The following is a 243793-nucleotide window of genomic DNA, read 5'->3' as shown; positions in this document are numbered from 1 at the left end:
CTACTAAAAGTTCCAGGCACTATGGAACTAGCATCAAAGCATAGTACCTTCCCTCATGGAGCCCAATCTGGGCTTTCAAGCTGAAGACTGCCACTGTTTTAAAAGATAGAAGTGGCAATGCTTTTTGCTGCCTCAGACCTTAAAATGAAACCATTAAACACCCCCTTCCCCCCACCGTGGTCCTCATAACATCAAAAACAGAACTCTTTGGTGAGGGTTGGGTTATTCCCAGAAGGTAAAACAAAAGGCACGCCCCCTTTGTGGGCAGTACCATTTGTGGAAAGAACATTTCACCGCTCTTACCAGGGAACGTGTCTTCTAAAAATCTTCGGAAAAATCCACATCCTGAAAGCGTCTGATTACCCTGAATTTAAAATGGGATTTTGCTCAGTGGCAAAGACACAAATTCATCCCCACAAGGATGGCCTCTACAGTAAAAAGCACATGATGACTCTTAGGGTTTATCTAGAAGGTTGATAAATGGGGCCACAAGACAGGATTCACCAAATTCCATTACTGGAGATCTCCCTGCCTCTACCTGAAGAATTCCAACGTGCCTTGCCGAATACCTAGCCAGGGGAGGTTACAGTTTCAAGCACAATTTGTTCCCGGTTTTTATTCCCTGCTCACTGAGTTATGTGCTGTTAAACATTTCCAGAAGACTGTCAAAATGTAAGCATCCTGAGGTTTACATAGGCCACACCATTAAATAACATATAAGCACAAAATTTTAAACATTGTTTTCCAGCAATGGGAAATATTTTAGCTAAGTAAAAACTGAAGCTTGAAATGCAATAAGCACTTAAATGACTCCTCTCTGTGCCAGAATTCTTATTTTCCCCTGTGCAACCCCGGCTGCTTGGGATTAAGGCGACCCCAGGGAGCACAGCGAATGGTTGTGGGTTATGAGGTGTAGCATGAGCTTGGCGACAGCATGCCACCCAGCCTCAAGAAACCCAGCCACGACTGGAACCCAAGAATCAGTGTGTTCATTCTGTGGTCAGCTCCACATTTTTTCCCCTCCTAGAAAAAAAAAAAAAGCTGCTACAAAAGTCAGGCCTCTTCCCCACCCCCCAAGCAGTCACGAGGGTGGACCAAGGGCAGAGGGAGACACTCCAGCGCTGGCAGGGCAGGGGGGGAGGCTGGTCCCCATGGGTGGGAGTTACACAGCTTTCAGTTCCTCAGCATCGAGGAAAAGGAGCAGCTGCAAACGGCAGCCACAGCACTGCCGACGTATTGTGCTGTCACTTCAGGAAGAAGAAAAACCCAGAACAAATTTGACGTGGTTTTCACCACACGGTGATTGCAGTTCTATTCAAGGATGTCACAGTCACACCACCCACTGAGCACAACTCAGATGGAAATTAGGCCTCCTTCAAAGTGTCTTAAGTCTCTGCCTATCCCTGAACAGATTAAGCCGAGGATTTTAAAGAAACACAGCCCTGTGGCCCTATCTCCTTTGGCTTCCTGGTACCTCAGGTTTCTCACTTACTAAAGAGAATCGCCTTCAGCTACAGGTACATCTAAGGGAAGCCAAGACACTCTCCCAACAAATGCAGCGGCTCTTAAAGAAGCAAGCAGGGCAATGCACCATGTCTGAGATTTGGGTCAGTGTTTATACCATGAAAATTTGATCTTCTATAAAATTTCAAGCACGTGAAGAAAAGGAATGCAGTGATTTACACTCGGGGACTTTCCTCCACATTCAAAATACCAAAGCTTGAGTGCTTTGTTATTGTAACACCACCTAAATTTCTAAGACATATTTGGAGTCTTGTGACTGGTCTTTGAGATTAAAATATAAATACCACTTGTCACTTTGAGCAGGGATTAGGGGTGAGTTCAGGGAGACGGAGGGGTTTCTCTTTGGTGTTTGCCAAACCAAAACCATGAGGGAGCCATGTATGTATTTGTCCTATCTCTGGTGAAAATAACAAAGCTTTTGTTCACTGAAAAAAACAAAACAAAACAGACTCATGGATGGTGTCTGCATTTTCCAATTTTGAACAATAACTTTGAATGCCAACCTGCTGACCTACAGCAAGACAAGAGACTGAAAAATGGCTGTGCCATCTGGAGGTGAATTTCGCAGAAACAGAAAGTTCAAACTCACTGCTGATAAGTTACTCAGCAGCCTCCTCAGGAGCATGATTGCAGCCTAAGAAGAAGAGCCCTAAGTTCTGTTCAAGACTAACACCTTTCCACCGGTCATTACAGTGTTGGCCAAATATTACCGAAGGTCAGACACAGTGGTATATGGTTTTGGTATGAGGAAGAGTCAGAGAAAATTAGAAAATACCATTGCCGTTTCATACCAGTTTTCACGCCCAACTGCCAGTGAAGCTTTATATTAATTCTCACGATAAGAAACTGCCAAAAGCACCGAGAATGACTAGAACAAGTGTCAGTTTGCTAGGTTCCTCGCTCATCTGGGGTTAAATGTAGTTTCTCTTATTCACGCCGAACTGGCATACTGAAGACAAGGGTACACGTCACCTTGAAAGACGAGGACATATCCGTGCCAGTACGAACAAATCGCCCTCAAAATGAAACACAGAGAGTCCAATGATGACAATTATTGCGGTCGTTCGCCACATGACATAACAAGAGCAAACAATTCAGTAGCTTTAAAAATAGTTTATTTCCTTCTTCACAAACACATGAGCCTTCGGACCATTGTGCAAGGCACCACAAATGAAATAAAAACTTGTATTGCAATGTATTTTTCTTCCATGATTCAAGATAAAATGGATTTTAAAAGCAGATGGATGCCAATTACAGGGGATTGGGAGGCGGCGAGGGTAGGTACCAGTAACAGGCAGGCACGCGTTTTTCTACAGTGTTTATTGAAATAGGCAGCAATCAGCACATGTGCCTCATATGAGCAGTCACCCCGAATCAGGAGAGATGCTGCGTATCCTGGTTTCTCCGTCTACAGAGTACAGTGCCAACAGTACTCTCGCTAAAGCACAAAAGACTTCTCCCTAGTAGTCTTAGTACCAGTAACAGAATATGATTATTAAACATCTTCAATGTGGTTTTCATTACAAAAAAACATGTTTCACATAAAAGCTTCATAATATAATCCAGAGACAGAATTAGTGCATGCTTAAAATCTGAAGCCAGGCTGGCTATTTCTGATAATGTTTTCATTTCTTCCAGTATTTTTTACTTTCATAAATATGCACCCAGTCTCCTACCAGGTTAAACAGACACGGAACACTTTTGCTCTGAGCACCATGATCCCCTCTCAATCGCCTCTTCGGGACTATAATCCTAATCCTAAGGAGAATGGTTCTAATTTGTATTCAGACTTGCTTCTTCCTCCAAATCAGGTTAGTGTTGACCAAATCCCAGCAAATGTCAGACACAAAGGTTTGTGAGCAGAGGCCCAAAGAATAATTATGAAAAATTTCACAATGATCTAGGTTAAGAAACCACACAGAAAATAAATGATTTCACCTTATAAAAAGCCTCGACTTGAATTTAAACAGGAGATGGAAGTGAAAGGAATGAAGTGTTGCTTCAGTCCAAGATGGGGCATTCTTTATTGCGTAACAACAAAGCCACAGCAATAGCCCAGGGACGGTCCTCCTACGGGCCTCTACCAATGGCTTGTGAGGTAGATACTGACGGCTTGAAGAGAGGTAGGTAAAGCCCAAATTTGTTTTCAATCCCTGCAAACGTCGCAACTGCCAGTTTGTAGCCCCCAACGTGATCGGGATTGGGAGCAGGCAGTGTGATCCTGGATTTAGGAACTGGCTCTGATCCCATGGGCTTCCTAAAAGGAGAGAAAATAGAGCGAGAATCTGAGTTTTTGTTTTGTTTTGTTTTTTTAGCTTGGTAAAAAAAACGTTCAGAAACTGCTAACGTCTGGATCAGAGAGGAATTGTGGAATTCTAGTTAGCTGTATGTTCCCTTTTGAAATGAGTTTGATAACGTGACTTCAGGATTTTCCTACATCTTTTCTACTTCATCGTAGGGACTAAATAGACATACCTTTCTCAATGACAACAGAGTATTAGAAGCAGCTGAAATTTAGCAGGATACTTACACTCCTCCAAAATCAACGTAGAACCATCGCTGCAGCAATTCATAGGTCAGCAAAGTTACACCAAACTGGGGGGAGGAACGAAACACACGAGCTTTGAAAAAAATAAGAAATAACAGATGCAATTAGATTTTAAAAATTCACCTGACACCAAAGGTTTAGTTAAGAGCAAATTATTTCCATACCGCCAGCTCCTTTCCACAAAGCTTTTGGGCCTTCTTCCCGAAGGATCTTCCTAAAGCAGTCTATCACTCCGCTGTAAGTGGTCTGGCCGGCCCGGGCGGCCACCTGTAATCGTGTCTTGATAACATCAGCGGGGGTCACTAGAGATGCCGCAGGCATACCTGCAGGAAAGACAACACCTTCGCAGTCCGGTCACATTCTCACTATATAAAAAGAACTGTGCTTTGAACTGCCGGCCGTGGAAAGAAAGTTAAGAATCGGATGAAATCAAATGCCTCTTTGCTGTCCCCTCTGGGAAGCACAGCTGTGACTCTCGTCCGCAGTGATGGAGGCTCCAGCACACCTAGAGGAGCACACGCCTCGTCTCCAGATCACCAGCCTCTGTTTGTTGCGCTTATGTTCTTAAATAGTTTTAAGGAATTATTTATCAAGACGATGACTTCGAGTGGCTGAGAACAAACGGAGAAAGATTTTGTTTGTTTGTTTTTTCTTTTGCTTTCCCGTGGAAATCAGAGTTACTAGGTCTGATGTTTTCAGAGGTGAAGCTTGTTATCCGTTTCCTCTTCCTGCTTTTCTGACAGTCACCGGAGGTGCCTTCTCACACACACTCAACCACCCCCCCACCTTCCAAACCCTAACCTCTTCATTTACATCAGAAAAAGACTTTACTGACAGCTAAACAAACAGTGTGTGTGTGTGTGTGTGTGTGTGTGTGTGTGTGTGTGTGTAGTGACCTGAAGGGGAGGCCCCCACGGATAACACTTCAGGATTCCTCTTTCCTATGACTGACATCTCCAGAAAAAATATGACAGAAAGCTTAAAATTTATATTGGCTGATAATCAATGAAAAAGAAACAACAACAACAACAAAAAAAACCCTCCCAAAATTACCAATGGGAAATTTTTCTACAGTCATTTTATCCAAACTGGGGCAGCCCATGTTTAGATATTTTAAAAGCGAGACTGTACTCAGAAGACACTGTCTCTTATGGTTTTATTACTTTTCCATTATGAACCTATTCCAAACCAAACTGGTCAAATGCAGATGCATAAATCTCCTTTGCTTTTTTTACGGCTTAATAATTCTGTAAGAATTTCTGTCCAAACCAACGTGGTCTGGCTCCCAACTCCATCTCATCCTTCTAACAGACAGCTTTAAAGTTACAGTGTGTGCGTATGTGCCCGGGGGAAATCTGCAGAGTACACGTTTGTATTTATATCACTAAGCTGTATCTTTTCCTCTTCCATCTACACTAAGCTCCTCAAACATTCATCCTAACAGTTTTTATAAAATGCATCACGTTTTTGCATGTGAGAAAGCTCACTTTATATCCAGTGCTTCACTGGATAAGTCATACTGAATTTCCTATTAGCTTAGAGGAATTATTTCAACTTTGAGCCAGGAATTTATCCTCCAACATAATGGAAGGAAACATGAAAAATGCTTAGAAACCCACTGTGTTCACACCACCAATTTTGTTTCACTTCCTGGTTTAGAAAGAGTTTAGCAAGGCTGTCTGCTTTAGACACGCAATAAAATCCTCCCTACAAGCGTGGGCAGGCATGTCCGAGTGTGAATGTGAAAGACATACAAGCAATAAAATGGGTAAAAAGTTTCCTTCAGTTAGGGCAGTTTTCATAAATAGCTACTTGTTATGAAAAAAGAGAGAAGTATTGGGGAGGGCAGGGAGGAAAGACATTGATCAGTGGAATAAAAATGCCAAGAGAAACGTGTAAGATGTTTAGCAAGTTGTCTGGTAAAAAGTGATTGGTGTGTGTGTTGGGGGGGGGGGGTGGGGTACTGGAAACATGGCAGCCTGCACATGACTCTCATCCTCTCCGCCCCCAGCTCCCACCTCTCCTAGGAGGACAGCTGCCAGGGCCTCGGAGGGACTGTGGATATCCCTGTGGACAGGGGATTTCTGGTGTGGAGATTTGCTAAATTCACCTGGAGAATAGCATCAGGCTGCTCCAGAGCAAGGCCAGGAAGGCAGCATCTACTAGGAAGAGCTTGGCCACCGGAGATGTGTTGATTTGGGGGGTCAGGGATGGCAAAGACTCTGAGCCAATTTGCCTGGTCTCTCCCGGCTTGCAAAAGGGTAAAGACAACGCTGAGCAAGAGGTCAAGTCTTGGGACTTCCCTGGTGGTGCAGTGGTTAAGATTCCGTGCTCCCAATGCAGGGGTCCCGGGTTTGACTCCCGGTCAGGGAACTAGATCCCACATGCATGCCGCAACTAAGAGTTCGCATGCCACAAATAAGGAGCCCACGTACCACGACTAAGACCCAGTGCAACCAAATAAAAACAACAACAACAACAAAAAGAGGTCAAGTTTTCTCTCTTCCCAAAGATGGGAGAGCAAGAGAAGGCTAGGCAACAGGGAGGCAGCTTTTAGGTTCCTCAACAGGAAGGGGACCGCTGCCCAGCTGGTGCTTCAGTGATGAGACAAATGGTGAGACCTTGGGGCCACCTGCTACCTGTGTGACTGGAACAATTTGGGTGTTCTCCAGTCAATAAAAAAATTATAACTCTTTAAGGGGGTGCCCAGCAGCTAGAGAGTAGAAGGTCATTTACAACAAAAAGAAAGCATGATTGGCAAAACACAGCTTTGGTACAAGGATATATTGTATAACACAGGGAATACAGCCTATATTTTACAATAACTACAAATGGAATATAACCTTTAAAAATTGTGAATCACTATGCTGTACAACCGAAACTTATATAATATTGTACCTCAACTGTACCTCAAAAAAAAAAAAAAAAAAAAAAAGAAAACCCAGCAAAGACCAATAAACAGATATCATATGACAAAAAATACAACTTTGGGGTAAGTCAGCCTTAATTTTCACAAATATCCCATTAGTATTTGTAAAAAAAAATGTGCTTCTCTGTTTATGGGACACAGAGTTAATATCTATGCATTTCGGATCAAGGTTAAGTTTGCCAGAATCCCTTTGCACCCTTATCTATATTACCTACTTGATGTATCAGTTTCTAAGAAAAGTGTAATGATTTTCATTTAAGAAAGAGAAAATACCACATTCTCATACTTTTAACTTGAGGTTTTATAAGACGATATTATGTTGATAATACAGAGAGGCTTCTTAGTGAACTTTATCTTTTCTAAGTGTAAAATATGCCTCTGTGCTTCTGAATGCTATTTTTAAACTCCTGAATTCCATTTAGTTTGACATTAATATTGCTACACTTGCTTATTGTTGGTATTTGCCTGGTACATATTTTTCAATCCATTCTCTTTCCATCTTTCTATGTCACTGTTTTCTCGAATTTCAGGTGACTAGATTTTCTTTCACAACTTGGCTAAAAGTGTTTGTTTTTACTAGGGGCACTGAACGCATTCAGTTGTGGCTTGTAGACTGATTTCTGCCATCCTGTGTTAGTTACGGTCTTTATTTTCTCTGCTTCTAGGTGCTTCCCTTTTGATTTCCACCCTTTCCTGACTAATTCAATTTGTCTAAATATCATAAGCGTTTGTTACACAGGTGTGAGTTACAGTGTGTGCAACGAATGAGCACTGACATCTCTGCAAGCTGAGGAGGTGGTGCCCCCTCCCTTTGTCTCCCTTTCTATTACCTGCCTCCCAACGACGCTTCTTGTACAAAAACACGTAAGCCAAGGTTAGCAGTCATTCAGACCGACTCTCGGGTTTAACTTTTATCTGCTCTGTTTCATATATCCCACACTGTCCTCTTTCTTAAGTTCACTTTTCATTTTGCCTCCGAGAGGTCTGTGAGGGGTACCTGTGAGTCCTGGCTGGGAGGGACTACCCTGGTTTGGCCCCTGCTCCTGAAGGCGAGCGTGCCTGCTGGGAACGTAACTGCAGATCAAGACCTGCTCTCCTCGGCATTTTGGTGGAAGCCAGCACCGCAGACAAGAAGCCAATCTTCCATTACTGATTGGTTTTCTGTCCTCTTTTCCTTATTGCTTCTCCCTGGATAACTCCTATTAAACAGATGTTAGACCTCTCGGATTCATCCTACGTATCTCTTAAATTTTCTGTTATTTTTCATCTCTGTATTTGTGATCCATATTCTAGAGTTTTTTGTTTGTTTTTTCCCATGACTTTACTTTCCATGTGTCAAATTTGGTGTGTGTTTTTTTTTATGGATTTCTAATTTTGGCAATCTTTTTATTAACTTTCAAGAAAGCCTCCTTACTGAGTGTTTCTTTCAAATCTGAGGACCCTAATTATAGTTCTTAAAAGTTCTCCTCTGTTCCCTGAATTGCCTGTTTTCTCTGTAATTCTTCTGTTTACTTACCTTACTGCTCCTTGTTGTCTGAGGGGACCCCTGGCTGTCTACTGACATTCAAGTTCAAAGGACAGGCTGATTTGTGCTGTGGACAGCTTCCACCACACTCTGGGCCAGCCTCACCCACAGGCCTCTCTCCTGAATGGAGAGAGTTTGTGAAATGGGTGAGGCCCGTAACTGCATGCTGGGGCTAAGATAGGCTGGCAGGGCAGGGACCTTCCAAATCCTGCAATGCGGGGTGCTTCACTCTGGAGGTAGAAGGAATTATTTTCTACCCCTCTTTGGAAGAGCTGCTATTAGTTCATTTTTTTTTTCCCCCTGCATCTGTGGTAAAGGTCTGGAATTACCGTTAAGCCTTGCCCTGCTTTCTTTCAGTTCTTTACAACTGCCCTCTCCAGGCAAGTGTTCCCTTCCTTTAGAATACAGCTCTGGGCTTTTAGCCTCGATTCAAATGTTGCCTGAAGTTCCATATAAAAAGGAGAAGAGAGAGGAGCAAGCCGACCTTCCGGCAGTACATGCAGTTCCTTAACTCTTGTTAATGATTTACCCTAAAACCTCCCCCAACACTCAAGGCATTTTATCTATTGTTCACTCCGAGGTTAAAATTATCTGGTTTTGCTCTTACATTAATAAAAGTCGTTTCTCCTGCCGGTGTTTTGGGCTGTGGCATTTTTCACTTGTTTCAGGTTTTGGTTCCTATCTTCTGAAGGCTGGTGCTAATAAAGAGTTTTTTAACACGTATTTTCTAACATTTTAAGGTATTTGGGAGGAGAGATGGATCAACATGCTCAGTCCATTACCTTGATCCAACCTCTCCATTACTCTTTTTTTTTTAAGGATCTAAGAATTGCTTTTAAATTATCTTAAGCTTTATGTCCACATAATTTAAAAATTGTTACATTTTATATAATTATGTGCCAATGGTACTTTTCTCCTAACTTAATTCTTCTAATACATTTGTAAAAGCATCATGATCAGTCACACACATAACTCTTCCATATCTGTGTTTTGAACAGCTTTTAAAGATATTCCTGAATTACTACTTAGTCTAAAGCTAATTAATTCAAAGACAAGATCACAAGACCATCACTGCAGTCTGACTTGTTCCTCTACCTCTCCACTCTGACAAGATCATCTGGGATGAGCGGTCAGTCTATAACATTTGAGAAGTATTAGATAGCCTTCATTTGATATTATCCCTAAACCATATTGAAATGCCCTTCCCTAATCAAAAAAGTAACACTTAATTAGAGTGAGTCAGAATTTGGTCCCTTAATTTCAGGCCCCTTGCTTCAACCCTCACCTTCTGACACATGAGGCACTTTGGCTGATGAACATAAATTCAAATATCTGTTGGTCTTAACTCGATCCTGCGAATTAATGGAGACATTCCCAGTATCTAAAGATCTTCCTAGTTTATCACTAGATACGTAGACCTAAAAAAATTTAATATTCTCTACGTTTTAAGATACTAACAACCACCTGTTAAAAAGCTGTATATTACTAAAGCAATCTAACTTTAAATCAAATCAAATTTTTAGAGAAAGTAAGGTAACACTTACTGAATAACTGAAATTCCTGTCAAAACATAAAAGGTAAAATCATGTTCACTGAACCCAGATCCATCTTATATATAATAGTATTGTTCAACAAAAAATATACATATCCTGTGTGAGATAAATTGAAATATAAAATATAAAAATCATATTTTATATTAAAATGTGTATTTTATATAACATAAAAATAGCATTAAGACATTTCTTATAATAAATAAGTTAGTGGTCAATTACTATTCCTCATAGCTTATTTTGAGATCAGCTTTTCTCCTTTCTCTTAATGACAACAAAGATCACTCTGGCCCTGGGACCTACTTCCTGGGCTTCTGTGCATACCCACCCCATTACTGTGTCCTCTCCTGAGGAGATGCCTTTCTTCCCCTGGTATCCACAAGAGGAACATGGGGGTCTGATCTGGCTTACAGCCAACAGCCCACACACGTGTGGTGCATTTTGTGCTCACTGCCCTTCTTGATGGTGTTGCACTGGGCACACTTCTGACCACAGTCTTCTTGCCCTTTCCATACCGAATTCAGCTCCCGGGCCGAGCATGCCTGCAAGGCTCTACGCTCAGCAGATGGTGGCCCTGCTTCCTCCCAGGACATCAGTTAACTGCTTATCACTGGATATAGATTTTTGTGTTTATCTTACTAAAAAAAAAAAAAAAAAACATTATTAATCTTATTAACTCTGATACATTTTTAGGCATTTTAATTTGGATTTTCAGGTAAACAATCATTTTCAAATAATGATAGATTCATTTCTTCTTTTCTAATATTTATGCCTCTTACTTCCTTTTCATATTTACCACATTGACTGGAACCTCCAAATAAGGCTAAAAAACTGGATAACAGAAACATCCCTAACTTTAATGAGAATGGAGGTTATGACAGTTGCCATTGGCTTCTGATATCTGTTATGAAACTAAGAAAGTAGCTTACTTCTCATTACATAGTTTATATAGGTTTGTGGAAGATAAAGACCATCAAGCTTTGTGGCTTATCTGTCCTTTCAAGAAAAAACCAATGACAAAGTCTGTCTTACATTATCCTGCCTTACAGGGAAGGGGAAGATGGACAATAAAATGAAAGTAAACGTTCTATAGTCAGTGTGGCAGTTCGCTCCCAAATGGGCCTCAGTGATCTTCACCTCCTGGTGTTCACACCTCTGCCTCTCCATCGTCTTCGTGCACGTTACGGAGGGCTGATCGGTAGGGCTAATAGGACGGTGTGGAAATGAAGGAGTGCGACTTACAAGCCTTGGTCATAAAGACACTGCAGCTTCTATTTGCTTCCTCTTCTTCTACCCCTCCTCCCCCAACTTCTCCTGCCCTGTCCTTCCCTCTCCCTCCTCCCGCTCTCTCTGGTCTTGCTCTGGGGGAAGCCAGCTGCTGTGTCATGAGGACATGCAAGGACCTATGGAGAGGCCCTGTGGCAAGGAACTGACGGTCCTGCCAATGCCGTGCGTGCGACTGAGCCGTCTTGAAAGTGCGTCCTCCGACCCCAGTCAGGCCTTCTAGAGCCCTGGCTGACGTCTTGATTGCAACCTCATGACAGACTCGAGCCACAGGTCCCCAGATAAGCTGCTCCCAACCCACAGAAACTGGGATAATAAACATTTGTTGTTTGAAACTGCTAAGTTTGGGGTAACCTGTTATGTGGCAACAAATAACTAATACAGAAGGTATGTGGAAAACAACTCTGAAAGACAACAGGATGGCTAGAGGGCTAAAATAATAGCAGAATGGGGATGTAAAGCAGTTCAAACTTTCAAGAAGGACGTGGCAATGCCTTAAAAACAATCATAATTTTTTTTTTTTTTTTTTTTAACCAGCAAACTCACTTCAGAGAATTTATTTCTCCCAAGAAAACAATCCAGAATAGGGAGAAAAGCCTTATGCACAAAGATGTTTTTTTTAACAATACCATGTATTTAAATTTTTTTTGAAAAAAAAGTTTGTTATCTAAGATTGAAGATGATATAAGTATGCAGCAATTAAAAATTTTGTTTACAAAGTTTTAAATGACATAAGAAAATTAATATTATTATTGAACATTTAAAAATACTTATTATGTGCCAGGTGCTTTCCTGGATCTTTATATCCATTAATTCACTTAATCCTCATAATAATCTTATGAGACTAAGACTATTCTTATTTCCATATAGAGGTGGAGAAACAAGCCGAGAGGCATTAAGTAACTCATTCAGGTCATACAGTTCTCAGCAGGGAAACTGGAATTTGAACCCGGATAGTCTGACCCCACAGCACATGCCATGAACCATTTTGCTGTGATGGTGAACAATGCTTCCAAAACGAAGTGAAAACCACATACCTATAATGTGATCACAGTTCTGTTAAAAACCATCCAAGGGGGGGAGAAATTAGCAAAAATATTAAATGGTGATTATCTTAGAGTCATGGAATAATGGATACTGTTATCTTATTTACGTGTTCCGATACTTTCCAAATATTTTACAATGGTCAATATTTTCATAATCCTACAAAAAATAGAAGACAATAAACTTTAAAAGAGAAAAAAAATCCACTCATAATTTCTACAGTTCTGGCAGCACGGATCACCCAGGAAAACTTGTACCCAGAGACAAAAATTATGTCTGGGTAGCTATCTTCTCCAAGGGAAGAGTTAAAGGCAATATTTTTGTGGTTCAAAGAAAACAAAGCTTGGAGAATGTCCTAGACTTTGATCTGAGCTCTAATACTTATCTTCTGATTTCGCAATTGATTTTTGGAGTTATTTACAGACAGATTCTCTTGGATTCAACATAATGATGGCTAACATGTACTGAGTATTTACTCTCTGCCAGGCTACAGGCTAAGTCCTCCACATGGGTGCTCTCACTAGAGCCTCATAACCACTCTCTCCAGTCAGTACAATTACCATCTCCCTTTATGGCTGAGAAAACCAAGCCCGGGGAGCTTAAGTAACCTTGCCCGAGGTCACATACTACTAAGTGGTATGTTAGTTCTCCCCAGTAGGTCCTACCTTATTTCAAGTAAATAACTGGAAATAAATTGTATTACACCCTTTTGGTTCAAAAGCTATTATCGTTTATACATCTGTAAACGACATATAAAGGACACAGTGAGTGAGTCAACGGTCAAACTGGGATTAAAACAGGGAATTCTATGGTTGAGTCTTGAGATCATGCTTTTCTGATTTAGGTAGAGTGGTCTCACTGCTACTCATACAACGAGGCTCCCTGAGCAGCCAGCCAGGAAAGGACAGCCCTGCCTCATACACCAACATCACCACCTTTGAAGAAAAGGGATTAACCAAGAATTACAGAGGAGCTCCATGGGTTCCCGCCTCCAGGGCTCCCCAGGCTACAGGCAGGACACGGGGCTCACAAAACAGCAAACAACTTCTCAAAGCAGGGGGTAGTTCTCAAGAGACTCAAGCCACATGTCTGAAGAGAACAACACCTGTATCAAAATTGTTTGGACCCAGGCACCCCATGACTGCCTTAGGGTCTGTTAACTCATTAAGTGTTTGTCACCACCTGGAGAGCTAATCCAGACTGTTCTAGCCTTTAGGGTCTCTAAACAAGGAGAAGCATCAAAGAATGAACTCATTCCTGCTGGGGCTATAATCAAATTTCCTCTAAGGATTTACACTGGGAATGTAGAAGCCAACGTCTGCATCTATTTTCTTCTGTTGATACTTTCACTGTAGCACTATAGAAGACAGTCATTTCTCTCTGAGATTCAATACACACACACCCCCCGCCCCCCGTCCCAATCTTACAACCTTACACAGCTAGCAGGAAATCAGGTATCTAATAGACCCAAGCTGTTTCTAGTTCCATTACATTTCTTTTCTCTCAATGACAATAACTACTGCTTAAATTCTGGACAAGTTTTATGTACTATTTTGGTTAGACACCTTTAAGGCATAAGTATTAACATTTTTAAAAACTTCTGACTGAACAGTTCTTGTTCTTACACCACGAAGTGAAACTATGAAATGACATGGAACCTGAATTGGAATCCAACAATACTACAAATGCACCAATTGTTAACGAGCTTTTTTTGGGGTTGAGAAATTAAGCTTGTCTAATAGTCTAACCCGCCAGAAGTAAGATTCATTTCTTTCCCTTTCATTTTAGTAGCTCTTCAAAGCAATCTAAAGCCATCTCACATGTACCCTGTCGAGAACTATAAGCAAAAATTCCAGTGCAGTGGCACGGTGGGAACAGAGCTCTGAGGACACTCACCGGCTATGGCGCCAGCTAAGAGCAGGCTTCCTGGGCTAACCTGCCCATCTTCATTTGCAAGGGAAGCCTTCACATGAGCATAGCATGGGAAGTAGATGGCCGAGAAAGGAATGTCCCGCAGAAAGCATGCTTTGGCACCCTGTACGTTTGAAAAGGAAGAAAAACCACATGAAACACATATCCCATTGAGAAGATCAAGCTTCCTTGGAACTTCCCTCAGAACAAAATATTCCTGGAGAAGACCAAATTTGTACTTACAAGTTGAAAGGGGAACAGAAAAAAATATATATATAACCCAAATTCTGCAAGTAATAAATCAGAATCTTGTATTTTAAAATAAAACATTTTACTGTGTGGTATAAGTGCGAGGGGAGAGTTCTTGTTTATTCTAATGGTAAGATTTCGATGAAAACATTTTCGGAGCTCTGCCTGCCACATCCTTTTAAATCCCTAATTGACGGCAGGTCACTGGCATTTCAAGGAGGATCTGTTCTCATTAGATGGGCAGCAACAACCAAGATACCTCTGTGTTTACACACTAGAAAGTGGACAAATTATAAAGGTGGTAGGGGAAGGGGTTTGTTTTTCATATTGTTTGAGACTCTGATGAAAATGTTGGACTCTTTGCTAGAAAAAATTACACATATGTAAAAAATTAGACACCTTTTCAAGGGGTTCATGGATTCCCCCAATTTATTCATATACTTAGCCCGACTGCCGCAGGGTTTATGAAACATTGATAAATGCCTGTCCTAAAGCCTTAAAATGTTTATAATAATTCCTATATACTCAAGAGCTCTGTGTAGAAAAATTAGCAACTAAGGCAAAGTCTTCACCAAATAATTTCTGGTGCCAAAATAATGCCATGGGGAGGCCTTGAAAATTGATGCATGCCCAGAAATATGATATAAAATTCTAATGAAAACCACAAGACATATACTGTGTTTTAGGTAGGCTAAACCTACCTACCTTCAGAAGCCCCCCTTTTCAACACTTAATGATCTAATACCATTTCTTCACAGATTTCTAATGCCTAAAAATTTTCATCAAATTTAGAGATTCTTCAAGGAAAATAATGAATCCATCCAGATTCCACAGATCTAGCCAAGCCCAGTGACATTTATTGAGGTCTAGTGATGTTGGCTCTCGGGTATTTGCCTGATGCCAGCCTCTAATCTGTCAAAGTTCCTTAACACTACACATCTGTTACTGCAGCCTTTGCTTTTCTGACACCCGCATTACACTCCCGACTCACACTGAGCTTGTGGGTAATAAAGCCCTTAGTCTTTTTCACATGAACCACTATTAACCTAGGTCTACTGTAACTTAATTAGTTGTCCTAAACAAGTAACATAAGCAGGGCTTTGTGTTTAATCCTATTAAACTTCATCCTAGTTTGGCCCATCCTTCCAACCAGAACAAATGCTTGGAATCTGGATTCTGTCATGTCGGCTATTCTTCAATCAACTCACCCATGGATGTGTTAAGCTGCCTCTGGCCACTCTGAGTACAGATCCCCCATCACGTATGGCCAATCAGCCCACACTTCTGTTAACACCCAAACTGTTAAATGCATAACTGAAAAGAAGAACTACAAAATTCACCACACCCAAATTCCTCATTTTATACATGTGTAAATTGATGCCCAGGACAGTTAACCTATCAATCACACATTTATTAAGGGCCTTGCTGTTGGCTTGCTTAAGGGACCTCCTTGGAGGCAGTGCCAGAGACAGGTCCAAAACTCAGGACGCTCAAGTTTTTTCCACCTCTCCCAGTTTTTTCAAGGGGAAAAAGTACAGTATAACACCAGTATCCATGTAGCGTCCAATCCTTTCCTGATGATTAGTTTTTCAAAAAGTTATAATCCAGGGAGTTACTGTGTAAGGGCAATACTATCACTCATTTGTTTGTCTATTTTCACTTCCTTTTCCTTATTTTGCCTACAAACCTTCCCATAAGTTCTGCTCGCTATTTGCTCACATGCAGAGTCTGTCCAGGAGACGTTCAAATTAAATACCAAATGACCAACTCATATGAAGATCAGTTAAATCTTCATGTCTGGCTCCTTCAATATAGTAAAAAAAAAAAAAAAATTGCCATATTACTGACTTACTAAACAAATCACTTCGGAGTAATTTTTAGGATGATAAAATTCCTCCTCACACAAATCTTGCTTTTTACTAAATCTATTAGTTTTGACTATGGACCTCATCTCCCAAATTTCTGTATCTATAGAACTTCAGTCTATATGCTCTGCTCATTTTTTTTTTTTTCTTTTTTTGCTGGTAATATTTTCCCTTTAACATGTTTTTCCCCCCTGATTAGAAAATGCTAAGTGCCTATCACAGACAAAATAGGAAAGTATTAAAAATTTAAAGTGCCCTTAATTCTCACCAGCAAGAGGTAAACACTGCACCCACCATATATGTTTTGGAGCACCACCTTCAACAGTAATATTATCAGCTGTTCCATAGTCGGGGTCATGCTTCTGTGGTTCAGTTATGCTTTTCTTCTCCTTAAATTCATGCTATCCAGTTTTTTGGTTTTCTTTTTTGTGGGAGAGGGAGGGGGCGGTACAGTCTAACATCTCCTCAGCCATACTGCCTAAATTCCTTTTCCGTATGCCGTTTTAAAAACTCCACCATCATCATGGTCTTGGCTGTCCTGTGGATTAGGCCCGGTACTGTCACCCTTGTCGAAGCTTTGTAATGACTTCACTTTCCCATTTTCCTCTCCTGGTCGGCCTGATTCCTCTCAGGTAAAGCTACTCAATGCCCCATTCATCTGATCAATCCAGGCACACCTATCACTCTACGTCGTCTTTGATGACTGCTAAGCTAGGCACATCAACCTCTTAAATACCTCCTCTCCATTCATTTAAACCCAAACACCACCCTTTCCAAGTAAGTAGAAGATAGACAAGGAGTAGATTCCACACGGCTCCACGCTGTCTACACTTTCTCAATGCTGTATATCTGCCTACGTCAGTGTTGCCTATTTCAGAGTGTAAGCAACCAGGAGCCAGAAACTACTGTCTGATTTAATTTAGAAAACAACAAAATCTTGGGCTGTTAGGGCCTAAGACATGTTCCTGGTGACACTGATTTGGCTTTGCTAACTCCCACAGAAAACACCACAACTAAAGAGAGAAATGAGAGGCTTGGGATACCCTGATACGTGACCTGAAATTAGAAACATCCCTGTGACACAAGAAGAGTAAGGCCAAGTGAAGAAGCAGCTGGGTTCTCCCAAGAAGGAACTCTGCTTTCCTGAAATTGTGACAGTAAATCATGTATCAGTGTGAGAATAGAGCCTAATAAGAGGTGTGATATGCTTTAAGAGATGTTTGAAAACAGTTCCAGATGACTAAGAAGAAAAATGACTTGATCAAAACACAGATGAACAAACGAACAAAGAAAGACCACATCTAAGGAAAAGGCAGAGCTACACTGTGAAACACTAAAGGAAAAATGGTCGGAAATATGCTGTATTTTTCCTACCAGGGATCAGACAACGTGCTTAAATAATTTACGCATGCTGGAGCCAAGGTGAGACTCTGTAAGACGTTTCAGGTTTTTCATTATCTGAAAAACAGGAAGGAAAGGGAAAGTGAAGGAAGAAAGATACCTTGTGGAATGGCCACCATCTCTGCTCCACAGAGGCAGGACCATCTAGCCAGCAAGTGAAAACATTTAGAAACTCTCATTTCCACTGAGCAAGGTATGAAGCAGCCCTGGGACCTGAGAGAGGTACCCTCCCCTCTATGGCTGTGTGGCTGTGTAATGAAAGAGCACTGGGGGAAACTGAGCTCTGAACCTTCCTCTCCTGTCAAAACGGCCAAAGGTTGCCTTCTTCGGGGCAGGGAGGGGGACAGGGGTTTAGGAATACACAAGGAAATAATTATTAAAGCCCCATGTAAAGTATCGAGTCCAGGACAAGTGTGAGGGCCGGTGGGGATGAGGAGGTCTGTGGTCCCTGCCTCCTCTCCCAGAGCCTGCATCCTCCCACAGCCCAGCACCTGCTCAGGCATCTCCCGGCAGCACATCACTTCTCCTGAGTCATGAGGTGTCTCTCACCTCTCTCACACCCCAGGCATCAAAGCCCAGTTCCCAAGGAAAGCTAACTTTGCAAAGGGTTGAAGAAAAAGGCACAGGCTTATTAAATTTCCCTGGTCTCCCCCCCCCTCCCCCACCCCCCGACTTCCTCCAGGCCTAAGGCACAAAGGCAGGTGCCAGTTTGGCACAATGAAAAGGGAGACAGGATGTGAGAAAGGCATTTAAAGTTCCAACAGTGAGAATGTTCCCCAGATTCCTTGATAAATCCTTCACTTCTCAGTGAACACCCATCCTCCAGTCCTACATCAAAACGTAAACCTGTTTGACTTGAATTCTACTTGCCCCACGTACCATTTTTACTAAGTGATCAGCCATTATGAACAGGCAACTTTATAATAAAGGGAAACATTCCATGCTGCCCAAGAGCCTGCGTCAGCAACACAAAAAGAAGTACTTTGGCCATTAAAAAATTAATAAATGACAAAGTGTGTACCACCTAAAATAAATCTTTAAATGTTCCTCCCCTTAAGAAAAATCCCCACATTTCCCTGCTCTAGGCAGCCCTGCCCTTGGACGTTCCCTGGTTGGCCCTGAAGTTCCTTTGTACACACAGTAAAATCACTTGGGGGAAATTAATAAATGAAAAATGCAATCACCTGATCTCTTACTCTTCGTTAAAGCACTCTTTCTCCAAAAAGGGGAAATTATTATTATTATTATTTTTTTCCTTTTTAATAAAAGGCCCACTAATAACAGACAGGAACAATAAAAGGCATCTCAGGGGAGACCTATATGTGAATAAACTAGAATCAAAACTCAGATCTAGTTTAATTATCAACTCTGGCTCCGTTCCAATTCCATATCCCTCCAAAGTCTCTCCGTCACCATTCTAGTTAAGGTCTAGGAACTTCATTTAACTTCAGTGGTCCATGATGCACAGAGGCCAATTAGACAGCTTTAGAGACGCTGGCCACGGTATCGCCATGGCAAAGGAAATATCTGTTTTACTTCTCATGCTTTTTTGGATGTGGACACTATGGTGAAAGCCCAAAGGAGCTTTAATCAATTCTTAAGTTGCTGGAATCATCCACCCAAGTTTACTCCAGCAGCTCTGTCTCGCATGAAATTGTCAAAAGATAAAACACAACAGGATTTGTATCTTACACACATACGCTGCTATCTCCAGTGTCTTTTTCCTTCTTTTAAAGCTCTTCATCTTGGATGGTATCACACCTGCCCAATCAATCTGAGCAAAAAAAACCATCCTGAAGGATAGTGGTTGATAAAGAAGTCAGGGCCCAGGGCAGGTCTTTTCACATGCTAATTCCTGCTTACTCTAGCTGTACCTGCAAATACAGCTTGAAACAGACTATTTCTAATACAGGGGAAGGTAATTACACTCACAAAGGCACCTCTGTGTCAGGGCTGGGCACCAGGAGCCAGCAGGTCTGGGAGACAGAGGCTTAACAGAGACTCCTGCAGTGAATGCACATTGTCTAGCATGGGGGAAAATGCCAGACCGGGGGGGGGGGGGGGGGGGGGGGGGTGGGGGGGTGGTGGTGGGGGTACCCTGCAGCATTCAAGACAACAGTGGTGCACCTTGTCTGGGAAGGTTATTTAATGCTTCTGGCACCTGTAGTCAGAGCCACCCCTCTTTTCCTACCTTACAGGTTTAGAATTTATTTGGCATGTATAATTGTATATTTTGATCCTGGAGCTACAAACAATGGGCAGCATGTCATGTCTTGATCCCTTAGCATTCCTCTTGGCTTCTCCCAAGCGAGTTAACCCTTGTATACACAGCCTGGCAGCACCTCTCCTGCCCGGTCAAGGGACAGTTAGGGATTTGAACAGGGTGCATTTCAGTATCTTGCTGAGAAACATTACTGGTGCCAAGCTCCGTTATGTTGTGTCACTGGCGTTAAAGCCAAATCAACCAGTCAGCAATTGGAGACTCCATATAAGTGACACTGAAATTACTTCAATTTGAATATAAAATATCAATGCCTACTACTTTCTTTCTTCAGTCCAGGGACTTTTAGGTTATTGGTGTCTCCTTAATTTCATTGCAATTCTAACAAAAGCACCTTGGTAACTCAAGGTTTTTTGTTAGGAAATGCCACTCGTGTGCCAGGTCTAATTCTCTACTGTTCTACTATTACATGTTGCTTTGCCATCAGTGACGCTCATCATTTAGATGGACTGGAAATCCAATAAGTGGCTCAGAGTTTTATTACATGGAATTTTGGTCTCTGAGAAGCTCTGTCCCCTTCACAAAGCTAATCTGTAAAATACGTCCCATCTTTTCAATTTTTCTTTTCTTTCCCTTCTTGCTTTCTCCCCAACTTCTCCCTGCTACCTATTTGCAAGTTGCATGGTTTGTTTCTAGTCCCAAGGTTTAGAGCCTGAAATTTTTACTATAAATACTTAACTTACAGTCTGTTATCTTTACCTTCGTCTTATATAATACTTGCACATTAGACTACTTAAATTATAAGCAACCCCTCCATCTTATCATTGTTATGGACTTTAATTCTAGCTCAGATAACATTAAGCATTGTAATTACCATCATACATGCATACATATATATGTATGCATACACACACACACACACACACACACACACATTTAAATTCAGACAATGTTATTTAGACTAAATATTTACCACTTTTCTTTGCTCTTCATCCCCTGTTCCACCTCCAAACTACCATCTGGAATCACTTTCCTCCTACTTGAAGTACATTCTAGAATTTCCTTTGGTACGGTTCTACCAGTGATATGCTGAGTTTTGCTAGTCTAAAAATTGTCTTTATTTTACCCTTGTTCCTGGAAGACATTTTTACAGGGTATAGAATTCTATGTTGAAAGGTTTTTTCCTCTACACACTGAAGACACCATTCAAATGACTTCTGGCTTCCAATGTTCCTGTTTCTAAGCTAGCCATCGGTTCAACTGTTCCCCTTTAAAGACAATCTGCTTTTCTCTCTAGCCACTTAAGAGCTTCTCTTCAGCTTCAGTGTTCAGCAGTCTCATTCTGATTGTCTAGTCTGGATTAATTTTATTTATCCTGCTTGGGATTTGCTGTACTTCTTGAATCTACGGATTGATAGCTTTCAATAGTTCTGGAGAATTTTCAGCCATCATTTCCCCTTTCCTCCTGGTTTTCTTTTATACCCATTAGACCTCCTCACACTTTCCTGTGTCTCACTCTCTGTCTCTCTATTCTGAGTAATTCTCTTACTAATTCTCTCTTCAGCTGTGTTTACTCTGCTGTTAAAGCAAGAATTTTGAAATGCCGAATTTTAAATTTCAATCATCATAAATATGTTCACCTTTTTAATTTTTTAAAGCAAAAACATTCACTTTATAGCTATGATAATTTTTAAATTTTAAATCTTTGGAGGTTTCAAATGCTGTCAGTTGTTTTTGCCATCTCTTTTTAAAGTGCCTTGTTTCCTTGTGTGATTTGAGACTTTTGTTTATGAGCTGCCCATTTTCCTTGGAACATTATCTATGAAATTCTTTAACATCTGGGCTGAAGGCACTATCAATTCAAGATTATTTAAAATAAGTTCCCAGTCTGAGAGTTTTCATATCACTCAAGAAATATAAATTCAGTCTGCAAACCTATGTGAGACAAGCTTGGCGTTCCTGATTCTTAGGGGTGGGTTTTCCCCTCCCCCTTCTCTCTCCCTCCACTCAGAAACAAAGCAATTTTCGTTGCTGTCCAGATAGTATGAGGGAGCATTAAAAATAATTTTTTTTATTGAACTATATTTCATTTACAATATTGTATTAGTTTCAGGTGTACAGCAAAATGATTCAGTTTTTTATATATATATACACACACACATATGTGTCAAAATGTATCATCTTAAATATGGACCTGTATCTGAATTCCGCCACTCCACATCAACAGCAGGATACTGCAGGAGCAAGAATACAGACTTTGGAGTCAGAGACCTGGGCTCAGATCACCGCTCCGCCACTTAGCTACCTGATGTTGGGCGAAGTTCTTAAAATCTCTGTACCTCAAGTTCCTCTCCAAAAAAAGTGAGTAATATTTGTACTGACATAAGAATTAAATTTAAATTCAATGATTAATATAAAGTACCTAGTATAATACGTAGCACAAGGATCTTCAATAAAAAGTGATGATATAAAGACAATTACTACTATCAACGAAAAGCACACTGTCCTGTCGGGGAGGAAAACAGAATTAGCTGATATAGCCTTTAAACAACTGGCAGCTGGAGTGTGACTCCTATATGGTTTCATACCTGAATCACAGGAGAGTTCTACATTTATCAGGCTAAGGGCAAATCTTTTATTTGGCAGAAGACCTAATCCTATCAAGTAAGCTTAAACTAGTTGGCTAAATTGATCATACCCCACATGGGACTCTGGCTGCCACAAGACATATCTCCTTAATTTTACAGTAGATGCACATTTCTCAAATTAGCCATCTTTTAAATACAGAACTTGGTCACAATTAGAAACCAGAGAAATATAAGGACAGATTAGTAGAAATCTATCTATCACTTCTGGAAAATATATTCAGAGCCCTCTATGAACAGTGGACTAGTAGTAGCACCACTTTCAATACTTCTAAATATAAAGAACATCACATTATATTCCAAAGGTTGAGCTAAAATAAAAAAGAGCTGTTGAGGGCTTCCCTGGTGGCGCAGTGGTTAAGAATCCGCCTGCCAATGCAGGGGATAGGGGTTCGGGTTCCTGGTCCGGGAGGATCCCACATGCCGCGGAGCAACTGGGCCCGTGAGCCACAACTACTGAGTCTGCACTCTAGAGCCCGCAAGCCACAACTACTGAAGCCCGCAAGCCTAGAGCCCGTGCTCCGCAAGGACAAGCCACCGCAATGAGAAGCCCGCACACTGCGAACTCGCCGCAACTAGAGAAAGCCCGTGTGCAGCAATGAAGACCCAATGAAGCCAAAAATAAATAAATAAATAAAATAAATAAATTTATTAAAAAAAAAAAAAAAAAGAGCTGTTGAAGCCAGTCCTGCAGGCACTTAGCAGAAAACAAAACAACAACAACAAAACAAAACACTAACTGGATAAAAATGTTTGCCTCTAGAAGGTTACCCACAGCATGAGGCTAGGAGACTAATGTTTTATTATTACATACTTTTTTATATCTGAATTTTCTTGTTTTAAAAACTATACTACCTGTTAAAATTAATTTCTGAAAGAACTTTATGGCACTAGAATTATTCTCTCACCTCCCTTAATACCGATCACTTTGAAGGCAATGAGGCCATACTCGTCTCTGTAACTCAGCACACCTCATATTGTTAGTCCTCAACAAATATTTGATGAGTGAATGGGAGAATGATAAAACATTAACCATTTTTTAATATTTTAAAGAATATTTTCTAGCCCCCTTCAGCACACTCCATTCCTTCCAGCACTGTTCAATAAAAATAATATTTTTCAGGATGTCTCCTTTTATTTGCTGTTCCAAATGTAGGTATCATTACTATCCTCTTTTACCGATAATGCATTTGAAACACAGGGACAGAAAGGTTTTTTTAAGTCTTTTTTTTTTTTTTCCAGTTTGTTTTCTTTTAATGCAAACTTCTAAGCAGAATAGGGACAGTATTACATCATTTCCAATATTAGTCGCAAGTTCACACCATGTTAGATACAAGACCTGGCCCCTTGAGGTACTTGATACCCTCTCATTAATTTCTAAAATAACTGTCTTTTAATAAGACAAAATGCCCCAAATGTTCATTTTACAGCAGATATTTATGACAAAGTTATCAGGAAGGCACAAAGTTATTTTTCAAAGAACACAAATAGCTATCATTTGGGTAGCAGCTTGGCTCATTGTCAGGTTATGCGGCTCTCTGCAGGGCACGTGGGGTTTGCACTGCTATGCTGGTTAATGCAAGAGTTAAGGAAACAGAAGGGCCCTCTTGCCTCGCAATGGATACAATCATTTTAATTTCTATAATTTAAAGAGTTGATATCAGATCTAAGGTAACATGTGCTTATTCTAAAAAACAAAACAAAGCAAAATTGAGCCATTCTAACTAACATTTTTAAAAAGTATTGGGTACTAAAAGGAATGAGGAAAAAATGATCATATAACTACCCTGACCTAAGCTATCACACATTCATGCTGCTTGGTGTCCTCTCAGTTCTTTTAATCTCCATTTTCCTAGCACGCTCGCATTAACAATGACACCAAAACTGCCAACTGCTCCATATCCATGTGTAGCATAGAACCTTGTCTTTGAACTTCCCTGAATTATCTATCAGACACATGCTCTCTCTCATCTGGTTCAAGATATCTCTAGGCGATAACTCATGTTTCAAAGAGAGATTGCATTGAGTTTGAAACCCAGCCTCCCACTTCCTTACAAGGTATATGACCTTAGAAAAATTACCTAAACCCATCAAGCCTTCCTTTCCTCAACTGTTAACTTGGAGCTGAAAAAAAAAAAAAACTATCTGCATCATAGGCTGTAGTAGGGATTAAATGATGTAAAGTGTATACAGCTCTAAACATGGGGCCTAGCACAAAGTGAGCCCTCGTCAAACATTAGCTCTAACGAGCTTACGCGCACATGTGAACACACATACACGCTTTTAAGCCTGGACCCTGCCTCTGTCCCTCCTGAAAGTCCTACCACAATGTCTGATCTTGCTATATCTTCAGATGTTTCAAATCCTTCCATTTTCAGTGTCTCATTTTTCTGTCTACAGACAGGCATGGTTCTTCCAACAAATCAAAACAAACCACAAATCTCTCAACCTCTTCTCCCCTGTAACGTTATCCCTCGCCTCTACTTTTTCTTCCAGTTGCTGTATGCTTTCACTTTTGTTTCTTTCACAGTAAGATCTTTAGGTTGAATGGTCTGTATCTGCTAATAATTTCTCAACCAGGTTTCTACCTCTACCATTCTCCTTAAATTGACTTCTTAAGGATAACCAGTGGCCTCCATCTTTAAATTCAAAGGCCTTTTCTTGGACTTCAGTCCCCTTGGTCTGCAGCACTTGATACCAACTCAACTTCTTCCTCTTCCGCTTACATCTCATCTCTCTACCAGCTCCCACAGCACTGCTTCTTCTGGTTCTCCACCTGACAGCTGCTTCTGCTATTTTCTCCCCCATACTCACTTACTCTTGCCACCCTAATGAGGGTAGTTTCTGAGTTCCATCATTGGTGTCCCATCAGCTTGGGGATCTTACCCACTCCCATAGCTTCATGCACGTGGACGACCCTTGAAAGACCGTCTAAAGTTCCCATCCCTCTGACAAGGCTCTAGTCCTACATTCAACAGGGTAGAGTAAGAAGAACACCAGACAGGGAGTCAGGAGACAGTCTCAGGCCTAGCCGTGCCCCGCCTACCAATCACCTAGCTGATTCTCCTAAGATTTCTGGGCTTCGATTCCTCAATTATAAAGGTAACACCAGATAGAAGGTCTTTTAAGGTTTCTTGCAGCTTCTCAAATATTATGAAATTATAAAATTTACAGTATCACCGTCCATCCAGGTGCTCAGGCCAGAAATCTGGGCTGATTTAGTCTTTCTTTACTTTTCACCTTTTATCACTTTCCAAGACTTTGTGAGTCTAACTCTCACACATCCTTTAAATATATCCCCCCACTGCCTCTCCCCACCATGACGCCCTAGTTGAGGTCATGGTCATCACTCCTCCCTGCCATCCCCAGCCTGTATCTTCCTAACTGGCCTCCCAGCCTTCTGTCTTGCTTTCCCATGTGGCACTCTCCACACTGACGCTGAATTACCCCTCCTTAAACACAAAACCTATCATGCCATTTGTCTTTGCCTTCTACCTGGTGAACTATGACTCATCTTTTAACGCCATCTCCCCTTCCAAAGCCCCCTGGCTTTCTTGCCATGAGTCAGCTCCATCTCTCTTAGAACTCTGTGCGCAGCACTCTGACAGCCCTTCTCAACCACATGTGCTGTATTCCAAGGGTCTCTTTACTTGTCTGACCGCCCCCATGAGATGGTAAACTCTTTATAAAAACATGCGCTATAATTCATTTTCATTTTCCCAGTGCCCACGGCAGAGCTTGCCAGGAGAATAAATGGAGGCCTCGGAACCTGGGAAAGCGATCTTTCATCTAATTGGCTGTTTCCTTTACGTTTGACCTCCCCAGTATCCTGGTCTTCTGTGGTCATTACTTGTCAACTTATTCTCTCTCCATGCTTTCATATCATTGCTAGTAACTTGGAAACACTTGGCTTTTGCTTACCATTTATTTGCTCAACAAATATTTATCAAATGTCTACTTATGTGCCAGAAGCTGTTACAAGCAGCACTGAGCAAGCTAGGTCTTTGGTATCACAGTTCACTCTGGATGAGGGAGAGAGAGAGACAGACGGAACTATCAGATGGTGATGGGTGCTACGTAGAGACCTGGAAGAGGGGGATGTGACAGCGAGTGACCTGGTGTCCTTCTGAACAGGCATCTGCTGAGCTAAGATGTGAGGGGAAGAGCCTTCAGGCAACTGAAAATGAGGGGATGAGCCTGGAGTATCTGAAAAGGAAAGGTGGCCAGCATAGCTCGCAGAGTAGGCGGGCGGTGTAGAATGGAGGGTGGAGAGGACGGGGCCAGCAGGGATGGAGCTGGGGTTCTAGTCTAAGTGCAGGGATGGAGCTGGGGTTCTAGTCTAAGCGCAGTAGGTTCTAGTCTAACTGCTAGACAGTTTTGCACCAGAGACACAGTTTCTGTAGAGCACACTAGCTTCTTATTTCCTCTGGTTTCTACTCAAATATCATCTCCTCAGAGAGGCCTTCCCTGGCCACCCTGCTAGAAGGCAACATCCCAATTCCATCCAGCCTCGGCCCTTCTCCATCCCCTCATCCTGCCTCCTTCTTCTTCAAGGTCCTTAGCTCCACCTGATGTCATATATTTGGTTTCTTGACGGCTGACTTCTACCCACCAAAGTGAGCAGTGGCTTGGCTTTTCACAGTGACATTCTAAATGGCTAGACCAGTGCCAGGCACACAGTCAGACCTCAAGAGACGTGTGTCGAGTGAATGAACTAACCTGACTTACATTTTAACTAGATCACTCTGGCTGCTGTGGGGACTACGGTTTTGACGGAGTCAAGAGTCAAAATAGAGAAACCCATGAGGAGGCTTTCACAGAGGTCTGGGTGAAAGGGAAAGGTGGATGAATCAGAAGAGAACTGCCACTCAGGTGGTTGTAAAACCATGTAGTGTCCCTTAGTGTTAGAAAATTAGCATGGCACGATGTCCTCAAAGCCATGACTAAACAATTGTTTTCTTCATATGGGGCCATGAGCTCATAAAAGCAGGTATTTTTAAAAGCTCCTATCTTGAGAAATTATTCTTACGTACTTGTATGCTACCAAGATAAAAGTGGTAAACTGACGAAATCTGACAAAATCTACTAACACTAAAAAATGCACATGCCCCTTGACCTAACAAGTTCATTGCTAAGAATTCATTGTATATCCTCACAAAAGTATGTCACACTATATGCAGGGATGTCCACCCTATCATTGTCATGTCCCCAAACTAGAAACAACTTAAATACCCATCAATAGGAAACTGCTTTAAAAAAAAAAAAAAAAAAAGAAAAAGAAAAAGAAACTTAAAAGAAACTTATATACAGTTATTAAATAAAATGAGAAAAGAGAATTAAGATATATTGTGTGTTTAGGAGGATTCTGTTTTTGTTAAAACACACAGATACACCATTGATGTGTGTGTGTGTGTGTGTGTACAATTTTTGATAGAGAAAAGGGAGAGAGGGAGGAGAGAAATAAATACAGATTTAAATAGAAAGGTTTTCTTTTCTTAAAGATATATAAAAAAACATAAGCAGTGGTAATCCTTTAAAGAGAGAATAGGGGTGGTAAGGGGTAAAGAGAAAATTTTACTTTCTTAAAGACATTTCTGAATTATTTCATTTTTTGGAAACATAAACTTGTATTTTACTTTGAAAGACCAAACAATATCCCTTTGAGATAACCAGCAGAATAATCAAGAACATATGTCATCACTTGCTTTCTGATATTATGAACAGTAGCGCCAGTGATTCACTTGTATACACACGATGAATGAACACACATACACAACACGCATGTATGTGGATGAAAAATACAACTGGATGTGACGCCTGTGGATATGGAGGGCCAACTGTATTCATCGTACTACGCCATTTTATAGAAGGGACTTGAGCATCTGTCCCCCACGGGTACCAAGGGATGGCTTTCTCTGTCAAATGCAGTGGGACAGAGGCCTTTGATTAGAAAACAGTAGACAGAGCTCCTATTCCTTGGTGACTTTCCATGCTTTAGATGGAAATGTTTAATTTGTGATTATACAATCTGAAAACAATTTTCAACAAAGCTTGATGGATCGATCTTTGCCATTATTGCTTCACTGACCATTTTTTGTTCTCAAAAATAGCCATGAACTACTCCGTTGCTTCATAAGCATGCATCTTTTAGTCTATCTGAGCTGTGCTGCCATTTAATGTTAAATAAGTTCTATTCCATTCAGAAGGTGTAATCTTTCTCCTCATTAAAGCTCTGTTGGCTCCTAAGGAAAAGGTACCATTCAAAAGTAGATGTGTATCACTTTCTTAGATAAGAATTTATTTTACTTATACTCTAGGGGCTTATGTAATAAAACAAAAGTTACCTAGTGAAAGGGAAATACCACCTCACATATTCTTAAGAAAAGTAGTACTGTTTCAGATTTTAAAAAACTACATTATATTCAAACAGCTCTTTCAAAGGCAATTCATTATCCTGCCTTTACTTCAATCACCTACCTACTCTAGGCTATAACAATGTCTCTATAATGGGGGGTACATTGTTTACAGAGTTCGCTCTCTCTGCTCTAAACTATTTCTAACTTTAGGAATGTGAAATGTTTACCACGTCCACTGTTTTTTTTTTCAGTTGTAAATGTATTTCTAAAGCAAGTATTCTAATTACCTTTTACTGGGAAGTTGCAGAATAGTTGGGTATTTTGCAAGTCAATTTAGGAGAAAAACAGAAAGCCTGGTTAAGTCCAATTAAGTGAGGTTGAGCACCGCAGGTCTAAACACACAGACAGAGCCTACACTCAACCCCTCCTGGGTCCCGCATTGTCATGTTAACAACAGCAAACAAAAGGTCCAAGGGAAGGAAAATGAAGATTACCTGTCCCACCTTAAACTAGGATAGAAGTTCTCTTTTTCAAGACCCACCCAGAGGGACACATACCAGATTTAAAAGTATTAGTCACCACAGGTCATTTGCATTTTTCTACCCAACCAAGACTAGAAACAGAGAAAAGCTTTATCACTGAAGAGCGCTATCTGGGGGGGGGGGGGGGAAAAAAACGTAGTAAACTACATAGCAATGTTAAAGCTGTGATGTCCCTAAAAGGTGGGATCTAGAACCACTAAAGTGATTTCTGACCATGGAGGGGTGGGGCAAGGTAGGTGAGCCTGGAGAAAGGAAACTCACAAGAAACAAACCTGAGGTTAGAAGGCGGGATAAAACAAATGAGGATAAGCTACAAAACCTGAGGTTGGAAGGTGGGATAAAACAAATGAGGATAAGCTAGGGTGGTAATACAAGACCAATCAGACTGAGTGGAGAGGGGAACTCTGCTGAATCAAGTCCAGCCTCGCAGGTCTCAGGGAGTTTAGCTGATGATACCAAATGGCCAGCAGAACGGAGGAGACTGCCTGCCAGGTCACTCTCTCGCAATGAGTTTCCAGAAGCTCAAAGCTCAAATTGTTAGTGACTTCACTTGGTAATTACCAATACACCAAAAGCAGTGTTTTGAAAGGCAGCACCCAGGCCTGTGGAATGCCTCTGAACTAGATTAAACCACCAGGCTAGTAATTAAACTAACTTTATATGGGAGAGGTCTCTTGCTCAAACTTGAGCAATCCTGCTCATTTCAGGAAAGCCATTTTAGGACAAAAGTGGAAACAAGAAACTTCTGAGCCTCAATTTCAGCTCAGATACCACCGTTGGCAGCTCTATTCTCCTAACTACAAAATTAGGAGACCAACTACTTCCAAGGGGTGTTAAAGGGGATCAAGATTATGAAACACTGTGAAGATGAAAAGGACTAAAACTCAGTCTTGTTTCATTTGCAGGTAGTTTAACAGTCTCTGTTTGTGTGTCAGCAAACAAGTTTTTACCATTTTATCCATCTAGACATTTCGATAGCAGTCACTGCCATAGTACCTAAGTGCTTTTTACCAGACAATCCACTGAAAGACTGCTTGGCAGCCTGTCAAACTGACATGCTGCTACATCGTGTGATAGTCTGCAAGAGACTAAAAATTCAGAACAGAAGATGATTTTTCTTCAAATTGATGAATGCTATGCCTCATGACAATACTGTTTATTTCTTACAGCTGGATAACAATTTGGTAAATGAAACAGCTATCACGTTGTGTTCCACTGCACAATCACCTTGAGCATTTTAAGTGCTACTTAAAAAAATCAGTATGTCTATTCCTAAACACTACAAGATGCCTAAATATAAGGCAAGGTTCCCCCAAAAAACTAACCCCAGAAAAGAGGGTGTCACATAATATTTGATCCTCACAAAGTCTCAGATCTTGGGGTACTCTTCCAACCACTTGACCTTGAGAAGTACAGAGCTCTATTTGGGGAAGGCAGATTTACCTGAAACAACCTCAGTTATTACTAACACTGTATGTTTACCAAGGTCACCTAAAAAACTGAGTTAAAAAGAAAAGGGTAAAGAAGTATTCCTGGGGAATACTTTTACAAATGCTGTGCTGAATGTCAGAGCAAGGCATTTAAAGTTCACTCTAAAAAGCAATATGTTACATATGGGACCATTAAATATCCATTCAGGATAAATTGGGAATAGAAAAGAAAGAAAGCAACTGTCGTAATGTTATGTGTCTGTGGGACAAAATTTCTAGGGACAATACTGCACAGAGTCCAAAAGTGACTTCTTGCCAGCTTGGAACGAAAATGAAGACGATGGACTTTGCAAAACCATGTGAATGGCTGATTTAAAATGTGGAGTAAGTGGTGATCAAGACACTGATTCAAAATTCATATGAGAAACTTGAATAAAATATTTCTTGATATGTGTGTATAGAAAAAAGCAATATTAATTTTATGTAATGTGATTTTATATATCTATGTGTAAATAAATGAAAACCAACATTTTAAGTAGTTGTTTGACTTACCTTCGTATATCCCTAAAGGTTTACTTATTCATGTTGGCCATGAAACATTTTTTTTAATCTTCTCATTGAAAAATGGTGAACACCTTATGTCTGATGAAGCCTTACAACAGGGCATATATGAAGCTAATTCTAGTTCATTACAACTTCTTTGGTAAAAGAGTGTAAATAACACATTTCAAGAATTTTCTAAAATTTTGGTTTTGCGATCATTCTGAAAAACTATTTTCTAAATGATAAATGGTTAAGATGCAAAATAATTATGACAAGGCACACATAGGGATACGTTTGGAATGTACAGGATCAGAACATAAATTCCTGAGCTGGTATGGGCTTCGCACGCGTGGGTAAACTGAGCTCAGCCCGTCTCCCGAAAGATGGTGCCCTGTGATCCTGGCAGCTATCCTTCATAGACAACAGCACTGAGAATTCGGTTTTTGTATCAGTAACAGATCCAAACAAAACTCCACCCAGTGCTGTGGCAAAGAGCTGTGCACTGAACAGTGTCTGTGGGGGTCACGACATCATACTCATCCTCGGTTTATGTTTTCTAAGGACAGTTATTTGGCAGATGGCAGGAAAGGACACCTCCTTCTAACTGGCATGAAGGTACCCTATGAGCTCCAGCAGGAGATCTTCTCTAGGTATAGAAATGTGAGGAATCAATTTCATGCCTATGAGCAGTTACTAGTTTAGGAGATGAGCATATACTCAAATAAATGACTGAAAAGAGTTACCTTGTAGATCCCAAAGAAGCCCAGGTCCCTTAGGACAGACAGAGCACTGACTCGGGGACCAGTGGTGATCTCTCCAGCTACCTGCAAACGGATCTTGACAATTTCCAAAGGATTTGTGAAAATCACCTGGGAGGCTCCTGCCTAAAAGGGAGAAAAAGAAAAGATTTAGTATAAAGCGGGGTGGTTCAGAGTGATTCTCCTCAAAGGAGCTCAGAATGTTCTATTCTCAACAGACTGTAATTTCAATCCTTGTCCCATCAATTAAAACAGCGATTATGAGTTTGAATCAAAATATAGTTACTGCCTGGGAGGACTTGGGTCAGGCTCTATTTCCTTCATGTGGAGGGTGAAAGAGAGCAAAGACCAGAGACTTGGCCCAACACAGAGAGGCTTCTGTTGGCCTCACCCAAGTCCTCACACTAAAATGACAAACATTCCTTGAAGCACAATCAACTGCCGCCACAGGACTCAAAGCCAAGCACACAAAGGCAGCCATAAAATGAAAGTCAAGTGGTATCCAAATAAAGAGACACGAATCTGCCTGTCAGAACAGGAGGGGGGCAGAGAGGACACAGGCTCTCGCATGATGCACTTCATAATTCTGTCAATATTTCAACAATTGCCAGAGGACATGCAAACTTAGATGAAAGCTATTTTTTCTTCTCTTAAAAAATCAGATCGCTCATCAAACACCATTTTATGGACTTATGTATTATATTTACGTATTACCTGTGTATAGAATTGCTCTTTTCATACAAGATAAATGTCAAAGTAGTAAAAATATGCATTATATCAATTACAACCCAAACTTTGAACAATGTGTGTTCATTCCAGCAAATGGCTGGGTGCCTCACCTCTAAGATCATCAGTGGAAATCTCTAAAGTGCACACTATAAGGGGAATTTTAAGCTAGCTATTTTGAAGCTAAGCCTATATTTATTATAAGCAATTACATTCTTACTATACTTCAACTTGTTATTCCTTGTCTCAAATATATTTTTATATCATCCAAACTAAGGCTGACATAGAATGTAGTTCAGAATCTTCATTATACAGCGACGTCACCGAACCAGACCACAGACATGGAGCTGACATTTACAGCTTAGCAGATGCTATCATGGTAACATGCACAATTTGGGTCAACATCATACCAAACTACTTCTTGCCCGATCCTCTGATCCTATCAACCAACGTGCGTGCCTTCACAAAATGGCTTGTGCTAATCAAAACCAGCTGTAAGGATGGTCTTTAAAGTACTGTTTAATACCTGGAAATAAAAATTAGAAACATAAAGATGCACTGGCAAGGGATAGATTAAATGCATTTGAGTATGTTCCTGAAATGAGATATTATGCTGCCAATTAAAATAAGGTGGGAAATGTTCAATACACATTGTGAAGTAAAAACTCTCAGATGCGTAAATGCATGTACGCCTCTCCCCCTGCTATCCCTGACCATCATGTAGAAGAGAGACGCCAGGGTAGTGCTTTTGAGGTGGTAGGGTTACAGATTTCTTTTCTGCTGTGTTTTTTGTTTCTTCTGCATAGATCATGTGTTACTTCTATAAAGAAGTTATGTAGCAGTATTCATTTTTATCTAATATGAGAAGCAATGTTAACCAAAAAAAACAAAGAAAAATGTTCATCCTTTAACTCATTCAAATCGTTTTTCCATTTTTACCAACTTGATACCTTAGTCAAGACACATTTGTTCCTAAAAACAGACTAGGATTTTCCCTCTCTCCACACATTCAAACTATGGAGAAGGCAGTATTCCCCTGTGTTTAGACTGCCACAGACTCCCTCTCTGTACTTGCTTAAATCATGTTTCACCCATCACCTTCATCTCTCCTGAGTGACTCTACAGAAGTGGTAGGAAAAACCTGGGTTGTATTCATGAGAAGGTCCACAAAAGGCCCTTCTAAAGTGGGAGGGAGAGGCTGGTGTGTTCTTCTGGTCCACACGAAGCCATTCTGCTTCCACTGCTCCCAGGGCTCAGAAGAGCCTTGCTCTGCTCCCAGGCTGCTGTGACCCGCAGGCAGGTGGGAAGACCAACCCCTGCCAGTCTACAGCCCTTGAGTGTTTTGTGAGTTGGCACCTGCATCTTTCCAAGCGACACGGAGGGGGTTGCTGATGGGAGGCATAATGAAGAGATGAAAAGGACCTGGCCTAGTAACAGCACCGAGGGTACAGTAAGGATTATGTCTGTGCTTCTGGACCTGAGTTCTCATGTTGCGAAAATGAATACAATTTTAAAAATTGTTTCATGGGGCAGAAGTGCTGGGAAAGATTCGCTGAGTTGGAATTAACCTGAGGCTGACTTTTAAAAGCTCAAAAGTGGGTAAGACCGTGTCTACCACGGGTAGAATGGTGAGCAGTCAGCGTACATATACATGGATCTTCTTGAAGAACAGAAGGAACGCGACGCACACTCACCAAGTGCTGCCAACAGCGGCTAAGGGGCAGTTGAGTATCACGTGTGACAACTGATCCTCAGTCACTACTGGTCGTACCATCTCACTTGTTACGAGGATCAAAGAGATGGCGAATATACAGCAGCCAGCACGGTGCTCAAACAGTGACTCCAAACACACTGGTTTCCTCTCCTCTAGCTCCCAAACTGATGGCTCTCCTCCCTGGTGGCATGTTACCAGAGCTTTTCAAACATAGTGACTTCTAGATCTTACTCCTGATAAATTAAATAAGATTTCTACACTTGCCTCTTCCTATGTGACTAAAACGTGTGGTGAGAGTTGAGAATCATTTTACTTCACTACATCATCTCTAGGCTGCCTTTCAACTCTGAGAGGCTGCTTAAAAGGGCTTAAAGCTGTGATTTCTAATTCCAGTTTTCTACATTCTTTCGGAGAGTAACATTCATACGTTTTACATCCGATCTCATAACAAACCTTTTATACATCTCCAAGTGGTAACATTATTAAAGGGTATGATTGTTAGGTATAGAATTGCTATCTTATTCATTATCTGATATCATAACTAATACCCACAAAAGTTAATATTATATACAGTAAAATAGGAAATTATACTCAACTCCCTTGACTCCAAGCCAATTGATAGATACCAATCTTTTAGCATCGCACCGTGAAGTCTAATCACTAAGGATGATGCAAAAGTTCCCTTCAGAGAGCTGCAGGGAACAGAGGCAGTGGGGAGAAAGAGTGCAGTGATACTAAGAAAAAAATAATGTCATACTAGTTACCTCTGGTGGGCTCAGAAAGAAAGAACCTACAGACTCAAAGTGGCACATTGTAGAGGGGCTGAAGCTGAATCGGCTCTTTGGAGTCAAGCTGGAAGGAAATGAGAGACTCCAAGGCACCAAGAGAAGATGCTTATCATCAGATGCACGATGTCTGGGCACCATCACGACTGGATCGCTGAGCAGTGCACTACTGCTGCTCTTCAGCCTCCTGGTCTATTATCCATTCACAGTACCTTACCCACGTCCCTCCTCTGCAGAGATCAAAGAGAGCCGAATCTGCAGACAGTGGACAGGAACACCTATTGTGCACGTGATGTCTCTGTGTCCCTCATCACTTGAAGGCTCTGGCTGTGTGAAGACACTGCGTTTTGTATGTGGGCAATTTTGTCACAAATCATCTCCCTGTGACTTTCTGGAGTCTGTGACAAGTAGGCCAGGTGACGATTTTCCATACTGGAATTGGCTCCGTGTGGCATATTATGTTTACAGTGGGGAGACTGACTTGTCTTCAGGTTTCTCAGTATCGTCTTTGTGACTGAAATCTTAGTTGCTATCCAGTATATGTATCCATCTAAAGAGAAACACATATACCTATTGCAGGCTCACTTCTCCTACTTGATCGTTCATTCATATATTTATCCACCAAATATTTATAAGCAATCATGTTCAAAGTTTGTCCTAGCAACAATAAAGACACAAGATGAGTGAGAAAGCATTCCTGTTCTCAAGGAGTTTGAAATAGGAGTAGAGATAATAAATATTCCTTAAGCATCCATCATAGGCTATTAGGGTGTTGCTTTGCATGTATACATATCTTCAGGCTACTCAAAACATATGTTTTTCCAGATTTTACATATGAGGAAATTGAGGCACAGAAAGATTAAAGCAACTATTACGGGCTGCACTGTGTTCCACTGAAATTCATATATTGAAGTCTTAGCCCTCAGTACCTCAGAACGTGACTGTATTTGAAGATAGGATCTTTTAAGAGGTAATTAAGGTAAAATGAAATCCTATGAGTAAGCCCTAATCCAACGTGACTGCTGTCCTTACAACAAGAGGAAACCGAGATATACAGAGAAAGGACCATGTGAGGCAGAGTAAGAAGGCGGCCATCTTCAAGCCAAGAAAAGGAGTCTCAGAAGAAACCAACCCTGCTGACACCTTGGTCTTCGACTTCCAGCCTCCAGAAATGTGAGAAAATAAATTTATGTTAAGTCACCCAGTCTGTGGTATTCTGCTATGGCAGCTCTAGCAAACTAATACAGCAACTTACCCTTAGGGTTACACAACCAGCAAGCAGAGGAAAGACTGAGTCCAAGAAATAGACTCCTTATGAATACAAAAAATGGCACGTGAGAAAAGATAAATGAGATAAAAGCTAAAGTCCAGACACATTGCCATGGCAATTCAAAGGAGGGAGAGATTTCTGCTGACTTGGATAGTCTGGGGAGGTGGTAAAACACATAAGATAATGCATCAACTGGTGACTGAAGTGCAATTAGGATTTAGGTAATCCAGGCAAAGAATGACACAAAGCAACAGTGACAAGATCTTGCTACACTTAGAGGGTAAAGAGACCCAGCACATCTGTCCAAAGAGATTTTAATTAGAATGATAATTATGATGAGATCAACATTATCGTCCCGTAGCATTTACTGAGTACTTACTATGTACCAGGCATCGTGCTAAGAGCTTTGTAAGAATTTTCTCTTTCGGTCCTCATAATGTCATAAGGTAGATAATAATATTATTCCAGTTTTATAAGTGAGCAACCAAGGCTGAAAAGAGGTTACGTAACTTGCCTGAGGTCACACAGCTAGGAAGGTGGAGCCTGGATTCAAAGCTAGACCTGCTGGACGCCAGAGCCTGAGCATTTATTTCCACTGCTTATCATGGCACCATGGAAGAATCATTGCTTCAGATGGCCTGGAAGGGGTATGAAAGAGGATGGTGAAAAATAAGACTACTGGGGCCAAATCATGGAAGGCCTAGAATGCTACACTCGGGAATGGGGCTGCCTTCTGGGGAAGTGCCTTTGTGTGTGCCTGTGGTGGGAAGAGAGCTGGCAAATGACGCTTAGGAGCTGGAGAGTGCTGTGACTAGTATCTGTGTCTCAGAAAGATGACCGGGCAGCAGAGGGGAGAGTTTATTAGGAGGGAGAGCCCTGGGGCAGGGGTAAAAATTAGGGCTTTAGCAGACTAGGTGAGAGCGAAAAAAGGCCAGAATTAGAACAATTACATTGGTAATGAAGTAGGGGGTGGGCGGATGCAACAGAGATCAGCAGGGCTTGGATGCTGAATGTGGGGCAAAAGGAGTGGGTAGGGTTGAAGAAAGGAACAGAGTTTTTGCATATATGTAAAAGGGGAGAACAAAAGAACCTAAAGAGATGACATACCCAGAAGGCAATAGAAGGGTGAGTTGGGAATTAAGGACAGAGACACAGATGAGGGCGTCACCTCACATTGTGCTAACTGAAGGCAGGAGCTTATATGGGGTAGGAGGAAGATGAAACCAAGAGTGGAGACCTAAGAAGTGATGACAATCTTCTGCTATACACCACAGTGCACACTGATGCAGGCTCAGAAGTCAAGTAAGGGGCTTCCCAAAGGGAGAAGAAGGCCAACAGTGGCTGCTGACACAAGGAGGAGGGGGTGAAGTCCAGCACATGGGGTGATCTGTGATTGGGGATGGGTTGCTGAGGAATGAGAGAGCTCCTGTAAGCTACATTTCTCAAGGGAAGTGGAAAAGAGAGAATGACAGTCATTTATGGAAGCAAGCAAAGTAGAATGAAAATTTAGGGAATTAAGGAGAAAAGATCTAGGGAGAGTGAAAAGATAAACAGAACTGGGGATAACTGTGTTTCACTTAAGCAAAGCAGCACAAGTTCTGAGTGGAGGAGGAGGAAGAGTGGAAGATAGTTTTGTAAAGCTGGCAGATTTGCTTTAATGACACATACAGAGTTGTGGGATGATTTTGTTTCAGAGCAGAAACTGACTATTAGTCTTAGTCTTACTATACAGGCTTCAAAGGTAAAGAAAATAGAATCAAATGGATCAGGATTTGGCATTAGGAACCACAACTAAAGTTCTGAAGCATAAACCAAATCAGCAACAAAAGAGCCCTCAGAAGCAACAGTGAAATTATACTCTGACTCTCAAGTAGAAGTTATGGTGAAGTCAGTCTGATTTGCAACACAGACAAGAGGATGAAGCAGCTAATGACATCTAAGGATGAGCCCAATGCAATTGCTCATGCCTTCTATCCCTCAACTTGAAACAGGCTGTTAGATGCAGCACGCAGCCAGTGTTTAAACACTGCATAGGGCTGTTTATCTGTGCCCGCCCCAGGGTACCCAGAGCCATGGGCAGCTCCACAGTGGTTCTCTAGGTTCTCTATTAAGAGCTGACTGTATGCACAGGACTGTAGGTGAGCAATGATTTAGTTTGGCGCTATGTGGACTCTTACCCAGGCTATTATCAGGTACTGAACAAGAATATTTTATTGCCTACTTGTATTGAATACCTGCATCAGTGTGACAAAAAATTCTGTAGCATTTAAAAAAAAAAAAACAGAGCCCGACATTCAAAAACATTATATATCTTTAGAGGAGAAATATGAAACTGATACATCAAAAAAAAATTACTTACACATTAACTTTTTTCTTTTTTAACAAGTGGCATTAACAAGAAATAACCTAACATGAAATGTATAGAACTGAAATGAAGAAAAATATAGACTTTTAAAATACAAAGGGCATACAGATTGAATACTAGTGAAACAAGTATTGTTCTTAAACTGGGAGACTCAATGTTATAAAGGTGTCATTTGGCCTGTAAATTAATTTTAAATGCAAATGTAAAAAATGTCAATTTCCTATAAATGAATGTAATAGTCCTAGGTTGTAAAGGTGTCAATTTTTTCATAAACTAATTTAAAATTCAGAGCAGTCTTCCTAAATAAAATCCCAACCAGGTTTCATGAAGATGTTTGAAGATAGGAATATTCTGAACAAAAAGTCACGTGGAGAATCCTGTGCCACATTAACACACATTTATAGTGTCGGTAACTTTTAAAAATTTAGCCAAGACTAAGTAAGCGAAAAGATCCAGATATGCAAATGCTTCAGAGACACTGAAGTCCATCAAGAAATGTGTAAGAGAGGTTTTCTCCCAGGTACAGTATCATTGATTTTCATCAGATGCATCAAGTTTTTCTCTGTAGATTAGTCAATAAATCATGAGGAAGCCCGGCCAATAGGAGGTAAAATCCCCCAATCATGCCAAATCTGAATCCTTGAGGAATATTTCAGACTCAGAAATGCGTAACTAGTGACCTATTTTCAATTGTATTCAAACGGGCTTAGAAAATAATTACACTAGTGTGGGTTTTACCTAAATATAGCACAGTGGTTCAGCATAGGAGCAACTGAAGCAGAGAAACCTGGATTTTAATTCAGGCTTCATAATTTCCTTGTATGTGACCTTGGACAAATTCTTCAAACTTACTAAGACTTAGATTCTTTATTTATACCAAAGAGATGAAAGCATTTCACAGACTCATTGTGAGGACTAAATAGAGTAGCATGTACCACAGCTAGCACAGTGCCTGACACAGAGCAGCTGCTTGAGAAATGGGGGGCACTGCTGCGAGTCAGCGTGGCCCATGGTTGACAGCCTAGGCTCTGACAAACTTCTTAACCTACACACTCCAAACTTATTTCACCTGTAAAACGGGCACAGGGACATTAATGCTCTTCATGCTTTCAACGTGCCAACTCCAGGGGCAGGTATATAGGAGGGAACAAAACTGACAAAGCTCCCCACCCTCAGGGAGCCCATATTCTAGCTGTTATGTATAGGATTATGTGAGGAGTAAACGGAAACAAGTGTATAAAGCACTGATTCCAGTGCCTAGCACACCACAGTGCTCAACCAGTGGTACTGATTACCATTAATAAATACATGACGAAACTCTGTTTAGGTGAATTCAGTTTAGCAAACTCCTTCAAAGCCAGGACAATTGAGTTTTCAAATTTTTCTTTCCCTAGAAACTTGCAAATTAAACTTTCTTTCTGAGGAAAGCACAGTCACACTGAAGACTGGTAGGAAGCAGCTGTATCAGGTAAAAAAGGGAAAAAAAGGAAGAAAAGAACTCACGTGGGACTTCTCTGGTGGCGCAGTAGTTAAGAATCCGCCTGCCAATGCAGGCGATAAGGGTTCGAGCCCGGGAAGATCCCACATGCTGCGGAGCAACTAAGCCCATGCACCACAACTACTGAACCTGTGCTCTAGAGCCCACAAGCCACAACTGCTGAGCCCACGCGCCACAACTACTGAAGGCTGCGCACCTAGAGCCCGCGCTCCACAACAAAGACAATCCACTGCAATGAGAAGCCCGCGCGCCGCAACAAAGAGTAGCCTCTGCTCGCTGCAACTAGAGAAAGCCCGTGCGCAGCAACAAAGACCCAACACAGCCAAAAATAAATAAATAAGTAAATTAAAAAAAAAAAAAAAAAAACTCCTGTGAGTGATGGGTGATGTCACAGAGCTCTACATAACCAGATGGTTTTTATTTAATTTAAATTCATTCAATTTTATTTAATTAAATTCAAGATGACATTCAATAAATTGTGGGTATTTTAAATTCTGAAATTTTGTTACTGAGAAATGGTTAATAATCATGTCCCGGTAAAAATGACAATGGCCAGATAGATAACCCGCATAATTTACAACACCATGTTTGTGGACTGATCTCTGTTCCATTTAGGTGTGGGCTGCCCTCAACACTGGCAAGCCACTTTGGAAATGTGCACTGCTGGTCACGAAAGGGACCGAGAGAGACTAGATAGGGTATAGAAGATTCCCCACTGCTGAAAATGACGCACCGTGCACTCCTTCTAACCAGGTAATACGACTGCTAGAAGGAAAAGGTAACACAATCACCCTTAATGTTCCAGATCAAGTCCTAATATTTGGACTTTAAAACTATCCCAAGTAGATGTTAGACACCTCGTCTTGCCACCAGTACAAATGAAAGTGCACATCTCCATATGACAGTTCTAGCTGCGTGAGTCCTGTCTAAAAGTCCACGACCTTCATAAATTCACCTTTGCATCCAGGAGGGCTGAGAGCAACCAGAAAGGGAAGCAGGGCTGTGGAAGCTACAACTATGTCAGCATGAAGCCCGAGCACCAAGCTTCTCAGGTGAATGGCACTCTACCAACACAAAGCATCACTCTTTCCAAATGCTCGAAGTTTTCACATGATACGGTCCTCAGGGCTTGAAGTAAAATACAGGTTTTTTTCTTCTAATACCCCCTCTGTCTGAAATGGGCTAGACAGATAGTCTGCAAAGAACCTGAAATGTGGCTTCTATCATAGCTTTTGCTCAGTGCCCAGGTGCTTCTGTAAGCTTGATTTTTTCTTCTCTATCTCCCACTTTTGTCACCCAAATTCCTTTTGCCATATTATGTAATGATTAACTTCATCGTTAACACTTCTGATTCTGCATAGTTAACTTTCCTGAGGGAAGTGATACTTACTTCTTTCTTAAAAGTAGAATTTCAAGAAATCAAATATTTAAAAAGGCAACATAATCCAGAATCTCAATGTACTGCCCAATTTCTCTAAGTATTCCAAGAACAGTGATCTTCCCAAAAATGATCTTAACATACTTTAGGCCCAATGATTGTGAACAAGTAAGTTTTACAGTTACATGGGATTAGGGAATTCCCTGGCGGTCCAGTGGTTAGGAGTCTGCGCTTTCACTGCTGGGGCCAGGTTCAATCCCTGGCTGGGGAACTAAGATCCACAAGCCACGTAGCATGGCCCCCCACCAAAAAAAAAAGAAAAGTTACATGGAAATTAAAAATGACTTGCCAAGGTCGTCTGCTCACTATTACAATCACAGGACATATCAGCAGCCTAAATACATTATCTAAAAGATCAGTTCAGGAGCCCCAGTTCATATTTCCCTATAATCCATTTTTTCTCACCTGTTATGAACTAAACAAGCCTTTCTCTAATGCTTCTTTACTAACCAAGATACTATCCTCGAACATTCTTTCTCGGGACTTGGTGGTGGCGGGGGGGGGGGGGGGGGTTGAGTCAAAAGAACTCACAAGATGAAAAAGCCCTTATGACTCCTGCTCCTGCCCTCACCATTCTAGGCAACAGTCTTGAGAATATGCAGAGAATATTAACAGTCTTGCATGTAACACCAGCAACAAAAAATCGATTCTGTCATCAATCTGCTGTCCACAGAAAACGTAGCAGTGTATTTTTTTTTTAAAATAGTGTTATTCCTGCTATATTTTAAGCTAAAAGCATTAACTATAACTGTAATTTAATCACCTCCCTTTAATTTGAATTCACATGGTAGATACTTATAGCTACTTAAAAAATTAAGTGGCAAAATGTATACGAAGAATATGTATCTTGATATTCTAATTATGCTCAATTGAATGTACTTAGATTTAAAGTGCTTTTCACAAGTGACATGTGCTAAGAATATCTAATTGCACAGTGACATTCTAAAATGTGTGCTTAAAGGTGTCAAAAATAGATTAATATGAAGATATGGAATTTAAGTTTTTTTAAACTAAAACCCAAGTACATTATTTTGATTATTTTGATACAAATAAAATTGTAACTACAAAAAAAGGTCTACACTAGTAAATGTCTAATGACTTACATTACATATAAAATGAATACTCAAGTGATAATGGAATGTGATATTTGAATAAATTGGAAAACAAAGATTTCTTAAGAAATCTAAGCTTCAACATATTTTCCATTTACTCTCTACTCCAATGTTAAATGGAGACATGAAAATAATTTGTACGCAGTGCAGGTATTATCACGGTATATAAAGATCACATGTACAAAACAGATATTCCGCAAATAACAGTGGGTGAATTAAATTAGAACACAGCGCCCAATAGCACTCAGCTGCTGTTCACAAATACTGAAGACAGGAAGGCGCTCAGCAACCTCACAGAGAAGCCGGCAAATGTGAGGGGCATGAGGCCAAGACGCCACTCACTCTATCAAGCTCTGAAGGGAAAGTGTCAGACCCAGTGCCCTCACGAGGGGTCATCACCCTGCTTCAGTCAAGAACTTGAGTCCTTATTGCAGTTGAGAAAAGAACCTTTATCTTAACCCCTAGTGTTATGGGCTGAATTGTGTCCCTCCAAAATTGATATGCTGAAGACCTAACGCTGTACTTCTGATGTGACTATATTTGGAGACAGGGCCTTTAAAGACGTAATTAAGGTAAAATGAGGTCATATGGGTGTGCCCTAATTCAACATGACTGGAGTCCTTAGAAGAAGAAGAGATCAGGATAAAGATAACACACAGATTGAGGGGTGACCATGTGAGGACACAGTGAGAAAATGGCCACCTGCAAGCAAAGGAGGGAGGCTTCAGAAGAAAATCAAACCTGCAGACACCTTGATCTTGGACTTCCTGCTTCTATAAGTGTGAGAAAAAAAATTTCTGTTGTTTAAGCCATGCAGCCCGGGGCATTTTGCTATGGCAGCCCTAGAAAACTAATACACCTAGTTAAACTGACTAAATGCACGCCTCCAAACACAAAGCAGTATGGGATTTTCTCCTTTGATTTGATGTGTAAATTAAGCTCTTAAGTAAAAAAAATCTGTGATTTGACTGTTAAGAACTTTGAAAATAGATTCTCACCACTTAACTGTTTTTGAGACAGATACCAAATTGAAATTTCCTATTCTTAATTTCTTAACTACATGGTAAGACAGAAAAAAAGGGTACTCTGTTTACGTGTTTTACGAATACTAAGTTTCAAATTTTCAACTTCATCGGGTTTTAACAGGCCTAGAGAAGCCTGGCCAAGAAACCAAAGTGGAATCTGTTCGGCTGACATTAAAAAGTAGTTAAGTTACAGAGCTGTCAAATACGTTCACATTTGGGCTCTGCCTGTTATACATGTCTATTTTGACTACTACTACCAGAATGTCTTAATGATTTACAGACCTTCAATGTCTAAAGTATCTTAACTGTATGAAAGCTGTGACCCAATCTTTGTTCATATCTTCATATCATAACAAATCCCTCCCCTATTTATTAGAAAACCAGAAGGATGGTTCAGCGCTTGAACTGTGTTGAGCCAAATAGCTCTGAGACCTTCACAAAGAAGGGGAAGGGAGGAAAACAGAAGAGAGACATCTGGCTGGCTCAGTGTCTATCACGAGATGGAATTGCTTCTAGTAAGATGACATTTCTGAGCCACCAAAGGCAGCCGTTAGCCAGGTAGGCCAGTGCTATGAACCCTTACTGCCATCAGATACCTTTTATTTTTGCTCCAAGTTCAAGTAAAAGTATGGAGAAAGAACTTTTCATAGAAGCAGGCAGGCCATAGAATTCCTATCACAGCCCAGTGCCTTAGTCCTATCCCCCAGAAGACTTACTGGGCAAACTGTGATGGAGCAAAATTATTTTCATAATCCTCCAACATCCAGAGTTTAATTAAGGTTCACTCTCGGAGTTGCATCTTCTATGGGTTTAGAAAAATGTTTAACAACATATTACCATCATTATAATATCATACAGAGTATTTTCACTGCCCTAAAAATCCTCTGTGCTCTGCCTATTCATCCCTCCCTCCCCCCCAACTCCTGGCAACCACTGATCCTTCTGCTGTCTCCATAGCTTTGCCTTTTCCAGAATGTCCTATAGTTCGAACCATACAGTTTGTAGCAGCTGTAAAGGTTTTTGCTGAAAACATAAGTTTTCAACTCCTTTGGGTAAATACCAAGGAATGCAATGATTGGATCTTAACTATGAGAGTATGTTTAGTTTTGTAAGAAACTTCCAAACTGCCTTCCAAAGTGGCTGCAGCATTTTGCATTCCTACCAGCAACAAATGAGAGTTCCTGTTGCTCCACATCCTCACCAGCCTTTGATACCGTCAGTGCTCTGGATCTCACCCATTCTAAAAGGTGTATAGTGGTATCTCACTGTTGTTAGTCTTTTTTTTAAAGCCACTCTTTTGTATGATTCCTTCATGATTCTGACATAATTTCACATGTTAACCATTCGATAAAATCTTTTCTACTAAGAACATAAGCAATAATGAGTAAGTTATACCAAGTGCCTCAAGTTGTTTATCTTCATCCTGTTCTTAAGGTTCTGCATATATTTGTGTGTTAGTTTATTTACCATTCTTAGAAATGAAGCCAAATAAAATAAATAGAAGCTTTTTGGCTCCTTTCCTGAGTGACCAATGAAAACATTACTTGCGAAACATCCTGGGTATGTACATATGTAGGCATGTTACAGCTATTCCCTAAGGTCCATCAATTCCTGTGCCCTGCTCCAATCCCTGGAGGCACTGTGTCTTCATTGCCCATCTGTAACGAAGGTAACAGCAAGAGAGTGTATCAAATGACTACCCTATGTTTACTGCCCTCATCACCAACACCTTCTAGTCAAGCATTTATTCATTCCGCAACTATTTTTAAGCCTCTCCCATGTGTCAGGCACAAGGCTAGATACAGAGCATAACAGTGAGACAGGGGTCCTGTCCTGCACATTTATAGATGTCTCAGTTCTGTCAACATTTACCCAAGGTCCCCAGGATACAATTAGCTGTCAGCACAGTTATAAAAGAAAAGCTCAAGTGGCAAAGCAGGACATTTGACAAAGACAACAGGTCATACATAATACCTGATATAGTCTCTAAGCCTTGCAGTCAGTAGAGCTGGAAGTCAGGGATAAAGCGTTAAGTACAGATTAAGAAAACTTATGCTATGAGAATTGAAGAATTATGGGCAGTTCCTTTTGCTTTGTTTTCTACCCTAGCTTTAATATGGTTATTTTTTTTCTTAATAATCACAATTATAACATATGTTGAAAGACAGAAAATGTTTATGATATGATCTTGACTAAAATATGTACATTTGGGGACTTCCCTGATGGCGCAGTGGTTAAGACTCCACGGTCCCAATGCAGGGGACCCGGGTTTGATCCCTGGCCAGGGAACCAGATCCCACATGCATGCTGCAACGAAGAGTTTGCATGCCGCAACTAAGGAGCCGGCAAGCCGCAACTAAGAAGCCCACAAACCGCAACTAAGGAACTCATGTGCCACAACTAAGGAGCCGGCGAGGCACAACTTAGGAGCCCACGAGCCACAGCTAAGACCCGGTGCAACCAAATAAATAAATAAATATTAAATAAATAAATAAAATAAAATATGTATGTTTGGTACTATTTTCATTTGTAAAAATACAGAAATGAATGAAAAGTATTTTAAATAATGTAAAGCTTATGAAACAAGGATAATTTAATTCACTAGAATCTTGTTAGAAGTCATCTACTAAACTATAAATTACCATTGGGGGGGAAAAAAAAACCTTACAATATGGTCTTACATTTTGGGGGATATGCAAAAAAATCTCCCAGAGATACTCCAAATAATAATAACAAAATTTGAAAACAATGTAATTAACCATTAGATTTTCATTAAACTACAAATAAATTATAATAATGTTAAACATTAAAAAAATAATAACCTTATGTCCATAGCATCATTATAACACATAATAAATCATGGCTACTTGACACGTTACACAGCAGCAACCTCACAGAAATTCAACTTAATGACTGAGCCTCATATAATTCTATATTTATTAAGTAGGATATGTGCACAGAGACTTGCACAGAGAAATTAAAATTCTGCCCTAAGAAAACTACACCATGAGGCCACATCTCCACAGAAAACCCTGGGAAGAGAAAGATCACAAAAGTACGACTTAAATCCACTTGAGGCACTCTGACTCACCCGCTCTGATTGCCAGAGCATATGTGTTCATTACAGGAGGAAATTTTCTTCCTGGTTTGATATGACTGGGCTTGAAATCTCAAGTGATTTCAAGCTCAGACATAAGGAATAAGGCTTTGGGTACATTTTATAACAAAAGTACCTAAACTACTATTCACAGGATACTTACAGAATTCAAGCTAAAACCAAAATGGTACAAGAAGGGTTTGAACACATTTATAAATAGTTGAAACAAATGGATTTGTTAAGCAAAGTTATTAACATCTGGGTGGGTCATGACTACTGCTCTAAACCGGGCACACAAAGATGAGGATTGCCAATCAAATTTCCTCTCAAAAATTAAATGAAAAACAAAACAAAATTGAGCAATTAGCTAGGGCTGAGGATGAAAAGAAGCTGAAGATCATACTGTAGGGTGAGAGCCCAGTTGGCCAGCAAAAACATGACGGGAATTCTTGAGGAAGTGAACACCATGAGGACGAGAAGAGATGGATCAGCGAAGTAAAAAGATGCACAGAACACTGACGACACCAAATGCTGGCAAGGATGTGGGGCAACAGAACTCTCGTTCCTTGCTGGTAGGGATGCAAAACGGTACAGCCACTTCGGAAGACAGCTTGGAGGTTTCTTATAAAACTAAACATACTCTTACTGTAAGATCCAACAATTGCACTCCTTGGTATTTACCCAAAGGAGTTGAAAACTTACGTTTTCAACAAAAACCTGGCACAAGGATGTTTACGGCAGTTTTATTTACAAGTGCCAAAACTTGGAAGAAACCAAGATGTCCTTCAGTAGGTGAACAAATAAACTGTGGTATGCTCAAAGGAATATTACTGAGTGCTGAAAAGAAATGAGCTATGAAGAGACATGGAGGAACCTTAAATGCACATTACTAAGTGAAAGGAGTCAATCTGGAAGGACTACAAAACTGTATGGTTCCAACCATAAGACATTCTGGAAAAAGTAAAACTATGGAGACAGTACAAAGATCAACGGTTGCTAGGGGTGGGGCAGGGAGGCAGAACACAGGATTTTCAGGGCAGTGAGAACACTCTGCATGATATTATCATGATGGATATATATCATACATTTGTCCAAGCCCGTAGAATGCATGACACCATGAATGGACCCTAAGGTAAACTATGGACTTTGAATGACTAACGTGCCAATGTAGATTCATCAACTGTAACAAATGTACCACTCTGGTGGGGATGCTGGTAATGGGGAGTCTATGCATGTTGGGGGGTGGGCAGGGAGTATACGGGAAATCTCTGTATCTTTCTCTCAAAATTGTGAATCTAAACCTGCTCTTAAAGTCAAGTCTTAAAAAAATATGCAGAGATGCAAAGTCCCTGTGAGAGAGACCAAGAAGGCCCAGAGAAAATAGAGAAAGTTGCCAGTGCACAGAGCTGCCTCAATTCTCAAGCGCCTTCGATTTCATTTCATGTACACCCTTCAGGAAGACTTTCATTTAGCTATTGCTTTTTTTTAGTGAGTTTCTGCTCCCTTCAACCAAGAGCAATGTGGGACAGGAATGGGTTCTAGAATCAGCAACAGGTCCTTGGAGAAGACATGTGATTAACTATGAAATCTTCATAAAGTGGAGGGCAACGAGGATGTTCCCATCCTACAACACTGCTTACTGAACCCTCCAGTGGTAGTTTAAAGATTCTTGGCTACTCTTCTCATTGAGAAGTAGAGTCTAATTTCTCTCCTCTTGAATCTGGGCTGGGCTAAGTGGCTTGTTTGACCAGTAGAATGCAGAAGAAGTGCTGTTGAAAGCTAGGTCATAAGAAGTTTTGCAGTTTCTGCCCAGGAATCTTAGAATGCCTGCTTTTGGGAAGCTTTCTCTTAGAATCAAGCTGCCGAGGTTTGAAAAGTTCAAGGTACATAACAGAGGAACGTAGTAGGTGCTCTGGACCACAGCCCCAGCTGCTCCCAGGCAACAGTGAGCATCACCGCCAGCCCAAGTGTGAGCCATCCTGGACATCTATTCCAGTGGAGCCTTCAGATGATTCCAGCCCCAGCTGCTGTCTGCCTATCACCACATGGAGATCACAAAGGAGAACTGCCCAGGTGAACCCAGTCAGCCCACAGAACCAGGAGAGATAATAATAAATTGCTGTTTGAAGCCACTAAGTTGGACGATGACTTGTTATACAACAATAGATAACTAGAACACCTCTCCTCCTCAGTGATAGAGAAACACTGAAATCATTCCCATCAGGAAGAAGAGGAGGAGTGGGGACAGTAAGGCAGGTAGGGAGCGTGTGTATTGGCAGTGGGGAGGGTCACAATTTTAAATTTACTCAGTACTCGTCATGAGTTTAAATGGTAGGATTGAAGAAATGACTTCAGCGAAGAAACTCCAAGTTACATAAAACTTGGTTAAATAAATATACCATTCCAACTATATTTATATAAAATCGTATAAATCCACACATCTATAAGACATACTCACTGTATGCCAGCCACATTACAGCATTTGAAAATAATATTCCCAGTTCCTATCCTTTTCCTCCAAGCAAGGCACTAGTAAGAAAAAAATGCAAAGGCATCAGTATGGGAATCATTGGGTCTATGTTCCTGTAGCACTGGGTCAGAATGAAGCATCCAAAAGCAAACATTCATCTTGCTTAGGGATACACTCAGATGTCACAAAAAGTATAAAAAATAGGCATGGGAATGAAAAACACCAATTTCAGGATAGTTTTATCTCTTGGGAGATGAGGGAGAAAAAACTATTGGGACAGGTAAATACAAGAGGGCCTCTGGCTGCATTTGTCAAGTTTGACATCTTAAGCTAAGTGGCAGGCACATGGGTGTTTGTGTCTTTTTCTTTTTCAAAAATCATAAAAATTAACTGCAATTGAACGTAATGCAAAAAAAAAAAAAGATGAGTTATAAAGACGTTCCTTAAAAATGGTATCTGATACATGGCTGTACAAACAAGCAAAAAATACCATGTATATGAGAATCACCAGAATAATGGGAACATAGGCCACAATATTAGGGTCACACTTACTTGCAGGTGAGAGCAATTAAGATTGCTCTTCATGCCATGTTTTTCCATGGTGATATTCTCACCAATCCCTTTCAGAACCAGTGATGTGAGCATGTCAATTATTTTTCCCACTTAAAATGAATATAAGCTCCCATAAGCATTAGATATATTTACACATATACCCACACCCAAATGCACATGTATGTATCTCGATGGAAAAATTACCAATGGCATTTTTCACAGAACTAGAACAAAAAATCTTAAAATTTGTATGGTGACACAAAGGACTCCGAATAGCCACAGCAATCTTGAGAAAGAAAAACGGAGCTGGAGGAATCAGGCTACCAGGCTTCAGATTAAACTACAAAGCTACAGTCATCAAAACAGTATGGTACTAGCACAAAAACAGAAATATAGATCAATGGAACAGGACAGAAAACTCAGAAATACACTCACACACCTATGATCAATTAATCTATGACAAAGGCGGCAAGACTGTGCAATGGAGAAAAGACAGTCTCTTCAATAAATGGTGCTGGGAAAACTGGACAGCTACATGTAAAAACATGAAATTAGAACATTCTTTAACACCATACACAAAAAATAAACTCAATATGGATTAAAGACCTAAATTTAAGACCAGATACTATAAAACTCTTAGAGGAAAACACAGGCAGAACACTGGCATAAATTACAGCAGTATCTTTTTCGATACGCCTCCTAGAGTAATGGAAATAAAAACAAAAATAAACAAATGGGACCTAATTAAACTCAAAAGCTTTTGCACAGCAAAGGAAACCATAAACAAAACGAAAAGACAATCCACAGAATGGGTGAAAATATTTGCAAACAATGCAACTGACAAGGGATTAATCTCCAAAATTTACAAACAGCTCATGCGGCTCAATATCAAAAAAACAAACAACTCAATCAAAAAATGGGCAGAAGATCTAAATAGACATTTCTCCAGAGAAGACATACAGATGGCCAAGAGGCACATAAAAAGATGCTCAACACTGCTAATTAGTAGAGAAATGCAAATCAAAACTACAATGAAATATCACCTCACACTAGTCAGAATGGCCATCATCACAAAACCTACAGACAATAAATGCCGGAGAGAGTGTGGAGAAGAGGGAACCTTCCTACACTGTTGGTGGGAATGTAAATTGGTACAGCCACTATGGAGAACAGTATGGAGGTTCCTTAAAAAACTAAAAATAGAGCTACCATATGATCTAGCAATCCCACTCCTGGGCATATATCCGGAGAAAAACATGGTTCGAAAAGATACATGCACCACAATGTTCACTGCAGCGCTGTTTACAACAGCCAAGACATGGAAGCAACCTAAATGTCCATCAACAGACGAATGGATAAAGAAGATGTGCTACATATATACAATGGAATATTAGTCATTAAAAAGAATGAAATAATGCCATTTGCAGCAACAGGGATGGACATAGAGATAATCACACTAAGTGAAGTAAGTCAGACAGAGAAAGAGAAATATCATAGGATATTACTTACGTGTGGAATCTAAAAAAAAAAAAAAAAAGATACAAACGAACTTATTCACAAAACAGAAACAGACTCACAGACTTAGAGAAGGAACTTATGGTTACCGGGGGGGAGGAACAGATTGGGAATTGGGGATTGACATGTACACACTACTATATTTAAAATAGGTAACCAACAAGGACCTACTGTATAGCACAGGAAACTGTGCTTGATACTCTATAATAACCTAAAGGGGAAAAGAATCTGAAAAAGAATAGATACATGTATATGTATAACTGAATCACTTTGCTGTATACCCGAAACTAACACAACATTGTTGATCAACTATACTCCAACATAAAATAAACATAAAAAAGAAAGAAAAATACAGTGGATCCATTATCAAAGGACTATTGTTCAGGAAGCATGTTCCCTTGTGTTTCCAAAAATTATTACAGAATACTATTAATTTTTATTGGTACACAAATAACTTTTACTAAATACAAGCTTTATAAGACAGAGGTTTATCCCTTTTTGACATATTTTTCCACCCAGTGAATATCATTTCTTTTCTTTTCATTTCAATGTAGATTTTCATGCCAAATAAATTAATCATATTTATATCTTCCCTGAAACCAGTCATGGCACCATTTGTATTTCCTTATCTGACAACCTTAAGATCAAAGGATCAAAAACTAAAGATCCCAGTGCCCCCAGGAGTTCAACCCTCTATTCCACTAGAGGCAAAGAAGACTTACTTTGTAGAATTTAAGGACTGCAACCTACAGACCACATGGTATTGCATATGTTATTTTTTCTTAAAGTAGCAGCAACACTGCAATCACAACAACGTACTCAGAGGTAACATGTCAGGTTTAAAGTCACTGGGAACCTAACTGGAGATGGGTAGTGGTGACAGGCCCTCTGTCCTCTGCCCCATTTACTGGGAGCCTCCACCGTTGCTGACAGTGACCACCCTAAGTCACATCTCCCTCCAGGGCTGAGCTCCTGACCCAGGAAAGGAAAGAAAGGATGGAAAAAACAGAAGGTATATATATCTTGTGCAGGGACACCTGAGGCTCCAGGTCTTTGTCAAAGACCTGAACTCCTACAACTTGTCAAAACTGTTGTCAAACAAGTTGCCGAAACTCCTACAACTCCTGGTCTAATTCAGAAAGTAGAAAACCAACTTATGCAGAAAACACAAACCACAAGACACCTTTCAGAATTAGAGTTTATAAACCCCAGTCTTGGCACCTAGTGTAGCCTTGGGCTGTGCTGAATATATCACTACCGTTAAGTGTCAATCTACAAAAATGCTCAGAAATCTGGTCAAATTTTTTTAGTGCTCTGAACTAGTGCAAAAAGTGAGTTTAATGCTAGATTCATCCTTTTACATATACCAATGAAACAGAAGAGTATTTTTTAATCTCTTCAGTCACAGATTTCATTATATCAAAATTTAATGAATGAGATCAATTTTATTCTTTTTCCTCCAACATTTTCCTTCAAATTTACTATCATTCTTGTCGTTTTTCTAAAAAAAAAAAAAAATATATATATATATATATATAATAAAACAGGCCTTAGTTTAGCTAGGAGACGATTTAGCTAGGACCTCCGTGCATCTTTTCCCTGTTTTTGTAGAAAACAGATTATAAAATAAACAAAAAAGCCATCTTCAAAGAAATCAGCAGTTGAGGTTATAAGTGCAAAAGCCAGCCATATTCCTAATCCTCGGTGATAATAAAGTAAGGTGAGCTCCCCGGGGACTTAAAAGGTAATGCCTGGCAATGCTTGGGTGAATTAAGGGGAACTGCCCATGCAACACTACCTTTTAACCCCTCTGTAGTCCTAACTGGGCAGTGAGGCAGAGGCACTCACAAGGACTCTCTAAGGAGGTGTGTGACTGGCTCTGAATGGCAGGGACAACTCCGCCAGAGACTGCAGAGAAAGATGCTGCTATTGCTTTAAAAACACATGCCGAAATGGAACCAGCCATCCCACTACTCAGAGATCTAAAGGACCTGGGGTTGTTTGCCACCAACAGGATTGCTTACCTGAAAAATAAACTCTTACTTCTCAAAGCAATGACTCGGGGGGAGGGAGGAGGAGGGGGGAGTCAAAACAGAAGACTTGAAACACTGAGGACCACTGTCTCCCCACCTTTGGGATGAAGGACGGCAAACCTCATGTCACAGATATTTTAAGTAGCTGTAAAGCCCCAGTGGCTCCAATTTTAAGCCTGTGTTTAGATCAGGTTTGAAAAGGGCTGCACCACTTTGCAAGAACTAGGCACCGCGTCTGATGCCAATCGGTGCTTTGTGTTTGAAATGGGCGACCACGTACGAGAAAACAAGACCACCTACAGCAGACGATACGTGCCACGACCAATCTCCTTGGCACCCAGGCCTGTGTGCGGGCAAAATGCTTTCATTAAAAAGAAAATAAACCTCAAGATTATTGCCAAAATCTTGAGTAGTATCACATAGTTTTCCATTTTAAATTCTTACAGAGATATGTAATCATGTCTTTTCAGCAAGTTTAAAACCTGACTTCTAAAAAAAACAAACAAACCCACCTGACCTACTGAAATGCCCTGCTCTCTCGGGACCCTTGTAATAGCCTCAAGGATGGACTAGGTATAGCCCATGGTTATGCCTATTGAAAATTAGAAAAATCTAGTTATTCAACTGGAAACTACAGTTGTTTTAAAGGACGAGTACTTACTGGCAAGAGCCATTTCTGCAGCTCTTAATATTCTTTTTGATTATTATTGTGTGCCCTTTTTATTTAGGACATTAAAGGCTCCCTTTTTCCATCCTGAATGCTCCTAAAGTTACAGGACAAGAGGATCTTACCTGGCCGTCTCTGACAGGTCAGTGATCAAACAGAAAGAGTCAGGCTGTAGCCAAATTCCGTCCATCTCTTAAGAATTACCAGGAGCTAGGACTCTGTAGCTCCTGCTACATTCAGGGAACCCCATTCAATATTAGGACAATAAGCCCTCTCCAGACAAAGGTTTAATATTCTCGGGTGTTTTCCCAACTTCTAAACTCAATGACTTTTCAAGAAAAGATCATTTTATGAACACCATTTCCTGCACAGAACAAGCGAATTAAAAAAAAAAAAAAAAAAAGTGACCTTATCTTTTGTACAAGAAACACAGGTGTAGATGGAAAATATACCAATATTTATTGCCCTAGTGATCAAAGACCGTTTATTTAACCAACCTTATCTTTAAATAGCACCAGTCTTTGTATAAGAGTTTTACTTACTTAAGGTATTTACATTCACATGAACAAACCTGTACATGAAATAAAACAAGACATGATGTTTTGCTGAGCTCAAGAACAAGATGCAGGTTGTTCATGCATATAAAGAAACACTCGTTCCAAGCATTTTTGACAATGCGGAGCGCACTCAGCCAGTCACCTCCCACATCCTTCCCCTGGAAGCACTGGGAAACTTGAAGAGTTGCTGGCATTTGTGAAGTAAAGCAAAGCAGAGAGCTATGGCTGCTGACTTCAAACTACAAATTTCAGTGCCTGACCCAGCAGAGGGTGCCATGAGGAAAGAATGTACGAAAAATACACTCTAGAAAAGGTTAGCAAAGATCTGTTCAAAGGCCAAACACTTCTGCCACAAATGACTTCTCCTGCAGAACCAACTGCAAGCAATGGCATGACTTAACAGGCAGTAAGACCAGAGACGTTTACCCTTCCACCTCAGGAGTGGTCCGCCTGTCTAGGAAAAGCCGAGGTCCCCTAGTAGACTCTGCCCTTGAACGGGACCTGTGGTGAACAGAAGCCTTAGTCCACACTTGTGTAGCACGGTCGTGATATGTACGTGAAACAAGTCTTTTCAATGTAGAGATCCGCAAAAGGTACTTACACAGCCTCCAGCAAGAATTTCTGCTGCGAGTGGGACTAAGCCATCTCTGCGTGTAAATTTATCCCTCACAAAATCATTCACCTTGAAGAAAAATATTTATAGAAGATGATGAAAAATATAGAGAAAGCCATTAAACACATATAAATATACAACTGTAAATAAATGTTATTTTTCTCTGTCACTGTATTGGAGTAATCATAAACTGAATAAATGAAGTATCTTAAGAGTTTGCTCTTAATAGCATATACATAGTTTTTGAAAGGTAAAATATATAAATACGTATTCCTGATGTTTCACGGAGAAAACAATTAAGAGAGGTGGCTTACAAGCTTAATTCAAATATGTCCTGCAATTACAATAGCATAAAAAGAGAGACATATTAACAATAGAGGCAAAATTAAAACATACATTTTATAACTTAAAAACTGTTTTATAGGATTTGATTAAAAAATCACGTTCAAGTCTTCCAACAAGATTTAATCTAAAACAGCATCATCGAGACAAATTTGGCTGAGCAGATCTTTTAGCTTAGTAGAAATTCAGTATTTAAAAAATTTCTCAAGGATTCTCAGAGAACATCAAGAGCATTAATTAATTAATTAAGTATAACATTCTCAAAATGGTATGTACTACAAGCAATTTTAAGGATCAGTCAGAAGATTAGCTGTCCCAAGGTCACAAAATAAGATGGTAAAAGAAGAATTTCAGCACCAATGCTACACAGCCCAATCCAAAAGTAAAGTTTAACTTTCTGGGGCTTTATGACTTTGGTGATGAAAATGCAATTATTTATCCATTGCACAAATACATACTGAATACTTACCACCTGTCAGACAGGAGTCAGGCACTGGAAAACCAATCTGATGGAGGATCAACTTAAACTAGAACTCAGACCCCTCAACATGTCACTTTGGCAAATGTGTACAGAATACACCCCGAACATGAATTCTGTAAATAGCATGTGTACTTGAACAATATGCTTTGGAGTCAGAAAAATCTGGTTTTGAATTCTAGTCTTCCTACTAATGACCTGTGCAAACACAGGGAAATACTTAATCCCCGTGGGCCTCACTTTCCTGACTCGTAAACTGTGGGTCACACCTTGCTTGAGATTAAAACAGTAACAGATAATACACGGAAAGCACCTAAGATGGTAGGTACTGAAGGAAATTTAGCTGCTGTTGCTGCCACTACTATAATGATGCTGACAATGATGATGGTGGTGGCAACCACCAAAAACCTTGTTCAAGTATATTATCACATTCTCAGATGTTCGCTGTTAAATGGGGAATAATAAAAAGCTATGTGTGGTGAGCGCCTCTATGTTCAAATCCATTAGCGCCTCTGAGGAAACACAGACCTGCTGTTTCACATAAGAATCTCTGCTAGGGCTTCCCTGGTGGCGCAGTGGTTGAGAATCTGCCTGCCAATGCAGGGGACACGGGTTCGAGCCCTGGTCTGGGAAGATCCCACGTGCCGCAGAGCAGCTGGGCCCGTGAGCCACGACTACTGAGCCTGCGTGTCTGGAGCCTGTGCTCCGCAACAAGAGAGGCCGCGATAGTGAGAGGCCCGCGCACGGCGATGAAGAGTGGCCCCCGCTTGCCACAACTGGAGAAAGCCCTCGCACAGAAACGAAGACCCAGCACAGCCATAAATAAATAAATAAACAAACACTTTAAAAACGAGGAAAAAAAAAAAAAGAATCTCTGCTAGATTCCTGAGTATGTGCAAACTCCCTTCATCTGAAGCATCAAATCAAAAGACTCACTGTAAGTTTTATGGCCTTCTCTGGGGCGACTCCCAATAACTGTGGCAACAGACCTAAAAAACAACAAAAGTAGAAGCATATTAAAATAAATTAACATTAACTACACACATCAACAGCTCTAAAGAGGGGGCTCACAATGTAAAAACTGGGGCAATCTTCGCTGCCATTTTCTGCTCTTACCTTGAATGAGAATACTTGAAATGGAATGTTTAGGTACTAATGTCTAAGAGCCACATCAGGCCTGAGTAAATTCCCCCCCACATTCTGGATCGTTTGCACACTGGGTAAATCAACAGTATTAGTGATACAGGAAATCTCATTATTCCACAGATTTGCTTTTTTCCCTCCCGCCTCTTAAATCAGTGGACTTTAGTGAAAATATTCTTTTTCTCTAACACCTTTCTCAGCTCCTCACCCCCCCACTGCCCACGGTTCAGCCATTCATACATTTAGCAACTATGACTCTGTGACAAGCTCAAGACAAACGAGGCTCCTCCCTCTGACTGGTCTCAGATGGAAGGAGGGGAGAGGCCTTGTTGAAAAAGTTGGGGAAACGTGCATTGCATTTCGGGAACGGGAACAGACGGGGCAAAGACAGCACAGTGGGAACAAGCCTGGTGTGCTCAAAATTGAGGGAGAATGTCAGTACATCGCCTCGCAGGAGGCAGGCACAGGGAGAGGCACAGGTGGGGCCTGATGCCACGCTGCAGACCAGGACCCCGAAGCCCGATATACTCCAAGTTAGGTAAGAAGCGTTTCCATTAGGAGGAGAGTGATGTGTTACTTCATATTTTCAAAAGACCACTCTGGATGTGGTGCAGAAAACAGGGCATAGTGATGGGGTGTGTTTGTGTGTGTGTGTGTGGTGTGTGCATGGTGTCTGCGTGTGGGGTGTGTGTGTGGTGTGTGCGTGTGGGGTGTGGGGGGGTGTGTGTGTGGTGTGTGCGTGTGGGGTGTGGGGTGTGTCTGTGTGTGGGGTGTGTGTGTGTGCGTGTGGGGTGTGTGGGGTGTGTGTGTGTGTGTGTGTGTGTGTGTAACTGGCTCCGACTGCTAGAGCTCAGTTTTTAGCACTAACACCTGGTACACATGAAGATGGCAGAGCTCAGTTTTGGACACGATAGGTGGAGTGGAAATTAAGAATCAGGGCACAAGGAGGAGGTGTGGTCTTTGACAGGAAAGGGCCACTTCTAGGAAAGGCAGTTATGACAGTAGTGGACCTACATATTTGAACTAAAAAAAAAAAAAGTTACCTTTTTCATCTGTTCTTTCTAAGAAAATCGAATCAAAGACAGATGCCTTTCCTTGGAAACACTCAGTAAGCTAACCCCAAGGATCAGAATATATTGTTGCCGTGTCGTGCTGCTGTCCTTGGGAGGGTCTTCATGGTGTTATCCGTCACCAGTAAGTACACTTTCCTAATTCTCTATATTATAAGGTCCACCCTCAGCCTCTTCGGAGAGACCAGCCCTGCCCACATCATCTTCTTAAAGAAACAGCCTACAGCCAAAAGTCACTAGCTCGAGGGATGTGTGCATCCAGCTTGCAGATGTGTTTTGCTGAGTAGCACAGGTTTTAAACATAATTTGAGATTATATAGATAGATAGATAGATGGCTGAATGGATGACTAGATTGATCAACTGATTGATTAATGGGTCTGACAGCTCTGGGCCTCCTTCTGACATCACAGCAATCTATCTCCAGCTGGGCGAGGCTCTGCCCTTTAGACAGGACCCAAGCATCAATTCAGCAAGGTCCCCGCCACGCCCTAATGCCAGCATGGCAATAAGGACAAGTGCCAATTATCGTTCATCATTTCTTGCTCTGTTGCTATCCTCATAATAGAGAAATATCTCTCTGGGCTTATGGCTTTACAAAAAGGGAGAAACTAAATAGACCAAGACAGCTTCACGTTTTAGGCAGAATTGGAGAAAGCTCATTTCATTGTAAAACTAAATGAGAAGGATGCTGATGCTAATCAGAATTTCCTCTAAAAACAGCCAACATATTGTTTATTATGTGTCAGGCACCCTTTTAAGCACTTTACTAACTCATTTAATCCTTAAAACCACCCTGTAGAGTGGAAACTGAGGCTTATAGAGATTAAGTCATTTGTTCTCAGTTACCCAGATGATAAGTAGGGAGACTGGGGTTCAAATATAAGCCATCCTCCTCAAGAGTCTCTGCCTTTAGACAACACCCAACTCTGTCCTCTGCCTGACAGGCAGATGTGTGCTTGCCTTTCACATCCAGCCTCATTTGTTCACTGATATAACGAAGCTGCCTGGATCCTATAAACAGTTGGGTTTGCAACGTCTTCTCTCGGCAGCCATATTTTGAGCCTGTTTCATCCCCAAGGGCAAGACACCTAAAAGATGTACAGCCAATGAGTTCAGCAACCTGGGCCCTGTGACCTGGCACCAAGAGTAGAGCTACTCAGTCAGGATCCTTCTCCCAGGAGCGTGACAGAGTTCTCAAAGGCGATGAGCCAGTCAGCACAAAGGCACAAACTGAGAAGGTGCCAGATGGGGTGGGGAAAGTGGCCAGTTGAAGACACGTGTGTGATAACGCCACAAGGAAGTAGCAACTATGATACGAAAAGGAAGAAGACTGGCAGGAGAAAATGCGTAGCGAATAGAATGGAGACACCCGAGAGAGAGAAAACACACAGCCCGTGAAAGGTGCACAGGCGGGAGGGACGGCCTTGACCATCTTCCGGTCCCACTGAGGCCAGATTCCAGTGAAACTCCTGCCCTGGGATCCCTATGAGATCTCGGATTTCCTTCTCTCTCATATGAACTCTTACCAAAAGTTCCCCTATGCTTCTGCTAGCTTGAGTACGGGCTATACTCTTTTTAATCTAAATGAACCGAAACAGCACAGAAAATGTGAATATGGAACCATCTGGGCAAAGCAAACGCCTCTTATTCAAAGTAAGAATTCTCTCCTCCTAAACTGTGCACACTTATTAATCCTTTACTTATACCATGAGATAACATCTATGAGGAGAAAGGCTTTATTATTACTTTAGGAAAGTACAACATTAATTTCTACCAGTAAAATTCAGGGATAACCTGGTTAAACTACATCTTAACATTTACAATTTCCATTCTACTCTCTGCATTCAGGTCAAGTACCAAAATGTTTAGTTAAATATTTACTTGCTAGATGTATTATTCTCATCATTAAATTGTAGACCAAGCCATGGATGGGCTGATAGCACTGTGATTTAAATGATGATCTCTTGTCTCTTTAACCACCCTGTGATGGTCTTTTTAAATGATTACTAAAAAACAGCCCACAGAGCCAAATGACTACAGCGTTAGATACAACCACTTCAGCCAGCCTTTTAAGCTATCGAGATTTGTATTTCTCACTATAAATTTAGTAATGCACTGTGAACAGCAGAGAGCAAAACAAAACAATAGAGAAAACCCTGCTTTGAAGACTATATATAGGGCAGCAAATATTTATTTGTTCAGCAAACATTTACCAAATGCTTTCTGTGCCTGGTACTGGAAGAAAATGGGATAAACATAGTAAGATCTGTGGCATCCCCTGGAGCCAGTGTCAGTTTAGAAGAAAAGGGAGCCCTAGGTGTCTCTGTGTGCCAGAAAGGAGACACACCACCTAAAAACAGAGTGCTGAGTATCACAGCCCTGGGGCACCAAAGTACTATGGGAACACAGTGGAGAGAACCAGTTATTCTGCCTGCAGGAGGGAGAAAAGCATCAAAGAAGAGGAGATACTTAACTTGATTCTTTAAGGATAAGCAGAGGTTCACTGGAGAAGAGAGACACGAGTAGAACAGAGGGCAAGGTGATCCAGGCAGAGAGGACAGAGCGTAAAAAGGCACCAAAATCTCTCAAGACCATGGCACAGCCAGGGTGAGGGCGAGATCACTGGAGGCTGTGGTGAGATCACAGACATTGTAATAAACAATGGTAGTAGCGATAAGGACAACAGCCAGTACATGCCAGGCACTTCTCTATGTGCTTTATGTGAATCAACACATTTAATCTACACCACAAGTAGTCAATAACAATAACTCAGCACATGTTATTTTTATCCCATCAACAGATGAGGAACTGAGGCAGACTTCTCGGAGCCTGCCCAAGGTGGATCAGTTGTTAGGTGGGGCAGTGGGGTTCAACCCTAGGTGGTTTGGCTCTAAGGGGGTGCTCCTATCTGGTATACTGCGCTGCTTCTCCCCAGGCCACACTAAGGGGGTTGGAAAAAATTCTGTAGACACATGGGGTGGCTTTTAAAGAGTCAAGTTCAAAAAGTAAAATGTTCTGGAGGCAGGTGAAGGACAGATGGTAAGGGCAGAGAACCAAGGTACGAAGAGTAATTAGGAGGTTAAAGTAATTTAATCTAAGGCCCTGAGTTCCACTGTATTAAATGAGTAACTTCAACCCAGTAAGAACAAAACCAAAGTACAAATCCATTCCTAAGACCTGGGCCAGATGCTGGCACTCAGTGAGGTACTGGCTAAGTACCATTCTTGTGGTGACAACCCTGGCAAACTAGGGAACAAAGGGTAGCTGTGGATGACAATCTGAGAGCCAGTAGAGATGTGGGCCTTGACACCATTAGTCGTGGGCAAATGCCCGTTGGGAGGGGAGGGGCCCTGACCTGCAGGACAAGGAAAGTCAGAGAGGTGGGAATTTCAATAAACCTCCCGGTTCCTTGACCTCAGAGGGAGGAAGGGTAGTGTGGCTCAGTAATGCCTAAAACAGCCAGTCTGGTGAAGGCACTTCAACGCCATCACACTGGAGTTTAAAGCACATGTATGTTTGACATCTGGGTAACTCAGCAGAAAAATTAGGCTTCTAATACAAGATGTTTCTGTTGGATTCTGGAAATTCATTTTAACCATTAGAAACAGAGAATGGATGTGTGTGCTGTTTCTAACTTGTCAAAACAGCAGTCTGTTTTCCAACTGCCTCAAATGAAATTTATTAGTGTGGTTAGTTTTCTAATCTTCTCATTTTAGTTCAGCTCCATCAGCACATATGGCAATGCTTCCTTGGCAAACTTCACCAGAAGGCTGCTAATGCGAGAAAAGATTTACAGGGTACAATATTAATACAGTATTTTGTCTTGAGATTTCATGGGGTTGAGATATAAATCACACTATCCCCTCTGATTCCCATCCTTCATGCAACCCAATGAGAAAGAACTGAGCTGGAGGTGTGGGAACTAAGCCCATACCACGAACCTCCACTGTAGGCTTCACACAGAACCCCCAAAAGGAAGTTCCCGAGAGCAGTGTGCTGGTCAGAGGGCCACTAAGCTGTAGTCTTGCTCAAAAAAGTTTTTAGAAATATAATTCTAGAATCTCAGAGTTAGAAGGGACTACGAAAGAAACTCATTAATAATGCTGGCCTAATTAAAGCTATTTGTTTCCAATGGCTCGGCAGCAAAATGAATGGCTTGGAGCACAGGCCATGCAGGTAGACAGACCTGGGCGGGAATCCTAGGTCTGCACCTCTTTTGTGCTGAGTGATCTTGGGGACATTATTCTTTGAACTCTAAGTTCCTCATTAGTAAACCAAGGATGCTAATTACAACTCATTGGTTTATTATGATAATGATATGAGTAAATGTATACAAACAGCCAAACACTGTTCACAACCTATATTATGTATTCAAAAAAGGTGATGAAAGTTTCTTTCTACCTATTTGCTCAAGGCATATTCTTGATTATCCTCTTGCTTACAAGAGGCAATTCATCCTGAATAACGCTCACAGCCCGGAATTAGCGACTATGGGAGTACAGGAATTAGGGAAGTAGGTTAGGCGTACAATGCTGCTCCCCATGGCATCGTGCCCATCCTTAGGAGAGCTGTCGCCAAGCAGCGAGGGCACACGCGGTCTGACAGTGTCTAGCAGCACCACTTACTTTAGGCAAAGATAAGGAAGCAGTACAGACGTAACACCACATCTTCAACTACGTTTTTAAGCTAAAATAAAATGTTTCAGTTAAGAACTAAAACAGTTCTCAACCTCGGATGATAAGCAACTTTTTACCATGTCATTTCTCCTGAGGAGTAGAAGAGCCGGGCGATTAAGAGCATGGAGTCTGGAGCCAGGCTGCTGGGTTTGAATTCTGACTGTTATTTAGTAGCTGTGTAATTGTGGTTAAGTTACCCAACCTCTCTGTACCTTAGTTTCCACATCTGTAAAATGGGGATAAACACAGTACCATGTGCATGGGGTAGTTTCGAAGATGAAACAATATACACAAAACCCTCAGAAGGGTGTCAAGCACATAGTAAGTACTACAGAGGTGTTTTTTTTGTTGTTCTTCACCTCCATCAGCATCACTATCCTCTCCCTCTTCCATGGAGACTGGGCTCTAGAGAGGCCAAGCAGCTTCTCCCGAGTCCCTCACTATGTGGTGACCGTGCTGTGGCGCTGAGTTGAATTCGGGTCCATGATGCCTCCCAAAGCAGGGCTCTTCGGCCCCGGGATGCTCAGCTTCTCCCTGTGCACTCTAGTGGATTTATGGCTCCTACAAAGGCACTGTTTTCCAGCCCAGAATGTTCTGAAACTTTTCTCTGGGTGCCGGCTCACGCTGGGCTAGCAGGCTGCAGGGCTGGGCCCTCTCACACAGTAAGAGGAGGGCGGCTATGTGGTGGGCACCCGCATCTGCCGCCACGTCTCCCTCTCCAGGGAATACGAGGCTCTCACAGGAGAAGGCGCTGACCTGCAGAGCTGAGCTGCAGACTATAACCTGGCGGGCAAGTGGGAGTCAGGGCTCAACTGGGGAACGAGGCTCAGAGAAAGCAGCGGGTCAGGAGCCGGGCTGAGGGTCCACGAACAACTGTAACCGCCGTGCGGCAGCTGTCCCAACAGACCACACTGGACAAGACACGGAGGAGCACAGATGATGTCGGGCCACAGCAAGGGAGAGACCCGTCATTAAAGCAGCATTTCTGTCTCAGGTCAGACAGAAGACAAGCTCAAGAGTGGCCAGCCCGGCCCTGAGAAAGGTAGCTTAAAGCACGTAAGACAGCGTCAAGGCATCCAGGGCAGAGACAGGCAGTAGAGCTTGGTAGGGGATATTAATGCATAAAATACTCCTGTTGCTGTAGCTGAAACCACATCTAGCACTCTTCTATGTTATCTAGTTTCAACCCAGAGGCGACCCCTCCGATGTTAAATTCTTAGCCTCCTGACCTCGCCACGGAGGCCCCTACACTTGTCCCCATCTTCCCAGAGAGCCCTCCTTGCTTTCAACATCAGATTAACCTTTATTCTGGAGCTATCAGCACTCTGTGTGCCCTGCCTCACAGCTTTTCTTCCTGCTCCTATTTCCATGGCCTTCTCTCTTCACTTGTTCAAGCTTTCTTCTTCCCCTCCCACCCCGACCCCTCCCCTATGTCTCTCTGCTTTTGACTCATACAGCCCCCAGGCATGAGGCATGCCCCTCCTCTCCCAACTACACTATCCCCTTTCATGGCCCTCGTTACTATCCAGTTTTCCACCAGCTCTCAGGATATCACTCCAAGCTGAGTGTACAGTGGAGCTGGGGGCATGGCAGATATTAAGATTTAAATGCTTGTTTATCTGGGTTAAATATTTTTGCTCAACATGTCAAGAACCGTCTATTATTTTAGCTATGGCTCAGGATGCCTTTGGGAGACTGATTGTTAAAGCATGATGGAATGATACTGTCATGGTCTAGAAAAACCTTGGTTCCTGCGACTCCTCCTCTATTTGGAGGATTTCTAGAAGTGAAGATCATTGGGAAGAAGAATCATACCCTCTCCTCCTTCAGTTTTTCACTCTAGTATACGGCAACTTTCAGGGTCCTGGTTATCTTCTCTTCTATCTAAATTTCCTCGCTGCTGAGATTTAATCTATTTCCCTTGTCTCAGTCTCAGCATTGGCAGTAGCTGGTAATAAATTATCATTCTTGAGGCCTAGAACTAATTCGTTCACTAATTAATCTTCTCTTCTCCAGGTTATGGCTAGCTCCATCTTTCCCAATTTTCTAAGCTCATCATTGTTCTCGTCCGGCCCTCTCAAGCCTCTGACGATACTCCCACCCACTTCAGTTCCAAGTTTGTGTCACCTTAGTCTCCCCTTTTAATGCTTTGTGCTCACGGTAGATTTCTGGAGATTTGATTACCCAACTCAGGAACTGTCCAAGTCTTTTGTTCATTTTCACTTGATTTCCTATAACCAAATATCTGCTTTTCGATCTACTCACAACTTTACACCCTAAATGAAAATGTGCAGAAATTGGCCAAGAAAATAAGACTCAAACCAAACCATTCTGCACTCATTAGAAGCTCTGGTGGACATGAATGGACATCATGACTCAGTGCAGTGTACGGATTCACTGTGGTTTGTGCCAAGATGCACGGCTTCTTAAGTTATGCAAAACAGACTTGTACAACCTCCAATTGCTTTATTTTGGTGATAGAATTTTTAAACTTATTTTTATCTACAAGAATTAAGCAAGAAGGAATCTCACTGTGGATCCACATAATTTGGATACTGCCTTCTATAAAACCATTAACCACCCAAGAGACCTAGCTTAAACTAGCTATCTGACAAAACTTCCTGAGATATCACCACAATATCCTCTAGATGTCACCTTGAGAACATTCCAGGATGGAAGACGACTGCTTTTGCACCACGCAGACAACCCGAAACAGACACATTTAAAACTCTGCAAGCCTGGTCAATGGGCTGATTAAAAAAAATAAATAAATTTTTTTTTTTTTTTTTTTTTTTCCGCCAACTGTCTCAAAGACTAAGTAGTACTCCAAATTAAGTTTAATTCACAAAGTGATCTAATTTCCCTTTCTGGCAGGTTTTCTTCTTTTCCCACGAACAGAAATAAAAACTAAAACCTTCCTTTAGGAAGTATTTCTCCTGAATCCATCTTTCTCCCCATGGTCCTCCCCTCCCCATAACATTTTCCAATTTCTAAGGGTACTCATCTCATTACCTGAAGCATCTGAGAGAGGAGAGTGTAGCAAAAATTTAGAGGTAGAAATTAGTTACTCCTGGAACGTTAAGAGCATTTAATTATGGATGATTACCCAATCAATTGTTTCTCTTTGATATGCCAAGTCTACAGCTAGCCAATAACTGACTCGTTTGGTCATGTAGTTCATTCAAACCACATGAGCTGTCAGGTAATTCATTAAGGATTTTAAACACCTGAGTGCATTAAGTCAATCTGGAGACTGGGGAGGAAATAGAGGAAGACTTTTACAAGTGACTTCAGGGAGATCTGGATTTTCTTGGGTGTTATTTCCTGTGATACAGACAGACTTAGCCTAAAGGGTCTGAATTTCAAAGATTACAGAAAAACCTAGGAAAATCAATAATTTTCTTGTAAAGAAAGTAGTCCGCATTATAGAGAAGGGTTGCAGAGTCAGTCTCATAGGATTTCTAAGGGGATCATTTCTAACAACCAAAGTTACCCCGGAAGATAAGAGGCTCTGAGAGACAAAGAAGCAGGGAGCTGCACAGAAACATGGAGAGAAGACCTCACCAACTCACAACACAAAAATTCCCAGGACTCAGCATCAACTGAAGACAGTGCTAACAATCCCCATAGCTGTGTTATCAGTCGCCTTTTGACGACGGGGCCGTGATGCAAGCGTGGTCCCTGCTTATGATGGGATAACTTCCAGGACCGCCCACGGATGCTGGCAACTGCCAGAGAAAGGACAGAGGAAAACAACTCGCGCCGAATGAGTTCTTCAAAAAGAGCCTTTGGGCTTCCCTGGTGGCGCAGTGGTTGAGAATCCGCCTGCCAATGCAGGGGACACGGGTTCGAGCCCTGGTCTGGGAAGATCCCACATGCCGCGGAGCAACTGGGCCCGTGAGCCACAATTACTGAGCCTGCGCGTCTGGAGCCTGTGCTCCGCAACAAGAGAGGCCGCGATAGTGAGAGGCCCGCGCACCGCGATGAAGAGGGGCCCCCACTCGCCGCAACTGGAGAAAGCCCTCACACAGAAACGAAGACCCAACACAGCCAAAAATAAAAATAATAAATAAATAATAAATAAAAAAGTTTTTTTTTAAAAAAAAGAGCCTTCGCTCTCGGACCTCCACAGGGAACTATTTCTAAATACAAAACCGCTTCCTTTAGAGTTCCGTATTCTTGTTGTAAGAAGGAAAAAAAGAGAGGGAGACCGATGTTACATTAACCTTGTAATAAGGATGCATGCTGCAAGCACCTTCTTTCAGGGCCAACTGCCAACTTTTCCTCCAAACATAGCTTTAAAATAGGGGAGAGAACTTACTTATGCAACATTCCCAAGTTATACTCTTCGGGAAATATTAGCAATTATATATGTCTTGATGCAGAAAAATTACACGTTAAGCAAAATTCCATAATAGGAAAAAATAGGCTCAATATTTTGAAACATGTTTATAAATTAGAGATGTACTCTGTCACCTTCTCAAGTATTGCTAGGTAGAGTGTGAACAGCAGCAATTCTAAATTCTCAAAATTAAAATTTAACTGTTTTCCCCCGGAATATTAAACTTTTAAACAAAATTACATTTAGTAAGAAATTTACAGTCAAAGAATCACATGTTGGGTGTTTTACATCTTGACTTTCTACACGAAGGTTAGAATACTGATTCTCAGAAACAGTTGGGGTCTTTTTTGTTTCTATTCTAATTTTTTGCTGGTAATTTAGTTTCCCATTTTCATCTGATCCCTCTCTTGTCCAATGATAAGCATTTACAAATATACAGTTACACACAATTATTAATCAATGATTATGTGCAAGGCACTAAAGGGAATTAGTCCCCAACCAATCAAGAATAGGAATAATTCATTTATGAAGCAAGACTATATACCATTTTTTCAGAAACCTAAACTGCCAATCACCTCTTTGCTCTCAAGATGCAAATTACGAAACAGAAACTAAACAAAGCTTTAGAGTACATCTTTTGTTCTAAAATTGTCTACCAGAAGAGATAAGAAGTCAGGGAGAAATGAACACAGGTGACTCCGAGCACTAATCACCTTATATTCACACTCTACTTATCATGCTCTGACAAGAGAACCCCTTAGGGATCAGGCACCCAAAACAGGTTAGATAAATGGCTCTTTCTAAACCAGGAGAAGGATGAGGAGCTGCCTCTTTGGTGTTCAAAGGGAGCCTCCATGTCTGTCTAACAGGCCAGCTTACTCCCCTTCCCTGAGGAGTTAAAACCAGTTCCGCCAGTCTCACCGATATAACTGAAACAGCATGAGGTTTATGGGATGGCCCAGAGTAGCTCAGTACTCAGGTACGCTTTAAGCTGTTTTGTCCATGGGGTCAAAAGGATAGGTTGAGGAAGGAATTCCAGATGCAACCAAGAATCAAGACCCGCCAGGTGCGGTCAAAGAGGAAAGAGAAGGGACTCAAAATTCAAACAAACCAGGTCAACACAAGCACATTAAAGGCATTCAGCAGGACAAAAATTATTTCTCACAATTCTAAAGGCACCCTTGACGTTTAATCCAACACCAAGGGAAGCCCATAAAAGTAGTTTGTGAAGCAATGCCAAGGCTGAGACATTTGTCCGGTCTGAGGCTCAAAGCTCTCCCCACAGAAGACAACCCACATGAACAGGTAGTAGTAGCCTTTGCCTGAATCACTGCAAAGCAGCAACTGTGACATTAACCTTGTACTACTCGGGAGACATTTCGGGAGACATTTCATTTGCGAGGTTTGTTGTCACCAGGAGGGAAAAGTATTTCAAATGAAAGGCAGTGACCCTGTAAGGGTCATCATCAATCACCTGGGGTCAAAGACCTTCCCAATTGTGAGAAGAGGCAGGGGGTGAGGGAAAGAGGGCAGAGGAAAGATCAAAAGGCCTTTGATGGAGGTTATCTCCCTACACAAAAGAACCTGCGAAATGGAGCTTCTCTGGAGTTTGAAACCTCCTCATTGCTAAGGTGAGAGATTTCAAGAGGGGTCTTTGTTGTTGTTTTATTTTTAACTTGGGTGCTTAAGAGGAAGACTAGAGTCAGCAGATGGCAGAAGAGGCCTACAGGCACAGGCTTACACGGCTGCCAGCTTCAAGGTCTGTCTCTGCAGAGTACTAAATACTATCTCCTGGTAGGGGAAGGGAGGGAAGACCCCGTCTGCTTTGCAGTCGCCAAATGGCAAAGTGGCTCAGCTGGAACTGCCTCACGATACTGGATTTTAGCTGATGCAAATACAGTTACTTCTCTTTGTAGAAGGCAATCACAGAGGGAGTGGCTGGGAAGTTAAGTCATGTCCTTTAGCCCAGTGCCAGTGGTCAAGCAGTCAGGGTCTGTGGGATCCTTTCCATTTGTGATGACATACTTCTTGCTACTGTGCTTGTTGATTAATGAGCCTTAGATGATTACAGAAGCAGCTGGATAGAGAAGGTATGTGAATCAACTCCATTGGGTACAGAGTCAGAGGAAGGGAAAGGGGCAACCTTAACTCAGAAAGAGACAGTCAAGGAACGAGCGCTGCCCTGAACCCCTGGGTACTCGCTTGATAGGCATTTCTGTGGAATATTCAAGGAGAATCATTAGTCCCAAGTAGGCTCTGTCCTGTCCCCCAGCTGCCTTTCCCTGTTAGGTGGTGAGTCGAGTTAGTTCAAGAACACAAACAATACAAGCCTTTTAAAAACTCACTAGACATGTTTATGAAAATAATTATTTTTAAGAAATAAAACATATGGCAGAGCAATATAAATGGCTTTCAGATTATGGGCTGTTTTGATTAGCCATGCCCTAGATGCCTCCAGCCTACGCCCATTAGCATGGATAATTGAGAATCTGCTGTATTTCCATTTTAACACAGTCTCTCTAATACATTTCAGGCATTCAGATGGAAAAACCAAACCTCTGACTACTATTTCCTCTTTCATGAATGTAGCACATGGCACTAACCTCTATACAGTCCAAAGAAGCCTTCATAGCGTAGCACTTTCTTAAAACAGTCCAAGCTGTTTTTATACATAAGTTCTCCCACGAAAGAGCCAGTGGATCGCTGGTTCTGCATTCGAGTTTTTACCAGATCGATAGGGTACACAGCTGTGGCTCCAACAGCTAAAATCAAAGAATAACAATATTTCAGAAGAAATTAAGGTCAGAGGAAAGGGGGAGGTGGTTAACATCAAAGAGAAGATGGATGGAAGAAAAAAACAAATTTTGTATATACAAGTTTTAAAACTCTCTACACCCTTAATAAATAACTGTGGATTTTCATTCAAGTGTCTCCTGATAAGAGGATATCACAGACAGTTCAAATTTTAAAAAGCACATCACTACAGCCTAACCTCATTATTAACCTGTCTCTAGAAAGCCTATCTGCAGATAAATAAGAGAAAAAAGTCACTTCTAAGTCCCTGATCAGATGTAGGTATGAGGAAAAAGTTCCCTTTGTTATTATCCTATCACACAGATACAGACTGGTAACTAGCTCAGGGAAAGACCAGAGGAGGCTTTGTCCTTCAATATTTCAAGGTGGAAAATCAGAGGAAAAAGAGGAATAACAAAAATGAAAAATTTGCACTCATCCATGACTCACCTCCAGCAACAGAACCCAGACCAAACCTGTAGGCCGACTCTGCAATTTGTAGGAGAATTGGTCGAGATGTATCGACTGAGGCCTTCTTCTTTGCACGCACAGGAATTGCAGAGTGAGAAAACAGGAGACAGAAAGGAAGACAGAACAAAAATGAGCACATGCTATTTTTTAAAAGTTACAACTAGGTTCTAAACTCATGATACAACTAAAATGTCAAAGAGGAAGGTATGATTAGATTTTGTAAGCTCTTATTAATAAAAAGTAATTATTGCTATTAATTTTTAAAATCAAGTTTGAATATAATGAAAGCCGTTATGTGCCCCCCAAATTGTTATGAATATGAACCCATTTTCAAATGTTCAATTCTCATTAGTGATCAAAGAGATACAAATTTAAAAACATTAACGAGACATCATTCTTCAACAATCAAATTGTCAAATTGATAGCTTTTGGGGTTTTTTGTTTGTTTGTTTAATGGCAATATCCAACCTGGCAAGAGATGATTAAAAAAAAACAGAGCTTCTCAAATCTGCCATTTAATCAAGCATAAACTGAAGGGAAACTTGGCAATACGCACCCAAACCCTTAAAATGTACATGAACTTCGGCCCTGCAATTCTACTTACAAAAAGTTAGGCTAGAAAATAATCATATATAAACAAGGATCAAGCTACAAGAATATTAAAAAGCAGTACTGTTTTAAGAGCAAAAACTCTAAGGATACCTAAATGTCCAATAATGGAGGACTGGTTAAAAATAATGCTATAGCTTTAAAACAAAATTGTATGTCATTAAAAAGCAATATTGTAAAAGATATTTGATGCTCAGAAAAAGTGTTCATAAGGTATTATAAAGCAAAAACAGGCTAAAAAGAATATGGTGAGTACACAGGTATTCATGGTATGATTTTCTTTACCTTTTAAAATGTTTGAAATGTTTCATGATAATCTTTTAAAACCAATGTTAAAGACTATGTGTGAATATGCGATTTTTAAAAAAATTATTTGGGTATGTATATGCATATAATAATAACACTAACATTTTGGCTATCTCATCCCCCAGAGATATCCAAATGTTTACAGTGGCTACAACTAGGTGGTTGTACTACAGGTGATTTGATACTTTCTCCCCTTTTTTGTCCATCTTTTCTAAATTCATACTTCAGGCCAGTCAGTTGTTGTATTATGGTTGTTCTTTTGACCTATTATTCTTACAGTGTTTTTGATGCCAGAACATTTCAGAGTATTTCAATTCTCTGTCTACATAAATAAAATAGTAATTTTATGTCACACAGAGCTGTCACATGAGGGTGGCATATAGCTGGTGCTTAATAAATACCTGTTGAATGAATAAATACATTCAGTAACATTTGTTTTTCAAAAGTCACGATAATTAAGATCAGTGAACAATGAAAATGATGACCAATACCAGCTATCAACCCACTGAATTTTAGTTGCTGTCAATGTAGCACAATTCTAATACAATGAGATAATTTGGAATCTCCTTCAAAGTTATTTAACTGAAAACAGCTTTACACAGAAATATGCATCTTTAAGAAAGTAAAACATCTCTTCTGCAGATTCCACGGGGTGCATCCAACGCTATCTCCGTATAGATGGATGATTTCCATCTATATCTGTTAACTATAGTAACTTCATTTTGACAGATGCATCCGTTAGAAAGGCACTGTTTTATTTACACGGATATAAATATGCAGTACTTAGAAAGGTGCTGGCATCAAAACAATGAGTGAAAATACTTTGAAAATAATAGGTTGGTGGGGAGAGGAACCTACCACTATCACTAACTCATCCAAAGACAAAATAAATGAAATCCCAGACTTTCATTTAACTTTTCTAAAGCTAGAAATGTGGCGTGCTCACAAAACGACACAAGGCAGACGACGACTCCTGCACTCCTCTGTGGAGGAGAAATGCTAGCACCTAGCCTATCAGGTAGATGACCTCCATTGCTTGAGTCTGTCGATGTTGTCAGGCCCACTGGGGTTCACATAGTAAAGAATATTCCAGGCAAGGCCCCAGTGAATTGCTCTAAAGCAGCAGCCAATCATTTCCTGCTGTAAATCTCATCAATCTCGTCTAACCCTTTCATGGCCAGGATCCACAAGCACCCATCATCTGAAACTCTCAAAAGCTGCAGAGTGCGTAGAGGAAAACTTGTGGGATACCACTGCCAGCTCGAGAACAGGAGGAATCTTTTTAAAAAAAAAAAAAAATTCTCTGCTTTTTCTTAATCCCCAAATTTCTACAGGAGCTAGTAGCACAGAGACGAAGAGATAATCGTCTGGTAAGCAGTGTTTAAAAATCAAAGCAGAGGAGAGCGGAGCTGCTTCCACCTCTGCACGTGATTATATATAGTTCAATCTCCTGCACTCGGGGAAATCGGCTTCCTCTTTTAACGGCAGCCAGCTGGTTTTCCAGAGGTGCCTAGTTAGGGTTTACTGAGCTCACACCCACCGTTCTGAGTTACACGCTGCACACAAAACCTGCCACTGCCATCGGGTGGGAAAGAGCTGAAAGGAGGGCGTCCTGGCCCAAGGCCTGCCCGTCCTAAAAATGCAGCCCGCATCAACCCATTGTGGTCAAACTGGCGTCTCTGTACAGACCCGGAGCTCCCAGCCAAAAACTGTTAAGTCTCACAGGATTCGGAGATGGCTTTGCCTTAAAGGAGGTATTTTTCTAAAACGACGCTAGTCTGTGAGTGGATTTATTTTACAAACACCATGTAAGCACAACACATGCTCTGGAGGCTTTTATTCTCTAACCCTGACCTATAGAAAGCCGAGTAAGAGTTAAATGTAAGAGGTACCAGGTCTTCGGTTTCTGACTTCCACAAATTCAAGAGGTTGGTTTCTGTTAACCATAAAATAAAATGTAGCATTCCTCAAATTGTTTCCACATAACTTATGAGTCCTTTCACAAAGAAAATAGGTCTAAAAGCCTTCAAACTATGACTCCAGACTAAACAAAATTATCTCATTTTGATATTCAGAAAACCGGCAGGCATGGCAGTTGGGCGATGCCCTGATGAAGTGCCTCTCTGTGGGGCAGAGCCCAGCTTTCATTTCGCAACACGACGCTGGGACGGTGACACCAAAACGGGACTCCGGCCCCACCTCTCCCAGCACAAGATTGAGGGAAGAAGGAAAGATCTTCTGCCTCTTTTGGGAGGGTTAGGCTTCTAAGGCGGTTAAGAAATCACCCCATCTTTCACAGGAAAAGCAAATGCCAATTATCTGTTTCTCAGAACATCTCTAAGCAATTTCTCTTTCCAGCCTTTTGAAATGGTCTGGATTTTTGGTGCAAAGCAAAGAAATGGTAGGTCAGAGACCAGTGTCGGAAAGGCAATTGCACGTGAAAAGGGGTTGGGTGACCCTATCAAAGAAACACCAGGAAGCAAGTGTGCTCCCTTTTACCCACCTGCCTCTGGGCCTCGGCCAAGTTGAAGGGCAGAGTTCCCTCTTCCAGAGGAGCGATCCGTTCAATGTCGGCTAAGGTCATACGTCTAGAGGGAAAAGCAAGCACAAGCAACAACAAAATACAAATTTATTAAAATTTACATTATGGAATTTTAAAACGTTTCTTTTCTTGTTTCCCGTATTTCAGAGTCATCTTTAATATGGCTTCTTCTTCTCCAGGTTTGCTGCCGTCCTCCTACCCCACCTCCTAACCTCCCTTTATTAAGCTAATTAAAAAAAAAAAAAGAGCAACTTACCCCCGTGGCTCATATAAATCTGCTAACTGAAACAAGATGTCAACTTCCATGGGTGTAACCTGACCAAATTTCTGAGCTGCCAGAACAAACTCCTCTGTATGGAAAAAGAGTTAAAAGGGGAAGATTCAAGAAGGAATAGCCACTAAATGCAGCATTAACTCAAGGCACAGGAATGAGCGAACATCACCAAACTTTATTATTAACAGTCATAGAATTCAAGTCAATCCAAATAGGGTAAGAATTTTTGCAGTTCTTTCATTTATCTGGAAAGAGTGTGCAGAATAGTTTCTCTAATACTGACTCTAAAAGCTTGGTGTCATCCAAAGGCTTTGAATAAATGACACAGGAAGCCATTCAAATTGCAGGTCAGGGAAAACCAGGAAGGAGATATGAAACTCAATATGCATAGGTCCCAGGACATAATATTAATGAAGCTGTGGAATTCCGAAGGGAATTCTCTGTTTAAAAAAAAAAATCCCATTAAAATGCTGGTATCTTGATCAGAGATTGTCAATCAACACACACCGTCAGCAGTGTAAGTTTATGGAATTCCTTGTGTACTTCTGAAGGTCACTTTAGAGGATGCCAATTTAGCTCAGGTTTTAGTAAGATTTGAAAACATTTAAGAAACTTTACATGATTCCCTCATTCAAAGACTGTCTTGGGTTTATTTAAAATGTGCTGAAGATTGTTTTGTCTGATCTAAGGGTGGAGAACACACATGTACCATATGGTTAATATGTGTCAGTGGGACAGAAAAATTTAAAACGTAAACTCCTAGTTGCCTTCTTTACCCTAATAATAACTCACCAAGATAGTTGCAGGCAAGAGTTCAGATTCTCACTCACCCTTAGTCACCTCTACATCTTTCCTGTTGCCAGCCAGAGTGCTGTAGATCTTTCTAATGAGTTCCATGTTGTTAAGCAGTGAATTAAATCCATTAAAATAGGAGAAACTAACTTGATGGGACGTGGTACCTCCAGCAGCCTCAAATAAGTTGAAAATAAGAGGAGGGAGAAGAAAAATAAACAAAGCATTTATAGAATGAAGACGATTCAGAAGTATGTACATCAAATGCTAGTTTTGGAAGTAATCAAGAAGGCATGTATAGAAAGAAATGTTTATAAGCATTTTTCTTTCACATTAAAAAAAAGCTATAAATGATTTTTAGAAGTAACTGCAACTAATCATGACCAGAACTTGTACTCTCCACAAAGTCCTAGAAAACTAAATACATGTGTAGGATTATAACAACAGGACCAGTAGTAATTTACAGAGTTCAAATTTCAATTGGAAATGTTTCATAAGTTTGTTTATTTCATCTAATGAGCAATTCTTAAAAGCTGAGACATGCAAAACTCTATTATACACATGCATACATGTGTATACTTATACATGCAAAACCCTATTATACCAACACAAACATACTATGAAAAGTGGTCAGTCTAACATTAATATCATCATTCGTCATGTTACTTATAAGTAGTAATAAATCAGCATTTAAGTACAGACTTTATATTGGTAGGATTTCTAGCAAACAAGCATATTATGGTAAAATTATGAGATGTCATACGCTTTGATGGGGGTTAAGACTGGTCAGAATTCTGATAATCAGAATTTGTAAGAAACCATATTTCTTCATGCGGACACGGAAAACAGACAGCATGTCCATTATGAATGGAACTTCAGTTTGAGGTTTCAAATATTTTACCTTCCCTAACAAGGCAAAATATTTTTATTAGGAAAGCACTTCTTTATAAGGTAACGACCACATAAATCTTCACTTACTACTCGTTTGAAATAGCTGGTGTGAGAGTTGGGATAGTGAAGGGGGGCCAAGAAAAGGAGCGAGATTAACACAGTGCTGGAGTGGAAAAGGCCTTGTCAGATCACCGCATCTCCAAAGAGAGGGACCAGAAAAAAAAAAGAGGAAAGATGAAAAGCTCCCCTGAGTTCTTCCTTATGGTAAGCATTGTGGGAAACTCAGGTGATGGTGAAAACACCGAAAAAGTCCTCTCCCTGGGATTAACAAAGGAAGAGTTACCATTGCATAAGGGTCCCAAATCTGGGGGATCATCACAATTACCTAGGAAGCCTCAGAAATTAGATTATAGGACCTTACCACCTGTGGATGGTGAATGGGTAGGCCTGGAAGAGACCTCAGAATCTGCACTTTTAATAACTATCCCTGATGATTCTTAAGCTCCGTGACCAAGGCTTGGGAACCACCACCACGGAATGTTCCAGGACACCCTCAGGGTCCATGAGGGAGGAGAGTGGCTGGACATCCACTAGGAGGGAAGCTCCACAACACAGGACAGCAAGGCTCCGCCCACTGCATGTGCCAGTGTCGCCTCCACACACATGCTGAATGAATGAGTGAATCCAAGCGTTAGCGTTCCTGTTCTGCTGACTCCTCAAATACATCTATGCGCACTACTTGTTTAGAAAAACCACTTTGCCTTGGAGAACAGGTAAAAGCAAAGATCAGCATTTGACATACCTCAAAATATAAAGCAAATTAATGTGCGATTATATGTCTGTTTTTCCTTTTTAAAAAAGCCAGGTAATACAGTTCTTTAAGATAGTCCATATCATCCAGGTAACAAGTTAACCTACCCACTAAAACTGGCAAAGCACTCTCTGTAAGTTTGGTAGTGGATGCAATACCACTAAGAAAATAAAAAAATGTTAGTGTTTAAACAGAAGAAACTCTACACAATCTGTAAGACTTGTTTTTACAATCCCTTATTTACTGAGCTTACACCAGGTAGAATAAGCTATTTCATTATGGCAAGTTACAACCTAGGAGGAGGGATAAATTGGGAGATTGGAATTGACATATACATGCTACTATATATAAAATAGATAAGTAATAAGGACCTACTGTATAACACAGGGAACTCTACTCAGTACTTTGTGATGACCTATATGGGCAAAGAATCTAAAAAAGAGTGTTTATATGTATAACTGATTCACTTTGCTGTACACCTGAAACTAACACAACATTGTAAATTAACTATACTCTAATAGAAATTAAAAAACAACTTACAGCTACTAGACATTCTTCTACAAAAGGTGTCAAGACATGAGGGCGGATGGTGACCATGATGTCTCGGAAGTCAATGGCTGTGACTTTTCCGGTCCTGGCATTGTCCCTTTGAACAAAGGCTTGCTTCGCATGCTCCAATTGTATTTCCTGCAAACAAAGAAGGTGAAATACTTCATTTATGTTTCCCATTTACTACAAATGACTGCTCAATTTCAAATCGGGGTGAAGAAATATATACATTAAATCTTGATTTACTAAGCCCCACACTTGTTCAATAGCACTCCCAAGTTACCTCCTTCCAAAGACAGAACTTTGTTCAGACTGGTGAACATGTCTTGAGAAAGTACACTCCTTAAATTTCTTACCCAAAGAGACCAAATCACTTCCATGTTCTGCTCTAGTCCAAAGACACAAGGAAAATAAAAACTAGAATGAAGCTTGGTAGGCTCAAAGATCTGGACAAACCCTGCTTAGGGGATGCAGATGATCAAAGGAAAAACACCTACAGGGACATGAACCTCTCTCCAAGGAACAGAGAAAAATTTTTAACGGTAACTTGGTTCACAGACATGTGATGTAACAGCAGATTGAAAAGGGTGGTTCTGCTCAGGAATATGCTGTTCCTCTACACTATTGGTATTTGGGGTAGGTTAAGCCTTTGTTATGGGGGCTGTCCTATGCATCCCTACCCTCTTCCCACTGGATGCTGGTGGCCCCTTTTCCCCAAGGCCACGGCAATCAAAAATGTCTCCAGAGAGGACCATATGTCCCGATTGAGGACCAACACTCTAGAATTAGGAACTGGATGGTACGTGCATCAGACGTGGCAAAACCGTGGCAGTGCCACTGGATATACGTTTTAATTCATATGATCTAAGGACAGGAAGCCCAACCTTAGATTTCTATTGCTATTCTCAGGGGATAAGTGTATCAAAAAATAAAACACGGTCTCCCGTCAAAAGCCATCACGTGCTGTGTAGGAGAAGCATGCCTTCTGCAGAGAGTATTATATTCTCTTCCTCAAGACACTCTGTCCATTTCCCAAATGGGCCCTTAGAGTAAGATCTAATCTCTGTGAAATTAAAAGGCATCCCGGATGTGGCTTTCAAGGACTTCAAATTATTTAAATTTAAAAAAGTTCTATTAGATGATACTGAGGAATTAACTTTTTTTTTTTTTTAACTTTGGTGAGATAATGACTTACAGTTTTATGAAAACTAACTGTCCTCATGAAGTAGTGCAAACTAAAGCGTGGGAGAAATGACATGAATCTGAAAATGCCTTGAAGTATCCTATCTCCCTTCTCCTCCCGCAGAAAGGTGGGGAGATAAAGGAAGACTGATAAAATATTGATAATAATTGAAGCTGTATAGTGGGAACACGGTGGGTCATCATATCTTTATCCTTACTTTTATGGAGCTTGAAAGTGTCTACAATAACACATTTTTAAAGACAAAACAATAATAAGCATCAGAGTTCTTATCCGATTCAAAAGCCTCTTCTCGGTTATAGCACCTGCCAGCGTTGATCCAGCCCAGCCCTGCTGGAACTCTCATCCGGGACCCTAATCTTTCTAGTGCTTCTTCTACTCGCTCCTTAAATAGGAGGCACCTGTCAGCCCTCTGTCCTCAGGTCTTCTCACTCAACGCTCCCAGGCAAAGACCTCCCCTCCCTAGGTCTTCTTCTAAGATTTCTCATAAGGCTTGACTCCCAGATCCAAGTCTCTCACTCCTATCTGCTGCGCCAAAATTTCTAACTGCTTAGCGAATATACTCATGGGGGTATCTTGTAAAGGCCATAAAATTACACGTCGCTAAATCCACTACTATATGTCTCCCACCGAGCCCTCAAACCTGGTCCTTCTCCCGTGTTCAAAGCTTAATTATTAGCATGTTGTTTTCCCGGTCACTTACCCTAGAAACCTGTCATTGTCAATTCTTCCAGCTTCCTTTCCTGCAGAGTAAACCAGTTACTACATTAAGCCACTTGGACCTTTGAAAGTTCACTCAAATGCATCTTTTCCTTTTTACGCCTGACCACTGGTTCAAGGCCTCCTCAGACCACAGCTGAATGGTCACCATGGGCCCAACTGTCAGTCTGGCACTCCTCTCTGACCTCTGCATCCACCTTGCACACATCGACAGCTGCCTTTCAGCATCTCAAACCTGACTTCAATCACCCTCAGCTGAAACCTTTCGTCGTAAAGATCTATCTCCAAAGCAAGGCTCTCCAGACCCTACAAGGAGTTACTCTCAGCCTGGTCTCTGGCACCCCATGCCCAGCCTGGCCAGACCTTCCACACATCCGGGCCTTTGTCCACACTCTTCCCTCCACCTGGCAGAGATTATAGCCTCCTGCTCTAGCTCCTGAAATCCTACCACTTGGTGGCTCAAATGCCACCACTTAGGTAAATATAACCAGGCCTCCTAACTGAAAATAACTGATCATGTGGCCTCCTGCTTGAACCTCAATTATAAGACTTGTCTGACTCCATCCTACATTATAATCAGTTATTTACATTCCTGTCTTTCCCCCGCCTTGCCAGGAAAAAGAGACTGTGTCCTCTTCATCCTACTTATGGTGCAGGCAGAATGCTTTAGATATAGCAGGTACTCAATAAACCATGGACATAATCCTCAGTGACAGGTACTGTATAGAACCAACTGAGTGAACAAATGACAATGTATTGAACGAAAAGGGGTCCTCTGTACAAGTGTCTCCAATTTAAAAGGAAGGATGAAACCAACTGTTAAACACCCTGTAGCGAAAAATGACCACAGTATGTATTCAATTGAAAGTAAATGAACACAGTCTTCTTTGAATGGCTAGACCCACGGCTAAAGCTATCGTAAGTCAAGATTACTCTCAACGATACCAGAAAGTGCGTTCAGTTATTTACCACTCCCCTAGTTTATAACTGAAATAGTCTCGGGGCTCCTCAGATCATTATATCAAAAGCAGCATCGGTTTCCCTGGTCACTCCAACTCCTCAGAGAGCAGGAAGCCGGAACACTAAGACCAATCCACCCAGAATGTCTAACTGGGAAACAGACACCCAAGTGGGGGTTGATGCTCCCACTGCAGGACAGGGGGTGCATCTGTAATGAGGATAAACGGCCTCACTACGCATTTCTGTGCACGCTTAAACATTCAGTAGCGGGAATCCCGCAATCACGGTACAAGAAAGCACTTTTAACCCTAACAAAGAACAACTTGAGAACACATTTCCAACAGTTCTTAAAGATTGGGGACACTAAATTCCATGAAAAACAAAGTAGATCCAGGTAGTTCTCTAATAGTAGAGTAAAAACGTTCAGTTACGTGTTTCCCCAAACTTAAAAGTAGCTTACTGAAGATGGGGGTTGCCTTCTGAAGAACATCTGTTTATGTCATGACTATTTCTTCTTCTGGGTGAGGAAATGAAAACTATTACCTCAAATGATAAAACAGCCACGGTAACAGCATTTTGTAAGCATACATTACCTGCCAGTGTTCTCAAGTGCTCTGTAGTGATAAACTGATTTAATGCTCACAGCACCCCGTTGAGGTAGGAACTATTATTAACCCCACTGTAGCAGTTGAGGAAACGAACGTCTCACTGACAGGAAGCAGCAAAGCTGGAATTCAAACCCAGGCAGTCCCGCTGCACTGACCTTGTTCCTAATACCTCACTATACTGCACGGGAAGCCTGGATAATTCTGCTGTCAGGAATTTGATTAAAAATCTTATTTGACACTTAGGAGTCTTCATAGCTATGAAAAGATAAACAGTCAATTTGCTTTTAAAGTATTCCAATGCTCTAGATTTGTCTGTAGCCTATTTTCACGAGAAAACAATAAAATTCCCAAAACTTTTTCATTAAGGCAAAAAAGTCTTTGATGCGCTCTCAAACACCAGGACTGTCCTCCTAACAATAGCAGAGACTATGGAGGAGAGAAACCAAATCTAAAGGGCCTTCCCCCAGCCTTGCTCACAACCTCAAGAGACTGAGGAGGAGAAAGACCAATAAGGAGGCCTGGGGGAGCTCACACACAGGTTCTCTATAAATACTTAATTCAAGAATGAATGACCTTTGAAACAAACAGCCAGGCTCACTACTCATGGTAGACTGACTTAACATCAGAGCTCTCCATTGACACCTCTACAGCTGTTTAAGGAAAACCTAACCCTATTCAGGGCTACCAAGATGGTGAAGCATCCTAGATCTGAGTCCAGAGGGGTAAAGCTGGGACGGCGAGCTTTTGGCATGCATGGTGTATAGAGCATGGGTAGTTACCGTTCATTTCCAAAACGAAAGGGACCAGAATTGATAAACTCGTCCTTCATGCGTGGGAGAGGAGAACAATGGGAGAAGCAATAGTTACATTCAAACATTTAAAGGTTTAAAGGACTATCAGGTTAAAAAAGAAGTTAGACTGGTTCTCTGTATTTCTTAAAGAAAAAATCAATGGAGAGAAGATAGAGGGATCAGGTTTTAGCACAAAACACAGAAGTATTTAACCTGACCATTCAGCAATGAAATGGGCTACCTTGCAAAGTAGGGGGTTCCCAGTCACTGGAAATACCTGTTCAACTACTGGTTGAGAAACATATGTCAAGGAATTTTATTTTATTTATTTATTTTTTCATATTTTATTTTATTTTATACAGGGGGTTGTGGAAGCAATCTGTTATAATGACAAATCTGAAGTTTGGGACCGGAATGGGCAGAGCTCAAGTATCAGTCATGGCGCGCCTAGCTGGGAGGGCTTAGGGAAGTGTGTTTATATCTCAGAGCCTCAGCAACACCTGACTGCACCGGGTGGTAAAAACTAGACGTCACGTGCGACCGGCACTTAATAAAGAGTAGCTTTGATTTTGGTCAAGCTGAATGGTTTAAAAACCTCTAAAATCCGTTCCAATGTAAGTTCTTGGAGTCTTTAAAAAAAATCACCTAGTAAGTAAGGAACAGCGGTTCTGCTAAGTCATTCTGAACCAACAACAGGAACAGAGAGACAAGACCAGTTAGGGTGGAGGATACCAGTGACAGCTGAGTGCCTGAACACTTCTCCAAGCCAGGGGCTCCGCCAAGAACTTCAAAGACAGGACTTCATTCAAGCCTCACAATAGTCCTGTGAAGTGGTAACACCCTCATCTCCCAGAGGCACCCGAAGCTTAGGGAGGTTAAGTAATTAGTCCAACGTCACACAGCTAGGAGGTGGGAGAGCTGAGATCTCTACCAAAGTACTGTCGGATTCCAAACCTGAGAATTCCAACCACTAACTTACGCTGCCTTGGGTAAAACCATAAGTAAGGGGATCATAAGTGATCTGGACAGATAACTGGAAAAGAGATTTTAAGAAAAGTTTGGGTGGTGATTTATATATAAAAATGGAACAAGAGTTTCTTAAAGAATTCTCACCTTGGATGATGGAGAGATAGGAGAATCTACCAGAAAAGAAAATACGTAAGGGGAAGGACATGAGGTAGTTAGTTGACCACGGGGAGAAACTTGGAGTGAGATGAGCTTTGCCTCCAGCTACAAACAAAAGAAAGCCAGAGGTACAGGTCGAAATGTAAATCTGAGAAATGCAGACAACAGGATTTTAGGGGGTAAAAAAAAACCCCAAAAGGCTAACATTTACTGTTGTTAAGCGCAGGCTATGCTCCAGGGACAGTGGCATTTTCCTGCTTCATCTTTCAATAACCTTATAAGGTGGGATTACCCACCACCTCCATTTTGTAGATGGAATAATTAGGTAAAGAGCAGCTGAGGGTCGCGTGACGCTAAGGATGAAACTGGATACGCAGCCGGGCGGTCTGGTTTCAGAGCCATATCCTTATCCTACATGGGCTGCCCGTTCCTTTTAGGGGAAGGCCTACCAAAAACCAGAAGGAAAAAAAAAAAAAAAAAGTTGTAAAAATGGATGAGATCATCTTACAATGCATAGAAAGAGCAGGCAGATGACAAAAATGGAAGCAATACCTAAATAAGTGAGTAGAGACAATAAAATCGACGGCCTGAGACCCTGTGGAAAACCCAGAGAGCTGGGATGAAGGCATGGCTCTCCCGAGAGAGCTCTTATCAGTAACAGGCCACAGGGCACTTCCTAAACGCCGCTGATGGAGCCAGGAAGGACTGTAAAGAGAAAGGGCCCTCCTTCACCTAAGGCCAGAAGTTCGCAGAGCAAGGAGCTGGACGGCCACCTCTAAGGAAGTCCTGCTCCAGCACGTGAAAGGAGGCCCAGTTTCTCTCTACATTTGCCAGTGAACTGTTTTCTGTTCCCTCTATTCCGGTACGTGATGATTAATGGACTAGGCTTCTACTGTAGCAGTTTCCAACTACTTTAACACACCCATTCAGAATGCTGCAGGAGGGGGAAAAAAAAAATCAAACTCTTCGGAATTGCTAGCTGTACAGAAATACACATATATAGGGGTTACACCACTTTTGGTTTAACATTCATGCTTCTAAGAGTTCCAGGCCTGTCATTTCCTTAATAATCTCCAATTTTCAAGAGGGTATATTTTGAATGCAAAAATTCTCTCCACCTCTATTCAGACGTGCAAGTTTGTGCTTCAACCTGAAAACAATTTATCAGGAACCAAAAAAAAAAAAAAGACCAACAGACCCTCAAAACAAGCAGCAGATCCAGATGATTTATATTAGACTTATATTATAAAGCCAAGAACACCAAAAAACACCCCTGACTGCTTTGCATTTTTGTGTTTTGTACAGTTTTGAAATTAAAAAATATATATCTAAAACTTTAATAACAACGGGTTATCAACAAAGATATAAAAGAATTCCATTTTAGGGGTGGTGGTAGAAGAATTCTGGGGAAAATGCAGGTAATTATTTATGAAAATGAGGAATAAAAATGTATAAAGAAGGTTTGCTTATAAAATATGGTATTATATTTAGCCCTATTTCAAATAAATTCTATATTACATCAAGTATCAGGACCTCTACTATTTAATATATAAGTATCATTTTCATAATCCTATGCTAATTTGGAGGAAAAAATTCTAGTTAAAATAAAGATCCACATATTTTTAAACTGAGTGAAAAACGGAACTTGGCAATGGAATAGGTAGAGAGATAAGTAGTTCCCATTCTCAACATTTTTCTGTGCTCCCCACATTCAGCCTATGCAGTCAGACTTCCAGAGTTCAGCGTGAAATTTCATCCCCAATTCACTGGGTGGGGTCTCTAATTAAAAGGGTCTTTAGTAACACTACACACACAGCAACACCTTGGCAACAACCAAGTACAGAGCTTTTCCATCTCAATTTCCTTGCTCTTCTGATTCAACATTAAACTTCACAGTGGGTAACAGCTTATATGGTGTGTTCATTTTTACCAGGATGCTACTGTAAAAGCCTGCACAACAGGCTACTCAACAAAACAGCAAGCTGATGAACACCATGGACACAACAGCACAATGAATTCTGATTTCCTTTGCCCAGAGAGCAGAAAGTGCAGTGCGAATGAAATGAATCCTGCGTCTAACTCTCCAAGTGACCAGGCTATTCCCCCATCTCTGGTCACTCAGCGCCAAACTAGCAGTGGTTTCCATTTGGACACAAAACACAATCTCATCTCTTGGAGAAGCTGAGGGCAAAACAACATTAGCTACCTTTACTCATTATTTCATTTTGGAACATCAAGTGGTGCTGTATTTATGAAGCAGTACCAAAGCTGTATCACAGACCCCATCTGGTCCAACTTAAAATCAACATAAAAATCACGCCCATGTTAAGAATGCAAATATAATCATGGTCTCTGGATACTAAAGATCCAGGGTCTAGATATTTTAACTAATACAGATGGCAAGTTGGGGGACCCGGGTGGGGGGGCACAAATGGCTTGGGTTACTCAATCCTAAGTAAGGACTTTGTTAGTGGTCCACTGACCTGTTTAAACAATTGTGGCTTCAGCAAGTTCTACTACAAAGGATTGTTTTTTGTTAACACCTGAAATGCTCTTTCAATTCCAAAGCTTGAGAATTTGATGTTGCCATGGTTGAAGGTTATGTTTTCTTTTGTTTGGTGGTGATGTTGGGCTGGCGGGGGGAACAATTTCTTTTTTTAACAACACAGCCCTTTGTGCTGAAAGTTTTGCCTTAAACCAGGATACCTTGACATACATAGTCGCAACCCTATGACTCAGAACAGCTGACTAGGAGCAGCAAATCTCTGGCCTCCAGAGGGACACATGGTAACCACCAGCACCTGGGGCTGCTGACTTCCAGAACTCTGCTCTCTAGGGCGCAGAACCTGAAAACCAAAATGTCCATTTCACACAAAAGACTTGGGTTGGTCTGTATGCCATGTTGACCCATAAGCCAAAATACTGGTTGGTTTGATTTAACAAAAAGAACCAAAACTGTTCGGTTGCCTTATTTGCATGAATATGCTTTGGCATCCAACAGGGCTCTCTTGGGGCTTACGTGATCTGATGACAAGGGTCCTAACAAATATGAATGGCTGGTCGGGACACCAGACACAGCTCTGAGTCCCAGGTTCTACTCCTAGCTCTACCAACTATGATTCACCTCTCTGGGTCTCACCATCCATCTCCTGACAAAAGGAGGACCTGAATAAAGTTATGGTAAAACACTCACACCCTTGTGATGAGGGCTTTCTGTTGGGTCAGGCAACTTCATTCTTAAACTCTATTTGATGAGAAGATATTAGAGAGGATTTTTAGCCCCACTCCCTCCCAAGCCAGCTATCCCATTTCTTGGCTAACTAAAGGAATCCCACCTTCAAAATCTGGCCTCGCCACCAGTTTACAGCACTGCTGATTTCTGCATGACTCTTCTTCCTACAGTAATAGGAGGAAGGCCTCTGGAAACAGAAGAAATTTCCTGGCTCCATGAAATGAAGAGAATTTTCTTGGAAAGGCTCAAGTCTGTGGGGCCATAGGTAGGGCTCCTATGGGATCCTAACCCCAAGGAACTGAGGTGATGAGGTGGAAACAGCCCAGCCACACACGTCAATGGTGATTACATGCAAAGCACTCCTCACAGGCCTTCACCAACATGTCCTCCATCCCATCCCCCTGTGCTCCCAGTCTCAGTAAATCACCACCATCCTCCCACTTACCCAAGCCTAAAATCCAGGAGTGAACCATGAGTTCTGCATATCCTTTACTGTCCCCATCCTAACAGATCACCAAGCCTGGTCAGGCCCATCTCTTGAACTTTTCTTGAACCCATTTTCTTCAGTTCATCACCATCACCATCCAACCCAGGCCACAGTCATTTCTCTCTTAGATTGGAAAATGGCCAGATGGTCTCCCTCTCCCAGTCAGATCCCTCTCCATTTGACTGTCCACACAACAGCCAGAGCAGTCCTTCTGAAACACCAATCTGATCATGTTTGCCTCTCCTAGCTCCTCATCAGCCTTAGGATGAGACCTGAACACCAGATTCTGTGCTTTTAAACAGTCAGGGTTTTGTCATCTAGACCAATGTTTCTCAACGTGTGGCCCTCGGATCATTTGGAACATCACAATTCAGGATGCTTGTTTGAAAGGCAATCTCTTAGGCCCTATCCAGACCTACTGAATCAGACCCTTGGTGGGGACAGAGGCCCAGGGCACCGCCTTTTAAAATAATCACTTCAGAAAGATTTTACACAAAATTTGAAAACACTGCTAGAGATTTAGGAAAATTAAAACCAACTTCTGTTCCACCTGTCTCATCTTGGACAAAAACTCCTCCAAGCTTCTATGTGCTCATCTTTCATATAGAAACAACAGCAACTGCTTAACACCTAAAGCAACTGTAAAGACCAACACAAGCCAAAGCACTTTCTAAGCTGGAAAATGCTACAGGAGAGGTAGTTAACAGCAACAGTTTTCTAGTTAACAAGCGTATCGCATTGGGTAGTAATCTGAGACTTTTCTATCCTGAGACCAGAGCCGTTAGAAACTCCTACGTGTAGATGATTTTTAAACTGTAATAATTATATGTGAAATATATACCCATGATTATAAACCATCATCAAGAAGTAACTGGAGGGGAATTCCCTGGAGGTCCAGTGGTTAGGACTCCACGCTTTCACTGCCAGGGTCTGGATTGGATCCCCGGTCAAGGAACTAAGATCCTGCAAGCCGGGAGGTGTGGCCAAAAAACAAACAAAAAAAAGTAACTGGAAACAACCGTAACACGTACCCCTACTACAGCTTTTTTATAATCATATCTGGCAATTAATGGCAGGGATCAGGAATGCTAAATGTCCAGCAATGCATGACTGTACATCCCCATTCAGAAACATGGCCCTTTCCAGGAACAGAAACTAACTTCATAGCCACAGCCCTGGAGACAATATAGTGGAGTATAGTGGTAATGGCATCATATTTTTTAATCCCTCACATGTCTGTGATCTTATGGAAGAAGTTAAGCTCTAGAACAGTGGGTCTGTACTCTTTTGGGGTACTCCTTTGGGACCCTATTGAAAGCCATGAGCATTTCCCCATAAAATTACCTGTAAATGCAAAATTTTACCCTAGAGTCTGTTTATTCTTTTGTATATAATAGGGAATAATTATAATTACCTCTCAGGGTATTGGGAGATGCTAGCATCAGAAACAGGATATTTAAAACTACTTTGTAAATTATAAAGGTCGTTGCTATTATTCTTTTTTTGAGAGTGACTCTCAGTACCAACTCTACAGAATAATTTGGCAGAAAAACTTAAGAGGCCTTTCTTTCACTCTGTGCTCACAACTGCCTACGACTACCATCCAATAAGAAAAAGGTAATGGATTTGAACAGACACATCTCCAAAGAAAACATACAAGTGGCAACAAGCACGTGAAAAGATGCTCAACATCATCAGTCATTAGAGAAATGCAAATCAAAATCACAAATGAGATACTGCTAAGAGACTCTAAAGTAAAAGGCCTCAGACTCTTCATCTGTAAAATGGGTCTGTTAACTAGACCTTACAGTAGTATCTGGCCCTTTAATTTTGTACTTTGGACGGCTGCTCTAACCACACTTTGAATGCTGGTTTCGGGTTTACACCTGCCATAAGGGTTTATGCTACAAACCCTTAAGGATTTTTGTTATAAAAGAGCATCCTCATAGGGTATACATTTTATATCTGTTTGCAGTTGTGCCTTTTGAGCTGTCAGGCGAATAAATATAGGAACACCCGCCCAGACTTGTACATTATAAGTATTTCAAAAGCTGTTACCTCTGCACCTCTGAGCCTTTTGCACAAGGCCTCTCGACAAATCCTACATCCTCAGCAAACATTTGTTACTCGCATGAGGCAAGCCACCCAATTCATCAATCACAAAAATACTTCAAAACAGGGTAGAGAGTTCTATGTTAATATCATTTATGAACAGGCGTTCCATCAGGTATAGAATAGGAAAATTTCTCAGAACCGCTTTCTAAATATACTGTTTTCAGTACATTAAAATCCATTTTTCAGCTAGTAAACATAAAATTAGAGCTTTGCCCTAAGAGCTGAGAGTAAAGATATGTTGGAAAGGCTTATAGACTATTTTAAAATACACGCACATACACTGCAACATATAAAACTACATTCACATTCACATGTACACACCATCACTCATGCAGTTAAGTGGAGATGATAGAACCCGACACAAAAAAGATAGCAGCAGTGGATGCAACAGTATTAAGGATGGGGGTAACAGGACTATGGCTCCACTCCCTTCTGAAATCCTTCCCTACCAAGACTCTAGAAGGGAGGATTTGCATCCCTGCTACTTGCTTCAACACTATCATTTAGATACAAAGTACAAACAAGGCAAATTTAGCTCAAAGTATATCAAACTGATTCACCACTTTATGAATTTTATAACCAAAGCACAGAAAACAACATTCCAGCTCAGCATTCAATCGATGCCCACGACCGGCACCAACCACCTCAGACAGTACCCAGACGAACATGTGAACATGTGGAGTCCTCACAGCCACATGGTGGCTTATAACAAACTCACACCAGCTTCCGTATAGTAAAGTATTTTTTAGGACTTCCCTGGTGGCGCAGTGGTTAAGAATCCGCCTGCCAATGCAGGGGACACGGGTTCAATCCCTGGTCCGGGAAGATCCCACGTGCCGCAGAGCAACTAAGCCGGTGCGCCACAACTGCTGAAGCCTGCGCTCTAGAGCCCACGAGCCACAACTACTGAACCTGTGTGCTGCAACTACTGAATCCCGCGTGCCTAGAGCCCGTGCTCCGCAGCAAGAGAAGCCACCGCAATGAGAAGCCCGCACGCTGCGACGAAAAGTAGCCCCCGCTCACCGCAACTAGAGAAAATCCTGTGCGCAGCCACAAAGACTGGCTTTTTATTTATTTAAATAAATAAATAAATAAAAATAAAATAAAATAAAATATTTTTTAAATGAAGGGGAAAAAAACTGACCTTGCAGAGAATTGCACTGCTCACCAGGCACAAACACGTGCACATACATAAGCACAGGTTAATACAAGAGTGTGAGGCTGATACCTTCTAGGCCCTTCAGTGGGACTGACCGGTGTTTTCGACAACAGGCTCCTTGAGGTCACAAGCACCGTGAAGTTGACCCTACGGCTGGCTGCTCCTCTTCATCCTCAGGTGACAGGCAAGTGGCATGCACGGTGGCAGTTCTTTCACGAACTTGGCGCCAGACAGGGAGCTGGTGCCTGTGTTTCTGAGCCCTGCCCCACAGCAGAAAGGCGGGCACATGCTTGATAAAGCAAGAGCCCCAAACATAGGAGATTATGTTTACTTACATCTTTAAGAAGGTCCCTGTATCCAGAAAAGAGCCCCAAAGAACAAAGTATTTGAAGTTGAGGTCTGAGGCTCTATCTTCATTCAGAAAAGACTTCAAAGGAAGCAAAGGAAGCATTTGAATGGGGGCAGTGGGACAGTGACCCAGTGGTAGACACCAAACTGGCATCTCATTAGCATTCATAGCAAGTCTACCATGATACATCCATTAATTCCTTTATATCTGGGCCTGGAGTGGGACACAACAGCAAAGCCCTAATTACCTACCAAGACCATTTTAATCTAGTAAAAGTTTAGCACTTGCATTCTGGCTACAAAGTCAAAATCGTCCCACGCAGGACACTGAGGGATGAGTGTATTCACCAGTATAGAACGGAGTCCAATACACGTGAATGCCCCACAAGCTGCAGCTGGAAACCTAATCAGTAATCCCTGAGTCATCTCATCTTTGCCTCTGGCTTGTCCATATCTTGAGGAAGGCCTAGAAGCAGCTGAGTGGATTACAGCTGACTCAATTCGGCATAATTGATATTTGCTTAAAGGGAAACCCGATCATCCTTACTACTGCTAACATCCCATTAAGACTAAAAGTTAATTAGGCTGTGTTCCATAAAGTCAATTGGAGGCATTTGTCTCAATAGCATTATTGTAATTATTCCTCATCAAAATGGATACCACCTCCTACTGCGCTCGATGTCTTGTATAAACAACAGCATAAACCTAACAACTCACATTCCATTCTTCACCTGAGTTATTTAAGCAGGTTTATGTTTATATAGAACTGCAAATGGGAATTCATAGACATTAACACATTTTAAAATAAATACAAAGGCATGTTTAAGACATCTTGTTTTTTAAGTTTTCAAAGACTGGGAAAATAAAAGCAAACTACAAAGCGTGACAAATTTTAGATATCATGATACCAGTGAAAGTCAAAAAGAGAAGCACCTATTAAAGTCAACCTATTACATACACTGTGCCTAAGAATGGAGACCACAAAATGCTGAGTGAAGAGCACACGGCACGGTGCACGTGTGCCCCTGTACCCTCCACCTCCGCCCCACAGCTGTGCTTCCAACCACTCCTCAGAAGACTCTGGCAAGGTCACAGGCACACGAAGGAAGCAGGGCCACCAAGATACCCACTGCTGATGTTACTAACAACAAAGAAGAGAAGGTGTTTAGGGTAGGCGGATTGGGGAGGGCGGGGCCAAAATAGGCAAAGGAGATTAAGAGCTATAAACCTACAGTAATAAAACAAAGAAGCCACGAGGATGTCATACACAACGTTAGGAATATGGTCAATACTGTAATAACTTTGTATGGGGACAGATGGTTACCAGACTTATCATGGTGAACATGTCAGAATGTATGCAAATGTCAAACCACTATAGAGTACACCTAAAACTAACATAATATTGTATATCAACTACATTTCAATTTTTAAAAAAAAGAAGAAAAAGATGGTTTCCTTGGCAAGTTTTCCTCAAGACCCACGACTTACACACAGCAAACTAATTCCCTTAAACAAGTCTTTAAAATATTATATTTAATAAAATAAAATTGTTAGAGAAACAAAACAAACGCATAAAAATCTGAAGGAAAGAGTGGTTTATCACATAGACCTATACATTATCTAGACATTGATCTCTAGTGACTAAACAATATCCGAATCAACAGTCTTAAAATTATGCTTCAGGAGGAAAACTAAACTGTGATCATATTTTGTTACTAGCCTTCTGTTAGTATCATCAGTGGCCTAGTGAAATTATCACAAAGCAGGGAGTGAAGAGAGGAAGTCAGGAGGGACTGGGCCAGGGGCGTCCCAGAAATGCAGATAACTTCCACAGAGCTGAACCCCGGATACGGACAGCTAAGCGCTCTGAACAGTGATTCTCAAACTTGGCAACACAACAGAAGTGCCTGAAAAGCTTTAAATACCCCAAGGCCCAAGCAGTCCCTCCCTGCCCTCCATCACACACACATACAAAATCTAATCTCTAGAGGTGGGGGACCCAAACAACAATAGTTTTTAAAAATCCCCAGGTGATTCCAATATGCAGTCAAGGTCTAGATCCAGTGTCTTGTCTATAAAAAGGCCTCAGGTGAAATGATTCTATGGTTAGATGCTGATGATGACACCTGGCCATTTCCCAAGGGAAAACAAAATATTGGTAAGTAGTGGTGGAACCAGTCATAAGCCAAGAGTTCAGGTTCTGATTTTGCCCCTCCTGATTTATGTGACCTTTCAGCAAATCACTTGATTTCCTGGGTCCTCAATGTGTATTCCACTTAAGTAGGAACGGGTTCTGCAGAGTCTGTAAGAGTTTATTTAATCCTATAGTTTCTACATACTAATAAAGAAATACTTCCAAATGGATGGTTTGGCCAGGGTTAGCAAATGTGCATCAGGATCCTAGTTTTACTTATTCACTCTTTTTTAACTTTTTATAAGGGCTAGACCCACCAGTAAAAACTGAGTGAATTCCGCATATGTCAGGTGTCTTTTTCTTTCTTTTCCAAAGTGTAGTTGCACAAATTCTGAATCCCAGTTAAATGGAATATGTTGATGAATTGTGGTCTGTTCAAAAACTTGCTTAACGTCCTCTGAAAAGAGAAAAGAAAGGTTGATTAAAACAAAGCAAATCGGGTTCTTCCTTATAAAACCTGTTATTAAATGGATATTGCTACTTTCTTTGTATAAAAAGTAACTCAACTTTAAAAACACAGATTATAAAATCATGGCAGAAATAGAACTGGGAGTCTCATGAAGTCAAAGTTAATAATGCCATCCAATAAAATAAAAGGAAAAAATCAAGAAGTCACACACACACAAAAAGCCCTAAAAGGCAGTTGCAAAACAAAGTAATAAGCTAAATCTCATATCATCATCTGTTTTGTTTCAACAAATATTATTTTCTAGGCACAGGGGATATAATTCAATCTTTAGTGGCAGGAAACACACATATACATACAGAAACACACAGAACACTATAAAAGTCTTAAATATAGTCCTCTTTAACAAGTTATTAAAATGTTTTTGAGGATTTAGAAATCAGTTAGATATAAATCTTGAAGCATATATTCAACAGCACTAGGACTCTATTTAAGCTTTAAAAAGTTCCACTGTTCATCAGGCCACACTTAAAGGTAACAGGAAGAAGAGCCAACAGCCCGATCCTTTAACTTTATCCTGCACACTCTGGCTTGACAGAAGTTCTCAAATGGTCCAAATAATCCCATTTTAAGATGGGCTACCAAATGTACTGTATTATTGATTCTTCCCCTCTTTTTAGCCTCTACCACAAAACTGTAAGAGGACTGACAGAGAACAGAAAACAACAATATGAAAAACCTTACTTTTCTAAAGCTTCACGTTTTTATTTACTAGTCTCCCCGCCTCCCAACATGAGTGTATGTTTGGAGGGTAAAGGGACACAAATTATATTAATGAATTTGTCCTGGGCTTCACATCTTTAAATATATCTACCAAACCTGCTCACTTTTATGAGCAAACTGTGCCTGCTACCTTGTTTTTTTCCCTTTGCAACTATTTAAAAAAAGAAGTAAATTCTTTAATTCTCTAAAGGGTGCCAAAAACCTTGGCACGTGTTTCCACTGTTTCCCCCAAATTTCCTACTTCCATCCACCCTTACACTCACAAGTTTTTATTGCATGCTTTTAAAGTTTCCAGAAATTTTAAAAGTCTTGCCATGAAGAAACAGTAGTGCTGCCATCAGTATAAGATTGGGTGTGTATCTGCACGGAGAAGGCAGTAAAAAATCAGAATTATGCCACACATAAATTTTATAAAAGATGGCAGAAAACCTCAGGCTGGCCCTGATAAGGACAATAAAATAAGAAGTTTTTAAGTGTAACCCTCAATTTCTTTGAATTTATTCTGTCTTCTCCACTTTTAGGAAAAAAGAGAAAAAAAAGAGAGAAAGGACATAAGAAAAATGAAGTGAATCAAGAATTGAGGATCTGAGTGGGGGGTGATGAATGAAATGAACTAAGTAGGAGGAGACTCTGCAAGTTTCTTTTTGGCTCTAAAACCTCTGAGAAGGAATTACCGAACTGAAAGTCAAATTACTTGGGTTCAAATTCTACTACTAACAGTAGCTAAAATTTCTTAGGCATTTACCATGTGCCAGGTATTATTCTAGTGGCTATATGTGATAGAATAGATATTAACCTAGATAATCTGTAGCTCCTTTCCCATTCTAAATTTCTATGCGTCTGTATGAAACAGGCCCAGGATAGATTCAAGCAAGGCCCACAATCTTCTAATCAATCTTCTAATCAAGACCAATAAATGATCTAATGAGAAACGATGTTCAAATGACAAAGATGTGACCAAAAGAAAAAAAAAAAACACCATTTTTTATTCTATAAAAAAATGTTTATATACTATAATAAAATTTTAGAGAAATATACAAGCAAAAATGACTTTGTGGCCATTTTTCTGCCAAGCTGGTGAAATAAAGATTCCTCTCTGCCAAGCATTCTGGTAAAATAACTTTTCAATGCAATAATCATGGGATAGCTGTCAAAAACGAGGTCCTTCCTTTTCTTGACCTCTCCTTCAACGTCCTATAGAAAGTAACAGAAGGTATTAACCCAATATTGGAGACATGGGTGGATGGAAGGTTAAGTAAAAGTCATAAAGAAATGATGACTCTGGAGAACAAAAAGTCCAACACTGGAAATCTTGATGAAGTTAGTGATAGAGCTGGAAAGACAGAAGTTCATGATGAAAGTTTGGTATGTTGTAATAGAAGACTTCAGAGGTGACAGGACATGAGATCTACGTGCTGTGTTGCGTTTGTATGTTGAAGTCATAGCCCCTAGGACCTCAAATATGACTATATTTTGGAGATAAGTTCTTCAAAGAGATAAGTTAAAATGAGGTCATTGGGGCGGGGTGGCCTAATGTCATATGATTGCCATGCTTATAAGAAAAGTAGATTAGGACACAGACATGCACAGAGGAAGACCATGTGAAGACACAAGGAGAAGTCTGTCATTTACAAGCCAAGGAGAGAGGCCTCAAAAGACACCAATCCCGCCAACACCTTGATCTTGGACTTCTCGCCTCCAGAACTGTAAGAAAATTCATTTCTGTCGTTTAAGCCACCCAGTCTGTGGCACTTTGTTATGGCAACCCCAGCAAACTATTACAATGAGCAACAGGAACTCCCACAGCAGTGATGAGGAAGTTACCCAAAAAGACCCTCCATATCTCCTGCTACCACCATAAGCAAGATGAGAGACATTTACAAAAGCAGGCATGTGATAAAAAGGGTGTGTCAGCTGGATATTCAAATCAATTAAATGTAGTAAAAATGTGTTTTAGGCTAAATATATGCAAATTACATGTATTAATACAAAGAAAAGTAACAGAAGGTATTAACCCAATATTGGCATATAAAGCTAAGGCATTTATTATCCATTTTAATATTTATATGGTATAAAACTATAAATATACATAATAAATTTAGGTTACTCAAAACTTAGTAAATGAATTTAAAATGTGACTGACTCTAACCAACAATCTTATTTTTCCTATAATTAACTATCATTCACTGCTTGCTAGAGCTCTGACTTGAATTCAAAACTGTGAACTTTGAACCTTAAGTCTAGAGCTTTCTCCACTATTCCATGAGAGCTTGTCTCTCTTATGCAAATGCCTGCCTGAAGTATTGAAATCTAGTCCCCCTGAAGTATAGAGCTATATGTGATCTCTAAAACATGTTTCAACTCTACAAACTGTCAGTCCTACAGACCTGCACTACTGATGTGTTTTTAAAAAGATATCTCTACATAGTATTGTATAGGTATGGAGATAGGTCTGCGTGAGTATACACGTTAATTATACATCTTTTCTTTCTACATAGATTATTAGCACCTTGAGAACAAAGGCCATATTTTTCACATCTGCTTCTCCCCTTGTGCCTGCACAATGGTGGGCATAGAGCAACTATTCACTAAGTTGTGGCTGAACTTAAATGAGGAAGAAAAGGTTTACAATAGTGCAACAGGTTCAGGACAGTGGTATTAACCCTTTGAGGCACTACAGTTTCCACCCTACTGAAAAGCCATTACAACAATCATTTCCTAAGATTTTAGTGAAGTGCAAAGAATTGTCAGTCTTCCTTATTAAAGTCTCCAGCCCCAGGCCTAGGCTGATTCAAGTGAACTAAAGAACCTGCATTTTAATTAGCATCCCGGGTTTTTCTAATTCAAGGGTCCAGAACCTCATTTTGAAAAACGTTGTCCCAAAGGGTTATAGAAGGGTTTTTTAACTCCCCATTGAAACAGACAAAAAAATATGAAAGGAAGGAGGTAGGAAAGATTCTCCAGAATAGCTAATGTAATGCAGTAAGTGTACACACAGGCCACTTGTAGACCCAAGGGGACATGCAAGTTGTACAATCCAGTGACTGACATTCACTTCATGGCCTATGTGACCAGTGCTCCCTGGAGTTGGACAGTTTACAAACTACACGACCCTGAGAATGGGGTCCATTTTCAGTTCTCAGCTGTTCTAACACACTGGCCACTGTAAGAATGCCAGTCCTTAGTTAGCCAGCACATCTGGGAGCACTGTATCAGGTCCTGCGGGAAGTAGAAGGGCAGGAGAAGACACGGTGCTGAACCCAAGTCTAATCCACAAGAAATAACTAAACAACACATCAAAACAGTATACTGGATTAAGTGCTAAACAGCAACAGTCCTCTTGGCAAGGAAACGGAAGTGTAAGGAAGGATGCATTTACAACAGTGGGAGAAAAAAAAGCTTTCTGGAGAAGGTAAAACTTGATCTGGGTCCTAAAGGCCGTGGAGGATTTATTCAGATGAATCTGTGAGGGAGTTTTTCAGTAAAGAGCAACAGCATGAAGAAGGGTTCATTTCTTTTGAAGTGAATTAAGGGTCCAATCAAAACATATTGGACCAAAGCCACTGAGACAGGACAGATCCTGGTCTAGGCACTTTCAGATGTTGGCATCGCCTGCCAGCAGCAAATATTATTTTCAAACCCTAAGGACTTGATGCTACATTTGTGGTGAAGAAAAGGTTGCTACGGGAAGAACAGTTGGTCATGGAATTCTGCAGAAAAAAAAAGACCTGGAGTTTTTTACCACTTGATACAACCTTTACAAAATTTATTTTTCACTCTCCTAACTTACCTAACAGAGGCTTGTGTACTCAAATATCATAAGATTACCAAGTCATTATAATTGGACAAATCAAATGATATGAGCATTATTATTATGGATAAAGAGGAAAACTATCAATATTTCTATAGTCATTTTCAAGGCTAATAAACTCTTTTAAGAAATTAAAATATTAAATTTTGTCACTCTGGAAAACCCACATTTTTTTCTCTGAAAATATTTTAGAGATTCATAAGTCTTTGAACACTTCATCTTGCTCCAAGAAGTCATTGTGGGGAACTGATTTCCTGAAATGCTTGGCCTCAACGTTTTCCTGTACGTTCATGAAAACAAACATCTCTAAGCCCAATAGTCACAATGGGTTCTGGAACTTCCCCCCTCACTTTGGAAGACACTGTAATATCATCTCAGGTTAATATTCTCTTCTCCTTTTAGGAGGCTCAAATAGCTTTCTCACTTAACATTTGATTGTTTTAAGATTGAGAGGTAAGAGTACTCCTTCCATCATATAGCTGGAAAATCAGAAACTAAAAACCAAGGTGATTTTCAAAACTGCTCTGTACTCTCGCTTTCATGGAAAATTCCATGAGCTTTACCATAAAAGACTCTAGGAGTCGATCGTAGGGTCATCCTATCACTAAACCTTTACCATTCCCTGAGCTTTCCAAACTTAACTTCCTAACTTGCAGTACTGGAGAGGAAAGAGAAAAATGTTTTACGCTTTTTGGTCCCTTGGTTCCGTGAAATAAATAAATTAAGAAATTAATAAATACGACTATAATTCATAACGCACCTGCTGATGGCTTTCAAATAAGCATCACTTGGCAGATTTATTACTAACTTAAAAAAATTAGAAGGTCTCTCCTAGTCTAAAGCACAAGGTCTTAAAATCTTACCCCCAGGTTGAGGTCATATAGGCAAAGAAGCAAAACTGAATTAGCAATGAAATATAAATGAAGCACTAGATATATATTTTGGATATTTAAAATCATAGTTTTCTTAGCTCAGCCACTCCTCCTGAAAGTAAAAACAAATTAGAGTGCTTATCTCAAAGTATAATCATTGTTATTTCAATATGTGCCAAACAAACTATGTTTGGAAGGTCTATAGTTCCCATAATATCACCAAATAATGGTGATAGTATTTAAAGCAAGACTTCACCAAATAAGCTCAAAAAACCTTTGGGTTTATTTTTGGGGACTTTGCTTTCTCCACAAATGTTTCTAGGCTGAAAGTCTGCTGCACTTTTTTTTTAAGATTATAAAAAGATAATTACAAAGTGGTAATCATTTCTTACCTAAATATAGCCTCAAAAAGTCAACTTATTTCCCCCAATAAGTTTCCCAGGCTACACAGTATGGTTGTAGTGGAAAGAGTTGTGATTTTTAAAAGCTGGGTCATAGATGACATGATTTTGTGTATTCAAGGTCCTAAGGAATCCACTTAAAAACCATTAGAACTAATAAGTCCAGCACTGTTGAAGGATACAAGATCAATATACAAAAATCAACTGTATCTCTACATACTGGAAATAAGCAACCCAAAAATGAAACTAAGAAAGCAATTCAATTTACAATAGCCTCAAAAAGAATAAAATACTTAGGAAAAAATTTAACAAAAGACATGCAAAACCTGTCCTCTAAAAACTATAAAACACTGTTGAAAGAAATTAAAGAAGATTTAAATAAATGCAAAGACATTCCATGTTCATAGATGGGAGGTCTTAATACTGTTAAGATGGTAATACTCCCCAAAGTGATACACAGATTCAGTGTAATCCCTATCAAAATTCCAGTTGGTGTCTTTTGCAGAAATTGACAAGCAGACGTTAAAATTCATATGGAAATTCTAGGGACCCAGAATAACCAAACCAATCTCGAGAAAGAAGAACAAAGTTGAATTTCAAATTTACCTCAAAGCTACAGTAATCAAGACTGTGTGGTACTGGCATAAAGATAGACATATAAGACAAATGGAATAGAACTGAGAGTAAAGAAATAAACCCTTACATTTAAGGTCAGTTAATTTTCAACAAGGGTGACAATTCAATAGGGAAAGATTAGTCTTTTCAAGAAATGGTGCTGGGACAACCATGCAAAAGAAGTAAGGTGGGAACCTACCTCACACCACATACAAAAACTAACTCAAAAATGGAGCAAAGATCTAAATATAAGAGCTAAAACTGAAGCTTTTAAAGGAAAACGTAGGCATAAATCTTTACGACTCTGGATTGGAAAATAGTTTCTTAGATATAGTATCAAAAACACAAGCAACCAAGGACAATAATATATAAACTGGACATCTTCAAAACTGAAAGCTTTTGTACTCCAAAGGATACCATCGACAAAGTGAAAAGACAGCCTACAGAATGGGAGAAAAGTTTTGCGAATCACATATCTGGTAAAGAACTCTAGAATATATAAAGAACTGTTGCAACTCAATAATAAAAAGACAATTCATCTAATTTTTAAAATGGGCAAAGGATTTGAACAGACATTTTTCCAAAGACAAAATGGCCAATAAGCACATGACAAGATGTTCTAATCATTAGCCTTTAAGGAAATGCAAATCAAACGAGATATCACAATAAGATACCAGTTTGCCCCCACAAGTAGCAAGTGTTGGTGAGGATGTGAAGAAATCCGAAACCCTCATACACTGCTTGTGGGAATGTAAAAATGGTGCAGTCACTTTGGAAGAGTTTGGTAGTTCTTCAAAAAGTTAAACATAGTTACCATGTGACCCAGCAATTCCACTCATAGGTATATATCCAAGAGAAGTGAAAACATATGTTCACATAAAAACTTGTACACAAATGTTCATAGCAGCAGTATTCACAATAGCCAAAAACTGGAAACAACCAGAATATCCATTAACTGAAGGATGGATAAACAATATGTGGTATATCTATAACAATGTGACGTCCTCAATAAAAGGAATACAGTACTATTACATGCTACAACATGGATGAACCTTGAAAACATTATACTAAGAAGCTAGTCATGAAAGACCATGATGTTGTATGATGTTGTATGTTGTATGATGTACCATGTTGTATGATGAATCATACAATCATGTTGTATGATTCCATGTATATGAAATGTCCAGAATAGGCAAATCCAGAGAGACAGAAAGTAGATTAGTGGTTGTTTAGGACTGGAGGGGCTGGGGAAAATGGGAGTGGGGAGTGAGGATTGCTAAGGTACGGGGTTTCTTGTTGGGGTGATGAAAATATTCTAAAACTGATGATGGTTGCACAAATATGTGAACAGATGAAAAAACATTGCATCATACACTTTAAATGGGTGCATTATATCTAAATAAAGCTGTGTTTTAAAAAAAACCTGGAACCCTCAAATCTGCTTCCTATTAATGAGTGGTATTAGGCAAATTACTTACTCTGACTCCATTCTCTCAATGTGTAAAATGGGAGTAAAATAACTCGAGGGTTGTAGCCAAGTGTGCCCAGTACAATGTCCTAAACATAGTAGGTGACCATTAAAATGGTAAAATTCCAAAATCTAAAGTCTTAATTATAATGAAGATTGTTATCTGGGCACCAAATATTTACAAAAGATACAAAAAAAAAAAAAAATCAGGCACAGTGTGATTGGAAATATCATAGTTTACACGTCTCAAAAAGCAATAATTTTCCTCAAATACTTAAAATCATCCTCTTTTAGCTCATATATTAAAATTTTGAATGAAAAGTGATAAAAAAACTAAGTAATTTTCCATTATGTTTCTGAAAGTATGAAATTAAGAAAGATTAAGAACCACCACTCTTTGCTTTGAAGATCTTTCAGATACTAGAAATATTTAATTGGCAAATTACTTGAACATGCCATTAAGTGGTTAGACTGAATTTGTTTTTACAAATTCTATGGCCTCTTATTCCTTAACCTCCACCACACTATAATCTGAAATCATCGAGGTCTTCACTTATGCAAATTTTTACTTTCTGTGTTTTTGTTTCCATATAGAATAACTAAATTAATGCACTTTAATTTCCAAAAGATTCACTCTTTGAAGCTGCAAATCAAGGAAAACAAGTTTCCCATTAAAATAAAAAAGGTTCATCAAGCTACATTATTTCAAACACTGAACCACAATCTCTCTCTCATGGATCCTAAAAATTTCATTAATACAATAAACACAAAAAGGATGTTTCAGTTAAACCCGAAAGTAATCCATCCCTCTCAGAGGCAAAGGGAGAGTTGCTGAACAGTGCCCTTTACTTCTCGGCAGCTTCACTGGGGTGCTTTTTCTAATGTGGGCTAAATCCTCAAAGAAAGTTGTGGTTTCGTTCGAAGGGAAATATTTCATCCTGCTGATATGGTTAACAACAGCTTATATGGCCATCGTCTTTTAAGCAGGGAGCACAAGACAAATTGTTGAATTCGGAAGTTAAATAGCATAATGGAGTAAGTGGATACAGACCTATCTCTACTGCCACATGCGCCAATATCAAGGTTTGCCATTTCAAACCCTTTTGACAAGTGCCTTTTTCTATTAATCACAGTTAAGGGTCTGAAGAGGAAAGAAGTATTCTGGCTACAATTCAGACTTGCTCAAGGAAGTTCTAGGGGGAAAATGGGTGCCATTAAAGCAGAGTAAGTACAGAATAAGTACTTCACACACTCAGCTCTTCTCATTAAATTGAGATCTCTATAAGCCCCTGTAAACTTTGTATTATTATTACTATCATTCTGAACATGCGGGTACAGTGGTGATAAGTATCTTTCAAAAAATGAGCACACATGCAGACAAAGCGCTTGCGTACACACACACAGTCAAGCTGAGCTGAATATTATTTCGAAGTCATATATGGTGATGGTACATGTAGAAATTAGGGCTAACTTAAACCTCTTCCAGTTCTGTACGTAGAGAGGGATGGGACTACCCTGATATGAGGTCACGTGGCATTCTAGAACAGAGTGTCACCCGTCTAGTAGTGCTGGAAGACAAAGTTGTGGTTCCTACGAAACTAGTCACCGTCCCCTCTCTGTGCCTGTTTCCACATCCATGAAATAAAGCCATAAATGACACCAGCCGTTGTTCAACTGCAGTGTGAAACGCGTTCCCTTGGAGAGCTTGTTCAAAACACATTCCCAAGCCCCACGCCCAAATACTCTGATTCAGCAGATTTGCGATGGACCCAGGGAGCCCGCAGTTGTCATGAACACCCCCCCCCACGCTATTACAACGAGAACTCGTGCTCTGCCTTATTGATAAGAATCCTTCCTATTCTAAAGCCTAATGGATCTATAAATCCTCAAGATTAATTCACTGTTTAAGTCATCATAGTGAATGCTGGTTAACAATGAAAAATGTTAAAGGCTACCAGCTATTTAGCATTTGATATTAATCTTCTATCACATGCACTATCTAAATCAAACAGCAAGAGAGGCCAACTGAGATGTTTTCAATCTATCTGCCAGAAAAAAGTTACTTTCAATTGGACAGAATAAATCATTAGCAGTCTTTCATAAAATCAAAAGTAGGTCAGTTAAAATGGTGTTTGGAGGTCTACAGCACACTGTGGTCACTCTCCAGATGTGTAAGCTTGCTTTAATCATCTGTTGTGTTAATTATTGTTAACTTTCCTTACCACTAGAGAGGAACACACCAAAAGACTCCAACTCTTTGGAATTTTTAAAGCAGTACAAAGAATCCTAATTCATTCCCTAAATGCAAGTATAATATCTCTATTGTTTAAAACACCAATTTCCTAAGCTAGTTTCCTTAGACGGATGTTATCAAAAATAATTTTCTTGCAAAAGCATTAACATACATTTAACTCTACTTAAATGCTCAAGAGCAAATGTACTACAAATGTACACCCACAGTGATCCCTTATTAGTATTAAACTGTTTTATTTCAATTAAAATGTCTAACTATCCACCCCCAACATATACCTAAACTGTAATTTTCTCTGAGAACTTCCAATACATTCTTGATTTTGTTTCCTTTATCAACCTATCAGAGCAAAAACAGCCTTGCAACTGTTGGAAGAAATCAGTTATTAGCAGCAAGATTACAGCAAATTTTCCAATTTAGAAAAACAATATTTTTATCTCCTCTTATACTGAAAGAACAATGGTATAATGTTACTATTTTTAAGTGAGCAGTACAGTTTAAAATAGTCAAATTCTCCCAGTGCTCCAAGTTTTAGGATTTACCGTTAGCTTTCTGTTCTCCACACCTTCTTTCCTATTCACAAGTTCTCTTCTCCCTTCATCTTACACACACACACACACACACACACACACACACACACACACACACACACACACACACACACACACACACACACACACACACACACACACACACACACACACACACACACACACACACACCAGGTGCAGACATCCCCTGATTCGGCCTCTCCATACCGACAGTCTTCTAAAGAACGCTTAACCTTCAGGCGGTGGTTAACTAAGGAGTGGCTTCACATGGTTATTGTGATTTTCTCTCCAACTGACATTCCTCCACCTTCTCAACAGGCCTTTTTTCCCCCCTCCCTATTTTTAAAATGGGGTGATGAAGTAGCAAAAAGTACAATATTTTAGCCATTTGAGCATAGATGATTCTCAAATTATCCCACCAACTGGAAGTGCTCTCTGATACCACTATCTTTCAAAATTGAAGCCATTATGGTCAATCGTGCAAATCCGTATTTAGCTTTTTGTAAGTAGTGGATTTTTGACCCAATGAACTGGAACAGCTTCTGCACAGTCTCTAGGATCTCATACAAGACACTCAGTCCCTGGGCACGCCACAATCCTCATCAATATTGAGGTTATTTCCTCTCAAAACTCACACTGCTCTTATTCAATATTCTCATTCGTTATTGGAATGTGTCTTAAGAAAATATACGTGGGTCCCCCAAAAATATGAAATAAAATCTACTATCGGGTAATAACGTCCTCTCGCCAAAGTAACTTGTTGTTTTTGTGAAACATCAAAATCAGAATGAATATTAACAAAGAACTTTGCTCAAATAATTGCTCCTTCTGACTCTCAGAACCATTTTCCCCTCAGTTATCATTTTGAATATTTCATTTTCCAAGTGTCTTTACAAAGGTAATAATAAATGACCTTCTTTGCAGTGAGCTTTAAAAAATTATGGCTAAAGTTTTGTCCTCTTCTAGTCCAATACCTGCATTCCTCTAGTTTTTTACATTTATTATTAAATTTGAGTGTCTACCTTCAAAACTTATCTGCGTACTTTTAGCTCTCATCATTTTCTGCAACTTGAATCAGAATGACTGAAGGGGGTTGTTTCCACATAGTTCCTCGTGTCATCTAGCCTGTTCGTTTTCCCAGAGCATTCCAATTCACTTTCATCACAGCAGGTGTTCCTGCACAAAATCCAACTGTGAACCCAGGAAGGGCCCCTCCAAACACCAACATACACGTCAAAGAATTAACTAGAGAAGGACATTAGAAATCGCTTCATTAGTTCTGTGGATTCTGTTTACGTCTCACACACAAAAGAAAGGTAGGTTCTGTTCAAATAGTTTGACAAAGTTAATTTACTTTTTCTGCAGGACTTCTCAGAGCCTTCGTAGACTAAAACTTTGGGGCCTTATGACTGTCTAATAGGAGAATCCTCTCTTACACAACGTTAACAGGAGACACCACTTTAAAGTATCCAAACTCACAATATCACTCAATAGTTAAGATTAAAGGACAAGAGGCCACAGCAGCTTATAATACAAAATCAATACTGTGCTCGTTTCTTTTGGATTCCAGGCCAACTGACAGAGCTGAAGCAGCAAGGCAGCCAAGTCTCCCAGTGTAGCTCAGGGCAAAGACTATTTTACAATTGAAGTTTTTAAACAGCAATGCTGGAAAAGTCTTAAATAAGATATATGTCTACTCATTCAGCTGTCCCTCTTTAAAAAGCAGTTCCTATCTTTTGGCAGGACTCCTTTCAGACTTGCTAAAGGCAAATGCTCATTTAGACAAAACACAACTAACAACTGTGGCCATTCATGGACTTCCTAACACTTATCTAGAACCAGAGAGTTGAGAATCCCTGTTGCTAAAGTTCAATGAAAAACTGCAGGCGGACACACACACACACACACACACCACCACCACCACGATAATGAAACTGGGTGCATACTAAGAATGGAAATTTTACAACTGCATATAAAACATTTCATGAAATTTTGTTTAAGAGTAATGAAAGAGATAAGTCAAAGGAAAAGAAAAACATGTGATGGCATTAAGCAAATAAAAATTTTACATTTCAACTTGAGGAAGTATTCCGGTATACAACATACTCTGAATTTTCAGAAGGTCAATTGTGACTTACACTAGACAAAGGTAAGATTCAGGTCCTCCACTACTATTGAGTTAGGCTATTACTGGCACCTACTGCAGATACAACTACTGAAGAAATATTCATAAACAGGAATAGTTAATGTTAAATTAGCATCATGAAAAAACCAATCACTGGTGAGCGCACTAAATATATCAGATTAACAGTTTCACTAAATACACACACACACACACACACACACATTCTTAAAATTCCTAACAATAATGCTTTGCTTTCCCAGCATCAACAAATAAGAAACTTGGGAAAATGAAAGTGTTGGAAAACCACCCTGTACCAACTTGCTCAGAGGGCAAGTAAGTACTTTCAAACCCTGACTTTCAGTTCTTCCACTCACAAAATGGGAGTGATCATCCACTTGCCTGTTTCACAGCGGTATGGGGAGCTTACACGAGGATCACAGACATGTCTGCCTCCGGCTTTGCCCCACTCCAACCAATGCAACAAAACCCACCTTTTCCAAGCATCATTCGGATCCTGTCCCTGTCCTCTCAACAACCCTGCAGGACTCCCAATTGCCTCTCCTATCAAATTAAAACTCCTGCTTAGAGGGCTGTGGTGGGTGCACCATCACATGGGGCCCTGGCTCCCAGCACCCACATTTCAATCAAGGGTCTCCTCTACTATCCTCAATCTGCACAAAGGCCAACACTCCTTCCCCTCCCACCACTCTGTAATTCCCCCTCCACTCAAAATTCTGCTCACATCAAAATATAAAGCCTCCTGGGTAAAGCCCACGACAAGTGCATTTCAACAAATTCCTTGGACGTCTCTGTAACCGAGGCAACTTTCTACATGTACTGAGAACTCTAATCCAGGTACATTCTTCCTTATAAATTACCTTCCAGTACGGTCATATAAACAAAATCTTAATTCATTAGTGTATTGTTCTTTACTTCTTCATGAAAAATTATTAAATCCCTCTAACATCTGATACAGACTGAAACCACAAAGGATGAATCGGCACCTATCTAGATTACAAAGGCAGGCCGTCCTCACAGAGCACAGCCATCACCAGAGGGAGGCAGTGTGGCACAGTGAGTAACGCTTGGCCGTCCTCTGGCTGCTACTTTGGCTCCACTACAGGCAACTTCAGGACCACAGACAAGTTACTTAACCTCCCCAAGGCCATTTCCTCATCAGAAAAATGAGAATTATAATAGTACAGACCGCCTAGGTTCTGAGGGTTAAATAATCAATTACATATAAAGCACTTAGCTCCAGGCGAGTTCATAGTAAGTGATCAATAAACTTCAAGATTAAAATGACAGTTATATCCCTTCTCTCAAGAGATTATGTAAAACCACATGTCATTGGAACAGAACAAACTCAGTAGCTACTACTGGGTCTCTCTTCTTTCCTTTGATCTCCTTTTTACCACAGTCAGTCAGGAGCCAAGTCATATAGGATTCATCCTCTGGAACGGCCCTGGTGGGGTCCAGTCCAGGCCTGCATTACCCCTGCCTAGACTGTCGAAGCACCTCTCAAGTGACCATCACCTCCAGACCCTGTAGCTCCATCTCCTCCTGCAATACACAGCCTGTATCACGTCACCTTGGTGCAAAGACTCCTCCAGGTCTGCTTGGATAGCTTCTAACCCTCCTCTCTACCTAGCCTGCTTTACCTTGTAGATAGAGAATATATAGTATGATGTCATGTTCTATTTGCTTACTGTCTCTCTCCCTAAAACATCTGATCAGGATTTTTTAGTCTTGCCACTGCTGTATCTCCAGTCCTACAACATAGTAAGCATTCAACAGACACCCCTATCTTTACTTATTCCTCTAACTCACTCATCCAGTTAAATGGCTTCAAACACTATCTATTTGCTGCTAACTACCAAATTTCTATCTCCCAAATTCCACACTCAGATATCTAAGTGCCTGTTTGACATCTTCACTTAAATACCCAAAGGCATAAACTAACACATCCAAAAGTGAGCTCCTGTTCTTTCTCCCACCATCCCCAAGCCTGCAGCCCTCCAAGTTATCAGTTGATAACTCCACCCTTCCAGTTGATCTGGCCAGAGTTTAGAATCTTTCTTGCCTCTTCTCTCTTTCACAGGCCACATCCAACCTATCAGAGAACCCTATTGATTCTCTCTTCAATATATCCCTAACTTCACTCCCACCCAAGCCACCATGATGCCTCATTTGAATTACTGCAATAGCTTCCTAACTGTTCTCTCTCTTCCTGCTCTTGCCCTTCTATAATTTATTCTCAACCAACAGCCAGAATGATGCTAAAATATAAACCAGATCATGACACTCTCCTGCTAAAAAAAAAAAAAACAAAAAAAAACCCTGCAATGGTTTCCCAGTTCACTTACCATCAAAGTCAAGTCCTAACCTTGGCCTACAGGGCCTTCCTTGATCAGATCCATTACTTCTCTGAGTTTCTCTCCTACCAGGACCCCCTGCCTCACTCAATTCACATGAGTCCTCCTTGCTGTTACTCAAATGTGCCAAGAACACTCCAGCCTTCCAACCTGGGCAAAGGCTATTCCTTTCACCTGGGACAGTCTCTTCCCCTCCTTCTTCCTTATTCTATATGATCAATTGCCTTACTTCTTTCAAATTTGTGTTCAAAAGTCACTTTCTCAATGAAGCTAACCAAACCATATTAGACACAAAGAAGAGAACCTTCTTTGTTTCATAGCTCATTACAAATACCCAAATATCACCACAACCTACCCATTCTACTAAGTGTCTTAATCCCCAGTCTTATCATCAACTTGTGTATGTTCCTGTTAATACTCTGGTGGAAGGGTCAGCAAACTATGTTCCACTGGCCACCAGCTGTCTTTGCAAATTAAGTTTTATTGGAACATAGCCACATGCATCCATAGGAACAGCAGAGTTCAGTAGTTGTGACAGAGATCCTATGGCCCACAAAGCCCAAAATATTTACTCTTTGGCACTTTACAGAAGAAGTTTGCTGTCCCTGATCTAGAGCCCGTGCTCCGCAACAAGAGAAGCCAACTCATTGAGAAGCCCGCGCACCTCAACGAAGAGTAGCCCCGCTTGCCGCAACTAGAGAAAGCCCATGCACAGCAACGAAGACCCAACACAGCCAAAAATTAAAAAATAAAGAAATAAATTTATTAAAAAAAAAAAAAAGCACTACCAATAAAAGAAAATGCTGGTAATTTGTACTACATTAAAATTAAGAACTTATGTTCCTCAGGACTCCATGAAGTGAGTAAAAGTGCAAGTCACAGAGTAAAAACATCAGGAAATATATAACCCACAAAGCCCCTGTATCTAGAAAACAGACACGTAACTAAAAAGGATACTCAAATGGCCAATAAACAGTTTTTTAAAAGTTGTACAACCCATAAGTAATGAGAAAAATGCAAATTAAAGCCACAGCGTGAGATATTGCTAAAATGAAAGTAACTGATAACAGCAAGTGCTTGCAAAGAAGTAAAATAACTAGAACTCTCATACACTGATGGTATGAATGTAAACTGGTACAACCACTTCGGAAAACTGTTTGGTAAGATCTACGGAAAGCTAAATATATACATTTTCTAAGACCCAGCAATTTTTTTTTTTTCTTAATTTATTTTATTCATTTTTGGCTGTGTTGGTTCTTTGTTGCTGTGCACATGGGCTTTCTCTAGTTGCAGCGAGCGGGGGCTACTCTTCCTTGCGGTGCGCAGGCTTCTCATTGTGGTGGCTTCTCTTGTTGCGGAGCATGGGCTCTAGGCATGTGGGCTTCAGTAGCTGAAGCACACTGGCTCAGCAGTTGTGGCTCACGGGCTCTAGAGCGCAGGCTCACTAGTTGTGGTACATGGGCTTAGTTGCTCCGCGTCATGTGGGATCTTCCCGGACCAGGGCTTGAACCCATGTCCCCTGCATTGGCAGGTGGATTCTTAACCACTTCATCACCAGGGAAGCTCTCTACGACCCAGCAATTCTACTCCTAGAAATGCCTACATATATGCACACCCCAAAATACATAAAAGAATGTTCAAAGCGTATTTGTAGCAATCAAAACTGGAAATGTGCAAATGTCTATCAACTGTAGAATGAGGAAACGTATTAGGGTAAAGTTATGCAATGGAATACTACACAGCAAAGAAAAAGAACAAAATAAAAATACACATAGCAAAAACATGGATGAATCTCACAAATAAAATTTGAGCAAAAGAAGTGAGAATGAAAGAATAAATCCTGTATCACTCCATTTTTTTTTAAAAGAGCTATTCTTTTTTTTTTTTTTTAATTAATTAATTTTTTTTTGGTTGTGTTGGGTCTTCGTCTCTGTGCGAGGGCTTTCTCTAGTTGCGGCAAGCGGGGGCCACGCTTCATCGCGGTGCGCAGGCCTCTCACTATCGTGGGCTCTCTTGTTGTGGAGCACAGGCTCCAGACGCGCAGGCTCAGTAGTTGTGGCTCACGGGCCTAGTTGCTCCGCGGCATGTGGGATCTTCCCAGACCAGGGCTCGAACCCGTGTCCCCTGCATTAGCAGGCAGATTCTCAACCACTGCACCACCAGGGAAGCCCACTCCATTTTTATTAAGTTTAAAAGCAAGCAAAATCAATTGGTGGTGATAAATATCCCTTGCTACCACTGGAACAGTAACTGGGAAAAGACCTACTGAGTGTTGGTACCATTCTCCTTCTGATCTGGATGGTGGTAAAACAAGTATGTACACTGTGCAAAGTCATCAAAATGTACACTTAGGATTCGTGCATCCTTCTGCATGTATGCTCTACTTCAATAAAGTACACTTGAAAAAATTAAGAGTAAAAAATCACTATCATATAAAATAGGCTAAAAATGCAAATGAGAAGATTTAGAACAAAATACTTTTTTCTCCAGTCACACAGAATTGCAAATTGTTAAGTAGAATTTTCTACTTATACTGATATCATGTTATACACCTGTTGGCATCATAAAATGCACTTACAAATATCGGGTATCAAAATAAGAAAACATGGTGAGAACAAGAATAGTGGAGATAAGTTTTCCCTCAAAGGAAACAGGAGAACATAATGAACTAGATATCAAAGGAACAAAATTGGCCTCATCAAGATCTTTTCATTGTAGCAAACACAGGGAGTGATCTGGACATGAAAATACGGTAAACATAAACAAGGCCTCAGAGAACACGGGGGCAAGGCTTCACTGAAATGCAACACTGAAACGCTCCATCTGATTTTTGTTTAGTGTGTATCAGAATCAGTGGGAGCATTAACACTGACGGCTTGTTGACAAATACTGGTGCTTACTGGGCTTAGACCTAGAAGCCCTGCTTCAAAGGAGCTCTTCTGTGGAAACCTAATATGTAAACAGATAAAGAGTGTAACTGCTCTCCTCTGGATGAAATGCAAAGCCGGGAGACATGGGGGATCTGAGGCCACTTGCCAGCCTTCCCTGCAACCCATGGGAAGGCCCCAGATGACCCACTGTTTAGTGCAAAAGCAGTGCTCACCCTGTGACCACAGCTGACCATGCCAACCTGGAAGGTTAAAAAAGGAGCCCTTCCTCTCTCGCCACTCCATGCCTACTCCTCCCAAAGATGCACACTCAGGAGGGCAACCTTCTGATATACAAAAGGGTCTCTCTTGAGTGAAGGATTTACAGGGAGCTGAGGAAGTAATCAGAGCAAAGAGTGCCACTGTGTGTCTCTCAAACAGCTTCATATGGACAGACAGCCAGGGCACAGATCTGGATTCCCTTATAATACTGTGGGCTATGAGACCAGGATTGACTAGGTAAGTCCACTTTTCTGCCCAACTCCATTTTTTAAAAAATTTCTTCAACCCCATCACAAGTTTCCTGAAAAACGTACCTATTTGTTAGCTTCTTCCAAAGGTACCTGCTGACAAAACACTCCTAAGGCTGCCACACCTCCCGTATGATTGTGTTCACTTGGCAAAAGCCTGTTGTACACAGCACTCACCTCCACTGAATGACTCTACCCGACCTCATGAAAAATGTTAAGTCAGCTACTATTTTGCAATTTGATGGTCATTTGAGTATCTTCTTTGTACTACGCATAGCTCTTTCAGTTTAATCCTAAATGGGGATTAATAGCTCAGAAAAGCCCAGGCTACATTTTATTACACCCACAGGGTGAGGACGCCATTGGCTCATCATAAACAGATACAGGACATACCCTGTTTGTGTTTTGTGAGACAGGCAGATTCTGGAACAAATTACCTGCAGAAGGCAGGGTAGCGGGAGATGGGCTATGCACTCTTCCACCACAGTCATGTGCAACTGAGGACAGAAACAGAACTGTAGCCCCCTGGAAGCCCCAATTTCTTACGCGCTCTCGTATGTCTTCAGAGATGGGACATTGTTCAACACAGCACAGAGAGTAAGCGAAATTCCCAGCTACCTGGCCAGTGGCTAAACTGCAAGTTAAAATAAAGGGCTTCTCAAGGATCAAAAAAAAAAGAAGAAGAAAAAGAAAATCCTCCTTTGTTCTCTCACATTATTTCTTTTAGTAATATTATTTTTATAAAGGCCTTTGTTTTCCACATGGCCCGTTTATGTGCAATAGTTCTGGAAGGTAGGTTATTGCCCTGATTTTGTAGATAAGGAAAATAAGGCTTAGAAATCGGAAGTGACTTGTCCATCAACAAACAGCTAGTGAGAAGCAGAAACAGTTGTCATGCCACGTTCTTTCTACAATTCACAGATGACTCCCATCTCCCACATTCTGCTGCTTTACCTGTTCTTTTCTCCTAATCACACTAACACACACACAGCCCTCCCAGCACTGGCAAAGCCTCTTGCTTCTTTCCTCCGCCAGGCCAGTGGTGTGCTGGTGGCAACATCAGCCCCGCCACTTCATGCCCATGGACGGAAGACTGATCGGAGTCAGGAAAACGCCGGAAGTCCGTTCCTCAGCCCCCCATCTCCAATCCAGCTCTCTTCCAGCCCTCCCTCCAGATTTGCTGCAGAAAGGAGGAAGACGAGAGAGCGAGCACACCCGTGCTGAACTCACGCAAACTTACAGGTTCCCCTTGTTGTTCACCCCGAGGAAACGTAATCATAACGTTCTCACCAAACTGACTTCCACTGGGTAAATCAACACCACCATGAGCTAGCTGCTCATTTATTATTTGGAGATTTTAATGGGAACATTTTTATTGGTGTTCCATTGAAAAGTTGTGGCTAGAGGAACTGGGTGATGGAAGAGGAAAAAAACTAAAATTATTCTAGGGATTTTTAAATATTAAATAATCCTCATGAAGTGTTAACGGAAAGCATCTGAGCTTCTAGAGCACATGAAACAAAACCAGGTAAACGTATGTGTTTTTGCCTCTGCCCTGGCTGATCTAGCCTTAAATAACTGTCATGTCAAATGAACGTGGAGGAATGGGTGGGGGAGGAGGAAGGCTGCCTTACCTATACTTTATGTAGTTTTTATCCTCATTTCTGATAAGGAAAATAAAGACCTGAAAGGATAATTAACTTGACTCAGAGACAAAAGTGGCAGAGCTGGGAGGAGCTAAGTCTCTCCAATTCCAGAACCATCCAGAACAGATGGTGCTCTATTACACCAACTGTATTTCCCCCTTCTGTACATTCCTCACGATGTACAGGTAAGACAAGACCAAGAAGTCTGAATAAATTAGAGACAAGGAACAAAGACATTTAAAATGGGTGCATTACCCACTTGCCCTGAATGCACAATCTGTGTGCCCCAAAAGGGCTCCAAAATTCTCCACGGCAATGCTTCCTACACCAGGTTCACACGCACAGACAACATATGCTGGACACTGCACAGTCCGAGGGAAATGTGGTGTCTTCTGCACAATGTATCTTCAGTAACCAGTTTATTTTTAAAAAAGAACGTACCACTGCCCCACCACGTCCTGGTTTTCCCTTTCTCCTAATGCTTAGGAGACTTCAGGGTTTTCTGCAGCTTGGCAGCTGAGCCCCATGAAGATGGTGCTGCTCCCCAAATAAAGGCGGGGGCAGCACAGCGGACACTGCCAGCCCAGCCAGAGGGGAACGTGTTAGTTAGAAGAATAGGGTTCTCCACGTACTGCTCCAAATTACCATCTCGCGCGCTGCCTCTGGACTCAAGCTACTCCATGAGGACAAGGTAAGGACACAAGGTACTGGGAACATGAATCCCTTCTGTTCTCAGGCACTTTATTAACGTCTTCATTCTAACCATGGAAAGCACTACTGACCGTGAAGGGAATGAAGTGCACGGTCAAATCCTGTCTGCCTCTCACCTTCTACGACCCTGTGACTCAGTCGTGCTCCATCCTCCCTCGCCTTACAACTAAAACAGAGCATCAAAACTACTAAGCCAGAAACTTAATTTTTCACGAAGGGAGACATTTTTTTCAAGAACTGGAGCCTCAAAACACTGAGGTATCTTTGTTAAAAGGGACAGGCTAACTTCTTAAAACCATTTCCACACACTTCATTCTTGGGAAAGAAACCCAAACCGCTCCCACAGGTCTGCACTTCCTTAGGTGTGCACACACTCACGCCCCTTACCAAAAGTAACTTCTCCTTTGCCAGCTTTGTCAAACAGCTGGAAGGCCACCACGAACAAAGCATCTGGGGCACACAGGACAGATTCAAATGCCACAAATTCTTGAAAGGATATTAATCTGCAACACAAAACAAGCACAAAGCATAAAGTCAGTAGCTTGTGGAAGATAAAAGCATACACAAATATACACTAAGGGAAAAAATAAAACGTCACTGTCAAAAAATAAAATTCAAACCTAAAAACATGTATAAACACTTAGCATTTCCTTTTACATAGAGTGGACTGAAATAACACACAGAATCTAAAAGACACAACAGATTTGAGGATATGGTGACCCATGAAATGCATTACAATTTCAAATGTAACTTTTATCCAACATATCACTTTTGTTTCAGGCATGTTGTTAGATTCTAAAAATAAAGCTTAGACACTTTAGATTAATATATGGTTGTTAACAAAAAAATAGACCAGCTCAGTCATTCATTAATACCTTTCTACACCATGTAAAAATGGTTCACAAAGATTCATTCATTACTGATATCCACTGACCACATGAGGATTGAACTGGAGGATGATACTGGGGCGGGGGATAGAATACAGATAAACTGGCCATGAAATGTGACCCCAAGGCACTTTTAGTCTGGTAAGACAGATAACACTAGTCTAGAATACTATACAGGAAAGACAAATCATAAGACAGGAACCAAGATGATGATAACAGAATTTTGGTAGGAAACCAAAGAAAGCTTTGTGGCAGAGATGGAATGTGAGCTGGGTCTCGAAAAATTAGTGAAATTCAGGTATGCAGTAATGGGCATAGAAAGGGGGTCACCTTAAGTAGGGGAAATGCCTGCAGAAAGGCAGGTGCAAGAAAGCTAGGGAGTGTGCAAGGAAAATGTGAGGAACTAATTTTATCCGGACAGAAAAGTACATAAGAGAACACTGTGAAATGAGGTCAGAGGTTCAGAGATGCAAGTTTCTGAGCAAGGTCATGATACGATCACATCTATCCATTAGGAGGAACAGAACAGGCCACAGATGCTTTGACTTCCAAGGAGTAAATAAATCCACAAAGGCTGTCTTAGAACTAAGTTCTTTCCCACTATTTTGTATTTTAAATGTACAAAATATTTCAATGATACATTGGGATAGTCCAAGTCTCGAGGATATAGAAGGAGAAAGAAAACAGACGTGCTTTCCCATGTTTCACAGAACACTTAATTACCTCTAAAATCTTATAGAGAGAACACATTTTTATACAAAGTAAGTGCTACAATGTTAACTTAGCTATTTCCCAGAATGTCACCTGATTATAATAATGCCACAAAGAAAGGAAAACTCTGGTGTGTTCATTACACTGTCTCTATGTCATTCACCATCCAAAAACACATCCTTCCGAATGCAGGGGAACATTCAGGAACAGCACATATTACAGAAGAACACTTGCCCAGAACATTTTCTCCTCGACTACAGAGTCTGTCTCACTGAGAATCCTGTGTGTGTGAGCAGGACCAGGGGCAGGTGGGGATGGCAAGGGAAACACATTTGAGTGGAAGGTTCCCGGCTGGCCTCAAAGAGCTGACAGCCTGCTGGGGGAAGGAGAGGTAGTCATGTGCATATAACCCCGCCAGAACGCGAGCTGAGTATCGAAAGTAAAAGAAGAAATAAAGCATCAAGGGGCAGAGAGGAGAAGTGATTTATTCTGCCTTAAGGAATAAATAAATAAATAATAAATTAAGGAATAAATTTAAGGAAATTAAGGAATGCTCCATGAAGCTGTGGCATTCAAAGAAAAAATTTTAAAGCTGAAAAGATCTTAGAGATCATCTCCTTCCACCTCCTCATTTTACTTTTGAGAAAACTATTAGAAGTTACAGCTTGTGCACAGTGAAACAATTGGCTTCTGGCATTTTGGCCTGAAAACCAAGTGTCCTGGTTCCCATTTGACTGAGACAGAATTCCAATCGGTATGGGAGGATGGAGAGAAGAGAGAAGGGTAGGGGGAGGACGATCTACACCGAGGAAAGAACTAAGTACAGAGGTGTGTGCTGTATTTAGAGAAGGACAAAGGTGTTACTGACCCTGCATCTAATGGTCCTGCCGAGTAAAAGAGTGGTTGAGTTATCATGCCAGCCACCTGTAAAGGCCTTTAAAGGACAGTTACAGAATCCTGACCTTTTTTTTTTTGCAGGCAGTGAGAAGTCACTGGAGGTTTTTAGGGTTAATAAATAGCAGGTTCATATCTTTATTTTAGAAAAGGAACTGCTGTGGAAGATGAATTTAACAGAGGAAAGACGAGATGTGGGGAGACAGCCTGACAGCTAGAGACAGCAGGGGTCTAAACCAGAGCTGAAGCACTAGGATTGGAGAAAGGGGAAAAGTGGAGAAATACAACTGAGGCAGGAATGACAAAACGTGGTAGCCATTGGAGGTCAGAGGCTGAGAGCCGCAAAAGAGTTACTCCAAGACTTCTAACTTAGATAACTGAGTGGGATGATGACACCACCACCAAAGATAAAGAATAAAAAAGGAAAAGGAGGGAATTGTGAGAGAGTAAGACCAATTCTAACTGTGTTAAATTGGAGATACCCGTGGAACAGTGAAGTATGGTATCCAGCAGGAAACCAAAAGGACTAGTGTGGACCTCAGGAGAAAGGTGAATATGGGTTGAACTATGTCCCCCAAAAATTCACGTTGAAGTCCTAACCTCAGAATGCAATCGTTGCAAATGTAATTGGTTAAGATGAGGTCCTACTGGAGTAGGGTGGGCACCCAATCCAAAATGACTAGAGTCCTTATAAAAAGGGGAAATCTGGACCCAGACATGCACACGGGGAGAGTGCCACATGAAGATGAAGGCAGAGATCAGGGTGATGCTTCTACAAACCCAGGAATGCCAAAGATTGCCAGCAAACCACCCGAATGAAGCTAGGGGAGAAGCATGGAACAGGCCCTCAGAAGGAAGCAACTTTGCTAACACCTTGGTCTCAGCCTCTGGAACTGTGAGACAATAAAATTCTTTTCTTTTTTTTTTTTTCTTTGAGCCACCTAGTTTGTGGTGCTTTGTTATGACAGCCCTAGCAAACTAATATTAATACATAGGCCAAGATTGGAAACACAGAACTAGGAGTTTTTAAATAAAGCCTACTTAAAGCTGTGAATGAAACTGCCCAGAAGCATTTCACTTAGGGATGCATGCTCACCCAGCTCCAGACCACTGAAGCAGCAGCACAGAGGAGAAATGTGTTTCTGACTGGCTGCTTTCTTCTCGCCACCACTCCTCACACCCCAGGACCTCCTCAGGGCAGCACCAACAACCATACAGTCACACATTGATCAGCTGAACTTGCTGGCAGTTTGTCGAGGCCAAAAAACAATCACATTCGATATATTATCTCTGCACAGACGGTGGGTGAGTTAAGACGAATCGCACAGTGTTATGTAGAAACAGGACATTTCTTAAATTTAATGATCTGAATTAAGAAAGGCTTAAATACCAGAAAAAGAGAATCTTATCTCTCTCAAAATGGTATGAGAAACCTGAAGGCCATCTATATGGGTGAACAAATCCTCCTCTGGCAATGTCAGTGTCGTTTCATAACCATAACTGGCCAATGAATGCTCTGGTATTTTAGGCATGTTACAGATACCAAAAAAGTACGTAATTTGGTAATCCTGTTAGATACAAGTATTATACATCTATGTAGGAGGTATATAGATAAACTATGAAATCATAATGTTTTACTGTTCATCAAGATCATTCTGGATTTTCAAGGTTATCTGACTAGAAGGCTATCAGAATAATTATATAGTACTATATTCATTTACAGCGTGATATCTAAAAACATTTATATATGTATATATATATTTTTTGTGTAAACAGTATTCCAGTCTTGCTTTACAGATTTAATGGGTATTAGCGTAAGTGACAACAAAGGATACAAGCTTAATCAAATTCAGACCTGGCTGGTGAGCTCACTTAGTTCCTTTTCCGCCCTCAACTTCCCAAACCTCTTTGACAATGTTAGATGTCCTCTAAAATAAATCACACAACTCTGATGAGCTCTGCAACTAGCATCTAAGAGGAACAGTCACGATATGACACTCATGCTCACCTGCAGCAACTAACAGTGCGATACGGGTCAGCTGACATGGAAGCAAACACAGAAGTCACATTTTCACAGGCCTACACCACTCAAGATTAGGGGACGTACTGGCACAAAAACAGAAATATAGATCAATGGAACAGGATAGAAAGCCCAGAGATAAACCCATGCACATATGGTCACTTTATTTTTGATAAAGGAGGCAAGAATATACAATGGAGAAAAGACAGCCTCTTCAATAAGTGGTGCTGGGAAAACTGGACAGGTACATGTAAAAGAATGAAATTAGAACACTCCCTAACACCATACACAAAAATAAACTCAAAATGTATTAAAGACCTAAATGTAAGGCCAGACACTATCAAACTCTTAGAGGAAAACATAGGCAGAACACTCTATGACATAAATCACAGCAAGATCCTTTTTGACCCACCTCCTAGAGAAATGGAAATAAAAACAAAAATAAACAAATGGGACCTAATGAAACTTAAAAGCTTTTGCACAGCAAAGGAAACCATAAACAAGACAAAAAGACAACCCTCAGAGTGGGAGAAAAATTTGCAAACGAAGCATCTGACAAAGGATTAAACTCCAAAATTTACAAGCAGCTCATGCAGCTCAATATCAAAAAAACAAACAACCCAATCCAAAAATGGGCAGAAGACCTAAATAGACATTTCTCCAAAGAAGACATACAGATTGCCAACAAACACATGAAAGGATGCTCAACATCACTAATCATTGGAGAAATGCAAAGAAAAACTACAATGAGGTATCCTCTCACACCAGTCAGAATGGCCATCATCAAAAAATCTACAAACAATAAATGCTGGAGACGGTGTGGAGAAAAGGGAACCCTCTTGCACTGTTGGTGGGAATGTAAATTGATACAGCCACTATGGAGAACAGTATGGAGGTTCCTTAAAAAACTAAAAATAGAATTACCATACGACCCAGCAATCCCACTACTGGGCATATACCCTGAGAAAACCATAATTCAAAAAGAGTCAGGTACCACAATGTTCATTGCAGCACTATTTACAATAGCCAGGACGTGGAAGCAACCTAAGTGTCCATCGACAGATGAATGGATAAAGAAGATGTGGCACATATATACAATGGAATATTACTCAGCCATAAAAAGAAATGAAACTGAGTTATCTGTAGTGAGGTGGATGGACCTAAAGTCTGTCATGCAGAGTGAAGTAAGTCAGAAACAGAAGAACAAATACCGTGTGCTAACGCATATGTATGGAATCTAAAAAAAAAAAAAAAAAATGACTCTGAAGAACCTAGGGGCAGGGCAGGAATAAAGACGCAGACACAGAGAATGGACTTGAGGACATGGGGAGGGGGAAGGGTAAGCTGGGACGAAGTGAGAGAGTGGCATGGACTAATATACACTACCAAATGTAAAACTGATAGCTAGTGGGAAGCAGCCGCATAGCACAGGGAGATCAGCTCGGTGCTTTGTGACCACCTAGAGGGGTGGGATAGGGAGGGTGGGAGGGAGACGCAAGAGGGAGGAGATATGGGGATATATGTATATGTATAGCTGATTCACTTTGTTATAAAACAGAAACTAACACACCATTGTAAAGCAATTATACTCCAATAAAGATGTTAAAAAAAAAAAAGTACATCTATGAGAAAGTGCACAAACCAGTGAAAAAAAAAAAAGATTAGGGGAGAGTAGGTTTCCAACTACTCTATTTCATGGTTCTGACACGAGCAGAGATTTTTTTAAGCAAGTCATTTTTGTTCTCCAAACCACCACAGCTACTGTTCTTCTGAAAGGCATTTATAACAGCAGCTACGTTACAAGTCCTTTAAAGTCTCGGTAAAACAGCTAAAGCACCACATACTGCAATCACATACTGAGCCAAGGAGGAAAGGATTAAAAGTGGAGTGCCTCTGGACATTATGCTTAGGATGATGTAAGATTACATGTCTACTATAGACAGAGGAAGATACTAGAAGGATACATACCAAAATGATGTCAGTGCTTCTTTACAGTAGCATAACTGTAGGCTTCCTTCCCCGCCCTTCTCAACTTTGCAAGAAAGAGCTCTCGCCCTGGAAAGACTTATAGTAGAGAATATAGATGGAAAATTATGATATTATAGAAAAAATGGTAGGTAATATAAGAGAACTGGAGATAAATTACTCCACAAATTCAGAGGAGGGAAAGATTATTGTTATATTAAGAAAAAGGAGGAGATGGAGAAAGTCTGTGAAATTAGGAACACATGACATCAGAGGGAAGATGTGACCATGTGGTCATGTAACATCAGTCTTGTAAAAGAGGGGAGATGATCACGTAGAGATGGCAGGTGGGGAAAGGAAAGGCCATAGACTCCAATTCAGCGCCTGCTCTATGTGCTGAGCGCAGGCCAGTGCCGGGAACACATAGATGAAAAGTGCAATTTCTGGGGCTTCCCTGATGGCACAGTGGTTGAGAATCTGCCTGCCGATGCAGGGGACACGGGTTTGAGCCCTGGTCTGGGAAGATCCCGCATGCCGCGGAGCAACTGGGCCCGTGAGCCACAACTACTGAGCCTGCGCGTCTGGAGCCTGTGCTCTACAACAAGGGAGGCCACGATAGTGAGAGGCCCGCGCACCGCGATGAAGAGTGGCCCCCGCTTGCCACAACTGGAGAAAGCCCTCGCACAGAAAACAAAAACGAAAACCCAACACAGCCAAAAATAAAAATAAATAAATAAATAATAATTAAAAAAAAAAAAAAAAAGGTACAATTTCTGCCCCAAACAACTGGAGGTCTGGGGGGTAGACGGTGAGCCAGGAACCAAGGAAGGAAGGCTAGAGATGAAGAGCCACAAGAAGTGCAAGTGTGCTGGAGGGAGGGCAAGCACAAAGGAAGGTATGGAGTTCATAATGGCACATAAAATCTGGAACTTTTAGTGACATGATGAACTTGTGCTTCAGACCCTTAAATCTGGCAGAGGAGAGTTAAATGAACTGGAGGGAGAAGAGCCTGGAGTTGGGGAGATTGTTGGTTGAATCCAGGGAAGAATCATGAAGATCTGAAGGAGAAAGAAAGGCTCCTTATGACAAGGGGATAGAAGTTTATGGCACTACACTCTCCAGAGGACAATCCAACAATACACCAAGAGTCTTGATAATGCCCACACTCCTTGACACCACAATCCCACTTCCAGGAATTTACCTTAAAACATAATCAATGAATGTGCGCAAACTTTTATCTACAGGAATGCTCAAGCAGCATTGTTGATAACAGTGAAAAAAGTGAAAACAACCTCAATATGCAACAATTCATGACTGATTAAATAAAGGACCATTCATACACTGAGAACTATCCAACCACTACAAACTGCAATAAACAAATGCATGTTATTAAGTACAAAATCAGTTACACAAATGTATGTAGAAAACAAGCCCATTCTGTTAAAAATGGACAAAAATGGTATCTTATACACACACAAAAAGAGTCTGAAGGATGAACACCAAAGTGTTAGTCATGGGTTTATCTCCAGGTAGTTAAAATATTAGAAATTTAAGGTTTTTTATTTTTGCTTGTCCATATTTTCTAATCTTTTCAATAACATACATATTGAATTATCTGTGTAGTAAGAAAGAGAATAAAAATTTCTATGAAACAGAACAGCAAGGACCTAAATTTGGGTAGTGGCAGAAGGACTGAATAAAATGGGTGGGGGTGGGGAGAGCTGAAAAAAGAAGCAAACAATTGAAAGAGTCACACTAACTCTGGCCATCCAAGGTGGATAAGCTCCAGTTCTCTTCCTCCCTGCTGTTGCTTACTCTCGCTCAGCAATGGCTTGTACCCTGTGTGGTCCCTCTCATCTCCCGCCTGGCTCCTATCTCCAGGCCAACTCTGTGGCTATGAAAGTTTAAGCAACTGCACGTAAAGAGCTGATCTGTTTAGACTTTAGGAAGTTTGGTAATAGACAATGCACCATATCAAAATCCAATTTCCACTTTTACTTAAGGTTCCTAGCCACAAGAGTGCTTCACAAAAATAACTTCTCCTTATTACCTTCTTCCGTGTGCTACAACAGAAGCCAAACAACTGTCCAGGATTAATGGCAGAGATAAAAGTAAAATCTAACGCCAAAAACTGGGTTCCAACCACCAGACCACCCAGGTTCAAGTATCTGTGAATGTCAAGAGAAAAAACCAAAAAAAAACAAAAACAGAACTGGGCTCTCCTGTGATGGCCGGTTTATCAAAAGAGTTTTGGCCTGCATGACTTTAACATCTTTAATAGCTTTGGGGGGTTTTCCAGTTCTTTTATCTCCCTCCCAAATGCCCTGGAAATATACATTGTTCAGGCCCCCAAACATATACGCACCCCGCACTTATCATATGCCAGGCAATGCCCTAGGCACTAAGGGTACTATGAAAATGAATAAGATTGACAGAATCCATGTCCTCAAGGAGTTCCATTCCAGTGGAGAAGGCAGGCAATGAGCTCAAACATACCTACATAAAGATGAGATGGTTCTAGATCAGATAACTGCTGTGTAGATGACAAAACTGAGAAATACATTAAGATAGTGCTTCTTAGCCCCAGCGAGCCTATTTAATGGGTATAAGGAGGGATCAGAGCAACCATCCGTTTTTTTTTGTTGTTTTTTTTTTTAACTCCCCACCCAGCCAAGCTAGAGAATGACGGGGATAGGTGGTGAGGAAATGCCTCTTGGGGGGTGGCATTAAGATCTGAATGATGAAAAGGAGGAAGCACGGGAAGATCTGGAGCAAGGGTATTCTGGTGGAAGAAACCTCAGTGTGAGGGCTGGACCTACGACCAGCCAACCTTGCCAAGTTCCATGGCACAGGGAGACACCTGAGTGGCTGGAGAGTAGAGGGGTGGGGGGCAGGGAGAGAGATGGGGATGAAGGAGGGCGCAGGGCATACAGGCTGTGTGGATTTCATTCCAAGCACACATGGGAAACAGCCATGTTGGAGGGTTTTATGCAGGGGGGTGATGTGAGCTCCTGGAAAGAACACTCAGGACACCCTGCAGCACGAGTCCAGTTAGAAGTGGCTGCAGTGGGCGGGACCGGGGTAATAGCAGGAGAGAGAAAAACAGAAGTGATCAAATCCAGGATATGCTCTCTAGACAGAGCTGGGGGGCTTGTCCTAGAAGTCAAAGCACACAGCTTTTAAAGCCCAGGAGCAAGTCAGGTGTGCCCTGGGGATGCCCGGTGGCCTGCAGCCGCCAGAGAAGCACAGACTCTGAGGCCCCGAAGTTACTGAGGTTACAAAAACCGCTACTTAGGCAGATGATGAAAGAGGTCATAAATAAAGATTTTATTTAATATTCCAGTTGATGGTCAGTGAGCAAACAAAGCCTCAACGGCCCTAATTATGTAAATTTAACGCAACTGTTCTTAACATACTCTAGAAAGAGACAATGAGTTATTACCTCATTTTACACTCTAAAAACCATCAGTTATAAGGTAGAAAGAGGCTCGAGCTGTAGTTTTCCCTTGCCTAACTGGCAGCATGATCTTGCTGGGCAAGTTGGAACAGACCCCCTTTCCTGATGTCTTACAGGCGCTCTCTCCAGTGCTTTTCATGCTACAATCCCATTTTCTTACATCTTCAGTCACAGGGAGGATCCGTGTCCACCCTGGCTCCGGCACCGGCTTGGCATTCCCGGGAGTGCATCTGTTCTGAGGCCAGCTGGGCTCCTCAGCCCTACCATGCATTCAGGTTCAAATCTCACTGCAGCGTTCACCAAGGGGCTATTTAAATTCATTGGCTCCAATGAAATCCGACAGATTGAATATTGTTCAAACAAGCAGGCTACTGCCTGGCTTTAAAAACCTATGAAAGATTTTATTAGCAATTTTACTGTATTGTTATCATGAATTTAGCTTATAAATACCACCTCTGCATATATCACTGCCTGCATATTGCCAAAAGAAGATAAATATATAGGCTCTCGTAATTACGAGCTTAACTCATTGAGTGATATGCCCATGCTTCCAGATCTACCTGTCTGGCCACTGCTTTGCAGTTCATTTCAAACAGTACTCGAGCTGCCCAAGGCAGACTGTGCCAACTGCTGGGGTTTATACAGGGTGTTCTTCTACCTCTAACACTTTCTTCCTTATCAGCGAGATCAAACATGTCGAGCAAGTATGATCCATCCCCGTTCTACTTCACTTTTGCCAATAGTTCATTCAATTACACATTGAAAAGTGTCTTTCACTTACACATGCTCTACACCCCATTGCTTCTTTCCTTCCCTGCTAAATAATACCGCCCAATAACTTCAGGAGAATCTGTCCCTGTGTCCAGCCACCTCCCCCAACCTCCCATCTTTTAACCTTGAGTTATAAAAAAGCTTTAATCATGAACAATCCCCACAAGAGTGAGGCTGCATCAAGGAAAAGAACCACCACAGGCTTTTTAAAACTAGAGACAAATCATATTCTCTATCTCCATAAGACTCTATCCTGTTATTTCTTAAATATATCATTATTAAAAAAAAAAAACTAAAAAAAGCTATCTTATCATATTACATTGTTCCTATTCTGAATAATTACCAATATTGAGTTCAGTAACATGTACCACAGATACTCTTTATTACACCATGGGGTAAACAGCATTTTGAGATCTATCCAAAGACTTGGGTTTTTGTTAATAGAAAAGTGTACTCTGTTGGTAGGAATGTAAATTGGTGCAGCCACTGTGGAAAACAGTAAGGAGGTTTCTCAAAAAACTAAAAATAGAACTACCATGTGGCCCAGCAATTCCACTCCTGGGTATATATCTGAAGAAAAAGAAAACACTAATTCAAAAAGTTACATGCACCCCAATGTTCATAGCAGCATTATTTACAATTGCCAAGATATGGAAGCAACCTAAGTGTCCATCAACAGATGAATGGATAGAGATACACACACACACACACACACACACACACAAATATACATACACAGTGAAATACTACTCAGCCATAAAAAAGAATGAAATTTTGCCATTTGCAGCAACATGGATGGACTTGGAGGGTATTATGTTAAGTGAAATAAATCAGACAAATAAAGACAAATACTGTATGATACCACTTATATGCGGAATATAAAAAATACAACAAACTAGTGAATATAACAAAAAAGAAGTAGACTCAACAGATATAGACAACAAACCAGTGGTTACCACTGAGGAGAAGGAAGGGGTGAGAGGCAATATAGGGGTAGGGGATTAAGAGGTACAAATTATCATGTAAAAATTAAGCTACACAGATATACTATACAACACAAGGAATATAGCCAATATTTTATAATAACTATAAAAATAAAATGCGTACAAAGTTACTAAAAACACTATGAGCAACTCATTTTAAATTGGGGATTGCCTTTAATGGGGGGAAAAGTTGAAAAGGAGAAAGACCAGTGGTGAAAAAAGGGAAAAGTAGTTATAAACCATACTGGAAAATCCACTTGCGTAAGCAAAGTAGATTTTTTTTTTTTTTTTAAATCTAGGTTTCCTAGATCTTCCCTTATTCTTTCAAGGCTGGATGAGAAGGCTTTCAACATTATTAAAATGGCAAATGCCAAAAAATAAAAATAAAAATAAATTTTTAAAAAAGGGACTTCCCTGGTAGTCCCGTGGTTAAGACTCCATGCTTCCAGTGCCAGGGGGCATGGGTTTGATCCCTGGTCGGGGAACTAACATCCCACATGCTGCACAGAGCAGCCAAAAACAAATAAATAAATAAAAATGAAAATAAATAAAATGGCAAATGAAGAAGGATAACGGGGAGATAAACTGCAGATAAGCCCGATAAATCAGTAACTGAAAAGCCAGCAGGCAAGTAAAGTTGCTACCTAGCATTTTTTAAGGACCACTGTACACTGGCCTATCACTGCATAAAGTAGCAGGTTAGCTGTTAGATTGCCACTGGAAACCAGTTACATACTTTAAATGCTTCCAGTAGAGTACATGCTGCTAAACCCTTTGCATATCTGACTTCAGTCTCCAGTTTGATTAGTTTAGAGCTGAAAAACACAAAAGCGCCCTGCACTCCAGAGACTATGTGAGTACCTACGGCACAGTAGACAGCTCAAGGAACAATCTTCGCATGCCCATACTATCTATGGGTGTTCTTTGCCCAAATAACATTTTAAAACACCAAAAATTGATAGAGTTAAATCATTTTGTAATCGGAACACAATGCCTTTCTCAATGCGTTTTTCTGAAACTCTGAAGCAAGGTGACGATGATTAAAATGATATTCGGAAACAAGTAAGGAGCATCTAAATGAGCACAGACACACAAAAAGTGACAAAAGCAAATGTGCTACTGTCTTGCATCTGCCAATGCAGTAACTGTCCAGCTAGGCACTCTTGACTAAAAAGTAGTAAACTAAATTTTAAAAAAATACATGAAATCAAGTTTTACTGATTGCCCTTTGAAAAAACATTATCAGTTACTCAAATATTTTAACATTTTCTTTCACTTATAAAACTTACATTATGGATACACACAAAAACCTTTTTTGATGTGATCAGAACATAAGCCCTTAGCAAAGCAAAAATTCAATGACTGAAATGGCCTTTATCATATTTTTTTAAATAAAATTATTCATGGTGTGGGCAAGACGAAATAGAAGTACATAGGCTTGAGCCAGAATATCACACGCACACAAAAAAAGCCAACATTAATATCTGCTGTGCCAGCTGAATTCAAATTAACCCGATTTTACATGTTAATTAAACCAGCTATTTTCTTTTTATTGTATTTTTGCTTCTTAAATAGTAGAGTCTACAAGTGGTTCCCAACAGACTTGTTCCAATAACAATGACGTATTCATTTACTTCTATTATGACCATACAATACAGTAACTGAGCAGTAATTTTTCACAGTCAATTACATGTGTGGTTCTTTATGCTTAAAGATGCTGAAATAATGTGTACTACAGAGCCATATGTCTGAATCTCTAGTCTGCCTGAGGCAGTTGCCTGGGTAACACATTTTCTCTTTGGTTTAGCATAACCCTTCGTTGAATATCATTAGGTGTCATTAAATAGCAAACATTAACATGAACTTCAATACACTACTTAGAGTCATTTTACACATGTAAACAAGTGCTCCATCATTTCTAAGAAGCTTAAAATAGATTATGATTTTCTGTATTTAAGATCATGAAAAAGAAATCTTAAAAGTGCCCACGTGTTGATTCCAAATTGAATTTGCAGAAATTTCTCTTATATTAACAAGAGAACTCAGACCAAGTTTCAGGGGCAACACTTCTCATCTATACGGTCATAATATTTCAGTGCAAGCAAAGAAGGATTAGGTTTTTAAATTTTACTTTAAATTTACTCAAAGTTGTAAAATAACTGCATCAATTCCATCTCAGACCATCAAATACTTTTACTCTCATTTCTAACAAGGAGAGAGAAAGCACTCAAGTTCGGTAACAAAATTAATTTAAAGAATAAGATCCTTAAAAATCAAGGCACATAGTAAGAAAGAAAAAGTATGGGATAAATCATGCACTATCTAAAATATTTTAAATTTAAAAACTTAATGAGGTGTTCTATAGTTTAGAAACGGTAATATGCAGTTTATACAGGATGTTCTAGAGCAACGCCTGCATTAAGAATGGCAGCTGTCCCCAATAATCTCCATCAGCCCTCCATCCCATGCCACCCCAAATAAGCATCCTTGTCTAAGAAAAACAATGTACTTGGCTCCACAAACATAGTCTTAACACTTGGAGCCTCCCCCTCCCCACCCACATTCCCAAGCAGATTATCGCTCCTAAACCATGGAATTATGACTTTCTGAGACACATCGTAACTCCATGTAAGCCTAATCTCTCAGCCTGTAAACAATAACAACTTGCCCTCTATCACCTGCATCCCAAAGGGCCTCTAAATTTGCAATGTTAATTTTAAAGGACACATGCAAAAAGAAAACGAATCATCAAATGGCACGGCCATCTCTAACATGCTTTCTCACCTTTCCCAGAAAAGGGAGAAAGGCGGGCTCCAAAACGCTGGAAGTGGGGCTGGGGGTACTGATCAAGTAAGGTTCAGAAGGCAGCCCCAAAGCTGTCCTCAGTCAACCTAAGAGTAAAGAGACAGCTCGGCCAAGAACAAATAAGTTCTTGGTTGTGAGCCTTGAGGTACCAGAAATAACTATGATGATGAACTGGGATCTTTTTTCTCCTTCCCACACCTGTTTCTTAATTCAAAATAAGGAAGAAATGGCCACACAAAATGGAATGACTTAGCCTCAGGTGCCATGCTTCCACCTCCCACTGCTCCACAAATGCTCACGTAACTGAATAAAACCTCAATCACCATGTTCAGTCCAGGGGCTGAGATATGGTTGGCAAGGAAAAAGTTATTTGATATTAAATGTATACCCCATTTTGGTTTCAACATTCTGCTCTGAAATGAGGTAAATCATGAGAAACAAATTGATGGCACAGATAAATCTTAAGGCAAAACATGTTCAAGATATACTGGGATCAGTATAGATTCAGTCACATCTCTGATGCCTCTGTAACAATTCATGTTCTAAATGATTATCTAAGACAGTCTAGGATTTCAAATAAAAATTAAAAATTAAAACTAAATTGTATAAACTGTCATTGCTGAGAAAAGTAGCCTAAAAACTTAAGAAACATTACTAATGAGAATTGAAACAAAAAAGTGATTTCTGCTTACAATATTCTGATTAAGTAGTATTTCTGGATTTTACCCAATACCTACAATAAACAGAATGCTATTTCCACCCCTATCCTTGATACAGATTAATTTAAATTTTACTACGTGAACATAATTCACTTAAGAACTGGCACAAGATCTGGTAGAGAAAAATGTAAGTTTTTCATATTTAATTATGTTTTGCTATACAAATAATCACTAACAAAACACAATAAATACACCTATTAACACAGGCCACCCATGAACGTAGATTCTCATTAAAATAACCAAAAGCATTTCTTATAGCTATGTAAGTCTGCTCTACTTAGGTTTATAGTTTATTTTACTGTCTGGAAGAACCTATATAAATTCCAAAAAAAAGGCAAGAAAATAAAAATTTTCTGTCCAATATGTTTCCCCATCCTATTCCATACTATCTCTGCATTCATTAGCAAGTCCTATTTCTAAAGGTCTCATAATAATATCAAGTTTTTTTTAAGCAGGCAATTACAACACAGAATAGCAACTGTAAGAAAAAATAATAATCAAAATTAGAAACTGTTGGGAGTACTTTTATATTTTTGCAAAAGCAAATTGAGCTACAAGACTTTTGAGACTCTTTTGCTTTTTCTAGGTACAATTACTGCTAATTGTGGAAAAGCAACATCAATTGTTTAATGTTTTTTCCTTAAGTTGGTAACTTTTACTTCCCGATTTAAATTAAAAAAAAAAAAAACTCTAGAAGAAAGCACTAATCAGGAAATCATAAAGCCACAAAAAGAGGTTTTCCATGTTCAGCGAATCCCAGGTACTTTCAAGGGAGGTTTTCCCTAGATGGAAATGCAAACCCTTAGTGAATTGCAAAAATTATATTCTAAGTTAATAACTGGAAGAACCGTGTGAACTAAAATCTATTAAAAGAGAAGAGACGTGGCCACATTTATTCGACTCTGCTGAAGAAAGCTGTAACTCACCAGCCCATAAGCAGGGAAGAGAGAGGCAGAGCCAAATGGTCCCCAGCTAGCCAACTCCTTGGCCTTCATAGGGTGCTGAAAGGGAGGGGAAGGAGTCTCAAAAGGATCAAGAACCTAATCATATGGGTGGTTTTCTCAATACAAAGAATCGCTCACAGTAATTTTACAAAAACAAGAATGACCCCAGACTCCTGTGGTACCAGCCTATTTGGAGAGGATAAAAGTGAAACAGGATAAGAAAAAAGATTAGCTAAAAGTTTCAGCACCTGTCACAGAGAGAGACTGCATAAAATGTCATAAAGTTCCTAGGAAAAAATGAAAACCAGGGGTTTTAATATGTTGAATTTCAATATGGAACCAGAAGACAGCCTAAGAATCCCATCCCCTCATCAGCTTGATAATAATACCTCCCACACTCATAGCACTTTATGTGTCCAATCCATTCAAATTCATTCAATAAATATAGACAGAGTGCTCCTGTGTGCCAGCCGCACCGTCTAGGATCTGCAGATTCAGCAGTGAGCCAAACAGACAAAAATCCCTGCCTGCCTTCTTGGAGCTTCAGCCAAGTGTGTGTGAGAAGGCAGAGGGGGAGACAATAAACCAATTAATAAAATCCTTATGTGACAAGATAACCACTATGAGATACACTGCCCTATAAGGAGAAAGGCATGTTGGGGGTACAATTTAAAACAGCATGTTCAGGGAAAGCCTTCCTAAGAAGGTGTCATCAGCACGAAGACCTACTTCTTGGGGGAAGAGGAAGTGCGCAGGCATTGAGGTGAGACTGAGCATGGTGTGTTCACAGTGCAGCAAGAAGGCCACTGGGGCTGGAACAGACTAACTGGGGAGAGGAATTGTAGGAGATGAAGTAGAAGGGTAAGGGAAGGAGAGAGTGAGCACCGTAAGGCCTTGCTGGCCACAGTAAGGACTTTGGCTTTTACTTGGAGTGACATGGGGAGCCATAAAGGACTGTGAGCCAGAGAGCAATGCGACCCAACTTAGGTCTTAACAGGATCACTCTGGCTGCTGTGCTGAATAGACTGCAGGGAAGCAAGAACAGACGTGGGGAGACTTGTTAAGAGGCCATTACAATAATCTCAGTGCGAGATGGTCATGCCTCTCAGCAAAGGTGGTAAGAAGCGGTCACATTCTGGATACAGAGTAACATAATGCTACAAATGGAATCAAAAGAACCAAATCATGTAAAATGAAGAGTCACTTTATTGGGAGTTCAATTATTCACCAGGAATGAATCTATAGAACTAGCCACCTGGGGGCCATGTGCCAATCACCAGCTGTGCTGAGCCTGAATTTGCACCGTTACAGGGTGAATTAGTGACACTTTTAATATTTTCCCTTTTTTTTCTTTTTGCTCATTTAATATAGTTTTCTTTTTGAAAATGTACATTTAGATGAACTTGCAGAGAAAATTCAAATGAAGCAGGGACTTCCCCGGTGGTCCAGTGGTAAAGAATCCACCTTCCAATGCAGAGGACGTGGGTTTGATCCCTGGTTGGGGAACTAAGATCCCACATGCCACGAGCCACAACTAACTGAGCTCACGTGCCTCAACTAGAGAGCCTGCAGGCCGCAACTACTGAGCCCGAGCGCTCTGAACCCTGCGCACGACAACTAGAGAGAAGCCTGTATGCCACAACGAAGAGCCCACGCCGCAACGAAAAGATCCCAAGTGCCGCAACTAAGACCTGACGCAGCCAAAAAATTAAAGAAAATAAATAAATAAATATTTTAAAAATAAATAAATAAAAATCAAATGAAGCAGAACTACAGTGGTATGTACATTTGCTATCCTGCTTCCCCTTTTAATTCATCTTTACCAGCAGCTGGTTCATTGCCAACTTCTCTGGTGTAGGTTGAACATGGACTCTATGTTAGAAATCAATCTGATGAGTCTTCTACTAAGCATCTCTTGGTGGACTCCTGGATGGGAACTGGTTACCACAAAGGCCAAGGAATGATTAGATGCTTGAAATTTTCAGGCCATCCCCTATTCTCTAGAAAGGGGAAAAGGTAGTATAGCCATTTTCACAATGTTGATTCTTCCTATCCAAGAACATGGTATATCTCTCCATCTGTTTGTGTTGTCTTTGATTTCTTTCATCAGCATCTTATAGTTTTCTAAGTACAGGTCTTTTGCCTCTTTAGGTAGGTTTATTCCTAGTTATTTTATTCTTTTGGTTGCAAGGGTAAATGGGACTGTTTCCTTGATCTCTCTTTGTGATCTTTCGCTGTTAGTGTACAGCTACATGTGAAAGAATGAAATTAGAATACTCCCTAACACCACACACAAAAGTAAACTCAAAATGGATTAAAGACCTAAATGTAAGGCCGCACACTATAATGCTCTTAGAGAAAAACATAGGCAGAACACTCTTTGAGATAAATTGCAGCAAGATCTTTTTTGACCCACCTGCTAGAGTAATGAAAATAAAAACAAAAATAAAAACAAAACAAAAACAAATGGGACCTAATGGAACTTCAAAGCAGGGCTTCCCTGGTGGCTCAGTGGTTAAGAATCTGCCTACCAATGCAGGGGACACAGGTTCGAGCCCTGGTACAGGAAGATCCCACATGCCGCAAAGCAACTAAGCCCGTGAGCCACAACTACTGAGCCTGCACTCTAGAACCCGTGAGCCACAACTACTGAGCCTGCATGCTACAACTACTGAAGCCCGCATGCCTAGACCCCGTGCGCTGCAACGAGAAGCCACCGCAGTGAGAAGCCTGCGCACCACAATGAAGAGAGTAGCCCCCGTTCACCGCAACTAGAGAAAGCCCACGCGCAGCAACAAAGACCCAATGCAGCCAAAAATAAATAAATTAAATAAATTTATTTTAAAAAAAAAGAAACTTAAAAGCTTTTGCATAGCAAAGGACCATAAACAAGAAGAAAAGACAACCCTCAGAATGGGAGAAAATACTGCAAATGAAGCAACTAACAAAGGATTAATCTTCCAAAATATACAAACAGCTCATGCAGCTCAATAACAAAAAAAAACCCAATCAGAAAATGGGTGGAAGACCTAAATAGACATATCTTCAAAGAAGACATACAGATGGCCAACAAACACATGAAAAGATGATTAACATCACTAAGTATTAGAGAAATGCAAATCAAAACTACAATGAGGTATTATCTCACACCAGTCAGAATGGGCATCATCAAAAAATCTACAAACAATAAATGCTGGAGAGGGTGTGGAGAAAAGGGAACCCTCTTACATTGTTGCTGGGAATGTAAATTGATGCAGCCACTGTGGAGAACAGTACGGCAGTTCCTTAAAAAACTAAAAATAGAACTACCATATGACCCAACAATCCCACTCCTGGGCATATACCCAGAGAAAACCATAATTTGAAAAGATACATGCACCCCAATTTTCATTGCAGCACTATTTACAATAGCCAGGACATGGAAGCAACCTAAATGTCCATCAACAGAGGAATGGATAAAGAAGATGTAGTACATATATACAATGGAATATTACTCAGCCATAAAAAGAAACGAAACTGGGTCATTTGTAGAGACATGGATGGACCTAGAGACTGTCATACAGAGTGAAGTCAGAAAGAGAAAAACAAATATCGTATATTAACGCATATATGTGAAATTTAGAAATATGGTATAGATGAACTTATTTGCAAAGCAGAAATAGAAACACAGACATAGAGGATAAATGTATGGATACCAAGGGGGGAAATGGGGGCGGTGGGATGGATTGGGAGATTGGGATTGACATATATACACTACTATGTATAAAATAGATAACTAATGAGAACAGACTGTATAGCACAGGGAACTCTACTCAATGCTTTGTGGTGACCTAAATGGGAAGGAAATCCAAGGAAAAGGGGATATATGTATATGTATGGCTGATTCACTTTGCTGTAGAGCAGAAACTAATGCAACACTGTAAAGCAACTATACTCCAATTTAAAAAGGGGGGAGGGGTTAGAAATGCAGTTAAATAACTGATCATGAGGCCTCCATAAAGATTTCAAAACTACAGGGTTCAGGCAGCTTCCAGGTTGGTGAGCAAATGACAGGGCTGGGAGGGTGGTGTGCCTGGGGAGGGCATGGAAGTTTTCAGATTCAGAATGAACTACACTATTGGCTTTCCTGGGTCTCCAGCTTGTACATGGTGGACAGTGAGAGGTCTCAGCCTCCATAATTGCATGAGGCAATTCCTCCAAATAAATCTCTCCCTCTCTCCCCACCCCCAACTCCCCTCCCTTTCCTCCTCATCCCTCTATACAGTTGACCCTTCAACAACATGGGTTGAGAGGAGCCTAAACCAAGACGGCAGAGTAGAAGGACGTGTTCTCACTCCCTCTTGCGAGAACACCAGAATCACAACTAACTGCTGAACAATAATCGAAAGGAAGACACTGGAACTCACCAAAAAAGATACCCCACATCCAAAGGCAAAGGAGAAGTCAAAATGAGATGATAGGAGGGGCACAATCACAATAAAATCAAATCCCATAATTGCTGGTGGGTGACTCACAAACTGGAGAACACTTATACCACAGAAGTCCACCCACTGGAGTGAAGGTTCTGAGCCCCACGTCAGGCTTCCAAACCTGGGGGTCTGGAAACGGGAGGAGGAATTCCTAGAGAATCAGACTTTGAAGGCTAGCGGGACTTGACTGCAGGACTCTGACAGGGCTGGGGGAAACAGAGACTCCACTCTTGGAAGGCACACACAAAGTAGTGTGCGCATCAGGAGCCAAGGGAAAGAGCAGTGACCCCAGGGGAGACTGAACCAGACCTACCTGCTAGTGTTGGAGGGTGTCCTGCAGAAGAGGTGGGTGGCTGTGGATCACTGTGAGGACAAGGACACTGGCAGCAGAAGTTCTGGGAAGTACTCCTTGGCGTGAGCCCTCCCAGAGTCTGCCATTAGCCCCACCAAAGAGCCTGCAGGCTCCAGTGTTGGGTCGCCTCAGGCCAAACAACCAACAGGGAGGGAACCCAGCCCCACCCATCAGCAGTCCAGTGGATTAAAGTTTTACTGAGCTCTGCCCACCAGAGCAACAGCCAGCTCTACCCACCACCAGTCCCTCCCATCAGGAAACTTCCCCAAGCTTCTTAGATAGCTTCATCCACCGAAGGGCAGACAGCAGAAGCAAGAGGAACTACAATCCTGCAGCCTGTGGAACAAAAACCACATTCACAGAAAAATAGACAAGATGAAAAGGCAGAGAGCTATGTACCAGATGAAGGGACAAGATAAAACCCCAGAAAAACACTAAATGAAGTGGAGACAGACAACCTTCCAGGAAAGAATTCAGAATAATGATAGTGAAGATGATCCAGGACCTTGGAAAAAGAATGGAGGCAAAGATCGAGAAGATGCAAGAAATGTTTAACAAAGACCTACAAGAATTAAAGAACAAACAAACAGAGATGAACAATACAATAACTGAAATGAAAACTACACTACAAGGAATCAATAGCAGAATAACTGAGGCAGAAGAATGGATAAGTGACCTGGAAGACAGAATGGTGGAATTCACTGCTGCTGAACAGACTAAATAAAAAACAATGAAAAGAAATGAAGACAGCCTAAGAGACCTCTGGGACAAGATTAAACGCAACAACATTCGCATTATAGGGGTCCTAGAAGGAGAGGAGAGAGAAAGGACCTGAGAAAATATTTGAAGAGATTATAGTCGAAAACTTCCCTAACACGGGAAAGGAAATAGCCACCCAAGTCCAGGAAGTGCAGAGAGCCCCATACAGGATAAATCCAAAGAGAAACACGCCGAGACACATAATAATCAAATTGGCAAAAATTAAAGACAAAAATTATTGAAAGCAGCAAGGGAAAAATGACAAATAACATACAAGGGAACTCCCATAAGGTTAACAGCTGATTTCTCAGCAGAAACTCTACAAGCCAGAAGGGAGTGGCATGATATACTTAAAGTGATGAAAGGGAAGAACCTACAACCAAGATTACTCTACCTGGCAAGGATCTCATTCAGATTCGATGGAGAAATCAAACGCTTTACAGACAAGCAAAAGCTAAGTGAATTCAGCACCACCAAACCAGCTCTACAACAAATGCTAAAGGAACTTCTCTAAGTGGGAAACACAAGAGAAGAAACGGATCTACAAAAACAAACCCAGGGATTCCCTGGTGGCGCAGTGGTTGAGAATCTGCCTGCCAATGCAGGGGACACGGGTTCGAGCCCTGGTCTGGGAAGATCCCACATGCCGCGGAGCAACTGGGCCCGTGAGCCACAATTACTGAGCCTGCGCATCTGGAGCCTGTGCTCCGCAACAAGAGAGGCCGCGATAGTGAGAGGCCCGCGCACCGCGATGAAGAGTGGCCCCCGCTCGCCGCAACTAGAGAAAGCCCTAGCACAGAAACAAAGACCCAACACAGTCATAAATAAATAAATAAGTAAATAAAAGAACGTGAATTTCTTTAAAAAAAAAAAAAAAACAAACCCAAAACAAATTTTAAAAATGGTCATAGGAACATACATATTGATAATTACCTTAAACATGAATGGATTAAATGCTCCAACCAAAAGACACAGGCTTGCTGAATGCATACAAAAACAATATCCAGGGGCTTCCCTGGTGGCGCAGTGGTTGAGAATCTGCCTGCCAATGCAGGGGACATGGGTTCGAGCCCTGGTCTGGGAAGATCCCACATGCCGCGGAGTAAGTGGGCCCATGAGCCACAATTACTGAGCCTGCGCGTCTGGAGCCTGTGCTCCACAACAAGTGAGGCCGTGATAGTGAGAGGCCCGCGCACCGCGATGAAGAGTGGACCCCGCTTGCCACAACTGGAGAAAGCCCTCGCACAGAAACGAAGACTCAACACAGCCATAAATAAATAAATTGAAAAAAAACAAAAAAAACAAGATACATATATATGCTGTCAACAAGAGGCCCACACTTCAGACCTAGGGACACATACAGACTGAAAGTGAGGGGATGGAAAAAGATATTCCATGCAAATGGAAATCAAAAGAAAGCTGGAGTAGCAATACTTATATCAGATAAAATAGACTATAAATAAAGAATGTTACAAGAGACAAGGAAGGACACTACATAATGATCAAGGATCAAACCAAGAAGAAGATATAACAATTGTAAATATTTATGCACCCAACATAGGAGCACCTCAATACATAAGGCAACTGCTAACAGCTATAAAAGAGGAAATCGACAGTAACACAATCATAGTGGGGGACTTTAACACCTCACTTACACCAATGGACAGGTCATCCAAAATGAAAATAAATAAGGAAACAGAGCTTTAAATGACACAATAGACCAGATGGATTTAATCGATATTTATAGGACATTCCATCCAAAAACAGCAGATTACACTTTCTTCTCAAGTGTGCAGGGAACATTCTCCAGGATAGATCACATCTTGGGTCACAAATCAAGCCTCAGTCAACTTAAGAAAATTGAAATCATATCAAGCATCTTTTCTGGCCACAACGCTATGAGATTAGAAATGAATTACAGGGGAAAAAAACGTAAAAAACACAAACACATGGAGGCTAAACAATACGTTACTAAATAACCAAGAGATCACTGAAGAAATCAAAGAGGAAAACAAAAAATATCTAGAGACAAATGACAATGAAAACACGACGATCCAAAACCTATGGGATGCAGCAAAAGCAGTTCTAAGAGGGACGTTTATAGCTATACAAGCCTACCTCAAGAAACAAGAAAAATCTCAAATAAACAATCTAACCTTACATCTAAAGGAATTAGAGAAAGAAGAACAAACAAAACTCAACGTTAGCAGAAGGAAAAAAATCATAAAGTTCAGAGCAGAAATAAATGAAATAGAAACAAACAAAACAATAGCAAAGATCAATAAAACTAAAAGCTGGTTCTTTGAGAAGAAAAACAAAATTGATAAACCATTAGCCAGACTCATCAAGAAAAAGAGGGAGAGGACTCAAATCAATAAAATTAGAAATGAAAAAGGAGAAGTTGCAACAGACACCACAGAAATACAAAGCATCCTAGAAGACTACTACAAGCAACACTATGCCAATAAAATGGACAACCTGGAAGAAATGGACAAATTCTTAGAAAGGTATAACCTTCCAAGACTGAACCAGGAAGAAATAGACCAACCACAAGTAATGAAATTGAAACTGTGATTAAAAATCTTCCAACAAACAAAAGTCCAGGACCAGATGGCTTCACAGGTGAATTCTATCAAACATTTAGAGAAGAGCTAACACCCATCCTTCTCAAACTCTTCCAAAAAATTGCAGAGGAAGGAACGTTCCCAAACTCATTCTATGAGGCCACCATCACCCTGATACCAAAACCAGACACAAATGTCACAAAAAAAGAAAAATAGGGATCAATATCACTAATGGACATAGATGCAAAAATTGTCAACAAAACTACTAGCAAACAGAATCCAGCAGCACATTAAAAGGATCATACACCATGATCAGGTGGGGTTTATCCCAGGAATGCAAGGATTCTTCATTATATGCAAATCAATCAATGTGATAAACCATAGTAACAAACTGAAGGAGAAAAACAATATGATCATCTCAATAGATGCATAAAAAGCTTTTGACAAAATTCAACACCCATTTATGATAAAAACCCTCCAGAAAGTAGGCATAGAGGGAACTTACCTCAACATAATAAAGGCCATATATGACAAACCCACAGCCAACATCATTCTCAATGGTGAAAAACTGAAGCCATTTCCACTAAGATCAGGAACAAGACATGGTTGCCCACTCTCACCACTATTATTCAACATAATTTTGGAAGTTCTAGCCATGGCAATCAGAGAAGAAGAAGAAATAAAAGGAATACAAATTGGAAAAGAAGAACTAAAACTGTCACTGTTTGCAAATGACATGATACTATACATAGAGAATCCTAAAGATGCCACCAGTAAACTACTAGAGCTAATCAATGAATTTGGTAAAGTTGCAGGATACAAAATTAATGCACAGAAATCTCTTGCATTCCTATATACTAATGATGAAAAATCTGAACGAGAAATTAAGGAAACACTCCCATTTTCCACTGCAACAAAAAGAATAAAATACCTAGGAATAAACCTACCTAAGGAGACAAAAGACCTGTATGCAGAAAACTATAAGACACTGATGAAAGAAATTAAAGATGATACCAACAGATGGAGAGATATACCATGTTCTTGGATTGGAAGAATCAATATTGTGAAAATGACTATACTACCCAAAGTAATCTACAGATTCAATGCAATCCCTATCAAATTACCAATGGCATTTTTTACAGAACTAGAACAAAAAACCTTAAAATTTGTATGGAGACACAAAAGACCCCGAATAGCCAAAGCAGTCTTGAGGGAAAAAAGCAGAGCTGGAGGAATCAGACTCCCTGACTTCAGACTATACTACAAAGCTACAATAATCAAGACAATATGGTACTGGTACAAAAACAGAAATATAGATCAATGGAACAAGATAGAAAGCCCTGAGATAAACCCATGCACCTATGGTCACCTAATCTATAACAAAGGAGGCAAGGATATACAATGGAGAAAAGACAGCCTCTTCAATATGTGGTGCCAGGAAAACTGGACAGCTACATGTAAAAGAATGAAATTAGGACACTACCTAACACCATACACAAAAATAAACTCAAAATGTATTATAGACCTAAATGTAAGACCGGACACCATAAAACTCTTAGAGGAAAACATAGGCAGAACACTCTTTGACATAAATCACAGCAAGATCTTTTTTGATCCACCTCCTAGAGTAATGGAAATGAAAACAAAAATAAACAAATAGGACCTAATGAAACTTCAAAGCTTTTGCACAGCAAAGGAAACCATAAACAAGACGAAAAGACAACCCTCAGAATGGGAGAAAATATTTGCAAACGAATCAACAGACAAAGGATTAATCTCCAAAATATATAAACAGCTCATGCAGCTCAATAACAAAAAAACAAACAACCCAATCCAAAAATGGGCAGAAGACCTAAATAGACATTTCTCCAAAGAAGACATACAGATGGCCAAGAAGCACATTAAAGCTGCTCAACATCACTAATTATTAAAGAAATGCAAATCAATAATACAATGAGGTATCACCTCACACCAGTTAGAATGGGCATCATCAGAAAATCTACAAACAACAAATGCTGGAGAGGGTGTGGAGAAAAGGGAACCAACCCTCTTGCACCGTTGGTGGGAATGTAAATTGATACAGCCACTTTGGAGAACAGTATGGAGGTTCCCTAAAAAACTAAAAATAGAACTACCATATGATCCAGCAATCCCACTATTGGGCATATATGCAGAGAAAACCATAATTCGAAAAGACACATGCACCCCAATGTTCATTGCAGCACTATTTACAATGGCCAGGTCATGGAAGCAACCTAAATGCCCATCGACAGACGAATGGATAAAGAAGATGTGGTACATATATACAATGGAATATTACTCAGCCATAAAAAGGAACGAAATTGGGTCATTTGTTGAGACACGGATGGATCTAGAGACTGTCATACAGAGTGAAGTAAGTCAGAAAGAGAAAAACAAACATCGTATATTAATGCATATACGTGCAACCTAGAAAAATGGTACAGGTGAACCGGTTTGCAGGGCAGAAATTGAGACACAGATGTAGAGAACAAACGTATGGACACCAAGAGGGGAAAGTGGCGGGGGGGTGGTGGTGGTGGTGTGGTGAATTGGGCGATTGGGATTGACATGTATACACTGATGTGTATAAAATTGATGACTAATAAGAACCTGCTGTATAAAAATAAAATAAAATTCAAATATTAAAAAAAAGAAACAATGTAAAACTCAATTTAAAATTTGAGTGGAATAGCAGAAAAAATTGGCTTTTTAAGAAATTTGATTTTTGTATTTGGTTTGTATTAGAAATCTATGACTATTCCCACTGCCACCCTTACGTAAAATAAATCACCCTTTAATAAAATAAATCTCAAAAAAAAAAAGAAAAAAGAAAAAAAAAGAACACTTAACATGAGATCTATCCTCTGGAAAAAAATTTTAAGTACACAATACATCATTGTTAACTATGAGCACAATGATGTACAGCGTATCTCTAGAACTTATTCATCTTCCAATACTGTATCTTCAAGACATTTAACTAATTTAAATCATTCTAAACCCACCACTTTTGGTGGGACTTCTGTCCATTTTTAACTAAGATCTACATTATGACTGTGTACAATGTGGCAGATTATCAGGGCCACTTGCTGAATTATTAAAAGTTTCCTTTGTTTCAGAAGGAAATAGTGCCAATTGAGTAAATTATTGATTCCTCCCTTTTTTATTTAGCCACTTGTAGACTATATGAAGAACCCATAAAACCAATAAAACTTTGATCAATTACTTGGAATTTAGCAAATTTAACAATACACTTGAATAAAAGCCAAGGCCTTTTTACATTTTATCTAATTTTGAAGCTACCTTCTTTTAGCATCCATTCATAAAACTCTCTTCATTCCTATTAATGAATATTTTTCATTTAGAAGGTTACGTTTGAAGGGGTGTAAACTTTTATAACTAACATGTGAAACCAATACAAAAAAGATTTCCTGTGAAGTAAATAGGAATTGTTTAGATCAAGATTACAACATTTAGACCAAATTTTTACAATGTAAAATGTTGATATTTATTTCTTGAATAGTATATAAAAATATCTCATTATGTTATAAAAAATAATTTTTCTTTTCAACCCAATAAACTTCTGCAAACCTGCTAGTATCAGGATTCAAAAATCCAATTGTTTACAAAAGAAGAATCAGTTTAGTTTTTTGAATAACACAGTGAAATGGTGGGGGGCCTTGATAGTGAAAAATTTCCCTACAAATTTCACAGATGCAAGGATTTTAGATAATCTAGATAAATTGAGATGTCCATTCACTTGACTAATAATTTTAGTCAATACATTACAATTTTCTACTGTTTTCTACTCTTACAATCTATGTAATGGTATAAGGTAACTGGGAAAAGTTCTCTTTCCATTTATTATAGTTTTTCAAATTTTTTTTCTCCGGAATTTTTGGTGTATATATGACAGCTGCTAAATGTGACAATCTGTTACTGCCTGAAAGTAACGAATTTGGAGAGACTTTTATTTGGAAAAAAAAAGAAAAAAAAAAAGGGTTGAACTGCTAGGATCCACTTATACATAGTTCCCCCAGCCCAATAGTAAATACTACAGTACTACATGATCCAAGATTGATTGAATCCAAGGGTGCAGAACTGCAGATATGGAAGAACCGCAGGTACAGAGGGCCAACCATAAGTTATACTCAAATTTTCGACTGTTAGGAGGGTCAGTGCCCATAACCCCTGTGTTGTTCAAAGGTCAGCTGTAGATACGCTTTATTAATTCTGTTTCTTTGGAGAACCCTGACTAAAACACACACACATGCACACATATACTATATACACTGTAGCATATACAGTAGTAAAGAACTCAAATACTACAGTATACATACAGTATAGAGAGAGTTTACATGGCTGGTTTTGGGTATGAATGGGGAGAGAAATATGAACATGAATGTACATGCATACCAATTTATTTGTATTTGGGGGAGAAACACCCTGCGGAGGAAAAATACAAAAACTAAAGGAAAAAAGAGTGAGCTATAAGGGGGAGGGTGGAGACAGGGGGAAGAAGACAGGCATCTCCAGCCAGACTTCTCTGAGTATACCTTGCCTCTATTATATAGTTTTGACTTAGGAAACATTTGTTTTATATACACAACAATTAAATTAGATCTAAAAGAAAAAAAAGCAGTCCCTAAAAATTGAAAACAAACTGAAATGAATGAACCTAACCATACATCAAGTTGGTGGCAAAACCTCACAGAGAAATGAATTATTTCAAATAACCTTAGAACACAGTATTTTCACTGTATATACTTAGTGGTATGAAGTCTAAGCACAAATAGAGTTGAAACGAAATCTTAAGCTTCCTTCAGTATCTAACTGTTAGCATCAATACTGGTGTTTTTATTTTGAATATATCCTACATATTGCAAATATGTAATCCTGTGATGTTGCTGGTAATCAAGATTTTCAGTGAAAGAAGAGAGAAATATTTTAAAAAATCAGAGAACTAAAAATATTTTGACTTTAATTTTGTCCATTTAACTTTGAAATACCAGTATAAACTGAACACTTTTTCCTCCTTCTATCCACTGAAAAGGCCTCAAAGCAGGTCTCTATATACAGCTGCCCATGAAAAAGAATACAGCTCCATGGATGTGTGGCCGAGTCCAGGTCTGGAGCAGGAAATACACAGAATAACATCCTGCTTTGCCACAAAGCAAGGAAATACTCCAGTATTGATGGAGCCTATCAAAAAGGACAAAGGAGAAAATATAAAAAGGTTCCCACTGGCCAAAGATGAGATACATACAATTGATTAAAACATGGCAAATACAACCCAACACAGGAGCACCGCAATATATATGGCAAATGTTAACAGACATAAAAGGAGAATTCAACAGTAACACAATAATAGTGGGGGACTTTAACACCTCACTTACATCAATGGACAGATCATCCAGACAAAAAATCTATTAGGAAACACAGGCCTTAAATGACACATTGGACCAGATGCACTTAACTGATATTTACAGAGCATTCCATCCAAAAGCAGCAGAATACATAGTCTCGTCAAGCGTACATGGAACATTCTCCAGGATGAATCACATGCTGGGCCACAAAGCAAGCCTCGGTAAATTTTAGAAAACTGAAATCATATCAAGCATCTTTTCTGAACACAATGCTATGAAGCTAGAAACAGGATAAAAAAAACTGTAGAGAAACACAAACACATGGAGGCTAAACAGTATGCTACTAAACAACCAATGGATCACTGAAGAAATGAAAGAGGAAGTCAGAACGTACCTAGAGACAACTGAAAATGAAAAGACGACAAACTGAAACCTATGGGATGTAGCAAAAGCAGGTCTGAGAGGGAAATTTATAGTCATATAAGCTTACCTCAGGAAATAAGAAAAATCTCAAATAAACAAACTAACTTAAGTCTAAAGCAACCAGAGAAAGAAGAACAAACAGAGCCCAAACTGAGTTTCTTTCTTAGGAAAGAAATCATAAAGATCAGAGCAAAAATAAATGAAATAGGGACTAAAAAAACAATAGCAAAGATCAATGAAACTAAAAGCTGGTTCTTTGAAAAGATAAACAAAATTGATAAACCTTTAGTCAGACTCATCAAGAAAAAAAGGGAGAGGGCCCACATGAATAAAATCAGAAATGAAAAAGAAGTTACAACCGAAACCACAGAAATGCAAAGGATCACAAGAGACTACTGCAAGCAACTATATACCAATAAAATGGACAACCTGGAAGAAATGGACAAATTCTTAGAAAGGTACAATCTCCCACGACTGAATCCAGGAAGAAATGGAAAATATGAACAGACCAATTACCAGTACTGAAACTGTATCAGTAATTCTGTAACTCCCCAAAAGCAAAAGTCCAGGACCAAATGGCTTCACAGGTGATTTCAACCAAAAATTTAGAGAAGAGTTAACACCTATCCTTCTGAAACTATTCCAAAAAACTGCAGAGGAAGGAACACTTCTGAACTCATTCTATGAGGCCACCATCACCCTGATACCAAAACCAGACAAAGATATCACACAAAAAAAGATTATAGGCTAATATCACTGATGAACATAGACACAAAAATCCTCAACAAAATCCTAGCAAACCAACTCCAACAATACATTAAAAGGATCATACACCTTGATCAAGTGGGATTTATCCCAGGATGCAAGGATTTTTCAATATCTACAAATCAATGTGATACACCACATTAACAAATTGAGCAATAAAAACCATATGATCATCTCAGTAGATGGAGAAAGAAGCTTTTGATAAAGTTCAACATCCATTTATGATAAAAAATCTTCATAAAGTGGACACAGAGGAAACATACTTCAACATAATAAAGGCCATAATGTGACAAACATCAGTCAACATCATTCTCAACTGTGAAAAGGTGAAAGCGTTTCCTCTAAGATCAGGAACAAGACAAGGATGTCCACTCTTGCCACTGTTATTCAACATAGTTTTGGAAGTCCTAGCCACAGCAATCAGAGAAGAAAAAGAAATAAAACGAATCCAAATTGGAAAAGAAGAAGTAAAACTGTCACTGTTTGCAGATGACTTGATACTATACCTAGAGAATCCTAAAGATGCCACCAGAAAACTACTAGAGCTCATCAATGAATTCGGTAAAGTTGGATACAAAATTAATACACAGAAATCTGTTGCATTTCTATACACTAACAATGAAAGATCAGAAAGAGAAATTAAAGAAACAATCCCACTTATCATCGCATCAAAAAGAATATAATCCCTAGGAATAAACCTGCCTAAGGAGGCAAAAGAACTATACTCTGAAAACTGTAAGAGGCTGATGAAAGCAATTGAGGACAACACAAACAGATGAAAAGATACATCGTGTTCTTGGATCGGAATAATCAGTATTGTTAAGATGACCACACTACCCTAGGCAATCTACAGATTCAATGCAATCTCTACCAAATTACCAATGGCATTTTTCACATAACTAGAGCAAAAAATTTTAAAACTTGTATGGAAACAAAAGACCCTGAATAGCCAAAACAATCTTGAGAAAGAAGAATGGAGCTGGAGGAATCAGGCTCCCTGACTTCAGACTATACTACAAAGCTACAGTGATCAAAACAGTATGGTACTGTCACAAAAACAGACATATAGATCAACAGAACAGGATAGAAAGCCTAGAAATAAACCCACACACTTATGATCAATTACTCTACAATGAAGGAGGCAAGAATATACAGTGGAGAAAAGACAGTCTCTTCAACAAGTGGTGCTGGCAAAACTGGACAGCTACATGTAAAAAAATGAAATTAGAACATTCTCTAACACCATATACAAAAATAAGCTCAAAATGGATTAAAGCCCTAAATGTAAAACAATGTACTATAAAACTCTTAGAGCAGGGGTCCCCAACAGTTGAGCTGCAAAGCAGGAGGTGAACGGCGGCGAGAGACTGAATCTTCATCTGCCCCTCCCCATCGCTCGCATTACCATCTGAACCATACCCTCACCCCCCACCCCCGTATGTGGAAAAACTGTCTACCACGAAACCAGTCCCTGGTGCCAAAAAGGTTGGGGACCACTGTCCTAGAGGAAAACATAGGCAGAACACTCTTTGACATAAATCACAGCAGTATCTTTTTGGACCCATCTCCTAGAGTAATGGGGAAAAAACCCCAAAAATAAACAAATGGGACCTAATTAAACTTAAAAGCTTTGGCACAGCAAAGGAAGCCATAAACAAAATGAAAAGACAACCTACAGTCTGGGAGAAAATATTTCCAAAAAATGCTACTGACAAGGGTTTAATTGCCAAAATATACAAACAGCTCATATAGTTTAATATCAAAACAACAACAACAACAACAAAAAGCCCAATTAAAAAATAGGCAGAAGACCTAAATAGACATTTCTCCAAAGAAAACATACAGATGGCCAACAGGCACATGAAAAGATGCTCAATATCACTAATAATTAGAAAAATGCAAATCAAAACTACAGTGAGGTACCACCTCATACCAGTCAGAATGGCCATCATTAAAAAGTGTACAAATAATAAAGGCTGGGGAGGGTATGGAGAAAAAGGAACCCTTCTACACTGTTTGTGTGAACGTAAATTAGTGCAGTCACTATGGAGAATAGTATGGAGGTTCCTTAAAAAACTAAAAATAGAGTTACCATATGATCCAGCAATCCCACTCCTGGGCATATATCTGGAGAAAACTCTAATTCAAAAAGATACATGCACCTCAATGTTCACTATTGTAAATAGCAGCACTATTTACAATAGCCAAGATGTGGAGGCAACCTAAATGTCCATCGACACATGAATAGATAAAGATGTGGTGTACATATACAATGGAATATTACTCAGCCATTAAAAAGAATAAAATAATGCCATTTACAGCAACATGGATGGACCCAGAGATTATCATATTAAGTGAAGTAAGTCAGAGAAAGACAAATACCTTATGAAATCACTTATTTGTGGAATGTAAAAAATGATACAAATGAACTTATTTACAAAATAGAAACAGACTCTCAGACATAGAAAACAAACTTAAGGTTACCAAAGGGGATAGTGGGAGGGCGGGGAAAGAGATAAATTAGGAGTTTGTGATTAACATATACACACTACTAAACATAAAACAGTTAAACAATAAGTTCCTACAGTACAGCACAGGGAACTATACTCAATATCTTGTAATAACCTATAATGGAAAAGAATCTAAAAAAAAAATATATATATATATATGTACATATATATGTATGTATACCTGAATCGCTTTGCTGTACACTTCAAACACAACATAGTAAATTAACTATACCTCAATTTTTAAAAAACACCAAATGCATAAAAGCCCTTTGAGTTCATAATACTCAGTATAAAAAAGGCCCCCATTCCCACAAAAAAAATAACACACAACTCATTGAACCTTCAGAAGTTATTACAACATCAACTCCTGATGCTGAAAATAGGCTCAGGTGAAGGAAGTAATTTGGTTGACTCCCATTTCTAACCCAGACCTCTCCCCTAAAATTAATCCTGATCTCAACATCTATCAGTCTGTCTCCAATTACATGTTTAATAGGCATCTGAATATTACCATGTCCTAAAGAACGCTTAGTTTTGCTTCCAAACCTATTCCTCCCTCAGAATCCCCTCAGTCACTTAGATTGCTCTTTCCTATATCTCATATCCAATCTATCAAGAAAATCCCAAATCCAATCACTTTTATCATCTCCACAACTAGCCCTCTAGTCCTACTATCTTTTTTCTTTCTTCCACTCTTGCCCACTTCATTCTATTCTTTGCAAATCAGCTAGGGAGATCCTTTCAAACTGTTATTCTGATCATGTCAGTCCAGTGCTCAAAACTCTTCTCGTGACTTCTACCTACACTTGAAATAAAATACTACAGTACCTTTATAATCTGGCTCCTGGATACCTTTCTGACTTCTTCCACTTTCCTGCTTGTTACCAGCCTCTAATCAAACTGGTTTCCTTGCTTCATCTCAAAGATATCAAGCACACTCTCACCTCAGGCTCTCTGCATCTGTCATTCCCTCTACCTGGAAAGCTCAACTCGTAGATTCTCACATGGCTCACTCTCACTGAGGTCTCTGCCTACATGTCACTTCCAAGAGGTCTTCCCGACCACCCTATCGACTGTAGTACCCCAGAGCCCATGGCCACTCACCATCTCCTTCCCTTGCGTAAACAGATACAGCCACCTGCCTCTCTATCACATATGTCTATTGGTTTACACTGTCTATTTGCTATATAAGAGTGCAACGTTTATCTGTTTTGTTTAGAACAGTGCCTGGCACATAGTTGGTGTCAATAAATATTTGTTGAATGAATTAATAAAATCTGAAATTGACATATATTTTTAAAGTATCAAGGTTCTCTCAGATATAGAACACAAGGCCACGCTATCATATATCTTTTATTACAGAGACTCTATAATAAATAATATAAATAAATAATATAATAAAGTTTCTCTAGAATTTCTATGAAAGTTAAACAGTTATCTTCTTTCACCTCTTACTTTTCCAGACTGAAGATCCCCAAATCTGTACATCAGATTGCTATGGCAGCTTTACCCTCCAAAACCTTCATTAAAGTCTGAGAATCTCACTCTGCTTATTAGGAAGTGACTCATTGACAATTATGCCACAATCAAAGGGAAAGTTAATAGGCACTATCTCCTCACATTTCACTTCAGGAATTCCTCACAGCTTAATGCAAGACTTTTAATTTAAGCAACTGCCACATCCTGTGCCAATGACACTGACATCTGTAGAGAAATATGTTTGCAAGTAGCCAGGAAACAGAGCTTACATTTGATTGCCTTTCCCTTAAAATCTTAAATTTGAATTTTAAACACCTATGGTACAGGTAAAGCAAAACCAGACAACCAAACAAGGCAAGGGGGAGGGAAGGAACAGTATTTGCTCTTCAAACATTTTCTGAGCATCCTGACATGCTGGGAAGAAGGGTTGGTATTTTCGGTTGGCCCAATAAAGGTGAGCCTTCTGAGAATATGGTGTGCAATGGTACCTTCAAGGTTCAGTCCGTGAGGAGTAAAAGGGGAAGAGTATACCAAAAAGTATTCCTGGCCTAAAAAATAAAAATGTGAGGAATGTGAGGACAGTTTTCCCTAAGTTTGTGGGTGTGGATGATAGCTGGGATAGCTCTCATGAAGGTTTTAGGTCCACCTTAAGTTGGTCAAATAATCAGTCTTAGGGACTAAGAATTTTGCAAAGGGCATCACAACTACTAAGCAAAGACATATGTAAAGTTCTCATTCAAAGCTCCATTTTTAACATTCTTCTCTAAACACACAAAGTTCCAGAGCAGATTGGGCACAAACCAAAGAGAACTGGGTCCAAATTCTAGTTCCAGCACTAGATATATGACTTCAAGAAAACTATTTAACCTTTATGATTCTGCACCTCTCTCTGTAAGGTTAGGGTTGGCAGAGGTAAAAGTACCTATTTTAAGGACTTGTTATGAGGATTAAATAAGAGAAAGGGTGGAAATTGTTAGCACCAGATCTGGAACCCTATATGTGCTCAGTAACTCTTTGCTTCTTTCATCCTTTAATCTAACCATCTAGGATAAAAACATCAGCAGAGCTCTAATCCCACAGAATATTTTTGCTTTAAAAATTCTTCAAGTAATAAGATTGCCCCTCCCCAAGCTTCCTTGCCTCTCTGCAAAGATCCCTATCTCCCAGCAGGCACAATCTGGAGTTCATCAGGACTAATCTCACTGTGCCCTTTATCCTGTACATGTCGACAGCAGCCCGCCAGCAGCCCCAGATTCCCAGCTCACCCTTTAACACCCACATCTAATCCCCACAGGGGTTCTGCACTTTCCCTATTCTGTCACCCACCATCTCCCAGAAACCACCCCCCCAAATGTGCCCCCTAGAATTCACAGCACATGGTGAGCAAAATCTCATCCTCAATCCCATCTCTAAAGGGAATTCGTTTCAGAGGAGTCCTCTAAATATCCCTTCACCTATTTGCTGTAACCAATTTGAGGCCCATGCTTCTGAAGCGGCAAGGGGCTTTCCTCTGCAGTCCTGGGTTGCATCAAGCTTATAAGCAGGGGAGGTGTACTTCTTCCGTCCCATTGCCTCTCCCAGACCATCCCCCAATCCTTCCTTCCTAACCCCCAGTTTAAATACTCCCACCATATAACTAGCACTCAGCACCCCGACTTGTTTCTATCACCTAATAACTCCAGATTCACATCTCCTCCCCACCATGTTTTAACTCCTGATTCACTGACATGCTCTCCAACCCAACTCCTACCTTAATTCTCAATATTTTCAATAATTTCAAACACCCAGGCCTCCCAATTACTTGAACTTGCCTCTTCCAGTGATCTTTTCTCCATCCATTCTCGGTCACTCAGTCCCACGGTCAGACTCTAGACTTCCGCCATCACCAGTAACTGCAATACCTCCTTATTCTCAATTTCATGCATCTCACTTTTTGGCCACGACCTTCTAGTCTTCCTGCTCACTCCCTTCTATACCCCAACTTCAACAATCTTCAATCTCACTGAAATCAACAGTTCATTGAGCCTACCACCTTCTCATTGCCTGCTATTCCAATGTCCTTTCTTTGCCCCTTATCCAGATTAAATCTATAGTCAATCATTGTAATTGCTCCCCTGCATGCCCTTACCTACTCTGGGTTAATCAATGGCCAAGCCCTCAACCTTAGTCATAGCCAACACTTCCTGCTCCATGACAGCAGATAAGCAGCTGGCCTCAGTAGCTAGAAAACAAACAGCCACACTAACTGGTCTCGCTTTGAATATCATGACCACAAGCCCTCAGGTGGGACCTCAAGTGGGTCCAACCCAGCAGCCATGCTGTGTTCCTTTATCCATTCACTTCTAAATGAATATTTAGTATATTCTCCTCTCTCCTCAAACTGCCAATACCTCACCGGCATCCTCCCTCTCATCTATCTCCCAGAGAAAAACCAAGGAGATCAGAAGAAAACTTCCCCCAAATCCCACCACCACATCGATACAACACCTCTGGCCCATATAGTACCTTATCTTCCATTTTTCTAGCTCAGTATTTTTCAAACTTTCAAGTCTCAGGACCCCTTTACGTGCTTATGAATTATTGAGGATCCCAAAGGGCTTTTATTTATGTGGTTTGTACCTATCGTATTTACTGTGTGAGAAATTAAAACTGATAAATTCTTAAAACATTAATTCATTAAAAAGTGAATAAGCCTATTACATGGTAATATAAATAACATATTTATATGAAAAATTACTATTTTCTAAAACAAAAAAATGTCGTGAGAAGAAAGCAGTATTATGTCTTTGCAAATCTCTTAAATATCGGACTTCATGGAAGACAGCTGCATTCAATCTGCTGTAATATGTTTTTCTGGTTGAAGGATATGAAGGATTTCAGCCTCATACAGATTCACAGTTAGAAAAGGAAGGAGCATTTTAATAGCCTTTTTAGATACTTGTGGATATTCTACGATACAACACCAAATCCCAACAAGGGATAGTTTCTTAAAGATTAGCTGCAATGTGGAATCTGAAACTGTATCAATGAACTTTTCCCACCTGGTTACATTAAAATCCATGAGTCTATCTTGCACTTTGAATAGACCTTTGACTCATACATGATTCTCTAACACCATGTACTGGTCAACTGGAAAAGATGTTTCCCTGAGTTATGCAGATCTTCCAAACGTTGGCACGTTGCATTACACTATATTAAAAAACCGCATTATTACTATCACCACTAATTACATCAGAAAAGGCTGTAAGTATCAGAAGGCTGTCACGTGAACATTTTAATTCTCTCAAAAAGTGTGTTCCATTTAAAAAATGTCTAGCTCAGCGAGCACCTGAGTTGCTTTTCCTCTGACAACCATCACAGGAGAGTAACCAGCAGTCTTCATGGATGCTTCCCATTTAGTCACTCAGAATTTGTAAGTGACATGTATTCAAGGGTGAGATTTAATAAAAAATCAGTAATTTTTACTGCTTCTTCAAGGACACTCTGAAACAGAATTGGCATCATCGTTACTACCATGATTGTGAACACGTGCGTGTGAAGCATACGATGACCGCTCATACTGCCAGGCTTGGGGTCGCTGCTGAATTGGCGCTAACCAGCAGTTCTATAAACCGTGGCTTTTACGACCATCAGTTCAAATACAACAGGACAAAAAAAGGCAGATGATGTCTTAGTATTTTTATGTAAACAGTTTGGACCTCACGGACTCCTTAGAAAGGTCTCCGAGACCCCCTGGGGTCTACTGACCACACTCTGAGAGCAGCTGTTGTAGATGAACTTTCCATGTTACCACAAGAGGCCACCTCCCTCTCGGAATGTATCAGAATTTCCTCCTTTTCTCTCCTACACTGTCAATTCTCCACTCTCTGCAGTCATTCCCATCAGCATGCATTACACTGCCCTCTACCCATTTTAAAAAGACCCTCCCTTTCACCTCCCTTCCACCTCCAGCTATGGCCCATTTCCCACCTTCCCTTGAAAGCAAAACTCTCCAAATGAAAGCCTGGCTTGGTAAGTAGGAGAAGGGGGAAGAGAAGGAGGGCTATCCCTACATATGAATGAGGAGTGAAATCAGCACCTACTCACTAATCAATGCTTTCAGGAATTAAGAAGAAAAAATAAACCCAGGCACCTGACACCCCTAAAGGTTTTCTAATATACCAGCGACATAATAGAAACCTTTTTAAGAATTCTTTTTAATTTACTCTGCACAGACAGCGTCTAGCCGCCACATTGCACGCACCCCCCTATGATTTCAGACATCAAATATTAACACAAAGTGAGTAATGCAAAAAGAAAGGGGGTTAATCAGACACTTTGAGAGAAAGAAAAAAATGACACTGATTCAACGAGAGCTGCTAATGAGGCTTTTTGTTTTGGTAGATTAATTTGGGAGTCTGATGACTAAGAAGAAAATTTAAGCTTCTCAGGTGACTGCTGTTGATTAGTACCAATTTTTTTTTTTTAATTAAAGAAATGCCTTTGCTTAATTCTACGGTTTATGAATTGCAGGCGTTTATCTGAAATCTGTGTCCACCCGAGTAGTGTAGAAAACTTTCCTCATTAGCAAACTGAAAGACCTCCTCTTATTGATTCTGGACTGTATTTGACAGATGATGAGCATTTCAGACTGTGAACTGCTGATGTAAATGCATTACCCTAATACTCTTTAACCACTGCCAATTGTAAACCTCATTAACTCCCAGCATGCGGCCAAGGCCTGGATTTCATCGCCAGAGCCTCGCAAAGTGAAAACAGGTATATAAAAATGCTTTTATCATCAACAACGTTATTATACCCTCCTTCACCTTGTGAAGTATTTAAAGGAGCTTTTTTTTTCCTTCTCAGAAAGATAAATAGCGAACATAGGAAAGGCAGAGAACACACTTTATACAGCCACACATTTTAAAACCTGAGATTTTTTTTTTTATCTTTTCTTCTTTGACACCCTTATTCCTCATGCCTCAAAATGGGAATTGTCCCAGGATTGATTCTCTGTACTCTGAAGAGAAAAGACTTATTTGTGGATGACGATTACATTATCATTTTGATTCAATGAGGAATAGGGGCTGACAAGGTGTTAAGTTGGATGTGTCAGCTTGTCACTAAGAAATCAGGATTTCGCTTTTGTGTACGATTGAAATTTTTCATAATTAAAATGTCCGAGAAAAAGAACAAAGAAATCAGGATTTCTGAAATTCCCTTTTTCAAAAGAAGAACCAACTTTTGTTCTTGCGTGGAGTGCAAAGAGGTTCCACCCTTGAGATGGAAAATAGCAATCCTAGCAAACAAATTAGACACCAGAGCTGCCCAGGGCCCACCCCACACAGACAGGGGTCGGACCTGTAACAGGCAGAGAGCATCCTGAGCCCAAGAGGCCAGGGAGCCAATACCTCCGGCTGATTCAGGCCATGCTTAGTCTTCCCAAGTGAGGCCAGGTACTAGTCAAATAGCTTTTGAGTCCCAGCCTCTCTAATGAGACTTCAGTTAATGAACAACAACTAGAAACATGTTGGCAAACCTCAAAGGGACACACACACACACTTTATTCTTCCCTTGCTCTTAGTAGATAGCTATGTGAACGATGTATTAAAATTGCAGTTAAAAAAGCTTCATTCCCATTTTAAACAAAAACATAATGACAACCAAACGTAAAAGATATCTCAAAAATTATACACACAAACCCAACAACAAGGGGAGAATACACACTGTCTCGCTAAGGTAAGAGGGTCTGAGTGGGAGGAGCTCTGAGAAACCCACTTCCTCCCCTTCTCTCCCTGCTCCGAGGCGCGGAAATCCCTCCTCACCCAGAGGTCCACCTACAAAAGGCTTCCAGGCCCGGGCACCCTCCAGGAACTTCACAAACTGATTAAACTCATCATTAAATCTATTAAAACAGTGGAATACAGGGAAATCTAAACACAACAGGCTATTTATTAGAAGGGAGAGTGAGAACTGGTGAAATCAAAGAATATTAACAGCAAGGATCATGTTTAACAGCGGCAGATCATGCCAATCCCCAGACTCACACGATCCTTCGATGGCTCTCCATTGCTCTTATGACAAAGACCCCCAATCCTTAATATGAAGGACAAGTTCCCACACAGTCTGGCCACGGCCTACCACCAACCCCCGCCCCCTGTGCCCTGCACTTTCCATGCTCCAGGCCTGCCAGCCTCTGCATTTCACAATGTGACTTTGCAGCCACTGTTCCCTCTGTCTACAATGTTGTCCTCTGTCCCCCACCTCTTGTCACCTTCCCAACTCCCATGGCTCAAATGTCACTCAGTGGAAGTCTTTCCTGACCTCCCAGTTGGCATGAAGCCCCCTTTGCTATCTCTCACACCATGTCTCTCCTACATAGCACCCATCACAACATCAGTTCACATTTATTTGTGGTTCTCTGATGAACACCTGTCTGTCCCACTAAATTAGAAGCACCAAGCAGGCAAGCACTCTTTTTCCCACTCAACATGGTATCCTGCACATACAAAACGGTGCCAGGCACAGAGATGAGGTTCTCAAATAGCTGCTGGATGACTGAGTGGACAGGCCTCCACAAGATGCTCCCAGCGTGGAAGGCTGACCAAGCCACAGCCTCATGAGTCATTAAATTAGTGTCAAGAGGGCTCCAGAAAAACAAGGTCTCTTTGCCAACAAGCCCGTAAGTTCATGCAGTGCACAGGTGTTTTAACTTCCATGCTAAAGCTCAGCCCAACCCTAAACAGAGCTGAAGCCTTCCAGAAAGGGCCATGCCCTCAAGGAGACAGTCTACAGCAGGGGTCTCTGCCTGGAAAATGCCTGGTTCTAGCCAAAAGCTACTATTGAAAAAAAATGCTCCCTTTCGGTATTAGGCTGGCTGGTCTCTGTTCCCCCAAAATTCTTTGCAACTACAGGCCTTCTCATTTCCCAAAGAAGATATCTATGTGAGGGTACTCAATTCCTAGGGCTGCTACAATCACTGACCACAAAGTGGGCGGCTCAGCACAGCAGGAATTCGTCCTGTCACAGTTCTGGGGACCAGACATCTGAAATCAAGGTGTCAGCAGAGCCACGCTCCGTCCAAAGGGAGATTCTTTAGGGAAGAATCATTCCTTGCCTCTTCCAGCTTCTGGTGGCCCCAGGTGTTCCCTGGCTCGTGACCCCATCACTCTAATCTCTGTCTCTGTGGTCACAATGCCTCCTGCCCCTGCCAGTGATGTGTCCTAATCTCTTCATCTCAAGATCCTCAATTTAACCACATCTGCAAAGACACTTTTTCCACAAGGTCACATTTCCAAATTCCAGGGATTATGATATCTTGGTATCTTCAGGTGGCCATAATTGAGCCTCCAACAATGAGTAACCTAGAATTTGAACCAGAGCTTCCATCTCCCAACACTCCTGGGCTTTCATAACATAAGGGGGGCAAAAACTTCTCAGTACATTTACCTAAGTTTAGTCAACAAACTGATGCAAAACAGAGGCCAGATATTGGACTAGACACTGGAGATAGTAAAATATGCAGGACCTGGACCTTGGACTCAAGAAACCACAGCTGGGGGACCAGTACTTAACTAAAAATGAGTATTTCAAGTCACCATGACATCTGGGCCAGCACAGCTGTCATTATTTTTAAATCCTAAGTTGTCAATTTACAGATAGCTTTTTAAATTTTAATAAAGTTATGCACTAAAATCCCTCTGGCCAGTCAAGCTAAGTGATCACACCCCAAGAGAGCCCGACCAGATTAATGGCACGCCCTCCAGCACTTCCTCATTGTTTGTTCAGCGTGTGCGTTGTGCTTTTGTGGGCCATTGTGTGGCTTCTGTCATGTAATTTTTCAAGGAACAGTAGTTGATTTGGGAGAATGATGTGTGACTTGCGGAAAGGGAAAGGAAGGGGAAATGAGGACATTCACCATTTTACACTGATAAAAAATGTATGATTATATCTATTTTTGAAGTAAATACTGTGGAGCTGTGTGTCAGGGTTAGGGAAAATAGCACAGGAACATCTGCATGGGTCTTAAACAGTGGTCCTATGCTACTAACTCGGTCAGCTTAAATACCGGAGACAAGTTCTTCAATTTCTCAGTCCTTTTGGCAAGAATTATCACAATACATATGGTGAGCTATAAAATATTTCTACCCTTAGACCCAGGAATCCCTCTCTTAGTTCTTTCTAAGGAAGTATGTAAACAGAAGGGAAAAATGTCATATACATGAAGATATTCACTCCAATACCATCTATTATAGAAAAGTAGAAACTGAAATAACTCTATAAGGCCATGATTTCATAAAGTATATTAATCTGTTAGAAAATGATGAAGTTATTTACACTGTTCATATGAACAGCATATGGAAAAATGAAAATTGATACAGTCGAAAAGATTATAAAAGAGAATTACAATTAAAATGAATTCAAATTATGAAAAACATTGATGCAGGTTAACAAATTATGGAAGATACTAAAAAATTCAAAACATTTGTGGCAAGCTGAGAAGGTTGTGCATGATGGTTTTCCCTTTTCCCTGAGCTATGCACTGTCAATACTTCAAAAAAAAAGAAAGAAAAGTTAGTCATAGGGCAAAGGATTGAGACCATTTAAGATTTTCTCTGTCACAGTAAAATGTTAAGATTTAAGATAACAAAAAATCAGAAAGAAAATGTCAAGTTAAAGAGGATTGTGAGATTATGAGAGAAGAGGCAGCTCAGAACAGTGGAAAGGCCTAGGACTAGAGCCAGACAAGCCTGGGCACCTTTTGGTAAGCAAATTGCTTGATCCCTCAGTTCTCATCTGGGAAATCAGGAAAAGAAAGCCAACGTTTCAGATTTATTATAAACTCTTGAAAAAACATACATGTTATGTTACTTTATATATGTTAAATGCATATTACATTGTTGATGTCTAATGAATTTAAGCCTCTATTTTTGAAGAGTATATGTGAAAAGAAATAGGAAAAGCATGTGTGTTAATGGGGGTGGGATGGAAAGGAAGCAAAGTACATTAAGAGATACTACAATTATACAAAATTAATGCATCTAGGAACCAAAATGTTCACTGAAAGAAAGAGGTACAAAATAGAAGAGAAGGAAAACTCCTGTAATGTTAAATTTAAATAGGAAATATCATTATGAACTTTTTAAAAGTATATTTCCCAGCTCTTTCCACTGAAAAGTTACCCTGGTAACAATGGGCCAGTGCCTAGCTCCTTGTTTCCAAGCACCAGTCCCAAACGAAAGGAACCAGGACTTCTTTGAGAAAAGAGTACTTTCCTGGTCAGAAGCAGGACAAATCCAAAGCGAGCCTGGAACATCTTATTTACCAAAAGCAAAGAGCACTCAAAGGCTGAGGGTACAAGCCAGCTTAAAGGGACTCCCAGTGACCTCACTGGGACAATGTGAACAACTCAGAGAACACAGTAATAGATTATAATGCACTGAATTTAAAATAAAGAATTCCATGAGTTTATAATGACATAAAAAATTAAGAGAGAAAGAAAAGGGAGTGGAGGGAAGAAAGCTTTTCTTTACCAAAGAATGGTAGACAATAAATAGAGGACAAATAAAGAGTTAGAAAAATCACTACTTTTCAAACATCAATGTAATAACTGACTCAGAAAAGGATCACCACGGATGCCAAAACGACTGGGTGAAAGGCTGCTTGGGAAACAGGATACCCATGGTGTCAGCAATGCTGGGACGAGGTACCTCCTGAGGAGATACAATAGGTAGTAGAATCTCTCCTAACCTGCACCCCAAAATCTATCATGAATCCAAGTCATGAGGAAACAATCAGACAAGTCCAGAATGCGGGACCTTCAACGAAATAACTGGGCCTGGGTTTTAAGTCAATTTCATGAAAGAACAATAAAAGGCAAGGCTCTGTTCTAGATTAAAAGATATACAACAACTAAATGTAATACAAGAACTTTGATTAGATCCTGGATTTAAAAAACAAAAGGCAATGAGCCATTTGAGGTGGGGAGTGAGGGGAGAGATCTGGTACATTTTTAAATAGACTGGATATTATATATTTCACATCATTGTTAATCCTCCTAAGTATGATAATGGTAAGAAGAATGTTCTTATTCTTAGAAGATAAACACTGAAGTATCCTGATGCCTGCAATTTATAGTTAAATGGTCCAGCCAAAAGAGGAAATGTGTGTGCATGTGTAGAAAGTGTACGTGCAAAAAAAAAAAAAATAAGGCACACCGGTGTTAAAAATGTTAAGTCAATCTAGATGAAAGGTATCTATTCGGCATTCACTGAATTCTTTCAATTTCCTGTAGCTTAAAGAATTTAACTAACAAATAAGAAAAAAATGATCTTAAACATTGAGTCTGATAATTCATATTGCATGTGAGCTTGGTCACACTTCTTCTGAATCTTGTAAGCACAGAGGATGTGTAAGCAACCAAATTTTCCTCAAAAAAAAAAAAAAATGTTTGCTAGAATAAATCTATGTTCTGTCTAGCTTTAGCCTGAATGGACTACTGTGAAATATACCTCTGCCTCACCCTGCACCTCCCCAGAGAGGTCCTGTGAGGGAAGGAAGACCTGCTCATATATGACATTTTCCTATCAAGCAAAGAATCCCACCTTGGGGAGGTAGAAAACAGAAGTAACCCAAGTAACTGCTACTGGAACAAACAGAGACAGTATAATCCAGCAATCTGCCAGCATATTACAAGACGTATAACTGCCAATTTCCTCCCCACTCCCTTCCCATCTGCAAGACTTTCACTTTAGAGGAGGTTACTTCCATGCATGATGGAACAACAGGTGCATAAGCAAGAAAAGGAAGGTGCTGGTAAAACTGAGAGCATTCGCACTGCAGCACTGGAGTTTACTTTGGTTGCATCTCAAACCCATGCATGTGGGAAAATCAGACACAGGACCGACAGAGAACGTTCAGAGCTAAAGAACACCACCCCAGAATGGCAGGTGGCTAATCTATCAAAGGGGGTGCTGGCACATGGCAAGGCCAGACGGCTGGATCTTCTACAGTTTATACAGAGAAGGCTACTTCTTATATATTATACTTGGTTATTAGGGGACACTGGCGGTCATATTACCAACATTTCAGAGTCCAAAATTCTGCACTTAATGGTAAAAGCCAACTGCATTCTTATACAACTTAGGAATGACTCATTTTTAAAAATGTAAACAGAAAAGACTGGTAAGGGAAAAAAAATCCAAAGGCATTTTGCAAAGTGTCCTATTTAATTTTAGATGGTCCAGTGTCTCTCTTCCAGCTTGGGCAGAATGCCCTTCTTGGGGATTTGGAATCATTATTCTGTCTGTTAGATTTAGAACATTTAATCATATGTGACATTTAAAAGTTACTTGAGCAGAGAGAAAGACTGTAGAAAAGTTATGTTCACAGAGCTATGTTTTACATTTACTCACAATTTTTACAGTGGCCTTCAAAAGTACCAATGTACTACATACACTTGAGTACATCTTCACACCATTCAACTACAAGAGTTGTGAAACTATAAAGAGTTGTTTAAACTATGTCAAGAAATATACATATAGAATCCCCAACTGTGATAAGAACACTGAAGGAAATGTTAAGGGTATTATTTCTAAAATAACGTATTAACTGTAATAGGGAGGGAAAATGCTCTTAAGAGATGGGAAGGTAAACACTGACTTCCTAATCATTAAAGCAACAGAAAGCTGTTTCAAACAGAAAACAATTAAACGAGATAATTAAGAATAAACATACCCATCTTTGGTCTGATCCACCACACCACTTAAAAGTTCCACAGTCTTTGGATTAGGCTGGCTTCCTCCAAAAATATTCAAATATCGAATGACGAAGTCATTGGGAGACATGAAAAATTCACCATTTTTTTCAATGTTTGCATACTGTTAAAAAAAAGAGAGAAAATATATTTTGTTCTCAAAAGTATATACCCAATATGTGAAAAAGCTGAGAATATTCAATGGATAAAACATCAGACATGACAATATACTCTTCGTAAGGACAGTTATTTCCCATCGCTCCAAATAAAAAGCAAAACCCCATTAAGTTTGCCGAGTTTTATTTTTATACCAGCAGTTCTCAACTGCAGGCAGCTTAGCCTGACTGTCCAGCTTACAAACACCAATGTCCCCAATAGCCAAGCACAATGCACAAGGACGAGCCTTCTCTGTACGTTACCTGACTTTCTGGGGTGCAGTTCTCTAGCTCTGAGCTGCCTCTGTTTTCATGTTTCCCCACAGGGGACATGTGGCAGTGTCTGGTGACAATTCTGATTGTCATAACTTGGGGGGAGAGGCAGAAGCAGAAACTGGCATCTACTTGGTACAGGCCAGGGATGCCGCTAAATATCCACGACGCACAGGACGACCCTCCACCCCAATAACAGAGACACCCAGCCAACTGTCGACAGCGCTGAGCTTGAGAAACCCAGGTTTACAGAAATCTGGAAGGACAAATTTTGTCTTGTTCTTTAGCAAGAACACGTAGCTTTAAAAAAAAAAAAAAAAGTAGAATTCTGAAATCATGAATGAAAACAATCCAATTCTTTTGCCCCCTTTCCTGTTTCAAAGGCAACAATGTTGAAAAAAAAAAAAAGGATGATAAACAGGATAAGCTGGAGAGCAACCTGTTCACAGCAGGGCTGCTGTGAGATTTTATGGAAGCAGGTAAGAAATGCTGCTGTGGTTAGTGTCCTCTCCATCTAGAGCAGAAATGGTCAACAAGAATAAGGTGGCAGGATTTCCCTGGCGGTCCAGTGGTTAAGACTCCACACTTCCACTGCAGGGGGCACAGGTTCAATCCCCGGTCAGGGAAGTTCCACGTGACGCGCAGTGTGGCCAAAAAAAAAGAGAATAGGGTGGCATGTGATGCTTTTTCACAGCGTTCCCCCAGGTCTTGCCTGCAAGACGATCCAGTTCACATAAGTGGAACCTGCTCATTTCTGTTCTGTGGAGGACCGGGGGCTGTGGGAAGTGCTGAGAAACAACATGGGCATCACACATATCCCTGTGGAGCAGGAGAGGGCCTCTTGATCCTTGGGATCAAACAGTGATTTGGGGGGTGGAGAGATGAGGACCATGAACTACAAGAGAGCTAGCTGGGTGACAGGAGCCACAGTGATGGGAGAGCACAGTGAACAGAGGTGCAATGATAGCACCTCTGTTCCCTCTGTAACTGCAGTTAATCCCAATTAAAACTGTTTTAAAAAGTCACTTGTCAGGGCTTCCTTGGTGGTGCAGTGGTTAAGAATCCACCTGCCAATGCAGGGGACACGGGATCGATCCCTGGTCCGGGAAGACCCCACATGCCGCGGAGCAACTAAGCCCGTGCACCACAACTACTGAGCCTGAGCTCTAGAGCCCGAGAGCCACAACTACTGAAGCCCGCACGCCTAGAGCCCATGCTCCACAAGAAGAGAAGCCACCGCAATGAGAAGCCCGCGCGCCACAACTAGAGAAAACCCATGCACAGCAACGAAGACCCAACGCAGCCAAATAAAAAAAATTTAATTAATTAAAAAAAAAGTCACTTGTCATTTCTACATTTCAGTTATTCCAATGTGGGATAAACTCTTGGTTAGATACTCAGTTACGGGCTTTAGAGTCTGTGGGGCCTGGGCTGCAGAGAGCTCTGCTTCTGCCTCTGCATCTAACCACCTGTAGGGCCTCAGGTAAGTAACTAAAGCTTTCTGGGCCTCTGGCTCCTCACCTGTAAAATGGGGATAACAACACTACCTGCTCTTAAGGTTGATACTAGAAATAAATGAACAATCATGTAACACACTTAGCACAATGCCCTATACACAACAGGTATTTTATATATGTTCTAGATTATTGGTTTTTGTTTAACATTTTTTAGCACAGTACAAAAGAAAAGCTCAAAGATGGCCCACTAATCTTACTATTCTTCAGTTAGCAATGAATTTGGCTTTTTGCAAACGTAGAAGGATTATACTTTGATTTTCCTAACTGAGGCAAAACAAGACTGAAATATAAAGGAAATGTCACTGTTAATTACAGCAATCCTATGATTTAGAATTATACCTATGTTTGCTTATAGTAGTGAATAATTCATTTATTTAAAAACACAGTTTAACTCTTCTCCCATCAGTAGACATTAAGATTATTACTGGATTATCTCCAGTTCGGGGTATTTTTTTTAAAAAGCCAAGGTAACCAGCTTTGTATGTAACATTTGTCCAAATTCCTGGCAACTTTCAAAGGCTAGACTCTGGGAAGAGAAATTGTTGAGTCAAAGGAGAGCATCGTTAAGGCTCTTGATACTTATTAACACACTGCTCTCCAGAAAGATTGTATCAATTACAGTCTCACCAACAGTGTGAGAACATAGCCTTTTCCCCCTCTGTCTATCATACTTGTTGTAAATATTATTCGCGTTTAATATTTTTATATAATTGAGTCTGTAGATTTTTATCTCCTTTGCAATCTCCTCCATTACTTCTAAGTTTAGAAACTAGTTCTTCCTCATCTCAAGACTAAATATTCACCCACGTTTTCTCTTAGCTTTTCTTGAATACGTTTATCTTTTACCTTTAAGTTTCAGTACATTATTGGTACTTTGTTTTTCTATGTGGTCTGAAGAAAGGATCCTCCACCTTGAGTCTTTTCTACTTACTCTCTTGGTTGTCCTAGGATCATACATCAAATCATTCTCTCTTCCCCCATTTAGGATGTAATGTTTACCACATACTAAATTATCATATGGTCACCAGGGAAAGGCTTGGCAAGCAAGTCCATCTTCAGTACCACTTCTGATCAGTCATCAATGGCTTCCTAAGGTCAAGATGTACTCTGACCAAACTCCATGGGAGAATGCCAGGATGGGATGACAGCTCCTGTCATCACTGAAGCAGGAAATGTTTCAGGTCTATCCTAGGCATTGACCTGTCTACTCTTGCAAGATTACATGCATCTTAATTGCTATAACTAGAGGGAAAGCTCTGCCAGGACAGGACTTTTTTCCTTTCTCACTGCTATATCCTTAAGTTCCAGACTGTTGCCTGGCAGATAGTGAAGCATGTTCAATAAATATCTGCCAAATGAATGTGAACTTACTTACAAAACAGAAATAGAGTCATGGATGTCGAAAACAAACTTATGATTACCAAGTGGGGAACGGGGGGAGGGATAAATTGGGAGACTGGGATTGACATGTACACACTATTATATATAAAACAGATGACTAATAAGGACCTGCTGTATAGCACAGGGAACTCTACTCAGTACTCTGTAATGACCCACATGGGAAAAGAATCTAAAAAAAGAGTGGATATATGTATATGTATAACTGATTCACTTTGCTGTACACCTGCAACTAACACAACATTGTAAATCAACTATACTCCAATAAAAATAAAACAAAACATTGCATTACTTTTCTCTTGCAAGTCTTCTTGGCCATAATCACTCTTTGATTTTCCCCAAATGATCGTTAGAATCACTGTCAAGCTACCGACCCCTTAAAAAATTCCACCGAAACCGGAAAATAAAACTACAGTGCGATACCACTACTCATACACAAGATAATTAAAAAGAAATAACCAATGTTTGCAAAACGTGAAGCAAATGCAACTGGTGAAGCACTTTAGAAAACTGCTTGGCAATATCTACTATAACTGAACATACACGTAAGCAGAGACCCAGCAATTTCACACCAAAAAACAAAAAAAACCCATGCTTTAGCATTTTAATGTCCACAGCAATATTATTTTGGTAAGTATGTTATTTGTCATTTTGTTACCTGTTTTCTGGTTGTTTTGTATTATAGTTGTTCTCCGTTCTTTTCTTCTTCTTTTAGTCTTGTCCCTTGTTGTTTGATGATTTTCTTTAGTGATATATTTCTGTTCCCTTCTCTCTAGTTTTTGCATATCTACTGTAGGTTTTTTGATTTGTGGTTACCATGGAGTTCATATATGTTGACCTATATCTACTTGTTTTCAACTGATTAAGTCATGTAAGTTCAAACACATTCTAAAAGATCTACATTTTCTATTCCTCCCTGCCACATTTTGTTTTTGAGGTCATATTTTACATCTTCATGACTATCTCTTAACTGTTTATTGTAGTTTAGTTAATTTTACAATTTTTGGCTTCTAGCCTTTATGCTAGCTTATTTAAGTGGCTGATCTACAGCCTTTACTATATACTTGCCTTTACCAGTGGGATTTTTCCCTTCCTATAATTTCTTATTGGAGCTTTTTCCTTTTCACTTAAAGGAGACCCTTTAATGCTTCTTGTAAGGTCAGCTTAGTACTGATGAACTCTTTTCGTTTTTGCTTGTCCGAGCAGCTCTTTATTTCTCCTTCAATTTTGAATGATAATCTTGCTGGGTAGAGTATCCCAGGTTGTAAGTTCTTCCCTTTCGGCACTTTAAATATATCATGCCACTCCCTTCTGGCCTGCAAAGTTTCTGCAGAAAAATCAGCTGACAGCCTTATGGCGGTTCCCTTGTATGTGACTTTGTTTTTCTCTTGCTGCGTTTAAAATTCTCTATCTTTACCTTTTGCCATTTTAAGTATATGTCTTGGTGTGGGTCTCTTTGGGTTCATCTTGTTTGGAACCCCCTGTGCTTCCTGTACCTGGATATCTGGGAAGTTTTCAGCCATAATTTCATCAAATACCCTCTCTACTCCTTTCTCTTTTCTCCTTCTGGGACCCCTAAAATGCAAATGTTAGTACACCTGATATTGTCCCAGAAGTTCCTTAAACTATCCTCACTTTTTACAATGTTTTACTTTTTGCTCTTCTTATTGGGCAATTTCCATTACTCTGTCTTCCAGATCACTTATATGTTCTATATCACCTCATCTCTTGTTAATTCCCTCCAGTGTATTTTTTTTTCATTTCAGTTATTGTATTCTCCAGTGCTGGCTGGTTCTTTTTTTATATTTTCTAGTTCTTTATTAAAATTCTCACTGTGTTCATCTATTCTTTTCCCCAGTTCAGTTAAGATTCTTAGTACTAATGCTTTGAATTCTTTATCAAGTAAATTACTTATCTCTGTTTCATTAGTCTTTTTTCCAGGTTTTTTTTCCCTTGTTCTTTCATTTGAAACATTTTCCTCTGTCTTCTCATTTTGTTTAACTTTCTCTGTCTCTATGAAATTAGGTGAAACAATTACCTCTCCTGGCCTTGAAAGCGTGTACTTGGAGCATCCATATGCAGTCTGCACGTGCCCGGTGGCTTTGGTGGGAGAGATAGATCTGATGTGGGCACAGGCTGCGTCTTCTCCAGGGTGTACTGGCAGCTACCGCCTTGGTAGGAGGTGGAGCTGGAGTTGGAGAGGCTAGAACCAGAGCCATGAGCAAGCCAGGGCTTCTCTGCTCAGTGGCCATCACAGCTCTATTGGGGGTGGGAGCTGGGTTTCTCTTGGGTATGACAGAAGTCTCTCCCTTGGTTTGGGACATGGCCAGGGCCTGAGGGCTTTAGGGCTGCATTTCTGTGCAGGTTTCACTTTTTCCCCCATGTGTGTACCTTGGTTAGAGGCTGGATCAGGGCCAGAGGGGTTGGATCAGGGCCACAGCGCTAAGCTGGTCCCACCCCACAGCAGCATCATTTTGAACAGTGAAGAAATGGAAAATAACTCAAATGTCAACAGTAGAATGTTTAAGTGAACTGTGGTATATTCACACAAATGGAATAAACTAATACCAACTACACACGACAACATGGATGAATCTTACAAATAAAGCAAGAGTGAAAGAAACTAGACACAAGAATACATATTGTATTATTCTATTTATATAAAGTTGAAAACCAGGCAAACTAATATATGGTGACAGAAGTCAGACAACTAGTTACTCTTGGAAGGAGCGGGTATTAACTAGAAAGGGCATCAGAGGGCTTCGGAGGTGCTGGGCACACGGGTGTACTCACTTTGCGAACATTCATGGAGCTGTACATTTATGATCTGTGCACTTCATTTAACCCTCAATAAATAGTTTACATTGGGCTTCCCTGGTGGCGCAGTAGTTGAGAATCTGCCTGCCAATGCAGGGGACACAGGTTCGAGCCCTGGTCTGGGAAGATCCCACATGCCGCAGAGCAATTAGGCCCGTGAGCCACAACTACTGAGCCTGCGCGTCTGGAGCCTGTGCTCTGCAACAAGAGAGGCCGCGATAGTGACAGGCCCGCACACCGCGATGAAGAGTGGCCCCCGCTTGCCGCAACTAGAGAAAGCCCTCGCACAGAAACGAAGACCCAACACAGCCAAAAATAAATAAATTAAAATAAATTAAAAAAAAAAATACCTTGGCTAGTTTAACAAACCACAGTACCAATTACCTGGCAATTCATATCTTTAAAAAAAAAATAGTTTACATTTAAAAATCTCAGATATTTTATCTGCCTCATTTTTTTAGAGGTGATAAATCATCTCCTAAATGTAAGAAAATGTTAATTTGGACACAAAGAACACAGTTTTCTGCAGTTTTAAAAACCAGCTCAGCACCAAGGCTGGGGTGGTCTGCCTGTGATTAAAGTAAACATGTCAAAGGTTTTCCTTAGACTGATGGACAGAGGGTCCCTGTCTGGGGAGTGGACTATACCTTACACCTACCACATCTTTGAAATGTCATTTAATCCTTCTTTGGTAATACATTTTACAAATGACCTGAAGCTTCTCTTCCTTACAATTTTTGGAAGTTTTAATATGATTAAACATATATACTTATAAAATGGGAAGGCTTTTAGGATTCCTTGCACAACCTAGTAAAATACTAATTGTGATAGTTAATTTTATGTGTCAACTTGGCCAACAGGTGCCCAGATTAATCACTGTTTCTGGGTGTGTCTGTGAAGGTGTTTCTGGATGAGACTGGCATTTCAATCTGTGGCCTCAGTAAAGTGGATTTTCCTCCCCAATGTGGATGGGCTTCATCCAATCCGTTGGGGACCGAAAAGAATAAAAGGTGGAGGAAAGAAAAATTCACACCTTTTTTCCTTCCCCATTGCTTGAGCTGGGACCTATCTTCTCTGGCCCTCAGGCTGGGATTTACATCATCAGCTCCCCTGGTTCTCAGGCCTTCAGACTGGGACTGAATTACAACACAGGTTTTCCTGGGTCTCCAGCCTGCAGACAGTATATCATGGGACTTCTCAGCCTCTAAAATGGATGGTGTGAGCCAATTCCTCATAATAAATCTCATTAGATAGATAAATAGCTAGAGCTAGAGATGGAGATATCTCCTACTGGTTGTTTCTCTGGAGAGCCCTGACTAATAAACCAGCTATCAACATGAAGACTAATAAACCAGCTGTCAACATGAAGACCACCACACCCAATGAATACAGTAGCAAAGGAAAGGAATGTGTCACTACACTGTATGCTCAGAGGCCAGGGGGCCTAACTGGCCTGTTCACCACTGGTGGAACAAAATAGTCTATCAACTGTGAACACACCAGAACTATAATCATCCAGCCACCCGTTTTTGCCACAAATCATTCACATCCGAGGGCTGAAGGGCAAATTCTCCTTGACTGTTTTCCAGCCACTGAGAAATGCTGTACACACCTCATCACTACGTCTGACCATTCTTCACCCTGATTCCCTGTTATAGGGGTGGAATAAAGTATAATTAAGAATTTCCATATGGATCAAGTATTTTATGTTATTAAGGAATTACTATTAATTTTATTAAGTGCACAGTGATATATATTATGGCCATGAGGGAAACTGTTATTATTTGGAGCTGTATGCCAACGAATTTCGGCTGAATCATGGTGACAGCTAACTTACACTGAAATATGTCATTAAATATATATATGTGAAACTATATGACAAATATTAATTTAAATTAAGTGGTGGTTATGTGGGTGTTTACTGTACTACTCTATTTTCTGTATATTTGTAAATTATAACAAAAAATTTTAAATACAATTATCACAAAGTTAATACAGAAAAATATATTACTGTTGATAAAAATTTAAAAGAAGATACAATTTTTCAACTAACAAGTTGGCAGAAAGGTTTTTTATTGCTGCTGCTGTATTTTTTTCAATAATCTGAGTTGACATCGTAATGTGGAGAAATGAAAACTTCCATACTCCCAAAAACGTGTACTGACACAATCTTCTTGAAAGGCAGTGTGCCAAGAACCAAAAGCCTTAAAGTGTTGTAAACCCACTCTTTAATCCAAAGATGCCACTTCTATGAATTTATCTTAAGAAAATGCTAGCTATATGCAAAAATGTAGTTTTAAGGGTATTCATTACAGTGTTGTTATAATAGAGCAGAGAAGACAACTAAACATCCAATAATAGGGAGTGGCTAGATAAATTATGGTAAAACAGCCATATACAGTAATATGATAGCAATAAAAATAATGCAGAAATGCTTTCAATTATCGGAAAAGGTATTCATAACATCTTAGGTGAGGGAAAAAATGGATACAAAACAGTATTTTTCCTCCTGTTAAGGAAAATAATTATATTCATACACAGAGACAAAGAAACAGGGAGAGGGAAATGGATACATGTATATATAAACATATAGACATAAATATATATGGATCACAAGTTACATTTCTTTATACACAACTGCCTTTTAAATTTTCAAAAAATAGGAACTGTTTTACCATAAGAAAAAGGTTTTTCAAAGAAGGAATTATTTTTTCCAATTTTGCCTACAAACATTTTTTAAAGTATATATTATGCTTTTGTTGACAAAGAATACAAGATCAGTCATTTCAATCAAATGGTCCTTCAAAATGTCTTTAACTTGCCCATTCTCCATTCTCCCTGCTACCAAAACCCTCATCAAGTTATTAGGGTCTCACATCAGAATTACATCCATAGCTGCCTAACCCATGGTCTTGCTGCACCAATCAAATCTCAGACCCACACTCCATGTCGCTGGATAACTCAGAAAACCTTCAATGGCTTCCTATTGCTTAGCAGAAATAGCAAACTCCCAATTCTCTTTCTAATTTTGTCACCCACACTCTGTAATACTTGGCAGACTCCTTGGCACAGAGTTGAATTTAAATAAACATTTGAAGAATGAGCAGGAATCCTTCAATCTGGAGGCTGTTTGCTCCCAAACCCACCTCCAGGCCTTCCCTCCAATGTAGTCCTGTTTCCCAGAAGCCTCAGCTGCCCTCCTCAGTGCCTTCCAGCTCCCACGCGATCCCGGGGCTCCTCAAGTTCCCTCTCCAAGGAGCTTTCTCTGACCTCTCCCCGCCACAGGGACTGCTCCCTCCTCCCATTTCCTGTGGCATTTGCTTTAACCACACAAGTGACCCTTGACTGTGCTGACTTAAGATTTTTTTTACCTTCTGCATGCCTGTAAATCTGGTCTCCTTTTTCTGCACATCCCACTCACTGCAGATTTCCATGGGGTTTTATTTAAACTGTACAGCACTCAAATACACACCTGTTTAACATGAAGCAGCACGGAAAGTGTTAGGCAGAGGAAAACCCCATGTCAACGTTTAGGTTAGAAACAAAACTGACTACACCTAGACCTCAACTTCTACATCCAGACAAACCATTACCCGCCACATATCACTAGAAAAGCCTGCATAAAGACATTCAAACACCTTAGGCTGAGGATGCTTTATGCCAAGTTCCACCTTGCCTACCATTCTAGTACCATTGTCTAAGACCCTATGCTGCAGGCCACTGCCACACCTGGCGCTCTTAGAGCTCTTTGCTTTGGTCATGCTATTTCCTTTGCCTGGAACGGTCTTCCTTTGCTCCACAACCCTCCTCCAGCTTCTCCATCTGATAAATACCAGCTCAAATATCACCACCTGCCGCAACTTTTAATGACCCTCTCTAGGAAGATGTAATTAGCCCCACATCATCTCCCTGCTAATTAATGCTATATAACGCAGATCAACCATATTATTTTTTTACACTTCAACACACACACAGTGAGAGAGTTAAGGGCAGGAGCCATGATTTATGCATCTTTATATCCCCAACACCTGACACTGTACTTAACATACAGTAAGCGGCTTCAAAAAATGAAGTGGAATTGATTTTAACTCTTTTCAAAATACTAAAATAAGCCAGAATTGGGCCCATTTTAGCCCTCCAGGACCCCTCTCTCCTTATCTGTTTTGATTCTGCTAGCTCTCTCTGTTCTTCACAGCTGCCACTCCCCTGTTACCAGCACATCTGGTCCAAAGGGTGCAGTGAAGCTTCTCTCCACCTCCCCTAAGCTACAGAAGAATCATCTAACTAGTTTAGCAGAGAGAAGGCTGGGATATTTATAAACAAGGAAAGTCAGGAAAGAGTCATAGAAAGTCAGCAAAGCAGTCAGGTTTACAGCATGCTCACTGCTGATCCAAGCTTAACTGAAAAGCCCAGCCCCAGCAGAGACATGCCTGGTCCAGCCCCCAGGCGCCTCGCTCCCTATTCTTCCCCCATAACAGCGTCTGCGGCAGAGAGTAAACAAGAGATCCTCAGCATGCGGAGCCAAGGTGGATTTGTGTTGGTACCACACTACCCAAGCCTGATGAGATCACCCGAACCTCTGCCAGATCCACAATCCCTTCCAGAAACTGCTGACCACTGTTTTCTTCGGGGACAGTTGCCCCACATCATCCTCTCGGACTCTAAGTCATATGGAACTCTCACTCAAAAGCCACGTAGTCCCAGCCCGCCAAGGGAAGACAGCACTCCCCTATCTGGTCCCAAAGATTCCAGCCCAGCCTTCAGGCCCACTGACACAGAAGCCCCACAGGTGGCTCTCCAGAACTCTGTATGGACTGCTACCCTCCTTGGGTCTACCTGACCAACCTCATTTGTCTCCAGTAAAGACGTGCCTGCTACTGAGATGTGGCAGCTGGAAAAGATACGTTGTTCCAAAGCAGAATCTGAACCCAGCCTCACCAGCCACCACGTGCCATCAAAAGGTGGGCACGGCTTTTACATGGAGCCTTTGCACTGGATCACATCAAAAGCAGTAAGTATCCAAGATGCACCACCTACTGAGACACTCTAAGTTGTTCCCATTTCCTGTGAGAAGGATGCCCACAGCTATTGCTGGTTTAGAAAACGGAAGTTCACAGATCCTGAGTTCAAGGAATGATTATGACTTTGCCCGCTAGAGTTAACAAGTTTTATGCATCTCTCTAGGTTCTTTAGCAACCCACTCACGTGCTCTTCTGCAAGTGGTCTTCCAGAATTACATCATAAGAGTAGACCTTAAATACACACCTTTAAAATGTCTATGGTTCACTCATACACACCTCAGCCCAATCATGGGGGGCCCAACGTGCACAGCAACAGACACTAGTCTAGGTGAAAAAGAAATGTGTTTCTGTTTTCTGCACTTTCACTATCCAGAATTCTTTTTCCACCTTAGAATCTCTACACTGTATTGACCTTTCTGGGCAAAAAACAAATTTATAAAGAATTCTGCTTTCTTATATATAATACAATCCACCTTACAAATTTTTTTTCTCATATTTTGCTCATATTTTTAACCATTTTCTCTTGGAGTCTGTCTCTTTTTTTGTATTATTTAATTTCAAGCATTTACTGAATCAATATCTTATGCATATCACGTGCATACCTAATGCATATCACTTTCAAATAAGTTTTTTCATTGAATCCTTACAAATTTTTATGACATTATGAAAATGTTCATATATCAATATATACAAAGTAGACTGAATAGTATAATAAACCCAATATTCCATTTCCCAATTGCAAAAATTATCCTCATACTGCCCACTTACTTCTCCTACACCTCACCAAAACTGGGTTATTTAAAAGCAAATCTCAGATATCATAATCTCATCTGTAAATACTTCAGTGTCCATCTCTAAAAGAAAAAGACTCTACAGTTCCCATATTCGGAATACCATTACCTGGCCTAAAAAATCAATTAGTAACAATTCTTTAATATCAAATAATCCTATCAGTATTCAAATTCCTTGATTCCTCAATTTTTTAATAGTGACACAGTTTGATGAGGAAAGTGATGCTCACAGAATTAATAACTTCCTAAGCCATATATGTGATACACAGCAGTATAATAAGTTTCTCACTTGAAGGCTTGATCCTCTTTATATATAGCACAGCTACCTTTTCACCATGTTTAGAAAAGGTCCACATATATATTTTTTAAAATTTTCTTTACAAAAGCGGCTTTTTCTTTCTTTTTTTAGTACTTCATTGCCAGTTAAATAACCTTAAAAGTGGTCCAGTGTTTGGGACCTGAGGTAGGCTTTTATTAGAGTATTAATCACTCAGTGCCTAATATCACAAAGTAGGTGCAAGCATAAGAAACTAAGGAAATAAACTTGTGTGGTGTCTGTTGGGATGTAATATCTACTATGACTCATACTGGGGCCTCCTCAAGGGCACCACAGTTGAAGTCAAATGATAAGATGAAGTTGATGATGGTGACAGCAATAACAATCTCTAAGGAGAGACAAGGCTAGTCCCCTTTGGATGAAAGAAGGATTACTAAAATGTTTACAAAGAGCTTTAAACTTCTTAGGAGGAAAAGCATTAGTATCATCAAACTGCACAAGTCAATCCTGGAAAGGTAAATGGGTTGTGAGACTACATCCCCCGGCAACTCTGTTTCAATACCTAATACCATGTGAGACAAAAGAAAGCAAAATATAAACCATGCGGCCATCACAAACAGTCGCCTACAAGGATCTGTCTGATACATTTTAAAAAATAGATATAACTGTAAAGGATCTCTTTTATAAGTCTTAAGATACTTCGGGGGATTTTTTAAAAATATAACAATGAAATTAAGAGCTGCTCAAAAATAATCTTCAAAGTTACAGAACACAAATCAAACAAAAAACAAAACAGATTCCTTTATACTGACCTTCAAAAATATTGTTCTAAGTTCGGCTGGATCTGCTCTCTTGGTTAAAGCCACCTATAAATAAATATAAAAATGTTTATATTATTAGAACAAAGCTGAGAAATCAAGCTAGCAGACTGAAAGAAAATAAACTCCAGGTTAGAAATCAGTGGATTTCATTTTTACACTTAAGGCACTAAACTTCCCCAGTGCATAAACTACTCTCTGGATTTTAAATTAGACTCCTTATGTGGCTTCTAGAATGATAACATTCCGTGCAAGAAACCAGTAAAGCTCCTAATATGTAGTGTTTAATATATACCATTTTTTTCCCAAAATGAATAAGAAAAAAAGAAAAGTTGAAACAGATTTGTAACCACCTGGCATTTTAAACTACACTCCAGAGTGACCCACACCTTTCATGGGCGAATATTAAAGTACAACTTGTTCGTTAACTATGCAAGAGAACACAGTTCTTAGAGAAGTTAGTGAGTAAGGCAAACAATATTAACAGAAGGGAATTACTTCCCACAGTTCCACAATGGACAGGTGTGAATGCCCAGCTATCTGGTCACGCCAAGCAGTCTCCTCCTCTCTCCGACTTTTAAGAAACCAGAAGTCTCCAATTATACAGCATTGAGAAATATAACCATTGTTTTGTAATAACTTTAAATGGAGTATAATCTATAAAAAATATTGAATAGCAACGTTGTACACCTGAAACTAATAATGTAAATCAACTATACTTCAACGAAAAAAAAATCCTGTCTCCATTTGTATGACTACTATTTACCACATTCTAGAATACAAGGGGCTATGGTTACCTTTCAGAGCAAAGTTTGACAGATTAGCTCAGAATAGGTGTTGTGCTTAATTCTCCAGCCCACAAAGTCCAAAAACATCATTGGGGAAAAAGAAGACAAACTTGAACATGGCTGCCCCAGGCCAACACAAAAGAGTCCTTATGTGGAACCAAACAGTAGGCTTATTCAGCGTCCCATCACCCCATCCTGCTGGCAAAAACCGTCAGGAGACTGAATTCTCACCAAGCACAGCGTCACCCCATGATACAGCCAAGGAGGGGTTCCTGGAACCACCCCCCAATACTGGAGCCATGTCGCTTATCCATGAGGAGATTTATGCAAATTGTTCTAAATCCTTTCTGTGTGTTTGCAAAGGCTCTTCTGAGATCTTTGGACAATGGGTTCTCTGTCTCGAAATATGTAACTGCCTGAGCTTCTTGGCCTGCCACTGTCAGGAATAATTTTATTAACTAATCACTGGAATAGGAGAGGTAGTTTTCCTGAAACCAGTTAGTTGGTCACCTTGTTTCCCAAAGCAAGACTGATAACTCTTAACTTCAGCTGACTACTTGTAACCACCAATGCTATTTTTATCCATAAGAATTTGTAATCTCGTTAAAATCCTCAATTAGTGAGCGTTCTTTGCTGTTCAATTAACAAGAAGAAAACAGACTGCTACCCAACCTAAGATTGATGACAGTGCTAAGAGTCTCAGAAGATTCCCTCCCTTTGGGTCTATATTCTGAGAAAGGTGGGGTAGGACAAACACTATTGGAGAAGATGAGCCAGCATGAAATGCCTCTATCCTCTCCTTTAAAAGCAAAGAAATTCCCTTCGAGTTCTACATCTCAAGACCGAAACATTTTTTTAAAAGGCATATGGTGACCCTCAGCACTTAATTGGGTTTCTTTTTAAAAGCAAAGGTCAGTTTCCACAAAGTGAACTATTCTTGCTCCATGTGAATAACACATCCTTTAAAATCAAATTAATTCACTGTGCCACACACTTCATAACGCTTTCCCTGGGCAACGCAGTTTCAGAGTGAACTTCCCCTGCCCTAAATTCCCACAGCGTTCTTCTACTTACTAATCCCAAAATGCACCACCAGGACTACACCTCTGTGAGAGAAAGAAAGCTTTCACTCTGTAACTCTCCCAGGGTGGAGGGCACAGGAGAAAACAATCCATAGAGTGGCCCAGCACTTTTAAGTCAGGTCACCTAATGTGCACAGAACACTTCATAGTTATAGTTAAGTTACAGTTACACTTAACTTACAGTTAGACATGCCAGCGTTCTGAAGGTGTACTGAGATGAAGTCTACCTGGTGGCAAAACCAGGAGCTAGCAAGTTCTGTGAGCTGGAAAAAGGGAGCCAAGAAATGTAGCCTCCCTTTTTAAGCCAACTCAGAACACCTGCTCGGCAAGCGCAAGTTGCATCACCTGACAATCCTTAGTTCATTGGGCTTCTTGGAAGATTCATCAAACTCTAGATTTTTTCCAAAAGGCTGACTTCCATTGTTTTATATACATGTATATATTTCTCATATACTAATAGCATGTAAATATTTAGATACTATTCTTACAATATGATTGCCTGATTTGCTTTATCATTACTCTTCTGAATTTGCGTTTATAAGAATAGATGCCACCATTAAAACAAAATTTTTATATCAAGAGATTTAAATAAAGTAATTTTCAAACATAGGGAGTAAATCACCAAGAAGAAAAAGGATTCTTGGCAGATGACTATGAATTATCACCATTTGCTACTTAATTCAATAGAGAATTTTATACACAAGCACATAACATTCACACCAAGTGGAGGTTAAGGGCGAAGGGGGGTAGAACTGGAAAAACTACGCATTATATTTTTTTCCATAAACTGGGAGAAGTTAACCTTTGTTTAAAGACAGTATAGAAATTTCAGGTCAATTCCCCAAATCTATGTTCCACGGGGCAGAATTTGAGGATCACTGAATACGTAAAATTTTTGATAAGACAAACATTATAAATAACAGCAACAGCATTTGCAAAACACATAAACTAGCTAGGTACATCCCAAATACAAAAATAAAAACAGCCAAAAATAACATAACTTCAATGACTGGTTTAAAAGGGGGGCAGTGGGAAGTACGGCAAGGAAAACCAGAAAGATAAAGTGTGAATTCTGTGCTCTGCAAGTGACCCTTGACTGATACAATCAATAACTCTAAAAGAAATTCCCCCAAAACACAGTTACCATTAACTGGAGAAGAAAAAAGAAAGAGGGGTCTCATCACATTTAAGAAAAATAATTTTTCATTGACTTCACTGAGTCACTCATTCCTCATCCTACAGTTTCCCTACATTCTAATAAATGAAGAGCAGATCCGAGCTTCAAGATGGCGGAAGAGTAAGACGCGGAGATCACCTTCCTCCCCACAAATACACCTACATGTGGAACAACTCCTACAGAACACCTACTGAACTCTGGCAGAAGACCTCAGACCTCCCAAAAGGGAGGAAACTCCCCACTTACCTGGGTAGGGCGAAAGAAAAAAGAAATAACAGAGACAAAAGAACAGGGACGGGACCTGCACCAGGGGGAGGGAGCCGTGAAGGAGGAAAGGTTTCCACACGCTAGGAAGCCCCTTCGCGGGCGGAGACTGCGGGGGGCGGAGGGGGGGAGCTTCGGAGCCACGGAGGAGAGCGCAGCCACAGGGGTGCGGAGGGCAAAGCGGAGAGATTCCCGCACAGAGGCCCGGCGCCGGCCAGCACTCACCAGCCCGAGAGGCTTGTCTGCTCCCCCGCCGGGGCGGGCGGGGCTGGGAGCTGAGGCTCCGGCTTCGGTCGGATCCCAGGGAGAGGACTGGGGTTGGCGGCATGAACACAGCCTGAAGGGGTTAGCGCACCACAGCTAGCCGGGAGGGAGACCGGGAAAAAGTCTGCAGCTGCCGAAGAGGCAAGAGACTTTTTCTTGCCTCTTTGTTTTTCGGTGAGCACGGAGAGGGGATTAAGAGTGCCGCCTAAACGAGCTCCAGAGTCGGGCGCGAGCTGCAGCTATTAGCGCGGACCCCAGAGACGGGCATGAGACGCTAAGGCTGCTGCTGCCGCCACCAAGAAGCCTGTGTGCGAGCACAGGTCACTATCTACACCTCCCCTCCCGGGAGCCTGTGCAGCCTGCCACGGCCAGGGTCCTGTGATCCAGGGACAACTTCCCCTGGAGAACACAGGGTGCGCCTAAGGGTGGTGCAACGTCACACCGGCCTCTGCCGCCGCAGGCTCACCCCGAATCCGTACCCCTCCCTCCCCCCGGCCTGAGTGAGCCAGAGCCCCTGAATCAGCTGCTCCTTTAACCCCATCCTGTCTGAGCGAAGAACAGACGCCCTCAGGCGACTTACAGGCAGAGGCAGGGCCAAATCCAAAGCTGAACCCCAGGAGCTGTGCTAACAAAGAAGAGAAAGGGAAATCTCTCCCAGCAGCCTCAGGAGCAGCGGCTTAAATCTCCACAATCAACTTGATGTACCTGCATCTGTGGAATACCTAAATAGGCAACGAATCATCCCTAATTGAGGAGGTAGACTTTGGGAGCAACGATATATATATTTTTTCTTTTTTCTCTTTTTGTGAGTGTGCATGTGTATGCTTCTGTGTGTGATTCTGTCTGTATAGCTTTGCTTTTACCATTTGTCCTAGGGTTCTGTCTGTCCATCTTTCTGGTTTTTCTTGGTATTTTTAGTATAGCTTTTAGCGCTTGTTATCATTGGTGGATTTGTATTTTGTTTTGTTTGCTCTCTTCTTTCATTCTTTTATTATTTTAAAATTGTTTTTTTATTTTTAATAATTATCTTTTATTTTTTATTTTAATAACTTTATTTTTTCTTTCTTTTCTTTTTTCTCCCTTTTATTCTGAGCCGTGTAGATGACAGGGTCTTGGTGCTCCAGCCGGGCATCAGGCCTGTGCGTCTGAGGTGGGAGAACCGAGTTCAGGACATTGGTCCACCACAGACCACCCAGCTCCATGTAATATCAAATGGCAAAAATCTCCCAGAGATCTCCATCTCAATGCCAACACCCAGCTCCACTCAACGACCAGCAAGCTACAGTGCAGGATACCCTATGCCAAACAACCAGCAAGACAGAAACACAACCCCACCCATTAGCAGAGAGGCTACCTAAAATCATAATAAGGTCACAGACACCCCAAAACACACCACCAGACACGGACCTGCCCACCAGAAACACAAGATCCAGCCTCAGCCACCAGAACACAGGCACTAGTCCCCTCCACCAGAAAGCCTACACAACCCATTGAACCAACCTTAGCCACTGGGGGCAGACACCAAAAACAATGGGAACTACAAACCTACAGCCTGTGAAAAGAAGACCCCCAAAGACAGTAAGCTAAGCAAAATGAGAAGACAGAGAAACACACAGCAGATGAAGGAGCAAGGTAAAAACCCACCAGACCTAACAAATGAAGAGGAAATAGGCAGTCTACCTGAAAAAGAATTCAGAATAATGATAGTAAAGATGATCTAAAATCTTGGAAACAGAATGGAGAAAATACAAGAAACGTTTAACAAGGACTAGAAGAACTAAAGAGCAGACAAAAAATGATGAACAACACAATAAATGAAATTAAAAATTCTTTAGAAGGAATCAATAGCAGAATAACTGAGGCAGAAGAACAGATAAGTGACCTGGAAGATAAAATACTGGAAATAACTACTGCAGAGCAGAATAAAGAAAAAAGAATGAAAAGAATTGAGGACAGTCCCAGAGAGCTCTGGGACAACATTAAACGTACCAACATTCGAATTATAGGAGTCCCAGAAGAAGAAGAGAGAAAGAAAGGGACTGAGAAAATATTTGAAGAGATTATAGTTGAAAACTTCCCTAATATGGGAAAGGAAATAGTTAACTCCAGGAAGTGCAGAGAGTCCCACACAGGATAAATCCAAGGAGAAACATGCCAAGACACATATTAATCAAATTATCAAAAATTAAATACAAAGAAAAAATATTAAAAGCAGCAAGGGAAAAACAACAAATAACATATAAGGGAATCCCCATAAGGTTAGCAGCTGATCTTTCAGCAGAAACTCTGCAAGCCAGAAAGGAGTGGCAGGACATATTTAAAATGATGAAAGGGAAAAACCTACAACCAAGATTACTCTACCCAGCAAGGATCTAATTCAGATTCGACAGAGAAATTAAAACCTTTACAGACAAGCAAAAGCTAAGAGAACACACCACCACCAAACGAGCTTTACAACAAATGCTAAAGGAACTTCTCTAGGCAGGAAACACAAGAGAAGGAAAAGACCTACAAAATAAAAGCCAAAACAATTAAGAAAATGGTAATAGGAACATACATGTCGATAATTACCTTAAATGTAAATGGATTAAATGCTCCAACCAAAAGACACAGATTGGCTGAATGGATACAAAAACAAGACCCATCTCTATGCTGTCTACAAGAGACCCACTTCAGACCTAGGGACACATACAGACTGAAAGTGAGGGGATGGAAAAAGATATTCCATGCAAATGGAAATCAAAAGAAAGCTGGAGTAGCAATTCTCATATCAGACAAGACAGACTTTAAAATAAAGACTATTACAAGAGACACAGAAAGATACTACATAATGATCAAGGGATCAATGCAAGAAGAAGATATAACAATTGTAAATATTTAGGCACCCAACATAGGAGCACCTCAATACATAAGGCAAATGCTAACAGCCATAAAAGGGGAAATCGACAGTAACACAATCATAGTAGGGGATTTTTTTTAAATTAATTAATTTATTTATTTTTGGCTGTGTTGGGCCTTCGTTTCTGTGTGAGGGATTTCTCTAGTTGCGGCGAGCGGGGGCCACTCTTCATCGCAGTGCGCGGGCCTCTCACTGTCACGGCCTCCCTTGTTGCGCAGCACAGGCTCCAAACGCGCAGGCTCAGTAGTTGTCGCTCCGGGCCTAGTTGCTCCATGGCATGTGGGATCTTCCCAGACCAGGGCTCGAACCCGTGTCCCCTGCATTGGCAGGCAGATTCTCAACCCATAGTAGGGGATTTTAACACCCCACTTTCACCAATGGACAGAACATCCAAAAAGAAAATAAATAAGGAAACACAAGCTCTAAATGATACATTAAAGAAGATGGACTTAATTGATATTTATAGGACATTCCATCCAAAAACAACAGAATACACTTTCTTCTCAAGTGCTCATGGAACATTCTCCAGGATAGATCATATCTTGGGTCACAAATCAAGCCTTGGTAAATTTAAGAAAACTGAAATCATATCAGGTATCTTTTTCAACCACAACGCTATGAGACTAGATATAAATTACAGGAAAAATTCTGTAAAAAATACAAACACATGTAGGCTAAACAACACACTACTTAATAACCAAGACATCACTGAAGAAAACAAAGAGGAAATCAAAAAATACCTAGAAACAAGTGACAATGAAAACATGACGACCCAAAACCTATGGGATGCAGCAAAAGCAGTTCTAAGAGGGAAGTTTATAGCAATACAATCCTACCTTAAGACACAAGAAACACCTCAAATAAACAACCTAACCTTATACTTAAAGCAATTAGAGAAAGAAGAACAAAAAAACCCCAAAGTTAGCAGAAGGAAAGAATCATAAAGATCACATCAGAAATAAATGAAAAAGAAATGAAGGAAACGATAGCAAAGATCAATAAAACTAAAAGCTGGCTCTTTTGAGAAGATAAACAAAATTGATAAACCATTAGGCAGACTCATCAAGAAAAAAAGGGAGAAGACTCAAATCAATAGAATTAGAAATGAAAAAGAAGTAACAACTGACACTACAGAAATACAAAGGATCATGAGAGATTACTACAAGCAACTCTGTGACAATAAAATGGACAACCTGGAAGAAATGGACAAATTCTTAGAAAAGCACAACCTTCCAAGACTGAACCAGGAAGAAAAAAAAATATAAACAGACCAATCACAAGCACTGAAATTGAAAATAAAAATCATCCAACAAACAAAAGCCCAGGACCAGATGGCTTCACAGCCGAATTCTATCAAACATTTAGAGAAGAGCTAACACCTATCCTTCTCAAACTCTTCCAAAATACAGCAGAGGGAGGAACACTCCCAAACTCATTCTACGAGGCCACCATCACCCTGATACCAAAACCAGACAAAGATGTCACAAAGAAAGAAAACTATAGGCCAATATCACTGATGAACATAGATGCAAAAATCCTCAACAAAATACTAGCAAACAGAATCCAACAGCACATTAAAAGGATCATACACCATGATCAAGTGGGGTTTATCCCAGGAATGCAAGGATTCTTCATTATATGCAAATCAATCAATGTGATACACCATATTAACAAACTGAAGAATAAAAACAATATGATCATCTCAATAGATGCAGAAAAAGCTTTCGACAAAATTCAACACCCATTTATGATAAAAACCCTCCAGAAAGTAGGCATAGAGGGAACTTACCTCAACAAATAAAGGCCATATATGACAAACCCACAGCCAACATTGTCCTCAGTGGTGAAAAACTGAAACCATTTCCACTAAGATCAGGAGCAAGACAAGGTTGCCCATTCTCACCACTATTATTCAATACTGTTTTGGAAGTTTTAGCCACAGCAATCAGAGAAGAAAAAGAAATAAAAGGAATCCAAGTCGGAAAAGAAGAAGTAAAGCTGTCACTGTTTGCAGATGACATGATATTATACATAGAGAATCCTAAAGATGCTACCAGAAAACTACTAGAGCTACTCAATGAATTTGGTAAAGTAGCAGGATACAAAGTTAATGCACAGAAATCTCTTGCATTCCTATACACTAATGATGAAAAATCTAAAAGTGAAATTAAGGAAACACTCCCATTTACCATTGCAACAAAAGGAATAAAATACCTAGGAATAAACCTACCTAAGGAGACAAAAGACCTGTATGCAGAAAACTATAAGACACTGATGAAAGAAATTAAAGATGATACCAACAGATGGAGAGATATACCATGTTCTTGGATTGTAAGAATCAACATTGTGAAAATGACTCTACTACCCAAAGCAATCTACAGATTCAATGCAATAACTATCAAACTACCACTGGCATTTTTCACAGAACTAGAACAAAAAATTTCACAATTTGTATGGAAACACAAAAGACCCCAAATAGCCAAAGCAATCTTGAGAAAGAAAAATGGAGCTGGAGGAATGAGGCTCCCTGACTTCAGACTATACTACAAAGCTACAGTAATCAAGACAGTATGGTACTGGCACAAAAACAGAAATATAGATCAATGGAACAGGATGATAGAAAGCCCAGAGATAAACCCATGCACATATGATCACCTTATTTTTGATAAAGGAGACAAGAATATACAATGGAGAAAAGACAGCCTCTTCAATAAGTGGTGCTGGGAAAACTGGACAGCTACATGTAAAAGAATGAAATTAGAACACTTCCTAACACCATACACAAAAATAAACTCAAAATGGATTAAAGACCTAAATGTAAGGCCAGACACTATCAAACTCTTAGAGGAAAACATAGGCAGAACACTCTCTGACATAAATCACAGCAAGATCCTTTCTCACCCACCTCCTAGAGAAATAGAAATAAAAACAAAGTAAACAAATGGGGCCTAATGAAACTTAAAAGCTTTTGCACAGCAAAGGAAACCATAAACAAGACAAAAAGACAACCCTTAGAATGGTAGAAAATATTTGCAAACGAAGCAACTGACAAAGGATTAATCTCCAAAATTTACAAGCAGCTCATGCAGCTCAATATTAAAGAAACAAACAACCCAATCAAAAAATGAGCAGAAGACCTAAATAGACATTTCTCCAAAGAAGACATACAGATGGCCAAGAGACACATGAAAAGATGCTCAACATCATTAATCATTAGAGAAATGCAAATCAAAACTACAATGAGGTATCACCTCACACCAGTCAGAATGTGCATCATCAAAAAATCTACAAACAACAAATGCTGGAGAGGGTGTAGAGAAAAGGGAACCCTCTTGCACTGTTGGTGGGAATGTAAATTGATACAGTCACTATGGAGAACAGTATGGAGGATCCTTAAAAAACTAAAAATAGAACTACCATACGACCCAGCAATCCCACTACTGGGCATATACCCTGAGTAAACCATAATTCAAAAAGAGTCATGCACCACAATGTTCATTTCAGCTATATTTACAATAGCCAGGACGTGGAAGCAAGCTAAGTGTCCATCGACAGATAAATGGATAAAGAAGATGTGGCACATATATACAATGGAATATTACTCAGCCATAAAAAGAAACGAAATTGACTTATTTTTAGTCAGGTGGATGGAGCTAGAGTCTGTCATACAGAGTGAAGTAAGTCAGAAAGAGAAAAACAAATACAGCAGGCTAACACATATATATGGAATCTAAAAAAAAAAAAAAATGCTCATGAAGAACCTAAGGGCAGGATGGGAATAAAGACGCAGTCCTACTAGAGAATGGACCTGAGGACCCGGGGAGGGGGAAAGGTAAGCTGGGACAAAGTGAGAGAGTGGCATGTACATATATACACTACCTAATGTAAAACCGATAGCTAGCGGGAAGCAGCCGCATAGCACAGGGAGATCAGCTCGGTGCTTTGTGACCACCTAGAAGGGTGGGATAGGGTGGGAGATGCAAGAGAGAAGAGATGTGGGGATATATGTATATGTATAGCTGATTCGCTTTGTTATAAAGCAGAAACTAACACACCATTGTAAAGCAATTATACTCCAATAAAGATGTTAAAAAATAAATAAATGAAGAGCAGTCATTATAAAAAAGTTACTGAAATATAAATTAATATACAGACAAGATGCCATGTTAAGCATTCTTCAAACCACAACCTTACTGTGTAATCAACTCTCAAATGTTCATATCACTCAACAGTTGACTTATAAAGCACCAGACACACCACAAATATTAACCTGCTGAGTAATTATGCAAGTGGGTAATTTCAGGGATGTTGGCGATATTTATCAGAAGGATTCAGTAGCTTGTGAAATGTGTTGTAGACAAACATTAAACAGTAATAAAGCCATCACCATTAAAATTCTGTATGAAGACGAGTACAGCAGTTAAATGAACAGTGGTGTTTTAGCTGTGGGTTCTGTTAGGCCAAAATAACTTTAAATGCTCTAATTTTAGATTTTATTATTATTGTTATTAAGCTAAAGCTAACATTCCAGTAAATGTTCCCAAGACTAAAATTTGACAGGAGACAGTATAAGTCTTTTCTGAAATAGACATTTGTCTGTTTATATTTTCAACTCCTTATGGTGAAAGAGATGCTTGCTCACCCTGTCATAAGCAAACATCACCACGTTTAACGATTTGGGTTCCAATGTATTGCTAACTTGGTGATCTTGGACAAGTCAGTTAACATCTCCAAGTTTTAGTTTCCTCATCTATAAAAAGGGCAAAATGACAAAATCTACTTATCTGTTTCATAAAGTTATCTTAAGGATTCATTAGAATGAAGAAAAAGTGCTCTGTGAATCCTAAAATGATACATAAGGTTGGTAGTGATTAATAGCTACTCTTAAAAAATGTAAGCTGTAAACACAAGTTATATATTTCTAATCCCAAATACGAAAGGAAGATGAGGAGGTAGGTCCAACATGTATCCAACTTAGAAATAAGCAATAAAAGGTAACAGGCTAAGGAGAAAAACAGTATATTAAAATTCTATTAGATGATCACAGTCATGTTGGGAAGCCTGGAGAATCAGCTTAAGGCTAAGGCACCACCAGTGATGCCCAAAACTATCCCAGAATCACCTGGTGAGAAATGCACCTCAGATCCCACAACAAAAGCAGGTTTCCTAGGCTGCCTATCATGTCAGCCAAAATGGAAACTTCACACACAAGCTGCTTCCTTGTGTTGCTGTCTTCCAAATCAAAGTCACACATGAGCATCCAATTGGCAAAGCTAGATCACATGCTTGTGCCCTGGCTGCAGGGAAAGATGAGAACTGAGTTCTGACTCATATGTTCTAGCAGGCAGGCCTTGTAATGTGGGGATTTTCTCCAGTACAGGAAAGGTAGTCAAAAGATGATGGGGAGACTTCTGGTTTCCAGTCCAGCATGTAAGGGGCTTAGAAGTTGCCAGTCTGTCCTAAAAATAAGTAAAAAGCTTAAAAATTGAAAAATCAACTACTCTCCCCAGATCCATCAGAGGAGTGATGTCACCAAGCAAACCACTGTCCCCCAAAATGGAGAAACAGAAAGGCAGAACCAGAGGATCACAATGACCAATTGCTGGAGGCTCAGTGTGGACAAGAAAAGACTTAAAAAACTCTAGGTGGACCTAGACATAGTGGATTCCCCACACTTTTGTGAATGTTACCTCTTGGAACTCAACCTGGTTCTCAGTGAATATCAGAGAAAAATCACCTGGCATTTCCAGTAGGAGGAAAGGAAAAGGAACCAAGTTGAAATGCATCAGAGCATTCTGTTCTTTATAAGAAGGTCTGCCTCAGAAGAAATTATTTCAGAGGAGTCTAACCTGCTGGGGTTAATACCAGAGCCAGCTGACCAGAGGGAAGGCAAATACCCAACTCCAGCCACCTCCAGCCATCCTCTCCCACCCGAGGGGAAGAAAAAATTGAGAAACACTTGTGAAGTACACTGTCCAGGGGCACAGGCTCTCTAATGGACTGAGACCTAGTCATAGGACTGACTAGGAACACTTCCTTTCCCTCTACACCCTACGCCCACATTACCAAAGGACTAGTTATAGCAGTTCCTTTTATCCAGTGCATCATGTGTGGCTACCAAGAAAAAATTACAAAGCATACCAAAAGGCAAAAACACACAATTTGAAGAGGCAGAGCAAGCATCAAAACCAGACTCAAATATGTCTGGAATATTGAGATTATCAGACTAGGAATTTAAAACAACTATGATTAATATGCTAAGGGCTCTGATGGATAAGGTAGACAACATGCAAGAAGAGATCAGCAATGTAAGCAGAAAAATGGAAATTCTAAGGAAGAACTAAAAAAGAATGCTAGAGATCAAAAATACTGTAACAGTGATGAAGAATGCCTTTGCTGGGCTTATTAGTAGACTGGATACAACAAGGAGAAAATCTCTGAGTCTGATAATATTTCAATAGAAATCTCCAAAACTGAAAAGCAAAGAGAAAAAAAACTGAAAGTAAACAAATAAACAAAAAACAGAACAATATCCAAGACCGTGGGACAACTACAAAAAGTGTAATATACATGTAATGGGAATACCAGAAGGAGAAGAAAGGACCAGAAGGAATATTTGAAATAATAATGATTCAGAATTTCCACCCAATCAATGTCAGATACCAAACCACAGATACACAAAGATCAGATACACCAATGAAGATAATCAAAATCACTTTAAACATCAACGTACCAATTAATTAAAAGACAGAGATTGTTAGAATGCATCAAAAAATAAGACCCAACTATATGCCATCTACAAAAAAATCTTTTTTAAATAAAGACACATATAGATCAAAATAAATAACAGAGAAAGATACACCATGCACACACTAATCAAAAGAGAGGAGAGGAGTTATATTACTTTCAGACAGAGCCCATTTTAAAGCAAGGAAAGTTAACAGGGATAAACAGGGACATTATATAATGATAAAGGGGTCAATTCTCCAAAAAGACATAATTATCCTCAATCTAACAGAATAGAAAGCCTAGAAATAGACCTTCATAAATATAGTCAACTGATCTCTGACAAAGGATCAAAGATAGTCTCTTCAACAAATGGTACTGTACATCGATATGCAAAAAATGATTCTAGACACAGACCTTACACTGTTAACAAAAATTAACTCAAAATGGATCACAGACCTAAATGTAAAACTCTTAGAAGACAACAAAGGAGAAAACTTAGATGGCCTTGGGGTTTGATGATGATTTTTTGGATATAACACCAAAGGCATGATCCATGATAGGCTGGACTTCATTAAAATAGACATTTCCACTCTGTGAAAGACACTGTCAAGAGAATGTAAAGATAAGCCAACACTTGGATAAAGTATTTGCACAAGAATAGCCAATAAATGACTGTTACCCAAGATATACAAAGAACCAGTGTCCCTGGTGGCACAGTGGTTGAGAGTCTGCCTGCTAATGCGGGGGACACGGGTTCGAGCCCTGGTCTGGGAGGATCCCACATGCCGTGGAGCGACTGGGCCCGTGAGCCACAACTACTGAGCCTGCGCATCTGGAGCCTGTGCTCCGCAACGAGAGAGGCCACGATAGTGAGAGGCCCGCGCACCGCGATGAAGAGTGGCCCCCGCTCGCCGCAACTAGAGAAAGCCCTCGCACAGAGACGAAGACCCAACATAGCAATCAATCAATCAATCAATCAATCCATCTTTAAAAAAAAAAAAGAAAACAAACAACCCAATTAAGATTAAAATATGGGCCAAAGACCTTAACAGACACCTCACCAAAGAAGTTATACAGACAGCAAATAAGCATATGAAAAGATGCTCCACATCTTCAGTCATCAGGAAAATACAAATTAAAACAACAATGAAATACCACTACATACCCACTAGAATGGCCAAAATCCAGAACACTGACAATATCACTGAGAATGCAAAATGGCACAGCCATTTTGGAAGACAAATTGGAGGTTTCTTACAAAACTAAACATATTCTTACCATATGATCCAGCATTCATGCTGCTTAGTATTCACCCAAAGGTGTTGAAAACTATCTCCACACAAAAACCTGGATGGATGGATGTTTACAGCAGCTCTATTCGTAACTGTCAAAAGCTGGAAGCAACCAAGATGTCTTTCAGTTAGTGAGTAGATAAACTGTGGTATACCCAGACAATGGAATATTATTAAGCACTAAAAAATGAGCTATCAACCCATGACAAGACATGAAGGAAACTTAAATGCGTATTACTAAGTGAAAGAAGCCAATCTGAAAAGGCTACATACTGTATGATTCCAACTATATGACATTCTGCAACAGGAAAAACTATGGAGACAGTAAAAAGATCAGTAGTTGCCAGGGGTTGGCAAATAGGGAAGAAAAACAGGCAGAGCACAGACTTCTGGAGCAGTGAAAAGACTCTGTATGAAACCATAATGATGGATACATATCATTATAAAATGTGTTCACAGACTGTTCAACATCAAGAGTCAACTTTAATGTAAACCACGGACTTTGGGTGATAATGATATGTCACTGTAGGTTCATCAATTGTAACAAATGCACCATTCTGATGGGGGGGATGATGATAATGTGGGAGAGGTTATGCATGTGCGGGGGGCGGCCAGGAGGAGTACAGGAAATCTCTGAACCTTTCTTTAAATTTTGCTATGAACCTAAAACCACTCCAAAACAATAATAATAAAGTCTATTTTTAAGAAAGATCATGGGTAGCCAGGACCATCAAGATGAAACTAAGCAAGCCGAGTCACTAGGCACAGATCTGTATAATCTCCCTTTCTTTGAATCCTTGAAGTAGGTTGGATTCTTTTCCTTTGTAGTTAAGAAAACTGCAGGTCAAAGAGCTGATGGGCCCCAGGCCCCATGCCTTTCCCCCAGGGCCACAACCTAATACAGTCAAGTTGCCTTAGACCAGGGCTTCTCAACCTTGGCCGTACTGTTTGGGGTCAGATCATTCTTTGTTATAGAGGGCTGTCGGGTGCATCGCAGGATGTTTAGCAACATCCCTGGTCTGTAATCACTAGATGCCAGTAGCAACCCCTTCTCCCAGATGTGACAACCAACAGTGTCTCCAGATATTACCAAATCTCCCCTGGGAGGCAAAACTACCCTGCCCCCAGTGGGGAACCACTGCCTGAGACAGCGCCACTCTACTTGCTCATTCATGCAACACGATCGCCTATGGGAAGCCTACCATGTACCAGGCACTGAGGGGACAACGCCAAATAACCAGAGACCCTGCCCCCTGAGGGGGAATGACAGACTTATCAACGAGTGGTTGGTACAAAGTGTGTGATGCTATATGCTATCACAAATCAGAGTGGTAACTCTGGTAACTCCTGGAGTCAGGGGTGGCAGAGGTAAGGTCTTGGAGCTGGGTTATTTATTACTGATTACAGCAGTTCACACTGACCAGTTAACTTTCACTGGGCCCTTAACTCTATGCTAGGCATGTGCTAAAGGCTTTATGCCTGATCTCACTTAAACGTTACTAAAACTATTCAAGGTGAAAAGTCATTAACATCCCAGTCTCCAGATGAGGAAGTTGCGGCATGTAAGACACTTAGTCTTCAATGAGTAGTAGTAAATCATAGAGCCAAAAATGACCCTAGAGCCCAGGTCATCTTCATTCTAATTATACTACCTGGAGGATGTGCCAGGAATTTGGCAATCAAAGATGTGGACTTTAAGCTATCCTTATGAATGGTGCTACTGGACAACATTACAGGTGAAAGCCACTTAAAAAAGTCTTTCTGATTTGGCATTATCATACATAAATACCCGTGGTTCAGTGGAAGCCAGATTTACCTAATGGAGACTATTATTCTCAGTATTATATGCTGAACTCAGTCTCAATTTTTTTTAAAGCATCAAGGTTACAGTGTAATAAGCAACCAGCTGCAATTGTAATTACCACTCCCAATATAATTTGTTACATATTAGCAAGTGTCAAATTACTACTGCTCCTTAAATGAATAAAAACTGATTGTGCTGTTCTGAACACTGGGGTGTATGTTCCTGATGGGGAACAAAGGAATATAAAAAGTATATGACATATTTATAAAGTGCTGAAAGGTTCTACTTAGGAGATCACAAGTTGCTGGAGCCCAGATAATGCCACAGAAAGGTAAAATGGCTGAGAGAGAATAGCTAACTTAATAAACGCAGAGAAGAGAGAGCAGCAAATCAAAGGACAACAGAAAGTTGCTTTCACTAAATAATACCTTACCTGTTCAAAATTCTGCTGTGCATCAACATCATATAATTGAAGAATAGTCAAGAACCCAGGAGGAAGTTAAAAGAAAATGAACAGGAGCCCTCTGCACAGCCGGGATCCTCGTCCCAAAGACTGGGGACAACTTCACTGGAGCAACCCCTCCTCTTTCCTCTCCCACGATTTTCAACATGACTCTGAGCAAGTGCTCTGGTTCCAAACCCCTCTGGAAGCCCACACTTCTGTAAAGCTTACTATGTCCAGGCCCGGCTCTGAGCTTTAGAAACATGAGCACATTGACCCTCCCAATAACCCAGGAAGTAAAAACAACCATGCCCTGTTTACAGATGAGGAAACTGAGGTACAGAGAGGTAGAGTAACTTGCCCAGAGCCATAATTTGAACAGAGTCCATGATTTTAATCATATGTGATAATGACTTTCAGAAGGAAAAAAAGAGAGAACAGGAGATTAAGAAAGCAGAGAACCTGGAGATTAAAGAAAATTAGGTCACATCAACCAATTGCAATGCCTGGGACTTATTTAGATGACAATTCAAAAAACAATTTTAAAAAATTGTAAGACAATAGGGGAAATATGTAAAATGTGTACAGAATAGATATTTGATCATATTGAGGAAGCACTAAAAGTTTTTAGATGTGACAATGATATTTTGGTTGTGCATTTTTAAAATCTTTTTTAGATATACACAGTGATATTTACAGATATGATGTTGGGGATCTGCTATGAAAAACTCAGAGGGATAAGAGGACAAGAGAGGGTGTAGTATAAATTAAACAACATCTGCCATAAACTGATAATTACTGAAACTGGCTAGAAAGGGGCATGGGAGTTTGTTACACTGTTCTAATTTTTTATGGAAAATTTCCATAATGAGAAGTTCAAAAAATGCTACTATTTTTTTAAGGCTTAAGTCAAATGCCAACTCCCCCTGGAAGATTTTCCAGATTCTCTAACCAGATTTCCCTCATAGAATGCTATTTACACCTACTTTTATGGACTTTGCAAATGGACGTCTGAATTCTGACTCTATTGCTAACCAGCAATATGATTTCCTACTTTCTCACCTGTTACAGAGAGTGAGTGAGTGAGAATCAGGACTGAATGAAAGTAGCATACGCTGGGACAGAATCTAGCAGTGCCTTGCTTGCCAGTTTGTTGTATCCTTTCCATATTCATAGCGGCCCAGCTGACTGAGTCATCAGTGGACAGCTGAGCCCTACGGGAAGGCTCTCTTGGCTTTCTGAACTAATCAGAGTTCCTCTTAAGAATCTGAGCCAGCAGAGGGTCTGGGCTGAGGGTCTGGCAGCAGGTCATGCTGGCTGATGAAATGGCACTAGTGAAGGTTCATGACCTCCTGGGATTGAACAACAACAACAAAAATTAAACTGGTTTCCTACCTTTCGTCTGACATCAAACATGAGTGGTTTCTTATGTAATACTAAGTGGGAAAGCTGTGTTTAAACATGATAGGCAACCCAGAATGCAGAAACCAGACAGGAAAAGATTAATAAATATGTAACATAAAAAGTTTTAAAAATCAAAAGTGTGTATGAACCCATTAAACATCAAACAACTGCAAAAAATAAACATATAAATAATGTGTAACAGGACAAAAGGCCAAGGTTCTTAATTTAAAAGCGCTCTTAGAACAAGTCAATATGAGAAGGCAAATAACCCAATGGAAAGCTGGGCAAAGGTCAAGACCAGGCTCTTCTTAAACCTCTGGTGGACACCAAAATGGGCTAACAAAAACCTCCAAGAAGCACCATAAGGAAACCAGGAGCTGAGCTTTTACTTTGGAACTGAGATTCCCATCTCAGTTCACAATGGAAAGAAAGTGGAATCTTGAAACGCAGAGTCAACATCAACCTGCAATAAAATAAGTTCGTAAAGACTCACAAGGAATGAAAGTCCTTGCCAGTGGGCCTGGCAGAGTCAGATAAGAGACCGGATATATCACCAGCCTTTCCTGTCAAGCCACCTGGAGGGCCCAGTATGCTGTTGGGACCAGCTGGTCTGAAACAGCAGACATACTGTTTGCACCTGCTGGGAACGTCGCGCTATCACGCAGCTGGACCTTCTTAGTCAAAAGGAAGCACGTTTCTCCAGGAGCCTCCTTCTGAAGCAGCTTCTCTGTAGTCATGGAGATTCATCTACCTTGAACAGCCCAATCCCTGCCGAGGTTTACTCCGCAGCTGTGATTCTCCATCATGCGCTCTCCTGGAGGTTACCCCATGCACAACTCCTCAAGTATTCCAAATTATTATTTTTTTTAGTTTAGTGAGGGATGGAGGGGCTTGAGAAAATGGTTTACTAGAAAAAGAGAAGTTTCCAACAAACCACACGCATGCAGCAGAAAATCTCCTTCTCCCTTTCACTTTGCCATGGGTGGCTCCCCCGAGTAAAAGAACAATTCAACAAACGGCGTCTGAATGTTATGGAACAGGTACTTTGAGGTCCCTGTCATCAGTTTAAAATCTAGTGGAAAACATAAAATACAAGAAACAGCAAGGACCATTTTCCTTCAGAACATCAATATCACTATCTCACCCAAGACAATTTAAAAATGATTTAATATCTGTTATGGGCTGAACTGTGTCCCCACAAAATTCATATGTTGAAGCCCTAACCCCCCAGTACCTCAGAATGAATCTGTATTTGGAGATAGGATATATGAAGTAGTAATTAAGGTAAAATGAGTTCATTAAGGTGGGCCTTAATCCATTAAGACTGGTGTCCTTATAAGAGGAGGAAATTAGGACACAGACACAGAGGGAAGACCATGTAAAGACACAAGGAGACAAAGGCCATCTATGAGCCAAGGAGAGAGGCCTCAGAAGAAACCAACCTTCTCAACACCTTGATCTTGGACTTTTAGCCTCTAGATTTGTGTGAAAATAAATTTCTGTTGTTTAGGCCACTCATTCTGTGGTACTTTGTTATGGCAGCCCTAGCCAACTATTACAGTATAATTTAATATAAACTCCTTATTCAAGTTGCTCCAACAGGGCCATTGTTTTATTTATTTTGGATCCACGTTCAAGCACTGCATTTGGTTGTCATGTCTCTTCGGGAGCCTCCTTTAATCTAGCCTTTTCATTCATAACATTGGCATTTTTAAAGTCAGACCAGAGGTCTTACAGAACGTCCTATTTTCTGGATTTGTCTAATTGTTTCCTCATGATTAGATTCAGATTCAACATTTTTGGCAAGAAATCTCTAAAGTTCACGCTGTATACTTCTCATCGCATCACACCAGTGGGTGCGCCATGCTCGCTTTTCCCTCTTTCTGATGATGTTAAATTGGATCACAGATTGAGGCCGAGCCCTCCCTTATAACGGTACTTTTTCCCCTTTGTAGTTAGTAATTTATAGGGAGATACTTTGAGACAGGGAGATTTCCAACAATCTTTTACTGAAGGTTTTAGCATCCACTGAGGACACGTGCCTGAATCAATTACCTGCAGGTTGCCAAATAATTTGTCTTCTTTTTCTAATTCTATCATACCTTCTACTTGATTAGTTGGCATTCTTCAGTAAATAAGAATTTTACCTCCCCACCTCCATCTCACTTTGACTCTTTTTAGGGAAGAATAATAGTCATGGAATGATTAATTTTTTTTTTTAAATTCAGTATGTTACAATCCAGTTTCAATTGATTTGTTTTTATTGTGATAAAACACATAAAATTTAACATTTTAACCATTTTTAAGTGTACAATTCAATGGCACTGAGGACATTCACAATGTTGTACAACCATGAGCACTATCCATTTCATCATCCCAAACACAAACTCTGTACCCATTAATTAATATCCAATTGATTTTAATAGCCACTATTTGTTGTAACTGTGATACACACTCATTGTAATATATATGTATATATATATATATGTGTGTGTATACACACAGGCACACGTGTGTGTTTTTAAAGGATGAACATCACAATGCACCACAAAGAACAACTGTGAATATGAAAACTTAGCCAACTAAAATAAACCATTACGCAAAATGCTGGTGGAGCAGGAAGGCAACATCCAAACCCACTCACCAAACATAACAACGTAGGAAACAACCAGGAATTACGTGCCTCCTGATGGGCGTATCCAGTACCAAAGAGCCAGTAACCTGAGAGAGGCAGCCAGCAACCACCTAGGAAGTATTCTAGCCAAAAACAAAAAATAAAAATAAATAAAACCTTAAACTTGATCAAGCATCCAGACCTAACTATCAATTGTCAGGAAACACTAGGGACAGACAAACATCAGGGGGGTGCAATCAGCAAATCCCAAATTGTGGGAAACTACAGGAAAGATGACCCAATTCACTCATCAAATAAACTGCAAGGAAACACAAAAAAAGATGGGTAGTCAAACCTAGAGATTAACAAGAGTTAAAAGACGTATCGACCAAATGCCAGGCACAGACTGTGTCTGAATCTTGATTAGAACAAACCAACTATAAAAACTAGAACATGGGATTTAACATCCCTACAGATACTTCAAAGGATGAGGGTATAAAACTAAGACCGCTTTCCCTAAAACTGAAGGAAAGAACTAAAAAAACAAACAAAATCTGCCCACCAATATAGAGGAATGACAAGAAACATTCTTGTCTCTGACTGAGCTCTAAGTTAAACAAACAAACAGGCTCCCTTTTTTCCTGCTACAGTGTTGCCATAGCTTTATGGCACAGAATCTGAACAGGGGTTGGACATGTCACATTTACAAACCCCTGTGAAGGATATGAGAAGGGAATGGGCATGAGGTAATACTGGAAAAGTTAGACAACAGCCAAGACCAAGGAGGCATAAACTGACTAATGAGATTAAATATTATTCTTAATAATATTAGGCATAATGACGCCACACTGTGCAGCAAGGTAAATTAAAGAGGGCAATGTAGTACACAGTGGTTATGTTCATGGACTCTGCAGCCAGGCTGCCTGTGTTCCAGTCATAGCTCTGCCACCTGAAGGCTGTGTGACCTTGGGCAAGTCATGTAATCTCTCTGTGCCTCAAGAGACTTAACCACTCTGTACAGATGAGTTTCCCCATCTGTATAATGGAGACAATAATAGCGCTTACATGCCGTGGGATTGTTGTGAAGATTAAATTACTTCACATACAGAGTGCCTAGAACAGTATCTGGCTTGTGTCAGCTGCTGTTGTCACTGTTACTTGCATAACCTTTCTGAACCTTAAGTTTCTCTGTCAAATGAGGTTATGACACCTTCCCTGCTATCTTGTAGATGATTATAAAGATCAAATAATGAAGCTTGGGTCTTCACATTATCTGGTCATTTTAATCTCTGTAGACTGTGAGTTCCTGAAAACAAGTCCAATAGCTTACTCGTTTGGGGAAGCCCAGCACTCAGTATAGGAGCTGGCATATAGTTGGAATCAATAACACACTTGAATGCACTTTTTAAAAACTGTTAAGTGCTGTGCTCATGAACAAAGGACTGCTCTTAACAGGGACACAAGGGCCAATCTTACAAGCTTCCTTTGACAGTTCTGGGCAGAATGGAGAGGAAAGTGCAGAGAAGAGACCAAAGGCAAAACCAGCTTGGAGCTATGGCAATGCTGGACCTAAAAAGGAATGAGGGCCTGAACATAAATGGAGGAGATGGGACACACCTGCTCCAGGGAATGGGAAGGGTTTGACTGACCCATCTCTGTGCCCATATCCAAGTTGCTGCCAATGGTGTCTCTCCTGGTTGCCCACACAAGTACTTAGCGAACTAACCAGAAACTTTAACTAGTAGGAAAGTTAAACTGCAGCTAAAAGTAAGGAGTGACCAAGAAGATGAATTCAATTCTAGTAAATAGAGTTTGGAATATCTTTGAGACAAACCAGTTGAGATTTCCAACAAAAAGTCAAAAACGCAAGGCCAGTGCTTGAGAGAGCTGCCCCATGGGGAGTACCATGGAGTATCTCCTGTCAGAAGGAAAAGGATCTCAGGCAGAGGCCTGGGGAACACCAACATTTCAGGGGAGACCAGAAGGACAAAAAGAAGCCGGCCAAGGGGAATAAGTATGAGTTAAGGGACCAAGCAGGAGAGGGCACATCATGAAAGCTGACAGAAGGCGCTCCAGGAAGGAAGGAGTGGGACACGGGGTCCTGTGAGGCCAGAGATAAGGAGGACAGGCCAACAGTTTTAGAACAGAGGTCACTGGTGACCCAAAGGAGAGAATGTCAAAAAACAGAATAGGCATAAGTTCATTTTCAGGAATTTTAAGTACAGGTGGGTAGTAAAGAAATGGAGAAGAGTACAACCCTTAAATAATAATTCAGAGACGCCATCCAAAATAATACCCTGGCCCCAATGGAATCAAAATTAACCCAAAGAATCCTAAAATTTATACTGGGTTTTATCACTATGTATTTAATTCTGCAAAAAGTTGGACTGACTTACAACCAAATCAAAAAGTACTGTACCCTTAGTTTAGAAAGGCAGCTACATTTAATTACACAGTAATGAGAGTTCCAGACCAATATTCTTTAAACTTTAATGTGTACACAACCCCCTGGGGATCCATTTAAAATGCAGATTCTGATGCAACAGAATATTTGGGATGAGTCCACAGATGCTGCAATTCTAACAAGCTCCCGAGTAAAACCAATGCTCCTGGTCCTTGGACCATAAACTTCTAATAGCAAGGCTCCAGGAAGGGACCACTCAGAGAATCTGATTACTGAAGCAGCCAGACTGGCTAGCCATTATGGTGACTATTTAGTAGACCACGAGCTTAAGAAAAGCACACCATCTTTTGTTCAGGTAGGTCAAATAATACCTACGTCCCTAGTTTTCAGTTAGGTAGAAATGTCCCACAGTCTCCAACAGACATCACTTGACAGTCCCTAGAGCACTTCACAATCCCCAAAGTGCTTTCCCAGGTTATACTTCATTTGCTCGTCACAGACGGCCCAGAGCACCCAGAGAAGGTAGACTTGTCCACGTCCTCACCATCAGTGGAAGCACTGGACCTGTAATCTAGGTCCTCCTGCCTTCTAGTCCGGGGCTCTTTCACTAAACCAGAGCTACTAATTTAAAATTTAAAACAAAAAAAAGTTCTTGAAGCGTTTTCCCCCATGAGGAAGTGGCGCTGACTGAGCAGTTGGGTGTCGTCTACATCTCAGAGTCCAACTGTGGCTGGGATCAGACAGACACAAGTCATGTCCAACTCAGAAAAACCAGTAAATATGCACCCAGGTCTAAAAACCTGTTCAAATCAGGCTTATGACGAGGTTCAGGACATGCTACCCCCAAAATGCGGCACCTTGGCATATTCAGTATCTTAAGCTGAAGGAGTTTAAGAAAACAGCAGAAACAGGAAGGTCACTCTGACCATCCCCACACACAAACCCAACCTTCTTTCCTGAAACAGGTCATAAACTCCCCTACAAAGGGTACCATCCCTGTTCCAGGAGGAGGGGAGACAATCTCATCACCAAAGATGGGGAAGTTGGGGCCGAAAAACCTGCACACACAAACCTTGTTAAACCCACCCTTACCTTCCTAGTTACTTCTTCACCATTTACTACCCTAGCCCAAACCCCTTTGTCTTGTCAATTCTTTACAAATTTATTTTTCATTGTCCAAAAGGTTTTAAAGCTTTCTGCTCTGGTCACTTTCATTGTCTTGTGATGGTTCTCATGTACACATAAAAATTCAGCAAAATTTGTATACTTTTCTTTTGTTAATCTGTCTTTGTCATTTTAATTTTCAGACCCAGCCAGGGACCCTAAAAGAGTTGAGGGAAACTTTTTCCTCCCCTACACTTACTTAGACAATTTTCTTACAAATTTTACTGTCTTATGTCTTATGCAAAAGACATTTTACCATAAAACAGTAAGTGTATATTGAAATATCTGACTTTCATATCAAGTCAACAGTTTTCATGGAAAACATGTGGAAACTGGGACTACATGTGGAAATCAAGACAAAGCTACCAACCTAATAACAGCCATTAAATAGAGTGGTTTATTTACGTTGAACTGCTAAGAATTTCAACACTGTCAATTTTGCTATGTTGTCAGCACCTAAAGTCAAAAGAAATCACCAGGCCTATATTCACTCATGCAACTACACAGCAAATTTCCAAAGGAAATGGTGAGTACGAGTACTCTATCTTTTAAACGTCTCCAACCAACAAACCAGACCACCACTCTACAAATCAGCCACTGGGAATAATTCTGAGCTAAGAGACCAGAGCCACCATTGATGGGGCTGACTTGACCTAACAAGAGGGTCTGGTTAAATAGGCCATGAAAAAAAGGGTTTGCTCAGTTGCTATTAAGTACTTTGCCAAGAGAATTACATCACTGTGACAAGGGCACAGCCCAAGCAGAAGAACCACATCAGCAGATTCACACAAAGGGATCCAAGAAAACATGGTGGGAAAGATAAGTGCTTATGAAGCAGCAAATGATGAGCAGGGTGAGTAGGAATGGACCATGCTCAGCAGAGCTAATCCTCACAGAGAGTGGAGAACACAGGAAGGAATGCCTCCATCTAAGAACTCAACAGAAGCAGAGGCTGGGGCTTCCCTGGTGGCGCAGTGGTTGAGAATCTGCCTACCAATGCAGGGGACACGGGTTCGAGCCCTGGTCTGGGAGGATCCCACATGCCTAGGAACGGCTGGGCCCGTGAGCCACAATTACTGAGCCTGCGCGTCTGGAGCCTGTGCTCCACAACAAGAGAGGCCGCGATAGTGAGAGGCCCGCGCACCGCGATGAAGAATGGCCCCCGCTTGCCACAACTAAAAGAAAGCCCTCGCACAGAAACGAAGACACAACACAGCCATAAATAAATAAATTAATTAATTAAAAAAAAAAAAAAAAAAGAATCCACCTGCCAATGCAGGAGACACGGGTTCGAGCCCTGGTCCGGGAAGATCCCACATGCCGCGGAGCAACTAAGCCCGTGCGCCACAACTACTGAGCCTGCGGTCTAGAGCCTGTGAGCCACAACTACTGAGCCCACGCGCCACAACTACTGAAGCCCGCGCGCCTAGAGCCCGTGCTCCGCAAAAAGAGAAGCCACTGCAATGAGAAGCCCGCGCACCGCAACGAAGAATAGCCCCTGCTCGCCGCAACTAGAGAAAGCCCGCATGCAGCAACGAAGACCCAAACGCAGCCAAAAATAAATAAATAAATAAAAATTTAAAAAAAAACGATGTGTTTCCATTAAAAAAAAAAAAAAGCAGAGGCCAGTCGTAGGACAAAAGATCAAAGAGGCGGAAGGAGTCAGAGTTCCTCCAGCAATTATAAAAGAACTCCATATCCAAGAAGACCTGCTCCCTGATTTTCTTACCCTACAGGGCTTTCAACCCCTCCCATCCCTCTCTCCACTCCCAGTTCTCTATTTGCTAAACAACACTTGTAAAGCCCTGTGACCCAACTGGGGAACATTGACAACACATGGGCACCCAACTAGGTTAGCCAGGGAAAAGGCTGCAAGACCAGGGTAACCTTGCTCTTTGCAACACTTCCCCCCTCAAGCACCTACACTGATACAGAAAACCACTGAGACTTACAGGAGACAAAAGGAGCTTTCAATCAATTTGGTGATAAAACCCATATTCACGGATAACTACTAAACTATATAAACTTGATGCCTAAGCACGAAGGCGAAACGGGGCAGAAGGACTGAAAAGAAATTGTCAAGAAGGAAGAGAACTTGTAGGGACCCCTGTGTATCCTTCCTTTGAATTGACACACCAGGGACTTGCATTTATCTCACTGCATTCCTTCCTTATTCCAAGAAGGAATCATCAGAGGATGAGCTGAAGCAAAGAGCACGAAAACCGCCTACAGCAGCGGCTGGCAGCCTCAGAAGCTGATTTGATTCACTTGGGGAGCTTTCAGAAACCTTGAGGCTCAGGCCACACCTAAGTCCAACTGAATCAGAACCTCTGGGTGAGACCCAGGCATCAGCACTTTTATACCAGTCCAGAGGACTATAATGTGCTGAGAACCCCTGGATTACAATAGTGCAAAAAGCAAACGGGTTTCAAGGGAACTTGGACCAATTACAAACTTTTCCGGGACTCCATTTCTTCACCTGGTAAAAGGGAACAGGATTAACGAGGGGAGGAGTGAGGAACATTGTGTTATGTAAACCCCAAGGCCTATCCATCACCATCAATTTAAGAAACCTGAAATCCAAACATCAGTGGAAGCACAGAAACTTACCAGCATCGTGGCTGCGTAAAAACAACTCAAACATTCTTTCCTTCCTGTCCAGTACAAAAAACTGATCTGTTTTATTATACTATTATTATACCACCAAATACCTAGCAGTTTTTACCATATGGTAGAGAAAACCTTCAACCTGAAGAATATCCTTAATAAACTCAATCACATTTTATCCTCAGTAACAAACCTCTGAAGAGGGTATTATTATTGATGAGAAGCATGAAAAACATGGAGGTTAAATATATAGCCCAAGTCCTAATTAGCGAACACGGGGTTAAAATTTTTACAAAGGTAAATGACAGTGATGATAGTTGCACAACTCTGTGAATATACAAAAAACCACTGACGTGTACACTTTCAATGGGTGACTTGTATGGCATATGACCTATATCTCAATAAAGTTGTTTAAAAAAAAGTATACGACAATTTCTGGCCTGTGCAATCTGGTTCAAAAACCACTTAACAATGAAGCATATACTGAGTGCCAAAGCATTCTACAGATACAAACTACTGGACTGGAATGGTCAGGAAATACACATGCCCATAACTGATAACATGTGAACTCTCACATGCACCTCTGCAAATGGAACTTCTTTTTAAGGCCTGGGCAGGTGAGGCAGAGACTCTGAGCACAGACTGGCAGGGTTCAAATCCAAGCTGTATTGCTTATTCTCCGTATAACCGTGAGGAAATTACTTAACCTCTCCAGACCTCAGTTTTCTCACCTGTAAAATGAGGACAAAAATAGACCACACCTACTTTTGGTATTATGAAAAATAAAGGAGTTATTATTTGTAAAGCACTTGGGAAAGTGCCTGGCACACAGTAAGCACCGTGTAAGTGGTTCTCAAAAATAAAAGTCTGGTTTACAGTTACAAGACCTAAATAAAAGTCTTAAATAAGAGGCATCTAATTTCCCCTCCCAAGCCATCTCCCCCTTCTCCCATAAACTCTACTCTCCGTTATGCTAAACTACCAGGCAAACAATATGGTGGACAGGGTAAGAGCACAGACCCTGGAGCCACACTGGCTGATTTGAAACCTAGCTTCTTCACTTTTTAATTATCAGATCTTAGGCCACTTACATCACCCCTTGGTGTCTCAGTCTTCATCTATAAACCAGAAATGACAGTATGTAACTCATAGGACTGTTAGGGGCATTAAGCGAGTTAATATGAAAAGCATCTAGAACTGAATCTCACATCTAGTAAACAATAAGTGTTGGCTACTCTCCTATTTATTTTATTACCTGCTATCCCCTAAAAGCAGCAGGTGCTCTCACCTCTCTTTCTTTCATCTGCTGTTTCCTGTCACTGGAATGGTCTTTTCCTCTTCCTCTGACTATTCCTTTTGAAATACCACTACCTTTCAGACGTTCCCTCCCCTCCCCTGACAGAAACGGGCTCCTTCCCTGATGCTCCCATAAGCCCTTGTTATGGCACTAACCCTACTTGGGGCACTTCCATGAGAGGATTTAGCCTGTGGTATGGTTGTGGTTTTCTTGAGGGTCCAAACGGAGTCCGGTTCATTTTCATATCCTTAGTTTAGTCCCGTTTGCAACATTAGAAAGAACACAATACACACAATTCTAAATGAGTCGACGATCATGGCAACAACTCAGCCAACAATGGAATAGCAATACTAAGCGTACTAGCACTACAGACCAAATTTTCATGATTATGAATGCTTTAGCTTGTCTCCAAATGTTCTTCTTTTAGTTCTAGGCTAATTTCACCCAAATTATTGGAGTCCAGTTTTATACCTAAACATCTCTCACACCTGAACTCCAGTGAGCAATCTCTAACTTTTAACAGTTTCTCCTAGTTTAATTTCGTCATTCTTAATGGATAAACTCAACCGGTGACAAAAAGGGAATGTTGACTACAACTACAAGAAAAGGATAACCTCTCTAATACTACTTTTTAAAAATGAATTTTTTATGGAAATATATAAAATAGAATTTTAAAAACTCATTTTCATTTCAATACATGTAGAGCAGTGTTTGGAAGTTTTTTAAAGAAACACTCATCTACCATCTATCAAGGGAACCCATAAGGATTATTCCTACAAAAGGCGGCAGCAAGAGAATGGAAGTTTGCTCAGTTCATCTCAAAATACCAAGTTTCAGATCAATGTTACTTCATGAAAAAACAAATACCTCTTGCATTCAGTAGTAACCATCATGCAGAAATCAAAATAAAAGCAGACCAAAGAACAGATTCTCAGCCTTCCTATTTATACTATTTAAAGGAAGAGGGACATGAAAAATTAGTTACGTTTGAATAAATAAAAGGGAATTCCCTGGAGGTCCAGCGGTTAGGACTCTGCGCTTTCACTGCCGAGGGCCTGGGTTCAATCCCTGATCAGGGAACTAAGAGTCCGCAAGCCACACAGTGTGGCCAAAAAAAAAGAATAAATAAAAGACCAGTTTCTGATTCTGGGCACTCCAGAATCTTAGACACTCCACTGAGATGTGATTCTCTTCTAGTCAGGCTCCTCAAGTTTTACGAGGGGATGTCAATCCTACCCCCAGATAAGACTGCTAAGCCTATGGCTCTGTGTTCAATATGGAATATCTGTGCTCCAGGAAAAAGCAAAGAGCATGGCCTTTAATTGGGGCTGCCCAGCACTGCCTAATAGAGGACAGAATCACCTCACCCTAATAAGAGTCCAAAGGCAACTAAATAAGGGGTATTCTTGGACTAAGGTGGACCAGCACAGCTCATCTGGGGACCTACATTTACTGCCCTTGAGCTAAAATGAGAAACACTATAAGAAATGGCCTTATGGAATCCACAAACATACATTTGTGGTCATGAGGTAGTTTTGAATGCAGTTTGCTCACTGCATATAAAAAGAGATGGGGAGAAACTGCCCTCAGATAGCAGAAAAAGGAGACCTCTCTCCCACGTAACTGACCTCACGGATCACTTCCTCTTTGCTTTGGCTGCTAGAAAATTCAGTCACCTCCAGCAAGTACATACATCCTTATTTTCCAGTAACCTTAGTCCTGGCTTCATCTTATTTTCCGTTTATCCTGTTTTTCTCATCTACTTTGACTTGATTTTGATATGTCTTGTTGGTTTATAAATACGTGTATATATGACATGAGCCATCAGAAATCCTGAAAAGAGGCAAGTTTAAATGAATAAATAAACAAAAACACAAGTTGTCAAAGAGTAAAAATGAAATGTTTCATTTTCCCTGACTCTCACTACTTGGCTAAAATTCAACTGCACTTATTGATACGAAGTGACAGTTTAATAAAAATACAACCCAAAAGTTAAACCTCCTTCCGTGTCATTTATTTTACTTCAAACTAGTTAATCAGTCTTATACTCCATTTACATGCATACTCCTCAATGTAAGTTCCTCACTTTATCTCCAAATTAAGTAAAATTATTTAACTCATCTACAGACATAAAAATGACAGTAAAGTATGGGTATCTACTCCCACCTACTCTCCTGGAAGAAGTCACCTTGAGGGAACATAATTCATGCCTTGTACTCTGATTGCATGCAAATTTAATGCAAAGAAAAGGTCAAGGGCTATTGGGTTTGAAAGGGCTAATGTAGGTTCCAAAAATGAATCCCAGTGATCCTCAGAGACTCTAACTGAAACAGTTATATACATACCCATGTGTCTGCACATGCACACCCAGAGCACACTCCTTAGGATGGAACTCAGAGTCATTAAGGAAAAGAGAAAGGCCACTTAGGCCACATAATCTAGGAACACCGAAAAGCCTGCAGATTCCGGGAAGCTTAGAGAAACTTAAGTCATAGAACAGCATTTAAATATATCTGTCTGCTTACAATTTCCATTGCAAATGTGATTAGTTTGCTGGAATAAATAGGAATATGATGTGTTGGCCATGTTTTCCTCTTGAGGGTTATCACAGAGTTTTGATTAAGGACAAATGTTTGAAATGTTGGGTATATTTAAGTTCACTGCACTTAAAATGAGCTAAGAAGTTGTATAGGCTTGATTAAAGGGCTGCCTTCGTGAACTTAAAATTAAAAGCAATAAATTCCAATGATTCAAGTGATTGGGACTAAATATGGTATTCTGCCAGAAAAGTGGAAATGGAGTCCAAAGAAACTGAAATGGTGTCCAGGTTTCAAGAAATGGTAAAAGGGTAAAGCTCAAGCTGTCGGAGCTGCCTTTCCTCTGGGTTAGTGAATGAGTCACCTTACGCAGAATTCCTTTTAAGTAGAACTTCACAGGAGTTACAGGCTCCCAAGACAATCTGTTTTGTCATTTCTAAAAAGAAGCCTCTCAAACGCTTCGAGGCCGGTATGTAAGTGTTGTCAGATGCGGAGAGAAGGACGAGAAGCGGGGGGCCTGGGGGGATGGGGGTGCTTTGGTGTTTTTACGCACACACGCGCAGGCCAACTCTCTCAAGCAGTCTCCAAAACGGAAGTCAAGGTGACTTCCCCACCCGTGGGAGGGCGGAGCCTCTGAAACCTACTGGGATTAGGCTTCTGCGCGGACTGTGCCCCCGGGAAGCAGCTCGGGTCAGCAACTACCAGGGTCAGGAGCAGTTGTGCGCTGGGGTGGCAGAGCGGACGTGCACAGCCCGAGCCCTCCCCCGCCCCGGGACGCAATCGTGCCCGCTCCTCCTCACCGGCTTTGGCTCAGCCCGCCGGGCGCAGGCCAGGCACTGACTCCCCGCCCGGGCCAAGTGGGAGGGTCCAGCCAGCAAAGTTTCTGCTGCAAGGTCGGGCCCCGGTCCCCGTTCTTCTCACCGGCCGTCTGTGCTGCCCGGGAGGGGCGGGCACCTCCCTCCTGCCTCTGCTGCAAGGTGGAACAGCCGCCCCGCGCCCCTTTCTATCTGCTTTCCCGGTTGCACCAGCCCGGCGCGTGAACGCCCGGGCCCCTCGCGCCCCCCGGGGCAACCGGCCAACGGGCCGACGCTTACCTTGGCGGCCGCCATGCTTTGCACCGGGCGCGGGCGGCCGCGGGACGCTCTCACCGGCTCGCTGGCGCTGCGGGTCTGGGCCGCTCACTTCCCGTCCCGACGGCGGCGGGAGCGGCGATACAGCCCGGCAGCGTGCGCGCCCGGCCTGCCTCCCCACGCCCTCCCGCCGGCGCGGGTCATGCGGGCGCCGCCAGCCCATTGGCTGGGCCCGGCTAGGGCCGCCGGGGCGCGCGTGATCCCGATGGCCTCTGCCCTTCTGCCGGGGCGGGCCCGGGTCTGGGGGCGGTGGACCGGACCGGCGCACGTGACCCCGGCTCCGCTGTCCAGCAGCGGCGACCTCTGCAGCGGGGCCGAGGGCCGGTGGCGGGGTGCAAGCCTGTCTCTTGGGATCAGGTGGCCTCACGAGGGAAGCTGTTGGCTTCGGCTCCTTCTCGGGGCTGCTCCAGGGCCCTCGAGACCCACAGGCGGGGCACACAGCCTGGGGAAGTTGAGAACTACACTTGGTGCCGTGTGTAGCCAGGTGTTCCCTTTCAGAGGGGCTCCTCTCTGTTACAAGGAGTCCCGAAGCATTGACTAGTCGATCGGAAATAGCAGAATAAATGCCTCTGGCAAGTCTACTTTTAGGTCAGATCTGGCAAACTCGAAGTACCAAAGAGCTGTATGTAGTGCAGAACATGGAGCTACTTTGTTTCAGCCCTGCGTAGTAGGGCGGTAGAAGTCAAAGACACACGCCCAAAAATAGGCCCTACTAAAATAAACAGGTCAAAATTTTAATGGAAAAATCGAATGTATAATCCCCAGAGGTCTTCTTCCTCTTTATAAGAATTTCCTTCATTTGTCCCTGCTACCAAAATTTATAATTAAGGCAATGGTGGTCAGTGAAAAGGGCTTTAAATGTTTTGTGGATTATGGATATAACCTATCAACAAAAGTGGTTATTACTAATCATTTTAATTAATTAACACTGACCGAGTGCCTACTATATGCCAGGCACTGCGTTAGGAGTTGGAACCCCAGAATGACTTGAGAGATGGTCCCAGCCCTTAAAGAGCGAGTGGGAAAGCAAGCACACAAACAGTTAACGTCCATATAAACTGTTAAGGCGACAACCTTTTCCCAGGGCACTATGGGCACGCTGAGGACTGGGGAAGCCTCTTAGAGTACATGATGCCGAAGCTGTGGACGTGCATCAGTCCAGCGAAGTGGAGGGGAACGGCCTTCCGGCCAGAGAAAATAAGGAGAAGCAGGAGGTCCAGAAACTGCTGAGGAAACACAACAAGTTATGAAAGTGATTGGTCATGAAAGGTAACAGGCTGTGGAACTGGTGGAAGTAGAGTCTGAGCAGGCAGGTTGGGACCATGTCTTGGAGGATGTTGGGTGCCATGTTGAAGGGTGTGCACCTTAACTGAAGGGCTTTAAGGGAGGTGGTGTGGCCAGGGTTACAGTATAGATGGATCCCTCTGCTTCCAGTGTAGAGGATGGGGTAAGACCAAACTATTGGAATATTCAGATAAGACAGGCTGAGGGCCTGAAACCAGAGATGGGATAGGGCTAGAGGAACACATAGGAGGTAAAATTAGTCAGCGTGGTGCCTGATTTTATGTGGGGGTGGGAGAGAGAAAGGAACTCACCCAGTCTTGCACAGTGGCTTCCGGTGTAGATGTTAGAAAGACTCCAGCCGTCAGTAATACAGGAGGAGTGTTTTGAAGTGTGTGCCTCTTCTCTGTAAGGAGAGTGTATGTGAAATATACAAATGACGTTGTAAAAGCCAAAGAAAGAAGCATTTCAAAAAGGGGTGATTTATTAACATACTCTCAAGAAGTCTAACAAAGACCCAAAAGCCTCGAATGTGTTCATAGGCAGCAGAGAAAGACCATGAAAGGAGTGAAAGAATAAAGACAAAAGCAAAAACAGGAGAACTGATAAAGAAAAGGATAGCGCGGGACAAGTCTAAAGGTCACTTACAGGGTAGCCCTGGCTGCTGTAAAGGATTTTAAAAGGTGCAGAGAAAATACAACCTCATGTAACCAAGATCACATCGAATACTGCATATCTATTCAGGGTATCACTGAAGCTCTCCTTTTATAATATAAATGAACTTAAAAAAATTTTAATGTTGATAACATATACATGACATAAAATCTACTATCTTAACCAGTTTTAAGTGTACAGTTCAGTAGTGTTAAGCACATTCACATTGTAGCACAGCCAATCTCGAAAACTCTTTTCATCTTGCAAAACTAACACTTTAAGCCTATTAAACAACCACTGTCATTCCTCCCTCCCCCCAGCCCCTGGCAGCCACCATTTTAGTTTCTGTCTCTATAAATTTGACTACTCTGGGTACCTCATAAAAATGGAATCATATAGTATTTGTCTTTTTGTGACTGGCTTATTTCATTTAGCATAGTGTCCTCAAGGTTCATCTGTTTTTTAGCATGTGTCAGAATTGCAAGACTCTTAAAGACTGAATAATATTCCCTTAACTTCTAAAGAAAAAAATAGAAAAAGAATCAAGAATCTGTAGATGTTTTCTAGAAATCTTGGAAAATTCAGGAAATCATAGCAATGACAGAAAATCACTCACATTTCTTCCACCAGTTAGCTACTGTTAACATTTTACTGTTGTTTTCTTCAAGTCTTGATGTCTTTATGTGTGTATGTAGAGAGAGTCATATTTGAATTTAAATACAAGGAATCACATTCTCTATGTAAGTTTTTTATGGCTGCTTCAACAAAGTGACCACATACTTGGTGGCTTACAAAAACAGAAATTTATTCTCTTCCAATTATGGAAGTCAGAATTTCAGAGTGAGTCTTAAGAGGCTAAAAACCAAGGTGTCAGCAGGGCTGTGCTCTCTCCAGAAGGTTTAGGGGAGTATCTGTTTCTTTGCCTTTTTCAGGGGCTCATGGCCCCCTCCTCCATCTTCAAGGCCAGCATACATAACATCTTCTCTCTCTGACTCTGCTTCCCTCACATTGCCTCTTCTGTCTGTGATAGCCCTCTGCCTCCCTCTCATAAGGACACTTATGATGGCATTTAGGGTCCACCCAGATAAGCCAGGATAATCTCTCCACCTCCATATCCTTAACATATTCACATCTGCAAAAAAGTTTCTGCCATATAAGGTAACATTCATAGGCTCTAGGGATTAGGATGTGGACATTTGGGGGGAGCCATTAGTCCACCCACCAAACCTACCACACTATGGATGCAAATGTAACCACATATGAAAAAAAGTGTATTTCAACTTACATTTGGAGTCAGACTCAGTTAATTAAGCTTTCTTCTTCCTTCTAGAATTCCTCAAAATGTGAAATTTTTGAAAAGTTAAACTGTCACAAGCCCTGAAATAGGAAGGATGCTCCTTGACTTCCACATGACCTATAAACAGTGTGAAACATCATCTGAAAGGATAAAATATAAGTTGGCTGGGCACCTGCTACTTTGTCTTGCCCTGACAGGCTTAGGTGCCCTCCTGATAAGTGACTTGTGTCATACTTGTCCCTCCTGTCTGTCCCCAGACCACCCTCTTCCCTACCATTTAAAAGTAGCTGGCACTGAATTTTGACTGAAGGGGCCATGTTATGGGTTGTGTCCCCCCCAAACACATCCCCGTGACCTCAGAATGTGATTTATTTGGAGATTGAAGATGTAACTAGTTAAGATGAGGTCATACTGGAGTAGAATGGGCCCTTAATCCACTGACTGGTGTCCCTATAAGAAGACACAGAAACACACCAGGAGAAGCCATGCTATAAAGGCAGTGATTAGAGTGACACAGCTGCAAACCAAAGGACACCAAGGGTCAACAGCTACCACCAGAAGCTAAGAATGATTCTTAACCACTGCGCCACCATGGAAGTCCCAACAAGAGAAGCCACCGCGATGAGAAGCCCACACACCGCAACAAAGAGTAGCCCCCGCTCACCGCAACTAGAGAGAAAGCTCGTGCACAGCAACAAAGACCCAATGCAGCCTAAAAAAAAAAAAAATTTAATGGGCTTCCCTGGTGGCGCAGTGGTTAAGAATACGCCTGCCAGTGCAGGGGACACCGGTTTGAACCCTGGTCTGGGAAGATCCCACATACCGTGGCGCAGCTAGGCCTGGGCACCACAGCTACTGAGCCTGCGCTCTAGAGCCCACGAGCCACAACTACTGAAGCCCGTGTGCCTAGAGCCCATGCTCCGCAAAAAGAAAAGCCACTGCAATGAGAAGACTGCGCACCACAACAAAGAGTAGCCCCTACTCCCCACAACTAGAGAAAGTCCGTGCGGAGCAATGAAGACCCAACACAGCCAAAAATAAATAAATAAATTTATTTATTTATAAAAAAATAAACAGTTGTTAATCAGAGAAGGGAGGGAATGCAGAAACAAGGGAGGAGCAGTCAAGAAACAATAGTACAGCTTTGGAACACAGTCCTAGTTCCTCCTGAAAGAATATACATAATATCTTTGAGTTCTCCTGTAGGAACTAAGGCCCCCACCCAGGTGGAAGATGGTAACTTCAGGCTCAGCACAAGATTCCTGGAGCACCTCCCTGTTACCTCACCACCAACCAGTCAGAAGAAAGTCACACACCCTGCAGCCCTCACCCCAAATTTGCCTTTAAAACTTCTCCCACAAAACCATCAGGGAGTTAGGGGTTTTTGAGCATGAGCCACCCATTCTCCTTGCTTGGCCCTGCAATAAACCTTTCTCTGCTCCAAACAACAATGTTTTGGTTTGTTTGGCCTCACTGTGCATCAGGCACATGAACTTGTAGTCAGTAACAGTATTAGTCTCCTATTGCTGCTATAATAAGTTACCACAAATTTAGTGTTTAAACAACAAGGTCTTACTGTATAGCACAGAGAACTATATTCAGTATTCTATGATAAACCATAATGGAAAAGAATATTTTAAAAAAAGAATGTATATATATATACATATGTATAACTGAATCACTTTGCTGTACAGGAGTAATTAACACAACATTGTAAATAAACAAAACTCAATTTAAAAAAAACCACAACAACATAAATTTATTATCTTACAGTTCTATATTTCAGAAGCCCAAAAAGGGTAAAATAAAGGTATCAGCAGGGCTGTGTTGCTTTCTGGAGACTATAGGAGAGAATCCATTTCCTTGCTGCTTCAGCTTCTAGAAGCCACCTACGTTCCTTGGCTGATGACCTTCCTTCACCATCTGCAAAACCGGCAACAGCAGGTCCAACTCTTCTTGAAACCGTGCAACTCAGATTGAGACCTGAACCCAGGGCTGGGACTCGAATCCAGCCAAAACCCAGATTGGGACTTGAACCCATGGGCCAGGACTTGAACCCAGCCAGAACCCAGATTGGGACTTGAACCACAGTCTTTTAACTGAGATCACACACCTGGTCTCAGGACTTAATGAAGCTCAGTTTCTTTCTTTTTTTTTTTTTTAATTTTTATTTATGTATGTATGTATTTATTTATTTATTTATTCTTGGCTGCGTTGGGTCTTCATTGCTGCACGCGGGCTTTCTCTAGTTGTAGGCAGCAGGGGCTACTCTTCGTTGAGGTGCATGGGCTTCTCGTGGTGGTTTCTCTTGTCGTGGAACACGGGCTCTAGGCATGTGGACTTCAGTAGTTGCAGCACACGGGCTCAGTAGTTGTGGCACATGGGCCCTAGAGTGCAGGCTCAGTAGTTGTGGCGCACAGGCTTAGTTGCTCTGCGGCATGTGGGATCTTCCCAGACCAAGGATTGAACCCACGTCCCTTGCATTGGCAGGCAGATTCTTAACCACTGGACCACCAGGGAAGTCCATGAAGCTCAGGTTCTTGATGTCTCGTCATAGAAGGAATTCAGTGAGGGACAAATTGATAGGTAAGAAGTGGATTTATTTAGAGAGAAACACACTCCACAGACAGAGTGTGGGCCATCTCAGAAGGCGAGAGCGGCCCCAGGGTACGGGGCTGTCAGTTTTTATAGGGGTGGGTAATTTCATAGGCTAATGAATGAGAGGAGTATTCCAGTTATTTTGGGGAAGGGGCAGAGATTTCCAGAAATTGGGCCACCGCCCACTTTTTGATCTTTGATGGTCAGCCTCAGAACTGTCATGGCACTGGTGGGTGTGTCATTTAGATGCTAATGTATTACAATGAGTGTATAATGAGGCTCAAGGTTTGGAGGAATTCAAATTTGGAATTCAACTTTTCCGCCATTTTGGATCTAGTTAGTTTTAACCAGTTTTAGTCATGTCTTATGGCTATGTCATTCTTTTTTTTTTTTTTTTTGGCTGCATTGGGTCTTCATTGCTCTGTGCAGGCTTTCTCTAGTTGCAGCGAGCAAGGGCTACTCTTTGTTGTGGTGCATGGGCTTCTCACTGAGGTGGCTTCTCTTGTTGCGGAGCACGGGCTCTAGGCACATGGGCTTCAGTAGTTGTGGCTTGCGGGCTCAGTAGTTCTGGCACATGGGCTTAGTTGCTGCGCAGCATGTGGGATCTTCCCGGCCCAGGGATCGAACCCATGTCCCCTGCACTGGCAGGCAGATTCTTAACCATTGCACCACCATGGAAGTCCCTATGTCATTCTTTTAAAAGTTGTGCCATGCCCCCTTCCCTCCTGTTTCATTCACATATCACATCACCCTGATTTCCTCTTCTGCTTGGCTCTTTTACATTTAAGGGCCCTTGTAATTACATCAGGTGTACCCAGATAATCCAGGATAACCTTCCAATGTTAAGGTCAATTAATTAGTATGTTGAGGCTGCCATAACAAAATACCACAGACTGGGTGGCTTAAACAACAGAAACTTATTTTCTCACAGTTCTGGAGGCTAGAAGTCTGAGATCAAGGTATCAGCAGGGTTCATTTCTTCCGAGGCATCTTTCCTTGGCTGTAGATGGCCATCTTCTGCCTATGTGTTCATATGGTCTTCCCTGTGTGCATATCTGTGTCCTAATCTTCTCTTCTTATAAGGACACCAGTCATATTGGATTAGGGCCCACCCTAATGACCTCACTTAACCTTAATTACCAATTTAAATGCCACATTTAGCCTCAGAATGTGGCTATTTCCAAATATAGCCACATTTTGAGGCACTAGAGGTTAGTATTTCAACATATGACTTTTGAGGGGGAGACAATTTAGCCCATAGCAATTAGCAACTTTAATTCCATCTGCTACCTTAAGTCTCTTTTGCCATGTAATGTAACATATTCACAGGTTCTGGGGATAGAGACGTGAACATCTTTGGGGAGCCATGATTCTGCCTAACACACCTTGTTCTGATAATGCTCTCACTGGTGTAGCAAATCTAGAGAAATGAGAGTTCTTAGAGTAGAATATTTGGTACCTTTTACCATAGTCCCACACAATCCCAGTAAAGCAAAACTGACTACTCGGGGGGAATTACATCAAAAGTCTTTAAAGAGGATGAGCCCAGTTTCTATGGCCCAGAAGCAGAAAACCTCAGGGTCTTGCACCAATTCCAAGTCTGTGTTTGTGAATCTGGCTGAGGTTCTCTGGGCCCAGCAATCCACTCAAAGTAGTGGCGAATCAAGCTTAGGCCGCCTTGGCCCCTCAGTGTACTCAGGAGGGACATATCAAAAGAGGCAGGTGCTTCAGTCCGCCAGTGTCTGACCAGCAGGAAGGAGCAACAGCCAGCGATTCATACAATGAGTTTTTCGGGCCTGGCCACCTGCAGCATTGCTTCCAGTGAAGCAGTTTCTTTTGCAAGAATTCCTGAAACTATCAAGAGCTCTATAATCTTTGAAGAAATAGATGCTCAGCAAGACAATCTTACCAAAACTGGTTTAATGAGACCTATGTTTTTATTTAAAAAAATAAAGCAACAGCAGTAAACGTAAAACTCTATACAGACGTTATTTCTCTTTTGTATTCTTCTTTACAGCTAATCACAATGTAAAAAAGTTGGAGTATGTAGATTCTACCACTGGCTCTTATTATTATTTCCTTATCAATCTATCTCTCTATCTGTTTGTCTAAATAGCTTCAGCTAGCATGGTGAGTTAGAAATCAGACAGATGGGGCTTCCCTGGTGGCGCAGTGGATAAGAATCCACCTGCCAGTGCAGGGGACATGGGTTTGAGCTCTAGTCTGGGAAGATCCCACATGCCGCGGAGCAACTAAGCCCATGCACCACAACTACTGAGCCTGCACTCTAGAGCCCGCGAGCCACAACTACTGAGCCCGCGTGCCACAACTACTGAAGCCTGTGTTCTGCAACAAGAGAAGCCACCATAATGAGAGCCCGCGCACTGCAACAAAGAGTAGTCCCCGCTTGCCACAACTAGAGAAAGCCCGCGTGCAGCAACGAAGACCCAACGCAGCCAAAAATAAATAAATAAATAAATTTATTTAAAAAAATAAAAAGAAATCAGACAGACTATTTGAGTCCCAGCTCTGCCACTTATGGCTGTGCAACACTTGGTCAGTTATCAACCTCTCTGAGCCTCAGTCTCCTGATCTGTAAAAGAGAAATAAAAACGCCCATTTTGCAAGGTTGCTAAGATATTGAATTGAATGTATATAAATCATATGGCACATAGGAATATGTTACAAATAATAATAATAATAGAATAAGAGGGTCAGAGCAGCTGTCCTCTGAGATTCCTTCTAGCTCCGGTATTCTATAATTCTATTGTATGTTACTCCTTCTAAGAGCCTTCTATCACACAAATGAAGACTATTTATGCCTAGGCTCACTGTCTCAGAACCTTTTAAAGGTAGGGAAGTATAGAGGTGGGGGAAGAGAGGGAGGTAAATCAATTTACAAAGATTGGAAAATCTACTTTCTAAGCTGGAGATGGAAACTCCAATGAGGCAGAGAACATGAAAGCACTTGAGTATTTAAGAACAACCTATTAGTGTTAGTTCTCAGTTTCCAATTTGAAGAGATTGGATCAAATCGTTCATGTCTGAACTTGTTTGTCAGTTGGACACAATCACAAGTCCAGCTTCAGGGCCACTAGCCTTTGTGGTGCTTTATCTTCTTTCCTGCCACTACCGCCTGAATCCATTAGGGATCCACTGCTAGAAATAGAGGCCCTGGGGCTTCCCTGGTGGCGCAGTGGTTGAGAATCTGCCTGCCAATGCAGGGGACACGGGTTCAAGCCCTGGTCTGGGAGGATCCCACATGCCGCGGAGCAACTAGGCCCGTGAGCCACAACTACTGAGCCTGCGCGTCTGGAGCCTGTGCTCCGCAACAAGAGAGGCCGCCATGGTGAGAGGCCCGCGCACCGCAATGAAGAGTGGCCCCCGCTTGCCGCAACTGGAGAAAGCCCTCGCACAGAAACGAAGACCCAACACAGCCATAAATAAATCAATAAATAAAATTTTAAAAAAAAAACACAATGGCACCTACAAAAAAACACATGCACAATTTATAAAAAAAAAAAAAAAAAAAAGAAATAGAGGCCCTCACATTCAGCCCCCAAGGACTCTTGCAGGTGGCAGAGATAATTCTCTTAAGGTCATAATGCAGCAAAGAAGATCTTTAAACGTCAACATTTAAAATTAAAATGAAACTCACCATGTATCAAAAGAGGCAGGAGAATCCAATTCTAACTGAATGTCTAGCTTTTCTGTGTAAGACTCCATGTAACATGGCCCCCCCTTCCTCTTAGGTCCTCCCATCCCTCACTTCCTGACTGCCATTGGTTCCTCTACAGGCTGTTTTCTTGCCCCAGGGCCTCTGCACTTGCTGTTCCCTCTGTCTGGAGCTCTGCCAGCCCTTCTTCCAGACCCTCTTTCTCATCCCTCAGGTCCTCAGGGACCTGCCCTGACCTCCCTTCTGAAGCAGGAAACTCCTTGTTATTCTCTATCTCTGCATCCTGTTTCTGGCCCTTTTGGCACTTATCATGATGAGTAATTATTTGTTTGTTTGTTTTCTTAACTTTGGTGTGAAAAGATGACTTGGGAAAGGGAAACTGACCTAGATGGGGCAGGTAAATACCCTATAGTTCTGGGGTAGATCCTGGAATTTCCGCTAGTAAGTGACCTTATTCATTAGCTCTATCAACATTGTGCAAACAAGTGACCCTGAGGCCTGATGTAATGGACTGAGGGTCAGGAGATCTGTAGTTCCAATCCAATTCTGCCACTTAGCAGCCGTGCCACCGTGGGCAAATCACTTCTCCTCTCCAGGACTCAGTTGCTTCACCAATGAAATGAGCGCACTTGATTTTGAAGAGGCTCAATCAATTAACATTCTCCTTGTCCTGATTTGCTTAGACAGCCAGCCAGTCAGCCAGCCATCCAATCTCAGACATGAGGTAGAAGAAGAGGAATCCTCTTACTCTGGAGAGGGTGGGATGGGTGGTATCGATTAAGGACAGTGATGGCCTCTGTACTTAAGTTCCAAAGTGTCCTTTAATAAGGGAACAGACCTCCACTTGATCCAGTCCCCACCCTGGCAAGATTCATAGGTCAGATAGGTGACTGCCTACTCTGGGTGGCAGAACCACAAAAGGCCCCAATTTCCCTCGGGGTGTGTGTCACAATCTGTGACAGGAAATTTCCTCTAAAGCCCCAGGTTAATTGTAGATAGCTGTCCTAGTGGAGCCGGTCCCAAAAGCTACCATGAGGCATTGCACTTTCGGAAGCCCCAGGCTAAGGGACATGGTACAGAAGTTGTAGAGGGAAAAGATCTCTCCAGATCTTTGCTGTCCAATAGTATAACCACAAGCCATATGTGGCTACTGAGCATTTGAGACATGGCTGGTGTGAATTGAGATGTACTGAAAATATAAAATACACATTGGATTGCAGAGATTTTAGTATGGAAAAGCAGATATAAAATGTCTCATTAAATAATTTTTAAATGTATGACATGTTGAAATAGTAATAATTTAGACATGTTGGGTTAAATAAAATATATTCTTAAGATTCATATGTTTCTTTTAATATCTTTAATGTGGCTAATAGAAAAATTTTAATTAGTTAGGGGCTTGCATTATATTGCTCTTGAATCGTGCTGTTCTAGAGCTAGAGTTACGTGTGTGTGTGTGTGGAGAGAGAGAGAGAGAGAAAGTGGAGGAGTTGATGCAGCAAAGATTGATGGAGGAGATGGGAGTGAGTCACAAAGACATTTTGCCTAGTATATCCCCAATGTGCACTCATTTGCACCATTAGGCAGCCAGCTTAGAAAAATCTGGCAATGCCAGGGCACAGGCTGGAGTTCCCAGGGGTAGGAATTCTAGGGATTTTCCATATATATGACTTCACATGAGGATAGGGTATGATGAGTTGGGTAGGAGGGGCAGGACAGAGTAGGAGGCCAAGGAATCAGTTAGATGGCGTTACTCCACCCCACCCCTAAAAACTGCACTGCCCAGGGCACTTCACACTGTGAGGAGGGTTACAAATGGAAAGGAGAAAGGCTAAAATGAGCCCCATGGTGGATTAAACAAAGATTGAACTTTAGTGTAAGTTATTTATCCCAGAATAAGATTTTGATTTTGATTCTATTGTATAAGGGAAATTAAAAAAAAAAGTATTTGATTAGACTATAAGGGATTTTTGACAACATAGAAGACAACAAAGAAAAAAAATCATCCATATTCCCCTAACCCAGTTTTAACTAATTTAATATTTTAAAGTAATTTTCTTCCCATCATTTTCTTTGTATGCATGAGTGTGTGTTATAGCGATGTGTTATGTTACTGGGGTAACATAATTTGTGTATCTTACTGTCTCACTTAACAATATGTCATAAAAACTTTATCATGCTATGAAGTATTCTCGAAAAACATAATTATGAATGGCTCCCTAATATTATATCATAAGAATTTACCAGCATCTCAACCACTCTCTAATGGGTGGGTGTTTTAAGTCATTCATCACTTTTATCTAGCATAAGTAGAATGTGATAAATACATTTGTACATCAAATTTTTAAGTTTCTAAGGAAAATTGAAGAAGTTTATAAAAGCCATTATGGAGAATGCAAAGGAAGAAAATGAGAGTTAGTCTTTTTTTTTTTTAAATGGAGGGCGTCAGTGAATCAACTTTGTAAGTTCTTTTCCTACTCTGAACTTTTATGGCTGACTCTTTAGAAAAATATTCCTCTATTTTTTTCATTCTTTGGGCTTTTTTTTTTGTCAAAGACAATATAGACAAGTATTTCTTATTTTCTATACTGTGGATGATTTAGAACATACTTTGACTATTTGGCTTTCCACGTCTCTTTCAGAAATATCTTTCCTTTCTACTGCCTGCAGATCAATTCTTGGTGTCCTAAATTTCATTTTAGAAGGACTGGAACACACAAAGGCAAAATTTTAAAGTACATTAAAACTGAAAATGACTCATGTTAAATATTAGACATGGTGAAATCTAGTGTTAAGAACTGTTAAATGTCTGAGATTTTAGTCTGCTTGCAAGCTAGCAAGTTTCATGGATGCTGGCAGAAGACATGAGACTCCTGGGTCAGAGACAAAGAACAGATTATTACTCACAGTAAAGCAACAGCCGGAATATCAGCTTTGGTTTCCCTAAACCCAAACTCCCACAGGGCAATGCAAAGAGGCCACATGATACCTGCACAAGCAGAGGGTTGCATTACAGGAGGGGAACCCTAGTTAGGGAAACTGACTCTTTTTATAAGGGACAGTAAGTATGCTGTTCTGTGTCCAGGAGCTTCCAAGGCCCTTTATTATACAAATGTCCTGATAAGATAATTTGGACCAAGGCCATCAGAGCCTCTGCTCATAAGATGTGCAAAAATGCAAGAGACCTGTGGAGAATTTTCTTTAATATGAGCATGAAGATGGTATTAGGAACTAGTTAGAGTGTATGTGTACATTTAATTCATGGGGCTGTTGTTATTTTCTTCAGGACCAAGCTGAGGTCTCTTTTTGTCTGGCACAATCTACTTTCTTTCCATATTCCTTAGCCACAGAAGTGAATGCCTTTGCAGCTTATGCAGAGATTTCTCAGTAGGGCCATCTGCTTGCATCTGGACACAATAGTTGTGGTGTCCACATCCATGAGTGCAGTTAGGGCAAACCATCCCAGCTCTGCCAGCAGGACTTCAAGAGTTTGTGAAACATATTAAGGGGCCCACTCTCTGCCTCCTGGAGAACAGAGTGGTCTAGCACCCCAGAACCCCCTTAGGATCCTTACAATTACCTACATCCTGTGGATATGGCTGAAATGATCACCAGAAACAGTCTAAAAGGAGGTCTCACCAAAAAGAAGATTTTGTTCCCTAAGGGAAAACTCTTCGTAACATTGGCATGAATAAGTTATGAAAAGCCTTCACAACTGAGAGAGACATAATCATCATTCATGTATAGCAGATTTGTTTATTCTGGAAAGATTCATTTCAGTTGATTAATTATCAGTATCTGGTGGGGGTAACAAGGCTGCTCTGATGAGAGAATTATTGAAGTACATGCTTAGAATATTTATCACTGAGCACATATTGTATAAACTTAGCATATTTATCATTTTCTTTCTGGATGGGCCTATTCCTCCCCAAAATATATCAAACAGTACTGCCATGCTGTTGGCACTTTGCCCTCCAGATATAGACCCTATTCTTTCTGGAGAAATTTACTGTTTTTATATATAATACCAACTTTTTCCTTCTATTTATTGGACATGATAGTAAGATTATTTGTTGATTCCCTGCTATATGTCAAACACTGAGATAGATGCTTTAGAAATGCTTTTTCCTTTAATCTCCAGCACCCTTGTGGCTGATATTATTATTATTATCTCCTTACCATAACTTAAGAAAGTAAGGTTTAAAGAGACTAGGTCACTTGCCTAATATCATTTGGTTTATGTGTAGCCAGGCTGGGATTCAAACTGCTCTCTCTCTGCTTCCTGATTTGGGGCTCTCAACTACCATGTCGGGCTGTTCTCCCTCCTGGTTCTTAGGCAAGACCACTCTACTGGGAGTCCGAAGGCCTGGGCTGTGATCCCAGGTCCAATAATGTTATCTCTGTGACATTTTTACCTTCTTTAGGTCCCAGATTCCCTACAATCTTGTCTCATCTCATTTACCTCTGTAGCTTCGACGTCTGATTCTCAAATCTTTACCTCTTTCTTTATCTCTCTTCCTGAGCCTCAGACTCATAATAATTACTTACGTATTTGCCTTCTGGTCATTAATACTGTAATATGTCCAAATTGGACACTATCCCAACCAATTCCTCCCCTCTGATCTCTGCCTCAGTGAATGGCGCCATCAGCCACCTTACTCCCCAAGCCAGAAAAATGGAGGTCATCCGTGACTCCTCTCCTTCCCTCACCCTCTGCACCCGTTCAGCCACTGTAGGTTCAAGTGCTGTAGATTCCTTCATGTAATTACCTCTGCTCTCTACACCACCACTGTGGTAGTGAGAGCAAGACCACCTCTTCCAGGGAATTTCTACAGAATCTCTTACCTGGGCTCCCTGCCTCCAACTTCAGTCTCCTCCACACTGTTCTCCACCCTGTGCCCAAAGGGAAACCTAAAAATCCAAACCTCATCAGGCCACTCCTTTACTCAGAATCTTTTAATAGTTCCCCAGTGTCCTCAAATAAATTCCTAAGACCTTAACGCGGCTTACTGGCTCCTGTCTACCACTTCAGCCTCATCTTTTGCCACTTTCCTTACTGCAACCTCTGCTTTAGTCAAGCTGAACTAATTTCAGTTTCTTAAACTCTTCCCCCACTCTCTTGCCTTGGTTATTACCACAGGGAAGATGTTCTTCACACCATGGGGAAGATGTTCCTCTATTCTTACTACTCTTTCACTTTCTTCTAAAATGATTGCCTTCTAATGCCACATGGAAAGGAGAGAGTAGAGTTTCAGAATCTAGTCCCGTTTGGGACTACCCTTTGCTTCTTGCTTTCCTCACATGATGGCTTAATTTGCAGTATTGATAACACCTACCCTGCTCAAAGGAACCAAGTCCTTTATTTTCCCTCTCTACTGAACATCTCAAATATTTGAAAATATAATTGGATCGTAACAAACATATAAAGCAGCGCTGAACATTTAAATAAGCAGTTTCCCCACAGGAAAAAAATTGATCTCTGATTGATTATGTTGACTGATGATTTATGGTTGGGGCGTAGTAGGCTCAGCAGTTGCCAGCAGGCCTAAGTCGCCAAGGATTCATGATATCAAGTGTTACAATAACCTTGACACCCTTGTACATATTAAATCTGAGGCTACTATTTGCTTATTGCTATTAAACCTAGACATTTATCATGCGCTTAAAACTTGTCAGAGACTCTCAGACATCATGAGTCTTGATGTAGCCACATGGAGCTATATGAAGCCCCATTGTTTATGGACCACCTTCTTTTCCATTTTCTCCCTCTTGTGACTTTTTCCATCCTTTTTTCAGCATCAGAAAAATGTATTCAGAAAATTATAAACAGCGGTTGGTAATCAGTGCATAGCAGCTTTCTGTGTATAATACAATCATTAGGTGTACATTAGACATTTGGCATAATCAGAATACTGTCACTGTAACAGAACTCTGTCAAAGTACTAATGCCTCCCACATTGAAAATACAGAGATCAATTTTGCAACCCTTATGAATGGGGAACAGTATAACAGCTGCATGATATTTCTCTAGGACAAAGTTTAACTGATTTTGCTTATCAAGTTCTAAAGGAAGACAGTATACATGCAAATGTGTTAATACCAATTTCTCTTACATGGTGTTAATATCCTTGAATCTCCTCCCTATTGAAACTGTATTCTTGATGCCTTTAAGCTAAATTTAAGCTTGATTTAATATCATATCCATAGCTGGTACTAGAGCATTAGTGAAAGAAATTTTATATTGTTGGGTATTGAGCATGTCCCAATTAAAACTAAAATTTGTTACTTAAATGAAATGTCCAGGAAAGACAAATCTATAGAGACAAAAATACATTAGTGGTTGCCTAGGGCTAGGGGTGGAAACAGGGAGCTACTAAAAATGGGCAGGATGTATCTTTCGGGGGTAATGGAAATGTTCTAAAATTGGATTTTAGTAATGGTTGTATGACTCTGTAAATTACTAAAAATCACTGACTTGTATATTTTAAATGAGCTAATTTTATGGTACATAAATTATATAGCTCAATAAAGCTTCCTTTTTAAAAAACCAACTATACTATAGTGAACATCCTTATACTCATATCTTTGTGGTCCCGTGTAAGTATTTTCATAGAACTAATTCGGAGATGTGTAATTGGTGGACCAAAGGGATGCTTATTTAAATTTTTCATAGAAACTATCAAATTGTCGTTTTTTAAAAATTTATGGGCTTCTCTGGTGGCACAGTGGTTGGGAATCTGCCTGCCAACTCAGGGGACGTGGGTTCAAGCCCTGGTCCAGGAAGATCCCACATGCTGCGGAGCAACTAAGCCCATGCGCCACAACTACTGAGCCCGTGTGCCACAGCTACTGAAGCCTGTGCACCTAGAGCCCGTGCTCCGCAACAAGAGAAGACCCTGCAATGAGAAGCCCGGGCACCGCAACCAAGAGTAGCACCCGCTCGCTGCAACTAGAGAAAGCCCAAGCGCAGCAACGAAGACCCAACACAGCCAAAAATAAATAAATAAATTTATGTTTAAAAAAAAAAAAAGAAAGAAAAAGAAAAATTTATTTATTTATTTATTTATGGCTGTGTTCGGTCTTCGCTGCTGTGCATGGGCTTTCTCTAGTTGCAGCGAGCGGGGGCTACCCTTCGTTGTGGTACCCAGGCTTCTCATTGCGGTGGCTTCTCTTGTTGCGGGGCAGGGGGTTTAGGCGCGCGGGCTTCGTAGTCGTGGCTTGCAGGCTCTAGAGCGCAGGGTCAGTAGTTGTGGTGCACAGGCTTAGTTGCTCCGTGACATGTAGGATCTTCCCGGACCAGAACCCGTGTCCCCTGCGTTGGCAGGCGGATTCCTAACCACTGTGCCACCAGGGAAGTCCCCTCATTGACTTATATATTCTATGTTTATGCATATTAATTTTTTCCTATTATATTCTGAAAATATTTTTCTAGTCCAGTGGTTGACAAACTATAGCCCACATGCCAAATCCAAACCACTCTTTGTTTTGAATTTTTTATGTTTAACCTTTTATTTTGAAATAATGATAGGTTCATTATAAATGTGAAATTGCAAAGATAGTACAGAAAGATGTCATGTACCCTTCACCCAGTTTCCCCCAATGGTTACATTTTACATAATTATAGTCTAATATCAAAGCCAGGAAATTAATATTGGCACAATGTGTGTGTGTGTGTATGTCTACACCATTTTATCACATGCCTACCTAGATTCATGTAGTTACCACTTCAAGAAACACAGAACTATTTCATTATCACAGAAATCTCCCTCATGCCACCCCTTTGTAGTCACAACCATGTCCCTATCTCCAAACAACGTTTAACCCCTAACCACTAATGTGTCTCTATCTCTATAATTTTGTCATTTTGAGAATGTTATATAAATGGAATCATACGGTCTGTGACCTTTGAGATTGACTGTTTCACTCAGCATAATGCCCTTGAGATCCATCCAAGTTGTCGCGTGTATCAAGAGTTTGTTTTTTTTATTGCTGAGCTATAGTCCACTATAGGGATGCACCCATTATCTGTTTTTAAACGGCTGACAAGCTCAAAATAATTTTTACATTTTAAAATGGTTTTTAAAAAAATCAAAAGATGAATAATATTTCGTGACGTGAAAATCATATGAAAGGCAAAATAACAGTGTTCACAAATAATATTTTATTGGAACACAGCCACACCCATTCGCTTTTGTATTGCCTAATTTATGGCTGGTTTCATGTTACAATGGCAGAGTTGAGTAGTCGTGACAGTGACCACTGTCACGATGAGGGTATAAAACCATAGAGAGGGAGGGCCCTGCCTTGACTTCTCCCAGGCAAGTCTCACCCACCTTGCTGCCCTGGCTGCTTGGTTTGTTGGACTTCTTCCCATAGTTCAGTGGAATTTCCATTTACTTAAAACCTTATTTTCCTTTGCTAAGTGAGAGATCTTGAGCATCTTAAATCTCTACCTTAAATGATTTCCATTGCAGCATTATTTCCCTTTACATAAAGGATACAGAACTTATTGTGGAAAGGCATAATTCTGGCATTTCAGGGCTCTATTCTTGCAGGAATAGCTTAACCAAAAGCCTAAAGCGACTATGGCGCAGCACTGCAGAGAGGCAGTATAGTATAGTGAAGTCGTGGATCTTAGGAAGGTTATTTGACCCGTATGAATCTCAGCTTCATAACTGTAAAATGAGAATCATCGTAACTACCTATGTTCCACGGTATCTTTTGCCTTTTCTCTCATGTAAATGAATTTCTGCTTTTTAGCCTGGCCTGAGACCGCCCATAATGAAGTCTATATTACACAGGTATATTTAGCCATGAGGCTAATCTTTGGCAAACAGGCTGTGAGCAGAACCGATGTATGCAAGGGGTGGGAATGTAGATGGGGTGGACAGCCATTTTGGACCATGGATGAAAGTAACACCCTAGAGATGGCTGAGCAACAAGTAGAAAGTGTCTGGGTCCCTGGAACAGAACCATCATACCAGTGCTGGAGCACCTACTTCTGGACTCTGACATTGAAAAAAGAGAAATATCTACTTTATTTAACTCCCTGTAATTTTGACCCTCTATTACATGAGTCTGGACCTTTCATCTAAACTGCCCAGCCTCTCACTGTTGTTGTGAGAAAAATTCTTTTTAATTAAAGCAGATACATAGAATGAACTCTATAAATATGACTTTCCTTTCCTTCTGTCTTCATTACTCATTTCTGTATTTGCCACAAAATAATGTACAGAGCTATACACACAAAAAGCTTTCAATACATAGTTATGATGAATTGAATTGAATTTAGTTGCCTGAGATAGGAACAGATTCCAGCCTTCACACACACTTACACACTTGGCGAAATATATACCGCGGTTTATATTTCTAAATGAGAGAGGCTGACATTCATTCACCCGCCTCCACTGGAAGATCCCCACTGTTAAACAGCCTGAATTCTTTTGCAAGCGTTTGAAGTTGGTTTCCATTGCCTTCTGAGAGACCAGGAATTACATACCACCTACTGCGCCTACTGAGGTTCCACGTGGGTCTCAGCAGGCGAGCCAGAAAGGCCGACTGGAGAGTCACTGTGTTCTCTGGGGGCGGCTGTGCCACGGTTAACAGTAGCCCCCGGCCACTGCCCATCATAAATTACGAGAGCTCTTCAAGGGGTCTACCCTTCCAAGCATGAATCCACAGACTACTCTCCTCAAATTTCCCACCTCTCCAAAAGGAAAATGACCCTATTATAGATTTCTGGGTAGCTGCCAAAATAAATGGGGGAGAGATGCCATATTTACTGAGACCCTTCACTCAGTGGGAAGGTTGGATTTTCTGAAAGACTCCAGCATATGAGGAGATAACAGATGATAACTCCCATTGCACAGCTCTGGCTTTAGGACTGGGACTGCTACCTGATTTCTTCATATTTGGGAAACAAACGAAAGGAGATACTTCTGCCCCCACGTGTAATAACAGCATTTAAACCCTCTAAGAATCAAAGGATTTGATCATTCTTTTTCCCCTCAGTTTTATTAAGAAATAACTGACATACAATCACTGTATAACTTTAAGGCATACAGCATGATCATTTTGATTTACATATATTGTGAAATGATTATAGTAGGTTTAGTTAACATCTATCATCTCATATAGATACAATAAAAAGAAAAGAAAAAATTTTTCTTCTTGTGATGAGAACTCAAGATCTACTCTCTTAACAACTTTCCTATGTTCATACAGCAGTGTTAATTATATTTATCATGTTTTACATCACATTCCTAGTACTTATTTATATTATAACTGGAATTTTGTACCTTTTGACCACCTTCCTTCAATTTCCCCTCCCTGACCCTCACCTCTGATAACGACAAATCTGATTTCTTTTTCTCTGAGTTTGGTGTGAGTTTTTCTTGTTTGTTCATTTTTGCTTGTTTGTTTTGTTTTATTTAGATTCCACATGTAGGTAAGATCATACAGTATTTGTCTTTCTCTGTCTGACTTATTCCACTTAGCATAATGCCCTCAAGGTCGATCCATGTTGTCACAAATGGCAGGACTGCCTCTCTCTTTATGGTTGAATAATATTCCATTGTGCGTGTGTCTGTATGTACACACACTACAATTTCTTTATCCGTTCATCCATCAATGGACACTTAGGTTGTTGCCACATCTTGGCTATTGTAAATAATGCTGCTATGAATATGGGGATGCAGATATCTCTTCATGTTAGGGTTTTCATTTCCTTTGAATATATTCCCAGAGCTGGAATTGCTGGATCATAGGGTAGATCTATATTTAATTTTTTGAGGAAACTCCATACTGCTTCCCTAGTGGCTGTACAAATTACAATCCCACCAAAAGTGCACAATGGTTCCCTTTTCTCCACATCCACACCAGCATTTGTTATCTCATCTTTTTGATGATGGCCATTCTAACAGGCATGAGGTGATATCTCATTGTGGTTTTAATTTGCATTTCCCTAATGACAAATGATGTTGAGCATCTTTTGATGTATCTGTTGGTCATTTTTATATCTTCTTTGGAGAAATGTCTATTCAAGTCCGTTGCCCATTTTTTAATTGGATTATTTGATTTTTTGCCATTGAGATGTGAATTCTTTATATATTTTGGATATTGGCCCCTTATCAGACACATGGTTTGCAAATATTTTTTCCCATTTCATAGGTTGTTTTTTCATTTTGTTGATGGTTTCTTTTGCTGTGCAGAAACTTTTTAGTTTCATGTAGTTCCATCTATTTATTTTTTATTTTGTTGCTTGTGCTTTATGTGTGATTTCCAAAAAAATCATTACCAAGACCCATGTCAAGGAGATTTTTCCTATGTTTTCTTCTAGGAGTTTCATGGTCTCAGGTCTTACAACTATGTCTTTAATCCACTTGAGTTAATTTTTGTGAGTGGCGTAAGATAGGGGTCAAGTTTCATTCTTTTACATGTGAATATCCAATTTTCCCAGCATCATGTTTTGAAGAGACTGTCTTTCTTCCATTCAGTATTTTGGCTTCCTTGTCAAATATTAGTTGACCATATATGCTTGGGTTTATTTCTGGGCTCTTGATTCTGTTCCATAGGTCTATTTGTCTGTTGATCATTCCTAATTATTCCTTTCATTAGCTGGTGAGAATTCAGAATATGAGATTGAGTATTTTTGTGTGTTGGGTTAGATGGAAGAGAAATAAAACAAAGCATTTTTATGTGTTAAAGAGAAAATCTTGCATATATGTTTAACTGCACAGTTTAACCTTTGAGAGGTAGAATCAGCTGCCTTTCTAATCAGCTTGGCAGTGAGGTGTTGGAAAGAAAACAGTGAAAGTTATATTGAGAAAGGTCCAGTAGAAAATGAACAATGAGGGATTTTATACTGATGTACAGCATAAAAAAAAGAACATAGGCAAACAAAATTGCCCTAACAAATATAGCTCATCCATCTTGACCACAAAGAAAGAATCATTGTGTCTTATATTTCTGCCTTCTTATGGTACCCTCCCCAAACCACATTTGTGTTTTTAGTTGGAGAGTCTCCTAACTAACCTCCAAAACCCTTTTTCTGGCTGGAGTCCATCTCTTGAAGGAAAATAGGCAAAGGGAAACTCTAACTGACAGAATCTGGTTTGGCAAATCATTTCAGCACTGAGCAGAAATTATGGATTTGGGAGTGGGGAAAGGAGTGGGGAGATGTGGGAAGGAAGGAGAGCTCTTCAAAATAAGATAACTCAGCTCTAGAGGATCCTGATGAGGAAATGTTGAGAAACCATCTAGTTCCGTAAAAATTGTTCTTGAATATTGAGAAATGAATCAGACTTTTAAGTTATGATTTATTGAGCTATTATTTTATGCCAGGCATTACACTAAAGACTCTTGTATACATTTTCTCATTTATAATAATCATTGCAACAACCCATGGCATGGATCTCATCGTCCCCATTTTACTAACAAGGATATCAGGCTGGAGAAATTAAGTACCCCAGGTCACCCTGGGGAAAGAAGTGACAGGATTCTCAACTAAATGCCTTGAGTCTAAAGCCACTGCTCTTCACCACTATGCCCCATCATGCCTTTCTTTTAAACCACAGACTTCTAAAACATTGCTATTCTATTTGCATTTTAATTGCTCAAACAAATCCTACATCACTATTACCTTGTTACTTCATGTGATTGGATTGATATCTCCTGGGTATCAGGAGCTGTTTATACCTCTCTTCATCCAGATGCTTCCCATGTCCCTGGACACAGTAGATTCCTAAGAACACATCAGAATGAATACCATGTTCCTGCTCTTTGGTGTTAGTAAGTAATGTCAAACAATTTTGACAACATCATTAGTAATTCTTTGACTCACTGGGACAGGCAGTGGGCTCAGTCTGAGGGCTACCCCTCCTCACCTTGTGGAGTTTATATTCCTGAGGGAGTGGAGTGGTGTGGAAACAACTAACAAACCAATCAACTGAACAACAAAGTTTCAGCTAGAGAGAAGTATGAGAAGGAAATAACATAAGTGACTTGGTGTATTAGTTTCTTACTGCTGCTATAACAAATTACCACACATTTAGTAACATAAAACAACACAAAGTTATCATCACTCAGTTCTGGAGTTCAGAAGAGCCCAAATTGGATCTTGCTGGGCTAAAATCAAGGTATTGGCAGGACTGTGTTCCTTCTGGAGGCTCCAGCAGAGAATCTGTTTCTTTGCCTTTTCCAGCTTCTAGAGGCCATCTGTGTTCCTTGGCTCATAGTTCCCTTTTCTAATATTTTTAAAACCAGCAGCACAGCAGCTTCAAATCTCTTCCCTGACTCTCACTCTCCTACCTCCACTTATAAGGACTTTATGATTATCCTGGATAATCCAGGATAATCGCTCCATCTCCTTAATTTAATCACATCTGCAAATTCCTTTTTGCCATGTAAGGTAACATATTCATGGGTTTCAGGGATTTGGATGAGGACATGTTTGGGGAGCCATTATTCTGCCTACCATACTTGGTGAGGAGTATCATAGTTGAGATGGACAGGACAGATGTCAACTTGGAGGCAAATATTAACTCTTCTATTTTGGATTTTTTTTTAAAGGCACAGATTCTTTTTTTTTTATTTTTTTTTTATTTACTTTTGGCTGTGTTGGGTCTTCGTTTTCTGTGCAAGGGCTTTCTCTAGTTGCGGCAAGCGGGGGTCGCTCTTCATCGCGGTGCGCGGGCCTCTCACTGTCGCGGCCTCTCGTTGCGGAGCACAGGCTCCAGACGCGCAGGCTCAGTAATTGTGGCTCACGGGCCTAGTTGCTCCGCGGCATGTGGGATCTTCCCAGACCAGGGCTCGAACCCATGTGCCCTGCATTGGCAGGCAGACTCTCAACCACTGTAAAGGCACAGATTCTTAATTAATTAATTTATTTATTTATTTTTGGCTGTGTTGGGTCTTCGTTTCTGTTCGAGGGCTTTCTCTAGTTGCGGCAAGCGGGGGCCGCTCTTCATCGCGGTGCGCGGGCCTCTCACTATCACGACCTCTCTTGTTGCGGAGCACAGGCTCCAGACGCACAGGCTCAGTAGTTGTGGCTTACGGGCCTAGTTGCTCCGCGGCATGTGGGATCTTCCCAGACCAGGGCTCGAACCCGTGTCTCCTGCATTGGCAGGCAGATTCTCAACCACTGCGCCACCAGGGAAGCCCCTCTATTTCGGATTTTAATTAGCTACAAGACTCCCACTAAGACAGATCTTTGAAGACCTGTCATGACTTTTTTTTTCCTCGTCTGGTGAGAGACAAACACAGATGTTTTTGGTCAATGACCGTAACTGTGAAAAGGATGAAGAATAGGTATGGAATACTTAAGAACGAGAAACAAGGCCAGCAATTCATTGGAAGACTTATTAAACGTTGTCAGTACATATCCTTATAAACTTCTGCCAACTCCCTACATATCCTCATTTTCATGAAAATAAATAAAATGAATTCCCCACAATCTTTAAAGGAATATGTATAGTACTCTTTCACCTCTTCTTAGTCTAGCAAAAGTCTGAGTGATGAAACTATTCAGTAGGGGATCCAGAATTGAATTCTGGCAGCTCGGCTCTATAGCCTGCATCTCTAATCACAAAGTTATTTATTTTTATTATTGTTGTTGTTGTTCTGTATTTCATGCACCATTTGGACCATCCCATTTAATTGCATGATTTCAACTAATATGTGTGTCTAAAGATGATGGGCCTGAAGAAGGGGGAGACAGTTACAAAAAGCTTCCAGCAAAAAGTGAGCCCAGACTCATGTCCTAAAGAATGAGGAGGGATGAGGTCAGGGAAGAGGAGATACAGGGCATTTCAGGAAGAGTGTTTAGATGACTCAAAGACCTGCTGGCTTCCATGAATTAGTTCCCTTCCTGCCACAATTGTGCCTGATCAAATGCTTCATTTACAAACCATAATCATAAACTTTCATTGACAAGCACTTTATTCACCAGAATTCCAAGGGGAGTTGGGACTGGGAGGTTGGCTGGGCCAGGCTGGTCCACTAGAGAGATACAATTGAAGCCTAGAATTTGACTGCACTTCTGAGTGTAGGCACACATCTGCAGTGTCACAGGGTGGGGACACACATTTTTGGAAGTCAGTGAATGTGAAAGAGGTGGACAGTGGAAGGCTTGGCAATGCCCAGTGAAGGTGCTTCCACCACTCTTCAAGCCTTTACTCAAGTTACTCAATTCTAAACCATGAATGTGCCGGGATTCCTCATAAAAGGCAGCAGAGCAACTCTAGGCAGCAACAAGGTGGCTCTTGATGGAGGAGCAGAGAAAAACAGGATCTGAAGGTCGGGAATTAGCAGAAGTCATGGGGAAGCTTGGATTTTCAGAAGCCAGAAAATTGTGGGTACAGAATAACTTACCTAAACATTTGAAGTCCTAAATAACAGTTGCTTTGTCAATGATTGGTGATAATTCTGCTTCCTGCCACAGTGAGATCCTAGGCAAAAGGCAAAAACTGACAAATTCTAGTTTTTCTTATTTTTATATTTGCAGCAGGAGAAATGCTCTGCTTCTCTCTTTCAAAACCACTCCCTTCTTATTGGGTCACAAATTCTAACAGTGATATTTGGCTTTCAAATTTTAATAGTATCATTTATTAACCACCTTAAATTAAATATTAAATTAGAAAAGCAATCATCATTTTAAAAATTCAAAGGGGAAAGAAAGTTTTGGAGAGAAAATTACAATTGGACTCTTCAGAGGTAATCAACTGTTTAAATTACTTTTGTATCTTTTCAGACATTAACTGAGCATAACTAGCGTGTGTGTGTGTGTGTGTGTGTGTGTGTGTGTATCTGTGTGATGTTTCTTTAACCAAAGGGGTTCAAGTCAAGGATCTACAATTTCCTGTGTCACCTAACAACATTTCCATGTAAATTCAGACATTTACACATTTCTCATTATTTTTTATTTTGTTGTTGTTGTGAAATTTGCCACATATATAAAAGAATATATAAAATGTATGTGAAAGAAAAATTGTCCCAAAACTGATCTGGGAAAGAAGCTTTTTGCATGAAGTGATTAAAAGCATATTCCAGGGATATTTTTAACTTTCTATTTTGAAAGCATTTCAAACTTAAAAAGTTGCAAGAATAATACAGAAATACCCCTTACCCAGATTAACCAACTTTTAACATTTTGTCACTTTTGTTTTTCATTTTCTCTTTCTCCATTCTATATATAATTACTTTTAATGATTGTTGCTCTGATGTGCCTTAGTGCTATTTCCTAAATCAAGGATATTCTCATAGACATCCATGCACAATTATCAAATTCAGGGCATTTAGTATTAATAACATATTAAAAATACATATTCAAATATATAGTCCATATTTCATTTTTGTCCCTATTATGTCCTTCAGAGCAGCCCCCTTTTCTCCAATAGCAGTCCAGGGTCACATATCATATTTATTTGTCATGTCTGTTTATTCTCCTTTAATCTAGAACAGTTTCTAAACCTTTCTTTGTTTTCATGAAGAATATGGAGAACATTAGGCAATTATTTTATGAATATTCCTCAGTTTAGGATTTTTAGTTTTAGAAGCCAAGTTAAAAGTTTAGCAAGGGACACATATTTGGGACCTGAATAATTAGAAAGAGGGAGAAATGGGGAGTTGGATCACCAAGGACGAATTTCATGGAGTCCAAAATATATTATAGGCTCTGTCCATATACCTACCTATTACATTGACCTCAACAACTATGCCATTTAATAACAAAGAGGAAGCTAACATTTATTGAGTGCCTACTGTTTGTTAGGAACAGTGATAGGAGTTTTATTTCCATTATTCGTCATAGCAACAGAATGAGATAGCTAGTATTGCTTCTACCTTATAGTCGCAGGAACCTGGGATTGAAACATTTAGATGACTTTTCCAGATCACACGGCCAATAAGTGGTGAAGCTGGTCCTCAAATCCATATTTCCATCTTTCATTCTTCCATTATACCATGGCCTCTACACTTGATCTTAGTCAGAAGGTCAAGAAGTGATACCATAGTCTCTAAAATGCTTTTCTTCTGGCATAACTGTTATGGATCATTAATCCCTGGAACAGACACTATCCATTTTTTTCTGAGAAATAACTGGCCTCAAGCACAATCATTCTCAGCTGCATTTGACTTACCACCAACTGATCATGTCCTCTTTCTTGAAACTTGTTGTTCACTTGGTTTCCAGGAATGTGCTGTCCCTTGGTTTCCCCCATTTCCCTGTATGTAGATGGGACCCAGGGCTCTCCCTGGGTCTCTGCTCTTACCTAGTGTCACTTGCTCCTTGTTGCTCCTACCTGGCCTCTTGGATTTACATGTCATCTCTGTGCTCCCAACTCCCCAACTTTTTATCTCTAGCTCATACTACTCCCTTGAACTCCCAACGAGTATATTCAAGTGTCAAATCAACATTTCTACTTTGGTAGAGGGTAGGCACCTCAGACTTAGCATGGCGAAAAATGAGCTCTCAATTCTGTCTACCTCAAATCTTCTTTTCCCATAGTGTTCCTTATTTTAGGAAATGACAACTCCAATTTTCTAGTTGCTCAATTGGAAACTTTGAGTCACTGTCGACTCTCTCTTAAAACCCTCATTCAATCCATAAGCAAATCCTGTTTGCCCCACCTTCAAAATATATCCAGAGGTTATCTGCTTCTCACTACCTTCATTCCTGCCATCCTGGTTCAAGCCACCAACATCACTTGCGGAGGTCTTGCAGCGGTCCTCAGTCTGTCTCCCCCTGCCTGTTTTTGCTTGCCTTTAATCTATCCTTACCGCAACAGTCAAAGTGATCCGAAAACATAGGTCAGATCACATTCCTTTCCTGCTGATGGCATCTCCTACTCTTCTCCCTGTTGCTCATGGTCTTCCAGACACTCTGGCTACCTTGCTGTTTCTAGAACATGCTAAGCACAGTCCTGCGCTGTGCCTTTGTACTTGCTGCTCTCTCGACCTGGATTTCTCTCCCTCCAGAAACCCATTGGCTCACTACCTCATCTCTTTCAGGTCGCCTTCTCAGTCACACCTTCCATGAATACCCTTATCCAAAATGCCCTTACCCAAAGTACTCCATTCTCCTTTCCTGCTTAATTTTTCTTCTAATCATTTAGCACCATTTAACATATTCTATTAAACTCATCTTTTTGGGGGGTGTCTGTCTGTCCCTCTAAAATGGAAGGTCCTTGAAGGCAAGAATTTTTATCCGTTTTGTTCAGTGCTATATTCCCAGTCCCACTACAATGTGCCATATGCTAGGCACACTGTAGTGCTCAATAAATATCTGTTAGATAAGAATGAATGAATGCCTGAATGAATTCTTTTTTTTTTTTTAACAAAAAACAATGAATTTATTTTTGAAATTAAAAAAAATGATTGTTAGGTCCACATGAAAGAATGAAACACTTGTGACATGGACAATTGAAAATGTATATTAATGAAGGGTAATGGGCACCACCAGTCACTAAAATGTATTGTGAAGCTACAATTACCAAAGCAATGATGGCACAAGAATAAACAGTCAATGAAGAAGAACAGAAACCCCAAACACAGCCCCTGTTACATATAAAACTTGAGTTTTTATAAAGTTCTGATTTCCAATCAATGGCAAAAGTTTGAATTATTCACTAAATGATACTAGGACAATTGCTTAATAACTTAGAACAAAAGGTATTTCCCTATTTCATACCTCTATGCCAAAATAGATTTCAGATGCATTAAAGAATTAACATGTTTTTCAAAATCCACAAAAGAAATGTAAGTAAATATAGTAAACATGCATCTGACATCAGAGTCGAAAAGAGTTTTTTTTTTTTAAACATCTTTATTGGAGTATGAATGAATTCTTTAGCTTACTCACAGATTGATTTTTTTTTTTTAAAGGTGTTCATTTGTTGGGAGAGTTTCCAAATATCTGTCCATCCAAGTATCCAGCTTAAGAAAGTTTAAATTTCTTTCCTTTTTTGAATAGGTTGGGAATCATATATAGCTATAGATGAATTATATAATTTCTGATTATAAAAATAAAAATTATTGTAGGAAATGTGCAAAGTGCAGAAAAAGAAAATGAAATTAACTTGTAATCCAACCACCCAGAGACTGGTAACATTTTGGTAAACTTCTTTCCAGACACATTTAATTTCAGTGATATTTTATTTTCAAGTTTCCTTATCCCCATGACAAGAAATGGAACAAACAAACCGAAGAACTCAAAGCTGACTGTGGTTTCATGCTTCTAGCAAAACGCCATCCTCACAGTTCATTAAGAGCCACAAGCACTTCCATGGAATTTTTGGGTGCTACTATTTTCCTTTTCCAAGAAAGCATGCTATTATTTGGATATTTAGGTTACCCAAACTTCCACTGAAGGATCTTCCTTCTAAAGTAACCTCAGAATTCCCAGAAAACTAAATGTTTGGAATTTTGGAAATTCAGGTTGATTAATATTACGACCAACTCATTGGACTAAAGGCCAGAAGCCTGGGATTCTAGAATCAGTTCTACAACTTTCTGGCTGTGAGGCTTTGGGTAAGTCACCCACTCTTAGCTACAGATTTTAAATTAGAAAATGGAGATAATAATATCTGTGTCACATTTTACTGTAAGAATCAGATGCAGTAATGGAGACATATTTTTAAACCTGAAAAGGGCCACAGAAGTTTAAGGGATTATAATTGTAATTAAAATGTGGTAGATCTTGGGGCAAAAATGACATAATGAGCCAGAGATTCCACCACTCCTAACAAGCCCAGGGGAGAAAACTAATCAGTCCTAGCAAGATTTCCCATTCTTGCTCTAATGCTTTTCTAATCAAGCGTATGTTCTTTTCCCACCAGAACATGGACTCCTGAAAGAGAGAAACTTTCCCTCTCATTCATTGGTGTATCCCTGTTATTTATCACAGTGATTCTCAACATAAAAGATTTTTTAAATGTCAATTAAGAAAATAATACACCACAGTAAACTTATTAGATAGTGTTGTGAGTGCTTTTACATATATTAATACAGACACAGCAAAATATAGTAGAAAGTAACCTAGGCTGAGAGCCAGGAAAACTGTGTCCTAGTTCAGCCTGTTGGTAACCAAATATGAATTGGCCATGTCAGTTTCCTCAGCTGCTGGTGGATCTGCTGGTGGATGGGGAGATACCTAATGTCTCTCTCAGCTCCAAACTTCCATGAACTTTGACCCTTGCAATGATAAATGTAGTCTTTGGTGAAACTACTTTTTGAGAAGAGGAATTGAGTAAATCATTAGCTTAATCTATACTTGCCTTAAAAAAACAAGGTCAGTTCTCTGTTCTGTGGGTTAGTGTTTGGAATTTGTTAAATCATTAACAGTAGGTTGTTTACTGTTTAGAATTTAACAATACTTTTTGATGTTCCCTAATTATCATGCATGTTTTAAAATGAGTTCTGAACCATTTCTCTGCCTAATTAACCCTCATTGAAAATTTGTTGAATTTTAAAGAAACATTTGATTTGCAAAAACAATTCATCGACCCAGTAACCTTCAGTATTTCACACACAAAAAAGCACAAAACACTTTTAAAAACAATAAGGTAATGTGAATGAGAGATGAGCCTTGAACGAAATATGGGGAACATTTGGAAAACATCATTTTTTCAAACGACTCTCTTTTTTCCTCACAAATTCCTGCTGGTGGTATTTATTCTGTTATTTTCAGTGGTCATTTATTCTCTTATTTGAAAGTCTATGAAATATCTGTAACCCCGCAAAATTAAGGAAATCACTTTGGATTATTTCTCATTACATCATATTATCAACAAGTATTTCTTGAGCCTTAGTCAGAAGACCAGATACTGTGGCTTTAAAACTACACTACACTTTAGATAACAGAACAAATATTTTTAACTAATTTGTTTAAAAATTTAAATAATTTTTAACTAATTATTTTTAAAGCAAATTGAAATCTAGGATCATTAACTTATGAAAACTACTCAGTATCATTATATTATCTAACTAATGTTACAAATAAATAAATTGAGCAGGAGCAATATCTGACAAGGAGGTAACATACATAGTAAATGATTAATGTCTGGACAAGAATAAATATTTTAGCCAAGTAAAACAAAAGAACCAAAATTAGCTGAGTTGTCAAAAAGCATGGGAAACTTGGTTAAAGTAATATTTGTTGCCTTTCTTAGGCAATATACAATTACACTCAGATCATTGCTTACCCTAGGTTAAAATTTTACATATTTTTACCTTTTCTCTGTTTCTACTGAGAACATGTAAGTGGACATTTTTATAAATAAAAGGCCTAAGAATGTATTTTGTCCCATTCAGTTGGTACCCTTTTCATTTTGTTGATAGTTTCCTTTGCTGTGCAAAAGCTTTTTAGTTTGATGTAGTCTCATTTGTTTTAGTTTTGCTTTTGTTTCCCTTACCTGAGGAGACATATCCAAAAAAAATATTACTAAGACTGATGTCAAAGAGCTTACTGCCTATGTTTTCTTCTAGGAGTTTTATGGTTTCAGGTCTTACATTTAAGTCTTTATGCCATTTTGAATTTATTTTTGTGCATGGTGTGAAAAAGTAGTCTAGTTTCATTCTTTTGCATATAGCTGTCCAGTTTTCCCAACACCATTTATTGAAGAGTCTGTCTTTTCCCCATTGTATATTCTTGCCTCCTTTGTCATAGATTAATTGCCCATGTAAGTATGGGTTCATTTCTGGGCTCTCTATTCTGTTCCATGGATCTATGTGTCTGTTTTTATGCCAGTACTATACTGTTTTGATAATTGCAGCTTTGTAATATAGTTTGAAATCAAGGAGCATGATACCTCCAGCTTTTTTCTTCTTTCTCAAAATTGTTTTGGCTATTCAAGGTCTTTTGTGTTTCCATATAAATTTTAGAATTATTTGTTCTACTTCTGTGAAGAATGCCACTGATATTTTGATAGGGATTGTACTGAATCTGTAGATTGCCTTGGGTAGTATAATCATTTTAACAATATTCTTCCAATCCAGGAACATGGTATATCTTTCCATCTGTTTGTGTCATCTTCAGTTTCTTTCACCAGTGTCTTACAGTTTTCTGAGTACATGTCTTTTACCTTCTCAGTTAGATTTATTTATTTATTTATTTATATTATTTATTCCTAGGTATTTTATTCTTTTTGATGAGATTGTGAATGGGATTGTTTTCTTTTTTAATCTTTTTGATAGCTCACTGTTAGTGTATAGAAATGCAAAATGATATATCCAATAAGGGGTTAATATCCAAAATATACAAAGAACTCATACAACTTAATATCAAAAAACAAACAAACAAACAAAAAAACCCCAAACAACCCAATTAAAAAATGGGCAGAAGACCTGAATAGACATTTTTCTAAAGAAGACATACAGATGGTCAACAGGCACATGAAAGGATGTTCAACATCATTAATCATCAGGGAAATACAAATTAAAACCACAATGAGATATCACCTCACATCTGTCAGAATGTCTATTACCCAAAAGACAACAAATAACAAGTTTTGGCAAGGATGTGGAGGAAAGGGTACACTTGTACACTGTTGGTGGCAATGTAAATTGGTGCAGCCACTCTGGAAAACAGTATGGAAATTCCTCAAAAAATTAAAAATAGAACTACCATATGTCCCAGGAATTACACTCCTAGGCATTTATCCAAACAAAATGAAAACACTATATAAGAAAGATACATGCACCCCAATGTTTTTAGCAGCATTATTTACAATAGACAAGATATGGAAACAACATAAGTGCCCACCAATAAATGAACGGATAAAGAAGATGTGGTATATGTATACACAATGGACTATTACTCAGCCATAAAAAATAATGGAATCTTGCCATTTGTGACCTCATGGATGGACTTAGATGGTATTCTGCTAAATGAAATAAGTCAGACAGAGAAAGACAAATACTGTATGATTTCACTTATATGTGGAGTCTAAAAGACAAAACAAGTGAACAAATATAACTGAACAGAAACAGAGTCATAGATACAGAGAACAAACAGGCAATTGCCAGAGGGGAGGGGAGTAGGAAGAGGAGAGAAATAGGTGAGGGAGATTAAGATGTACAAACTTCCAGTTACAAAATAAATGAGTCATAGGGATGAAATGTACATTGTGGGAAATATACTCAATAACTATGTAATATGTTTGTATGGTGACATATTATAACTAGACTTACCATGGTGATCATTTTGAAATGTATAGACATATCAAATCACTATGCTGTATACCAGGAACTAACAGAGTATTGTATAATAAAAGAGAAATGGTAATAGAGAAATCATGGCAGAAACAGAGGAAATTAAAAGAAAAATAAGAGAACACTCAGCTCTGTGAAAATATATTTGCAAATTTGGATGAACAGAATAACTTTCATTTAGGAAAATATAATAGCAAAACTGATCAGAAGATATAGAAAAACTTAAAAAAAAAAAATGATGTCCTTAGAAGAAATAGAGAAAATCAACAAAGAAAAACTCCAGGGCCATTTGACTCTATGGAAAGTTATACCAAAACTTTAAAGGAAATACAATAACAGTGCTATTTAGATAGCCACAACATTAAGGAAAAAAAAAGCTCTATTCCAAATTATTTTTACGAAGTGATACTGATTCCAAAATCTGACAGATTATATAAAAAAAGGCCTATTGACCAATTTCACTTATAAATATTGTACTAAACTCTAAAATAAACTCTAGCAACAAAATTTAAGATTAAAACATCATTAACAAGGGGAGTTTACTTCATGAATCAATAACATTTATATTTTAAAAAACTATTAAGTTGAAAGAACTAATTAGAAATATCACATGATCATCTCCATAAATGTTCAACAGGTACCTGACAGAATCCAGCAATGATTTTTTTTTTTAAACATCTTTATTGAAGTATAATTGCCTTACAATGGTGTGTTAGCTTCTGCTTTATAACAAAGTGAATCAGTTATACACATACAATATGTTCCCATATCTCTTCCCTCTTGCATCTCCCTCCCTCCCACCCTCCCCATCCCACCCCTCTAGGTGGTCACAAAGCACCGAGCTGATCTCCCTGTGCTATGCGGCTGCTTCCCACTAGCTATCTATTTTACATTTGGTAGTGTATATATGTCCATGACACTCTCTTACCCTGTCACATCTCACCCCACCCCCTCCCCATATCCTCAAGTCCATTCTCTAGTAGGTCTGTGTCTTTATTCCCGTCTTGCCACTAGGTTCTTCATGGCCTTTTTTTTTTTTTTTTTTTTTCTTAGATTCCGTATATATGTGTTAGCATACTGTATTTGTTTTTATCTTTCTGACTTACTTCACTCTGTATGACAGACTCTAACTCCATCCACCTCATTACAAATACCTCCATTTCATTTCTTTTTATGGCTGAGTAATATTCCATTGTATATATGTGCCACATCTTCTTTATCCATTCATCTGTCGATGGACATTTAGGTTGCTTCCATGTCCTGGCTATTGTAAATAGAGCTGCAGTGAACATTTTGGTACATGACTCTTTATGAACTATGGTTTTCTCAGGGTATATGGCCAGTAGTGGGATTGCTGGGTCGTATGGTAGTTCTATTTGTAGTTTTTTAAGGAACCTCCATACTGTTCTCCATAGTAGCTGTATCAATTTACATTCCCACCAACAGTCCAGCAATGATTTTTGACAAAAACATTCAATTAAATAAGAATAGATGAATATTTCCTTAACATGATATAAATATATATTTGAGCCCAAAAGCCAGCACCACAATTAAGGGGAAACACTGCAGCCATGCTACTCAAGTTAGGAAGAACTGACTTTAAAAAGTCAGCTCTGCATCACCATTTTAGGGTAACCTTGTAATGGAGGTAATAGTACAATCAAATAAGGAGGTGCAAAATTTGGAAAGAGAGATAAAATATCCATCAACACAAGAAGTGATAAATAAATCTTGGAGTATCTGTACAAATGAATACTAATCCAGCAGTGAAAATGAATGGATTACTGCTGTACCTATCTTTATGGCTGAATCTCAAAAACATAAAGTTGTAAGCAGCAACAACAAATACACAGAAGAATGACTATGGTATGAGTCTGCTTATATAAATATCAAAATAGACAAAACTATAGTGTTAGGCAGCAAAATTATATAATACAGCAAAGGAATAATTAGCACAAAATTCAGCATAGTGGTTACTTTCAAGGGGAGGTGATTTAGATGGGGGCACACAGGGATCTTCTAGGGGTACTGATAATATCCTATTTCTTAAGCTGGGTGGTTGATGCACAGGTTTTCATTTGTTATCCTTTAAGCTCTATGTTCATCATACACGCTTTATATTTGATATTCACAATAAAACTAAACTTAATTTTTGATATTTTTGCTTGTAATTAAAATAGAACTTATATTGATTATGGGTGTACTTCTTGTTTTAGTATTTTGACATTTAAGAATGTCAAAATTATGAGGAAATCAATACATGTGTACCATAGATTAGCAAAGAGAATTTAGCTGTGAAAATAATTGTGATGGCTATCTCAGATTTCCAAGAGCTGAGTCACCAGCAGGGGAAAGGAAGATAGAAAAAAGCTAAATAGGAATATTAAAGATGAAACAAGCAGGATAACAATACTCTTGCCGGAGAATAAAAATCAGTGAAGTTACTGAGAATTATAGATTTGTTGCCTTTATTTATGTTTTTAAACTTCTTTCCCCTCTAACTTTTTCATTCGTGAATATTTTAATATGTATATCTGAGAAATAAGAACTCTTTTTAAAAAATACCAATAATACACCTAAAACATTAACCATAATTCATCCAGTCAATAGTCAAATTTCTAAACATCATAAATGTAATAAATACTTAAACATGCAGTTAAATAAGAATCCAAGTAAAAATTTACAATTGCAATTGATTGGTATATCTTTTAACCTGTACGTTCCCCTTCATCTTTATTTAAATTGCAATTGATTTATTTAAGAAACAGTGTTTTTTCCTTTACTTACCCACAGTCTGGTTTTGTTGATAGCATCTCCATGATATTATTTGACATGTTCCTCTGTCATTTGTAACTCCTGTAAATTAGTATGTTGATCTAGAGAGGTTCTTCTCAAAGGGTGGTCTTGGACCACAGCCTCAGCTTTACCCAGTGACCTGTTAGAACTGCAAATTATTCAACTTTACCCCAGTCCTACAGAATCAGAAACCCTGGGCTTTCAATCCCACAATCAGTGGTTAACAAGCGTTTCAGGTGATTCTGATTCTGCTGATGTTTTAGACCAGCTGAACTAGAGGGTTACTTTCAGGTTTGATATTTTTTGTCAAAGCCACTTTATAATTGTGGTGTGTTCTTTTAAAAGGCGTATAATATCTGATTGTTTTTCCTTTTATGACCATTGATGCTCAATGCTTACATATATGAGTATATTAAAGATTACAAAATGGAGACAGTCTAATTCTATCATTCCTTCATTTATTACCTGAAAGCTTTCTAAAGAGAAATAGCGTTCATCTATGATTTAGTAACCCAGTGTCTTTAAACAATTTCAAATCCACCGAATTTGAAAGAGCTGAAAGAATAGTACAATATATTCTTTACCTGGATTCACTAATTCTTAATATTTTACAACATTTGCTTTTACCTCTCTCTCTCTCCACACACACACACACACACACACACACACACACACACATCTGTATATACACTTGAAAGCAACTTGCAGACATGACCCTTTACCCCTAAACACTTCAACATGTATTTCTTAAGAATGTATTTCTTATTTCTTCTACAAAACCACCCAAGATATTTAATAACAATCTATCTAATATAGAGTCCATATTCAAATTTCTCCAGTTGTTTACAAAATAATCTTTATTGTAGTTATTTTTGATCCAGGATCCAGTCAATGATTATGCATTTACATATGGTTGCCATATCACTTTAGTTTCCTTTAATCTAGAATAGTCCCGTCTCCTGTTTGTCTTTTATGGTATTAACTTTTTTTTAAGGGTCAGAGCCAATTCTTTTAGAGAATGTCCTGTAATCTAGATTTGGTTTTTTTCTTGTGAATATGTTCAGGGTAAACATTTTGGTGAGAATACTGTGTAGGTTGTATTATGTACTTCCAATAGCATCCCATCAATAGTAACATCATGACGATTTGTCCCATTACTAGGGATGCTACATTTGACCACTTTGTTAAGGGGTAACTGCTAGATTTTTCTATTTTAAAAGGAGGAAACTTCGGTTTATGATTTAATTTAAATAATTATATTTAACTTAATTAACAGCATATAATGACAATACTTAAAGTGACATTATTATCATAAAATGGACTTAAAATCTAGCCTATAACTTTCCAAAGAGCATTAATGTACAGAATACAGCCTACTCTATTTTTCTAAGCATCATGAAAATTCAATCAGATCTTTTCTTGGCAGAAATTCCTCAGCTGGAATTTTTGTTCTTGTTCTTTTCTAGCCACTAAATATATATTTAATAATGTGAATGTTTACAGTCTGTTTTCTAAAAAATAATTACAAAGAGATTAAATTATTTCAGACTCTCAAGGGAAAGGAGAAAAAAATTTTACTTATAGTCACAGAATATATATATATATATATATATATATATATATATATATGGTAAATTTTCAGCCTTTAGAGGAAATAACTTCTCCCTTCTTGAATTCTCAGTATTCAAAACCAAAATTCTTTCCTTCACTCTGTATATGTTTCAGGTAATTTTTGTTATGACTAGTAAGGAGAACTAGTGTTGTGTATATTGTAATTCATACAGTGAAATGATTCCCTTATTCAACAAAGGAGCTTTGGAAAACATCCCTGTTCTTGCATTACTTTGATGCTTGAGGGCCACATCATTTAATTAATCACATCATTTCAGATGTAAGTTTGTTTTGATTTCCAATTCTGCCTCACATTTTCCTTAGTTGTTTTTCTATACCCATCTTTCTCTTTTCAGTCCTTCCTTGAGCATTCTGCATGTGTGTACACACGCTAGTGCACATGTGGGCACAGGCTACAGAAGAAGAGAGTGACTGCTTTCCAACTGAATTACCTGACAAGAATATCTTGCATTGGGTTTCCCTGGTGGCGCAGTGGTTAAGAATCCGCCTGCCAATGCAGGGGACCCGGGTTCGAGCCCTTGTCTGGGAAGATCCCACATGCCACGGAGCAACTAAGCCCGTGAGCCACAACTACTGAGACTGCGTGCTGCAACTACTGAAGCCTGGGTGCCTAGGGCCTGTGCTCCGCAACAAGAGAAGCCACAGCAATGAGAAGCCTGCGCACTGCAACGAAGAGTAGCCCCTGCTCTCCACAGCTAGAGAAAGCCTGCACGCAGCAACGAAGACCCAACCCAGCCAAAAATAAATGAAATAAATAAATTTTAAAAAAAAAGAATATTTTGCATTGATTATGTATTCATATATTTGATAACCTTAGTTTGCAACTATTTCGGTTAATATTGGATACACTACAAGATTTCAGGCTGCATCATCACTGTCTTTAATAA

At 40.3% G+C, this 243793-nt stretch overlaps 1 protein-coding gene across 2 annotated transcripts; it reads right to left on the bottom strand.

Moving 5' to 3' along the window:
• Positions 1-2647: 2647 nt before the first annotated feature.
• Positions 2648-205859, bottom strand: SLC25A13 (solute carrier family 25 member 13). 2 transcript variants are annotated; one of them, XM_068550618.1, is made up of 18 exons: positions 205732-205859; positions 173864-173917; positions 160784-160926; positions 114592-114707; positions 93050-93189; positions 77844-77990; positions 75640-75778; positions 74792-74885; positions 74497-74581; positions 71058-71145; positions 70418-70576; positions 57519-57571; positions 55751-55831; positions 32311-32451; positions 14301-14439; positions 4237-4395; positions 4055-4145; positions 2648-3781 (listed from the first exon to the last, which is right to left on the bottom strand). In XM_068550618.1, the coding sequence occupies exons 1-18, from the start codon at positions 205744-205746 to the stop codon at positions 3595-3597; spliced, it is 2031 nt and encodes a 676-aa protein (XP_068406719.1). In that variant the 5' UTR covers positions 205747-205859; the 3' UTR covers positions 2648-3594. The 2 variants fall into 2 exon arrangements, with proteins under 2 accessions (XP_068406719.1, XP_068406720.1); XM_068550619.1 differs by having other exon boundaries at positions 71058-71142.
• Positions 205860-243793: the final 37934 nt, after the last annotated feature.

The sequence above is a fragment of the Eschrichtius robustus genome, chromosome 8 (genome assembly GCF_028021215.1).
Source record: "Eschrichtius robustus isolate mEscRob2 chromosome 8, mEscRob2.pri, whole genome shotgun sequence".
Taxonomy (NCBI): Eukaryota; Metazoa; Chordata; class Mammalia; order Artiodactyla; family Eschrichtiidae; genus Eschrichtius; species Eschrichtius robustus.
This window is presented reverse-complemented; position numbering and strand designations above follow the sequence as displayed.

Coding starts and splice junctions, on each gene's coding strand:
- SLC25A13 (XM_068550618.1), bottom strand. Junction 74,886..75,639: donor AGATGTAGAGGTGACTAAGG/GTGAGTGAGAAT, acceptor TTTTCCATACAG/AGGAGTTTGTTCTGGCAGCT. Junction 3,782..4,054: donor TACGTTGATTTTGGAGGAGT/GTAAGTATCCTG, acceptor CTCTCCTTTTAG/GAAGCCCATGGGATCAGAGC.